At 43.2% G+C, this 279,378-nt stretch overlaps 24 protein-coding genes and 1 long non-coding RNA gene across 42 annotated transcripts in view; 16 read left to right on the top strand and 9 right to left on the bottom strand.

Moving 5' to 3' along the window:
- On the top strand, window positions 10,705-15,249 carry LOC8066565 (casein kinase 1-like protein 2). Of its 2 annotated transcripts, none has more exons than XM_021447817.1 (14): window positions 10,705-11,117; window positions 11,234-11,274; window positions 11,797-11,866; window positions 11,961-12,109; window positions 12,258-12,353; window positions 12,447-12,517; window positions 12,805-12,866; window positions 12,989-13,052; window positions 13,135-13,219; window positions 13,294-13,420; window positions 13,521-13,603; window positions 13,697-13,757; window positions 14,256-14,398; window positions 14,529-15,249. In XM_021447817.1, the coding sequence occupies exons 1-14, from the start codon at window positions 11,042-11,044 to the stop codon at window positions 14,580-14,582; spliced, it is 1,182 nt and encodes a 393-aa protein (XP_021303492.1). In that variant the 5' UTR covers window positions 10,705-11,041; the 3' UTR covers window positions 14,583-15,249. The 2 variants fall into 2 exon arrangements, with proteins under 2 accessions (XP_021303492.1, XP_002441634.1); XM_002441589.2 differs by having other exon boundaries at window positions 10,709-11,117; window positions 14,521-15,249.
- Window positions 16,386-18,740, bottom strand: LOC8065331 (IQ domain-containing protein IQM1). The gene is made up of 3 exons (XM_002440333.2): window positions 17,796-18,740; window positions 17,495-17,671; window positions 16,386-17,395 (listed from the first exon to the last, which is right to left on the bottom strand). The coding sequence occupies exons 1-3, from the start codon at window positions 18,498-18,500 to the stop codon at window positions 16,550-16,552; spliced, it is 1,728 nt and encodes a 575-aa protein (XP_002440378.2). The 5' UTR covers window positions 18,501-18,740; the 3' UTR covers window positions 16,386-16,549.
- LOC8065330 lies at window positions 38,099-45,908 on the top strand. 2 transcript variants are annotated; one of them, XM_021447804.1, is made up of 14 exons: window positions 38,099-38,274; window positions 39,687-39,782; window positions 39,931-40,020; window positions 40,116-40,249; window positions 40,336-40,602; window positions 40,764-40,942; window positions 41,459-41,502; window positions 42,446-42,526; window positions 42,609-42,761; window positions 43,117-43,241; window positions 43,318-43,590; window positions 45,093-45,226; window positions 45,312-45,392; window positions 45,485-45,908. In XM_021447804.1, exons 2-14 carry the CDS (start codon window positions 39,698-39,700, stop codon window positions 45,597-45,599), a joined length of 1,761 nt encoding a protein of 586 aa, XP_021303479.1. In that variant the 5' UTR covers window positions 38,099-38,274; window positions 39,687-39,697; the 3' UTR covers window positions 45,600-45,908. The 2 variants fall into 2 exon arrangements, with proteins under 2 accessions (XP_021303479.1, XP_021303480.1); XM_021447805.1 differs by having other exon boundaries at window positions 38,127-38,274; window positions 39,687-39,743; window positions 45,485-45,863.
- Window positions 56,226-62,929, top strand: LOC8065328. Its single transcript, XM_002441586.2, has 5 exons — window positions 56,226-56,360; window positions 60,089-60,324; window positions 60,396-60,678; window positions 60,775-60,974; window positions 61,918-62,929. Exons 1-5 carry the CDS (start codon window positions 56,226-56,228, stop codon window positions 61,928-61,930), a joined length of 867 nt encoding a protein of 288 aa, XP_002441631.2. The 3' UTR covers window positions 61,931-62,929.
- On the top strand, window positions 64,254-67,633 carry LOC110430616. Its single transcript, XR_002447997.1, has 3 exons — window positions 64,254-64,344; window positions 64,463-64,855; window positions 66,884-67,633. It is a non-coding gene; the product is annotated as an uncharacterized LOC110430616 (long non-coding RNA).
- Window positions 74,641-76,785, bottom strand: LOC110430070. The gene is made up of 4 exons (XM_021446987.1): window positions 76,425-76,785; window positions 75,472-75,950; window positions 75,111-75,372; window positions 74,641-75,010 (listed from the first exon to the last, which is right to left on the bottom strand). Exons 1-4 carry the CDS (start codon window positions 76,428-76,430, stop codon window positions 74,963-74,965), a joined length of 795 nt encoding a protein of 264 aa, XP_021302662.1. The 5' UTR covers window positions 76,431-76,785; the 3' UTR covers window positions 74,641-74,962.
- On the top strand, window positions 127,357-130,672 carry LOC8065327 (ATP-dependent zinc metalloprotease FTSH 5, mitochondrial). The gene is made up of 6 exons (XM_021448220.1): window positions 127,357-127,486; window positions 127,718-127,978; window positions 128,147-128,383; window positions 128,469-128,593; window positions 129,127-129,603; window positions 129,692-130,672. The coding sequence occupies exons 1-6, from the start codon at window positions 127,357-127,359 to the stop codon at window positions 130,670-130,672; spliced, it is 2,211 nt and encodes a 736-aa protein (XP_021303895.1).
- On the top strand, window positions 132,057-146,365 carry LOC8065326 (TATA-binding protein-associated factor BTAF1). Its single transcript, XM_021447196.1, has 29 exons — window positions 132,057-132,381; window positions 132,826-132,990; window positions 133,259-133,353; window positions 134,208-134,428; window positions 134,521-134,578; window positions 134,971-135,049; window positions 135,786-136,132; window positions 136,533-136,641; window positions 136,734-137,316; window positions 137,406-137,538; window positions 137,636-137,704; window positions 138,372-138,583; window positions 138,953-139,193; window positions 139,399-139,572; window positions 139,680-140,105; window positions 140,186-140,623; window positions 140,778-140,897; window positions 140,980-141,468; window positions 141,630-142,168; window positions 142,384-142,873; window positions 143,022-143,090; window positions 143,802-143,906; window positions 143,976-144,194; window positions 144,285-144,539; window positions 144,657-144,706; window positions 145,060-145,169; window positions 145,243-145,325; window positions 145,567-145,779; window positions 145,883-146,365. The coding sequence occupies exons 2-29, from the start codon at window positions 132,942-132,944 to the stop codon at window positions 146,051-146,053; spliced, it is 6,147 nt and encodes a 2,048-aa protein (XP_021302871.1). The 5' UTR covers window positions 132,057-132,381; window positions 132,826-132,941; the 3' UTR covers window positions 146,054-146,365.
- LOC8065324 (chromatin modification-related protein EAF1 B) lies at window positions 148,366-161,327 on the top strand. 8 transcript variants are annotated; one of them, XM_021447204.1, is made up of 22 exons: window positions 148,366-148,665; window positions 149,128-149,393; window positions 149,468-149,565; window positions 149,655-151,056; window positions 151,182-151,301; window positions 151,424-151,678; window positions 151,916-152,098; window positions 152,255-152,335; window positions 153,583-153,643; window positions 153,719-154,302; window positions 154,393-154,446; window positions 154,550-154,604; window positions 154,740-154,912; window positions 155,965-156,003; window positions 156,086-156,166; window positions 156,492-156,629; window positions 156,866-156,982; window positions 157,680-157,780; window positions 157,935-158,153; window positions 158,240-158,639; window positions 159,381-160,777; window positions 160,986-161,314. In XM_021447204.1, the coding sequence occupies exons 2-21, from the start codon at window positions 149,226-149,228 to the stop codon at window positions 160,710-160,712; spliced, it is 5,661 nt and encodes a 1,886-aa protein (XP_021302879.1). In that variant the 5' UTR covers window positions 148,366-148,665; window positions 149,128-149,225; the 3' UTR covers window positions 160,713-160,777; window positions 160,986-161,314. The 8 variants fall into 8 exon arrangements, with proteins under 8 accessions (XP_021302879.1, XP_021302876.1, XP_021302880.1 ...); XM_021447201.1 differs by having other exon boundaries at window positions 154,387-154,446; XM_021447205.1 differs by having other exon boundaries at window positions 154,387-154,446; window positions 154,550-154,607; window positions 158,240-158,561.
- Window positions 165,034-166,763, top strand: LOC8065323 (acrosin). Its single transcript, XM_002441581.2, has 2 exons — window positions 165,034-165,282; window positions 166,244-166,763. The coding sequence occupies exons 1-2, from the start codon at window positions 165,135-165,137 to the stop codon at window positions 166,525-166,527; spliced, it is 432 nt and encodes a 143-aa protein (XP_002441626.1). The 5' UTR covers window positions 165,034-165,134; the 3' UTR covers window positions 166,528-166,763.
- LOC8065322 lies at window positions 166,929-171,007 on the top strand. Its single transcript, XM_021448336.1, has 10 exons — window positions 166,929-167,172; window positions 167,302-167,340; window positions 167,431-167,485; window positions 167,579-167,652; window positions 167,732-167,862; window positions 167,968-168,034; window positions 168,605-168,909; window positions 169,056-170,339; window positions 170,424-170,504; window positions 170,597-171,007. The coding sequence occupies exons 1-10, from the start codon at window positions 167,148-167,150 to the stop codon at window positions 170,654-170,656; spliced, it is 2,121 nt and encodes a 706-aa protein (XP_021304011.1). The 5' UTR covers window positions 166,929-167,147; the 3' UTR covers window positions 170,657-171,007.
- LOC8065321 (V-type proton ATPase subunit C) lies at window positions 172,102-176,100 on the top strand. The gene is made up of 11 exons (XM_002441579.2): window positions 172,102-172,337; window positions 172,412-172,480; window positions 172,595-172,722; window positions 172,805-172,904; window positions 173,590-173,657; window positions 173,828-173,969; window positions 174,212-174,328; window positions 174,430-174,555; window positions 175,268-175,351; window positions 175,429-175,508; window positions 175,597-176,100. The coding sequence occupies exons 1-11, from the start codon at window positions 172,215-172,217 to the stop codon at window positions 175,691-175,693; spliced, it is 1,134 nt and encodes a 377-aa protein (XP_002441624.1). The 5' UTR covers window positions 172,102-172,214; the 3' UTR covers window positions 175,694-176,100.
- On the top strand, window positions 176,244-178,912 carry LOC8065320 (protein ALP1-like). The gene has a single exon (XM_002441578.2). The coding sequence runs from the start codon at window positions 177,069-177,071 to the stop codon at window positions 178,440-178,442; it is 1,374 nt and encodes a 457-aa protein (XP_002441623.1). The 5' UTR covers window positions 176,244-177,068; the 3' UTR covers window positions 178,443-178,912.
- Window positions 181,798-184,966, top strand: LOC8065319 (probable protein phosphatase 2C 53). Its single transcript, XM_002441577.2, has 4 exons — window positions 181,798-182,549; window positions 182,650-182,985; window positions 183,108-183,213; window positions 184,099-184,966. The coding sequence occupies exons 1-4, from the start codon at window positions 182,046-182,048 to the stop codon at window positions 184,437-184,439; spliced, it is 1,287 nt and encodes a 428-aa protein (XP_002441622.2). The 5' UTR covers window positions 181,798-182,045; the 3' UTR covers window positions 184,440-184,966.
- Window positions 186,880-192,994, top strand: LOC8066564 (eukaryotic translation initiation factor 5B). The gene is made up of 11 exons (XM_021447825.1): window positions 186,880-189,528; window positions 189,623-189,730; window positions 189,827-189,927; window positions 190,033-190,123; window positions 190,197-190,307; window positions 190,394-190,459; window positions 191,138-191,197; window positions 191,268-191,825; window positions 192,121-192,240; window positions 192,335-192,454; window positions 192,547-192,994. Exons 1-11 carry the CDS (start codon window positions 187,048-187,050, stop codon window positions 192,610-192,612), a joined length of 3,882 nt encoding a protein of 1,293 aa, XP_021303500.1. The 5' UTR covers window positions 186,880-187,047; the 3' UTR covers window positions 192,613-192,994.
- On the bottom strand, window positions 193,874-201,382 carry LOC110430345 (serine/threonine-protein phosphatase 6 regulatory subunit 3-like). Of its 2 annotated transcripts, none has more exons than XM_021447931.1 (19): window positions 201,005-201,382; window positions 199,932-200,035; window positions 199,119-199,205; window positions 198,949-199,024; window positions 198,776-198,850; window positions 198,550-198,603; window positions 198,027-198,086; window positions 197,827-197,943; window positions 197,422-197,516; window positions 197,103-197,305; window positions 196,813-196,910; window positions 196,327-196,430; window positions 196,083-196,248; window positions 195,872-195,994; window positions 195,720-195,802; window positions 195,457-195,598; window positions 195,155-195,184; window positions 194,954-195,024; window positions 193,874-194,876 (listed from the first exon to the last, which is right to left on the bottom strand). In XM_021447931.1, the coding sequence occupies exons 1-19, from the start codon at window positions 201,041-201,043 to the stop codon at window positions 194,327-194,329; spliced, it is 2,277 nt and encodes a 758-aa protein (XP_021303606.1). In that variant the 5' UTR covers window positions 201,044-201,382; the 3' UTR covers window positions 193,874-194,326. The 2 variants fall into 2 exon arrangements, with proteins under 2 accessions (XP_021303606.1, XP_021303605.1); XM_021447930.1 differs by having other exon boundaries at window positions 193,874-194,879; window positions 201,005-201,381.
- LOC8066563 (DNA damage-binding protein 1) lies at window positions 201,617-210,274 on the bottom strand. Its single transcript, XM_021447929.1, has 19 exons — window positions 210,060-210,274; window positions 209,347-209,395; window positions 209,207-209,266; window positions 209,013-209,104; window positions 208,815-208,866; window positions 208,572-208,634; window positions 208,406-208,455; window positions 207,387-207,462; window positions 207,043-207,255; window positions 206,815-206,921; window positions 206,630-206,738; window positions 206,303-206,503; window positions 206,006-206,221; window positions 205,440-205,550; window positions 204,315-204,590; window positions 203,949-204,223; window positions 203,025-203,373; window positions 202,592-202,876; window positions 201,617-202,488 (listed from the first exon to the last, which is right to left on the bottom strand). Exons 1-19 carry the CDS (start codon window positions 210,161-210,163, stop codon window positions 201,907-201,909), a joined length of 3,270 nt encoding a protein of 1,089 aa, XP_021303604.1. The 5' UTR covers window positions 210,164-210,274; the 3' UTR covers window positions 201,617-201,906.
- Window positions 215,013-218,045, bottom strand: LOC8066562 (plant cysteine oxidase 2). Its single transcript, XM_002440331.2, has 5 exons — window positions 217,503-218,045; window positions 216,325-216,443; window positions 216,073-216,235; window positions 215,728-215,934; window positions 215,013-215,595 (listed from the first exon to the last, which is right to left on the bottom strand). The coding sequence occupies exons 1-5, from the start codon at window positions 217,780-217,782 to the stop codon at window positions 215,507-215,509; spliced, it is 858 nt and encodes a 285-aa protein (XP_002440376.1). The 5' UTR covers window positions 217,783-218,045; the 3' UTR covers window positions 215,013-215,506.
- On the top strand, window positions 226,356-230,129 carry LOC8066561 (ATP-dependent Clp protease proteolytic subunit-related protein 1, chloroplastic). Its single transcript, XM_002441575.2, has 9 exons — window positions 226,356-226,689; window positions 227,419-227,534; window positions 227,631-227,849; window positions 227,946-228,050; window positions 228,156-228,218; window positions 228,973-229,084; window positions 229,189-229,250; window positions 229,354-229,536; window positions 229,611-230,129. Exons 1-9 carry the CDS (start codon window positions 226,485-226,487, stop codon window positions 229,710-229,712), a joined length of 1,167 nt encoding a protein of 388 aa, XP_002441620.1. The 5' UTR covers window positions 226,356-226,484; the 3' UTR covers window positions 229,713-230,129.
- On the bottom strand, window positions 230,138-231,920 carry LOC8066560 (inactive protein RESTRICTED TEV MOVEMENT 2). The gene is made up of 2 exons (XM_002440329.2): window positions 231,255-231,920; window positions 230,138-231,165 (listed from the first exon to the last, which is right to left on the bottom strand). The coding sequence occupies exons 1-2, from the start codon at window positions 231,400-231,402 to the stop codon at window positions 230,360-230,362; spliced, it is 954 nt and encodes a 317-aa protein (XP_002440374.1). The 5' UTR covers window positions 231,403-231,920; the 3' UTR covers window positions 230,138-230,359.
- Window positions 235,588-239,907, top strand: LOC110430128 (hypersensitive-induced response protein-like protein 1). 7 transcript variants are annotated; one of them, XM_021447150.1, is made up of 6 exons: window positions 235,674-235,786; window positions 237,842-237,904; window positions 238,026-238,246; window positions 238,670-238,790; window positions 238,943-239,131; window positions 239,251-239,907. In XM_021447150.1, exons 3-6 carry the CDS (start codon window positions 238,058-238,060, stop codon window positions 239,613-239,615), a joined length of 864 nt encoding a protein of 287 aa, XP_021302825.1. In that variant the 5' UTR covers window positions 235,674-235,786; window positions 237,842-237,904; window positions 238,026-238,057; the 3' UTR covers window positions 239,616-239,907. The 7 variants fall into 7 exon arrangements, with proteins under 7 accessions (XP_021302821.1, XP_021302825.1, XP_021302820.1 ...); XM_021447151.1 differs by lacking the exon at window positions 235,674-235,786 and adding an exon at window positions 236,530-236,586; XM_021447149.1 differs by lacking the exon at window positions 235,674-235,786 and adding an exon at window positions 236,795-236,988.
- On the bottom strand, window positions 240,115-244,816 carry LOC8066559 (probable serine/threonine-protein kinase PIX7). 2 transcript variants are annotated; one of them, XM_021447152.1, is made up of 7 exons: window positions 244,373-244,815; window positions 243,461-243,481; window positions 243,144-243,376; window positions 242,923-243,058; window positions 242,098-242,234; window positions 241,873-241,996; window positions 240,115-241,119 (listed from the first exon to the last, which is right to left on the bottom strand). In XM_021447152.1, exons 1-7 carry the CDS (start codon window positions 244,548-244,550, stop codon window positions 240,593-240,595), a joined length of 1,356 nt encoding a protein of 451 aa, XP_021302827.1. In that variant the 5' UTR covers window positions 244,551-244,815; the 3' UTR covers window positions 240,115-240,592. The 2 variants fall into 2 exon arrangements, with proteins under 2 accessions (XP_021302827.1, XP_002440373.2); XM_002440328.2 differs by having other exon boundaries at window positions 243,144-243,481; window positions 244,373-244,816.
- LOC110430095 (cytokinin riboside 5'-monophosphate phosphoribohydrolase LOG-like) lies at window positions 251,072-255,546 on the bottom strand. The gene is made up of 7 exons (XM_021447068.1): window positions 255,035-255,546; window positions 253,617-253,714; window positions 252,985-253,015; window positions 252,793-252,892; window positions 252,615-252,685; window positions 251,712-251,855; window positions 251,072-251,577 (listed from the first exon to the last, which is right to left on the bottom strand). Exons 1-7 carry the CDS (start codon window positions 255,275-255,277, stop codon window positions 251,482-251,484), a joined length of 783 nt encoding a protein of 260 aa, XP_021302743.1. The 5' UTR covers window positions 255,278-255,546; the 3' UTR covers window positions 251,072-251,481.
- Window positions 269,459-271,175, bottom strand: LOC110430498 (luminal-binding protein-like). The gene is made up of 3 exons (XM_021448219.1): window positions 271,133-271,175; window positions 270,181-271,005; window positions 269,459-270,101 (listed from the first exon to the last, which is right to left on the bottom strand). The coding sequence occupies exons 1-3, from the start codon at window positions 271,173-271,175 to the stop codon at window positions 269,635-269,637; spliced, it is 1,335 nt and encodes a 444-aa protein (XP_021303894.1). The 3' UTR covers window positions 269,459-269,634.
- The window catches only part of LOC8065316 (strigolactone esterase D14), a 3,433-nt gene continuing 1,915 nt past the window's right edge, over window positions 277,861-279,378 (top strand). The window contains exon 1 of the mRNA XM_002441574.2: window positions 277,861-278,414. Coding sequence (XP_002441619.1) covers window positions 278,065-278,414 — 350 coding nt within the window. The 5' untranslated portion in view covers window positions 277,861-278,064. The remainder of the gene's footprint in view (window positions 278,415-279,378) is intronic.

Raw genomic sequence — 279,378 nt, 5'->3', positions numbered from 1 at the left:
ATGTTTTCACGAGCACAAAAATACAAAATTAAATCATTTTCACTCTATTCTCAGAAAACAATTTTTTTAGGGTGTTACAAATCTACTCCCCTTAAAATGAATCTCGTCCTCGAGATTCGAAAGAGACACAGATTCCAAAAGAGAAACAGGAAAAAGATCTTGATCATTATTTCAACTTGACAACTTGTATTCCAACTGCAAGCACTTATGTTTCAGGTTTACAACTTGTGAACAAAACTTCCATAAGATGTCTATTATTCGTAATTGCTCACTGTCCATCTTGACTACCAACTTTTCAGCTTATACAACTCAAAGACGTGATACCTTGACATGGATATGCCTCCTCAGGTAGGAGTGGACCACCTTGATACTCAATTCTTTTCCCTGATGGTGCAGTTAAGAAAATTTTCCACTGGGTAGCATAGATCACTGCCTTGTGTGCACATAGCCATCCATTGCCAAGAACCAAAGGAATATTGAGTGACTCTAGCACAATGAGGTTTACAGCGAAGTTTTCCTTCTTTATGACAAGATTGATATTTGAGCAAACCTGGTCTGCCTGTATTTCTCCCGTTGGGGTTTGAACTAACAAAGGCTTTATCGTCGGACACTTCACCCGTTCGATTGTCTTTACCAAGTCAGCGGATATGAAAGAATGCGAAGCACTTCGGTCAAATAGAGCAAAAACTAGTACTGAGTCCACTTGAATATAGCCTCCCACCACTTTGGTGGCTCCTTGAATGTTATGCCTATCCACATTGTTCAGTCTTCCATTGATATAATTTTGCTGCACTTTATTTCCAGGAGCGGGCTTCTTACGAGCTTTCCTTTTACGCTTCCGCCGTTGTGGATTTTGATTTGATTCATTGTCAACTTGCTCTTCCATATTATTATTTTGATAACACTCAGCTTTATCATACTCATAGCACCTTTCTTCAAAGGCAAAATGATCATAATCTTCCCACCTATCCATGAGAGGTATCATATTGTGCTCCGGATTCATGGGACACTACACTCCCTGTCATCAAGTGACCAACGTCAGTAACACGGCAAGGATAGATGATCATAACCATAGAATATCTTAGAAGACAATTATTACTTCAAGCTAGTCTTAAAATGCATCACCCGTGATATCAAGGTACTACCCCCCTTAAAATTAGATTGATTGGGGAGACATTAGGGACTAGTCCTCATAACCTTTTTAAATGCTACACATCATATAGTCTTTTAAATTTGCCGTACTGAGTCTCTTGATCCAACATTATCCAATTCTTCTCCATGTAACCCCTTTATAAAAGTCATCTAGGGGGCACAGGAAAGGTAGCTTGCATGTTTTCCCGGCAGGTTAACTAACATTGAGAACCTCTGACATCCCAAAGAACTTATGTGTAAGGGGAGAACAAACAAGTATCCTGAATTCTTCTCATGATATGAAAACACCAGCGTAGTAAAATACATATAACTCTTATTATGTTAATCCAACAGAGTTATAGCTTATACCGTTAGAAAACTTATGAAATTCTCTACAACTTTTATGTAGAACACCTCCTTAGATTCTGTCTTTAAGCTTAGGCAAAACAACCAAACATAATATCCTTCCTGATAATGTCTCAGCAAAGGTGCTGTAACTTCCAAAAATTATATCTCGAGCTGCTTAACTCATCTGGAGATGATCCTTACATTTTTCAAAAGCTTAGGAAATCCTCTGCAACTTTCGTATACAGCTTTTCCCCAGATTCTGACGTTAGGATGTCTAAAAATAGGAAATACCAAAACTGTCCTGATTCCTAACAGAACATATGTATCATCTTGTGATTTTTGTAACTTCCAAACCATAATAGCTATGAGGGTAATTCTTGCGGTCTGAGGAAGATATTGAAGTCTATTTGTTCCCAGAAAAATTTGATAAACGTTGCACGATCAGAACTTGAGATACACCAAAATTATTGCAGACTGCTCCAGAAATCAGCAAGGGATAGAAACAAGAGATAGCCAAACCCAACTACTTATTTCATTAATCCTTATGCCTTAGGTCTATAAACTAATGAAATTGTGGAGAAATCCGACAAGATCATTGCAATCATTACAAAGATCCAAATCAAGCATAAGCATAATAACAAACCAATTAAGCACACTTCACTCAATTTGCGATACTATCGTTCTCTTCATAGTAAGGGTAGATATCTTAAAACACCTATTCCAACGATGCCAGAAGGTGGTAAGAAAAGTTCTAAAAGCATATCAAGCAAGGAGTGGGGATGAGAACAAGTCTTTAAAATAAGCAACAAGGTGGAGACAAATAGCAAGGATAGAGATATAGTATAGATGAAAATACCAAGGTTTATAGAGCAAGGATTTTATGACAATTTCAAAACCTTAAGATGGCCAATTACTAACTAGGCTTGCGTCCTACAGCCAGCATTGCTCTGATACCACTTTGTAATACCCGATTCTAAGGACAAAACCAGATATACACTATATATGAGTTTTAGAAGTCAATTCTCATATATAGCTACAAATAAGGGGTAATATCAAAAGACAATGCATAAATTATATAACGTACTTAGTATAAAAGAGATAACCTTAAGGAGCAAACAACGGAAGATAACTCCAAACTTCGGGTATTAACTTCACTCTACAGGATCCAACTGACTGGTTGATCACAAGCCTAACACATCTCCTGAAGTGTGGGGGAAATAGCAAGAGTGAGTCCATGTCGAACTCCACAAGTATAGCAGCTAAATTGTATAGCTCTCACAATCTCATAATCAATGTGACATAAATAATGTAAAGCATTAAATAATAAATAATGAGCATATTTAACACATAGGAATCATTATCGTCGCAGCAAGAATCCCCAAGGCCGCTCCTGACCGTGAGCTCGGCTAGTATACTAGTTTTTAACCCTCTGCAGAGGTTGCACATCTTTACCCATGAGTCATGATTTACCCTTTCGCCCGAGGTAGCTAGTCTCTTAACCCCCTTCCTAGGGAGGTCGGCAGGGATCACTATGAAGTCTTTCAAAGGTTCGTCTAACAAGTTAGGGCCGCTTGGTTTCATTAGTCAGTCCGTGTGATTCACCCGCAGGAATCCACGGTCTGCTATTCCCCAACTGCGCCACAACGGGTAACCGCTAACGAGCTAGAAAAGTTACTCATACTTAACTAAAGCCAGAGCCATTATAGCCCTCATGGTTGCACTGTTGTCCCGGTTATCACTTACAGATAAATCATCAAGTGGCTAAAGAGTCATTTTTATCATTTATTACTTAACATTAATCTAGTCACAGGATCATGGTCACAGCAATAAAATCCAAATGCTATACTTGCCTTAATCCAAATGCTCTTGCTTATCCTTTTGGTTCTGCTGGTCTCACTTGTTGCCAAAGCTTTGATCTTGATCACCGAAACTGCTCTCCGTCTAAACTCGATCATCGATCACACAAACAATCGAAGAAAACATACACGAAGCAAACAAGACTACAATTAGAACAATACACCAAACAATGGTAAAACAAATATAAAAGTTTATGAAAATATTCTACGCAGCGCTACGATCACCCAGACGTAAAGTTCACGAAAATCAGAGTTAAAACGTAGAAGATATGAATTTTCTAAGAGAAATAATTAATTAAATGCTACTGCAGAATTAAAAAGTCTCAAAACAGCAAACTAATACTTCTAACGTGTAGAGCTCGTGAATACGAATCTAACGAAATTTGAATGGACAAAAACGGAGTTAAAACAGAGAAGACATGGCCTAAACAAACTAGTGTATTTTCTTTGTATTTCTGGATTTATTTTTCTAAAGGAAAAACGGCAATAATACTCGTGTGATGTCATCAAGTGGTCATCGTGATATCATCAAAGCTAGCTAAGTAACGTACTCGGGCTGCTTTGCTAGCACTACTCGCTCGCTAGCGTTTGTGCGCGTGCGTGCTTACCGGCCGGGAGACGGGCGCAGGGTGCTGCCGGTTCAGCAAACTTGGGATGTTGCTGCCATAGACACGAGCTCAGCACCTTGCCGGAGCTCAGCAAAAATGACGTAGGAACCTCAGACATTGACATACGGAAAGAGAACAGAGGGAAAGAAAAGGAAACGATGGCCTCACCAGGGTTCCTCGATGGCTGAAGACAAGAGGCGACGCCGCATAACCCAACAGGTCGGTGAGATTCAAGAGCTGTTGCGCAAGCTAGCTAGGGCTTGGAACGACGACTCAGATGTAAAGAGACGATACACAGATGAGGCCTCGACTTCCATGGAGACGCTCGGTAACCTGCATCCTGTGGTCGACGTAGAAACAGCAGGATGCTATGGTGGCTTCAGTTGGCAGGCTATGGTTGACGGATAAACTTCAAACGGCAGCCACGATGGCAGCAGATGGAGCTGGGGCTTCGCGACGGCGCTGCGAGCTCGAGCAGAGGCGGCGGCGGCTTGTGCTAGGGTTAACACAGCGGTGGCACGTAGATGAAAAACATAGCACGGTTTGGGACCGGCCGAGTTTTATAGAGCCACGTGCACGAATCCAAGCCGTATCCTGCGAGATCAAGCGACGGTGCCAGGGGATGCCATCGGGCTATAGTCCTTGAGCTGCACGGGAGGTAAGCTGGACTCCGGCAGCAGGGCGCCTAGCTGGGCCAGCTACCTACGCTCAGGCCAAAAACAAGGGACCGGGAGAAAGGAGTGTGTTTTTCCTTTTTATTTTCTCTTTTCCTCTTTTTTTTCAAAGCCATTTGAAATCATTTAAAATTCAATTTGAATTCATTTTGAGTTCTTAGTCAAAACCACCCATCTCAAAAATAAAAATGCACCAGCATGAATGCACACACATGTTGCTAAACTTTAGGGTAAATTTTAATTTAATGAAAAAAAATATTATTTTACTATGTTTTCACGAGCACAAAAATACAAAATTAAATCATTTTCACTCTATTCTCAGAAAACAATTTTTTTAGGGTGTTACAGAGAAATCTTGTAAACTTTTGAAATTTTAGGTGTATTTAAACAAGGCCTAAGTCGAACATCTACCGGTTTGCTTTTATGTTTGACATGGCAAGACCTTCCTGTTTTTAAGCTGAATTTGGTAGGGGCTGAAGAGGAAACTCAACTGAATTTTGGCAGACCGTGCTAGTTGTGCTATCTTTTATTTCATAGATATCTCTTTTCTTTAAAGAAGGTAGACCTATATCATTCTACACATAATTTATGTGTCATTATCTGGCACCTCCTTCTAGCCACGTTAGCAAAATTATTTTGGACCATTCGATCACAGCTTGCATGTTCAGCTCTGGTTCTGGCTACTGCGCCCAACACCAAATACCAAATATAGAATACGGCCCTTCATCTCCGCAAAGAAAAAAAAGAACTGAAGAAACATTAAGCCTCGGCTCACTTCTTGGCGGCGCCGCAGCTATTGGAAAGGAGTGTAGCTATAGTAATTTTGTATCACAGCCGGACAACGACAACAACTCAAATGGTTGGCTTCATCTCCAACAACTTGGTAAAATTCACTTGTCAAATCTTGAGTTATAGCAAGTTGCTAATTTGTTTAGCAAAAGAAAAAAAGATGTGTCTCCAATAAGTTGCTATTCTTACTTGGTAAAAACAGAGGATGACAGATGGGACCCGCTCACTTGGTAAAAGAATATGTGTCTCCAACAAGTTGCGCTCGGGATAGCAACTTGGGATAGCAACTTGACAAATCTCGGCAGTAGAAACATCTGGATAGCAACTTGGAAAATTTAGCAAGTTGAGATAAAGAGTTGTTGGAGGAGGATTTTTATGCTTTTAGCAAATTTGGTAGGATAGCATGTTGAAATACCAAGTTGTTGGAGATGCTCTTAGGCCTTGTTTAGTTCTCCAAAAATTTTGCAAAATTTTTTAATTCTCCGTCACATCGAATCTTTAGACGTATGCATGGAGTATTAAATATAGATAAAAATAAAAACTAATTACACAGTTTGGTCGGAATTGACAAGACGAATCTTTTAAGCCTAGTTAGTCCATAATTGGACAATATTTGTCAAATACAAACGAGTGCTACTATTTCTATTTTGAAAAAAATTTGGAAGTAAACAAGGCCTAAGTTTGGCCGAACAGACTCAAATTAAATGCTTTACACACTAATTTTGTATTCCAATAGGTATTATTATCATCCAACCATATTCCTACTATCAGAACATTTTATATCCCATGAAGAAGCCCATGCTTAGTGCGGGTGTAATTTTGTGCACATCTTCTAAAGTTCAGTTGCCTGAGCTCCCAGGCAACATATTCAGGACACGATCTACTACTTAAGTGTTGAGCTGATGCAAGGAAAAAGAAAACTTGTGATTGTTGGCCATCACACGTCGCCTGAACTTTTGGAAGAAACCAGACATCTATTTAATAGCAATTCCCATGATTGTTGACTCATGCGGTAGCGGGTATACACGCTACTTCCTATATGACACTAGATATGCTAGTTGGACCATATTTTAGAGTATACATTATATTGAGAGATAGATTTAAATTATATATATATATATATATATATATATATATATATATATATATATATATATATATATATATATACACCTATGAATTTATGGGTTCAGTATAACATAACCATAGCCATTCCCATGAACCAAATAGGTATGGATTTTTGCCTATTAACAAATCATGGGTACATAAGTTAACCTACACCTGTACCTTGATGGGGTAAAAACCTACCGATTTCATGTCGCGGTTACTGTTGGGTATTTTAAACGCAAACAGAAAAATCCGCAAGCGCACGGATACCGATGTAGCCTTCACCCAGGACCGGAGTATTCCAGAGTATCGATTTTCCACAGGAAACGTGAGTGTACTAATTAAGATCCAAGATCGCCCAAGGATAAATATAATTATTTTTTGTGGGAAGAGAGGAAGTTTTCTGAGAGTTCTCTAGTTGATCTAAGAATCAAGAATTACTTCAAGATTATCTATATCGGGACATCAGAGCACTAACCACAGAAAGAGATGAGAAGGGGGCTAGGAAGGTCTGACTACGGTCCTACAAACACCGATCCGAACGAGGTGGAATACGTCGACCGTTAGGGCTGTCACTACCCTAAGGCTACCACAACAATCCGCAGGATTGGGTGCAATTCCAGGTAATTGCAAGACTAAACAACACGTCTAATCTATTAATTACTACTCTAATATTTTAAAGATTAGAGCACTTGATGCAAGCGGGAATCCAATAAATAACTTGAATGTAAATAAAAGTAATTAAAGAACTCAGGAATTATGAATTGAAGAACCTGGAGAACGATGAAGAACGAACTAGTTGCTGCAAAAGTACAATGTTGAGGAAGATCTGACAGATCCGGCTCCTCTTCCGCTCTCCTCTTCTCTCTCCCTATTTTCTAGATTACAACTAGAACTAACTAGAACTAGAACTAGAGGAACTAGAGGTAGAACTAGAAGAACTAGAGGGATCCTCTCTACTTGGATGAAGAATTGAAACCCTAACTTTGGTTCTGTAGAAGAGGTATGATCTCCAGGAGCCAGGGGGCCTTTCTTATATAGTCTTTTCAGATGAATCTGGGCCGTTGGATCAAACCGACATTGATTGAACGGTTATCCTTGATCCTTTAGGTCGGTGGAGCAATATCCCGAAAGAGAGTCCTGATTGGACTCTATGTGAGGGCGGGCGCCCTGTCCCTGAGCCCTCTCGGCTTTCCGTTCGTTCCCGTGGCTTCTGGAGTCTTCTAGATGATAGAAAATTGCGCGGCACATTAAAATCTCTATGTAAATCCGACATGTGGGCCTTTCCTCCGTATTTCCTGATAACCCCATGCAGAAATAGACAAACACAAAAACTCGTGGAATTATGTTAGATAAACCCTAAGTCTAGGTGTTGGTTGCATTTGGATCCTTTTTCATGATTAGTTGATGGTTAAATATGAGCATTAAGGACCGTCAACAGTTACCCATGCCATCCCCATGCCATGTCACACAACAACATGAACAATTTGCTTTGCAAGTTGCGTATGTTCATGGGCCACACCATTTTGTTCTCTTCTCGTATATGCTTCATAATGAGTTCCTAGAACACAGCTCTGGCTTATGTTGCCTCTTTATTTGGATGTAGGCTCGATCTTTGAATAAATAGTTATTGAAGAAACTTGTCTATACTTAAATAGTCCGATTTAAGTATATATGCACTTTCTCCCTCACCACTTCGCCCTCAGTTGTAAGGCCTCTCAGCATGCCATAGCTTCGATTTTTTAGCATCCCACGCATGGAAAACAACCCTCCAAACTATTAGATTCACTCTTTGGTCTATTCTCATATAATGACTCTGATCCTTGCATGACCAGAAATAACATCAAACACTGTCACCATTATTTTTAAGATAGCCATTAGAAAGTGGTTCCCAAGCTGGTTTGTTTTTCGTACTGAGTATGTCGGTGTGCGGACCAACAAAACACTAGCCACTTGCTTGAATATTTATTTTCTAATTCATACATAGTGGCAATCAATTCAAGTGCTAGATGGATAGTATGTCGTGTTTCCACAAAAACACAGATGAAATAGTAGTGCTAGTAACTACAAAGGAAGCCAATTAATAGTTTCACAGTAGCAAGGTAATTTAGCAAATCTATGACTTGAGCTCATTTTATTTCTTCTAATAGCTACTAGTAATTAGCTTGGATAAGTCTATAATAACTTTCTATTAGCTACAAATTATTAGTTACTATTAGAACATCTCTAGCAGTTTAGTAAAACCACCCCAAACTTACTTTTGACATGATGAGAAAATCAACAATCCAACAATTACACACTTTAACTCTCAATCTATGCACATTTGGACAATATGTTTGTATTGTGAAGGCTATACTTTATCAAACATCACTATGCTTAGAGTTAGTTAGATCTTTGAACCAATTTATCTTTTTTGTGGGCCTAAGCCTAACATCATATCTCGAGCTTGCATGGCAGTCATTGTTGACTTGGTTTTCCCGATTTGAGTTGAGATTTGGGTCAAATAAGCACAACCTAGTGGTTGTTCTGGGTTGAAAACCATAACTCGAGTCCACTTGGCGCACTCGTGTGGTCATTTTTTGATAGATGACATCCCATCATTAAGTATATTCAAGGCATCTACAATGAAATGGCAGAAAAGACAAATACCTCTTACTTGTGACCATGCTAAGCCATGTGACATAGAATATATGTAATTTCACTCATTTTCTCTTACCTGGTTTCTCATTTTGCTAGAACCAACTTATACCATATATATATACGCAAGTAAATATTATTTGTTTAATGTAAAGGCTTTTTTACTTATATGGTATCTAACCCGTTTTAATAATAATTTTAGCTAAAGTTGTCTTTCATTAAAGTGTCATGGTAACTCTAAGGATCATATGGATTTAGAATATTATTTAAAGTTATAGATAGTATAGTGAAACATTGTTACAACTATGATGTGAGTGGAACTACAAGACGACAAACAATTGTTGCATGTACTAGTATTCTTGTGCTACTTGGAGGTCCAAAAGTATTACGTGTCATGATATCCCCTAATACCGCTCTAAATACCTAGCATGTCATTGTTACTATCTAAAAGTGCCATGATGATTCCACACGAGAAAACATATAAAATCTAGAAGAGCATTTAAAGATACGGATAGTATGAAGAAATATTTTTAAATATGCGGTACAAGTGGTATTGTATGATGACAAATGTTTGTCCACTTGGAGCCTCATAGTTTTTATGTGTCATCTGTGCGATTCCCTAGAACCACTCTAAATAGAACCTAACATTGATTTTTAGCACCTTAAGGTTCTTTATCATCTTTATCAACAATAACATAGACTCCTAGATGTGCTTGTTGTTTGTACCTCAACACCGTTGCTCTATGCAGTTTTGGTGAACTATCCTACTATAAATCTTCCCTCGTGACTTATCTTAGCCATTGATGAGCCATATCAATGCAAAACTGCTTGCTGATTTGAAGGGGCTCTAGAATGTCATAATAGTCATTTTTCAAGAAGTTGCGATGGATAGTGTAAGTACAAACATACTATTTTATGATGCATTAGTTTTCCTCTTGAAACGAAAATTCACTTTCTTACTAGTTACTAAAACTGTATCGTGAACTCCATTACTTGTTTGCAACAACCCTAACTCCCGCCCATTGCATCAAAGAAGAAGAAGAAGAAGAAATAGAGCATCAAATTAGGGTCAGAGGTTAGGTTATATAGTTTAGATGGGAATCCGATCATTGATGGTTGTAGAAGAAGGTTTTGGGGAAGTCGCCATGTTATTGTGGTGTGATGTGGTCTAGCGGTGCGACGAGATCATTGTTGAAGGCGAGAGGATTGTGAGTGATAGGTGCATCTACATCATGAGTGGTTAGGGATGGGTAGTGTCAAGGCTGCGACAATAGAAGTCGTGGCGACGATAAGACAATGGAACCGCCGTGTGCCAATGGTGGCAAGGGAAGGGCATGCAAGGTAGGCTAACAAAGTGGTGGCGAAGATATGAGTCATGTGATTTCCAAGAATTGTAGGTTAACAAACCCTAAATTATATATACATAGAGTAATTTTTTAAGTTATTAGTTGTCATTGAGTAGAACGGAAGGAACATTGGAGGTCAGGTCCAGTCAGACGAAGTGGAGGCAGGAAGACCGAAGGCAGGAGCAGGAGCCAGGAGGGGAAAGCGAAACGAACAGGAAAACTAGGGGCACCAAACCATACCAAACCGCGACGCTATTCCGTTAGCCTCCGACACCTCGATTTCTCAGTAATTTCTCCTTTTAGCCAGGCAGCCGGGCCGTGCTCGAGAAAATAAGGACACCAGCAGCACGAAAGGGGAAAAAAAAAAAGGAGAGCAGAAATCCCCCAATCGCCCCCACTTCGATCCATTCGAGCCCTAACCCCGAATCTCCCCGGAGCATCAGACTGAATCCATTCGATTCCCTCATGTCAGGCTCCGTCGTCTCCTGCTGATTCCCGAGATCGTCTCCACCGGCGCGGCTTCGCCCACAGCTGCCGCCACAGCCATGGAGCCGCGCATCGGCAACAGGTTCCGCGTCGGCCGCAAGCTGGGGAGTGGCTCCTTTGGGGAGATCTACCTCGGTTCGTTCGCAATTGTGCCAAAAGATCTTGTTTTGTTTTCCAAAATTCCCATCTTGGCGAGTTGCTGATAAGTTTTCCCCCTCTCTGCTCCGGCTTGGCTCTGTGTGGTTGTACAGGCACCAACGTGCAGACCAACGAGGAGGTCGCAATTAAACTGGTGAGTTCCTCAGTATTTTCCCCTAAATTTGCGATTTATGGTGATGCCCCCTGCTGTCTCGGCAAATAAGTATCGCCAGATTGCAGGGATCTAGGCTGCGCAGGTCCAATTGTATATTCCGTGTAGGAATTGTTTCTATTGTTTGTTTCGTGTTTTACTGGCAGCTCTTGCTCACGTAATTCACTTGTTAATGCATTTTGTTAAATCACAAGGTTTGCAATATGTCAATATATAACTAAATAACAGCTTGTGTTCTGCCTGTAGTACGCAGCATGGAAAGCTTTTATTTAGCTGCCCCGTTTTGTTGTTTAAATATCAGATTTGAAGGCATGGAATATATTTACACCATTCAAGATATAATTCATTGTTTGACTTCTAACCATAGGTTTGAACTATGATGCAATTATGAGCTTACGTTTTACAAATGCATTGAAATTTGTGTAGTTTTGGGGGTATTTTGTATCGTTTCCATCATACATGGATGGATAATAACAGCCTTGTTGTTCCTAATGTTTTATCCAGGAAAATGTTAAGACAAAGCATCCTCAATTGCTTTATGAATCGAAATTGTACAGAATACTTCAAGGAGGAAGTAATGCACAAACTTATTTTATTTTCCTTATCCCTTCATTCCCTCTCTTTGTTCTTAAATTTGTGTTGACTCTCATTTTTCTCTTCATCTGCAGCTGGAATTCCAAATGTTAAGTGGTTTGGTGTTGAGGGTGATTACAATGTTTTGGTTATGGACTTACTGGGACCAAGCCTTGAAGATCTTTTTAGCTTTTGTAACAGGAAGCTGTCCCTCAAAACTGTTTTGATGCTTGCTGATCAAATGGTATGCTGTATCATTGAAGCATGACTAGTTCACTATCCTGTTTGCTTACTTTCTCTTTTTAGGTTCTAGTTTCCATGAAGCATATTTCTGCTCAACCCATCTGCTTTCATTTAATTGTATATGATACTAATGTCCTATATTTTCCTAGATCAATCGAGTTGAGTTTGTTCATTCCAAGTCATTCTTGCATAGAGATATTAAGCCGGACAATTTTCTCATGGGTCTTGGGAAAAGGGCAAACCAGGTGATTAGTTATACTCCCTCAATCTACCTTTACTTATGGGTTTAATTTAATAGTAGGTGCATGCATTAATAATTGCTTTTAATCTATTGATAGGTTTATGTTATCGATTTTGGACTTGCAAAGAAGTACAGAGATACATCAACACACCAGCACATTCCATACAGGTAAGCATTCTATGAGAAATTTGCATGAAATTGCTGTTTAACTTATTTATTTTCTCTTTTACCATAAAATAATTGTACTTGCTCCATAGTATCACCAACAATATATTTTACTGCTATAGTTTCTTATGCTGCCACACTAGGTTCATTGTTATTTTATGCTCATGTTTGATATTGTTCCACATACCACTAGAAATTCAAATATCTGGAAAATCTTCCTCTTAGCGTGATTTTAGACAGCACCTCAGTTTAAAATATCTGAACCTTCAGTCTTGTCCATTTAATTGCAGAGAGAACAAGAACTTGACTGGAACAGCAAGATATGCAAGTGTAAATACCCACCTTGGAATTGGTAGGTTTCATTCATTTGGGTGGTAGCTAGTTTCCAGGCATGCAGTTTCTGGATTCCTGAAAATTTTCTCTTAACTTTCCGTGACATTTCATTTTGATATCATAATTGATGTCTTCTCTCAGAACAAAGCCGGAGGGATGACATGGAATCTCTTGGATATGTACTGATGTACTTCTTGAGAGGAAGGTTGTTTACTGTAACCCGATTCGCTGTTTCATCTCTGATTTTCTAATATATCTGGGTTAACACATTGTTTGCCTACTGTCAGCCTTCCATGGCAGGGCCTGAAAGCTGGGAACAAGAAACAAAAGTATGAAAAGATCAGCGAAAGGAAAATTGCTACTTCAACTGAGGTCACACATTGTTCTCTACTAACTGTGTTTCCTTCTTCGGTGTATATGTTCTTATTGTGTTTCCCCAATTGTAGGCTCTCTGTCGTGGATATCCTACTGAATTTGCTTCTTACTTCCATTACTGTCGCTCACTACGTTTTGAAGATGCACCGGACTATCAGTACCTGAAGAGATTGTTCAGAGACCTTTTCATTCGGGAAGGTTGGTTTAATATGCCCAATATTTCATTTAATGATAAACCATGTTTTTGATTGTCAGTGTAGTAAAATGCTAAGTCAGAGTTATGTTATCCATTGGGCAGGCTTTCAGTTTGATTATGTTTTTGACTGGACCATTCTAAAGTACCAACAGGCACAGATGACCACTGCTCCAACACGTGCAATTGTCAGTACAATAAATAAAATTGCCCTTCTACCTTTCCTCAGTAGTGCACACATGGATTTCTTTTTCTGACTATGCTCATGCCTTCTTATTTAGGCTCCACCAGTAGGACAAAGCTCTGGGATGGCTCCTGTGGCAAACAACAATAGACATTCAGGTCTGATGCTCAAGAATTCTCATTTAGCAGTTGATACTATCCATGCATAGTGCTGTATGCACATCACAAGTTAGAATTTGAATGATTTCTTGCTGCTTGTTTCTTTTTTGAAAAGATAAATCTCATGCAATGTTTCATTAATTCACCAGTTTTTTTGGTAGCAGTAGCGCGCAGTGAATTAGTCTGGCAGACTGAATATCAGACTCTTTGAGAAACTTAGATATGTTTATAATTTTTTATTTTTTTTGTGATAAGCCATGGCTGAAGGGTTTTCAGTTACAAGATTACTGAGTGAAATGAAAGGTTGATATCAGTCACATTGTACATTTACAAGCAATTAATTGGTAATAATGGAATGAATTTTCTTGCTGGCCAATTCTATTCTATTGTGAATCTACTATGGGGTCGTTTTGTTTATACGTAGTTTAAGTGTTGCCGATGTGCCAGTTGGTTAGATTATTTAGTTGCTTGACTGCCTGCTACATTCATGTATAATAGGCACTGAAGAGGGAAGGAGAAGTGGGTGGTCAGACATGGACCCAACGCGACGCCAGGCTCCACCACCAGTTATAAATGCCGGCAGCCTAGCGAAGCAGAAGTCCCCTGTTCGGCCTGAGACATCGACATCCAAAGATGCTGTGGTGAGCTGTTTGATATTTTCATGCTGTTTGGTGCTGCTTTGTGATGGGAAGAAGCGGGGGGATTCTGGAGTGTTTGTGTATGTTAGTTGTCATGTATTATCTGACCCTTAAATGACATGTAGTTCTCCAGTTCGACTTTTTTGGGACGTTCAAGCGGATCTTCAAGGCGGCCTGCTGTCTCTAGTAGCCGAGAGCCAAGCACTGAAGCAGAGCAAACACGTAGCCGCACGACTGACGCAAGCCCAGGGGCATTCCAGAGGTCTGGAGCCCCACGGTGGAGCCCGCAGATGCCTGACTCCTCGGACGGCAGGCGCTCGTCTTCCGGCAGGCGCCACTCATCTAACCCGAAGAACTACGAGTCTACCATTAGGGGCATGCAGGGCCTAAACTTCGACGGCGACGACAGGGTTCACTATTAGCATCTCATCTGTTGTTTGGGACCTGACATGGTGCATCGTCGGTGCGCTGCCCCCCCATAGGATGCTCCAATGTGTCAAGGCCTAACCGAGATGGAAGTACCGAGGGCGGCTGGATAATAAGAGGTTTGGGTGAGTGAGCCTGAGCGCAGTCCGGCTCTTAGAAACTGTGTTAATGGCTATGCTTAGCCTCCGCTTGTACAGGTTGTCATTTCTTTGATTGCGCGTAAGTGAAGGGTGCGGTGTCCCCGTGAATGATGGGTTTATTTTGAGAGGGATTTCTTGTGGTTCACATTTGATGTGTTGTGCGTGCTGCTTTGGTAGACATTTGGGAGAGGTTTATCGTGCCTGCTCTCTCATGTAACTCCAGATTCCTCAACTGCTATATACTATGTTTTTGACTCCGTCTCTGAGATGTTATAATGGTGGTCGTGACAGACTCTGTGTGAGATCGTTGCTTGTCACCTGTTGTGCGATCTCGTCGCAGGTTGGAACAGCTTCTGGTGACCAAAAACCAGTTTCATCTGAATGCTAGCTGCATGAAGACGTGCATGTTTTCGTTTTTGACGGGATCGTACGTCCACGTCTTGACATGGTTGGTTTGTCCATTGCAGTACTTTCCTCGAGGTTACCTGGTACGTACTACAGTAGTATTTTGTTGGGTGTATATGCTGCTGCGTTGGCGTATGGTACGGCATTGGCAATGACCAGGGCCAAACCTAACCATGTCATGTCAAGCGCAAGCGGTGAAAAGGCAAGGGCCTAGGTAGTAGTAGGAAAGAAGAGGCGACCAAGTAGTAGCAGTGCAGCGGCTACGTACGTATGCCGTCACACACAAAGTCCCTGTCTGATTCAAAGGTTTTGCACGGAACTAAAAATCTAAGAGCCCTTGACCGCAGAGGCACGTGCCTTGAGAAATTTTCTTTATCGGTACCATGATGTCAAAATGTCGACGAGCACGCACGGTGCCTACCATTCAAAACTGTCGACTATAAGGATCATGTACCAATAAAAGAGATCTTGGCTGAAATGAAAACTCAAGCACACGAATAGGGGCGCACATGCCAAACCGGTTCCACAGTTGTCACTAAACCAGTTGGACAGTTCTAAAATGAACCGATTTGTGATTTCTGTGAAATTCTTGTATCAAATTCCTTGTTGAGTTTAAAGGGACGACGTTAGGGTACACCGTACGTACACCTGGTGTGGTGTGGGTCAAAAGAGAGCTTTTGTTTTGTCAAGTCGCCTGGCGTTGTTCGCAATTTCAGACGACGGTCTAACGTGACAGCGCCTGCCTTCACTCGGAGAGACGAAGAAGATGATGAACAGTCTCATTCCATTCGAGGCTACTTTGCTGGTTTCATTCTTGGTTCAGTTCAAAGAAGCGTATTACCACTTTTTCTTGGCTGACCAGCGATGGAGGAGCAGGTAACATATATATATGACTCTTTCTTTTCTGACTGTCTGTCTGTCTTTCTTTCAGTTCACACGATCAATGAAATTCATTCATCAAGCTGTTCACATTCGTCAGTGATTTGACGAGGTTTCTTTCTTTCAGTTCACAGACAAGGAACAAAAAATCCAGTCTGTGCTGTGTAGTGATTTGAGGTCAGTTTATGAACAGAACAGACCAACAATACAAAGAAATGTAGGAATTAATTAAATGTTAAAACTCTTGCTAGCTATCTACAGCGAGCACGTACTACTTCCGAGGACAAGAACAAAACTTTTGATGTCAGTGATTGGCTGGTGACGTGGTGCTGGTGGCCTTGCTGCCGTTCTTGTTGCTGGGCAGCGTCAGGTGCACCGTGGGCGGGCGGATGCCGAGGCCGAGGCCGAGGCACTGCTGCTTGTGCGGCGGCGGCCGCACGCCGGCGGGGCTCGCCGCGGGCACGCCCATGTACTGCACCCGCGGCGACAGCCTGATCCGCGGGCTGGGACGCGGCGACGGGATGGGCGCCTTGCCCGCCCACGGCGACTGCAGCGGGCACGGCGGCTTCGGACGGTTGGGCGACAGGTTGACCTGCTCCAGCGCCCGGCTCTGCAGCTCCGCCGGGTAGTCCCGGACGCAGCCGATGCGCGCGCCGGCGCCGGTCGTCCATTTCGCCGCCGCGGCACGGCTGCCGGCGGTCTCGTTGCCATCCACCACAGCGCCTGCTGCTGCTGTCTCCTCCTCCTCCTCCTCAGCTGCCATGCTCTGGTGCTTCCGCTTGAGCGACGGGTACTCGTCGTCGTCCACGGAGCACCTCTTGACGTCTGTGAGATCCAGGTTGTTCTCCTGCAGGAAGGCGATGAACTCGTTGAAGTTCTCCTCCGTGGGGAGGTAGTGGCCGCTGTAGGGCCAGATGGCCTTGAGCACGCCGTCCTTGGCGACGAGCCTGCCCGCGGCGGACGTGGCGCCGCCGGCGAGGAAGCTCGAGTGCTGGAAGTGGCCCTTGCGCTTCTGGCCGACGTAGAGCGACCTGGTGGTGCTGAGCACGAAGATCCACTTGGAGTCGTCGGTGGTGTTGACGGGCAGCCCGGTCTGCAGGTACGTGAGGCGACCGTCGTCGACCACCACTTGGTACGCCGCCCGCTCGTTCTGGAATTGGAATGGGATGATGGACATGGACGGTCAGGCAGTAGAAGAAAGAAAGGAATGCATGATGACACTGAAGGAACGGAACGGAACGGAACTTACGATTCCCAGGTACATGACGAGCTGCGAGTTGAGCTTGGTCCTGGGGCAGCTGGGGTGATGGATCTCCCTGCCGCCGCCGATGTCGAGCCAGTAGAAGAATGGCTCCGTGCTGGAGCTCTGGAACCAGATGTCGTAGTACAGGTGCAGGTTGTGGCCGTACCGGTGCCGAGGGTCGATCTGCAATGCAATCATCATTTCCTTCAATTGATTGTTTTATTATTAAGGAATGCTCCTGCTACAGTATAAGTACAGTATATGACAGTATAATTCTACGATCGACGACGATCGACTCCGTACGTACCGCTTCTAGCCAATGGCGTAGCGCGAGCTTCTGCGCCTTGTCGTCCTTGGAGAGTCCCTTGCCGACCTTGGCGATGCGCTTGCCGGCCCTGACCCAGCGCGACGCGGCCGTCTCCTGCTTTCCCCCGCCGGCGGTGGCGGTGAAGAAAGAGATGGAGGTGCGGTCGAGCGATGCGGAGTCGCAGAGCTTCCACCACAGCTCCTCGATGACGATGGCGCAGTCGGCCAGGGTGCGGCGCGTGCGGTGGCCTTTGAACATCTTCTGCACCCGGGTGGCGGCGGCCTCGTGGAGCGGGGACCGCAGCAGCAGCAGGGAGTTGTCGTCGGCAGCAGCAGCAGCAGCCATGGTGGGGCTGTGGAGGGCCAGGCGTCCCGGCCTGGCGCCGTGGATGCGGCGCTGCACGGGCGACGGCGGAATCGGAATCGGAACGGCGGCGGGCTTGGTGGCGTCGTCGATGGTCTCCCAGGACTTGAAGCTGAGGAGCGCCCGCTCCAGGTTGCTGGCCGCCGGGACCTTCTTGGAGGAGTTGGTCCTGAGCAGCTTGGGCGACCGCGGGAGCATGGGCATGGGCATGGGCATGTCGTCGACGACGCTGAGAGTGCTGAAGATGAGACGATGGTCCCTGCTGCTGCTGCTGCTGCTAGGGCTCGTCGGCAGGAGCTTTGGGTGGTCGATGAGTGCCCCCGGCGGCGACAGCAGAGTCATAGCAGAGCAGGTCGATGGGTCGGAGCTTTGGGTGGGGGATTGCAACTTTGGGATGGATGAATGAGATCGATTATATTTGAGAGATGGATGGATGGATGGATGGAGACAAGCAGGGATGTTGCCTCCGTGTTTGTATATATAGATAGCATGCAAAGCCGGTAGCCGGTAGCCGCCGCTATGCAGTCCACGGAGCACCGCACGCACGCAGACGCAGACGCCGACGCCGAGGGAGAGGGAGGGACGAGCAGAGCTGGTGGAGTGGAGAAGGGGCGGGGCGGGGCGGGGCGGGAGAGAAGTCGAAGTCGCGAGCCGCGGACCCAGTCAGTCCGACGTCGCGACGTCATACTCACTCGGGCTCACGTCTCTGGTAAAACCGCGTCTGCACAGCCGTGGTCCGTCGCTTTCTCCACTACGGAGTAGGCCTTAATTTTTTTTGATTGAGTTAGTGTAGTATTTTCGTTCTTATTTAACAAATATTTTCTAATCACGAGTAATTAGTCTTAAAAGATTTATCTCGCGATTTACATTCAAACTGTAAAATTAGTTTTTGTTTTTATCTATATTTAGTGTGCTGCAAAATTCAATGTGACGAAGAATTTTGAATTTTTTTTTTGTTTTTTTGAGTGAATCTGATTCTGACGCCAACGCACCGGGGACGGAGGCATGCACGCATTCCCTCGCTCCGTCCGGTGGGTACGGTACGGGTTGGGTCGACGACGGTTGCTGGGCTGGTTACGTTGCAGCAGAGCAGGGCACTTTGGCAGCAGCAAAGGCGCGGAGCGGAGCGGAGCAGAGCAGAGCAGGGTCCGTCGTCTACGGGCTTGTTTGGTTCCCTTCTCATCTCAACCAGGCCAGCTCTAGTGAGCTAGGCTGCCTTTGGTCTGGCCGAATGCATACAGAAAGTCTAATTTGGTTGCATGTATATGTGGAGCCAGGCTATGTTGTTTGATTGTCTGTACGAAGATAAACTGTATGAGATAAAAATATTATAAAATTATGATTATAATTTTTATTTTTATACGAATACACTCTTAGAGGTCTTATTTTATCTAATTATATCTTAATCAACTTTAAAGTACACTAATATCACTTGATATTTACTAATCACGCACTAATACACAGTTAGCCACGTAAACGGCTGCATCTGCCCAGCCTGGCTGGCCAGGAACGGCCGATTTGGGCGTTCCTCCTCAGCCTGGCTCAGGGCTCCTTTTTGCATGCTCAGAGCCTGACCCAAAGCTATATGCAGGCAACCAAACAGGGCCACGCTGCATTCCGAGATGCATGTATGGTCTCATGCGGACAACCAAACAGGCCCTACCTGTCGGATCGGATGCCGTTGCATAGCGAGGTCTTGATTAGATCCGAAATTTTTTTGAATTTTTATAATGTAGCAATTTCGTTTTATTTGATAAATATTATCTAATCATTGAGTAACTAGGCTTAAAAGATTCGTTTCGCGATTTACAGATAAACTGTATAATTAATTTTTATTTTTATCTATATTTAATGCTTTATGCATGTGGCGCAAAATTCGATGTGACGGGAAATCTTGAAAAGTTTTTAATTTTTGAGATGAATTAAACAAGGCCCGACTTGTTCTTCATTCCGTCTCAACTTGAGTGACTGACCAGGGCATGGGCATGGGCACCTTCACTTCTTCATCCTTCTGATTCGTCCATCTTTGTTGGCATTGCCACTAGCAATTGTGCACGACAAACAACCCCGACAGCCTAACTCGAGGTCGAGGGTGGGTGAATATGTTTGTAAATAGTTATGCGACAGTGTATCTACGGCAAATATAGGGAGCTCCTGAATCCGAGATGTCGTTTTATAGAGCTCTTGTGGATAGTCGATGCACGTGACATGACAAAAATTAAGTACATGAACCACAACATGTTGGGTGGATTTTGGTTTTGTTTCGTGGGTGGGCATCTTTGATTGCCATTGTCATTCATATCACTGATTCATATCACTGTGGCGGTATATACATAACCGACAGTTTAACCTGTCAGCTTCTCTTCAATAAAAAATAGAATGGCATGTATTATGCACATGTCATGTCCCCCCCACCCCCTGTTTTTTGACTGAGGCAGGGGTTCGCTACAACAAGTGATCCCAATAGCGCTCCAGTGATTCGGATGTGATTGCATATAGTTACTCAACAATACCTTTGGCCATCGAGAGTCATCTATGTGTAACCCTACTCCTCTAGTTACTTTCCCCGATCTAAACTCTCAAGCACAAAGGTTTTCATTCCCGGCCCCTACTTGACATGGAACATAACATTTAGTACACAAGAATTAACACATCTTTTTCCACTAGGTGTAAGACACCCACCCGAAGCAGTATAACATCTTATGTCTTATGTGTTTCCCATCAAATTCCTTGTGCGCCTAACATCAAAATCACTCACCTATATATAGTATAAAACACTGATAGAGTTGTTCCTCTCTCTCTTTCTATCTCTCTCTTTATATATCCCATCTTCAATAAACCACATTACATATGTATTCATATTTGTTTGTCGGTTTGAGTATGTTCATATACTTGTATTAAGATACTCTAGATCTTACTATGAGAAAATTTTTCAAAGGAATTCATATTTTTAATATATTACTAAAATGTCACTACTGTAGTATATATAATAAGTATAACCACATACTCTATGTATGCATACATACTTAACATATATACTACATTAGATGGTCTAGTATGATCATATACTTCGTGTACATACACTTCATCGGGCTATATACGCCCTAAATCTAAGATATACACATGGGAGTAACTACTACTGGGAGTAAAAAGGATTATCCTATCTCTCTCTCTCTATAATATATATATATATATATATATATATATATATATCATAATGACCTGCATTTACCATCTATCACATCGAATGTTTAGACACATACATGAAGTATTAAATATAAACTATTTATGAAATTAAAAACATAGCTAGAGAATAATTTGTGAGATAAATTTTTTGAGCTTAATTAATCTATGATTAAACACTAATTGCCAAAGAAAACAAAAATATTACAATACCTGTTAAACTTTAACACCCTTAACTAAACATCACTAACGCAGGACTTCGTCACAACAAGTCATCCCAACAGTGGTCCAGTGAATCGGATGTTATTGTATTGTATATAGTTACTCAACGGTACCTTTGGCCGTCGAGTGTCATCTATGTCTAACCCTACTCCTCTGGTTACTTTCTATGGTCATCTATGTGAATCGGAACATAGCATTTAGTTTAGTACACAAGAATATAACACATCTTTTTCACTAGGTGTAGTGTAAGACACCCACCCGAAGCAGTATATATAACGTCTTATGTCTTATGTGCTGCCCATCAAATTTCCTGTGCGTAGTAACATCAAAATCACTCTCTATATAGTACAAAACGCTGATAAAGTTGTTCTCTTCTATGTATACTCAGAAAGTTACTCACCAGAGGCAATTAACGACAATTCTGACTCCCCTTCCCAGATCATGGAGGACATATCACTACTACATAATTCTTTTTTAGTGGCGGGCACTTTAGCTTAATGGAGGCAGGCAAAAGCAACCGCCTCCATGCAAAGATCATAGTTAGGGGGTGTTTGAAACTACACCACAAACTTCACTGTGGAGCAGCTCCACAAAAAATTGGAGTTTGTGGAGTATCTCTTTAGGTGCTCTCACAACTCCACCCTTTTTCTCGAACTGAGTGCGTGGAGCTGAAATCGTTTGGCTAAAAAACGTGGAGTGGAGTAAAAAACGTGGAGCAGAGCAGTACCAAACACCCCCTTAATCCATGATTAAAGGAGGCGGTTCCTTTTGCCCGCCTCTGTGAATCGAAATAAAATAATAAAAAAGCAAGCCCAACGCCAAGGGCACGACATCGAGCCCAGCCACGCCGCCGCCGTACACTCCCACCTGGAGCCGCCGCCGCCACTGGGGAGGCCAGATCTGCCACCAAGGAGGTCGAAAGAGCTCAGAGGAGCACCAGGGAGGATGGATCCACCATCATAGAGGTCGGGGAGCACCCGGGAGGATGGTTCCGCCACAGCTCCAACCGCAGTAGCTCGCCGTGCCCACCGTCGGCTCCTGTGGTTCGCACGGGAGCTGCCTGCTTCTGTGCTCCATGCGCGATGAAGGGCGCTCGGCTCTACGCGAGCTTCTCGGCGCTGCCAGGGGCGCGAGCGCCTCCGCGCCGCCCAACCAGGGGCGCGCCCAGGGAGGGAGATGGAGAGGAGCATCTGAGGAGAGGAGGGTTGGGAGAGGGAGGGGAAGACCGTGCATGCGGCGCTTGGTGTGGGAGAGAGTGAGAGAGAGAATGAGAGTGAAACCCTATAACTGTGCTATTTATATAAGCCCGCGATGTGTTGGGGATTTGGGCTTTTGCTGAGACTGATACAATGGCGGGCTAGGCTAGATTTTAGGAGGCGGGCCTTATAAAATAACCGCTTCGGTTAATGATTTACCATGCCATTTATATTATAATGCCCGCCTCGGTTAATAGGCATTAACCGAGGCGGTTATGTTACATTCCTCCATCTTAGTTAATGTATTTTAGGAGGCGGTTATCAGTTAATAAAAAGTGACCGCCTCGGTTAATTCGGGCTATTAACCAAGGCGGTTACAAATCCTGCCCGCCTCCGTGCCTGTTTTTAAAAGATCGCGGTTAATCTTTTACGTAGTAGTGTATCCCACCCCTAGACATACAGTGGGCTAGGTCGAGTACCCAAACTCTTCCCTCTTTATATTTTAGATTTCTGGAACTTTTGTTAAAAAAAGGATTCTTGTAACCTGAGAAACATTTTTGTGTCCATCTAATTTCATGATTGTCGTATTTTGTGAATGGATTACTTTTATCTTTATGTATTTTCTAAAATCACTACCTACTGTAGCTCTGCTATACAATGCAGAGTCAATACAAGTATGAAATATCTTCTTACATAGGACACAGCATTGCGCGTGGACTAGTATAGGGAATTGTTTGGCATAAACCAATTTTAAGAGCTATTTTGTGACAAATGAGATAAAATAAAATAGCTTCCCGAGGAGTTCCTAAAAACCTCACAAGGTTGGAGACTGGAGAGGAGTTGAAGCTCCTAACAAAAATATAATGAGCTATGCTAAAGAGAATATATATGGTTGGCATCTGGCGACACCTGGGATAGGTCCTCCTCAATGGAAGTTTCATAATCTAGTTTTCAACACATCTAAATTTTAAAAACAGTGTAGAAAAGTTTCATCTTCATAAAATTTTCTCTATTTTTATGAAACTCTTATTACCCTTTTTTATTAATATAGTGTCACACCAGCAATATTTAATATCTATAAAACCAGTGGCGGATCCGGAAACACTTCAAAGAAGAAGGCTAAAAACAGTGCACCCTATTTCTAGTGACAAATTAGGTAGAGCTAAATCTATATTTTTATAAATTATCTTGGACCGGATAAAGGAACTGTTAAAAGTATTTTTGAGCCACGCTCCGGGCTCCAGTCCGGGCAGGCCCGAGGCTTAGGCCTCCTTTAGATGTGAAATCTTTTTGGATTTCGCTACTGTAGCATTTTCGTTTGTTTGTTTTAAATATTGTCTAATTATAAACTAACCAGGGTCAAAAGATTCGCCTCGTTATTACAGTCAAATTATATAATTAGCTTTTATTTTTGTCTATATTTAATGTTTTATGCATGTGCCGCAAGATTCGATGTGACAGAAAATCTTAAAACCTTTTTGGTTTTTGGTTGAACTAAACAAGACCTTAGATCCGTTCCTATATAAAATTCTAATGAAACCACGGTTGAAGGAAGGATTGAATTCAGAATCAGAATTCTGGTCGCAGCTTGGCGCCGTACGGGACGGACCCGACGAGTCCGCGTCAGCCCGGCTGCTACGAGTACGCACCTACACTGGCACACAGCTCATCCATGCATGTGCATGTATTCGTTGGTTGGGTCTTGTGGCACTATCCATCATATTCCTCCTCCATCCTAAAATCCTAATATATATATAATTTTACATAAAAATACATTTTTATGTCTCTACATTTGTAATCAATATAATGATACTTATTCGATATCTTAAATATTAATAATGTTAGTTTGATAAATTTTGTTAAATTTGATCCTCTGAAAATGATATTTGCCATTTTTTGAACGGATGGAGTATATAGGAGTATTCATCATCGGTATAGCAGGTTGAATCCAATGTTTTTTCTTATCATTTTCACAACCGTGCTTATTAAGCATTTATATATTTTAGTTTCAAAAAAAATATTTATATATTTTATATACGTTGACTAGCATATATAATAACTGTTAAGGTCCCGTTTAGTTTCTTCGGATAAAGTTTAACTCATGTCACATCAAATGTTTGAACACATAATGAAATATTAAATATATATTATTTATAAAGCTAAAAACACAACTAAGGCCTTGTTTGAATGTTATCAGATTCACTTCAATTCATGGTGTTGGTGTGGGTTGGGGTGAAATTTAGTTCAAGTTTCACTCCAATCCACCTCAACACATGTGGATTGATGTGAATCCGACTACATCCAAACAAGGCCTAAAGAGTAATTTGCGAGACAAATACTTTAAACTTAGTTAGTCCATAATTTGATACTAATTGCCAAATAAAATAAAAATGCTACAGTATGTATTAAACTTAATACCTCAACCAATCACCCCTAAATCACATAATATATTAGATGCATGCGTCTTGGCCTCCTGCAATTTATTTTATAGTAGTAATGTACTCACTCCATTCCAAATTATTATACTTAAAGTTTGACCACATCTTATTCAAAAAAAATTGTGCAAACATAGTTAAATTTAAACCATTCTTCTTGAAGAACATTTATTAATAAACTAAACCACAATAAAGAAGTGATACTATACCCCAAATTTTTGAATAAGACAAATGACCAAACTTAGTGTCAAAAAAGTTAAAAGTCTTATAATTTAGAATGAATTGAGTATGTTTTGTTTCATAATCAAAGTCCAACGATTCAATCTTAGCTAGCTAGCTGCAGCCTCGCATTGCACACTAACACGACATGTTTCTATAACCAAATAAAAAACGACCTGAAACGTTGTTTGTTACTCCCTGTATTTTAATTTTAGATTATAAATTAATCTATCTTTTAAAATATATAACTTATGTTATATTTTTAAATATACAATATGTCTATATACATATTGTTGACATCAAAATTTGGAATGGAGACGCGTGAGCCCGAGATTTGAGGGATTTGTTACAAATCCGTGATGTCTGTGGTATCGACTAAATCCGATTGCTATCGGATTCGGCTGAAGAGACCATGGCATCATCATCAAGACGAGTTTGGACTCTGCCGATGGGAGTGCAACAGTGGTTAAAGAAAGAGACGTGTCCGACTTCACGGAAAGAAAAGGATGGAGTCCACATTATCTTAAAATTAGAATGTTTCCTTCTATTTCAAGTTTGTAAGAGCATCTCTAAGGATTTTGCATTTGAAGTTTGCATTTGAGTAATTTACCAAAAAAACTCCAAAAAAGATATCCAATGGTTTTGCATTTGGAGTTTGCAATTTGGGCAACTTGTTAAATGAGGGAGCAAACTTGGCAAAAAATACAAGTTGTGGACGGCTTTGCAAACCCGATCGCGCGAGCAAAGTCACGCGCGAGGAAAGCGCGCGCCTGGAGACCTCCTATTTTATCATTTGCCAACTCCAAATGTCAATTCCCTTGTAGATGACCTTTTTTTATTATTTGCATTTTGTTATGGGAGTTTGCAAACAACGACAAATGCCAAGTTAATTTGCCAAAGCCTTTGGAGATGCTCTAAAAGAGTCTTGTTCGACTATGACTTATTTTTAGGCCTTGGGTATAAATAATACACACGACTATTGTAATTCACACCAATCAATCAATCAAAAATTCGTTAAATTATTTTTCGTCTTTCACGCCACCTATCAGTGCTTTATCACCCGACGAGTGAATTTGTATGTATATCACGCTGCTTTAGGAAGACAACGATAGCATCCAAAGACACAAAGAATTATTCTAGTTTAGGTTGAAGTCCTACGTCCAGTCTCAGAGATAGTTAGAGTTCTTGTTCCTCAGTTGAATGCTCTCAAGTTCTTACAAGGGGGTATGCAAGAAGAGTGAAAGAGGTAGGAGGGTGGAAAGGGACTGCCCGAATAAAGTATCGAGAGTCTCTACCCATGATAGAGAGGTCTAGCAACCCTTATATAGAGTCCGGGAGTCAAACCACAAACAAAGAGATAGATTTTCCCGACCAGTTGTGAGCCAAAAGCGGGAGGAGAAAACTAGTAAACTTGGCTTGCAAGGAAGGTTGTCTTGTCCTGGCGTCGGTGCATGTTTCGGCATGGTTGTCATTATGGTCTTGTCTTGTCCTATCGTGACGACACTGTAGGCACGTAGTGGTTCGCCAACTGTCCTCTGTGACGTGAGCTCGCTGTGGCCTTCATTACTATCTCCTAGCGGTGTCGTGGTGACAGTGCGGAGGTTGGTAGCCTAACTAATGACAATCGATGACCAAAGGGATGGAAATGGTGGTCAATAAGCTTGAATGGAGGAAGAAGCGAAGCCACAAGGCAAAACACCGCCATAGGAGGGAGCACCATGAGCAACAAGTGGGGAGTAGAGAAGTACAACACAGATAGAAGGGCGACAAAGAACCATAAGCAAAACCTAAAGGGAAAATAAGAGGAAAGGGACTCCATCTCACCTCGACAAGCTAAAGAGGAAGGAAGGGCTCCGCGACGAGGTCAATGATGGCGATGACGAAGATGACAGTGGCGATGAGAATACCGTGAAGACGAAAAGCGGAGTGAAAGAAGGGGAGACCGTGAGCCGGCGACCAATCTGATGTAAAAGGCCACCAAGACGACAACGAGCGAGGATGGCCCAATAAGAAGCAAGCACATGTGTTAGCCTGGGCAAAAATAACCGAGAATCAAAACCGAAACCAAAATAACCAGAACCAAAACTGGAATAACCGGAACCAAAAATTTCGGTTAGCTGTTTGGTTCTTAGTTCTTAGGAAGCGAACTAATCGATCAAATTTTGGTTCCCAGGTGTTAGAATTTCTTAACGCAATCACCAAAGATAGACGGTGTCATCGTCCCTTTTCCAACGAGTCCAAGATCACTCTGTTTTGATGTCGTATGAAGAAGTTATGATCGAAACACTAACGACGTGTCTGCTGAATCCGAGTGTGACGTGGTAGCTAAGTTGGAAATGAATTGCAACTTGAGAAAGACAATGGTGTCGACGTGTCCAACGTGGCGATGTCCTCATCATCCTCCTCTTCTTGAATTGGAGTCGTTCTCGACTCCATCTTGGCGATGTCCTCATTATCCTCTCCTTCTAGAATTGGAGCCATCCTCGATTCTTCCCCACAATGAACTTCTGCAAAAAGTTAGTGACAGCAGGTAATGCACAAGACATAATAAGTTGACAAAACATAATATAACATGGTGCATCTGAATTATCACATAACTCAGCAATAGCAGAAGTTATAGCAAGTAAAGCACCTCCTTGTAACTTAATCCCATTATTTTTATCAATATCTATTGGAGGTTTATTGTTAATCTCTTTAGCATGTTTAATAATATCCATAGGTGACAAAGACAATAAAATAATTTTCTTGTCCTTATGTATGAGAGTGTACGTATTAGTTCTACTATTGTGTAAAGCATCATTATCAAATTTCTATGGACGCCCTAATAAAATTGAACAAGCTTGCATAGGTACAACATCAAAATCAGCAGTATCGTAATAAAATCCTATGAAAAAGCTAATGCGGGCTGATTTATTTACCTTAGTCTTACCACTATTATTGAACCATTAAAGTTTAGATGGATACGAATGTTGTTGTGTGGTCAAGCCAAGCTTCTCAACTAAATCTGAACTCACCAAGTTATTGCAACTCCTGCTATCAATGATGGTGAGAACACGACAACCCTGCACAATGAGATACATATGGAACAAATTATGGCGCTAGATATGCATCTCTTCTTCATGTTCCACACGTGAACTCAACACACGCTGCACAAAAAGGCTAGGATAGCCCGCGGATGCAGCCACGGAGTCAATGGCGATGGTCTCCGTTGATCGCCCTTAGTGGAATCTACAACAATGTTAGCAGCAAGGGCTAAATCATCTTCAACATTACTAGCACTTACATATCCATCCTCGGTAGCAATGAAAGCTCGACGACTGGAGCAATCCTTCATGACATGTCCCTTGCCTTTGCATCGGTGACAAATGATTTTAGAGCTAGGCGAGGAGGAGCTAGTAGAAGCATTCGGAGTGGCACCTTTTTTCACCTATAGGGGCTGCACATTAGACAGTTTACTTATCCCAGCAGAAAATGCAGGTGTGGATGGCTGTGGCGCAACAGAAATCTTGGACGTCTTTGGCTTGAAACGCTGCTGAAAATTCCTCCCATTATTATATCTTGAAGACTGGAGTTGCTTGCGTCTCTGTACTTCACGTTCTTCCTTAATAGCAAGATGATACAATTAGAAAAATTACTCTATTCTTTGTAATTAAGAATGTTCTGGATATCATAATTTAAACCACCAAAAAATCTAGCACTAGCATCAGCATCATCTTCATTTACACCACAACGTGCTAAACCAAAAAGTAATTCTTGATAGTATGCTTTTACTCTTTTATCTTCTTGTTTTAAAGTTTACAGTTTAAGACGTAAATTATGTTGAAGGAGGAACAAAATAAGATTTCATACGTTGTTTTAAAGCATTCCAAGTTTGAGGCACAACAGCAGCATTTTTAGCATTGCAAAGATCACTGCATCAAAACAAAGTAAAATTAGTAAACTCACTAGTAGCAAGTCTAACTAATCTAAATATACCTCAGGATCAACATTACCGGCAAAAGGAGGTAGAATAAATTTAATTTTATCAAAAGGATAATTGTTGTACCTCCTATACCATGACGATTAAAGTTGTAGCGGCGACGGTTGCGTGCATCACCATTAGCATCTGCATCTTTATGATCAGATAGATCTCCATCTGCATCAGTATCTTCATCATCACCACAATGAGATTGAGGGTGTTACTCAATCTGTTCAATGCGGGTGACCAGATTGTTCACATTACGCGTCAGCTCGTTTACAAGATTGCTCTATTCAGTGATGAACGCTATAAGTTCACCCTTGGATACACAATCATTTAAATTCGTCGGAGATCCTGCCATTGTTAAAAAAATAAAAAAAGACAACACCAAAGTGTTATCCCTATCAACGAACAGAAACCAAATGGTGGTGGTGGTGAAAGTGGAATATAAAATCAGAAGCGGCTTACTACTGTCTTACAAGTGTTCTTACCAAAGCCAAACAGGAGCAAAACCAAATTGGTAAAGCAATCTGTTGTTAAGCGTGGGTAACAATTATAAGATGAACCTGTGCTAACAGAAGTATATGTGGAGCTTTAGAAAGACACAATATGAGTAGCAAGGATTAACAATATTCGAATGTAGATTTAGCTAAGTTCAATAAATATCAAAAGGACAAATCACAATTATTGGCTAAGACATGTCTAGACGTAGCGTAACAAGGTAAAACAAAGTATGATAGAAAGAAGTCAGCGAACAAGCAATAGGGCAGATTTTTCTTTTATCCTGATTTTTCCTAGATTTTCCAAAAGGCACTAGTAGGAATCAAGATTTTTTATAATTTTCTCTAAACAAGGATCACAAAAGATGTAACCATAAAAATTGGCATCTACAACTGAGGTCAGATATGGACTACAGAAATTCAGCAACGTTCCGTGAAAAACGTGCAAAACTCTTGACAATTTTTTTCTTTATTTTCCTAAAATTTTTTTGGCAATTTTGAGGAAACCAAACAGGGCGTAGCCCAATTTGGTCGGGTCTAAATGGTGTCAAGAAGTTGCTGTAAAAATTTCAGATTTTTATAATAAATGACCGAAAAGTTATGTCTGTTTTACCTTCAAGTTATGTTTTTCAGAAGGCACAACATGGCGACGGCGGTAGTTAGGGCAAAGCGTTCCTAAACTTTAACATCGATCATAGGATGAATTGTCCCTGTGACTAACAACAGTAGGTATTCGCCTGATCATGTAAGGAGGGCTGCAATGCAGATAAAATAATAGCAGGTGGCAACCTATCTAGGGTTAGCGTGGTGGCGAGAGATCACACAAGACGGCTAGCGGGGGCAAGTCGAGTAATGTGGTGGCTTCGACTTGTTGTTTACAAATAGTGGATGGGATAGCGGCGGAAACTAAGAACAACAACGGTGCAATTGAACTACGACGACGAACACAATCAAAACCAGCAACTTGACTCAACCATGAACACAAACTCAACAAAGCAAATCTGAAAATGAAATTGCAAGGCACAATGGGTGATAGGACAGCGGAAAATTAAACTATTTTATGGATTTTTTGTGGACTGTAGGTAATGAACAAATATGAATGAATCTAAGGTAAACGAGATTATACCTCGTGGTAAACCTAAAACATCCGATACCAATTAATGAGGATCAGGCTCGATCTTCCGAGAGGTAACCGGTAAATTTGATTTGTAGAGAACTCGACGTTGGCGATCTGGCTTCAAATCACCATGTTTCGAACCCTGTAACCGTTATACCACTGCTCCGTTGGTTATCAACCAAGCACAACTTGATTGACTTCGCCAAGAAGGCTGTTCCTGCAAGCGAATTGAAGAACACAAGCAAGAAGATATAAACACGTAATCTGAAATTGCAAATTTGAATGACACGAATATCAATGGAGCGTTCGAGAACTTGGTTCTAAAGGACTAATCGACACAGTGAAGGAGATCAAGAACGGGAGCCCTAGATCTCTGTAAAAGGATTTGTCACCACAGTTACAATGAACGATTCAGTTTTTCGATGGAAAACTAGACACTAAACAAAATCCAAGTCTAAACAGCGGCGACTGCATGGAATATAAAAGAGAGGCATCCTAGGGTTGGAGGCGACCAGGGAGAGACGCCCACAACTTAGTCTTAAGGCCCGACTCGATACATGGCCAAGTTGACCCAAAATAGATGACGCAACACCTTGTTGTGGTCATACATATTAATTCACAAATGATTTGGAGCTAGGACCAAATCTAAAATGACGGCGCTGTCGTCTCGTTTCCAAGGAGTCCAAGATCACCCCATTTTGATGTCGTATGAAGAAGTTATGATCAAAACACTGACGACGTTTCTACTGAATCCGTGAGTGATGTGGTAACTGAGTTGGAAATAAATTGCAACTCGAGAAAAATGATGGTGTCAATGTGTCCAACGTGGCGATGTCCTCATCATCCTCTTTTCCTTGAATTGGAGTCATCCTCGACTCCATCTTGGTGATGTCCTCCTCACCGAACGTGGTGGAATACATTGGCCTGACAGAGCTGTCACCTTTGGGGCTACCACAACTATCCGTAGGATTGGGCGCAAACTCAGGTAAACTATAGCCTAGACACTACGTCTACGCTAGCGTTTACTACTCTAATTACTATAGATAACTAGAGCACTCAATACGGGCGGAGATCCTATACCAAGATATAACAACTATACTAATCATACATACAAAAGGCATATAGTAAATAGAGAAGATAATATATTAAAGCGTAAGTCTTACAAAGAATAAATATAGAGACATACCAAAACTCTGAAGAAGACTCCTCTAGAATCAAAGCATAGCTCCGCTCTCCCTAACTCCCGACTAAAACTAATCTACTACATTGAAATGTCTAGCCCTAATTCTCTAAAGAAGAGAGGCCATCCATTCGAGAGACACCTCTACAACTCATAATGATGGTTCTCCCCAGGGGGCCAGGCTTGTATTTATAGCTCCCTAGGAAGTATCACAGCCCTCAGATCAAACCAACCTAAACATACGGTCAAGATTACTCCTCAAAGGCAGTAGAAGCGAGATCCATGAGCTGGAGCGTGATTAGCTACCAGGCTCAGGCGGCCACCCAAGGTGGTGGGGCGGGCGCCCACCCCTTGTGGTCGTTTTGCCGTCCTGTTTGTTCTGGTGCCTTCTCGAACCTTCTAGACTCCGAAAAAGTGTATTTTCATGTGAAATTCATATCCCTTTATCAAAGACTCCAAATAGGGCAAATGATATATGGATTTTGGTTGTCTCGATGAGCCCATTGCAATGGTTCAGTCCAATTTATTATTTGAGATACTTTTATTCAATGATTAGTTTGCCTTTAGCTCTTCTGTGTAACCCCTACAAAACATAGATGCACCAAAACTCGTGGAATTTGTAAATTCAAACCCCTAGACCTATGTTGGTGAGCATCTTTTTGCAGTTATAAAAGTTATGTTGACAATTAAAAATAGGAGTTAACTACCGTCAATAAACTCCCCTAAGCTTACCTTTTGCTCGTCCCTGAGCAAAGATAGACTCAGTGATGGATCAGGAGTTGCTACCATGCTTTCACGCCTCACAAGTACATATGCGTTCAAACAAGAACTCTCCTCTAGATTAGAGTGAAGTATTCTGTCTCAAGACTCACCCATATTATCTTTCACCATGGGGCTTATAACCGTGACTTGGGTCTTGAGCAGTTGAAAGACAAAATGGTCAAGTCGAGCGCTATATTTTTTACTCTTTGATCAACTATTAGTCCAGCGTTTTGCAAGATTTTCAAATAAAACTCAGAGTTTCATTGTATGACCCTTTTAAGTCTCTCATTTATGGTATTCCTGGATCCTTACCAATGCATGAATGATGTATGTCTTCTCTCTTCTCTCAGAATATGTCGTATTTGTAAGACTAAGGCATAGTGAAATTGCCTTCTCTCTCTCTCACCCTACTTCTAATAGGCTTATGTGGAGCTTATAGGTGGAAAGACAGCTTAAACATACTTGCAGACATATATTATATAGTTAAACAGTCGATCCAAAGAAACTAGTCATACAATCAAGTCATATGTGCATGTGAGTGCAGTGTATGAAATGAGTGATAAGAATGATGGTGAAAATGAGAGGTGATAACTAATAGTGAAAATCTAATTCTACATTTGCTCCTTGGGGATAATATACCTCCCTAATCTGTAAACAAGGACTTGGCTACTTTTCTTTCTTTTGGGTCTTTTGTCCTCTTTTTTTCTTTTTTTCTCTCTCTTTTTTTAGAGTAGCCGAACCTTTTAATGCACTAATAGTAGTAGGGAGTATAAACTGAAACAAGTGGAGCTTTATTGGATAAGTAGAAAAAGATATGATGACAATGAATATTTTTTGGTGCCCTCTCCCAGTGTATGAATAGAATATTTTCTGAATGAATGAAGTGTATGCATGTGAATATTGGAATGCGTACTCCTAGGGTAGGAACATCATAGGTGTGTCTCTAGGATAGAAACAACACATAGTGTAGTGAGTATATGTGGGTGGTACTTCTAGGAACAGAAGTAGCATATAGAAAATGTGTAGTGGATGTAAGTGGTTGCATACTTCTGAGGACAGAAGTAGCTAAGATCAATAGATAGAGAGCACATAATATTGACTTTAACTGTATGACTAATTCCTAAGGGTCAATACAGCTTAACTATATGCAATGCCTACCAACAGTATATGGAAGTGGATGACTTTTCTAATCTAGTAAGCATATATATATTTGAATGTGGTAGGAATTTTCAACTCTTATCACACAGGAACTCAACATGCAACAATTTAAGATTTTCAAAGATAAATTCTCCAAAACTCTAGCTTCTCTAGGAACAAGATGGACAACAATTCAAAACCTTCCAGGGACTGTATTCCAAAGTCAAAAGAGCGATTGGCTGCAAAAATAAAAGATTTGTTCTTGTTTGTTTTGTAATTAGAACCAGTGGCGGAGCCAAGGGGGGGCTGGCAGGGGCCATGGCACCCCCCCAACATGTGTTAACAATTTTTTTTACTAGTATAAATTTAAGATTTTTATTTATATTAAGAGAGAAATATAACAATTTTGTCATATATATATATATAGATTTATTAATGTCCTCGAGATAATAGAATCATACTCCCTCCATTCTAAATTATAAGTAACTCCAAGAATTTTGGAGAGTCAAAGCATCCTAAATTTGACCAAATTTATATAATAAGATAATAATATTTATTGTTTATTATACTTTCACATTATATCTATTTGATGACATAAACCTTTACAATTTTTTCTATAGTTTTGGTCAAACTTGATATACTTTGACTCTCCAAGATTCTTAGAATAATTTATAATTTGGGATGGAGGAAGTACAAAACATAACTAGACAATACTATGAAACACGTTAGAAAAACTAAGATGCGGATCTTAAGGTTTATAAAATCATCTCAATCATCTTGTTGTTAAGGGTTTATCGTCTACCACCGAAAGAATAACACATTTGATCCTATATACATATAGAAAATGCGAGCACGTGTGTCAAGTTGATGAATTTGAGCTAGATGCACCAGCTATGCTCAGTTTTAATAAATTATTATTTTTCGATTGCCCCCCTTATACATAATTTCTGGCTCCGCCACTGATTAGAACAAACATAAACTAATGAGATAAAAAAGAGGGGAAAAAGTTCTATAGATTAGACTCCCTTTCTTTCCTGGGTTTGTATTATGCAACACCTTGTTCTAACCATATCATATCCGTCAACTATTTAGACTTAGATCAAGCATTCGCTACCCATAAGTTTTAGGTTTAGAGCAAATCTTAAATCAAAACAGTTATGTCCAAAACTCAGGGGAGTTCGAGGTTAAAAACTAGGTACTTGAAAGGAATTACGACAGAGCAACTATTTATCATTTCTATAAGAGTTTATTCTATGAAATTCATTTTAATAGGCAAACTCTTCACATACTCTCCTATATTTTATTTAACAAATTTAATATCAAACATAAAGGTAAATAGAGATAGGAAAATATTTATTTAGGTTTTTTATTTGTTTCAGATTAACATAGCTTAATAAATAAATAAGCTAGTGATACTTAGCTGGATATACGGGTGGTGCTCTCCCCCAAACTGGATGTTGACGTAGTCTGTTTATGTTGCTGACTAGCAGTCAAGGCGTACTGGTCCTCCTGGAGTGTTAGGGATGATGGCTATTGAGACAACACTCCGACTGTTGAAGACAGCAGTCTCACAGGGGATAGGATGTCCTTCTGCCTGTTAGCTCTTCTTGATCTTTATAAATTCTATGAAGATTAAATAGATAACAAAGCTTATGGAACTGATTAAGTGTTAGTGGTAAAACCCCTAAGCCTTGGTTGTCTAGAACCTTCTTAATATATTTATCTTTTAGCAGGATCATGTATTTTTATACTTTTTATATTTATGATATGCAGACAGTAAAATAAATATGCTGAAATTTATTTTTATACCACCATAGTAGATAAGTGTGTGGGCTATTGCATTACACATCAAATACATGGGGCTTAGAATTTTCTAGATGCAATGCATGACATATTTTTATTTTCTTTTCTAATGCAGAAATGATAAAGTAGATGTGTAACTAATTATGCATTTACGGAAAAGTAAATATGCTAAAGAAAAATCATGCAGTGCTAAAAAGGGAAATGTTGATAACTATCAAGTTACCTCTTGGCACAATGTTCGGTGTTTTAGGTCCTCTGAAGTCTGAACAGAATCTCTTACCATATTAATTCTTAGGTGCTTTATCTGGTCCCAAAGGTGGAGACCATGATAGTTGCACCTCTTGAGATGGTGCCACCTATGTTTATTGCTCTTCTAGCGGGTTGGAGTCAAGTACTAGCTCTGGGAGCTAGCAACATCTTCGCTCAGTATGCATGTTCATAAGTCTAGGATCTTTACTTGTAGAATTCTCGAGGAGTTAACTAAAGTGTGTCCTGCTCATAGAAACAAGACAGAGATCAAGTGTATGGGCTCTGTTGGTGGAAAAACATCAACAGAACCAAAAGATTTGTTCATTATATTCTAGCCTTTGGCATAGGGTCCAAATAGTCTTCCTCTTTTTGCTTTCTTCCCCGCCGCGATGGTGCTTCTTAGCAGCAGCAGACGCAGAGCGAGAACGGCTTGTTGTTGGGACGAGCGACCGTGCTGGCAACCAAGCACGACGAGGAGCTAGCTACAGCCACGTTGGCGCCGACGCCGGCGACGGCCTCGACCACAGATATGCCTAGTTTTTAAATTTTAACACTATAGGATTTTTATTTTTATTTGACAAACATTATTTAATTATAAAGTAACTAGACTTAAAAGATTTATCTCACGATTTATATGCAAACGGTACAATTAGAAAAATTTTCTCGGTCCATTAAATTCTAGCCTCTTACCCACCGAATAAAGAGGAGACCTCTACTCCTCCAATCTACTCTTTTTCTATTGGAGATTAGATTTACCCACAATGGAGAGAAGCCCTTTAAAAATCCAAAACATATTTTTTTTCTCACAACAATCCAAAACATGTTTTATATCTTCCTTAATAACCAGTTTTTGGGCCTTGTTTAGTTTACTCAAAAACCAAAAACTTTTCAAGATTCCCAATCACATCTAATCTTGTGGCACATGCATAGAACATTAAATATAGATGAAAACAAAAATTAACTGCACAATTTACCTGATCGCGAGACAAATCTTTTAAGCCTAGTTACTCCATGATTGGACAATGTTTGTCAAATAAAAACAAAAGCTACAGTGTTAAAATCCAAAAACTTGTTTAGACATGAAAACTTTTTAGATTTCGCTACTGTAGCACTTTCGTTTGTTTGTACTAAATATTGTCCAATCATGGACTAACTAGGATCAAAAGATTCGTCTCGTGATTTACAAGCAAACTGTATAATTAGTTTTTATTTTTGTCTATATTTAATACTTTATGCATGTGCGCAAGATTTGATGTGACGGGAAATCTTAAAAACTTTTTGGTTTTTGGGTCTATACGAGGCCTGCAGAGTTTTCACCTAGGCCTTGTTTAGTTCCAAAATATTTTGGGCCTTGTTTAGTTCCTGAAGCGAAAAATTTCGCAAGACTATAGCACTTTTGTTTGTTTGTGGTAATTATTGTCCAATCATGGACTAACTAGGGTCAAAAGATTCGTCTCGTCAATTCCGACCAAACTGTGCAATTAGTTTTTATTTTTATCTATATTTAATACTCCATGTATGCGTCTAAATATTCAATGTGACGGGAAATCTTGAAAAATTTTGTGTTTTTGGGTGGAAGTAAACAAGGCCTTGGGCTAAATGCAATTTTTTTTTGCTATTTTGCATTTTGGAAGTAAACATGTCTAAAATATTTTGGCCCTAAACTTTTTGTAAAATTAAATAAGGACATTGGTCTTGTTTAGTTCCAATTTTTTTTTTCAAAATGGACACTGTAGCACTTTCGTTTGTATTTGACAAATATTATCCAATAATAGAGTAATTAGACTCAAAAGATTCGTCTCGTAAATTACATATAAATCGTGTAATTAGTTATTTTTTATCTATATTTAATGCTTTATACATGTGCCGCAAAGATTCGATGTTAAGGGAATCTAAAAAGTTTTGCAAAATTTTTTGGAAAGTGAACACCAAAACCTAAAAAAATCATCAAGGTTTTGGGTTTTTGAGTTTTTTTTCCAAAATACTTCATGAGTGCTGGAGACGCTCTCTTCACAACGTTAGAGAATCCGCGCCGACGCCGAGCCCCCCCCCCCCCGCTCTCGCTCGCTCTCTCGTCCCCACCCTGCCGGCGAGCGACGGACCGGGCGATCGACGCGATCGTGCTAGGGTGCCGCGCTGCCCCGCGCCTTGTAAGGTATGCATGACCCTCCTCGTCCCTTTCCCCGCATCCGTGTGTGACTTCATGCACCTAAACCCTAGATCGGACCCTAAAAATTTTGCGGCGGCACGCCGAAATCCCACCCCTCTTCCCTACCGGGGTGTAGCGGTGTTTGTTCGAGTCACATCCAGCCGATTACATGTGTCCATCTGATTGGAACTTCGGCTTTAATGGACCGACTTCTTTCAACAAGATCCGCTTGATTGGGTGGTACAGTATTGGTGTTCAAGTATACAGCCCTTTGTTAAGAAATTCGATCAAAGAATCGATATGCAGTTGTAGATTAGTTCGATAGTATTCCTTTGGGAGTTTATTTCAGTGCAGCATAATAAGTGGTATGACCTTTTTTTCTTAATAGCTCCATGGTCCATGTTTGTATGGCCTCTTTCTAGGCAGATAGGAGAAATCTTAAAAGTGAGAAAGTTGTTCAATTGTGCGGCTGCTTGACTGCTTCTATGGTACTTCTGTATGTTCGGTCTAGACTAAGTAGTAGTATAGCACTGTTCGCCTAAATGGCCGTTTAGACTGTTTAAACGCCGTGTAAACGCTACACAATGATACACCGTTTCCGTTTAGTCATCTGTTTAGTCCGTTTAATTGACCGTTTAGCCCGTTTAATGGACTGTTTAGCCCGAATAATGGCTAAACGGTAGGTAACCGACTGTTTACCGTTTAGCGTTTAGGAAAACATTGTAGTATAGAGAACATATATTACATATAGTCCAATGGAAGGTAAAGCCTAGTCTTGACTACCTTAACACCGGTATACTACAACCTGCACCAACAAATATGAGCTTCAGCGAGCTCCTTTCTTTCAAGTGTCTGCGGTAATGCCCTTTGCTCCAAGATACCACTGATGTATGTTTTCAGGGAGCAAATCGATACTTTAAATACAGTTGGACAAAACCCAAGGAATAGGCTACCTGGTAGATACTTTCGATACACAGGTGTAATAGAGTAGAGTGTGCAGGCATTTTCATGTTAGCACTCCATGCTATAGTTGATGGTTGAGCTTAGGACTTGTTTGTTTCCCTCCTAGATTATATAATCTAGCTTATGAGTCAAGCGTAACATAGTAAAAGATCACCCTAGATGCCAAAATAATCTGAAATAAGCTGCCCAGGAGATGATTATTTCAGATTATTTTGGTATCTTGGGTGATTTTTTATAATACTACCATTGGACCATAAGCTAGATTATATATGATTAGGAAGAAACAAACAGATGCCAAAATCATCAACGTTGCTCTTTCAGTCCTGACATAATGGCTTTTATTAGCATTCCGTTGATTGGTTAGAAGGTTATAGTTTTACATTGTTTTTTTATTACTGCTTATGACCCCCCATATATTGCCCCTTTGTTATACTTCTAAAACAATTCTGCTTCAGCCTTGAGAAAGATGCGGAAAGCTAAGAGGGGTGGCGGAGATCTCACTACGAACTTTTGTAAGAACAGAAAAGCTTGCAAAACTGAGTGGATCTCAGGTCTGCTAGTTCTTCTTTTCTGCTCTACCCCCCCCTCCCTCCCCCCCCCCCACACACACACCCCACACCCACCCACCCACCCACACAGATTTTCACAGTTTTATTGGAGCATTCACAGTTGCCTTAATGTTTTCTTTTCTTCAACTAGGTCGCTTGCGTGATGGGGACTCTAGTCAAGATGTTTGCACTAAGCTACCTGATTGGGGTAAAAGTGTCGTCTCAATTTCTTTATGCAATGGTAATATATACTGCTACAGTCTTCTTAGTTTTCCAGCAAATATATATTGAAACACTACCAGTTAAATGATCCGAGCGAGTTGCAATCTTCTGTAGGAGACATAACCTTATTTTCGTGCTCGGGCATGGCTATAGGACACAATGGGTACCGCCGTACAAGGTTTCTAACTTCTGCAAGTTTGGTTAGAGCTTTCCATGGTAAAACAAACGAGCACTATTTTGACTTAAAGGTTGGCACAGACATTCATTGCTTATTACTATTTTGTTTGCTTCTGATCATTATGTAATCATTTCTTGCCTTATCATTGTTTTGTAGATTGAAGTGCGCCGTGAAGGCAAGGAAGTATATAGGGGTTTTTTGGCTGAGTATGATTTAGTTTACAACTTTGCTGTTGTCGAAGTCGGTGGCTTCCATGATGTTAATGTTGGAACTTTCCATCGTAAGCTGAAATCTGTGCCCCATGGTGAGGCATGTGTAGTTGGACGTGATGTCTCTGGTGACCTAACGGCCAAGAGTGTGGAATTGGGTGGTGATTTAAGGGTACATAAGGATGATAAAGATCTTGACAGTAAAACCTCAAAGGTACACGCGCATGACAATAAAGCCATTTTATTTTGTTTAATTTATTTTATGCATGTAGACAATAAAAAAGAATTTTATTTTATATTTAACTCTTGTTCCATACCATTTGTATTTTGTTCAAATGTAACGCTCGTTACCTGTCACCTTTATTGTGCTATTAGGCTTGGGAAGGTGCAACGATTTTTTCTTTTGATGGGGAAGTTGTTGGCATGAACCTTTTTTTGGTTACGGAAAGAGCAGTTTTCCTACCATGGGGCACAATTTTGAAGTGTCTGGAGCGTTACTGGACATTCTGGGAAAAGGAGAGAGGTCTTGCACGGTCAACAAGTTTGGTTCACGGGTATGTCTAAGTGATGTATGCCCTTCATGAGTTCACCTACTCCATTCTACCTGACTTCCTCTTCTCTTACATGAGCTTAGAAGCCTTTTGTGTTCCAGACAACATATGTATGTGATAATCTGGATCATTCACTGCTCTTCCTTATCTTGTTTGGCATCTGCACTTTTCAGTTTCTCAATGTTTAGTTCAAATATTAACTTATTTATTTGACACCTCAACCAAAATATTTGTTGTTCTTAGGCATGTATCACAGTTTCCTTGTATTAGATTTTTCATATTTCTTATGCCATTGTTGCAGCTGTATGTTTGTCTTACTGAAATGTGCACACTAGAAGGCATTATCATCATGTTTTTCATCAAACATTTATTATATCCATACAACTTCAGGTCATATTTTCTCTATCTTATTTTTGGCCTATGATTCTACCCTAGGTTTTGGCACCATTTTGTGTATTAACACACTGGCTTGATCCATTTTATTTTTGGGTTTGTGGTAACTATTATTTTCTTCTGCAGGTTTGGAGCACCTGTAGATGGTAAATCTAACAGCCACCCAGAAGGTGAGCCTACAGCCACTCCTTGAGACTTCTTAACATTGTGGTATCGTGCAAGTTGCTGCGGCTTTGTAATGATATCTATTTAGAAGCTGTGCAAGTTTAGCTTTTTACATTTTTATATCAACTAGTTTTACTCTTTTACTTGTACGCTTATATTGCTCAAGTATGTTCATGCACACCATCAACTTCTAATGTGGATTGCTGATCAGGCTGTTATCGTAATATAATAACATTACATGCTGATCATTATGCACGCACAGAATTTATGTGAATTGTAGTTACACATTGACAAAACCACTTTGGGTATGTGTACATACCCCACAGTATGTGCAAATACCTTTGGGTGTATCTACATATCCAATCTAAGATATAATCATGAAAAAATTTAAGTGGACTTCATATTTTTTGCATATGGTCATATATCGCATTTACTGTATAGTAAAAAGGACTATGTCCATACACTGAATGAATCCCCACATCTTTGTCTTGCATACCACTTTGAATAATCATGTATACGCACATGCTTTATTTAGACACCCCAAGTATGGTCAGATACTCTCTAGATTGTGAGATACACATGTGGGAGTAGTTACTCCTAGGAGTAGGAAAAAGGCTTCCTATATATAAAATACGACTATCATTTCTGGACGGAGGGTATATATACCCTGTAGCTGACTACAAAATAACCTATTCTGTAGCCACTTTGAGTTACAATAATTACTATGTTAATATACGAGATTATATAACTCCTTAGTAAGTGGTTTACTATAACGTTACGGTAAATATCCCCATGTGTTATAGTAACCCAACCATCATAAACATATATAGATATTATCGTAAATTAGTATATAAAATTATCGTAAATGGAGATGGCTACATAATAACTTATTTTGTAGCTGGGTACTGAATATACACCAGTGCTGATCACTTTACCTTGTTGCACCAGGATACAGGGATTGTCTCAACCAGGAACACTTAGATATAGATGACTCGGGTTACCCTAAGTTACCATCAACCATGTTAGATGGTGAGTCAGCATTTCTATATTTGCTGACCTTTTGTAGCTCTCCTGTACTACTAACAACTATTCCAAAATGTATATTTCTCAGCTGGCATGATTTTGGTCAATACTTTTGAAGAGCCTTTTGGCGATATACATGGTAAAGGTGGCAATAAACACGATAAAGGTGTCTGGACAAAACTTGGTGGAAAAGCTTTTTCTAGAATAAATCGCAGTGTTGTCGCACTGGCTTCATTCAATGGTGACTTTATAGTGACGTGCCATTTCTGTTTAATGTCTGTTTTTGATCACAACTACTCCCTCCATCCCAAATTATAAGACATTACAAGAATCTTGGAGTCAAAGGATCTCAAGTTTGACCAAATTTATATGATAAGACAATAATATTTATGATACCAACTAAGTATCATTAGATTCTTCATTAACTATATTTTCATAGTATACCTAATTGATGCTATAAATCTTTGCATTTTTTTCTATAATTTTGGTCAAACTTAAAGATGCTTTGACTCTCTAAGATTCTTGGAATGTCTTATAATTTGGAATGGAGGGAGTAGCTGATAACCAGACTACCTGATAACCAAAATGTGGTGCAGGAGAAAAAAGAAATTTTGCATGCACGGGTTTTTTTATTGGATGGAATGGATCTACAAAGATTTTGACATCGGCAAGCTTGATTAGAAATTCTGTTGATGAGAACAACATTGTTGAAAACTTGAGGGTTAGTGGTTATTATTCTGCGATTGCTTGTTCTTTTAAGGTGCTGCTTAAGTCTAATCATTTGTATCATTTTTCAGATTGAAGTGTTGCTTCCAAGCAGCACCGAAATCATAAATGGGACGTTAGAGCATTATGATCTACATTACAATGTTGCTCTAGTCAGTGTCAAGAATCGCCATAATCTTCGTCCAGCAAATACTCTGCCTTCTTGGTCTATGTGTTCTGATGTAGCAGCTGTAGGGCGTTGTTTCAAATCACATGCATTAATGGCTATGAATGGGAAGCTGATTTCCTCAACAAGCGCACTTGATTGTTGCTTACTTATACATTCCTCGTGCAAGATTACTAAGGTAATTATATGTTTTTGTATTGCCTACTTTTTTATGGTGAGTAAATAGAGTCAATTCCCTATTTGCCATTGGAAAAAGATGTGCTTCCTTATCCGCCATTGAAGATTTTGCTGTTCCTTATCTGCCATCAATTTTATCTTTGGTTCCTTTTGTGCCACTATAGTGTACAGAACCTACTAATGGTGCTATTTGGTATATGAAAAGGCAAATATGCCCCTAGAATAGGACGCAACAAATGTTTCCATGTTTCCTTTCCTGCCATTATGGAGTAGAGATCTTTGTTTACTTTATGCCATTAAGGTGCAAAGACCTCTATGTTCAGTTTCAAGCACACATAATATTAGTTCAAATGGAAATAAAATATTATCCAAAACATGACACAAAATATTGGTCTGAACAAATTATGAAAAGAAAAAAGTGAGTCTGAACACATAGTGCATAGAGATGGGCCAGATACACCAAGTCTGGCATGCAGTTCCTAAGGGACAGAAGGTCCACATAATGGTTTAACATACATTGGTTCATAGAAACCAAGCCAAGCAAAAGGATGACATGCTTACAGCTCACAGTACACTTTCACATCACAGACTAAGCCTTCGAATGCATGCTTCTGGTAGACTTCGAAGGACTGGTAAACAGCAGCTTCTTGCTTCAGTTCTGGTAGCCATTGCTGGGCTTTCAAGTGGTTGCAATATCTTCGCCTTCTTTCTTTTCCCTTTAGGCTTCTTCGCCCATCCTTCTTCTCTTTCCTGGCTGTCGCAGCAATTTTCTTTCTTTTCTTGGCTGGCACAGCAGCAGGACCTACAGCTTGCCCATCTGAAATGGACATCGATGCAGCCATAGGATACTCAATGAAAAGGGCCTTTGGCTGCCACTCGCAGACCTACACCTAAACCTGTATGCATAAACTCATTTCAGCCCCCACAAATAGTCACAAGGTCATGTCAAGAATCTAATTTGATATCTTACCTGATCGATTTCCCAGAACATGATGTGTCACATTTATCTCTCTCTCTCTCTCTCTCTCTCTCTCTCTCTCTCCAGTTGAAGCCTCAGTGCTTTGACTACATAAGGAAGTCACTTAGAAAACACTGCAAATTTTAATGAACATAAGACAGTAAAATTGAGTTCAAACCTTGGTGGAAAACTCATATAAGTTTGCCGGTGCATCATCATCAAAAGCAACAATGCTTGACTCCGTGGCTGCTTTGGTGGTTTTGCTCTTCTTTTTGGGTGGCCCTCTGCATAAGATCAAAGAAAATAATGTAAAAACAGGGTCATTGCACCAAGGAATTATTAATGTAAAAACATGTAAACAACCGTTTCATGGACTTGTAGTGTTTGGGCCAATTATTGAAGTTCTCTACTAGGTTGTTTGTTACATATCTTTTTTCAAAGGCAAATAGGGAATTTACTCGTAAATATATAGTTGCATCAGAGTGAGTTGGTTAGCAATACCTATTTGGAATAGAAATCACAACTTGTCCATGTCACTTTGCTAGCTTGGGATTGGAGGCCCTCTTGTTACTCTGGATGGGGATGTTGTTGGCATGAACTTCTATGATAAGAAGATAGGAACCCCTTTCCTGTTATGGCCAGACATTGCAGAAATTTTAGCATCGTTTGAGAAAAGAAGGTATTCAAATGCATATCACATATGTTATTTTTCAGAGCATTTTAAGAAGTTTGCTGCATAATCTATTTAATGGTATGCTTAACAGTAAGACGGGAGAAATTTTCAATGATATCTCTGGTGTGCCTTTGTGGAAACTGGACGGGGATCACAGTAATAGGTTTAACAGGTGGGTATCCTGATGCATGTTGCTATATGCTTGGGGCATTTCATCATATAGAATGACTATCAACGATTACGATTTAACATTCATAACTACAGGTGGCCTGTGCCCATGCCATGCTGGCGGTGTCCTGATTATGTGGATGAGGATAAATTTGATGCTAATGATCGCGAGTACTGCTACGTGAAGGGAGTGAAATTCAGGCTCTTATAAACGCACTCACGCCCTTGATTCTTCTCTCCATATCGTTGCACCTATGCCACTTGTTATGGTCCTCTTGTTGCTTAAGTCTACGTGCTGCTTCTGTTTCTTAGAATTATCTTGTGCTATGTCGTGTAATAGCATGCACTGTGACTAATTAGTTTCCATTACTGTTTTGGGCCCAAGACAGTATTCTGCATTTGGACATTTTTGGGCATGTTCGGACTTCTGGATTCTTTGAAAGAGATCGAAAGCAACCTGTTTGGTTCCTTGGCATTTGGGGGCAGAACTATTCTGTCTATGATAGCTGTGGTGTTTTCATCGTTTCATTTTTACTATTTTCTTTCACTACTATACTCCAGGTTTCTTGAATCTTGAGTCACATTTTCACGCGGGCAGTTTGTGTTGATGTGTGTGCGTGATGCGTCTGATTCTTGCATGCACGACCAATGACGCAAGCAAGCAAGCGGGACATTGCACTGCAGCAGCGTAGTAGATCGATCCAGATTATGTACCAGGGAAATCAGATTGACGATACGCATGGGATTTTGATTTTGCTGGGATGGGCACGGCTGCTGCTCTTCTTCAAGGATTGGGCGCCGTGGGCAGTGCCAGGCGGGCCGGCGCCAGAGAGGATATGCGCCGCCGGGGGTCACCACGATGAGCGAACTGTTGTAAACTCTAAAGGAAAGGTCTGGAAGGCTCTTAAAGAGCCAGTCCTAGTCCTATTCCGTATGTGGGCTACTTCACTAAACCGTATGATTCTTACCCAGAATCCATAATTACCAGTTTATCTATACTTGTACACTAACACTCATCTCCTAAATCTAGTTCCATTTAGTCATTTTTACCAAAACACTATGACTGAATAAGACTAAAAAGTGCATTAGCCGTCACCCAAGTGTTGCTAAATGCGACTAAAGCCCACCTTTTAGTCAGCCTGCTTCACCTTTTAGTCACTTTGGAGCCAAACACCCTGACTAAAAGGCCTCTTTTAGTCCACCAAACCGAGCATAGAGTAACTAAACTTTAGGAGTTGGTTTAGATGACTAAATTTTAGGAGTTATGAACCAAAGAGGGTTATCTATATCTATACCTAATAATAAAGAGGTAAAATTTCAGCATTTTTTTAATCTGGGCCGTTTTTCGTCGGGCCCATTCTACTATCAGAGGGCTATGAATTTTATCTTTCATGAGTTAATCGGCAAGCTCGTGGAAATCTATATTGATGATGTGGTGGTTAAGTCTGGAGATTTCACAAAGCATCTTGCCGATCTACGAAAGGTGTTGGAGTCCACAAGGAAACACAGTTTAAAGATGAATCCTAGTAAATGTGCATTTGGTGTATCGGCAGGGCAATTTTTTGGTTTCATGGTGCATCAGAGAAGAATTGAAATTAGTAGGAGATCTATTGATGCTATCAACAAAATAGTTGCTCCCACCAATAAGACTGAACTCCAATCTCTGATCGGCAAGATAAATTTTATTAGACGATTTATATCTAACTTGTCTGGTAAGATTCGTGCTTTTAGTCCTTTACTTAAGTTGAAAGCTGATGAAGAGTTTGTATGGAGAAAAGAGCAACAGTCAGCACTGGACGAAATCAAGAATTATTTGACAAATCCTCCAGTTCTGATTCCACCTCAGCAAGGAAAACCTTTCAAATTGTATTTATCTACCGATGGAATGGTCATCTGTTCAGCTTTAATTCAGGAATTTGAAGGGAAGGAACATGTGATTTATTATTTGAGTAGAAGACTGGTTGATGCTGAGACAAGGTATTCGGCAATTGAGAAATTATGTTTATGCTTATACTTTTCATGTGTCAAATTGAGGCACTATCTGCTATCGGCCGAATGCACTGTTATATGCAAAGATGATGTAGTCCAGTATATGCTAGCTATGCCGGTTATGAGTGGTAGAATCGGCAAATGGATTTTGACGTTATCAGAGTTTGATCTGCACTATGAATCGGCTAAAGCAGTCAAAGGGCAGATTATGGCCGATTTTGTGACTCAGTATTGCGGTGTAGTAGAAACTTTGGAGATCGTTCCTTGGACGCTCTTCTTTGATGGATCCACGTGTGACCGGGGGCAGAAATTGGTATAGTATTAATTTCTCCTCGGGGAAAGAAGTATGAGTTCTCTTTACCAATTGTTGCCACGTCAACGAATAATCAAGCTGAATATCAGGCTCTAATCAAAGGGTTGGAATTGCTAAAAGAGGTTCATGCCGATGCTGTTGAGATCTTCGGCGATTCTATGCTTGTTATAAATCAATTGGCTGGGATTTATGAATGCCGAAGCGAGGCCTTGATAACCTATTATGAAAAGAGTATGCAACTGTTGAGGGAATTCAAGAATTTCCGATTGGAGCATGTTCCTCGATTACATAATGAAGAGGCTAATCGATTGGCTCAACATGCCTCGGGGTATCAACCTATCTTGAATATATCGGCAATCAGTGCTGATGATTGGAGAAAAGAAATCATTGATTACTTAAGGGATCCATCTAAAAAGGTTGAGAGGCGTGTCAGGTTTCAAGCTACTAAGTATGTACTCCTTGGAGAAGAGTTATATTATCGGACGATAGATGGAGTTTTGCTCAAGTGCTTGGGTGATGATGAGGCTAAAAGCTTGATGGGTGAAATCCATGAAGGAGTATGTGGAGCACATCAGTCGACTTTTAAGATGAAGTGGATGATTAGGAGAAACGGGTATTATTGGCCGACTATACTTGAAGATTGCTTTAAATATTTCAAGGGATGTCAAGAATGTCAGAGATTTGGCAATATTCAAAGGGCACCCACATCGGCCATGAATCCTATTATTAAGCCTTGGCCGTTCCGGGGATGGGCTATTGATCTAATCGGCCAGATCTATCCGCCATCAAGCAAGGGGCATAAGTTCATCTTAGTTGTCACTGACTATTTTACTAAGTGGGTTGAAGCTATTCCTTTAAAGAAAGTAACATCGACTAACATGATTGATTTTATGAAAGAGCATATTGTTTACCGATTTGGTATTCCTCAAACAATCACTACCGATCAAGGTACTATGTTCACATCAGGAGAGCTTTATGAATTTGCAATCCGTATGGGGATTAAAGTGTTGAATTCTTCTCCTTATTATGCTCAAGCCAATTGACAAGCCGAAGCATCTAACAAGGGAATTATTAAACTCATCAAATGAAATATTGAAGAAAATTCTAGAAGGTGGCATACATTGTTGAATGAAGCTTTGTGGTCATATTGGATGGCATGTCATGGATCGACCAAAGTTTCGCCTTATTAGTTGGTAATACGGACACGATGCAGTGCTACCATGGAAAATTAAGACTGGATCTAGGCGGGTCTCTTTTCAAGATCAGCTGGGTGCCGATGACTATGCTACTTTGATGAAAGATGAGTTAGACGATTTGGCAGGGCATCGATTGAGAGCTTTGATAAGTATAGAAGAAAATAAAAAGAGGGTTGCTAGGTGGTATGATAAAAAAGAAAAAGCTAAGGAGTTTGCCGATGGAGATTTGGTACGGAAATTAATTTTACCGATTGGGACTAAAAGTTCAAAGTTTGGAAAATGGTCTCCTAATTGGGAAGGTCCTTATCGGATAAATCGGTCTGCTCCTGGTAATGCTTATGTTTTGGAGACCCTCGAGGGAGTTGAATTTCCCAGAGCATTGAATGGAAAATATCTAAAGAGGTATTACCCAAGCATCTGGGTCGATGCATAAAACTTTAAGTGCCGATAACACTCCTATCGGCTGGATAAAATGTATCTGGGGCTACGCATAATGTTTTAAAAGGTGCCGATAACAGTCCTATCGGCTAGACTGGAATGATCAGAAGTCTCTAAGGGTGGGACGAAACAAGCCGCCGATGAGGAGCTTACAGATTCAGCAAGGCTTGAATGGCCGATATGGCGCGTAGGCGAATCTGGTCAGCTTCTTCTATCTCCCAGATGTCTTCATCGGCAGAGCCCTCCACTGGCTTCAGTTTCTTCTTCATCTGCAGTGCCTTGCGGGCCTGGATGTTACATTCTTGTTGGAGAGTTTTGATCATCTCAGACAGCTGGCTTTCTTCTTGCTGAGCTTGAGTTAAGGCTTCTTCCACTTGTTTGAGCTCGGCTAGCAGAGTTTCCCTTCTTGCCGATATATCAAAAATTTTCTGTTTCAGCGTCTCTTCTGAAGACTGCAAAATGCCGATACTCTTATGTTCTCATCGGCAAGTCGCTTTACTTGCATTACTTCCTCTGTGAGTTGGACGTGAGCAGCTCTATCGGCAAGACGTTGGGTAGCCTTTTGGTACTGAAGCATCGGCTGGGATCTGGCCCCGAAGGGTTTTAAACAGAGCTTTAGCTGGATCGGAGTCATCAACCAACTGAGCAGTATCTTGAAGCAGCAGGGCCAACAGGTTTTCTAGCTTGGCTTTGATTTCTACTGATGAGACCCCTATTGCTTGGGAAGAGCTCGCTTCTTCACCCTCATCATCGGAGATTTCGATGGCGAAGGAGAACAAGCTGTCTGGAGAATCTTGTTCCTAAAAAAGGAGCAAAGATAAGTTATCTGGTAATCAAATGTCGAAAATAAAGAGTGGAGATCAGAAACTTACTTACTTGCTTCGTAGTAACAAAAGAACTGAGGTATCGGTTGGAGACTTACAGTGTTTTCGGGGATCTTATACTTGGGGTCGATCATACCATGGTATGTCAGGGCCGATGTGCAGAACAGATGTTTTTTCCACTCTTCCCACCACTGTTTGTATGCCTGAGTGATGAAGAGAGCTGGGATCCATGCCAATAAATCAATCTCTGATGTATCGGCATTTGGCTGAAGTTGAGCTATTCTTATCCACTCAAGTCCGCTGGTTATGGTCTCCCTTGGATTCACTACATCGGCATAACAAAGTCCAATCGGCAGCTGTCTAAATGCCAGTTGATGAGCCAGTGCCGATGGGTTATAGAATTCATAAGTGGGGTTGGAGGTCTTCCCACTGCCAAAAACATTAACTGGTATGGCCCTTGGAGTGATCATTGCCATCATCAGATCGTTGTCCTTGTTGAGAGCGTCATCGAAAGGGTGGAAAGTGAGCGGGAATTTGGTTTCTGGATCTTCATAAGGCATCCATGCCCGCTGATCTTTGGAAAGACCCTCATATAAAGTTTGAAAGAATCGACTGACTTGGTCTTCATTGCTACCAGTACCAGGTAGGACTATAGCAGCCTCGCCATAGTTTAAGGGTGGACGAGTTGCCGATTCTTCATCAGCCAATTCATGATCTTCGGCAATATCTCTGGGAAAACGCTGTGCGAAGAGGTCAAATCCGAGGCGTTTGTGCATGTGAACACCGAGCCACATGTTGATGAACCACCAAGGTCCTCCTAAGTTGCCGATGGGTTGGCCCAACAAAAGCTTCTCGGCTACTTGATGAAGGAGATGATAAACAGAGCCTAACAAGTATCGGCCAAGGGGGAAGCGACCACCGCTGGCTAGTTTCTCTACTGCCCATAGATAAACAGAAGTTGGACATGCCGATCGGCCGCAAAATACAAATTTATCTAGCCACATATTCAGAAATATGGCGTGTTCCCTTTGCCCAACTGGTCCTATTTTTCGGTACTTCTGAATGTACCCCAACCAACCGCCGATGCTGCGAGTTTCTACCTTACATTTAGGCTTACTGTCGAACAGGTGGCTATCATCGGCAGTTGTTATTTCTAGACCAGTAAGCATAAGTACATCGGCAAGGGTAGGAGAAGCAGGGCTGTGGCCAAACACGAAAGCATTGAGGGTGTCTGACCAAAAATACGAAGCTGCTATCAACAATGATTCGTTTCTTTCCATATCGGCAATGGACAGCCTAATGCACTGGTCTAGTTTACGCTCACCCCATTGGACTTCATTTGAGTTGCCGATTCTCAGGAACCAGTCTCTCCACCCTTTGGTAGAACTAGGCCAGGATCGAAAAGTGTCCTTCCACAGATCTAATGAGAAGTTCTCAGCTCTAAAGGGGATCCTGTTGGTTTCTGCATTTATCAAATCGGTAGGATCTGAGTTTCCCAATAGACCGAGGCATTGAAAATGGGGTTGATCGGTGGGAATAACAATTTTATCGGCCAATACCTAAAGAAGTTTGGAGGCTGAAAAAACAGGGAAAAGGAAGAGAGAAAATACCAAGTAAATAATTGTATGAAAAAAAAAATCAAAAATACGGTGAAAGGAAGAAAGGAGATGCTGAATTGACCTCACGAACGACGAAGTTGATGGCCATTTCTTCCTGAGAGGAGGAAGGGATCGAAAACTCGGAAGATTGTTGGAGGAGATCCTTGCCGGAGTTCTTGAGTTTCTCGAACAGTGCCACCGCCAGAAAGGTGGGTTTGAGGATGTGGAATGATAAGATGGAGGAAGAGTATCGGAGAAGGCAGTATTTATAGGGTAAAGTAAGCAGGGGCATTTGTGACTACGAGGATGTTCAGTTGGATATGGTAACTGTTCGCACGGTAATCAAGGGATTGTGCAGGTGATTTGACAGCAAGCGGTCATGATTTTGAAGATATTTTACTATGCGAGATCTCTTGGTCGGTTCATCGGTAGTTTCTCTCTAACGGAAATATTGCCGATGAACGTATATTTAGGAGATTTGGTTTGAAAAGTTGAGAGATTCGAGGTATATACTAGAGAGCCGGGCTGAGGTTGTTTGGATTTGGTAATTAATGACTGTTAGAAGGAAATAATTGCGAAAATGGCGTATTTATTGGAGAGAATTTCGGAGCATTAATGATTTTATACTCCGAAATTGGGGGGCATGTGTTGACACCATTTTTGGACATTATCTTTGGACGCATATCTAGAGTTAATAAGGTGTAGATCGGCAAGCAGAAAAGTAGTAACTAGTTCACAGAAGAGTTGCCGATGAGGGTTGGTGCCGATGAGAAAACGACAGAATATGGCTAAGTCCAGGGGTGGTGATGGATCCGTGCCGATGACTGGTGCTGATGGTTGCCGATGGCTACGAGAGGTGGTTCGCCGATGGTCATAGAGAAAGGCACAAGAGTTGTCGATCAACTCATGGTGGTGTACCGATCGGTTGTGGAAGATAATTTAATGCTTTCCATAGTTATTCGAGTTTGCTTTGTATACGGATTCCGTTTGATTTGGAATTCGAGTCCTAGTCGTGTCTGATTGTAACCCTTTTTGGGCAGGGTATAAATATGAGACCCCGTAGCGATGTAAGGAGATACACAATCAATCAAACACAAGTTTTTACATCTATTCCAGCATCTACTTTTTCGACGACTTCGTCAACTTGCATATTTTCTTTTACTTACGAGTTCTTAGGAATTCATCGAGTCAACCTCGGCGAGTTCTTGAGTTCTGCGTGAATACCTCTTGGCCGTGACATCCGGGCGCATCGCTGTTGTCGGGACCAAAGTAGTCGAGTTATCACCTTTGTCGATTGTAAGGTCAAATCGGCTGACACGCCTTAACGTTAAATCGGGTATTAGCCCTTTGTGTTTGCAGATCTACTTTTGCACCAACAACTGGGGACGAGCCCAAGAGAGGCCATGGTCCGAGTCTAAAAGAGGCTCGGCGCATCCCTAACAGTCATGTCCGAGACCCATGCGGGTGTCGTGTTAGTGGGATCCCATCGAGGGAGGCATCGAGCCCTTAGAACCTATCGAATGGTACCGACACCCACCGCGACCGCCCTCGGGTATATTAAGATGTGCCCATAACACCACAAGCCGACCCCTATCGAACGGGACTCAGACATCTACTTGGACTTACCCGTTAGGAGCTCCCTAGGAACGTCGTTACTCGCCCACCGAGGGTAGTGCGATGCTTCCTATCCCTCCTCCGAGCGAAAGAATGAACGAGGGGCGTAAAATCAAGTCGGGGAAGTCCCTGATCGACCCTTGCCTATGAGTAGAGGCTCAGGGGCTCCACCTGCGCCGGAGAAACGGGCACTGCATGAAAAGAACATGCACCCTGTTCCTCATAAGCTCCCTAAAGCAATAAGGAGTAAAAGCCCTTGAAGGAATGACACCATTCCTCCAAGGGCTTGGGGGCTACACCCGGTGGGTGCGCTCGCGTGCACCCCCTAGAAGAAATAAGAGCCTCGGACAAGCAGTTTCCCTCAAAAGAGCCTTTGAAGGAGTATCCCAACTCCTCCATAGGCTCGGGGGCTACTATTGGGTACCATAAACTGGGATACCCGAACCAAGAGGGAAAAAAGCGGCAAAAAGGAACATGGACAGGCCTCGAGCGCAATCAATGCCTCGCCCGAGCCCAAGCCTTGAGCGCAATCAACGCCTCGCCTGAGCCCCTAGCCTCGAGTGCAATCAACGCCTCGCGCGAGCCCCTGGCCTCGAGCGCAATCAAATGCCTCAACCGAGCCCCTAGCCTCGAGCGCAATCAATGCCTCGCCCGAGCCCTGGCCTCGAGCGCAATCGACGCCTCACCCGAGCCTCGGCCTCGGCGCCAGGCTTCTCACACACGGCGGTCGTACCACTGACGCGATGTGAGCCACGCCTCCCACGCCGTGACAGGGCATGACACCCACTATTTCACCAACTCCCATCCATGTAACACCTCACCTCTGTCAATGTGAGTACGGCATGACTGTGAGAGGGATGGGAGGAGTTAACCCGTGCCACTATTGCCATACCCTGGCAATTACTGTTCTACTATTGCATGATGGACTATAGGGCCTCGGATCCGACGACCACGACTCAAACAGGGCTCGGCAACACCACCAACAGGGACGACCACGCCACTGCCCATATCACAAGGACGAGGCAACCGATCTCCACAGTATCGACGCCATAACTCCCCAGCATATACTAAGGATAAATTACCAAACTTACATATGTAAAAACCCTACCCCCTTGTGGCTATAAAAAGGGAGGCAGGGCACCCCTTAGGGGACACGTGAACACACGATCATTCCCACTCCAAGAAACACTCAACCACCACACATACACACAGAGTCAGACGCCTCAGGGCACTGAGCTCACTCCCTCACATACTCCCCAAGCCAAGACCTAGGACTCACCCCTCTCTCACAATAGACTTGTATTCCCCTACTACAAGCACTCTCGGGTGCAAGACAATACAGGCTCTGACCCTCTCACTGGGCGTAGGGCACCTTTGGCCCAAACCAGTATAAACACCCTGTGTTTTCTTGCATCACCATTTGGGTTAAGGGACACGCAGATTCATTACTCGTCAGAGCCTGGACCCCGAGTCCAGACACCGATAGAAGGAGAAGGGGTTGCTAAGCGGGGAGGAGCAGGAGGTGCTGAGTCCTCTGAAGGTAGCCAAGGCGCCGTTATCAGTAGGGGGCTCAAAAAAGGCTCTAACTTTTGAACCATCTGCTACAGAGCTAGAGAATATGAACTTGGAGACTTCAGTTCTGCATAGTGACCAGAATAGTGTTAAGCAGGGTGCGGTGGGAGACATAGAGCGTAATGTGGATCAAAAGGCAGAAGGCGGCAGTAAAGGTAGGGGCTTCAAAAGAATTATTTGGCCCAAGGAAAACAAAGAGAAGGGGGAGGGTGGAGAAATTGCTGAGAAGAAGAGCCACCAGGGGGAGGAGGAAGATATGGTTGTCGATGGCCTGGACCGAGCACTCAAACTCGGCAAGCTGATGGAGGAATCTTCTGTAGTTGATGTAATGAAGGCAGGGCCGGCGAACTGGTCCTGTGGGGATCAATGAAGCTTGTGTGCTAGAATTATCGGGGGTTGGGAAACACCTGGGCAGTTTGAGGGCTTCTTCGGTGCCATAAAGCTGAGGAAGCATATATTCTCTTCTTGTCTGAAACCAAACTCGACGGGAGGAGGATGATGGTGTTTAAGAAGAAGTTGAGTTTAGTGAACTTGACGGTGGTGGACTGCAAAGGAAAAGGCAGGGGTCTCGTTGAGTTGTGGAGGTGTGGGATCGATGTGGTTTTGAAGAGTAAATCAAAAAACCACATTGATCTAGAGGTCCTGGAGACCGGTGGGGACAAATGGTGTTTCACTGGAATTTATGGGGATCCCAAGCTGAAATATAAAACTTGGGAACGGTTGGAGTGGTTGAAGGATCAAGACAATGAGCAGCTTCCATGGGTTTGTGCGGGTGATTTTAATGAGATCCTTTACCATCATGAGAAGGAAGGTGGTGTGCTGAGATCACAAGCCTGTCTTGACCGCTTCAAAAGTGCCTAGGAGACCTGTGAACTTGGTGATTTGGGCTTCTCTGGTGATATATTCACGTGGAGAAATAAACAAAATACAGGCAACTCACATATCAGGGAGAGATTAGATCGAGCTGTCGTGAATGCGGGTTGGCGTATGAAGTTTCTGCTCATGCAGGTGAAAAATGGATATCCATATCACTCTGACCATAGGCCTGTAGTTATTGAGACTGAGATGTTCAGTAGGAGCAAGGGAGGAGGTAGCGGGTTTAGGTTTGAGGCAAATTAGATCAAGGAGGAGGGTGTTGTTAGGTGATTGAGGATGCATGGGAAAGAAGGTCGGGTACTGATCGTCGCCTGGGGGAATGTCTGAGAGGAGTAGCGAGTAGCCTGCAGGATTGGAGCGTTAATGTGTTGGTGATGTGGAGAAACGTCTGAAAAAGGCTAAAAAGGAGCTGGATAAATGGCGAAGGGCCCAATTAGTGATGAGTCAACCCAGAGAGAGGTGACCTGGAGTTTTAAAGTAGATCGGCTGGAGGAGCAAGTAGACATATTTGGGGACAACGAGCACATGTCAACTGGTTACAGTATGGAGATCGTAATACAACATACTTCCACAATGCGTGTTCAGTTAGGAGGAGAAGAAATAGAATAGGTGATGTACAGAGGGAGAATGGAGATTGGGTGGTGGAGGAGGTGGAGAAGGAGTTTATTTCTAACTATTTTTCCTAGCTTTTTAGGTCCGGTACAGAGACGGAAGGGGAGTATGTGCAGCAGCTCCTAGCTGTCGTGCAACCTGTTGTAACCATGGAAATGAATGCCTCCCTTACTGCTGAGTTCATAGTTGACGAAATTAAGGGGGCTTTACAGGCAATTGGTGACCTAAAGGCTCTGGGTCCAAATGGTATGCCGGTTGTGTTCTTTAAGAAATACTAGGATATAGTCCGAGAGCAACTAGTCAAGGAAGTCCAGACTGTGCTGAAGGGGTGTTAGATGCATTAAGGTTGCAATGATACGATCATATCTCTCATTCCGAAGGTGGACCGAACACAAAAGGTGACTGATCTGAGGCCCATTAGTCTCTGCAATGTGGTCTACAAGGTGGTGTCTAAAGTGCTTGCCAACAGACTGCGAGAGGTGCTCCCTCAAATTATTACCCCTAATCAAAGTGCTTTCTTTCTAGGGCGTTTGATCTCTGATAACATCCTCATTGCTTACGAGCTAACTCATTTCCTGGTGAATAAAAGAGAAGGCAAAGTGGGCTATGCAGCTATCAAGCTTGACATGAGCAAGGCATATGATAGGGTTGAATGGTGCTTTTTGGAGAGGATGATTAGACAGTTGTGGTTTCATGAGCGGTGGATTTCACTGATCATGGAGTGTGTTACAACAGTGAGGTACCGAGTTAAAGTCAATGGTGACCTCTCTGAAAGTTTCACGCCGAGAAGGGGTCTGCGGCAAGGGGATCCTTTGTCCCCTTACCTCTTCTTGTTGTGTGCTGAAGCATTTTCAGCTTTGTTCAGAAAAGGGGAAGAAGAAGGTTTAATCGCTGGAGTAAAATCTGTCATAGTGCACCAAGCATTTCACAATTGTTATTCACCGACGACTCTCTAATTTTGATTCGGGCGAGTGAGGGGGATTGCAAGCACTTGTAGAATATTCTCCAATTACATGAAGCTTGTTCGGGTCAAGTTATAAACAAAACAAAATCAGCCATCCTATTTAGTAAGAATACAAAGCCGGATCAAAAGAAGGTGGTGTGTGATTTGCTACAAGTGACGAAGGAGACCATGAATGAGAGGTAGTGCACGTGGGAAAGTCCAAGATGAACACCTTTGCCTATCTGAAGGACCGGATTTGGAAGCGAATGTAGGGATGGAATGAGAAATTTTTGTCCTGGGCAGGAAAGGAGATCTTGATAAAGGCAGTGGCACAGGCGATCCTGACATTTGCTATGGGCTGTTTTGATCTAACCAAAACGCTATGTGACCACATTGGAGCCATGATCTATCGTTTCTAGTGGAATCATCAGGAGGGGAAGCACAAAATTCATTGGCTGAGCAAAGATCAGTTGCTAAAACTGAAGGAGGAGGGTGGTCTCGGGTTCAGAGATATCCACTCCTTCAATCTGTCTATGCTCATGAAACAAGGTTGGCGCCTTCTGCAGCAACCGAACTCTCTATGTGCAAGGATTTTGAAAGCCAAATACTACCCAAACACTTCGGTGCTCCAAGCCAAACCGAAGGCGGGGATGTCATATTCTTGACGGAGTATACTGGAAGGCTTAAAAGTTATGAAGAATGGAATGATTTGGAGGGTTGGGGATGGGGTAGGCCTTAATATCTGGTCAGACCCTTGGATCGTGAGGGATTTCACAAGAAGGCCGATCACCCCACGTGCCCATAACATCCTTGTGGAGGTTGCTGAGCTAGTTCACCCTTACACAGGTCAATGGGATGAGCATCTAGTTCAGGACTTGTTCTGGAAGGAAGATGCTGATCTGATCCTCGCGATTCCAGTCCACCAAGGTAGAGATGACACTATCGCCTGGCACTTCGACAAACACAAAATCTTCAATGTAAAGAGCGCTTACAAGGTGGCGCATGAAGCCCTGATGAGATCTAGATTGCCAAGTGGCCAGCAAGGCGGCAGCAATACTGGTCCTAGTGGACTGTGGAAAGTAGTATGGAAGTTGAAATGCCCAAACAAGATTAAGCACTTCTTATGGTGATTTGCACACAACAGTCACCCTCTCAGATGTAATCTTGTCCGACGAGGCATGAAGATTGACACAAGATGCCCGGTCTGCAATCATCTAGGAGAAGATGGGGGGCACCTGTTCTTCAAATGCAAATATGCAAAACAACTTTGGCAACTTTTGGGTTTGGAGGCCGAGAGAAGATAGCTGATGTTGTCCCAGACTACTATGGGAGCAGTGGAGATAATTCTGAAAACTAGAGAGCAAACAAAGATGTTGATGATCATTGCTCTTTGGCTCACATGGTCGGAAAGAAATATCATAAGGAAGGAGGGAAAAAGACGTTGTCCTCGGATCTTTGCTACAAGTTCCAATTCAGGCATGTACGATCCACACACAAGGGTTCGTCTCTAAGTGTCTCAAGCTTTGCATGTAACTAGGAGAAAATATATCAAGGATAAAAAAAGAAATATAATTACAAAATTTTTATAGAAATCATCAGTATAATAATTATGTTATATATAGTTGAAACACCTTTTGTCTAATGTACTTATAATACAATAATTTCATAAAGTTAAAAAAAATCCAAACGTGCAAGGTATAGTAGCATGCCACAACACTAAACCCAAACCCATGGTCATTTCTTATAATTTCAGAATTCGAATGCTGCTCTTACATTAAAAGGATGGTGAAAAGAGAACAAATAGCCAGGTTGAACAGAAGACTTGATGGATAAGCATAGAACAGTGACATGAACATGAAAATGATTCAATAGCTGCTTAGCATCTTGGAAGTTAATGGTCATTGTGTTTTTGGACTCATCAACTGCCAGCAAAATATAATTACCTCATAATAACAGCTGAACTTGTCTAAATCTTGTGTCTCGGTGCTTGTATTACCATCCGGTTCCTGATCTCGCTCACCTCTACAACAACAACAACAACAACAAATTACCACCTCAGGTTTCCCTTTGGTGGACTGCCGAGCAATTTTTTGTCGACAACTATACCCCATGAGTATGTTATTGGGAGAGATGTATTGGAAAACTGCTAGAGATGCTCTAGCACCAATTACGCCACACCAAGAACCATCACAGGGTACTCCAACCTCTAGATCAATTTTTTGGATGGCAAACGTTCTAAGTGTTCGCTCTAAGCCTCTAACTTTACCTCCTTTGTGTCATCGGACGAAATATCAATTTCATCGGCCCAGCTCCCACTCCCTTGCCCTCACGTGCGCTGCACGCGCAGGGAGCCGCCGCACGCTCTCCCTCTCTCGAACGCACGACGCCGCAGCCCGGAGTCCCGGACCCACTCGCCAGCCAGGTAACTGGATGGGAGCCGCTACCTCCGTCTCCTCTCCGTTACCCCGCGCCGTCGCCTTCTACCTCCGTACAACCGCGCACCTCCGCTTTCCGTCGCACCGCACCAGCCAGCTCCGCGACGGACGACAGTGCGGACCCCGCCGAGCCGCAATCCGCTCCGCAAATTGCGTTGCGCCCGAACCCTAGCTCTTCTCGAAGGTTCCCAGCCGCGCGCGCCACCTGCCCCAGGCATCGGATGACCGCCACGTGCACCGGCCGTCCCATCAAGCAGCCCGGACGGCAGCGCCTTCACCTAGAACCCTAGCCTCCGGGATATAAAACCCAAGTCGAAGCCTCGCCCTCACCCACTCCTTCCTGTCCGCGCCGCCACGCGCGCCAGAGCACGGCCTCTGCGCTCGCTTGCCGGAACCAGCCACACCGAGCACGCCATCGTCGGGCCCTCGTCCTCGTCAACGTCCGCGTTGTGAAGCCACATCGATCCTCGCCTCGCCGGGGAGCAGTGCTCGTCGCAGCCCCGACTCCATGTCCAGGCGCAACCCGGTGAGCCTCCACAGCCCCAAAGATCCCTCCTTTTGCCTGCATGGTGACCATCCTGACCCTCCGCCTTGCAGCCGGAGCCGCTACCTCGGACGTGAGCCGAGCGCGGACGCGTCCGCTACGTACGGCAGCACGTCGCCCCGCCGCTACCCGCCTGCGCCGAACAGAGCTGCTGCTGCCGAGTCCGCCGGAGCACGACGACGACCGTTCGAGCCACACGACCCCGCTTTCCTCGCCCCGACGCCCCACGCGTCGAGTCTGCACCCGCGAGACCACCGCGCCGAGCTGCCCCGCTGCTGCGACTGCGACCACCCATCGGTGACCACCGTCTTCATCGCCTTCATCCCCAAGCCATCGGTGAGCCCATCCCCTCGCCAAGCTTCCACCTTTGGCTCACCTATCATCGTTCTCGCCTCTGACCGGCCTTCGTGCCGTGCTCCCGCTTCATTGCAGGGGAGCCACGTACCGACGACTTCGCCCGCGAGCCGCTGCGCCCTTGTCGCCAAGCCGCGCCGCTCGGGAACGCGTCCTCACCTGAGCCGCAGCCACGCCTCCAACAGTCACCAGCTTCGACGTAGCCGCGACGCCGTCACCACCACGCCGGCGTGCGCGTTCTGCCTGCACCGCGCGAACTCCCGGCGTCGAGCCCTCTGGTGAGTTCACAGACGAAAGCCACCTCCTTTTTCTTGGTTCGCAACCTGCTCGGCCGTCGTGCCGCCTCACCCTCGTCGCGCGTTGTCGCGACTCCGCCAGGCCGCGGAACGCCGTTGTTCCGTGGCGCACAGCACACGCACGCCGGCGAGCTCGAGCTCGGGTACGGCACCACCGCACGCTCGCCACGGGAGTCACCACGGGCATGACCGCACTCTCTCGCGCGCACACACCGAACTCCTCCGCCCTCTTCGCCGAGCACGGTCTTCTCTTCCTCTCCCTCCGGTGAACATAAGGCCCCAAGGCCTTGCTTTTTCTTCGCCGTGCGTGGCCTTAACCCGCACACGGCACGGCCTTACACAAACAAACCCAGACTCTGCCCTCCCTTGCCGACCGGCGTCACGCCGCGGCTCGACACTCGCGGAACCACCACGCACCGCGGCGCACACGCGCGGCAGTGGCCTGGCCTCTGCCTTGCCGCCGCCACCAGCCGGCGACCACCGAACCGAGCACGCGACGCCCTCGTCCGGTGTCCGCCTTCTCCTGCCGCGTCCTTGCGCGTAGTGCAGTGGATGCGACGGGGTAGGTCCGGCCGGTATGTTCATCGGACCCCTAGCTAGAGCGGTCTCCTAGCCTGCCCTGCACGCACGACCCACCGTTGCCGTCCTCTCCCAGCCTGGCCTTTGTACGCGGCCACCACGGCACTGACCGCTGCACCACCGTGACCTTCGACCTTGCCGCGCTCGCGACCACGCCCACCGCTCGGACACGCACGTTCACCAGCCCAAGACCCTAGCTTAAGCTTACCACACGCACCGCGCTGGCGTAAACAAGCTCGCCGCCGCCACTGTTTTTTGCCGAACAAAAGCAGGCCGGCCGGGTGCCCTGTCTCTGCGTTCATAATTTGTTTTTTATACTGATTCAACCCAATTTTATTTTGTTTAGGGAGGGGCCATGAGACCTGAAATCCCTCGAAGCGCCACACAGGCTATGAGATGTGTGGTAGTTGTGTTTGATAGGAAAATTACTGGGGATTACTGTACTGGATTCGTGGCTGTGGCAAACACTTCAGCGACACTGGTTGTTGCTCCTTCAAGCTTTGTGAGCGGACGGAAACATTTGGGCGTATGTTTCTTTGATGGAATTCAGTCTAGGGCACGAGCAGCGGTGTCTGCAAAGGGGGGCTTTTGTTTGCTTACAACAAAAGTTCATACAAGTTGTGAGGAAGTTAACTGGATGGAGTCCAACTCGTCCCTTCTCACCCCGTCTTCTACATTCATACTCCCTCCTCAGTCTCCTACCAACAGCTATTATCAGCCTAGTTTTATAGTTGTGGAGTCTCTCCGGTCATATCTTCTAGAGAATTATAGAAAATTGGCAGTTCATTCAGAGAATTATTTTCTTGTATCATGCGAAGCTGGGAAGACAGACTTGATAGGAGCACCCGTGTTTACTACTGACAATGGCAGTACAAAGAGTATTGCTCTGGGAGTTGTCTTGACAGACTGCCGCACAGAGAGTGAGATAAGGGTGGCGATAACTGCAACGCATTTCAAAGAAATACTGAAGTCACTTGTTGGTCCAGCACCACCGTCACCACCAAGGAGGAAGCGTAGCAAAAACATAGAGGAGGAAGTGGAGAAAGACCCACCAACACCACCGTCACCACCAAGGAGGAAGCGTAGCAAAAACATAGAGGAGGAAGTGGAGAAAGACCCACCAACACCATCGTCACTGCCAAGGAGGAAGCGGAGGAAGAGACCCTCCAAAAAGCGGACTGAGTAAAAGAGTCAATTAGGATAGTTCCATTGTTTACTTTTGTAATAACATATATATGCACTTAATGTAGCTAATCTTATCTTTGTAATATTTGCACTGAATGCTGTTATGTTTGTACGCCAGGGCTGTTTGCACTGGAACTTTCGTATCACAAATTATGCTTCTGGAATTTATTTAATGGTAGCAGGTTTTGGACTGCTGTAGACATCTTTAGTTCCAAAAAATTTTGTAAAATATGAATAGTAACGTTTTCGTTTGTATTTGACAAATATTGTCCAATTGTAGACTAACTAGGCTCAAAAGATTCATGTCGTCAATTCCGACCAAACTGTGCAATTAGTTTTTATTTTTATCTATATTTAATACTTCATGTATACGTTTAAAGATTCGATGTGACAGGAAATTTGAAAAATTTTGCAAAATTTTTGGGAAGTAAACAAGGCTATCCAGATTTCAGGCCCGCTGCCTACCAGCATGTTCAACTCTCATTAAACATCATTTCTTTCTCGAGAACAGCTGTTTGGTGCTTGCTAGCTAGTAACTGCTAAGGCGAGGCTTCTGCCGACAAATTGGCTATCCACCACCGCGTGAACGAATTTCTCAACAAAAGCAAAAGCGACTAAAGCTTATCAGATTCCTGTGACACTGCCTCCATTTATCTCCTGGATGTACACCACCACGGTGAGCGCCAGAAGCACTTCTCCCTCGTTCCTTCTCGTCGTTCCCGGAACGTCGTCCCAAATTAATTTGGATCTCGATCCATATTAATTTGGGACGTGCTGAAGCTATATACTCAGTCGTTTCAAACAGTATTGAAAATTAAATCGGCGTACCACGTTCCTCGTTCCCGTTCCTTGACTCGGTCGACCCGGGAACACGGTGACTAGGGGTATAATAGAGAGAAACCTATCCAACTATTTTGATTTTGTGATGGATTAGTTCATTCCCAAGCTTCATTTTCTAGATTGTAGATATTGGAACTACTGCTGTGTTCCTGCTTGACGAGGTGCAGCGATTTTGGTTGCATGCTTTTTGCTTGAAAAAGCTTCCATTCAAATTATTTATGAGATTTATTTTTGGAGATGTAGGGTTGATTTGTGTTTGGTATTTGACTCTTAGGTTGATAGTTCCATCCCATTTTGTTTCATATTTCCTAGGATTGATGATCATAATGTTTACAAACTCTTTATCAACTAAACATTTCATTCTTTTTTCTGCATATCTTATAATGTTTAGCTCTATTGCAGATTGCAAAATACATCTTGGTCGGTTGCATTTAAAAGATGATATTCCCCATGTTATTTAAATGAAATGGTTTTGATTTCAGCTATCTTGAAATCGCTCTAAACTTAGCTTTATTTCAACCACTATCAACTTTTTTTTGTTTTAAGGATCTACGCTCCCACTGTTCTAATGCAATTTTTGTGACCTTAAATATATGTATGTGCTATCTCTTATCCTATTCCACCAAACTACAATGTTTCACCAGCTTTTTGTATGAAGTGATATCCAGGTGATGGGCGGCCAGAGAGCTGAGTTGTGCAGGCAAGAGGGACTCTGCTGGCCTTGGTGTGGTCAGCCCCCTCCTTGCAGGTATCATATCCATATGATTTGTTTTAATTTTTTTAAAATCTTTTCTAGATCTATGGAGGGAGAGTTGTGTTTTTCTCACATATTATAACCTGATATGAAAATTGCGTGGCGTCTGCAGGATCCAAGGAGGGAGGCAATAGACATACAATTCATTGTAACGATGTATGGTGTCCATGCTGCAGGACAGATCACCCCCCTCAGCTATAATCATGTATTGCCTCACATGATTCTTTTCCCAGAAGGTTCATTTAATACATGGAGAGGGAACGTTTATTCTGATTTTTCTGAGGTAAACCACCTCACACGCATACAGCTTGCCATTGTTAGGACCCATGCAAGAGGGCAGGAGGGCATGGGAGAATAGACATGCAATCCATGAACATGCACAACTGATATGAAGGTTCTCCAGGTTATTAGTCCACACATGCTATAGCCAAACCAGAACGCATCAAATGTGATCTTGCTTTTCAAGTGTCAGGCTACTGGAGTGGAAGAGACGAGCAGATTAGAGGTTTGATCCTGGATTCTTTCTCAGTTATCATGCTCCAGCCACGTGTTTCTTTATTTGGTTTGACATAGATTTAGCAACAATATGGCATTTTTCAGATCTATGATGACAGGCATAGAAATAGACCAAGGAGACTATTTTGATCTTGTCACTGTATTTGCGGTCTTATGTATTTATGAGCTTGCTGAAGTGGTCGTAATAATCAATCACACCTAAGGAGACACTCACCTAAGTGCATTTGATTCCTAGTAATTATTATTCGTAGAAGACACATTTAAACATTTGAAATATTTCCTAATCAGTGTGGTGTGTCATTATGTGCAATAGCCAATAGGTATTGCGTCTTGTGCTGGTTAGATCAAGTTTCTGGTGAACAAACATAAATTATTTTTCTTAACCACAGTTTCCTACAACTGAACAAAATCTTCTTAGTTTCAGAAATATATCAGTATTTTTCATCTCTAAAGAGCTAAAATGTTTGTTGCTAAGACCTAATCAGCTACGCAATGCAATAATCAAATGTTATATCATGAAAAATTTATATGATAATTTGCTTTCACGTGAACTCTCAGCTTATAAGTAATGTTTGTCTGGATGTAATCTCAGATGGGAAGCTATATTGCAATATGCATTATTCTTCATGCGATGTTTTTCTCTTAAATATCAACACATTTTTATTTCTAAACTCATACTGTAGTGGTCGCTGATGAATCCTAAACTCATCCTAATCTGCTTCACTTCAATGGCGGTGTGCCACAATTAGATTACAAACCTATAATATGATTTCATATAAATGAGAAGTTTATTGTACTAGCGTCTTGAATTGCTTTTGACATTAAAGATGTTTGTAGAATCACAAATGTCACAATCATTAAAATTAGTGTTCCCTTCTCTCTTTCATGTATTTCCCTTCTTTTTTCCATTTTTATTATCTCTAGGGTGTGGTTGTTTTAGTCCATGATGCAAACTCCATGAACTATGATGATGCCATCTTTTCTAAATTTATTGGACACACTTTTATCAAGCAAAGTTCAAATGAACTAGTTCAGCTTATCAATTCCTGTTGCAGCATGTTCACTTGGGCTTCGTTTGACAATGACCACGGTAAAATCTCTTATAGTTTATAAAGATAGGGTACAATCACCATTGAGCTTTGGAGTAGGGGCAGAAACACCAAATTCCTTAGTTAATTTGTCTATTACATGTTTAGAGCTTGTTTACTTTCTTGTACCCCCAATATTATCACCTTTTGTCCTGTGTCCATAATCCTAACTTGCTCGTCATGAATCATGACCTAATTTGCTCTTGCTAGTTGGTGCGCTAAAAATTTTTATTGCCTTTCTAACTTGTATAGTAAATTTAATGCCATTTCATAATTGGAGATTTAGCATCCTTAGGTTTAGTGATGGCAGTCTAGTAGATGTTCTGGAGGTGTTATTGTTGGCTATCAATTGTATGTTGATATATAATGTATATAGAGCCTCTACTTTTCTGGAGGTTTGAGGCAACCATAGGCGAAGTGCTCGCTTCACTTGCGAGCCAATGGGCACTCAACTTTATTTCTCACTGATTCAAGATGTTTCCTTGCAAGTCATGATCTTATGAACCCTTTAGGCTTTTGGTTTATACTGACTCTGCGTGTATTTTATTATTCAAGAGTCTAGAAAAGATTTCTATGCTGACAGTTGCTAGTTTCCTACATATAGTTTTCAGAACTGCACTTGAGATGCCACTTGCCTAACCTGTACTTATGCAGGCTCTTCTACATGCAAATTCAAAGTTATTTTCCTCGCAACTATCTATCATATCCCACTAAGGCAGATTAGCACTTTATTTGCTTGCAAATTATGCCTTTGTCTTAATCTTGCCTAGCATTGTAGTATCACCCATTGAGCTTTACATATCCTGTGTCTAAAAAATCATCTTTGCAATCTGTTTTTGTCATGTCTAACTGCTGAGTTTTATTCGTCATTATGCATTCTGATAGACAACATGATGATATTAACCAAATATTCTCTGAACTTTGTTCAGGATGAAGGCCCTAGAGGTAAGGACAATAATTGACACTCAATCATGTCAATATAAAGCATATCACTTGAAGTACACTCACCAATGATATTTTGTTCTTGAGTAATTGAAGATGAGGTCACATTCTGGCAGGTGGAAGTAGTGCAAGCCTCAAGATTCCTATTCAGTTTAGTTCATTTTGTGTACATTGGTGTTGATTTCCTCGACTTGCATGTAGATTTTTAATAAATAAATACTCCTAGAATTTAACCTTTCAAAATAAAACCCCATAGGCAACTGAACCATGCAATGGTTTTTGCGCAGCTCAACTTCAGTTATCAGATTGAATAACAAACGATACTAAATAACCAAGGGAAAGGTCATTTGAAACCCCATTTATTCAAAATGAAACATTTCACTATCACCTTTCAATGTTGCTCCTATGGTAACATGACATAACATTCAGGAGCTCAAACGATTAGTAGGAGCAGAGGAACTTGTGAATTTGTCAGGGTTTATGTAGCCTATACATTGTCACATTTTTTTCTTGGTAGAGTGGGTTAATATGATTATGATGCAGTTTCTTATGATATAGTTTTCAAGTCCATTTCATGATTGGAGCATTTCTGTGTTGACATTTAGAACATTCATCCTTTAAACTCTTGTTCTGCTTATTTGGTCATATGTTGCTGGGAATTCTATTTGTAAGCTGATCATTGAGTGTTTAGAGTTCATGTTTAGCAGGTCTAATGTTATGTATCAGACAAAAAAAAGCAATATAATTTGGCCTATGAGTTGTTGCAACTCTACTATTTATGATCCCAATGAAGATTATTTAACTACCATATATTGTATGTGATTGTGGAATAGCTCTGATGGAGCCGCAAAACTGTGTATCCAGACAACAAAGTGCACTGCAATCTTCTTTCACTTTTCGTTTACCTGAAAAATTATGTTTTTGTTTAAAAAATAGATACATCAAATCCATTGATGTTCCACTTTGAGACTTTTTTTTGTTGCCTTAAGTTTCTCAAAATATAAAATCTAACTTTTGAAAATAAGGAAATACATGTTTCTTTGACCTTTCGAAAATAAGAAAATACAAGTTTCTTCGACGTTCACATGTAAAAAAAACCAGCATCCTAAAATAGCTGAGACAAGAGAAAAAGTAAAAATGAATCGGCTGCAAGCCCAAATCACCATTCAAACCAAACCAGCCATAAAACAAGAAAAATTGAGAGAAAAAAAGCTGGCTGAAAACCAGCAGCCTAAAACAAAACCGACCACAAGACTAAGAAAAAAAAGAAAGAAAAAAAAACAGCCGACATGAAGTGGGTGCGTTGGAAAAAAACATGAAAGGTCGAGCCGGGAGCCCATCTTCCGTGCGGGCGTACAAATTGTCGGTCTACGCGACTGGTGTGGGGCTCGGGTACCGAATAATATTCACTGGGTACCCATTAGCGTAGTCCTATATATATATATATTGCTCTCAAGTTTTTGTATATATATATATATATATATATATATATATATATATATATATATATATATATATATATATATATATATATATATATATATATATATATATATATATATATATATATATATATATATATATATATATATATATATATATATATATATACAAAAACTTGAGAGCAAAAAGTGCTTGAAACATGTCTTATGAGTAAATACAGATGATTCTTGAGATAGATCATGATAATAACAGAAATATTTTGTTGTAAGACATGGTTCTGATGTTATTCCTCTGAATGCAGACATAATGGCCATGGCTTCTTCATCATCCTACTGATTTTCGAACAGACATTCTGTTGATATTAACTCCTCGCCAGACTTCATTTCACAAGTTACAGATGCCCCTTAAGTTGCACACCTAAATCAGTAACAATGTAGTTGATTACCTTTAGTACATCAATATGCAACGACGGAATTAAAAGTGTTAGAAAATAACATCAAAAGTATAGAAATGAAACCAGTTGTGGTTCTTGGAGGAGTAATATTTCACTATAAGCATTCCATGTGAACTAAGAGTCCTTTTACCGTAGTTGAAAGGTAATATTGGTACTTTTAGGTTAGTCTTAATAGGGTTTCAATAGAGTTTTGTGGGCATTAAATACTGATAGAACTGGAGTGCTTTAAACTTGGATATATTTGGCGAGTGGGAGATGGTACACAAATCAATATCTAGGGAGACAATTGGATTCCTGGAAGCCATAATATGAAAATCTTAACACCAAGAGGCAATAATATAGTAACAAGAGTGGATGAGCTTATAAATCCGGTGGACTCAACGTGGGATGCTAACTTGATCCGGTCTATCTTTGGGGGCATCGATGTCACACGCATTTTGCAGATACCGATCACCCCAGACTGAGAGGATTGTGTGGCATGGCACTATAATAGAAACAGTTTTTTCGGTAAGATCAGCTTATCATGGACAATGGAAGAGAAAGTATGGAGCCAGAATATTTGGAGCTCCGGGTAGTGGTACCAGTAATCAACAAGTCTGGAAATGAATGTGGAAACTCCAAGTGCTGAGGAAGATTAAAATTTTTGGCTGGAGGGCCCTTAATGGCTTGTTGCCCTGTAAAGCGATCCTAGCAAATAGGCATATTAGTCCTACGGGAGGGTGCCCATTTGTAATAATGGTGCTGAAGATATTAAGCATATGATTTTCTTGTGTGATAGAGCCATAGCGGTATGAAATTCGATGGGAATTGGGCAGACCATCAATGATCTACTAGGGACTGATCGGTCGGGGTCTATTGTTTTAGAAGAAGTGGTCCGAAGAGGAAAGCAAGTCCAAGGCTTGGAGGCGGGTTTTGTTGAGCTTATCTTAACAGGAGGATGGTTTCTATAGTGGGAGAGAAGGCAATTGGTGCATGGTGAATCTGTTCAACGCCCACAAAGATCAGGCCTCTCTAGCTATTATTTCTCTAACAATGAACTTCTAGTTGGCAGCTGCAAAAGGATCAAAGATACGCCAAGGATGGAGGAAACACCCTGAAGAATATATTATGTTAAACATTGATGCGTCTTATGATGATGATAATGGTTGTGGAAGTACAAGGGATGATTGCAGCAACAAATAATTATATTCCCCACCTGGTAGATGCCCCAATGGTGGAAGCATATGCGTTGAAGGAAGGGTTGATGTTAGCCCAACATATTGGAGGTAACCATCTTATTGTTCAATCTGATTGCATGGAAGAGGTTGAAATTACGAAGAATAGAGGATTCACGGCTAACTCAGCGGCGGCAATATATGATAAATGTAACATTGTGTGGGGTGGCTTTTTGGAGATTTCTATGGAACATTTAAGTAAGGAAGCAAACTAGGTGGCACATGAATTAGCTAGGCAAGCTTTGCTCACAAAAGTTTTTTGTACGTGGGACGATGATCTTTCTAGTTTTATTGTTCCTCTTTTAGCAAATGATGTAACTTTACTCAATCATGCCTACGGGTTTGATAAAAAAAAAAAGAAAGGAGTCCTAGACTAACTAGATGTGATGGTACGACGCAGATGCAACCAGTTTGAATTCTACTTTTCCTTTGGGGTCAAGGACTTATGGATGCACCACAACCGCTCGTACACCAAAGGATCAGCTCATAGAACTTTTTTATGATCATATATGTAGCGTAGACTTGCCCAGGCTTATTCAAGTATAGTAATCACGCTAAGTTGATTGATCCGCTTATTTTAATAATATATAGATATATAGATCTCGATTGCTTATGTAATAAATGTAATAGCTTTACAAAATGTTTTTTTGAAGCGGCTTTTTTTTACTCAGACCATAGCACTCTCGATCAAGCTCAGAAACAAAAACTGACTGTATATAGCACTCTCGATCCAGCTAAGAAATGACGGATGGAAAGCGCGGTTGCCCTCGGAAATGACTACACGTCGATCGACTGATTTCAGTTTGTGTTACAGCCGATTTTTTTCAACCAGGGCCTTGTTTAGATGTGAAAATTTTTTGAATTTGCTACTGTAGCACTTTCGTTTATTTGTGGTAAATATTGTCCAATCATAGACTAACTAGGATCAAAAGATTCGTCTCGCGATTTACAGTTAAACTGTGTGATTAGTTTTTGTTTTTATCTATATTTAATGTTTCATATATGTGCCGCAAGATTCGATGTGACAGAAAATCTTATAAACTTTTTGGATTTCGGGGTGAACTAAACAAAAGGCCCAGGTGAATTAATACTCGAGATTCGATTCGACACATTGTGTTTGTGTTTCGGTCATTTTTTTTTTCAACCGCTCAAAAGAGGACACATGCACACGGCACCAATTAGTACGAAAAAAAAAACAAAGAATACAAATGATTTTTTTCGATGGCGAAAGACAATTTCTTAAAAAAAAAAGAAGCAAACTAAAAAGTGTCAGTCAACTGATCAGAAGTTAGAACGTATAAAGTAGTGAGCTAAAACCAACTGAACCCGTGATCATAAAACATCAACAAGCTAGCTTCCAGGTTTTTATCTCATTCTACAGGAAAGATCCGTCCATTTAACAGCAATTAGTCTTCAAGAGTTCGAATCCTATGCATGCCAGGAGGCGGCACCATGCACTTTGGTTTGTTCTTCAATTCTGCATGCAGGGGTGTTGTTGGTTGGTCTTTGAACAAAGCTACCTGAGTGTCCATGTCATTGACACTATTGGCTTTATTCTTCACCCAACATTTACTTAGGGCCTGTTTAGTTTGCACCCTGAAAAGTTTTTAGGATACTCTATCACATGTTTAACTATAGTAACTAGTGTCTAATCATAGATTACCTAGACTTAAAAGATTTGTCTCATAAAATACATACAAGTTGTGTAATTAAATTTTTTATCTATATTTAGTGCTCCATATATGTATCTAAACATTTGATAGGCTAGCATGAAAAGTTTTTGGGTTGGAACTAAACAAGGCCTTACATTCATCCTATCATGCCCAAGGAAGCGATGGTCAAGATGTGTTATATTACTACGGATGCAGTCGAGTATTCCAAAGAAACGAAGCAGCAGTTGTGTGTTGGAATGACTTCCAAATTCATCGAATAAGATGTCAACGTCTCTTGACAAATTTTCACTTGGTCAAGAAGCACTGGCCCCCATCCTTTGGATCTCTGAATGCAGATCAGGAGCCTAAGATAATCGAAAGCAAATGTGATATACATATGCATTATCGCTAACCACCTAAATCAAAATTATTGAACATACTATAAAAGATTGATGGTTGAAAGGTGTCCAAATCTAATACTGACAAGCTGAAATAGCACTCAATAAGAAAATAAGCTTATATCCTCTGTAGCATAGATGTTCAGTAGTTGACCATCATTCAGGATTCAGGGCATGGAAAAATAATGCAGAACAGAGAGGAGAAAAGAACCCATCTTCATTGAAGCCTAAAGACTTCCTGTACAGCTCATTTGCCCTACAAATAGCAGGTCTGAGCTTTAGTTTTCAGTCAATTCAAATTGCACCCTTTTTTGAGGTAATGGAATTAAGGTTTCAGCTTCAGCCCTCTTCAAATAAGAGGCACCAGTCCACACTTATTACAAAATAAAAAACGTCTTGCACACCAAAGTTCCAAGCTTAAGAAACGATCCAAAAAATAGAAGGCATAGTAGAGCAGAATGCAACCCTCAAATCAACATCACAAACATCATCACCATTCGCTAATTAATTGTAGACATCCACGTTAGCATCTTAAATAATTAATCGAACTAAGAAAGCACTCAAGCTCCCTAGCTTAGCTTGTAACAGATCCAGCACATAAGACCCAAGACACATGGTGACCTAAACTGAAAGCTGAACACAGTAAACATGCACCTCGCTGGTCTACAAACACAAAACAACCAGAAAAAAAAAACAATTAAAACTTATGCCAACCTACTGAACACAATAAGACTGAAATTCTTAACGCTCAAAACTCTACTGCAGTTCACTGAAACCGGACTAGATTGAACCTAGATTAAACTGAACTATTTTGCCCAAAGATTCTACTGGACTTGAAATGAATAAAATTGAAAGTAAAAATCATTTTACCCACAGATTGTATTGGACTTGAAATGAATAAAACTGAAAATAGGTTCTAAAAAAATTAACCTCAACGTAAATAGAACTACAATTAAAATAGATCCTACTAAGCTGAACTGAACCTGAACTTCCAATGAAATAAAGTCTAAGCTCGAGCTGCTAATGAGCAAAGAAGAAACCAAACAGCTGGTCAACAAGAAAAGCACAACGACATGGTACTATGACCAGCCAGACTACTGAACATAGGAGCAACACAAGTATCATAGAGAAACCAAGTCTGAACTTCACAGACTAAAAAACTGCACTAAACAGACATACTACAACTGAAACTGAATGTACAAAAACTGAAAATTTATTACTGAAAATAATTAGTAAAATAAGACTAAAACTAAGAATAATTATTTTCAGTTTTATTGACACAGGTTTTATTATGTGCAATTAAAACTTATACTGAACATATAATTAAGATGACATAAACATAAAAAATGGAATAAAACTGAACTAATAACTAACATGAACATAAACTAAAGTCTGCAAACTAGAAACATGGAATTAAACTGAAAAATAAACTAAAACAAAACTAGAGTTAACTAAAAACTGAACCGATAACAATCCTGAACCTGAAACTGAATTGAAAAAGATAATGAAGCAGATATGGGTACAGCCTATATATGAGATAGTTTACATTGATATTTTCTTGCCAACATTTAAATTGACACGCGTATGAATTATTCCATCATTTTCCTTTCGCAGGAGCAGCAACTATGTGCAAGGGGTGAAAAGAGAAGGACAGAGGAGATTAACAAAGAATTACAACTAACACCAAGATCTCAAGCAATACTAGATTATGTGCATAGGAGTCTGAAAAATGATGAAGGCAAATTAAACCCTACATGTGAGCGGCTCGCCTACACATGCTTAGACATAGTAAACTAAAACTGCCTAATACAGTACTAGTAAATTCAAAGAATGAGCCCTAGAAGCCTGAAACTAGCTTCTTCAATCATCATCTCGATCATCAATCAACCGTAAACCAGCATATGATAAAAAAAACATAAACCAACACAGCATGACGGAACAAAAAGACCTCCAGAAACTCAGCCAGTGACCATGGTTTCTTGAACTTTCGTTCATTACCCATTTTAAAGATAAGTTTTCTCACTCAAAGAATTGTCTCAAGCAGACCCAAGAAACTGATTCTGAATGAAGAGGGAGATTAATCAGGACAGTAGGCTGGATTGGTGCAGGGGGCAACGCCATCTTGCAGTTCGCACGGAGCCAGGTGGGCTGAAGCTAAACAACGAAACAGGCCACACAACAAGAAGCCAGCCCAAAAAAACTGACCGATGATGAAAAATATAATCAGCCGACTGATAAATAGAAATTTCGAACATTAATAATAGCTATATTTAGCAAAGGTAATTTTTAAGTACAACCAACGATGGTTGTACATCATGACCAACTAGACCATCACAAAAGATACTAATTCCGTATCCCAAAAAAGGAATGCAAGCATTGATCTTATTCAGCCCAAAAGTGCAATAAGCTAACAAAGGTCTAGATGAATCCTCAGGTTTGCGACATTTATAGATACCAATCATTTCCACTCCATCAAAATCAACCATAAATACCCCAGCGATGCTTCCATCAAAAGCATGTCATAGTGCATAGATGTAATATCCGATTTCTTAAACAAAACTAATTATGCATAACTTGGGGATCTATGCTGAGAAACAGGTCATCAATATGTTATTTCATCTCTTTAATTTAAAGCTGCTTGTGCAATGTTTACTATCGTGTTTTATAAAGATTTCAGGCACAAGTCTATTGTCTGTTGACACCATTATTGCATCACATTAATTAAAGACGGAAATCCTTTTCTTCAATCGACTGATGAAATCAAAGTCGATTTTAATCGACGAAGCACATGAAGCAGCAACAATGGTGGCCAGAGTGGTGAGTGTTTCGGGCTGTTGGGGGAAGGAAACATTTATCACTGCTGGACTTAGCAGAAAAGGGGTTGTTGTTGGGGGTGGCAGGCAGATCACAGGCGTCCCAAGCGAGAGACCACCTCCTCCATAGTAGCGGGCCCCTGAAAGGGTAGAAAAGAAAGAGGTAATAATATAAACAAGCATATGTGCAGAAATTAAACTTGAAATTCAATTTGTATGGTGTTGGAAATCGCATCTTACATTGACGGGTAGACCAGCAAAGACCTTGAGCATTCCGCAGATAGTCTTGGACGACACAGCCAGCATTATGGGCATATCCTTACCCACCATTTTAGCCATCCCAACGACGCCGTGCCTATCAACAACTGGTCCACCTGACACGCCACTCATGCTAACGCAGTTCAGAAGAATCAGTTCGTGCACTACACCACCTGGTCCTTTTCCGAGCATTCGTTTGCCATCCTCCTCCCTTAACGCCTCGAGGAAATCATCAGGAGCCTCCCTTCAATTTGAGTAGACAAATATACGTAAAAATATATTAGTATATAATAGCCACCGATCGATGAGCAGGATTTGGTTTGTGAGACAAATGAAGGCCTACCGGATACATCCAGGTGAAGTGGCTGGAAGCCCTGCGAGAGAGATTTCATCCAACAAATTTTCCGGGTTGCAGTATCCAATTGTAACTGCAGGCTCGTTGACTTGAAGTGGAGATGTGAAGCTTAGCGCGAGAGAGAAAGCGCGCTCACTCCTCAGCCCTCGAACGCGGAGAACAGCAACGTCTGTGCCGCTATTGCCATTGATCACTGTAGCTTCAAATTCTTCCACTCCGACTCCCACCACCACCCTCCTTATGCGCACGGACACGGCATCTACCACCACATGCTGACACGTGAGAACAAGTGAGGTTGGAGGCCCATCCTTGATGATGAAGCCACTGCCATACGACATGACTGGTTCAGTGTCGGGTGGGGATGGTGACCTCTCAACGATCACGGCCACCACGCTCTTCCTCGAGCGCATAGCTCTCGAGAGAACCGCGTTATTGGGCCGTGTCTTCATCCTGCTGTAGTCGTGGTTCTGCAAGTGGGAGGAAGGCCCACCAAATAAAATAATTAATACAGCCCATAGAAGGAAGCCATTCAGTTGCAGGCCCAATAAGACCCAATCGAAATAAATGCCTAATAAACAAGTACGTAATAGGTAACTAAGTACTCCAACCAATGATTATGAAAGGGACGGATTAAACAAGCATTGGACACTATTACACTCTAACCTAAACTAGGGTTTAGGGGTTTTGGAGGGAGCGAGGCCGAAAAAGAGGAGCTTTTCTTAGCTCCAGCGATGAGCAAACCCGACCGTCCGTCGCCGGTAGCCGGCCGGAGATGTGGATCGGTGCAGAGTTTAAAAAAAAAGAAAAAGAGCATTCTTCGAACTCGAGCGGTTGTATCGCAGATGCTTTGGCGAGCAAACGTTGGCCCGAACCCGACAAGGAGTCGTATTTCCGACGAATCGGGTAAAAAAGATCGAGGAATGGTAGAGAGGGGGCGATACCTCCATGACGACGGGCGGGCAGGCGGCTTCGTGCTCCTAGATCTCTCGTCCCCGTCGGCCTCCTCGTACTCGTTCCCGTCGGTTAGTGGATTCTGTCCGTCCGGTCCAGTGAGAGGGGAGACGAGACGGAAGGAAGAGTGGTTGGTTGGGGTCAATGCAAGCCGTCAAGAAGAGGGGGTCTTGCGAGCGCGTGAGTGGGAGAAGGGAGGGTGCAGCGGCGCCGAGGACCGCGACCGGGCGGGCTGCGGCGGCGAGAGCAGCCGCCGTGGTCGGCAGGCGGCGGCCGGCGGGCGGGGCAGGAGGGTTCTCGAGGAGAAGGGGAGGGGCGAGGATCCGGGCCGCCGCGCGATGGGAGAAGCGGGGCGGGGCGGGGCGGCGTCTTGGAGTGGGTGCGGGTCCGCGGGGATTGGTAGAGTCGTGCGTGAGAGGGGGCGTCGGGTCTTGTCTCACTTTGCAAATTTTCAGGGCCTGGTTTAGTTTAAAAAAAAATTGTAAAATGGAAAAATTTGCATTTTCGTTTGACAAATATTATCTAATCATGGACTAACTAGGCTTAAAAGATTCGTCTCCTGATTTACGATTTACATGCAAACTGTACAATTAGTTTTTATTTTTATTATATATATAATGCTCCATACATGTGCCATAAGATTCGATATTACACGTACTCTTGAAATGTTTTTGGTTTTACGGTTGACTAGGCTGCGTGTGGGTGCTGGAAGCCTGAGGCTGGAGTTGGACTGCTGTTGCCTACTGTTGGTGAATTGTTGCTTGTTTTTCTTTCAATTTGAGAGAACTAGGAGAATTCCCCGCGCGTTGCTGCGGGTATGAAAAAAATTATAAATAAAAAACTTATGAATTTATAAGAAAATATAATCTAAATTTGAAAAAATTAAAATTCAATATATTTTTATTTTAGTGGATTCAACACCCATTATCTAGTCTAGTACCTTTTTTTAGTCTTGCTCCCGCATCGGACATTACCATTGAGAGGTGAGAAAGTACATATGTTGCAAAAGGAAAAGAAAAGATTAGTTACTACATATTTTAGTTCTCTTTAGACAAAAAGAAGGCAGGCTTATTGTAACATAATCAAAAGCATGCAAGCCATATATAGTCGCAAGTTCTGTATGACTATACACCTCTCCATCTGAGATCCTTCTGGCATACACATGAAACAAACAACAGCAGATCAATGATTTGTTTAATAAGGGAGAATTTAGAGAAAGGCTTACTGGGTGGGTAGTTATCCATAATGCACGCGGTCACTGTTGCTGGTAGCTTGAAGAGTTCTTGGCTTCCAGGACATCAACTCGCACCTCAAAGAAATGAACGTAGATGCAGCATCTGGACTGCAGGAGATTAGACGATGACCATTGGGCTCACTACCTTGAGGGTCGAGGTTAAGCTTGTTAAAGATAGCAATGTCTAGATGCATTGTATAGGTCAGGTTGTTGAGCTGCATGCATGCGTGTAACAAATGTATAGATAGCGTGTGAGTTTGTTGTAACAAACATCCTATGTAATCTGCCACACAGGGGGCTGTTCCCTGTCTATTTAACATGTACCGAGAGCCCTTGAGGAGGGTATCTCATTCCCCTATCTATTTTCACATGGTATCAGCCTAATACACATATCCCTGCGGATTAGATCGATCCTGCTTCGTCCTCATGACGACTTCCTCCGCCGCCGCCGCCGCCGCTGCCTACTCCTTCGGCTACCTCCCACCCCCATCGGAGAAGCTTACGCGAGGGAACTACAGCATGTGGCTTGCTCAAGTCTCGGCCACCCTTCAGGGTGCCCAGCTTTGGGGCTACACCAAGCCCACGTCCAAGCCTCCTTCCGAGTTCCTTGCGGCGCCACCCGATGCTGCCGGCAAGGACACGGCTCCGGTGGTCAACCTCGAGTATGAGAAGTGACTAGCCCGGGATAGTCAAGTCCGTGGCTATCTCTTCTCCTCCCCCTCCAGAGATGTGTTTTCTCAGGTTGCGTCATCTCCCACGGCGGCTGATCTCTGGACCGCGATCTAGGGTCTTCAGGCTTCCCAGTCTCGGGCGCGCATCATGTCCACAAGGATGGCGCTCTCTACAGCGACCAAGGGCTCCTCGACCGTTGCGGAATTCTTCACCAAAATGAAGGGCTTGGCTGACGATATGGCGTCGGCCGGCAAGAAACTCGACGACGACGAGATCGTCTCCTACATCCTCATGGGTCTTGGTGAGGAGTTTGACCCGATTGTGACCAGTGTGTCCAATCGGGTTGAACCCATCTCCCTCCAGGAACTCCAGGCTCAGCTGGTGAGCCATGAACAACGACGTGAGATCCGCGACAACGGTCCACACTCCTCCGCCAATCTCGTCGCCAAGGGCGGGGGGGTGGTCCTCGTCCACATCGCGGCGGCCGCACTGGTGGTGGCCGTGGCAACTCTGGTCGCGGCCGCATTGGTGGGCGTGGCAACAACATCAAGAACCCTGACGTCTTCTGTCAGATCTGTGGCAAGGAGGGGACCCGGCGTATCGCTGCTACAAGCGCTTCGATGCGGCTGTCACAGGTCCACCGCAGAAGAGTGCCTCCTCTGCCATGACCTCGTATGGGGTGGACACAAATTGGTACATGGATACAGGTGCCACAGATCACATCACCGGGGAGCTCAAGAAGCTTTCTTTCCGCGACAAGTACAACGATGGGCAGCAGGTCCATGCTGCAAATGGGTCAGGTATGGATATCAGCTATATTGGTCATAGTATCTTGCATACCCCACATAGTCAGATTCGTTTGAATAAAATCCTCCATGTGCCACAAGCTCACAAAAGTCTTATTTCTGTCAATCGCTTGGCTCGTGATAATAATGCTTTCTTAGAATTTCATCCCAATGATTTTTTCATAAAGGAACAGGGGACCAAGAGAACCCTACTGCACGGCAGGTGTGAAGGCGGTCTCTACCCCCTCAAACCTTCGCACAATAATCAAGCTCTTGGTGTGTTCAACCCGTCCGAGTCCGTGTGGCATGCCAGGCTAGGGCATGCATCTTCTACTGTCGTTCAACAAGTCATCAGTCGTCATAGTCTTCCCTTTTGCAAATCGAATAAAAGCACTATTTGTGATGCGTGTCAACGTGGGAAGAGTCATCAGCTTCCTTACCCACGTTCCACCAGTGTTTCAGCAAGTCCTTTAGACTTGATTTTCTCAGATGTATGGGGTCCCGCACCATTGTCAGTCGGGAAGAATAATTACTATGTCTCGTTTATTGATGATCACACAAAATTTACTTGGATTTATCTCTTGCGCCACAAATATGAGGTTTTTGCCCGCTTTCGTGATTTCCAAAACCTAGTTGAACGACAATTTGGCCGTAAAATCTTGGCGGTTCAATCTGACTGGGGTGGGGAATATCAAACTATAAATTCCTTTTTCAAGCTTATATGAATAGATCATCATATATCCTGTCCTCATGCCCATCAACAGAATGGCACAGCCGAGCGCAAACATCGCCATATAGTTGAGGTTGGCCTCTCACTGCTTGCACATGCGTCCATGCCTCTAAAATTCTGGGATTCGGCTTTCCTCACTGTTGTTTTCCTTATTAACCGCCTACCATCAAGAGTTATTGACAATCAAACTCCATATGAGCGTCTCCTTGGCCATAAACCGGATTACTCCTTCCTTCGCACGTTTGGCTGCGCGTGCTGGCCAAATCTGCACCCATACAACACAAGGAAACTTCAGTTTCGCTCAAAGCGGTGTGTGTTCCTTGGTTATAGTGATTCTCACAAAGGATTCAAATGCCTTGATCCTTCTGAGGGTCGTATTTATATTTCACGTGACATAGTCTTTGATGAACAGGTCTTTCCTTTTCACTTTCTGCATCCAAATGCTGGTATGCAATTCCGTGCTGAAATTGCCCTCCTCCCACCCTCTCTACTGCCTCCATCTTCTACGTTTGGGGATGCAATTTTACTAGATCAAAATAGTCCTGATACTGTATCTACTAACCCGTCTTCGACATCTCCTGCTTCTCTTGTACCCACAGGAACCAATTTGGAGGCCGGTGATGCACCAACGGCGCAGCCAGATGCGGCTGACTCTGAATCAACTCGTCGCCATTTCATGTGTCTCCCTGTTCGTGACAGCACGCGTATCGGAGACGATCCACCAACCGGATCTACACCTAGTGCTGCTGCCGCATCTAGCTTGGGATCAGCGCCTCTTGACTTGGACCTAGTCCCCTCCGGATTGTCTGCGCCTGCACCACAGTCTCCCTCGCCCACCAACCCTGCTGCCTCGGGTGTGCTTGCACAACCTGATCCGTCACCAGAGGGGATAACGGATCCGCATGCTCCTGAGCTGACAGGCGAGATTCATGGCTCCGGATCCTCTATACCTGATGCATCTGCGTCTGTTCCTGTGGCCGATCCAGCACCAGCACCACCGTCGTGCCCCATTACAAGAGCTCAGCATGGCATTCGACAACCCAAGTGGTACACTGACGGGACAGTACGCTGGGGCATGTCAGCAACTGTTACTGAAGAACCCTCTACAATTAGTGAAGCTCTTCAAAGTTCTAGGTGGAAAGCAGCCATGGATGCTGAGTACAATGCTCTCATGAATAACAAGACCTGGCAGCTCGTTCCACCCCCTGCTGGCAAGAATATCATTGACTGCAAATGGGTCTACAAGGTGAAAAGGAAAGCTGATGGCTCTGTTGACAGGTATAAAGCTCGTCTTGTTGCTAAAGGGTTTCGTCAACGCTATGGAATTGACTGTGAGGATACATTTAGCCCGGTGGTCAAGGCAGCGACAATTCGTCTCGTGTTGTCTATTGCCGTGTCAAGAGGGTGGACACTTCAGCAACTAGATGTATAGAATGCTTTTTTGCACGGCATATTGGATGAAGAAGTCTACATGCGGCAACCTCCTGGATATACAGATTCTAGACAACCACAGTCTGTTTGTAAACTGAAAAAGGCCCTTTATGGTCTCAAACAAGGACCGCGTGCTTGGTATGCAAGGCTGTGTGCAAAATTGATAGCTCTGGGTTTCATACCCTCAAAGGCAGATACGTCATTGTTTCATTACAGAAAGGGTGGTCACACTATTTTTGTTCTTGTATACGTGGATGACATCATTGTGGCCAGCTCCTCTCAAAAGGCAACGGATGCGCTGTTGAAGGATTTGGAAAAAGAGTTTGCTCTCAAGGACCTCAGAAATTTACACTACTTCTCGGTATTGAGGTGAACAAGCTCGGCGATGGTCTTAAACTTTCTCAAGAACGGTATGCTGCAGATGTGCTGCAGCGTGTAGGAATGAATAAGTGCAAAGCTATTGACACTCCTCTCTCATCTACTGAAAAGCTAAGTATTACCGAAGGAGAACCTCTTGGAACCGAGGATGCAACAAAGTTTAGGAGCTTAGTTGGGGCACTGCAATATCTCACACTCACCAGGCCTGATATTTAATTCTCGGTGAATAAGGTATGCCAATTCCTTCATGCGCCGACATCAGTACACTAGAGTGCTGTTAAGCGGATCCTTCAGTATATATAAGGAACTCTCAAGCTAGGTGAAAGAGCATCTAGGCCCCTAAGTGATTTCGATGATTAATGACATTATTGATTACTATGACTAACTTGTGTTTTGCAGAGGCAAAGTCATAGGTAAGGTCATGGTAAATAGGTACTCGATGGACAGGGACGTACATGCCTACTTAATAGTGGAAATCGTTTCGGTTTTCAAAGGATGGATGGACATCGTCAAGACTAGACTAGGTCTAAGTGCCATATGGTGAAGAAGAGCACTTAGAGTAGTTTAGGACTTTGTTTTCCTTTGACCGTACTATTAAGAGGGGCTTTGATCTAGTAGCTTGACTTAGGCAAGGCTTTAGGTTTAGGTGTGGTGCACACTTGGTAAACCTAGCACTAGACAGCTCAGAGATAGTCCTTAGATCGAGAGGAACCAACTTCGTTTTGGAGCGATCGCGTTTCGACGAAGTTTGGGTGCCCAAAGGGGCACCGGACGCTCTGTTAGTGCGTCCGGTGAGGTCCTTAGCCGTTGGAACCGTGTGGTGCTTAGGGTTAGGCACCGGACGCTAGCACCGGACGCACCGGGTAGCGTCCGGTCCCTTACCCAGGGAGCTTGTAAAGTTCCCCTGAGCACCGGACGCTAGCACCGGACGCGCCGGGTAGCGTCCGGTCCCATGCGCAGGGAGCATGTAAAGTTTCCCCGAGCACCGGACGGTGCACCGGACGCAGGGAGTTAGCGTCCAGTGACCTGTCAGAGTGAAGTACAGTTAGCCGTTATGTAGCACCGGACGCTCGGTGCAGTGCGTCCGGTGCAACATAATGTGCGTCCGGTGACCCCGTTTTCAGTAGAAAACGGTTGGCCGACCTTTGGACTTCGTGGTTAGTATTTATACTCCTCCACCTCGTCCATGAGAGGTCTCTTGCCCATTTGAACATCAGAGAAACTTGTTGTGGAGCAAGAGAGTTGCAAGAGCCTAGAGAGGATTGAGTTTTGAGTGATTTCTTGAGAGAATCCTTCTCTAGTGAGTTCCAAGAGTCAAGTGTGCATCCACCACTCTCTAGAGCCTTGTTTGGGTCAAGTGAGAGTTCTTTGCTTGTTACTCTTGGTGATCGCCATCACCTAGATGGTTCGGTGGTGATTGGAGGCACGAAGACCGCCCGGAGTTCTTGTGGGTGGCTCGTGTCAAGCTTGTGAGCGGTTTTGGGCGATTCACCGTGACGGAGTGTCAAAGAATCAGCCCGTAGAGAGCACTTGGTCCTTGCGCGGACCAAGGGGGAGCAAGACCCTTGCGCGGGTGCTCCAACGAGGACTAGTGGAGAGTGGCGACTCTCCGATACCTCGCCAAAACATCACCGAGCACTTTCTTCCACTACTCCTTTACTTTCTAGCATTTACTTTGTGCTTTTACATTCTTAGAATTGCCATGCTAGAATAGGATTGGAACTAGGTTGCAAAACTTTTTATCCGGTAGCTCTCTAAGTCACACTAGGCAAAAGAGGTTGAATTGGAGCTTATAGGTTGCTTAAATTTTTAGAGAAGCCCAATTCACCCCCCCCTCTTGGGCATCTTGATCCTTTCAATTGGTATCGGAGCCTAGTGCTCATTTTTTAGGCTTCACCGCCTAGAGAAAGATGTCTAACGGGGATGGACCGCCACCCATGTTCGATGGGGATGACTTCCCGTATTGGAAAATACGAATGGAGTCATACCTTGAGGCATGCGATGTAAAGTGCCTAAAAGCCGCGACCGAAGGGTTTACCCCTCCGGCAAAAGACGCCGCTCTTACTCCACAAGAGCAAGAAAACGAAAAGTGGAATGCGAAGGCCAAAAACCACATCTTTAGAGGCCTTTGCAAAGAGGTGTTTAACCGCGTTCGGAGCCACAAAACCGCCCATGAACTTTGGAAGGAACTTTGTGCGCTCCATGAGGGATCAAAGAGTGAACACGAGGAACGCTATCACTTAGTGATGAACAAGCTTAATACATTTGAAATGCTTCCCAAAGAAAATGCTAATGAAATGTATTCTCGCTTGAATGTCATTGTAGAGGAGCTAAATAGACTTGGACTCACTCAAATGAGTGCGGCGGATGTAGCAAGGAAGATACTATGCGTGCTTCCCATTGAGAAATATGGGCACATAGTAACGGTGCTTCATCAAGGCGATCTTTCCACCGCTACACCAACCGCCATATTGGGGAAGATCAATGCTCATGAGATGTATATGCACATGAACCCCCAAGATGGCACCTCATCGGCCAAGAAGGAGAAGAAGGACTTGGCTCTCAAGGCTTCTCACAAGGGCAAGGCCAAGAAGATTGAAGTTGAGTCATCAACTTCAAGTGATGATGATGCATCCATTGCTCTCATGGTGAGAAGAACCACAAAGATGTTGAAGAAGCTCAACAAGAATGGAGTCGACTTTGACTCCAAGAAGAAGAAGTTCTTCACAAGTAGCAAGAGAAAGCCCATCTCCGAAATGGATTGCTACAATTGTGGTGAACTTGGCCATCTTGCTCATCAATGTCCAAAACCCAAGAAGGACAAATACAAGAAGAAGAACAAAGAGCAAGATGACTCAAGTGATGATGACAAGAATAAGAAGAAGCAATACAAGAAGAAAGGTGGCAAGAAGAAGGAGCACTACATGAAGAAGAATGGCAAGGCCTACATTGTTGGTGATTGGCTCAACGACATTGAGAGCTCAAGTGGTGACTCCTCCGGCAATGAAAGTGATGATGAGAAGGTTGCCGCCATTGCCATCGATGCTCCATCACCATCATCTTCACCACCATCTACATCCTCTACACACCTATGCCTCATGGCTAAGGGTGACCGGAAGGTACAAAGTGAGGATGAGAGTAGTGAAAGTGATAGTGAATATGAATCACCTTCTTATGATGAACTTGTAAAATTGCTAAACAAGTACACAAAAGTCATAAGAAAAACTAGAAGTGAAAATAAAAAGCTTGAACTTGAAAATGACACTCTTCTAGCAAAGCTTAAATCTAGTGATGAGCTTAGAGACCAAAATGAGATCATGACCACCAAGCTCAAGGAGCTCAAACTCTCTCTAAAAGAGCTCAAAGAAAAACATGATAAACTTGAGAGTGTTCATGATGAGCTTATCACTAGATATAGAGCAATGAAAGAAGAGCTAACAACTCTAAAAGCAAACTATGACAACCTTGAGATTGCTTATGAACTTGCAATTGATGAAACACATGTTGCTACTAACAATGTTGCTAAGCTTGATGTAGCCACATCTTATGATGACTTACTTGTGGAGAGCACAAGCAAATGTGTTGATTGCAAGGGCAAGAAAGTGGTAGTGGCCGAGAACTATGAGGACACTATCAAGCTCAAAGATGAAAATGTCATGCTCAAGAAAGAGTTGCAAGAACAAGTCAAGCACAAGACCATTGTGATTGAGTCACTTGACCAAGACAAAAAGCTTGCATATGAGAACAAGTTGCTCAAGGAAGAAAATCAATATCTCAAGCTTGGTTTGATGTATGACAAGCAAGAAGAAGATGAGACATTCATCTTAGATGAGTTAGCTAGCAACAATGACCCAATCATCAAGAAGCTAACTCAAGAGAACAACAAGCTCAAGAAAGAGAAGGAACATTTAACCATGGGGTTAGCAAAGTTCACAAAAGGGAAAGACCTTCAAAGTGAGCTTTTCATGAACACCGTCATGAAGATGGACAAGAGTGGGATTGGCTATAAGGCTCATCAAAGAAAGCTCATCAAGTCTCTAGCCACTCATGATCAACCAAGTAAGCCAAAGCCAAAGAGATGCTTTGAGTGTGGTCAAGAAGGACACTTTGCTCATGAGTGTAAGGCACCACTACCACCACCCTTGCCCAAGACCATTTGCCTTCAATGCTCATTACATTGTAAGAAAAGACAAGTGTGGCAAGGTCAAGGTTAGCTTCATGGGGCCGCCCAACAAGCAAAGGCCAAAGAAGATTTGGGTGCCAAAGCAACTAGTAGAGAAGGTCAAGGGCCCTAAGCAAATGTGGGTCCTTAAATCTCAAGCTTGATCTCTTGTGTGTAGGTGAACTACAAGACCGGTGGATCACATTGGGTAATTGATAGTGGTTGCACTCAACATATGACCGGAGATCCCCGGATGTTCACCTCTCTTGATGAAGATGTCGACAACCAAGAGAAGATCACATTTGGTGACAATTCAAAAGGGAAAGTCAAGGGACTAGGAAAGGTTGCTATATCAAATGACAACTCCATCACAAATGTGCTCTATGTGCAATCTTTGAGTTTCAACTTACTCTCGGTTGGACAATTATGTGACCTTGGATTTGAATGCCTATTCAAGAAGAAGAAAGTAATTGTGACCAAGGAAGATGACAATGAAGTGATATTCAAAGGCTTCCGGCACAACAACTTATATGTGGTTGACTTCTCATCCGATGAAGTTGATGTCAAGACCTGCTTATTCACCAAGACTTCACTTGGATGGTTGTGGCATAGAAGGTTAGCACAAGTTGGAATGGGCACACTCAAGAAGTTGATGAAGAAAGAATTGATTAGAGGCTTGAAGGATGTGACATTTGAAAAGGACAAGCTTTGTAGTGCATGTCAAGCGGGCAAACAAGTTGCAAACAGTCATCCAACCAAAGCCTATCTCTCTACCTCAAGAGTGCTTGAGCTACTTCAATGGATCTATTTGGACCAACCACATATGCTAGTCTTGGAGGCAACAAATATTGCTTGGTCATAGCTGATGATTTCTCCCGGTACACTTGGACATTCTTCTTGCAAGACAAGGCCGAAGTTGCATCAATATTCAAGAAGTTTGCAAAGAATGCCCAAAACCAATTTGATGTGAAGATCAAGAAAATTAGAAGTGACAATGGCAAAGAGTTTGACAACACCAACATTGAAGAATATTGTGATGAAGTGGGAATCAAGCATGAGTTCTCCTCAACATACACACCACAACAAAATGGGGTTGTAGAAAGAAAGAACCGGACATTGATCACCTTGGCAAGAACAATGCTACATGAGTACAACACTTCGGAGAAGATGTGGGCCGAGGCAATCAACACGACATGCTATGCTTCAAACTGGCTCTTTCCTCACAAGTTCCTAGAGAAGACACCATATGAGTTGCTCAATGGGAAGAAGCCCGATGTCTCATTCTTTAGAGTGTTTGGGTGCAAGTGCTACATCTACAAGAAGCGCCAACACTTAGGAAAGTTCCAAAGAAGATGTGACATTGGCTACTTGGTTGGCTATTCATCAAAGTCCAAAGCATATAGGGTCTTTAACCATGCTACAAACATGGTTGAAGAAACATTTGATGTTGAATTTGATGAAACTAATGGCTCCCAAGGAGCAAGTGATAATCTTGATGATGTAGGTGGTGAACCATTGAGGGATGCTATGAAGAACATGCCGGTGGGAGACATCAAGCCTAAAGAAGATGATGATGATGTGCAAGTCATTGAGCCACCATCCACCTCACAAGGTCCACAAGATGAAGACAAGGATGTGAGAGATGCCCATGAGGACACTCAAGTCACTCATGAGCAAGCGGTGGCACAAGCACAAGATATTGATACTCCCCAACCAACCCCTCAAGTGGCACCAAGAAGAACATCACATCTCCTCCAAGATCACTCTCAAGATCTCATCATCGGGAGTCCATCATGTGGTGTAACTACTCGTTCTAGACATGCTTTATTTATTGAACATCACGCGTTTGTGTCTCTTGAAGATGAACCAAAAACTATAGAGGAAGCTCTTTGTGATGCGGATTGGATCATGGCCATGCAAGAGGAGTTGAACAACTTCTCTCGCAACCAAGTATGGACACTTGAAGAGCGACCCAAAGATGCAAGAGTGATTGGAACAAAGTGGGTCTTCTGGAACAAGAAGGATGATCAAGGCAAAGTGGTGCGCAACAAGGCAAGACTTGTGGCAAAAGGCTTTTCACAAGTGGAAGGTCTTGACTTCGGTGAAACCTTTGCACCGGTGGCAAGACTTGAAGCAATCCGTATCCTACTTGCATATGCATCTAGTCATGATATCAAGTAATTTCAAATGGATGTGAAAAGTGCTTTTTTAAATGGTTATATTAATGAGCTTGTCTATGTTGAGCAACCCCCCGGTTTTGAAGACCCTAGGTACCCCAAGCATGTCTACCGGTTGTCCAAGGCTCTCTATGGTCTCAAGCAAGCTCCTAGAGCTTGGTATGAGAGGCTTAGGGACTTCCTCATTGAGAAGGGCTTCAAGATTGGGAAAGTTGACACAACACTCTTCACCAAGAAAATGAATGGGGAAATCTTCATTTGCCAAGTTTATGTTGATGATATTATTTTTGGCTCTACTAATGAAGATTTTTGCAAGGAATTTGGTGATTTGATGTCCAAGGAGTTTGAGATGTCCATGATTGGCGAGCTATCCTTCTTCCTAGGATTTCAAGTCAAGCAGGGGTCTTCATCTCTCAAGAGAAGTACACTCAAGATCTTCTCAAGAGGTTCAAGATGATGGATTGCAAGCCAATCAAGACTCCCATGGCATCAAATGGGCATCTCGACTTGGATGAGGGAGGTAACCCTATTGACAAGACTCTCTATCGCTCCATGATAGGAAGTCTACTCTACCTCACCGCATCTAGGCCCGATATCATGTTTAGTGTGTGTATGTGTGCAAGATATCAAGCAATGCCTATGGAATCTCACTTGATTGTCGTCAAGAGAATTCTTAGGTATCTAAAATACACACCTTGCCTAGGCTTGTGGTATCCCAAAGGTGCAAGATTCCAACTTGTAGGCTATTCCGATTCGGATTATGCCGGGTGCCGGATTGATAGAAAAAGCACATCCGGAGGGTGCCACTTCCTAGGTAGATCACTTGTCTCTTGGATGTCAAAGAAACAAAATAGTGTTGCCTTGTCAACGGCCGAGGCGGAATACATAGCCGCCAGTGCTTGTTGTGCACAAATACTCTACATGAAACAAACTTTGCTAGACTATGAAGTAGTGCTAGACAAAGTACCCTTGTTGTGTGACAACGAAAGTGCCGTAAAACTTGCAAACAACCCGGTTCAACACACTCGCACAAAACACATTGACATCCGCCACCACTTCCTTAGGGATCACGTTGCTAAAGGTGACATATCTCTAGAGAATGTGGGAACGAAAAATCAATTGGCGGATATCTTCACAAAACCCCTAGATGAAGCTAGGTTTTGTATGTTGAGAAATGAACTTAATGTGCTTGACATGTCCAACTTCACTAAAAGATAAATGTTGTGTGTTGAATCTTGTAAATAACTTTTGCTTTGCATATCATGCATACTAAAACTAAAATACAACTTGCATGTAGGGCTTGTCTAACATGGTTAAGATAACCCCCTTGTGTGTGTGAAAAAGCTTAACCTTGGATCAAACTTGACAAGCATTAGTTTACTTTCAAGTATCGCATTACAACTCATATCATATGCATGCTTGTTAGTTGACCGTTTCTTTTCGGTTATTCGTTGAGCATCTGCTGTGTTCGTCCATAGATAGGGGGAGCATTCAAAGCTCATTGTGATTCCAACCCCTAGCTTTATGGCCATATTATGCTCCTTGATGTTTTCTCGAATTATTTTCATAAAAACTACTAAGCCTATGGCTAAATATTTGTGAAAATTTGAGGGTTTGAGAGAAGTCACTCATACCAGTTCCATTTGGTGTTTTCTTGTGTGTTGTTGAAGATGGAACTTGGTTGGGTCAAAGTCGGACGTGGTGCTTAGTTGAAAAAGTGCTCAGAGGAGCACCGGACGATGCACCGGACGCTGCCTCTGTGCGTCCGATGCGGTGAGTGTGCCAGACTGCACTCACCGGACGCAGGAACAGTGTCCCTGCAGCGTCCGGTGCGGTGCGTCTGGTGCTCACCTGGCGTGACCTGAAGCACCGGACGCTAAAGCCAGCGTCCGGTGCCCATCATCCGGTGCAATGCCGAATTGCAGACCTCTCTGCGCATGAGTCCGGTGGTCACCGGACGCGTCCGGTGACCCCGCGGCGGGCGCATAAAGCCCGCGCCCAGGGGCATCTCGCGGCGGTTTTCTTTTCTTCCCCGCGCGCCGCCGACTTAGCCCGTGCCCTAACCCGCCGGTTTCGCCGTCGCCGCCGTTCTTCTCAAGTCCGGCGACCTCAAGCCTCCTCCCTCATGCACAGTGCCTCTCCAAGGGTCTCCTCCATCTTCTCCTCGCGCAGATTCTCGTTTCTCTTGGGAGTTCTAGGGTTTGGGTGGGTTTCTTGAATCCGGCCCCTAAGGTGCTTGTTTAATTGTGTGAATGAATCTTATTGTTGTTTCTGACGACGATTCTATTCGTTCTACTCTTATAGCACCTCGTGGAGTCGGTTCGTGGTCTCCGGTGGTTTTCGATCGAGAGATTTCTTCCGGAACGCGTCTCGTCCTTGGATCGTAAGCCGTTCGCGCCCGTTCTTTATCTCATCTTGCGATCTATAGGGTTTTCTCACCTCTAGCTATTATGTTTTCTTATGTATACCCTATCTTGTCTATTCTCTGCAGCACGTTAATCTCTTTTGGCAGTTGGTTGTTTGTCGGCCGTTTCGATCGTCAGTAATTCTTGCAATGGCACGTTGCAAGAATGTCAGTGGATCGGCAGCCAGCGCAGGAGGTTCCCCAGGAGGTGATGGTGGAGGTGATCCTCCCCGTCGCCTGTCAGCGGCAGAGAAGGGCAAAGGAAAGAAGCTGAAAGCCCTAGTTTGGTTTTGGATAATTGATGAAACCCTAGTACTAACCTCTATGCTAAGTGTGTGTAGACTTAATGAGGTTGGTACATGCCAAGTGATGGAGCAAGTGATGATCATGGTGATGAAGGTGATGACCACAAGATGATCAAGTGCTCAACTTGGAAAAGAAGAAAGAGAAAAACAAAACCCTATGGAGATCAAGGCAAAGGTATTGCTTAGGGTTTTGGTTTTGGTGATCAAGACACCATAGAGGGTGTGATCACATTTAGGATAGATAGCCATACTATAAAGAGGGGAATTCTTTGGCTAAGCGGTTATCAAGTGCCACTAGGTGTCATTGTTCATGTGCATGCATTTAGAACCTAGTGAGCTAACTTAACTCCTTCAAAGAAAATGATTGTGAAAATGCTAACACAAGTGCACTTGTTGGTACACACGTTGTGGTGTTGGCACACTTTGAGAAGGAGGTGGAGTTTCAAGGGTAGAGAGAGGATGGGTTCGGCGCTTTTCGAGAAAATGAAGTGCATATTTTCTATTGCGCCGGTGGGAAATTTGGAGAAGTCGCGGGAGTGTTTTCTCGCTGAGGAACACTCACCGGACGCTGACTTAGAAGCACCGGACGCTATTCCTGTGCATCCGGTGAGCAGGCAGCCTGACTCGGTTAGGGTTAGGCACCGGACGATAGGCACCGGACGCAGCTTGGAGCGTCCGGTGGTGTGCGTCCGGTGTGAGGAGGTTTTGCAAACCTCTCTGCGCATGAGTCCGGTGAGCACCGGACGGTCCGGTGGCTTGCGTCCGGTGACCCTGCGAGTTTGCGGAGCTCTCTGCGCATGAGTCCGGTGTGCACCGGACGCGTCCGGTGCCAACCTGCTCAGCGTCCGGTGCTCTACAGGTTACCGTTAGACTCTGACACGCGGCTTTGTTGGAGCACCGGACGCTGGTGTTGAGCGTCCGGTGCCCCTTTAAGAGCGTCCGGTGACCCCGAGTTTTGCCCAGTGAAAGAGCCAACGGCTCTATTTGCTTGAAGGGGCTATAAATACGTGTTTGGCCGGTTTGGGGCACACACTCTTGGCATTCTAACATACTTGACATCCTTGTGAGCCTAAGCAAACACCTCCCACTCATCTCCTTCATAGATTATACATCTTTGTGAGATTGGGAGTGATTCCAAGTGCATTTGCTTGAGTGATTGCATCTAGTGGCACTTGGGGATCGTTCTAGCTGCGGTTTTCTTATTACTCTTGGTGGTTGCCGCCACCTAGACGGCTTGGAGCAGCGGAGGAGGATTGGCACGAGTTGGTGATTGTTCGTGGCCATCTCCCGGTGATTGTGAGGGGTCTTATACCTTCCCCGGCGGAGAGCCGAAAGGTAACTCTAGTGGATTGCTTGTGTCATTGAGTTACCTCACTTGTGGGTAGGTTCTTGTGGTGTCCTAGTGAGGACGAGGTTCGTGCTACACCTCTTAGCCACCGAACCACCAAGTGTTGGTCGACACAACGGGGACGTAGCGTGCCGGCAAGCACGTGAACCTCGGGAGAAAAATCTTGTGTCTCCATTGTGTTTGTTGATTGGATTTCTCCCGGTGATTGGACTTCATAATATTGTGATTGGTTCATCCCCTCTACGCGGCGGTATAAAGTTCAAACCATCTCTTTTTACATTCCCGCAAACTAGAGTAGCTTACTTACTTGTATAGAAACTTTAGGTAGCTTTCTAGTGTAAGTAGTGACATAACTCTTGTGTGCCTAGTGATTATATCAACTAGAACTGTTGGATAGGTGGCTTGCAAACACCCCATTAGAGCTAGAGCAAAAAGCTTCGCTTTGTTATTTACTAACCTCTTGCTCTAGTGAGTTTGTAGATTTTTTAAATAAGCTATTCACCCCCCCTCTAGCCATATTAGGACCTTTCAGAAGCTGGCCACCAAGAAGCGCAAGGCCAGCGACAGAGAGGCAGAGGTGGCCGAGGCAGAGGCAGCTGAGAGAGGTGGTCGTGCAGGTGGTTTGAGGATTGGGGCAGATCTCACGTCTCGTCAGAGGCGTGCTATACTTGAGGCCGAGGCTCTACATGGATCACCACCTAGCACCATCATGCTAGGAGGGCAGCGTGTCAGGATCGACGTCCAAGAGTCAGCTCAGGAGGATCCGGACACAGACACTGAGGCACAGGCACAGGCAGAGGGCACAGCAGAGGGACAGGAGCAGGAGCAGCCACTCCGGAGGTCGACTCGTGCTCGTACTCAGGCCACTCCCCGGACTGGTACGCAGGGTCAGTCCACCTCCACTGCTCGTGCCACACCAGCCAGAGGCACTCCAGCTGCTCGTCAGAGGCCAGTCAGGATTCACAGGGATCTTACTCTTGTGTCAGCCAGAGAGATCTAGCAGCTGAGGTTTGTTCCGTTTCCTACATGGTTCCCAGCTGCTCGGGATCCCAGAGCCGGTGCCAGGTTCTACACAGTCGTCCAGGAGGACATCCACGAGGCACTGGTTCGCTCTCAGTCTCAGTTCAGGGAGCACAGAGTGATTGACCTAGAGATACTCGGGAACGTGGTTGGAGCAGACATCCGTCAGTACTTCACCTACCTCCACGGACTCCCAGAGCTGCTAGCACTCCCCGGTACTTATTGTGAGCAGTGGGTCAGAGAGTTCTACGCGTCAGTGTGGGTGTCTCCAGACCACAGCTACATCCACTACGCACTGGCAGGCACAGACTACAGAGTTACAGCTCAGAGGGCCAGAGAGGTGCTTGGGCAACGAGCTTTTCCCACCAGGATTCACCAGCTGTGCTACGGGAACGTGGAGCGCCCTCGTCGTCCTCACGGTGGTGAGATACCACCGGTTGACTTCGTGGCTCCCTGTTTCCGTCCACCTTTTGGTGAGGGCTCCAGCAGGACTGTGGGAGATTTGACACGCTCAGCTAGGATCCTCAACTTTGTGTTGAGGAAGACTCTTCTCCCTAGGACAGGCTACAGAGACGGATTCACTCATATCCAACAGTGGCTCGTTGCTCACCTCATCACTCAGACACAGTTTGACCTATGGGATTTGATCGTCTCGGAGATAGAGGACACCATCTCAGAGAGCTTCAGGAGCCGGCGTCAGTTGCCTTACGCACATTAGATCACCTTGCTTATACTTCGTGCTAGGCCACTGCCCCTGCCAGCTCACTTGCAGAGGGAGTTGACAGAGTCCGACACCGTCTTCCCCCACTACGACCCCAGGCAGATGTTGAGAGCGCACCACGACCTCCGAGCCACTCCTCCTCCTTGTGCACCACGTGAACCGGTGCCCCCACCTTCTCCTAGGGGCACCCGCAGTACAGCAGCAGTTGCAGAGATAGAGGAGCAGCAGGACATAGCTATTGGGGCGTTCGTAGATGCAGAGGCAGAGGGCGAGTTTGACTTCGCCTCAGACAGTTCAGATGATGACTATCAGCCGCCAGTGACAAATCTCCCTCCCAGAGCACACGACCACGAGGCAGGCGGTTCTTCGAGTGCTTCAGACCCCGCCCTGCTTGCTATCTTAGAGGGGATGAGGGCAGATCAGCGCCATGCAGCTAAGGAGCAGGCGAGGCGAGACAGGGATTAGGCTGCCATCAATGCAGCCGTGCAGGCCAGGCAGGATGAGCTCCAGCGTTAGCTTCTCACCTTTTAGGAGCAGCAGCTAGCTTTCCAGGCTCAGCAGACAGCGATGATGGCCGCTCTCATGGCCGCCTCAGGGATTCAGCTACCGCAGATTCAGCTCCCAGGCACGTCGACTGTCAGGCCTCCTACTCCAGCGCCTCAGACTCAGAGCCAGTCAGAGCAGCCTCTCCAGCTACCAGCTCAGAGTCAGCCGTTCTCGACGCCACAGCACCAGGTCTCTCAGGGTGCTATCTCTTTAGGCTTTCAGCAGGTACCACAGTTTACTCCTCTCCGCTCAGGCTTCACTCCTCAGTCAGCGTCAGCGTCACAGCTTGTGTGGGACTCACAGACAGATCCGCACCTCAGCTTCACCTACAGTGCTTTGACTGGTGACCCTACGCCTCCTCCTCTGCAGGCTCCTGCAGTCTTTACGGCGCCAGTCACCACTATAGAGCTTCTGTCGTCGTCTGTAGCATCGTCCGAGCAGCTTGCACCATCTTCTACCGTGCTAGAGACGACTGCCACCGCGACCGAGCCCGTGCCTGCTTCGTCAGCCGGACTCGAGCAGCCAGCACAGCCTGTGACAGCTCCACAGCAGACCCGGACCGCTTCACCAGCACCTGCAGCTTCAGAGGGTCATTCCACTTCCTCCGCCTCGACGGCCGACAGTTCAGACGGTGCAGCTCGCTTCGAGGCCGTGCCGAGGGACTCCACTGCTTCGTCTTCTCCACCGACTTCTTAGGTTTTTGGCGCTTGATGCCAAAGGGGGAGAGAGTGCGTATGAGAGTTAGGAGTTAGGGGGAGCTAGGAGCTAGAGAGGGTGAGCTAGAGAGGGTGTTTATTCTTTTGAGATACCTTTTATGTGTGCTACTTTATCATGCATCATGTTTACTTTCATGCATTGCACTTGTGTGAGATACTTTGGTTTTGAGACATGATTTGTGGTTATTGTGATATCTTAATGTCATGTGTTTTGGCTCTTATTACCTTTGCTTCCGCGTTTCTACTCCGATGTAATTATGAGCCTTATGTTTATATCCTGTCGTATACCACTCACATATTTGGATGCAGGGTATTGGACTTGGTTGATATAAGCATGACTAATCCCTTTGTTCTTATTGTAACATGCTTATTGAAACCAAGTCACTTTAAAAACCTCAACTCTTTTCATACTCGAGGTTGTCATCAATCACCAAAAAGGGGGAGATTGAAAGAGCATCTAGGCCCCTAAGTGATTTCGGTGATTAATGACATTATTGATTACTATGACTAACTTGTGTTTTGCACAGGCAAAGTCATAGGTAAGGTCATGGTAAATAGATACTCGATGGACAGGGACGTACATGCCTACTTAATAGTGGAAATCGTTTCGGTTTTCAAAGGATGGATGGACATCGTCAAGACTAGACCAGGTCTAAGTGCCATATGGTGAAGAATGGCACTTAGAGTAGTTTAGGACTTTGTTTTCCTTTGACCGTACTATTAAGAGGGGCTTTGATCTAGTAGCTTGACTTAGGCAAGGCTTTAGGTTTAGGTGTGGTGCACACTTGGTAAACCTAGCACTAGGCAGCTTAGAGATAGTCCTTAGATCGAGAGGAACCAACTTCGTTTTGGAGCGATCGCGTTTCGACGAAGTTTGGGTGCCCAAAGGGGCACCGGACGCTGCACCGGACGCTCTGTTAGTGCGTCCGGTGAGGTCCTTAGCCGTTGGAACCGTGTGGTGCTTAGGGTTAGGCACCGTACGCTAGCACCGGACGCACCGGGTAGCGTCCGGTCCCTTACCCAGGGAGCTTGTAAAGTTCCCCTGAGCACCGGACGCGCCGGGTAGCGTCCGGTCCCATGCGCGATGATGAGGACATCCCAACCAAGCATGCTCCCTCTAATTCCACGCCAACCTCTACACCGACTAAGCCGGCACCAGTCCATGTCATCAATGGACCGATTACACGTAGTCGTGCAAAGAAGCTACAACAAGAGGTATATAGAAGAAGAGAAGGATAAATCTGACCCTGAAGAACGGACCAGTGCAAGTTCCAGAAGAAGTCAAAAACGGACCAGTGAAAGAAATCTTCATAACTTTTTACTCACAAAAGCTATGAAGGTCCATGAGCACTTGTTGGAAAGCTTGACGAGTCTACTTTCCAATGAATCTAGTGACGACCAGTTTGGATACTCCATATTGCCTGCAGACCAAAATTAGAACAGACTGCTCAGAAGGTCAACAGTCTGTCGTGACAGAATGTTGGTACAACTTGCCAAGTGAAACTGTACCAATCTACAGCGTTTCGTGGTGCATGGAATACACTGATGGAAAGCTCTTGGAGTCTAGTTTGACACCCAAGAAACGGATCATCATTTGGACTTCCCAATAAAAAGTTATGGTCAGTTTATTGGAAACTGCTCTGGAGGCCAACAGTCACGCGAAGGCACTTCGGGAATCCATTTCGAGGGGACCTTTCACATTGCCTTCCCTCAGAAACTCTATTTCGTTTTCATACCTATCTAGCAGGGCTGTTGCTAGTATAAATACCCCCTAAGACTCATTGTAATTGAGGACTTATGATATTGAGAATACAAACCACTTTGTTCAGCTGTGTGCTAACAAATTCAGAGAGAGATCTCTACCCCTTTGCTCTTGTGTTTTCCTTCGCGGAGATTACAGAAGCGGCCGCGTCATCGGCACCCAATCCGTGCTCCTGATCCCTAAGTTCAGGTTGCGTAGGTTGGTTCTTTGAGAGTGTGGTTGGGCGAATCCTTGGTTCAGGCTGCCATATAGAGACGGTGGTTGGCTCCTTGTGCGTGTCGTCAGGTTGCACTAGTTATCCTCGCTGCTTGCAGCAAGTTATCGGCTGATCCTCAGCTAGTTATCCTACGTCGTGAAGATCGGGACAACGACCTCACCATCTAGTATCAAAGCTCAAGTTTCCACGGTAGGAATTTTACCCTTAGCTACATATATATATCTTGTTCGTCCTATCCACCAAAAAGCCATAAAAAAATTGCATTAGCCCTTTGTTTCAGTCTGTTTTTCTTGTGAGTTTGGTTAAGTTTCAGTCCACTAGAGTTTTGTTTAGTTGCTGATCATCATATCCTTTGTGTGTCCTTTGTGCCTCTTTTATATCTACAAATCCCTAAAGAAAATCTGAAACATGTATCATCCTTCGCGTAAACTTTGAGCCTATCAAGTTAGAACGCTGACGGTTGTGTCTTGTTTCAAAAAAAAAGTGTGTGTAAGTGTTATATCTGCTCTTGTTCTTAGTTATAAAAAAAACAAAGTATCCAAAAAAAGGAAACTGAAAAAAAAGAGAGTTGAGGAAGAAAAGTTGTGAAGAAGAGTAGAAAGTTCACTCTGTTTATGTGCTCAAGTTCTGAATTTTATATCAAGACACACAATCAGTCATTATCCATCTTTGGTGCAAAATTTTGCTTGGGTTTGATTGCAACACTTGCATCCTAGGCATACTCCTAGTTTACATCAAATCTGAATTATCTTTGCGCGTGTGTTTGATCTATTTACATCACTCATATCTTGTGCTCAGCACTAGGCATCGAACTTCTAGTTTGGATTGTGGTTTAACTTTACAATATCAAGAATTCAGACTGCATTTCTTGTGAAATATATCCCCACCAAGCTCCACAAATAACCCACCGTCATAGGAAAATACTGATCTTGGATTCTCCCAACCATCATTCTCGGTTACCACCTCGCATTGGCCGTTGTAATCTGCGGGGAACTCACATGAGCTTCGGTTGGTAAGAGAGGTGAGATTGTGAGATTCCACATATAATTCCCTATTCTACATATATTGTTGCTTTGCCTTCACTAATTTTTTACAGCAAGATGTCTGAGCATCCGGAGATTGATGATTGTGTCACCATGGCACGATTCAATGAGATGAAACAAAGCATGGAGACGCTAACAAACAATGTTCAAGCACTCATGAACCGGTTGCAAATTCATCCTCATGATAATGCAAATGACAGTCACCATGAAGATGAAGGAGAAGAGGATGAACAGCCCCATTATGATGATCGTCGTCACCGAAGAAATCGTAGGCGTAATCAGCACAATGAGGAGAGGTTTGGCAAGTTAAAATTCACCATGCCCCAGTTTGAAGGAGGATCTGATCCTGAAGCATATCTTACATGGGAGTTGAAGGTGGATAAAGTTTTTCGTGTGCATAATTATTCTGAGAGAAAGAAGGTTGCCATGGCTGCTCTTGAGTTCGATGGGTATGCTCTAATCTGGTGGGAGCAAATGTTGAATGAAAGAGAAGAAGCTGGTCAAGGTGATGTTCGTTCATGGGCTGAAATGAAGAGAGAATTGAGAGCAAGATTTGTCCCCAAACATTATCGCCGTGATTTATTTGACAAGCTACAGAATCTGAAGCAAGGAAGCCTCAGTGTTGATGAGTATTATAAAGAGATGGAGAAGGCGATGATTAGAGCCAATGTAATTGAAGATGAAGAGCAAACAATTGCAAGATTTATGTCAGTGCTGCATCGGAATATTCAGCGCATTGTTGAATTTCAGCAATATCGTAATCTTGTTGAATTAGTGCATCAAGCTAACAAAGCTGAGCGGCAATTGCAGCAGGATATGAAATCCACTAGAGGAGTATCTTTTAGCACAAAGAGTGCAGCAAGTGGAAGTAAATTTGCACCTAAAGGAAGTGGAAGTAAAGGTAAATTTTCCAGCTCAAACAGTGATGCACGATCTAGCAACCTTGGTTCTTCTAGTAGCAAAGAGTTGGCTGCTCAAAATGAGAAATTCAAATCAGCAAACTCAGTGGTTTCTTCCAGCAAGAGTAGTGGAATTCAGTGCTTCAAGTGTGGTGGTCGTGGTCATGTTGCAAGAGAGTGTCCAAACGCTAGAACCATCATTGTGAATGATCAAGGGGAGTATGAATCTGCTAGTGAGGAAGAACAAGAAGATAGTGGAAGTGAGAGTAATCTTGAGAAGGACATCTGTGAATTTGAATCTGGTGCTGCTCTTGTTGTAACTCAGATTTTGAGTGTACAAATGAGCGATGCTGAAAATGGACAGCGGCACAATCTTTTTCAGACTAGAGCTAAAGTGCAAGATAAGGTTGTCAAAGTGATCATTGATGGTGGCAGTTGCCACAATCTTGCAAGCAAAGAAATGGTTGAAAAGCTTGGGTTGAAGCTGCTGAAACATCCAAATCCATATCATGTGCAATGGCTTAATAATTCAGGTTTTATTAAGATTGCACAAAGAGTGAAAGTTCCATTCAAGATTGGTGAATATATTGACACTGTAGAGTGTGATGTGGCGCCTATGACAGTGTGCCACATGCTGCTAGGAAGACCATGGCAATATGATCGATCGTCTCTACATTGTGGTAGAACCAATCAATACACCATCAAGTGGAAGAACAAGGAGTTGATTCTTAAACCCATGACACCGCAGCAAATCCTAGCTGAGCACTTGCAAAAGAGCTCCGAAGTGAGGAATGAGAGTGCAAAAGAAGGAGAGAAAAATAATTTGAGTGCCCTCCACAAATCAGTGAGTGAGAGCCACAAGCCAAACATGAGAGATGACAGAAAAAGAGAGGGAGAGAACTTCGTGATGATAGCCACCAAATCTGAACTGAGAGATGTGAGGAAAAACCCAGATCAAGTACTATTTGTACTTGTGTGCAAGGACACATTGCTTTCAGCTAATGACTTAACATCTGTCCCTAGTGTTGTTGCACGTGTTTTGCAGGACTATGACGATGTTTTTCCAAAGGAAACACCTGCTGGACTTCCTCCTTTGCGCGGTATTGAACATCAAATTGATCTCATCCCTGGAGCTGCACTTCCAAACCGTCCGGCGTACCGCACCAATCCGGAAGAAACCAAGGAGATTCAAAGGCAAGTACAAGAACTTTTAGATAAAGGATATGTGCGAGAAAGTTTAAGTCCTTGTGCTGTTCCTGTGATTTTGGTGCCAAAGAAAGATGGTTCTTGGAGGATGTGTGTAGATTGTAGAGCCATAAACAACATCACCGTTCGTTATCGTCATCCTATTCCTAGGCTAGATGATATGCTTGATGAATTGAGTGGTTCTATGATGTTTTCTAAAATTGATTTGAGAAGTGGTTACCATCAAATTAGAATGAAGATTGGAGATGAATGGAAAACTGCTTTTAAAACAAAGTTTGGACTGTATGAATGGTTAGTTATGCCTTTTGGTTTGACCAATGCCCCTAGTACGTTCATGAGATTGATGAACCATGTCTTGCGAGCATTCATTGGAATGTTTTTTTGTTGTTTACTTTGATGATATTCTAATTTACAGCAAGACATTGGAGGAACATGTTGATCATATTAAGCAAGTTTTGGATGTGCTAAGAAAAGAAAAATTATTTGCTAACCTTGAGAAGTGCACATTTTGTACAGATCAGGTTGTGTTTCTTGGTTTTGTTGTTTCAGGTTCAGGAATTCAGGTTGATGAATCAAAGGTGAAAACAATCAAGGATTGGCCAACTCCTGAAAATGTGAGTCAGGTGAGAAGTTTTCATGGACTTGCTGGTTTTTACAGGAGATTTGTGAGAGATTTCAGCACCATAGCTGCTCCGTTGAATGAGTTAACAAAGAAAGGTGTTGCCTTCGAATGGGGTGAACCACAAGAGAGAGCATTCCAAGAATTGAAGAAGAGGCTATCCGAAGCCCCCTTGCTGGTGTTACCGGATTTCACTAAAACCTTTGAGGTTGAATGTGATGCAAGTGGGATCGGAATCGGTGGTGTCCTAATGCAAAATGGACAGCCGGTTGCATACTTCAGTGAGAAGTTAGGAGGTGCGCAACTGAACTACTCGGTGTATGACAAAGAATTGTATGCCTTGGTAAGAGCTCTTGAGACTTGGCAACATTATTTATGGCCAAAAGAATTTGTTATTCATTCAGATCATGAGGCTTTGAAATATTTAAAGGGGCAAGCAAAACTGAATCGTAGACATGCCAAATGGGTTGAATTCATTGAAACTTTTCCATATGTTGTGAAATATAAGAAAGGTAAAGAAAACATTGTTGTTGATGCTTTGTCACGTAAAAATGTTTTGTTGAATCAACTAGATGTCAAGGTTCCAGGACTTGGAAGCATAAAAGAATTGTACCCTACTGATCATGAATTTTCAGAACCATTTGCAAACTGTACAACTGGAAAAGGGTGGGAAAAATATCATATACATGATGGATTTTTGTTTCGAGCTAACAAATTGTGTGTACCCCACTGCTCTGTTAGGCTTTTGTTGCTACAGGAAACACATGCAGGTGGATTGATGGGTCACTTTGGATGGAGAAAGACATATGAGATGCTAGCTGATCACTTCTACTGGCCAAAGATGAGAAGAGATGTCCAACGACTTGTGCAAAGATGCATCACAAGTCACAAAGCTAAGTCAAAACTGAACCCTCATGGATTATATACTCCCTTGCCTGTTCCTAGTACCCCTTGGGAAGATATTAGCATGGATTTTGTATTGGGTTTACCTAGGACAAAGAGGGGAATGGATTCAATTTTTGTTGTTGTTGATCGGTTCTCTAAAATGGCACAATTTATACCTTGTCATAAAAGCGATGATGCTTCCCATGTAGCCTCTCTATTTTTCAGGGATATTGTAAGATTACACGGCGTGCCCAAAACAATTGTTTCAGACCGTGACACCAAGTTCTTGAGCTACTTTTGGAAGACATTGTGGGCAAAGCTTGGAACAAGGCTGCTGTTTTCCACCACTTGTCATCCTCAAACGGATGGACAAACTGAAGTTGTGAATAGAACACTTTCTATGCTGCTACGAGCCTTGATAAAGAAAAACCTGAAGGAGTGGGAAGAGTGCTTGCCACATGTGGAATTCGCTTACAACAGGGCAGTACATTCTACAACTAATATGTGTCCTTTTGAAGTTGTGTATGGATTCAAACCCCTTGCTCCGATCGATTTGTTGCCTCTACCATTGCAGGAAAGGATTAACATGGAAGCATCCAAGCGTGCATCATATGTCAAGAAGATTCATGAGAAGACCAAAGAAGCAATCGAAAGAAGGTCCAAGTACTATGCTGATTGGGCAAACAAGCATCGCAAGAAGGTGATATTTGAGCCTGGAGATTTAGTGTGGGTACATCTTCGCAAAGACCGCTTTCCTGAGAAGCGTAAATCCAAGTTGATGCCACGGGGAGATGGTCCATTCAGAGTGCTGTCCAGGATCAATGATAATGCCTACAAGATTGAGCTTCCTGAAGATTATGGTGTTAGCACAACCTTCAATGTTGCTGACTTGATACCTTTCTTCGGATTAGAAGAATCAGAGTCGAGGTCGACTCCTTTTCAAGAGGGGGAGGATGATGAGGACATCCCAACCAAGCATGCTCCCTCTAGTTCCACGCCAACCTCTACACCGACTACGCCGGCACCAGTCCATGTCATCAATGGACCGATTACACGTAGTCGTGCAAAGAAGCTACAACAAGAGGTATATAGAAGAAGAGAAGGATAAATCTGACCCTGAAGAACGGACCAGTGCAAGTTCCAGAAGAAGTCAAAAACGGACCAGTGGAAGTCAAAAACGGACCAGTGAAAGAAATCTTCATAACTTTTTACTCACAAAAGCTATGAAGGTCCATGAGCACTTGTTGGAAAGCTTGACAAGTCTACTTTCCAATGAATCTAGTGACGACCAGTTTGGATACTCCATATTGCCTGCAGACCAAAATTAGAACAGACTACTCAGAAGGTCAACAGTCTGTCGTGACAGAATGTTGGTACAACTTGCCAAGTGAAACTGTACCAATCTACAGCGTTTCGTGGTGCATGGAATACACTGATGGAAAGCTCTTGGAGTCTAGTTTGACACCCAAGAAACGGATCATCATTTGGACTTCCCAATAAAAAGTTATGGTCAGTTTATTGGAAACTGCTCTGGAGGCCAACAGTCACGCGAAGGCACTTCGGGAATCCATTTCGAGGGGACCTTTCACATTGCCTTCCCTCAGAAACTCTATTTCGTTTTCATACCTATCTAGCAGGGCTGTTGCTAGTATAAATACCCCCTAAGACTCATTGTAATTGAGGACTTATGATATTGAGAATACAAACCACTTTGTTCAGCTGTGTGCTAACAAATTCAGAGAGAGATCTCTACCCCTTTGCTCTTGTGTTTTCCTTCGCGGAGATTACAGAAGCGGCCGCGTCATCGGCACCCAATCCGTGCTCCTGATCCCTGAGTTCAGGTTGCGTAGGTTGGTTCTTTGAGAGTGTGGTTGGGCGAATCCTTGGTTCAGGCTGCCGTATAGAGACGGTGGTTGGCTCCTTGTGCGTGTCGTCAGGTTGCACTAGTTATCCTCGCTGCTTGCAGCAAGTTATCGGCTGATCCTCAGCTAGTTATCCTACGTCGTGAAGATCGGGACAACGACCTCACCACGCAGGGAGCATGTAAAGTTTCCCCGAGCACCGGACGGTGCACCGGACGCTGGGAGTTAGCGTCCGGTGACCTGTCAGAGTGAAGTACAGTTAGCCGTTATGTAGCACCGGACGCTCGGTGCAGTGCGTCCGGTGCAACATAATGTGCGTCCGGTGACCCCGTTTTCAGTAGAAAACGGTTGGCCGACCTTTGGACTTCGTGGTTAGTATTTATACTCCTCCACCTCGTCCATGAGAGGTCTCTTGCCCATTTGAACATCAGAGAAACTTGTTGTGGAGCAAGAGAGTTGCAAGAGCCTAGAGAGGATTGAGTTTTGAGTGATTTCTTGAGAGAATCCTTCTCTAGTGAGTTCCAAGAGTCAAGTGTGCATCCACCACTCTCTAGAGCCTTGTTTGGGTCAAGTGAGAGTTCTTTGCTTGTTACTCTTGGTGATCGCCATCACCTAGACAGTTCGGTGGTGATTGGAGGCACGAAGACCGCCCGGAGTTCTTGTGGGTGGCTCGTGTCAAGCTTGTGAGCGGTTTTGGGCGATTCACCGCGACGGAGTGTCGAAGAATCAGCCCGTAGAGAGCACTTGGTCCTTGCGCGGACCAAGGGGGAGCAAGACCCTTACGCGGGTGCTCCAACGAGGACTAGTGGAGAGTGGCGACTCTCCGATACCTCGGCAAAACATCGTCGAGCACTTTCTTCCACTACTTCTTTACTTTCTAGCATTTACTTTGTGCTTTTACATTCTAAGAATTGCCATGCTAGAATAGGATTGGAACTAGGTTGCAAAACTTTTTATCCGGTAGCTCTCTAAGTCACACTAGGCAAAAGGGGTTGAATTGGAGCTTATAGGTTGCTTAAATTTTTAGAGAAGCCCAATTCACCCCCCCCCCTCTTGGGCATCTTGATCCTTTCACTAGGGTTGAAAATCAGTCCGTCCACTGATGACAGAAGGTCAACTGGTGGTTTTGCTGTCTTTCTCGGGCCAAACTTAATTTCTTGGTGTGCCAGGAAGCAAGCGACCGTGTCACGCTCGAGCACATAGGCAGAATACAAGTCGCTTGCAAATGCTACAGCTGAAGTTATGTGGATTCAGAAATTACTTGATGAGTTGGGAATATCACAACCAAGGGCAGCGAGGCTTTGGTGTGACAACATCGGTGCCACTTATCTCTCTGCCAATCCAGTCTTTCATGCACGTACAAAGCACATAGAAATAGACTTTCGTTTTGTGAGAGAAAGGGTGGCACAAAAGCTTCTTGATATTCGTTGGATACATACCGATGACCAGCTAGCAGATGGGTTTACTAAACCAATGGTTGCGGCCAAGATCAATAGATTCAGAACCAATCTCAACCTTGTGGCTGGTTAAGATTGAGAGGGGATGTTAAAGATAGCAATGTCTAGATGCATTGTATAGGTCAGGTTGTTGAGCTGCATGCATGCGTGTAACAAATGTATAGATAGCGTGTGAGTTTGTTGTAACAAACATCCTATGTAATCTGCCACACAGGGGGTTGTTCCCTGTCTATTTAACATGTACCGAGAGCCCTTGAGGAGGGTATCTCGTTCCCCTATCTATTTTCACAAAGCCTACTATGTTCCCATTTAATCTGGACCAAGAGGGAGTCAGTGTGTCCGTTTTTTTTAAAAAAATGGAGCGCCAGTGGTGCGCCAGTTTCTAGTTTTTTGAAGCGACGGGACTATTGCCTCTGTGCCTCCTCGTGAGATTTTTTTCGATGGATGGCGTTTAGAAGTTGGAGCGTTTTTCTTTTTGTCCTTAGGTAGCAACGCAGGAGAGACAGGATGTGCGTAGTGGATGACAATAAACTATGAAACGGATGAATCTAATTGACACAGTTGATCTTGGCCTAAAAAATGCAACTTAGTTTTTGAATGTAATGATTTGGTGGGGCCCTTGTGCTGATGTGGCTTCACGAAATCACAGAGAAGTAAGATAGTGTGGTTTGTCTTTATAGAAAATATAGATAATAACATTTAGGTGTTGTACTGTTGTTTTATGTTGCATTGCTGTTTGAATTGTCCGCATGAAAATCAGGAGAAATGTTGTTCAAATTTGGAATTGAATGGGCTATTTTTTCTGTTTTCTAAAAATTCAGTTCCCTTGGTTAGAATCGAAACCAAATCGAATTAGCTGAAACCGAAATTACTCGGTTCTATGTTTTTGAAGGAACCGATCGGTCCCTTATTCTCATGTAACCGAATTAGCTTAATAAGCGAAGAACCAAACCGATCGGTTTCGGTTAACCGAACGCTCAGAGTGAGTTGGGGAGAGAGGGTGGGTGCGGGACGGGAGGAGCGACGAGGTTTGATTCAAATAATTGAAAGAGGTGGATAGATTAAATGTCGTCCTTTCATTTTAAACGTTAGTTTCTCTTGGATGTAATTTTTTAGGTGCATTTAAAAGAGGTCATGACTACGGTGAACATGTTTTGGTATGCCTTTAGAAAAGTTTTATCATATTGGTGTATTATATATGGTCCAAGGAACATAAGCAAACACTAAGGCCTAGATTCTCTCTACTTGCTTGATTTCTTTGAGAAGAATAGGTTTGTATTATGTGAAAAGTGCTTACCCGCCGGTCCGGAAGCGCTTAGCTGAGGAAAAGGGGCAGGTCAGTCAACCTCTCATCTCCACTACTATATAATCCACCAGTTCAAACAGCAATGCAACATAAAACAACAGTTTTAGGGTATGTTTATATAGAAGAAAAATTAGAAGGAAAGAGGAAAAAGATATACCTCCCTTTGCATGTTTTTTAAGATCCTATGTGGTCCTCCTTGACTTTGATGGTTTGAAGTTGTCATGTACTCTGGTTACAGTTTCAGTTACTAGCACAGCTTATAGCTTACACAAATATCATATGTTTCCTCCTTAATTTTGATGCAAGGTATGCCAATTTACGAGTCTGTTAAATTTGTATTTGACACATAATGTGAAATCAAAGAGGTCAGTTGAGTTTTGGTCTCCAAAGCGATTTCATTTGATTCCAGAATGCAATTTGACTCCAAAGTGATTTCATTTTTCTCTGAACTTCACTAGACTTTTGGTATAGAGGTCTTTGGAAAAATTGGGCACATATAGGAGTAGCTGAAAGATTATGAACAAAAGCAATATTACTATTATCTGATTAAAGCATACATTTACTGATGTATTTTTTGGCGACCAGTAGATGTTGGCTGCAACGCAAATGCCTCAGGAGGCTGCTGGTTGGTTCCAGGGCACAACAGATGTTGTTAGAAAATTTATATGGGTACTTAAGGTAATATATTTTGTTTTTATATTTTTTTTATTTTTGTAGGCTCTATGTTTCTAAACTGTAACTGCTGTACTTTGGAGGTTGCTGAAATGACTCTTCATGTGATAGATTTTTTTGGGAGCTTTGTCTAGACTCTGGAGCAAGGTTAGACCATGTAAGGTGATCTAAGTATCTCAATGATCGTCTGGAGCTGACCATAGATTATTGTTATTTAATTCATTCCTTTAATTATTTTAGTTGGTAACTGATAGGTTGCAGATATACAGTATTAGATTAGATATGTCTGATCCTGATGACTGGTTTCTTTTCTCCTTTTGTGAAGCCTATTGCTGCACTTTGTTGATTGTTTTTCCTTCATAGTTTGCAGTCGTGGCAGGGAGACACACTATCTACTCTCACGATGTGTTGATAGTACTATTGTAGCTAGGAAGATCGGTTCTAGCAAAGGAGAGGTAACTTTATTATGTATTCACCTTATTTAAATTGTATACTGTGTTATGTACTTACATGGCAGTGCTCATTGATCTGTTGTATGACAATTGATCGCAACCTTCCAGTATACTTGCTGGGAAATATTTGCCTAAGAAACTTAGAAGTGGACTCCAATGGATATTGATGCCTAATTGTTTCATTTACTGTTTACACCTTCTTTGAAGGGGTCTCTACGTTGCAGCTCTAGGATGCATAAGAAAGGGATCACCTGCCGGAAGGATGGTGTATGATACTATTGCAATTTTTGCTTCTACTTCTTCAGATTGTATTGTTGTTATTTGGGAGATAGCAATTCAGCCCACCCCCGCTTGTAAGATTTGCTTCCTTGTGGATTGGCATTATTACTATTAGGAGCCAAAATTTTTGTCGTGCTGGTTTCACTATTCAAACTCTAATATTTTTATTTTATGATTTTGATGGTTCTTGGGAATATGGACTGCATTTGTACCTAACTTTGCTCATCTCAGGAGAAAACCACTCGGATATTGGAAATGACTTCACAAACTGCTTCTTCTGGTTTGCCGTATTAGCCAATAAAAATGTTTGATCTCAACACTCTATTGGACCATATACTTCGTATTTTAAGTGGTGTTTACCCTCAGTACTAGATATTGTGTTCCCTGATATGTTTTTTTCTTGACTTTGAAAATGTACACTTTGAGAAAATCTATACCTAATACTAAAGAGGCAAAATTTCAGCCTAATCTTTCGTCTGGTCGGATTTTCGTCTGGCCTCCATAACTATCGCCCGCTCGCGCTGGGAACTCTGCATCCGAATCCGTCTTGCGTTATTGCCCCCGCTTCCAGAGTCCTAACCAAGGTCGCGCGACCAGCTTCGACTCGCTCATGTCCTTGGGGGTGAGCACGCACATCGTGCGCGGGGGCGAGTGCGCTGGTCGCGTGGGTGTCGTTCCATGCTTTAAGCGCCGCATCTCTCGCTCAGCAAGCGCGCCAAGGCAGCTCAGCCAATGCCCCTAACGCCTCCCACAGCCGCAACAGGTAGATCCAGGGTTGTGGTTTTTTTTTCTCCAGAATTTTGGTGTGCTCGATTGGCAGTGGGCTGATTAGCGAGCTGGTCTTGCCATGTTTGATGTTAATAGGGGGGGGGGGGGCTCTGTCAGGATTTTTTTGGTGAAACCCTATATGCCGGTGTTGCAGAGACCTTTGGAACGGGAGATTCGGGAGTTCCTGTTGGCTTTGGTTGGGTTTGGACTTCTTCGCCTTTTTGTTTCGTTTGCCTTTACAATAGCACGTCCGGCTGGGATTTGGATTTAGACATGAGCGAGTCGAAGCTGGTCGCGCGACCTTGGTTAGGACTCTGGAAGCGGGGGCAATAACGCAAGACGGATTCGGATGCAGAGTTCCCAGCGCGAGCGGGCGATAGTTATGGAGGCCAGACGAAAATCCGACCAGACGAAAGATTAGGCTGAAATTTTGCCTCTTTAGTATTAGGTATAGATTTTCTCAAAGTGTACATTTTCAAAGTCAAGAAAAAAACATATCAGGGAACACAATATCTAGTACTGAGGGTAAACACCACTTAAAATACGAAGTATATGGTCCAATAGAGTTCCTGTTGGCTTTGGTGGCGTATTCGACTCCTGTTGCCGACGGCGCCCCAACGCTGCCAACCTCTCTCGGCTCAACCACCGCAGACGGCACACTCACAGCTCCTTGAGAAGAACATGGCAGACAGAGAATGGGAAAATGAACAGGTCATCATGGCTTGGCGGCGCGTCACTACTTGTGCAACAAAGTGAAGTAGGGTTTCAGGATGGGCGTGACCTGAACCGTCCAATTTAATCGGACGACAGGGCAACGTTCTGGTGTCTTTTGGGCCGTGGCCCAGACATCAACACGATCGGTTGGTCCTAAAGTTTGATTTGTTTTGCAATTCTTTTATGGTTTTTTTTTTACAAAACTTTTTATGGTTTAGGTTCTGCTAAAAGATAGGAGTATAGATGGTTTATAACTTGCTAAAAAAAACTAATGATATAGATGAGCAAAAATACGTTCCACAAAAAAAAAGAGAACAAAATTACGTTGGTTTGCTGGTAACCAATAAAATCAAATCAGAATTGTTTATTTGGTTATGAATTAGATAAGAAAACGAGTTTGTCTCATGTATAGCTTGGGCAGTTTGGAAAGCTGAATAGGAATCCTAATCTAAATAAAATGTATTAAAACTAACAACAAATTTCTTGTGTTTTAATTTAATATTAAGCTATATTAAAAGGTAAAATTAGAGTAAGAAATTTTTTTGCCTAATTTATATTTTATTATTAAATAAATATGACTCTAAGCTATATATTATTATAAATATTAACTAGCTAATACCATGGATGTCATGGTTATCAACAAAGTACATTGTAGATTTTATTAAATTTTATAGAAAGGATAAAACACAAAAGATATGGAACATTCTATCATTGCTTTCTATAATTAATTATTTGATATGTTTTTCCGTTGCATCGCACAGGCATATTTTGCTAGTGTATACTTAATGTGGCATAGGATTCATAAGTTAACTTTAGATTTAATATAGCCGTAGCGTTAGCACGGGCAGTATACTAGTAATACTAATGGACGACTGATTTGGAAGGAGCATTGGAAGATTCCGCTTCATCACCATATTCTAATCTTTGGTTGGTGGAATGCTTAACTTATTAGCCCAATCTACCAGCATTCAGCAGTGTTTTCCTCTCACAACAAATCAGCAAACAATAATTTCTACCATGGCTTTCTAGCCAAAAGTGAACTGGGCGAAACAATGGGCTAGCGACGCAACAGAGGAGAATAAGAAAAGAGTTGCCAGATGGTATGATAAGAAGGTAAAAGCTAAGGAGTTCGCCGATGGAGATTTAGTGTGAAAACTAATCTTACCGATCGGGACTAAAAGTTCAAAATTTGGGAAGTGGTCTCCCAATTGGGAGGGTCCCTATCTGATAAATCGATCTGCTCCTAGCAACGCTTATATCTTAGAGACTCTCGAAGGAGTTGAATTTCCCAGGGCATTAAATGGCAAATATCTAAAGAAATATTATCCCAGCATATGGGTCGATGCATAAAGGTTTAAGTGCTGATAACATTCCTATCGGCTGGATTAAATTGTATCTGGGGACGGACTTAATGTTCTAAAAGGATGCCGATAACAGTCCTATCGGCTAGATCAAAATGACTAGAAAAAAGAAATAAAGCGCGCCGTTGATGGAGAGTTCACATGTCTAATAGAGCCTGGATGGTTGATATGGCGCGCAGGCGGATTTGGTTGGCTTCTTCTATCTCTTTGATGTCTTCATCGGTAGAGCCTTCCATCGGCTTTAGCTTCTTCTTCATCTGCAGCGCTTTCCGAGCTTGGATATTCCGTTCTTGCTCAAGGGTCTTGATCATCTCAGGCAGCTAGTTTTCTTCCTGTTGAGTTTGAGATAGAGCTTCTTCTACTTGTTTGAGTTCTGCTAGCAAGGCATCTCTCTTGGCCGATAGATCAGAGACCTTTTGCTTCAGCATATCTCCTGAGGATTTCAGAATGCCGATGCTCTTATGCTTCTCATCGGCAAGGAGTTTCACTTTCATCATTTCCTCTGAAAGCTGAGCATGAGTAGCTCTATCGGCAAGACGCTGAGCAGCCTTTTGATACTGCAGCTGACGACTCTCTAGGTGTGCAGCCTGAAAAAGGATCTCCTCGGCATCGGCCAAGAGTCTTGAACAGAGCCTTGGCTGAGTCAGAGTCATCGACCAACTGTGCTGTGTCTTGATGGAGAAGAGCTGATAGATCTGCCAGCTTTGCTCTGATCTCTGCCGATGAGATTCCAACTGCTCGGGAAGAACTTGCTTCCTCGTCTTCATCCTTAGAGATCTCAATGGCAAAGGAGAACAGGCTGTCGGGAGAATCCTGTTCCTGGAAGAGAGAAGATACAACGGGTTATTTATGATCAAGCACGAGCAGTGATAAGAATGGAGTTCAGGTAATTTACTTGTTTCAGGGCAATCTCTCGCCTCTGACTAGAAGATGCCGATGGAACCACGGGCTGATCGGCTGAAGTTGCCGATGAAACTATGTCAGCTGAAAGATTAACAGAAATAATTATAAGACAGGAGAAGTAAGTTCATCGGCAATGATTTCATAGAAAATACGTTACCTTGAGGGAGTACGGTGCTTGTCTGGATAGAGGAAACTACCGATGTTATGATCAGGCTTGCTGGATCGGCAGTTTCCTCGTGTACGTCAGCCATTGTGTCTTCTGGCTGAGGTTCCTCTGGCAGGAGTTCTTCTGTGTGGGGTTCTTCTTGTAGCTAAGGAGGAGATGGTGCTTGTTGTATTTGGACTTCTGGGGAAGAGAGAGAAGATTCCACTGGGATCGGTGACCTTGGAGGGGGAGAAGGTGTTGCTGTTCTCTAGCACTTTGCCTGGGTTCTGGTACTCTTGGAGCTTTTCCTTTTTGGTTGACTGGACTGGGGCATGGGCACTTGTGCTTCTGGTCTTTGCCGATGCGCCGGTATGCTGATACAACGATGAAAATTTGTGAGTACAAGTGTAACAGATGTAAGAATGGAATCGGTATGGATGGAAGGGTTTAAAAATTTACCTTGAAGGCCTGTGCTAAAGTAGAGGCAGCTACCGATGGAGATGCCTTTGTCCGCTTGGTGGTGACTTTCTTGAGACGCACACCTCGATGCATTATGGCAGCCAAGGTGGGAGCATTGTTGCCGATTGAGGAGACCGGACCTGATGGAAAAAGCTCAATTGGCTTGCCACTCCTACTGACCGGTGGTGGTGTGTACAACAATATATGCAGCTGAGGCATCCTACGAACAGATGATTTAAACCTTGTTCTACACGACCCGATCAAATCAATCAAGTACTAGCCATCTAACTTTACTATATATAGACAAATCAATTAATATTTTCATTGCATTTGAAATAGTTTTTACAAACACGTGCGTGTCGCACGTGCATATTTTACTAGTAATAAAAACGTATGAGTAAAGCAAATACATTGTTTTTTTCCTCGCCGAAGAGGGCGGTGCTCCGTCGGAGCCATGAACGCGTGTGTTTGGTTAAACTTAGAATTTATTGACTTGTCAAAGTACCAGCGCCCAGCAGTAGCAGCGAGCAGAGTCTGCAGCAGGACACATGCATACCTCTCCTTCTCTCTTCCTTATCTTCTTCTTCAGGAGAATAGACACCGGAAGAGGAGGTGGCCATGGAGGCCCTCGAGGCGCAGCAGAGGGCGCGGCCTCCCCGGCGGGCGCGCTGGCCGTCCAGGGTGCGCGGCTCCCGGTGGGCACAGTAGCCCAGGCCCGGTGCGCGCGGTGGCCGGCCTTGGCTCGCGGCGGCGGCGCCCGCGGCTTGTGCGCCCGCCCGCGGCCAGCCTTGACGCGCGGCGGCGGCGGCGCCCGCACCCTGCCGGCGGCCGTCCTTGGCGCGCGGCCCGCCCGCGGCCAGGCCATGGCGCGCGGTCTGCGCGGCGTTGGTGGCGCCTGCGGCCTGCCCGAGGGCGCGGCTCCCTGCGGCGCGGCGGCCCGGCCGGCCAGGGGCGCGGGCGGCGCGGCTCCCTGGCGGGCGGCCCGGCCAGCCAGGGGCGCGGGCGAGCCAGCGTGGAGGGCCGGTCTGGGCGCGGCCTCGGCAGCGCGCGTGCCTCGACGTGCGGCTCCCGGCGGCCAGGCCGGCCAGGGGCGCGGGCAGCGCGGCCCGGCCAGGGAGGAGCACGCGGCCCCTTGGCGGGCGCGGCTGGGCGGCACGGCGGGCCGGCCGGGGCGCGCGGCCCCCCGCGGCTCGCGCAGCGGTTGAGCCAGGGGCTCGCGCGGCCGTGACAGGCGCTCGCGCAGCGGCCGAGGCAGGGGCTCGTGCTGCCGGGGCCAGAGGCTCGCACGACAGAGTTCGGCCAGGAGGCGTGGCTCGCCACCGGCCTGGTGGGCGCGGCGGCCGTCCCGCACACATATTTCCGGCGGCGAGCGCTCGGTGCGTTCTCGTCAGCACGTCTTCAGGACGGCGACGGTTTGGTATGCACATCTTCAAGATGGCGGCAAGATATGTTCTTGCTCATGAAAAAGAAGATTGAGCATCAAATGAAACGATTTCTAGCTTCTTACCCTTAGCTCGGTAGAACTCGTGCTGATAACGTGTTAGAAATCGTTTACTGGATGCTCTCAATTGCACTCACAAACACAGGAATAAACACACAGGGAGAGATGGAGGAAGAGGGAGCTATGTATTCACTTTCAGTTCTTGTTTTTCTCATGTTATAATGGTGAAAGGGGCCTCCTATTTATAGGAGAGGAAGCTGAACTTTGCTAGTGTGAAAGCTATTACTTTTTCCTCCTCATCATTTAATTGGCCACCACTCAAAGTCTCTTGTGCACATTGCTTTTGGACTTTGATTCACAACACCCAAAAATCGCACATCAATCGTTCTTTGCAGCTGCAGAATTGTAGACTTGCAGTTTATATAGTCCATTCCATGAGCCAGGCGCACGACACCTTAGTATGACCGTGCGTTTGTACCGTACTCTCTTCGTCTCAAAATAAATGCATATCTCGTGTGGTTGATGGATGGTCGTCTTCAATTGTGCGGGCCCCACTCAAACCAAGCCAGCGGCTAGCCATGTGAACATGCGAGTGACCTGAAGTCATTTTGCATGATGGATGGCATATTTACAATCAAAGTGACATAATAGATGTCAAGCCAACCACCAGCGACTACAAGTTGCATATTTAAATAATAGTGGCCCGAAGTCCACTATAATACAAATACACGGCCTGAAGTCCGTGAAACATGTGTGGCCAGAAGTCCACCATATTTCTTTTGTTATTATTGTTATTACTTACTGCATTTAATTTCTACGTATTCATTTCATTAAAGTAATCCAGAAGATTACATACGGAAAATAAAAGTGTAGTCCTGAAGATTACAATCAAAGAAATTTTTATGTGCACTAGACCACGCATCTAGACGATCTGAAGCCGCTAGACAAAGGGCCTGAAGCCTTGCGTGCACAGACTATGTAGTGGCCAAAAAGGGTCACACACATATGATCCGAAGCCCGTAAAATCGTTAAGGCCTGAAGTCCTTACATGACATGACTGTTTATCTTATTGCAAATTTTTACATTGCTGCAAGTTATATTTATTTACTGTAATTTACTTTCTTGCAATTATTTATTTCTGCATATTTATGCAAGCGTGTATTTATGAGAACCGCATATGATCCTGAAGATTATATGCATGAGATATTTGGAAAAATATAGTCCTGAAGACTATACAAGAATGTGTGATCCTGAAGATTACACATGGTCGTAATCCTGAAGATTACGCGTAACCGACATTCACTAGTCATTGGTCGGACATTACGAAAATAGAATTCGCTAAGCTAGCTGTGAATGACAGCAGCTACCTCACTTGGGGATTGACGTTGAGATGAAAACTCGACGGCTGGTGCCTCGATTACACCATTGTTCAGCCTGAAGCTGGCAATGATAAGCACACAATACTTGATAAAGCAGAGGCATTGCACTCTTTGCAATACCATTTACACTCAGACCTGAAGTCTGAATATATAAATAAGGATGATCTAATGGTTTCATAGCAGTCCCTGAAGGACCGCTTTAAACCAACAAAAGACAATATGACTGGATCGTCTTACATTTTAGATATTGTACGTCTGTAACAGTGTACGACTCTGCTTTATACAAGATTGTGCCTAGACCGCGTCTATGTGGCCAGAAGTTCACTAACGCAGATATGATCAGGGAAACTCTTTTATACCTTCCATCCCGACAACATAGTACTATATCAGCAATATATAAGTACCTGAAGTACTATAAGCTGATAACGGTACTATTGATTACTAAAGCAATAGAATGAGGTTCTCAAGAACGATCATTCTGCACGGCAACTGTGCCCGAAGCACATGTTAGCGTTGCTGGGAATTCTAGCAACCACAAAGAGAGGCCGTGAAAAGGGAAAATGGAAGGGAAAAGAGGTGTCATCCCAAGAGGGTAAAAGCGGATTTGAGAAGGTCACAGGTGAAACATCTTAGCAGTGGGATCGCTGTTCTAGATGTGGAGTGTGGCAGAACCTCCTAAATTAAGTGGCCCACATGCACACATCATTGTCCCAAAGACTTCTGATCGTCGTGCACGAGTTCCAAATGACTCAAGAAGTCTGTCGGGTGTCCTCGGGAAACCCGAATCATCCACATAACATTCCTTTCAGGAATTCCCTCATCAAGCATCACAGTATTACAACATTTCATAGATAAGAGAAATCAGAGTAAAAGCGGAAAGGTTACATAACATAGATTGAAACTTAAGTTCAAAGCTTACAAACCATAAGTATTTAATACATAAAAGCTTCGGAACTTTATTATTACATAAACCATAGGTTCACACAACAACTTTTACTTGCCCAAGGTCACACATCAGGTTCATCATCATCATTTTCCTCCACAAGAGTAAAGTAACCATGACCATCAAAAGGATAATCAAGAGATTCACCTGCAACATGGGTTAATAAAACCCTGAGTACGAAAGTACTCAACAAGACTTAACCGACTATAAAAGAGGTGGAGACTCAGGTATGCAGGCTATAGGGATTCAAGGTAAAGCTTTAACAAGATCAAGTATTTCTTTTGCATAAAAGCTTACTACGAGTAAAATCTACTTTCAAGTTTTAACTCAAGATCATCATTTATGACTAACCAAAACTATTATCAAACTTTCATAAGCATACCATCTCTTTCTTATATCAACGATTCACTTCTTACTACGATGATGGGGTGAGGATTGAGGCTCCATATCCGAGGAAACACGGCGATTCGAATCGATTAAACCCAGCTGGGGATTCAGTACCACACGACATATGTAGAACTTAATCTTGCATATGTCAACCTTTTCTATAGATCCTCCCATACAAGAACGGGTCCAGCGTCACCCGAGAGTACAGTACACCACCATCCTACAGCCAATCTAGATGTTTTCCGGTCATCTCAGATCCGTAAGGTAGGTACACGCTACTCTCGCCATCTTTCCACTCCCAGTACGCGGTTAGCCGTTCTCAAGTATCGGAATAGCTATAGGTAAGGCTTACCAGCGCATGTGGGCTGTACTCAAAGGTCTCAATCACAACAGGCCAACAACGGTACGGTCCTTAATCGACACAGTTGGAGACACTACTTTAAGACTCCATTCTTAAAGCAAGTCCACCAACCGGTCTCAAGTTAAACATCATTAACCATAAAAGTATTCCACAACAACCCTTCAAACTTTCTCATTTGAAAACCTATCTAATAAGCATGGCTAAGCATACTAAGCATTTTCATAAAACAAGTATCAAGGTTAATATTGAAATCATCAAGGTAGATAATGCAGCAAATAGGATCCACTCAACTCCTATTCACCTAATGCATCATATTAACTCAAGTGATATAAATAACTTTATGAAAATACAAGGATAGGGTTTAATGTCCGGGGCTTGCCTTGACCGGAAGGGACGTTCGGCAACTCAACAACACTCGAAGGATCCACAAACTCGGAAGAAACCCACTGGGAATCAGACTCTTCCGGAGCGTATTCTATACGTAAAAGTGCATATGCATGATTATGATATACTCATGGCATGATAAAGACAGGTTACATGTTCTTGGATGACAACAATAAACATGACTATCTCGAGTACAATTTACCTTCATGGTAAAGAAACAAATTAATCTAGCTATCAAAGCATGGGTTATTGCTAAATCAATTTTATTATTTTTATTAAACAAGATTATGGACTCAACATATCACAAGGATTATTTACATGGAATAAACAATAACCAGGAAGCATATCATGCTAAGTAACCATGGTTGTCAAACAATCCAAAATATCACCCAAATCCTAAAGGGATTAATTATTTCTATTTGTTTTATAATTATTTTTAAATAGCTTTATTAAGAGACAGAGCATACTATATCAAACAGAGCTGAAATTAATCATGAAGCTAAATAACAGTAACATAAGTTCACATATTAAATTTCATGATTTTTGGATATACCTATGAATTATTAAAAATCATGAAAGGTTTATTCATTAATAAACAAAGGCAATTTATGTATACATGAAAATTATCAGAAAATCAAACCTAACATTTTTCTTAGGCTCTATCCATTTTATGTAAGCTATACAAAAATTCTCATAATTTTTGGATTAGCACAAAATTTACTACACAAATTCAAATATAAATCAAAAACTGCATAAAAAGAAAAAGAAAAAGACTACTGCGCAGTGGGCTGCTTGGAAACTGGGCCGCAGACCGGCCCACTGCTTCCGGCCCGCATCCGCGCCGCGCACGCCCGCGCGCTCTCTCTCTCTCTCAGCCACTGACAGGGTAGCCCCACCCGTCAGATCTCTCTCTCTCACGCACGGCGGCTCGGCCGCAACTCCGGCGACCGATAGCGAGGTCCTCGGCCTCCGCGCGCGCGCGCATCGGCTCCGCCTCAACTCCGCGACTCCATTGGTACCACTCGCGGACGCTCTACCTCACTGCTACCACCTCGGCCACGATAGGAGCGGGCGGTCGCCATGGCCGACTGTCGGCCGGCCACTAGGACCCGGTAGAGAGCAAACGAATAGCGTAGGGAGGTTCAAGGTGGTGTAGGGAACACGATGCTCACGTCACCACGGTGGGAGAAGTAGCTGAAGTTGTTGGCGACGGAGACAGTGCGATCGGGCGGGCGCTCCGGCTCCGGCGAGCTCGTCCCGGCGATTCTGTTCGTGCCCAAAGCAAAAGAGAGAGCGCATGAGCTACTAGAACACAAGTAGAACTTGAAACAGCGGCCGGATAAGCATGATACCGAGCAGAATACCGTGGCCACGGAAAAAGACTCACGGCGGCGGTCTCGGTCGGAGTTGGAGAGGATGGAGGTGTCCCGGCGATTGAGAGGGTTATGGGGCGAGCTTGGTGGTGTTCTGGATTCGCAAGGAGGTGACGAACATCGTGGACGGCTCAATTTGATACGAGGAGGATCGAACACGGCCAATTTGGATGAGGACGGGGTACTGCTCCTCGGTGCTCCGGTGGCGGAAAGGAGGTCGGTGCTCGCGGGAGAGAATGGCACGTCGCGCTCCCCTTCGCCAGCAGCTGCTCCACTTTGCCACGGACGCGAGCACGTGCTTGGACGAGATGAAACGGCGGTTCACGAGTCGGCAAACGCCGATCGACGCTCGGCGGCACACCGCCATGAACAGGGCCGAGCCTATTCCCCTTTTCCCCAAAATACCCTTTCTGAAAACTTAAAATTACTCTGAGATTTTGAATAGAAGATGAAAATATGCCAAAATAAGAGTTGTGCAAAATTTTGTGAACTACCAAACATCTTTTGGTGGCCAGAGCTAATTCTGAGTGGAAAATAGCTAAATTGGCCAAACAGTTTGAAATTCAAGCTTAATCCCAAAATTTTGAATTGGGGCAAAACAGAATTTCTAAAATTACTTTTGATTTTCCAAAACAACTTGAAAAACTCCCAACATGAAAGTTGTTCAACTTTTCAAGCCCTACAACTCTCATGTTGACCATTTTTCAAAATTCCAAACAGATTTTGAATTGGAGATTTAAGTTTGAAAAAGGGACACTTTCCGGAAATCTGTATTTTTAAAATTACTTTGGATTTTGTACTGAATCTTCAAAAACTCAAAACACCAAAGTTGTACATCTTGACAAGATCTACAACTTTGCTTTTGAACTCAACTTCAAATTTTTTCTTGGTTTTTGAATTGCACAAAAGGGGGCAAATCTAGGGTTTTTGAAATTAGGGTTTCCCCCCTTTAAGTTTCTCGGAAAACTTTCACCCAACGATTTTAAACTCCAAAACAAGCATCCATACATAAAATAAACACACTTAAATTCCTAAACACATTCATCCAAAATAAACTTATTTTAGGTTAATGCATTAGTGTGTGCTTAACATATTTTTGATGCAATGCTCATGATGACATGTCCCATTTTTAGTTCGCTTAACACGAGAGTGTTACATGGAGGCATGGAACATGGGTTCCACGACCTAAAACACCTAGTTGATCTCTGCCAAAGTTCTTCCAGAAGCAAGAACAAGGAGAGTCAACATAAATCCCACCTCACCACTAAGCAAGCTCAGAAATGCGGAAGACACATTTTGTCACCGCAAAGAGACATAGTGGACATCCAAGTGGATGTGAGTGGGGATAACCTTCTCCTGATTTCTTTGATATATCTAGGGACCTTCTAATCCCTGAGATATCATGCAATGTCCACATACACCAATTGAGTTTGGCCATTCATGCTCCTGAAAAGCATTTATAGCATGTTGAGTGACGGCCATGCATGCTCCTGCAGAGCATTTTTAATAAGTTATGAATGTTGGTTTTTGGCCTTTGAACACATGCCAAATCTCCAAATTCTCATACCTGGTGGGAGCCCATATGATTGAAACGGAAACCTGTCCTGCAGACAGGGACACCACCAATATAATGTTAAGGGAAACTAGATATTTCCAAATATTGACTGAGAAAATGGAAATATTATGACCATTGCCGGAAGCAATGCTCATATCATGAGGGCACCTGAAGTGTCGCACTAGTTCTCCCATGAGTAATCAAAATATGTGGTGAATATATTCCCTTCATTGCCATCGGGCCTGTACTACACAGACATAATCCCACTGAGAGATATGTTGCGATGAAAGCCATATTATTTTAGAAGAATAAGAATATGGCATATTTGGTCATCCTGAGTTGGATATGATGAGAAAATCATCAATAATTCTATTGGCCATAAAAACTTCCCTAATCCTGAAGATTTTATTTGCACCGCACGTGCAAAGGGAAGGTTAATCACTAGGCCATCCCTCCTAAAGATTAGGGATGAGTCACAAAGAGGCCTAGTTGAGTCCTTGATCAAAAGGATCAAGTGGATAATGTATGGCCAGTGCTGCAAAAATCAAAGGCTGCCAACCAGCAGTTGGGGCCATACAGCATTGCATACTGCAAAATTTATCCAACTCAGGTCAACTGCACATCCCCCATATGGCTAGTGTGTGAGAAAGAAAGTATTTCCCATCTGCGTATAAGTTATGCGATATATGTGCCAGTATCGCCATATCAGCGTACACCAAAGAAACCCCACCAGAAGTTGGGATGTATGAGCCTATGACTGGGGATCTTCATGAGGCTCGGTACACTGATTGCATTTCCTAGCATTAGGGGGAGATAAGCATCCAAAAGAATGCCGGGAAATTGCATGAAAAGGAATAAAGGCATTCCTTCTACACACACACTAGTAAATCTGGACCAGAAGTTCAGAAAAGTATGCATTTGCAAATTACTGCAAATGAGCTGCCAAATGCCTTCACTGATTAGAAAAATGACAAGGCCACATTTACCTGTAGTAAATGTGCCAGAGAGAGTTCGGGTATCCCTGAAGGTTACCAACTCTATTGTCTCCATCCTGATCCTAGGTTGAGGGGGAGACCTCTGGGTGCTCAGACAAGGTTCCGTGGAGACGTCCACGTAGACAAGGTCTTGAGCCACTTGTATCATTTAAAGAATCAGTTGAAGAAGCTCGACCTGAAGTCGAGAATGCCCCTGAAGTGGCAACTCAACCTAAAGTTGAGGAGGTCCCTAAAGGACACCATCTCGAAGATGGAAATCCCAATGCGTCGAGTGCGCAACATCGCATTGGAAGATCGGAACGCCCCAACTCAATCGTTATGGGAAATCATGATGAGTGGGAGGATGATCATGAGGAGATCGCCACTAATTATGTGGAATCAGGAGAGTCATATTATAGAAAGACCACCGTTGTCGACACATATTTTGCCTCAAAATTGTTGGCTCAATGGATCCGGATCCAAACCAAAGTCCATGGCAGAGTGCCGGAAGCACTCAGATTGGGACAAATGGAAAGCCGCAATTGAGGCAGAGTTGCGCTCGCTTTATGAAAGAGAGGCTTCTTGGGCCTGCAGTCCCAACACCTCCAAAGTCATCCCTGAAGGATGTAAATGGGTCTTCCTCCTGAAGAGGAATAAACATGGCACAAAGCGAGGCCGGTGGCACGAGGGTTCACGCAGAGACCCGACATCAATGAAACTTACTCTCCCATGGTGGCATAACGTTCCGATATATGATACCTATGGCAGCTAACTTGAACTTAAAAATGCAGTTGATGGATATTGTGACCGCATACTGTTATGAGTCACTTGATTCGGGAATCCACATAAGAATCCCTGAAGGACTCAAGATCCCTGGACCGAATCGAAATCGCAACATGTTTAGCGTCCGCCTGCAGCGGTCGTCGTATGAGTTGAAACAATCCGGAAGGATGTTGTTCAACCGTTGAGTAACTTTCTCCTGTAGAGAAGTTACATCAATAATAATGATTGTCCCTATGTTTTCATAAAAGAAATCCAATGATGGATTTTTATGTCGATGATTTGAACATCATCGGGGCTACAAGGGACTTTGAGTAAGCGATGGCTTACCTCAAGGCGGAGTTTGAGATGAAAGACTTGGGCAAGACCAAGTTTTGTTTGGGCCTGCAGCTCGAACACCTCCCTGAAGGAGTGTTTGTACACCAGTCCACTTATACTAAGAGGGTACTTGAAAATTCAACATGAGCAAGTGCCACCCTCTTAAGACCCCCATGGTGGTCCGATCCCTAGAAGCGGATAAGGACCCATTTAGACCCAAGGGCGATGATGAGGAAGTATTGGGACCCGAAGTTCCATACTTAAGCGCCATTGGAGCACTAATGTACCTCACAAACTGCACTAGACATGACATTGCGTTTGCAGTAAATCTGTTGGCAAGGTACGGTGCTGCCCCAACCAGGAGGCATTGGGTTGGCGTCAAAACCATCTTGAGGTACCTACAAGGTACACAAGACCTTGGTCTATGGTTCCTGAAGAACCGAGCTCCAACCATGGTGGGATATGTGGATGCTGGCTATATGTCTGACCCGCATAATGCCAGATCACAGACTGGTTTTGTCTTTCTCTGTGGTGGAGCAGCCATTTCCTAGCGGTCTGTGAAACAGATCCTGGTTGCCACATCGACCAACCACTCAGAGAGAATTGCTCTGTATGAGGCTGCACGAGAATGTGTTTGGTTGCGACGAATGATCAATCACATCCAGAAGTCATGTGGTTTGAACGTCGCCGACATCCCAACCATTATCTATGAAGATAATGTGGCTTGTGTTGCACAGATGTGCCTGGGTTATGTCAAGAGCAATATCACGAAGCATATTGCTCCAAAACTCTTTTATCCCCATAAGCTCCAGAAGAGCGGGGAGATAAATATCCTGCAAGCAAGGTCGTGCGATAACCTCGCTGATCTTTTCACAAAATCTCTACCCACCTCTAGCTTCTATAAGTGTGTCCATGGAACAAGTGTGAGGCGGCTTAGAGAGTTGCAGGGTTCAGGGGGAGACCAACCCCAAAGATTATAACCCATGACTGTGGTCCTGAAGATCACAAGTCGGTCCGGAAGATCGACTCGGACATCAACTGTCGTACTCTTTTTTCCTTGATGAGTTTTTTCCACCGGGTTTTCTCATGCAAGGTTTTTAACGAGGCGACAGGTGCAACATAAGCAATGCGTGTGATGTACTCTTTTCTCCTATCCTTTTTTCCCACTGGGTTTTTGGGGGGAGTTTTTAACGAGGCATACACATGACATGTAATTGGCCAAGGGGGAGTGTTGTGAATCAAAGTCCAAAAGCAATGTGCACAAGAGACTTTGAGTGGTGGCCAATTAAATGATGAGGAGGAAAAAGTAATAGCTTTCACACTAGCAAAGTTCAGCTTCCTCTCCTATAAATAGGAGGCCCCTTTCACCATTGTAACATGAGAAAAACAAGAACTGAAAGTGAATACATAGCTCCCTCTTCCTCCATCTCTCCCTGTGTGTTTATTCCTGTGTTTGTGAGTGCAATTGAGAGCATCCAGTAAACGATTTCTAACATTGGGTACCTAAACTTGCTAAATGTACCACCGTACCGGAGGTCCAAACCTCTGGTTTTGCACATGTGGTGCATTGCCTCGTGGGCGTGTTCTGCATGCCGCTGTACTGTACCTCCCGCGCCGCCTGACCATCCCGCCGGACATATGGTCCTGCGATGTCGTACATCGCGGCGCTCATCAGCCGCAATGTACAGCGACGCGCTCTGCATTCACGTGCCTGCTGGACCCGATAAGGATGTGCCGTTGGTACACGGTTCCTTCCAGCACTTACAGGTGCTGCTACTAGCTTAGTACTGTATTTGTTATACTTATGCAAGTAAGTGTAGTCGTAGTAGTCCAAATGCATGCATCAGCTAGGTCCAGAGCTGGGCTTTATTTGTGATCCGGCCACGTCGCCGCGAGTCGTCCAGGCCGGTCCGAGTCGTAATTCGATCATCTGCTGGTACACCGGCCGCACCGAACTCGCTTCCGCCACCGCCGTCCATCGTCAATGGCCACGGGTGCTGCGCTGCTTGTGTTGGTTGCTGCGGCGGTTGGCCATGCATGCATCTCGACGCAGAAGAGGGCTAGCTGCAGGTTGCCGTGGTGCGCCTGCGCATTGAGCAGGTCGGCCTGCGCGCACCAGCTGCACATTGGCCTGCTTCTGCAGCCGGCACACCGCACCAGCCGCGGCGTGTAGCTGGGCTGGGCCTCATCTCATCCATGTCCACCGTCACCATTTATTGTCTACTGCGCCAAATCCATTGACGCCAACGCGAACTACTCGGTGGCATTCGCGGCGGCCGGGATGCGCCTGTCCTGGGCCTCCTACTCGCGGTGCTCGCCGCGCGGCCGGCCACCATGGACGCAAACTCCCCTCTCCGGATGCTACGCGAGCCCGCTGTTTAAACACGGATGTGGGGTTGGGCCTGTACCTGTCGCTGGCGGATGGTGGCGCGCATCACATTGAGCAGATGGCGTTCAATGTGATGCCCGTTCGTGGTGCCCGCGGACGCGGCGGCGTACGAGGCATGCACGTGGTCACCTTGAGCAGTTGCACAAAGGGGACAGGTTGGCAGCCACTTGTGCAAAAACCAGGGTTTCAAAACTGGTTTGGACCTTTTGTGATACATTTACGCTTTGTTTACTTGCAATTTTTTTTTTTTGCAAAATGTGAATAGTAGCACTTTTGTTTGTATTTGTCTCATCATAGGCTAACTAGTCTCATAAGATTCGTCTCACAAATTATATGTAAATTGTGTAATTAATTATCTTTTATAACTATATTTAATGCTCTTTTTATATGCCGCAAGATTTGATGTGACGGAGAATCTGAAATATTTTGCAAAATATTTGGAAAAGTAAACAAGGCCTTGGCAAAGTTAGTGACCTGAAAATCTAGTTTTGTGAGTATATGGACCTATTTGAGAACGCGAGACAAGTTCAAGGACCCCCAATGGATTTTACTCAAAAAATAGAGTTTTCTTAGGCCAGTCTCAGTGGGAGTTTCATTTGAGTTTCATTCACATTAAATAGGCTACCACATAAGCATTTTGGATGACATGACAATGTATTTAAGAAGAGAGAAGAAATGGGTTTCATCTAGATGAAACTCTCTTGGCACGATTACCAACTCTATGAGTCTTGAAATTAAATGCCTATGAAACCATGGAATGAAACTCTCCATTGAGAGTGGGTGTTTCATCTAAGTTTCATTTCATTTTACATGACATGGCAATCTTGAAAACGACGCTATGAAACTCTCCACTGAGGCCTTGTTTAGATGTGATTTTTTTTTGGATTTTGCTACTGTAGCATTTTCGTTTGTTTATGACAAACATTGTCCAATCATAGACTAACTAGGATCAAAAGATTCGTCTCGCGATTTACAGTCAAACTGTATAATTAGTTTTTGTTTTCGTCTATATTTAATACTTCATGCCAATATGACAGAAAATCGGCCTGAGACTGGCCTTAGAGTCAAGATGGCAACGGGGCCCCGATCCCCGATGGGGATTTCATCCATTAGGGGATGAATATGAGATGATTTTCATCCCCGTGGGGAGCTTAGCGGCTAAAATTCATCCCCGTCGGGTGAAGCGGGGAGCCGAACGGTCTCTGGGTCCCCGTCCCCGTTTCCTATCGGGGCCCCCGACTGTGCATGTGTGAGCCGTCGCCATACATACTTGAAGAAGCCCAGTAGAGATGAATCGGCCCAAGCCCAAGAGGCCAAGACAGCGGTATAAAAGGATTTCTCTAACCCTAGGTCACATTCTTCCCTCAAAGGCCGCCGTCCTGGACTCCTCGACCCTTCGTCCCTTCCCTCCCCACCGCAACTCTCGAGTCTCGATCCCAGGCTCGCGACGAGTCGCCCTTCCCTCCCCTCCGCGCATCGCCCTTCCCTCCCCACCTGCTGCACTCTGCAGCTCTCAGTCCAGGACTCTAGGTCGTCACCCTTCCCTCCCCTCCGCACATCCGGCACGTCGCCCTTCTCTGCAGCTCAGGCGCATCACCTCCGTGGCTCTGTGTGTTTGGGTTTCGAGGGGATCTGCCTCTCCTACGACGAAGATGGCCCCTTTTGCCCTTCTCTCCCCTCTGCAGCTCAATTCAGTTCCCGACATGGCTGTGTGTGCTTGGATCCCTCTTGCGGTTCTGCTGAATTCAGTTCTTTCGGCAAGGATGGGTTGCTCCACCTCGTGTTGTCACATCTGAAGAAGAAAAGCTATGTATTGATTGATAAAGATATATTTTTAGTTTCGAGATCTAATTATTCTATTTTCTGTCCAGTTATTATTGTTTCCAATGATTTTTTTGTCAACTTTTTTATGATAGAAATGTGTGTTTCTTTATTGTTTGATGTATGTGTTTTCAGGGATGAGACACCCGTCGGGGATGTGATACCCGAGCGGGGAACGGGGACGGGGATAATCTGTCCCCGCGAGCGGGGGCGGGGACGGAGATCGGGGGATTTTCAGGGTAGCGGGGGGTAAAACGTTCTGACTGAACCCGACGGGGATAGCCCCGTTGCCATCTTGACCTTAGAGCAAACAGAAAAAGAAGAAGAAGAAATGGATCCGTCCCTTCCGTGCTTTGGGCTGTTGGTAGGCCGTCCGATCCGGGACGTTCCCGTTCGAACGGGAGACGGCATACCTGAAAGCAACTCCTCCTCCTCCTCCTCCTCACGTCGCAGCGCAGCAGTCTCCCTCCCCTCTCTCTTTCTTCCCCAGTCAAAAAAAAGATTAAAGAAGAAGAAGAAGAAGAGAGAGAGAGAGAGAGAGAGAGAGAGAGAGCGAGTCGCGGCGGGCTCCGGGCTCCCCGCTGGACTCCGATCAGCTCCCGCTCCCTCACCGCTTCCCTCCGGGATCTCCCCTCGTCGCCGGCTCGCCACCATCATGGCCTGGCGCCTCGCCATCTCCAAGGTTTCTCTCTCCCTCCCTCCGTCGTCCTTTTCTCCTCCCCTCTGCGCCAACCCAAGGTTTCCTCAATCGATCTTTCGCTTGTACCTGCCCTTCCGTCCTCTCCTCGCATGGGATTGGACGGGAACAAGTCCTAGGGGACACCTTCCTAGGGAAATCGCGCGTCTTCTCTAACGCCACGTACTAGGGTTTATGACGTTTTCGACTTTTAAAAAAACCCAGGCGGCCAGGCCTCAATCCGATCTACAGCAACGAAGAACCTCTCCGATCATAATACGCGATACGCCACATGACTCAAATCTCCAGCTTTGTTCGGAGTTTCTACCTGCACACTTAATCCAGGTCCGAGGAAGCTGAAAACATCGGCCTTTTTGTGCTCTCGTCAGTCTCTGTGTGTTTGGGGGGCCTCAGGGCTTTATCTTTTTCAACACTCGTTGTCCACCAATGCTTGACTTTCTTTAGTGTTATATATATCACAACACTTTGATTGCCTCCACCTGATGTGTAATAATCTTTTCTACACCTGTCTGTTTGTGTTGCAGGCCCCGAGGCTTCGGTCGGCAAATGCCGTTTGCAATCAGCTAGTGGCTTCCTCCGCTTTCATCGCACCTAGAATCGACAATGCTGCAGGTATGGATTGGATCTAATCTAAAAGTGTAAATAACTGCCTTCTGTGCCAATTAGCGTCACACGCTTCTGCAATGTCCAACATTTGCCGTCATTAGGCATATGCTATTTTGGTATTTCCTTTTGTATGGCATCTCATGTACCCTTATTTGTGCCCTCACCGTTTGTCTTATACTGTAGGATTATTGCTTACCCCTTGTTTCTTTTTCTAACCTATGTTGGTGCTTCACGCAGGTGGCATGCTTAGAAATTTGCAGGAGAGGTACCGCTCAAGCTACACTGGTAGCTTTCCACGCTGGATACGGGAACTGGACTCCCCGAGTGAAGCTTCTCTGCTTAAACAGATCTATAAAAGCGATCCAGAAAGAGTTGTACAAATCTTTGAAAGGCACCCTTCATTGCATTCCAACTCTGCTGCTCTTTCTGAGTACATAAAAGCTCTTGTCAGTCTTGACAGGCTGGAGGATAGCCCCCTGCTCAAAACATTGCAGAGAGGTAGCTTCTCTACTGCTTTTGCTGTCTTTGAGCATTACAATTAATTGTTATTTGTAAAACCCCATGTTTGATCACATCAAATTCTTGTGGCTTTTTTTCTTGCACATTATGGATCATCTTCTTTAAAATTTTCTGTGTGTGTATCATAATATGAAATTCGCTATGCAGGATTTGCTAGTTCAACAATTGAGGAAGAAAGACGTACTGGTCTCGCTGCTTTCGGGAGTGTGGGTCGGCGGACAAAAGATGGAGCTCTTGGTACTGCGAATGCACCTATTCACATGGTTACTGCAGGAACTGGCCAATTTAAGGAGCAGCTTTGGAAAACCTTCCGAAGCATTGCACTTACTTTCCTTGTGATCTCCGGCATTGGAGCTCTCATTGAAGACAGGGGAATTAGTAAAGGTTTGTTATTGTGAAGTAGGATGACTCTTTGTTGTTCCTGATTCAGTTTCAGCATTAATTATCACTGAAACTTGGGTTATATCAGGACTTGGTTTGAATGAAGAGGTTCGGCCCAGCATGGATTCAACCACAAAGTTCAGTGATGTCAAGGGAGTTGACGAAGTTAAAGCTGAACTTGAGGAAATTGTTCACTACCTACGAGATCCCAAGGTGAACTTCTTTTAGTCTGGCATTACTATTTGTCTGTCATGAGATTCTAAATAGCTTGATTAACATTATATCAAGTCCACTATAACCATTAGGACTAAAGCATAGGAGTGAACTGAAACTCCAACACAGTGATGACCAAGTAATATGGTCTATCAGTTTTCTAAAAGAACTGCAAAGTCTTCTATCATGAAGTGATTTTTTGGGATTTTTTTTTTGTTAAACTCAGAAGAAACTGCAGTCTGCATCAATTTTACTCAGCCTATTCTTCTATCAATCCTTTGTGAGCTCATTGTTTGGCTTAACTTGCAGGCTCCTTGAACTCTTCTTTGAGTTTTTCCGACACTCTGCATATATAGTTGTTTTGGTCTCATATAGTATTAGACTATTGTTTTTTCCTTTTGCACTGCTTTGTTAAGGATGACTTTGTAATCAAGAATTGCTCTTTGTAAAAGGCACGTCAAAGTTTGCATCTTTTGTGTTGTATCTCGATGTTTCAAATTTTGTTACTCACCTGCACCTTTCATTCTTCCCAGCGTTTTACGCGCCTTGGTGGAAAGCTTCCTAAAGGTGTTTTGCTGGTGGGACCACCTGGAACTGGAAAAACCATGTTGGCAAGGGCTATAGCTGGGGAAGCTGGTGTTCCTTTCTTCTCATGCAGCGGTAGTGAATTTGAGGAGATGTTTGTGGGTGTTGGGGCTAGAAGAGTGAGGGACCTGTTTAATGCAGCAAAAAAACGATCTCCTTGTATAATATTCATTGATGAGATTGATGCGATTGGTGGGAGTAGAAATCCCAAGGATCAACAGTACATGAAGATGACCTTGAATCAGTTGCTTGTTGAACTGGATGGCTTTAAGCAGAATGACGGGATTATTGTCATCGCGGCCACTAACTTCCCTCAGTCACTAGATAGGGCACTTGTTAGGCCTGGGCGCTTTGACCGTCATATTGTGGTTCCTAATCCAGATGTTGAGGGTCGGCAGCAGATCCTGGAGACTCATATGTCAAAGGTAAAATCCTTAATCCTATACCCAATTGTCATGCTTCAGGAATTTTTTGGTTTAGAATGCTCACTTGGCAATTCCTTCATGATCTCAGGTTTTAAGAGCTGATGATGTGGATCTGATGACCATTGCAAGGGGAACTCCTGGTTTCTCAGGTGCAGACCTTGCGAACTTGGTGAATGTAGCTGCTCTGAAGGCTGCTATGGATGGAGCAAAAGCTGTTACAATGCAGGACCTTGAATATGCTAAGGACAGGATCATGATGGGCAGCGAGCGCAAATCAGCAGTGATATCTGATGAATCCAGGAAGATGACTGCGTATCATGAGGGAGGGCATGCCCTTGTTGCAATTCACACAGAGGGCGCTCACCCTGTTCACAAGGCTACAATTGTTCCGAGGGGAGTTTCTCTTGGTATGGTTACGCAGCTCCCAGAGAAGGATCAGTATAGCGTTTCAAGAAAGCAGATGCTGGCAAGACTGGATGTTTGCATGGGAGGAAGAGTGGCTGAGGAGCTTATATTTGGGGAAAGCGAGGTAACCTCCGGTGCCTCAGCTGACCTAAAGAACGCGACTCGGCTGGCAAGAGCCATGGTCACCAAGTATGGTATGAGTAAGCGGGTGGGTCTTGTTTCCTACAGTGACAACAATGGGAATAGTATGAGCGGCCAAACAAGTGGTGTGATTGATAAGGAGGTGAAGGAAATTCTGGAGAAGGCGTACAATAATGCGAAGACAATTCTGACAACTCACGATAAGGAGCTTCACGCGCTAGCGAACGCCCTTCTTGAGCATGAAACACTGTCTGGAGCCCAGATCAAGAAACTACTGGCACAGGTAGACAAGAGTGACAATAAGCAGAAGAAGGCTGCCAAGGTGCCACAGAAGACGCCAGAAGCTTCAGCTCCCTCCCAATCACCACCACCAGCTGCAGCGGCGGCGGCGGCGGCGGCGGTGGCAGCAGCAGCAGCAGCACAAGAAGCGGCAGCAAAAGCAAAGGGAGTTGCAGGTACAGCAGCTGCAGCACAAGAAGCAGCAACGGCAAACACCAAGGGAGTTGCAGGTGTTGGCTCATAGTGGCATTGGGAGAAGCACAGTCAGCACTCTGTGCACCCAACCAAATGAGCGAGTCCTCTTGACATAACGTGGAGTGTGATTAGGGCGAAAGGTGGCAATGATGTAAGGAGTTGCGTAGCCGACTGCTGCAGTAGGAGAGCAGCTTTCTTGTCCCAACAATTTGGTGGTGGTAGGCAACCTGAAGAAGTTGCATATATTATTTGTAGCAGGCTAGGGACCTGGGTGTAGATGCTTGCCTTCTGATAGGTATGTCATTTTGGTGCGGAATGCTTTCTGTGATATATGATTACGCTGACTATTGCATTCTGCCATTGGATCGGTAACTAAAGTGTTGTCTCTTTATCCTTTGTTCCTTATTACTAGCACCTACATTGTCATCGATAATCATGCATGTGTCAGGTAGGTATCCATTGCAGACAGCCTAAGTACAACCATGTATTTAAACCATCACATGCAATTTTTAGGTTTTTAGTTTTGCTTCCCGTCTGGGTGATTTTAACCGTTGGATTGTCAGTTGTACTGAAATGATTGTGGTGTTCGAATTTAAAGATTAACGTATGAGATGACAGGACATTGTTTGTATTGATGTTGGAGAGCACCTGTGATTGGTGGTTTTGCAGTAACATGTATAGTGAAGTGCCGATGGCAGGACTTTGTTCAATCCAGAGCTAGTGGTTCATTTTTGTTTCGCGCAGGCCGTAATCTTGAAGCGACATGGAAGTAAAGGCCGTTACCCTCCCGAGTCCCGAAACCTCTCCTATTCTGAAAGTGGAGAGCACTCGTGTCATTGGCGAGCCCAAGGTACTTAGCCCAGAGTAGCTGCCGGATACACAAGCTACTCAAATACTAATCCGTTCCAAATTGATGGGTGTTTGAAAAACATCTTATGAATTTTATATGATTTTTAGAAAAGTCAGCCAAAATAAATAAAAAAGGAAAAACACCTTTGAAAACCACCCTGGGTGAGGGCCGTTTTAAAAGTTGAGGGAGATAGTTTACCCACTTTTTGAGTTTATTGGAAAAAAACTAGATTTTGAAGATAGTTCATGAGATAAAATAGACTTTTTTCTTGAGAAAACTGCCTCGGCCTGACAGATTCTGTCCGATTCATCAAAAGAATAGTTTACCCGGTTTTTAAGTTCAGAGACTCTGATGAAGATAGTTCAGGACGTAAAATGGACTTTTTCCTTGAAAAAAAAAAACTGCCTCGGCCTGACAGATTCTGTTGGATTCAAAAGATATGGGCCGTACCGTACAGAATAGCCCTCCAAATCCATTACTGGATAGCCCATTTGCACCCACCACCCGATGGTTGTGGGGAGAAAGCTCCTCCAAGCGAAAAGTCTATATAATAAGGGGGGGCGGGGCACCCAGCGCGGGCAGGCCAACACAACACCACACCCAGCAGCCGGTGCCGACTCGACTCGACTCGACTCGACTCCACCACCACCACCCAGGCCACATCCAGAGCCCGACCCGTCCGGGTGCGCGCGTGCGGGCTCGGCTCTCGCGCGTGCCTGCCCCTGCTGCCCCTGCCCCTGCCTGCGCGGATTGGGGCTCCGCCTCCGCCTCCGCTCGCCGCCTCCCGGCCCCACGCGCCCCTCCCCGCGAGGGCTCGGGCTCGCCCCTCCGCCCCCTCACCCTACCGCGATCCCCTTCTCCCGCCGCTCGTCGCCCGGCGCCGCCTCTCTCCTTCCCGCTCCCGGCAGGTTCGTCTCCCGTCACCCTCCCCCCCTGCCCCCTCCCTCGCGCGCTCACGGCTCCCGCGGGACGCCGGCGGTGCCCCTGCGCCGCTCCGCTGATTTGATTTGATTTCATTGATTGACACGGTAGATTTGAAATTTCAGTCGGGGCCGGGGCCGGCCGTTTCGTTTCGATTTTGATGCTTCAACGACGTGCCCCGAGCCTTGTGGCGCTGTAGGATCTCACGCCCGAATTAGTTAGCTTCCTGCTCTCTGCACCTCCTCCGCATAGCCCGCCTGCGCCGTGCATGTCGGTTCCGTTCCGCCTCCCACCTGTTTACGGGGAGGGATACCCTTATTCATTTCGTTATCGCGCGCCATGTTACGTTACGTGCTCTGTTGCCCACTCCACTCTTCTGGTGTTGCACCGAGCTTACTTGTTTTCCTCTCTATTTATCTGTTCTTTTGCAGAGCTGGTGTCTACTTTTATTACATGCGGCGTAATTTATCTACTGCCAACTGCTGGTGAAGTATACCTTCCGTCAGTATACTTCCTCGGATGTCACGTCTGCCCCACTGCGTCATTTATGGCTCAGAACTCGTCCCGTCTTCACCGCCTCCTCACATTACTAGACAGTATCCTTTCAATCTGTTCAGTTGCCCACCCTCTGCAGAGAGAATCTATTTAATTATAATAGCACAAGTTTTTTTATTTAAAAAAATATGGTTCATAAATGTTGTTACAGCTCCTGGTATGTAGTGTGTACTGCTTCTCTAGAGTGTAACTGATCTGCACCTAATAATGCTAGAATATACCCACACAATATCTATTATAAGTTGCTGACATGATCGTCTAGGGGTGTTGGATTATCTATCCCTGCAAAATTTCTTTAACATTGCCCAGCTGGTTCGACACAAGCAACGAGGTTTGCGGCTGCACGCCAAATTGGAGAAATCGCCAAGTCCCATCCACAGGAGCTGAATTCGTTGCTCAAAAAGGTACATTGGTGGCATGGCTGTTGCTGGTTTTTTCAGCTCTTCAAGCATGGTACCTCTGTGCTGGCTTCATATGTTGCACCGCACAAGATCCAATGTACTGGAATACCCAACTACTTTAGCTGCTTAAACTCACATCTGTATGTTAGGACAAATATGTGCCACACAGTTTTCTTGTTCTGCACTCCTCATACGAATGGAATGGTGTATAGGTGATAGGTTAAATAGCAAAGATAGCTATGCCTATATGATTCATCTGTTTTCTGTTCAAGTGTCGATATCCATTGTTTAAAGAGTATTAAGCAGAGCTCAATTTATGTCACTGTTTTGTTTTCCCTTTCTTCCATTCATGTTTATTTATTACAAAATAATCCAAAGGGCTGAATATACATGAGGGACATTTACACAAACCACCCTAAACTAGGTGAGAATACAATTTGAATAAAATAGACTCTTAACATGCCCCCAGCCCCCTGCCAAACTCAGGGGGCAGTGCAACTTGGTGCTGGCTTGGGTTGCGATCAAGAGCTACCATGCTCTGGTTCTATTCCCCATGTAATGGGATGATTTTGTCAAAGTGAATACATCTCAAAGGGCTGAATATCCATTATGTACTTTTTCACCAAGTACCCAGCACTGTATAAGACAGTTGCATAAATGCACTTTTAACATTGTTGATATGAGGTGTTTTCATCCTAGGATAAGTTAATATTGCTTGCTCTTCTATATCTAGCTACAAACATCCTGTCAAGTGGTATCTACTGTAAATATTCCGCCAGAGGATCAGCAACTGTTCTTTTTATATGTCCCACACGCATTATTTGGCTGAATTTCATGTTGCTGTGTGTCAATTGTAGGTTTCTCAATATACTCGTAGTAAAAACTGGGACACAAGGGTTGCGGCAGCCCATGCGATTGGTGCGATAGCAGAGAATGTCAAACACACATCATTGAAGGACTTGTATGCTTCTGTGCAAGCAGAAAAACATGCTTCCGGGTTCTCTGATGGAAGTGATGATGCTGGTTCAGCATTGCCACAGACTGATAGTGCAACAACATCTGATCTTGCTTTTGGAAGGTTTGGCTGCATTTAACTTCAATGTTTACCAGTTACCAATACCCCCTGCCATTCGGTGCCCTCACTAATGCTATTTTCTTTCTATCTTACAGCTTTGACATAGGCAGGGTATTGGAATTTGGATCTCCTCTATTGGCATCAGGTGGACAGGTGTATTGTTTGTGCCAATATTTTTCATCTTCAAGATTTAATGTGTACATTGAGTAGTTTTGATTTTCATTAGGGACCATGCTGTTTTTAAGATTTATAATTTATAATTCAATATTTCCTTTACGGGTGGCCTATGCACCCTTAATTCATTCTTAACTAATGTATCAACACTTCTCGTCATTCATGCCCCCCCTCCCCCCCCCAAAAAAAAAATGTAAAGCCAGCTTTAAATAGTGAAATAGATTTCATCTCTTTCCCAGCATTCTCATTAGTCTGAAACTGAGTGCTCTGTTTAAAACTGAGTGCTGTGTTTTAAATATTATCTTTTTCAGTTTTTTCTATTACCACAGTACGTGAAAATTGCTAACATTTGGATTGTGTTTGACTGCTAGGAATACGACATTGCTGATAATGGCAAGAATCCAGCAGAGCGTCTAGCTCGCCAAAAGCAAAATCTTCGGCGTCGTTTAGGTTAGTTTTTCTTTATATCTTTATATTAGCGAGGAAAAGGTCAATTTCAATATTTTGAGCATGTTCCGTATTTAAGTTTTCTCAGAATCTCATATTTTACTTACATGTTGCAGATCTGTTGTTTTAGAAATCGACTAGCTTTTTGCCAATTAATAGTGGTCTGAATTCACAGTTTACTCTTATGTATTAGTGCTTCTGTTACAACATTCTTACCCCAGTACCGCTGTTAAAGAGAAGGTTGGCATGGCTATAAGCCTATAAGGGGTATAAAGTGGCAACACATATTTAACTGTACCTAGGCTTTTATTGGTTCTATTGAAAAGAAAAATCTAGAGGAGCTCCTATGTGCAGGGAGTACATTGCATTCATGTCCGAACCTAAATATTAGGGTTTGCTAAAAGTCCAGCAGCTGAAGTTTCAACTTTCAAGTTGGCATCTTCACCACTGCTTAGATCTATTTGTTTTTCTCTGAAATTTGGAGGTATGCCTGGGGTTTAAAAAGATTGAAATACTGCTTAAAAAGTGGTAGTAGATGCCTAATTTCCCAGTTTCACTTTAAATCTTGGAGTACTAATACTGTAGTCGAACGTAGTACCCCCATAGCCCCACCCTCTCATTGGATTGTTGATGTGCTGTTTCCATCTTGTCTTGATGATGTGAATACAAGGAATCTTTTGCTAATATACATTAGTGTTCTGGAATGCTTACATTTTTTTTTGTTTTTGTTCTAGTGCAGGACTGGATGTATGTGAGCAATTTATGGATGTTAGTGATGTTATCAAAGACGAGGATCTTCTTGCCCAAAAAAATTATTGGGGTTCACATGTACAGAATAACGGATTTCATTCATTTAATTCAGGCCGTAATATTCAGCAGTTGGTTTCCACCATGGTTCCTAGGTATCCCAAGCATTCTAATTTTCGCTCTAGACGATTAAGTGCCAGGGAGCTAAATATGTTGAAGCGTAAAGCAAAGAGTAATGCAAAAGATCATACAAAGGCTGTATCTGAGGATGATGAGGTTACACTAAAAGGATATGTGCCCTCCAATGGAGCTTCTTCTGAACAAGCTGGTCCACAAAATGTATGATTGGTCAGCCATGCCATTTTGTCTTGTTAGATCTTGCAAATCTGCTGAAGTGTTTATTTGAATAGGATCTACAATCATGAAATATGACAATTTAATGTTGCAACAAATTCCTGATTAATCTTGAGGCTCAGTGCAGCTATTATCTGCTCAACTCTTGAAAGTTTCTGTGCAGCTATATATTTAGATAATTTAAAACTTCTACTTCGTATTTTCTCTTTACGCAATTGCTAGCACGGCTGGTATATGGCAGTGTGCTACTGCATGTGTGGATGGTTGTGCTGACACTCGCGCCAATATGTTGACTTGTGGCTGTTGCTTTGTTTGGGAATTCATATTACTCCTGCCAGAGCATTATTTGATGGGTTATTTAGTCATTTCCATTGCCGTTTTTCAGGATGTATTTGATACAGCTGTCGACGAAGACAATCTAGAGTACAGTGAGAATGGAAGATGGCCTTTTCAGCAATTTGTGGATCAGCTTATTCATGATATGTTTGACCCTAGTAAGCTAGCTCATCTGATCCCTGAATATGCGTTGTATCTTACTGTCTTTTGCTGTCTTGCTCACAATGGTTTTACTTGTGTTGCACTTTAGTTTGGGAAGTTCGCCATGGCACCATTATGGCTTTAAGGGAAATTTTGACACATCATGGTGGTTGTGCTGGAGTATATTTTCCTGATCTGAGCTTGCCTTCTGCTGATTTGGATGGTAAAACCAACTTTGACTCCCTTAAAAGGGAACATGGTATTGATCTAAACGAAGATGTTCGTGTGGAACGCCTTGAACCAGCGTTAAAGAGGCATAAGAAAGAGCCAAATTGTTCTGAAAGTATATATAGGGCTAATGATAAGGAGTTTGCTAACAGTGATTATCCAAAAGCGGAAGGAGATCCGAGCAATGTGCCTGATGTATTAACTGGTGAACCAAGTTCTACTCATGTAAAAGTTGAGCCTGAGTTTGGTGTTGAGGCTTCAACTGACCCCTCTAAAGTGGATTCAACATGTAAATCATTACAGGAAGAACTCAACTCCATATCACATCCAAGTTCTCATATACATGCTCCAGAAAATCCAAAATTCATGAAACTGATGAAATTAGCTAAATACTCATATATGAAGAATTGGGAATTTCTTCAGGATTGTGCAATCCGCTTCCTTTGTGTACTTTCACTGGACCGGTATGCCTATATGGACTTCCAGATATACTATTGATACGTTATCATCTTTGTTGTTAGCCTTATATATTCTTGTATTATTCTGTTTTTAGCTTTGGTGATTATGTATCCGATCAAGTTGTTGCCCCAGTTCGTGAAACTTGTGCTCAAGCTCTTGGTGCTGTGCTGAAGTACATGCACCCTTCTTTAGTATGTCATACATTCAAAATCTTGCTGCAGATGCAGGTGTGTTTTTTGTAGTCATTTATCTCATAGCCTCAAATTTTCGAACACTGCATTCAAATTCATCATTACCACCTCTCTGTGTTGTTTGTTCTTGCAGCGCAGACAAGAGTGGGAGGTTCGTCATGGGAGCCTTCTTGGCATTAAATACTTAGTTGCTGTTCGCCAGGTAATTGCTAATCAAGATTCAATCAATTGATTGATTACCTACCTAAGTTGGTTAAGTGTTAACCATGGTACATAATATCAGAGTGGCCATTCTAGTTGGGTTGTTGCCAGCTAAATATTTCACGATGACATAACCCTTTGTTTCATACTCCCTCTGTATTTTTACATCTTGTATTAGGTTTCTCTTAAGTAAAACATTCCTATCTTTGACCTTCAAGTTTTTAAAAAATTGTAATATGATTTTAGATTCACTATGGGAAATACTTTCATGGTTAAGTGTTAACCATGGTACATAATATCAGAGTGGCCATTCTAGTTGGGTTGTTGCCAGCTAAATATTTCACGATGACATAACCCTTTGTTTCATACTCCCTCTGTATTTTTACATCTTGTATTAGGTTTGTCTTAAGTAAAACATTCCTATCTTTGACCTTCAAGTTTTTAAAAAATTGTAATATGATTTTAGATTCACTATGGGAAATACTTTCATAATGTATAATTCACATGTTGTGAAACTACATGGATATTTTGAAATTGATGTTCAGAGTTAGGAATGCTTGACTTAGGACAAATTAATATGGTATGTATATTAAAAAAAACAGAGGGGGTGCTGCTGAACAAAATTGTCCCTTTTGCTGATGCAACAGTATTATTTCTTTCATGACCAGGAAATGCTTAAAGATTTGCTTGACTATATCATTCATGCTTGTAAAGCTGGTCTGGAGGACCCTGATGATGATGTTCGAGCAGTGGCTGCAGAAGCCCTGATTCCAGCTGCCGACTCGTTAGTTAGGCTAAATGACCAAATTTTGCGTCCAATTGTGATGTTACTTTGGGATATATTGCTTGACCTTGATGATTTAAGCCCATCTACAAGCAGGTATACTTAAATCCTGTTTCCCTTATCTGCAAATCTATATGTTTGAATAATGTGAGCAGGTTCAGCCACTTGGGCTCTTTTATTTTCAAATTTCAATTGTTTTTTTTTCTCTTTTCTTCTGAAACCGGCTGCCTATTACCATTAGTTTTGTTGTATCTGTGGAACTTTTGTGTACTTGTTTGTTGACAATTGACATTTTCTTCCTTTTAAGTGGTCTCTATTCATGTCGCGGATTACCATTAGTTTTGTTGCATCTGTGGAACTTTTGTGTACTTTGTTTGGTGTCATTTCTTCCTCTTAAGTGGACTCTATTCATGTCACTGGAGATGCTTTTGTTATCTCATCTCACAGTTTCATTTTCATTTTCAGTGTAATGAACTTGTTAGCAGAAATATATTCTCGACCAGAGATGGTCCCAAAGATGCTTGGTACAGCAGCTTCAGGGGAAAAGGGAGAATTTGATCTAAACGAAGCAACTCAGATTGCTGAGCAAGAAGACCGACTAACATCTATTGAGAACCCTTATGGTCTAGCTACACTGACCCCCCGGCTGTGGCCCTTTATGAGACATAGTATTACTTCTGTTCGGCGTTCCGCGATACGAACACTGGTATGCATTTTCAGCATTCATTTCGTTTTAATCGTGGTGCTGCTGTATCACACATTTGATAATCTTATAGATTAACCAAATTATTACCAAGCAATAAAAGGTTGCAATTCTGCTGTTGTCATGAGTATTGTGCCCATTGCAGGCTTTTTCATATCTCTTATTTGGCTTCCTTAGTTAACTGTGAAATTTCATTTCTTTCTTTTAGGAGAAGCTTCTTGAGGTTGGCAACACTAGGAGTTCAGTTGGAACAACCCCATCTAAACTCTGGCCAACATCAATATTAGGTGATGCACTGCAGGTTGTATTTCAGAACCTACTTTTGGAGTCAAATGATGATATTCTTCATTCTTCTGAAAGGGCTTGGAAACTTCTACTTCAGGTTATTGGTGTTCTGGACATGCTTATATTTATTAAATGCACATGAGCTTAACAATCTAGTCTACCATACAGTGATATTAACAAACAAAAATGTCTCAACTATTGCAGTGCCCTGAGAAGGACCTTGAATACGCTGCGAGGTTGTATTTTAGTAATTGGGTACAACTTGCTACTACTCCATTTGGCTCAGCATTGGATTCTACAAGAATGTTTTCACCTGTTGCCCTTCCACGAGGAAATCGTTCGAGAGCTGCTGCAAAGATTAGATCTGCTAGGCTAGATCATGAGTACACAAGAATGATCTCGTTTGGTTGTACAGGGGAAAGTACTTCACATGAAAAGCATTTGGATGTTCCCTCTAGCGTTTCCAAGATAATTGTTGGTGCTGATCCGGATAAATCTGTTACTCATACACGAGTTCTTACGTCAATGGCGCTTGGGCTTTTTGCCTCTAAGTTGCCCGTAAGCTCATGGCAAGTTGTTCTAAGTCCACTAGCAAATGACCTCATGTCTCTCTCAGGAGTCCAGAGACAGGTATGAGATGCCTCAATCATCTATAATATATTTACTTGTTCAGTTATGTGTGATATAAACTTATGTTTTTGTTGTTCCAGGTGGCTTCAATGATCATCGTTTCTTGGTTCAAAGATCTCAGAGGCAGAGATCCTGTATCAGTGGGTACATTGCTAACTTCCCTATCTTCCTTGAAAGAGTGGCTGCTGGACTTATTGACTTGCTCTGATCCAGCATTACCCACAAAAGATTCTGTGCTTCCATATTCTGAACTTTCAAGGACATACACGAAGATGCGCAATGAAGCCAATAATTTGCTCAACTCAATCGATTCATGTGCTGCTTTCAAAGATTATATTAGCAGCTTAAACCTTAATGTTGATGTGCTGAGTGTTGATGATGCTATCAACTTTGCATCAAAGCTTTTGTTACCATCTGAATCGGATCTTCCTTCAGAAAGTGAAAAGATTTTCCTGAATAACATAGAATCTGCAAAACAAGGCCTGTTGTCTACATCAGGCTACTTGAAATGTGTTCAGGTATGTGGTACATTCAAATTATTGTGCTCTCAGATTTGTATTTTTTGAAAAATGCTAGTGTTGCATATTGCTATCCATGATGTTTATAATTTTTTGATCAATTTTTTTTAGCTATGTCTTCACATAATCTTTGTTATTTGATGTTATTATGCAGAATAATTTGCATGTGACAGTCTCTTCTTTGGTGGCTTCTGCTGTAGTTTGGATGTCATGTTTGCCTAGCAAGTTGAACCCTGTTATTTTACCTTTAATGGCTGCCATTAAAAGAGAACAGGTTAGTTTTGTTTTGTTTTTCTTGTGATCATTTTATATTTTCTCCATTAACCTTTATTCTCAGATGATTCTGTATCATCCAGGAGGAAGTACTTCAAGATAAAGCTGCTGATGCACTTGCTGAGCTCATATTTAGCTGTGTTGGCCGCAAGCCTGGCCCCAATGACAAGCTAACCAAGAATCTCTGCACTCTGACATGTACTGATGCTAGTGAGACACCTCAAGCTGCAATAATCAACTCAATGCAGGTTATTGAGGACCAGAATTTGCTATCGATTGGAAAGCGTTTTAGCAGTCATAGATCCAGGGGTCATACAACGTCTGGTGGCGACGAAAGGTCAAAAATGGAGGGTTTTATAAGCCGACGTGGATCAGAGTTAGCTTTCAAGCATCTCTGTGAGAAATTTGGACCTTCATTGTTTGAAAAACTTCCCAAGTTATGGGATTGCCTTACTGAGTTTCTTAAACCTGTAAAAACTGAAGATGGTATTCCAAAAAATGATGCAAGTATTGCACAGCTGGGCAGATCATATGAGGATAAGGACCCACAGTCACTCATTAATAACATCCAGGTCTGTTCCATTTGTAGCTTGTATAAAGCTTCTATATTGTCTAGGCTTATGTCACCTGTTAATGTCAATCCAACGTGCTACAGCAGTTTGTATCTTACCATCCTTTACTAGTTAGCAAGCTTAGTTTGTTACATTTTCAATTCCTTTGCTGGTTTTTGCAGGTCATTCGTTCCATTTCACCTCACTTGGCTGAGCCCTTAAGGCCTCAATTGCTAAATCTCCTTCCCTGTATTCTTGGGTGTGTTCGTCATCCTCATGTGGCTGTTAGACTAGCTGCTGCAAGGTGCATCACATCTATGGCGAAGTCATTGACCGATGATGTGATGGTACTGGTGATAGAAAATGTCATCCCAATGTTGTCCGATTTATCTTCTGTCTGTGCAAGACAAGGAGCTGGGATTCTTTTGAGCCTTCTTGTTCAGGGTTTGGCTGTGGAGTTGGTTCCTTATGCACCTTTCCTTGTTGTTCCTCTTCTGAAGTGTATGAGTGACCCAGATGGTTCTGTTAGGCAGACTGTGACTCACAGTTTTGCTGCTCTTGTTCCTTTGCTGCCATTATCAAGGGGTGCTTCATTACCAGGTGGACTAAGTGAACGCTTATCTAGCAGTGCTGAAGATGTGCAGTTTCTGGAACAGCTCCTTGACAACACCCAAATTGATGATTTCAAGCTTAATATTGATCTTAGCGTTGAGTTACGAAGGTACATTTCTTACATATCATAACATGGATTCATGGTACCATTTTTCGATCTTAAATTATAGTAGTGTGTCGATACCATAATTCATGTATAGTGCACCATTATAATGATTTAAACTGTTAGTTTGTTTCATATGTTGAAATATGCTGTGATGCATATGTGCAATTCCACAATCTTTCTATCGATGCTTATTTAATATTGATTTTGTGTTATTGCAGGTATCAGCAGGAAGGGATCAACTGGCTCGCATTCCTTCGTCGGTTTAAATTACATGGAATTTTATGTGATGACATGGGGCTCGGTAAGACGCTCCAAGCATCTGCTATTGTAGCAAGTGACATTGCAGAAGCACGTGCACGGAATGATGACAAAAATCTCACATCTTTGATTATCTGCCCTTCTACATTAGTGGCCCACTGGGAATATGAAATAGAGAAGTACATAGACACCTCTATCTTGAAACCTCTTCAGTACGTTGGTTCTTCGCAGGACAGAGTGACACTCCGTAGTGAGTTTGATAAGGTTAACGTTATCATAACATCATATGATATTATACGCAAGGATATTGATTTTCTTGGGAGTATCCCTTGGAACTATTGTGTTCTGGACGAAGGGCATATAATAAAAAACTCAAGGTCTAAAATAACGTCTGCTGTGAAACAGTTGAAAGCACAACACCGCCTTATCTTGAGTGGCACACCTATTCAGGTAAATTTCAGCTTCAACTGAAACTCTTGTTGATATGTGCTCCCACCATTTCATGCCTCTTCACATTGTTGACTTGACTTTGTTTATTCTTTATGTGTATGACCTTCTATTACCTTGTCTTCACATTACATTGGAATTGGAATTGCAGAATAATGTGTTGGAGTTATGGTCTTTATTTGACTTCCTTATGCCTGGGTTTCTTGGGACAGAAAAACAAGTAAGTTGTGTTTTGCATACAATTTGCTCTATATATGAAACTCAAAAGCTATACTAACCTTACAAAAACTTAATTTTAGGCATCATGTTACCAGTTTTACTCTAGCTTCTCAGTTAGTCGGTTTGTTTGGGAATGCTCATCTGTTTTCTAATCTGGATTTTTGCGCCAGAAATCAATCCAGTTTTTTTATAACAGAAGTTTGTTATATTAATCCAAGTTTACGTAAGACGAATTAAATGAAGTGTAAGTAAACAAACTGATTTGGATTAATCTGCGAAAGGTTTCATAGCCTAGTGGTTACGACTCCTGAGTAGCACCCAGCTCTCATGGGTTCGACTCCCCATGGGAGCGAATTTCAGGGCTGTTTAAAGAACATTCCTCGCTAGCAACCCATAAAATAGTGTCATGGTGCTGGACTATGGGATGGCAATGGTGGCAGTCGGCCTGTATGAGTGGTGCAGTCCTACCTGGGGGCAGTGATGGAACTCCAAACCTGGTGGCTGTGCCTGGCGGCCTAGGTTATGGGGTGATGCTTTAGGGTCTGCCACTGTCAGGGTTTGGGATGTTTCTCGGTCGGTTGAAGACAAATGTTTCTTCTTCAAACGATACCCGGGCTGTCTTTCCCCTGCCGACCGAGTTCTGTCTTTGAATCTACCTGAGTCTGTTCTTGTCTGAAAATATGTTGTACTGAAAGCCTGTTGTCCTTTACAGTTCCAAGCTACATATGGAAAACCATTGCTAGCTGCCAAAGATTCTAAATGTTCAGCAAAGGATGCTGAAGCTGGTATTCTTGCAATGGAGGCACTGCATAAGCAGGTATTTGTTATTTATAATTGTATTACAAATGACCTTTGTAGATAAATAAAATCGAACCTGCTCTACCAGGTCATGCCATTTCTACTGAGAAGAACAAAGGATGAAGTTTTATCTGATCTTCCAGAGAAGATTATCCAGGATAGATATTGCGATCTGAGTCCATTGCAGCTCAAACTTTACGACAAATTTTCCAGCTCCAATGCAAAAGAAGAGATTTCAACTATAGTAAAAGCAAATGAATCGGAGGAATCCGCACCTCAACCAAAGGCAACTCGTCATGTGTTTCAGGTGCTGCATTTGAATCTCATATACTTGTTGTTCATTTAAATTTATTTTAATGGGATTGCTTACTAAATAAATTTGCATTTTTTGATGCAGGCACTGCAGTACCTATTAAAACTCTGTGGCCATCCTTTGCTCGCAACTGGAGAGAGCCCCCCTAATCATCTTGTGGATCTTCTGAAAGAAATAGGCGTGGGATCTGGCAGTGAGCTTCATGAACTTCACCACTCACCTAAGCTTGTTGCTCTTCAAGAAATACTACACGAATGTGGTATAGGGTCAGAAGTATCTAGTCCTGATGCTTCGACAGCTGTTGGGCAACACAGAGTTTTGATTTTTGCTCAGCATAAGGTATGAAGCCTATCGAAATTTGGGATGTCTATTTTGTTGTTCCAAGGCCTTTTGTTCTGTCATCCTTTCAAGTTAGAAAAAAAAACTTGTCTCATGATCCAACTTTATTTCCTTCAGGCTTTTCTCGACATCATAGAGAAGGACCTGTTTCAATCTCATATGAGAAGGTGAGTTCTATGAGATTTTATTTCTTGTGCTGTGTGCGTGTTGATCTTGCTGTATGGTATGGGATTCTGCTGCATTCCTTTGGTTGTAGTGTTTTATATGCCTTTGTACTTTATTATATTGTAGTGCCACGAGCCCACAACAAACTTGTTTAATCTGTGAGGTTGATCTGGTATTCTGGTCATCAGTGCTATCCCTTTGCTGATTTGGCAGCTTTGATGTGCATAAGTGCATGCATTTCATATTTCTTCATCACTATACTTGGTTTTGGCAACATAGGCTAGGGCTATGTTTTGTTTTCTGCTAGTGTTTCTTTGAGCAAATTTTCTAATTAAGAAAACTTAACGCTTTGCAGTGTCACATATTTGCGGCTGGATGGCTCTGTTGATCCAGAGAAGAGATTTGAAATTGTTAAAGCATTCAATTCAGACCCAACCATTGATGTACTTCTGCTAACAACCCATGGTATGTTTAGAGAACTGTGGAATTGTTCATTGATATGTTGGGAAAGCTTGCTCTGATTTTTTCTATGTTGCAGTTGGTGGGCTTGGCTTGAACTTGACATCTGCCGACACATTGGTGTTCATGGAACATGATTGGAACCCAATGAAGGATCTTCAAGTAAGTTTTGTGTTTCTATTTCCATTCATGAAGATGATATGCTACGTATTCATTTAGGTCTGGCTATGCTATTTGTCTTGATGCCTTGAATTCGTTACTCAGTATTTTTCATTCTGTATACTATCTTTGGCATCAATTATGTCTTAAGGTTCAGTGAATCCTTGGTTGCATGATTGTATCCACCCCCAACCCCTCGTGTCTTACAGCAATATTCTAAAATAATATGATTCTGCTCTTGTAGGCTATGGACAGGGCACATCGGTTGGGTCAGAGGAAAGTGGTGAATGTTCACCGTCTTATCATGCGTGGCACCCTTGAGGAGAAGGTGATGTCTCTCCAGAGGTTCAAGGTGTCAGTCGCCAATGCTGTCATCAACGCTGAGAACTCCAGCTTGAAGACCATGAACACTGACCAGCTGCTTGATCTGTTCACATCTACCCCTGCTTCAAGAAAAGTAAACCCCTTGAGGCATTTCTTTCTTTCTTTCTTTCTTTTTTTCCTGATGCAGAGAGACGTGGAAATGTTTTGTTTCTAATGCATTCTCTCACCCATGACAGGCATCGGTCCTTCCACGTGGTTCAAGCGACGAGCAGAGTAAAGATTCCAAGAGGAAATCTGGTGGCAAAGGCTTGAAGTCAATTCTGAATGGGCTGGATGAGCTTTGGGATCAGTCGCAGTATGCTGATGAGTACGATCTGAACCAGTTCCTGGCGAAGCTGAACGGCTGAGCATAGGGGATCACCGGCTCGTGTACAGTGTAAAGTAATTTGGGACGTGTGATCTAGGTGGTTCGCAGATTTTGTTGCCAACCTCAGGAGATTTTTTTGTTGTTTAATAGGGAAGGAAAAGAGAAGCTCGCAAAGATTAGATGCGACATGGCTAACATATAGTGGTTGGGGTTACGATCTCAATTTTTGTTCTCATTTCTGTTAGGAGGAGGTTTAGGGCTGGTCATCAGGGGCTGTAAGTTTCGAGGAGTTGTATATACTCTGCTTACCTATAATCCAAGCTGCAGCTCTGATCCTTACAGAATTCCCTTGCTTGCTCGTGTTTCCTACAATTCTCCTTGGCCATGTCGTTGGCGAGCTGTGCGTTTGCACTGGCATCTCGCATGTAATGAAGTTGCCGTGCCCCCGTGTACTTTCGAGCCCTGCCTCACTTAATCTTGCACAATAATTACAAATTACTCTTCATGAATCATGCTTGGTTTCTTAGGTTATCAGATAAATAATAATCTTCAATGAGGAAATATTGTCTATTGTTTTATGGGACTTGATCATTGTTTACCTCCATTAGAAATTTAGAAACGATCACAATGTGGATTTTATTTCCAGACTAGAGTATGAATTTACCAAAAGGAAACATGTTGGCTGTCGAGAGTATAACCTAACTTAAGCTTCTTGTGTTGGAAACTTGTTGGTCCATAGCGATTCTATGCTCGAAGAAGCCTTTAGAATGGATTGTAGACTATTAGGCCCCATCTTTGTTATTGTACAATAGAGGGTGATCATATGCTCTTATATTTATTGTATAATAGAGGATGAATCAAACTATAAGATGTTTTGTCTGTCTACATACAATGCTATTACAATGTATCTTTTTTTTCGAACTGAGGGATCTTCTCCATTTTCATTGAATGAACAACGGAAATACCGTTCATACAAAGAGTTTGAAGGACAGATAGAGAAAACTAGAAAGTAGCATAGCTCTATAGAAAGAGACTACATAGACTAAAAAACACTAAGCGTACGACAACTTCAGCTTGCCAACACATCATACAGAGAGCACCAGCAAAAAAAACCAAGGTTGATTACACAAAAGCTTAAGCAAGCGACAAACAGCCTTTCTCGGGATGGTTTCTTGCAAAAACCAGACAACATTCTGTCTCCAGCATCATCTTGATTACTTCTGTCCATCCGGCTTATCATCTTGGTCAGTTGACTTGTTCTCCAGAGAGCGGTGCTTTTGAGCTTTCACCTCTTTACTCACCAGCTGCATGGCAATTTTTAGCATTGTATTTGCTCCAGCGATCAGTTGCTCCTTGTCTTCCTCCAGAAACAAACCTGCCCAGTACTCCATAAGCGAACAAGCATAACATAGAACATGAATTGGACTTGTAACAGTCTTGCCCTCAAAACAAGCACTGTTTCTAGTCTTCCAGATTGCCCAACAAATATTTATATCTAGACATAGTGTATGTCTAAATATAGAAAAGGCAAAATATCTTATAATTTGGATTAGAGGGAATGTGTATTGTATTGTTATTTGCCATTTATCAACCAATCATATTGATGATAGCGTCGGATTAAAAAAATAAAATGAGAACATACTTCCTCCGTATAGGATTTTGAAGTCATTTAGGACAACAACATGGTCTCCAAAACACAACTTTGGCATCTTATTTTTTATAAAAATATTTAGAAAAAATTGATATATGTATATTTTTACGAAAGTATTTTTCAAGATAAAATCTATTCATATAATTTTCACATTTGCAAAATTAACAATCTAAAAGTTATTGATAATTTATATTCCTAATATTTGACACAAACCTTGTCCAGAATAACTTCTAAATCTTATGCGGAGAGAGTATGTGTCTTTTGTGTACTCTCTTAATTTGTCCTAAAATCTTCAAAGTGCATATCACAGGTCTTTAATAAATACGTGAGCATTTCTGTCAAAAATATTCTCTCCATCTCTGAATAAATTAATTCTTAGAGTTATTTTAAGTCGTATTTTTAAAAAATCTAATCGAATGCTAGAAAAAGTGCCAAAAACTTTGATATTTAGTATCATTAGATACATGATAAATTTTTTAGTTATCACATAAATATTTATGTTTTTTATTTAAATTTAGTTAAAAATTAACTTAAGACAATAATAGAAAAAAATATTGTTCAGGATATATAAAGAGAAGGTTTGGATGTAGCAACTGGCGTAAGACAAGACCCAGAGAGTGAGCCTTCAGTTCAGTCCGACACAACACAAACACAACAGCGATCGGGTCGGGTCGGGCCGCGCGCGAGACGAGGCGAGGGCGAGCGGACACCGGACAGCGGCGCGGACCCCTCGGGCCTCGGACAGCAACCAACAGGCACAGGCACAGGCACAGGCACTGCACTGCTTCCCTCTCCTCGCGCTCCTTCCCGCCTCCACGCCCCGCCCCACCCCACCGGTGCCACGGCCACCTCTGGCGGCCGCCTCGCGTGCCTCCTCCGCTGCACAGTCCTCCGGCAGGCTTCCCCAGTGCCCCCGCGACCCGTCTGCACCCCCTCCGCGCCTGCCCGCCCTCCTCTACCAAAACCCTAACCCTAGGTCCGCGCGCCGGTGATTACTCGAGGTACGTGTCATCCTCCTTCACACGCCGTTTTTAGGCCCAATTCGGCGCCCCACGGTCGCCTGAGGCGTCGTTTGGTTGTGTGGGCAATTGGTTATGAGCGTGCCCACTGACTGAGCCACTCCTGGCCTAGGCTGGAGGTGATGACCCCTGCTTCATTTTTAGTCTCTTTGGTGTCCATGGGATGCTCCATCTGTCAGCTATGGATAAGTTCGCTTGCATGATGATGACCTCATGCCTAAATGTAAACCTCCATACATACATTGTGATGCTGCTCTATGTCAAATTGGCAATGGCCTATTGCAAGCAGCACTCCCTTTTCCGCGCTTAGGTGTACTGTCAGAACGCAGGCTTTTGAATGTGCCTTATATTACCATTAATTAGAATGCTGTTGTGTCACCTTTCCTTCTCGTCATTTATTTATGCCATCTTTTCTGTGTTGTTTCTTTCGGATTTTGCTTTCAGTGGTTCACGCTGGAAGGATACATCTGTTTGCTGCTGCCGTCAGAATGAACTGCTGCTTTCAGTGACGTGCAGGCAATGCATGCTTCTGCTTTTCTTCAATGGTGAATGCGGAGCCGTGCTCGATGGGTGGAATTATGGATTATGATGTTGGTGTCGGCACCAAATCTTCACCACGCAGTATGGCCATTGAGAAAGCTCAGGAGGAGCTCAGGCAGGAGTCTGATGTTCGCGATGAGCGGTGGAGAGAGTTGGAATTTCTAGAGAAAGTATGCCCGCGTCATGTTATCTCTTAGATTATATTTCTGCCTTCACTGTGCCTACTTACTTCTATTTACTGCAGGGAGGCAACCCGTTAGATTTCAATTTTGTACATCTAGAAACAGTCAGTGTACACTCCGCTTCTCTCACAAATCAAATAGAAGCGCAAACTGTGATAAGGTAACGGTTGCTTCCTGATGTATCATTTCATTGCACTTATCAAAATCGTAATTTCACTTAGGAGCCATTTGTTTTGCCTTCATTTGCAGTGACGCTAAGCGTAGTTTTTCTGCATCACCTCTTGGAGATTCAGTCGAGAGTACTGACAAACCTGGAGGTTCACTGTGCCGCGAAATCAACACAGCAGACAATCTTATGCTTTTGGGTGGAGGTAACAACAACATTGCAGAGAAGGTTGTAAAAAGAGGAACCAAAAGATTAAATGCAGCCCTACCCAAGCAGTCATTGCCCAGTGATGGTCACAAAAATGTGAAAAAGCCTGCTGCCTCTGGTTTGTCACGCCTTGGAGTCAAAAGCCAGGCATATGTTCGGCGCAATAGGTCAAAGTCAAGTAGGGAGAGTGGGAATGTCACATCTATTAGATCTTCTACGACCCCTGCTAAAGTCTATGAGCCAAAAGATGATAAAGTTGTAGCACAGAAAAAAAATGCAGGTGATGATGGTGTATTGTCCGTTTCCAGTATAAAACAGTCTGGATCTAACCGTGACAATGCACCAAAGAATACATCTTCTGATGACCATGCAACAATGGAGCTGGATGGGATTCAAACCATTCTTGAAAGTGAATGTGTTGTGAACGACGAAGTAAACAAAGCTGGCAATAATAGCAAAGCTAAAGATCTGTCATCAAATGATGCAAATCATGACCGTCTCCTTGTTGGGTGTGATGAGATTGCTGCTGAAGTTGCATCTGCAGAAACCCCTGATACCAATTTAAAAGTTGTTATAAGGCCATGCCATTCTAGTGCATCTACATATGATGAGAAAGTGTCATGCGCTGTTGATGAAAAGGCTGATGATGGACACATGGATGAACATATGGCCAATATCCATGAAGGGGAACTTGATAACAACAGGACAGTTCCTGCTTGTGTTGTAGACGCTTCTACTTCACACAAAGATGTAGCGGGCCCATCTTGTGAAGGCACCGTGGATATTGTTGATGAGCATGCAGACAGGGACACCAATCTTGTTGTAGGGAAGATTGATTCTCATGAAGACCTAGATAATAGTAGACATTCTAACATGGTTCTCAAAGGAAGTGGCATATCTGTAGATTTCAGCAGGCCTACTCCTTTGAAGGAAAGTTCCGATCTTGTACAACCTGAAGCCAGTAATATTCCTCATGTGAAAGATGAAATGGAAGTTTGTAACAGTGCAATAGTTGCACAGAAAGACACAGAATGCTTGTCTTCTGGCCGCAGCATGAATGTCGAGGAAAGTCCAGTTTTGGTCAGGAAAAATAGCTATGTTGAGAATTCAAACTCTGCACATCCTGTTTCTGTAGGCATTGAGTTGCCTGATGCCTTGCCTTCACCAAAAAATGATGAATCTAATGTGGGGAGTGAGATTAAAAAATCTGAGAACTTGAATAAGATGGAAAAGAAGGCTTATGAAGATTCTATTCTTAAAAACGCTCGTGTTATAGAGGTATAGTTTGTTTTTATATATATATATATATATATATATATATATATATATATATATATATATATATATATATATTTTCTCCTTCTCTGGCATGCTCTTATTTCTGAAAGAATAACTTTGCTCAGATAAGTACTAAAAAGGCTGGTCAACGATCTCCCTGTAACATTGCCTTAGAGAAGAGGAGAAAGAGCCACTGGGATTTTGTTCTTGAGGAGATGGCTTGGATGGCTAATGATTTCATGCAGGTACTTCTGCAAGTTATCTCCATATTTCTTCATCACACTTGTAAATACGTTAATGTATGCTACCCTTGGCTAATGTGCATAGTCTTACTTGGTTTCTTTGATGTGTTCTCTCTGTAAACTAGGAACGACTTTGGAAAAGTGTGGCTGCAGCTCAGGTGTGCCACTGGATTGTTTCTGATGGTCGTGCCAAGTTTGAAGAAGCAAGCATTCTGAAAAAGCAGAAATCTGTTATAAAAATCATTGCAAAGGCTATCATGAGTTTCTGGCGTTCAGCTGAGGCTTTACAGACTGATGACAGGACAGCTAAAATGATGCATCACAATTCAAGTATGCTGGAGGAGACAGATCCTTCTGGAATCAAAGCTGGAAAAGAACAGGTGAGTAGAAGTATGAAAGTAGTCTAGAATAACTTTTTCTCATGGGTTATTTTGTACATATATTCAAATTTATGCCAATGTATTGAAGGGTTTTGTCACTTCGGTTTCGGTATTTCGGTTTACTTGAAAGTGGAGGATCGAATTACTCATCAGTTACTTTTTAGCCCTGCCAGTTTAACTGGTACACACTATTTTTACCATTTGATTTATTGTTGTAATCTCCATGTATCTGTATAGGGTCACAACTCACTGGAAGCCAAAGAATCCAGCCAGCAACGGTCACAGATTCATGATTATGCAGTTCGATTTCTTGAATATAACAGTAGAACAGATGATTTTCATGTGTTGCCTGAAGCCCCACCAACTCCTGACAGGCTGAATGACTTTGGAATCTTGAAAGTGTCTGATCATCTCTCAGAAGTAAATCATCGAAACATTTTGTGTTTTATGATTGATTTCCTTAACTTTCATCATTTACCCTGATGAGCACTCATGGAAACAGTTCCTCTGGTTTGGCAGCTGGGGAGATGCACAAATAGCTATGGAACCGTATTCTGATATTTTCTTAATTTTCAGGGAAGTCTCTTCTATACAGTAGCACCTGGGGCAGTGCTGGCATACAGGGAGTCTCTGGAATCTCTTTTCGTGTATCACAAGGTACAGAGAAGCGTTATCCACACTTCCCAAGACTTTAGTGATCACAGTTTGGTTCCTCCCTTTAGCTTCACTTCCCTTGTGGGACTTATGTTAAATTGTTGAACCACAAGGTGGACTGGCAAGTTTATGTGTAAACACATAGCAAAGGAGTTAATGCAGTTTAGCTTACTTTAGTTACTCAAAGATTTTCAATTTTCCTGTTGTTCTATAAGCAAAATATTCTGACCTGCTTTTTGAGCACTGTATGGCACCAATGTCATTTGGAAGATTTCTGGCCAAATTTACCTCTTTAATTTTTAGGTATTTTCTTTTTTTCCCCCCTTGAATACACAGCTGCGTATCGTTGCATTAAGGAGGAGATAAATAATTTACAACACACCCACCACACACACACACACAACACACACGCTCGCGTGCGCATGCACGCACACTTGTATTGGAAACAAACACGCCTTGTACATCAAACCATGACCTGACGTCCTGACCCAACAAAACCACCATCTTTTTGTCTACTAGCGACTTCGTTTTTAGGCATTTTCCTCATGTACCTTTTACTTCCTAAGTCCAGCTTTGATGTGCGTGTTACCAAAAAAATAGATTCCAAAAATGAACTGCATGTAATGGTTTGTTGCTGTCGCACATGCTTCCTTTTCTAGGTTACGACGCTAGCACCCTTTTGTCTTGCATGCGGAGTTAATGTGTGGCTAATCAGCTGCTGCCCTTCTCCTTCGCACAACACATTCAATCTGCATGATGCATGCAACAAAGCATCAGCTAAATTGATGCAGAATAAATGGATCACTGGGGGAGTTTTACTTCTCCTTGGTCGCAGACGCACTGATAGCACGGTGATAGGGCCCAGGTGCGGAGCTTCCTGCCCAGGTTCGAGCCGTCGTGCTGCACGGGTTGTGTACCCCTCTCCTTTGTCTGTAACAGTGCAAATAAGTCTGCGGTCACCAAAGAAGCGAGCGTGTGGGAGGTTCCTGCCTGCTTTCCAGTGTTTGGTGGGCCCTTACTTTACGATGAAGTCAAAGAGAGGCCTCTCCCCCTTTTTGAACTGGTCCCTTACAAGCAACCACTCTGACTCCTCTTTCCCCTTGACCTATGCAAACAAGTGAGCTGATCGTATTTGGACGGAGTAGTAGTTAGCACCTTCAACAGCACTGGAGCACTGTTTTACTTTTCGTATCCATATTCACCATTTAGTATTTCTTTTGTAAAACGTATTTACTAGTTACTAATTTCAGGAAGCTGGAAATGCTGAGCTTAACAATGACTATGAAGCATCTGTGTGTGATTCTGTTGCAGGTAAAATGTATCAGTACTTAAATATGTTATATGTTGTTATGCACTTAATTCATATCTGTTCTAACTTCTACACAGTTTGTTCAGATTTGCCCCAGGAGAATGCATATGAGGAGGATGAAGGTGAGACATGTACTTATCTTTCTCCTAAAGCATATGATGGTGGTTTCGTATCGAATATGGTTCACAAGAAGAAACACGTAATGCCACAAAGGATTAGCGTTGCAAGGCCATATCAAATTGGTACCTATGTGCCTTATGAACCATGCATGGAAAGCAAGTCAAGGAACCAACCATTGTTATCAAATGGCAAAAGACCTACTTCTTTCCTTGCAATTCCTCCAAAGCGCACCCGCACAGCTGCCAGGCAACGAGTTGTAAGCCCGTTTCATGCTGGTGCTAGTGGACCACCCCAAGTCACAAATAAGACAGATGTTTCAAGTGGTGACACAAACTCCTACCAAGAGGATCAAAGTTCATTGCATGGAGGGTCTTTGCCATGGAGGAACACAGATTTTGAATCTACAGTTGATTCTGATAGACAACTGCCTTATGATGCTGGCGAAATGTGCACTAAAGACATTAAGAAGAAAAAGATAAAGAACTCAGGATACAAAATTGCTCAAAATGCAGCCAATTCATATGTTCCAACTTCCATAAAGGTTAATTCCTCAAGCTTCATTGGTGCTCCCCTGTTACTGCTGGTATTTCCAATGTTTCCTTGAGGCAAATTTATTCTCCTAAAGTTTCAGGGCCGTACTTATGATCCAAGAATGCAAGCTGACTTGGTTAATAAATATGAGCAGGTTCAATCCCCCCCTCCCCGCACCCACCCCCTCCCTGTTGATATTAAGGATGATATATTAGTTGTTAGCCCTAACTTCTTTTTTCTTAAAAATTTGTGTTCAGAAGGAATATCTCAAGAAGAGACCAGATGTCCACCAATATGATTCAAATGGAAACAGTGGTAGCTTCATCCTCATTTTTATATATAGTGCATGTTTCACCTACACCGTACATGGACTAGTTACATGCTCTTGATATTATTTGGGAGATGACAAATGGCTCTGACCATTTTGTGTTTTGATTTCATCCATAGTTGTATATGGTGGTCAACATGCTTCGAAGAAGCTTAAAATGGGGAAGCAAGGGATAGATATTTCACAAGAAGCTTCTCCTGTTGCATCACAGATGAGCAACATGGCAAATCCTGCTAGATTTATAAAGTTCATTGCTAATAGGGATCGCGGGAGAAAATGCAAAACACTAAAGGTATTAGCATTCCTTAGATTAGATTCATAAGCTTCTCTCTTTGTTGGCCATTACCTTTGTAGTTTGTAACCATGCCAGATGTAACAAATACTGGATTGAACCTTTTGTCAACTGTGTTTCCTCTTTATTTGATCCCTATGTGCCAACATAATGGTAGGAATTATATATATAGTCCATTTGCTAGGTTCTGTGGTCCTACTGGCTACTACTAGTATAGAGCAGTAAGCTACTTTTGTCAATGCATGTTCTTGAATGGCATAGTCAGGCTCATGCAGTTATAGTTGTATAATGGGGAAACAAGGAAGATTTAAAAATGGATTGCTGACGAAACTTGTGGATAGACTAGGGTTTACAGAAAGACTATGTGCTCAGAAAATTTTGCTGCTGCCTCATCTTACCTTTTATAGCTTAGAATTGGTTGAATTATTGCAAGCAGTTTCTAACCCCTCTTCTGTGGTCTAAAGTGAGAATTTTTTTTCTCTATGCTCTATGGTTTTCCATTTGTTTAATGGGGTTTACAGAAAGACTATGTGCTCAGAAAATTTTGCTGCTGCCTCATCTTACCTTTTATAGCTTATAATTGGTTGAATTATTGCAAGCAGTTTCTAACCCCTCTTCTGTGGTCTAAAGTGAGAAATTTTGTTTTCTATGCTCTATGGTTTTCCATTTGTTTAATGGGGAGCACCAGATTGATGCTACTCAACGCATTTCATAGTGTAGTCTAATCAGTTGAAGTGTTGGTAGATGAATTTGTGACACATTCTTTTGAACCCTTCTTTTTCTCCCCCTTTATTTTGTTTTTTTATTGTGGGCACGTGATTGGATTATCACATCAGAATCATTAGAATTGTTTCTGTTAAGGTTTCACTTGTATTGTGTACATTCAAGCATCATATTGTTTGGACACCACATGCTTCACAAGTAAAATCTTCTTAACCATATTTTTTTCACAAGTAGGCGAATTGTGTATCATTACATTTACATGATAGGAGAGGGTAATCTTTCCCATAATTTGCTAGTATGCTTATCAAAATGTTTTGTGCTTTTGGCAGATGACATCTTCTGGTGGATGGTCAAGCTTTGAGGATCAGGTTCTTTTGTGCTTGAAGTTATATATTTATTCTTGACTATGATATGATTTGTGGTGATGGCTAAATATCTTAAATATTTCAGGCACTTGTTGTCCTGGTCCATGATATGGGTGAGAACTGGGAACTAGTTAGTGATGCAATCAACAGCATCGTGCAGTTCAAGGTATTTTTTCTGTGATAAACGGACCTTTTGCTATGTAACATGCTTTGTCATGTCACTTAGACATGCAATGTGCTCATCTTTTTACTTACAAGACCTACGTTCTACATGTTTTCTGGTTGTAGCCCAATGTATAGCACTTAGTATGTTTGTTTCCGTTATGTACTCATGTGTGTGTCTTGTTTGCAGTAGCTAAGTTGCTACTTTTTTCCATATATTCTCTAATGTTTCCTGTGGCATTATTTTTTTATCGTAATAATTTGGTCACTATTTGTCTTATTCACCAAATTGAATCATCGGTTTTTTCGTATTTCATTTCTCTCTGCAGTGTGTACATAGGCAGCCTAAAGAGTGCAAGGAGCGCCACAAGGTTCTTGTGGATAGAAGCTCTGGTGATGGTGGTGACAGTGCAGATGACTCCGGTTCATCTCAGCATTACCATAATACATTGCCAGGCATTCCAAAGGCATGTTCTCCGACCAACTTGTTTTGTGGGTACTCTTTACTGCCTATCATGTATGTGGGGTGCAACTCACAGATGTAACATTCAACCTTTCATTTTTAGTTCCTGCCATACTTTTCTTAAAAATTGAGTCTGCTTTTATCAACACCATTGTAATGTCAGAGACTTATTTGGAGGTGCGCATTACAGACTCTTGAGTCTCTTAACATTCTTAACATTGGTATTTATATGTTCACCAGGGCAGCGCAAGGCAATTATTTGAGCGACTTCAAGGACCATTTGACGAAGAGAATCTTAAGGCACATTTTGAAAAGATTATACTACTCATGCAACAAGTGCATGCCAGACATAGACAGGTTATTATTTTCTCTTGTCTTTCTGATTATGTTTATAATGGAGGATTGGTAAATTCTGCTGCACTTGCACATTTGTTTTATTGTAGCTCACTTGCAGAAGTTTGGGATTTTTATTTTTGGGTGAAGTTGAGTACTTGTTATAGAAGCTATGCATGTCGATGTAATTTGGTATTTCAGTATGGGAGTTCTTAACACAGTTAATTTCGCAAAATTAGAACTTATGTGACATTGTAACAAGGAACTACCGTTTCTGATGACTCTTCCATAAAACTACTAGCTTTTGCGTCCAGTAACAGAACTGTGACAGGTCTCTACCCCGCTTTATTGAAGGATAATAAGGTTTATTGCCAGATGTCAGTACATAGAATCAATACGGATTTCAGCTTTCCATAGGATGAAACACAGTTTTACATGTGCCCACGTGGGGCACAAGAAAAATAAATGCAAACTTCAAGAAAGAGCTTGGATATGCAATGGGAGAGAAGTTTTCAGTTACAGCTTCAGTCTTCTCCTTTTATTTGGTAATGTGGTGTGGTGAATGGTGATGGATCGTTTCTCTGGGTTAGGTTCTCTCTCATTAGTTCCAATCACCTTTGAGAATGATGTATTTTTTACATCCTGCTGCTGGTGCTGCAAACATTTTAACTGTATTGATACTATCTCTTATGGTTATGCCTTGTCTTTTCTTTTCGTGAAGGGTAATCGCCAGGATCTCAAGCCAATCATGCAGCCACATAGTTCCCATGTTATCGCACTTTCACAAGCATGTCTGAACAAAATTTCTGGGGGCACTTTGACGTATGTAATTGCCAACTTGAACTACGCTTTGAATTTCATTTTTGTGGACATCTGAAATATGTCACCTTTATGTGCTATATAGTTTCTGTTACAACTCCAGACCCATTAATCAGCATCTAAACGTCGTCTTTATATTTTGTCTAAACTTAAACAGGCCCCTTGATCTCTGTGATGTAACAAGTCCAAATCTTGATTCAATTACACCTGGCAGTGTGTACCCAGGTTCTCATACAAATGGGATAACACTGCCGAACCATCAGGGTTCTGTTGGTCCTTCTACTCCTACTTCAAATCTGAATTCCCGGTTACCAGGTTCTCCTGCTATGGTTTTGGGCAGCAATTCACCGTCACCTTCAACATCGAATAGTCCTAGGTAAATGATCAATACCTAGAGGTGTTAAATGGACTATGTTGTAGAGTTTGTATATAATGTTGTTCTCCATGCGATTTCTGGTATAGGGATGCTCAGAAATATGGTGTTCCCAGACCTACCTCTTTACAGGGTGACGAACAACCAAAGATTCAATATAATCAGATGGCCAATGGCAGAAATCTTCATCAGCCTGGAGTTTCTGCTCCTGGAACTATTCCTTCCGGGGTTGATTGTGGTGCAGGTGCCCGCATGATGCCTTCTGCCCCTGGTATGGGAATGGTGGCAGGACTAAATCGAGGTATGCCTGGTGCCAGGCCAGGCTTTCCAAGGATTAGTTCACCAGCAATGCTAAATGCAGTTCCGTCTGGAAATCTGTTGCCCAACAGTGGGCAAGGTGTGCTCACTGCAGTAAGTGTCCATCCTGGAGCCATATCTGGTCCTGGCAATTCAATCTTGAGGCCACGTGATCCTATGCAAACATTTCGTGTGAGTTGCTATTTACATTGCATATGCTTATAAATTGCCTCAAATGCATGAAACTGCTGAATGGTTATACTTTTAACAACTATCTTCACCATATCCGCCACACTTTGCTGTTGTATGCTCAGGTTGATTGTGTCTTGCTATTTATTACTCCACAAAGTCAACTAGCTGTATGTAAACCAAAAATGGCTTATAGGCCTATTTTCAAGGAAAAGTTTGTTGCTAAGATAGTAAAGTATCCATTGCTAATCCAAAATAGTGGTTTACAAGCTACTCCCTCCGTTCCAAATCGTAAGTCATTCTGACTTTTCCAGATACATAACTTTTACTATATATCTAGATATAGTGTATATTTAGGTGTGTAGCAAAATCTATGAATCTAGAAGAGCCAAAATAACTTACAATTTGGAACGGAGGGAGTATATGTTTTCTCTAGCAATTTACTGCCCTTCTTTTGTTATTGGATTGCCGTTTCATTTCTCTGTTTGAGATTTTATTTATTGTCTATTTCATTTTATTGATGTTCTTTATATTTTTGTTTGTATTACCTGCTGAAATTTGAAAAAAAAAAATCTTCACACACTCTGAAATGCCATCATAGCTAGGGAGGAATTAGTTGTCTGTTGTACAAGTTGAATTCAATGGTGGTTCAACTCTTGCATCAAGCTTTTAATATCTACGCCTATAGAGAAGCAGTCTTTAATGAAAATTTGGTGCCGTTGCTGATAGTAAATTTTCTTGTAGCCTGGTCAGGGTATGGAAGAGCATAGGCAGATGTCGGAGTTCGACATGCCGGTTTCACAGGGAAGTGGCCAAGCCACTGTCCAGTTTAGCGGCATGAATCCATCATTGTTGAGTTCTTCACCTGTTCAGCAACCCCAACGGCCACATCAGATGTCACAGTCGTTACACATGTTTGGGAATCCACACCATTCTCAGATCCATGGAACTAATTCAAGCTCGCAACAGCAGGCATATGCTGTGCACTTGGCTAAAGAAAGACAAATGCAACGACATATGGCACCTCAACAGCATAGTGATCTTTCTGGAGCTAGTGCAGTACCTAATGTGCAGAATAGTACTCAAATATTGCAGCAGAACCAAGCCTCGTCTGCCAATCCAGTCCCTTGTTCAAAACCACAACATCAGCGACAGCAAGCGGCACAAAATCTGCTGGATAGCTCATCTCCCAACCAACCTGCCACTACTACACAACAGAAGCAGAAGAAACAGCAGGGACAACAGCAGTCTAGACAAAATCAGTCACAAAGGAACCATGGTAGTCAACAAGCTAAGCTTATGAAGAGCTTAGGACGAGGAAACATGATGCCCCAGAGTCCTCCAATTGACAGCATACCATCCAATGCTGCTTGTACTCCATCGAAGAACCATGTGTCTGAAAAACTGGTGCAGCATGGCCAAGGACTTTTCCCTGCTAATACAGCACCAACACCGTCAATGCCTCAACCTGGGAATCAACCTAGGCTAGTCACTTCATTGCCTCAGTCACCTAAGGTGGCAGACATTGGTAACCAAGGCTTAATGCAAGGTTCTTCAAATCAGACCCTGTTAGCTTTGCAACAACCTCCACATCATTCTAAATCGTCATTGACCACTCAGCTGCAGCAGCGGCAGATTAATCCATCACAGAACAGCATTGAGAGAGCAATGGGGCAACAGAACCGCCAAATGAACTCTGACTGTAGTATAGACTTGCATGTTGGTCAGGTCCGACACAATCAGATGGTTACAACATCCATGGCACAGAGTGCAGATTCGTGCAGCCCTGTACTGGCATCTGTTAACCAGCAGAAGCGTGAGGCATCACTCAATCAGACTTCAGCTACCTCATCGTCTAAGCTGCTTAGCTCTCCTCAAGATACTTCTTTTGGGTATGAAACGTTGTTGCCATCATCTAGCCAAGACATGCTGCTTTCAGGTGGCTTCCCTTTGCAGGCTCATGGTGTTGGTGGCCAGTGGAACCAACAAGCCAGAGAGCAATTGCAGTCTCAGCATCAGCAGAGACCAGTTGTGCAAGGCAGTGTATATGCTCCTTCAAATTCTGGGCCTGGCTGATCATTAATTATTTCGGCTTTGTCGGTTTCAGATAGCAAGGTTTCTTTCCATTGTAAAGTGTACAGGTACGTGGTTTCCATTGTTTTTTGTTCGCTTCATTTTTCGATCCACCCACTTGCACATTAAGCACTAGTGTTCTTTGTCAGTAAGGGGACATATTAAGGGTTCGGAGCTGCAGGTTAAACTTCTGAAACCATTAGGAGCACATCTTGAGTCACTAACTCTTGCGATTTTGCTTGCTAATCTTGTGATGTTTTGATCTGGTGGTGCTAGGTGTCCCTGCCTTGGAAGCTGTGGACGACAGTGCTTAATCTTACTTGGAGCTAGCTAACTGTAGTCACCTTAATGTCAGGTAGATTAGGTAATTAATTGTTCGTGTGTCATTTTAGGCCCTACCTTCTGAAGATGGGATTGGTTGCAGTCTAGTAGAATGTAGAAGATAGGTGGAGGTGGTGGTGGGATTGTTTGTAACCCAGAAACTGGGCCCAGCCCAGCCGTATATCTCTGGCATTAGAGTCAGTCGGGATTATATTTATCTATTGTATGTATATAAACAGTGCTGCATGTACTAGTGCTTTTATAACATGTAAGGTGTTGCATGACGATTTTCTGTCATTCTTAATCGAAACAGAATTAGAGGCTCACGCGCTCAGCTCGTTGTAGCGACGAGTGAGGCAGGGCTCCAGCGAATGGATCTAGTCCTTGACATTTTGAGGTGTTGCAAACCGTAACGACCAGTACAAGCTATCGCGGGAAGCGGCGCTGCTAGGTACGGTCGCGTCTTCATGCTCGATCGATCTCCACCCTGTTAGCCTGCCCTGCAGCAAACCCACCCATTGTTTACCAATTCAATGGCTGATAAGCCGTGATAGAAAATATTATTGTGAGAAAAAAACACTGAGCTGATAAGCTCAAGCGAAGGGTTATCAAGCTATTGGGTCATGATATCCCTATCTCACCCCTTGAATCCCATGAACCAAACGCCACCACAGTTGTTAAGCATGTCTAGATTGGGATGGGGATAGGGATAGGGATATGGTGTAGATGTTAGATTGGGATGGGGATAGTCATCTGTTCTTCACACATCATTTAATCTTAAGTGGTGTTTGGAAGGAGATTGGGATAGGAATATCTCAACCAATAAAAAGTACTCCCTCCATGCCAAATTGTAAGTCGTTTGACTTTTTTTACCTCAAGTTTGACCACTCGTCTTATTCAAAAAATTTGTGCAAATATAGTCAAATTTAAGTCATTCTTGAAGAACTTTTATTAATAAACCAATACACAACAAAAAAAGTGATATTTTGTACAAAACTTTGAATAAGACGAGTGGTCAAACTTGATATTGAAAAAGTCAAACGACTTACAATTTGGGATGGATTGAGTAATATTGTAGTGTATCCTAGCCATCTATTCTTTACTACGGCCTTGTTTAGTTCGTACCAAAATCCAAAAAGTTTTCAAGATTTCTCGTCACATCGAATTTTGCGGTACATGCATGAAGTACTAAATATATACGAAAACAAAAACTAATTACACGGTTTGTTTGTAAATCATGTGAAAACCCAAGTTTGGTTTTGGTAATTAATGACACCAAGTTGCTAATGCCTTGTGTTTAAGTGATTTGAGTTAGGCATAGCAACACATGTGATGAAGGTGCACGGTGGCATAGAAAGGTGACCACATGATCACAAAGGGATGAAGCATGATGTGAAGATCATGGTGATAAACGAGGAGCAAAGTTATCAAGGCAAAGGTATAAACATAGGGTTTTACTTTTGTCGGTCTAAGATGAGTAGAGAAGTGATTGACCGGGTTTAGGATAGATAGCCGACTATCAAGAGGGGAAATCACGGTCATCTCTCGAATCAAGTGCTACTAGGTCTATATCTTGAGCATATGCATTAGGATATTAGGATCTAGTAAAGTGCTAACATAACTCCTTCGGTGAAAATGTTTGTGAAAAACTAACACACATGCACTTTGGTGGTGGACACTTGTTGGTGTTAGCATATTTTCAAAGGAGGTGGAGTTCTTAGGGTTGAGAGGGGTGTGGTTCCTCTCTCCCTCCTGCCGAGCTTGCGAGGAGGGATTCGGCGCTTTTGAGAAAAATAAGTGTATATTTTATATTGCGCCGGTGGAAAATTTGGAGAAGTCGCGGGAGTGTTTCTCACATCGAACGCAGGGTGTGGAGGCACCGGACGCTGGCCTCAGCATCCGGTGTGCTACCAGTGCTTGACCCTGCTAGGTTGAGCACCGGACGCACCAGTGTGAGTCCGGTGCTCAGCGTCCGGTGTGCGGGCGTTTTGCGACCCTCTCTGCGCATGGGTCCGATGAGCACCAGACGCTACCGGTGCTTAGCGTCCGGTGACCCTACAGGATTGCAGAACTCTCTGCGCATGAGTCTGGTGAGTACCGGACGCGTCCGGTGCTCACTTGGTCGCGTCCGGTGGTCCGCAGGTGACCGTTGGAGTTTGACGCGCGGAATTCAAAGGCGGACACGTGGCCAACCCCAGAGCACCGGACGCTGGGAGTCGAGCCCAGTGAAAGTGGCTAACGGCTAGTTCTTTGAGGGGGCTTATAAATAGAAGGTGGCCGGCTTTAGGAGGTTCTCTCTTACACATTTTGATTACTTGAGGCATACATTGAGCTAGAGAACACTCCTTTCACTCATCTCCTTGCTTGATTGCTAATTCTAGTGAGATTGAGTGAGATTCAAGTGTATTGCTTTGAGAGTTGCATTTAGTGGCACTTGATTCTTGAGTTTGTTGTGGATTTCTTGTTACTCTTGGGTGTTTCCCGACGCCCTAGACAGCTTGGAGCAACAGTGGTGTTGAGCTCGTGATTGGAGATTGTTTCGAGCCTCACCAAGTGATTTGTGAGGGGTTCTTGAGCCTTCCCCGCGGGAGATCGCAATTGGCTACTCTAGTGGATTGCTCGTGGCTTGGAGGATCCCCATCTTGTGAGTGGATGTGCGGCACCCGCTGAGGGTTTGGCTTTGGATTGGCAATTAGCTCGTGATCCATCAAGTGGGTATATCGCCACAACGAGGAGTAGCTTGCCGGGAAGCAAGTGAACCTCAGTAAAAAAAATCTTGTGTCATCTCTTGCCGAGGTCTCTCTTATGATTGTGTACGTGATTGATTGGATATATCTCATCTCTACAACGTCGGTATAACAATCACCATCCTCTCTTTACATACTTGCCTACCTTGTTAGTTTAGCTTGTGTAGCTTGGCTCTTGTTAGTATAGAGTTGTTGTGTAGCCTTCTCTAGTTGTTGTGTGTTTTAGTGTTTAGCCTTCTTGCTAGATTTGTGTAGGTGGCTTGCATAGTTTAGTTGTGCTAGTGCTAGAATAGCTTCGTTTTTTGTTTTACTAATCAACTTGTCTAGATGAAGTTTGTAGAAAATTTAAATAGGCTATTTACCCCCCTCTAGCCATTTGGACCTTTCATCGTGAGACGAATCTTTTGACACTAGTTAGTCTATAATTGGACAATATTTGCCATAAACAAACAAAAGTGCTACAGTAACAAAATCAAAAAAAATCACGTCTAAACAAGGCCTACGTCTCATACATTTTCCTTTTCCCTATGCCCACTCCCTACATGCCCATGAAGATTATATGAACCCATTAAAAAACCCATGACCCATGATAGGTGCAACATTTGACCTAAACCCGTGGCCACGTGGGTTTCGGGTACCCACGGGTCGCCCATACGCAACAGTAATAACAGACTCAAGTAGTATATATATGAGAACAATATACATATACATACAAAAATAAATAGCTATAGCTGTTGTAAATAGCTAATTTTATTTTTCCTCTCAACCATGCCATGGATTGGAGGCAGACAATCAAAATGAAATATTGTTGTGTGTAGTGTGTTGCTGCCGCCTCTATCCATCTCCACCAAAGGCTGCTGGCTTAACTAGGCCACAAATGTATCAACACCCATGCAGTACCAACGTGCTAGTGGTTAGACATATATCAGCTATCCTTTTTCTAGTTCTTTTTTCTTAATTTTATAAAATATTTATGATTATCTAAATACAAGTTTATGGGTTTGAAAAACTCATGAGTTCACGGGTTTGGGTACTACACTCCCAGATCCATACCCATAAACCCGCTGGATCTCGCATTTTGCCCATTAACAAAACCAATGGATAGAGAAATTGACCCAAACCCTTACACTAATAGAGTAAAAAACCATCGAGTTTCGGGTACCCATTGACCTACATCCTTTATCCAAACGTCACCCTAGCTATTTATTCATTTTCCTTTTACCATGCCACCCCTATACGGCAGCCTGGGAGATTGCCGGTCACGTGAGACGGGAGGGCAGCTGACTTGGTTTCGGCCGTCGCCCTCGCCCCGACCCGACCCGAACTCAGAAGAAGGTCGATCCCTACTCTCCACCGGATGGCCGCCCACGGCAAGCCCAAGCCCGCCGGTCCGCCACCGCCACCGCCACCGCCACCGCCCCCACCTCCGCCGCCGCCCGAGGCGAGGAAGGGCTTCACGCGCCGCATGCTCCCTTTCCTCCTAGCCGCCAACCTCTTTGTCGGAGGTCAGCTTGCCTCCACTCCCCCTCTCTCCCTCGCTCATCAGTCCGCTTCGCTTTGGGGTCACTAGATTTGGGTTGCATCCCGCGATTCCTCGCTGCTTTGGTACCCATAAGATGCCGTGTTAGGAGCAATCCCACCTGTTTGGTGTTTGCCCGTGCCAGTCTGACTTGGTTTAACCTGCCGCTGCGTAATTTTCATCGGAGTCTGCTCTAGCTAAGATCCGCTTGGGAGATCTTATTTTGGATCCAATTCAAGCAGCAACGTGCTTAGACGTTATGGATTACGAGCTCCTCTCCTGGTTTTATTATTATTATTATTGACCGGTGCTCTACTTGCTGGCAGTAGTGGCTGATTCAACATTTTGAGTTTGAACCCAGCAAGTTCCTGCTAGCGACTTCGATTTTCGCATGTGGTTGCTACTCCACCCACTTAATTATGTACCAGAATCACTTTTATATTAGTTGGCTTCATGATCAATCAATAGTTAGCATTGGTTACCACCCCCCCCCCCTCCCTCTGCAGTGTAGGCTGAGCGTTCTTTCTGCTTAGAATATGGTACAGTAGAAAGCAACAAGAACCTGTAATAATGAGATGCAACCATAATTGAAGGTGATGTGTGTAGTATACCAATGTATGTAGTGGGCCAATCATACTCCATTTTTTCCTCAAACAGAAACCTGATCATAGTGGTGTTATCTGGTGTTCCAAATGTGCTCGAGTGCTTTCAATTGATCTGCTAGGGATGGGACAAAAATATGACTCAGGTCTTGGGTTACACTCGCCAATTATGAACGTGCAGATGTTTTTGTTCATGATTAGGCCAGCATGTTTCTGTCATCAAAGAGATAAATATGCACTGGACTTAAGTGCTGGGATGCTGATGTTTCCAGTTCTGAAGGTTGTGCTTGCTCAAATCAAATCCCTAGATGGGTTAGTTTACTGAATTCTTTCTGTAACATGTAGCTTATGTACTGGTGCGGACCTACAAAAAGGACTCAGGAAAGGACTCAACCACTGATCCTGCTACTGCATCTGCTGCAACTGCTGAGAAGCCTGCCGAAGCTGTCTCTGTGCCCAGAAAGGAGCTCCCACCAATCCCTGAAGATGACCAGCGCAAGCTCTACAAATGGATGCTGGAAGAGAAGCGGAAGATCAAGCCACGCAATGCTGCCGAGAAGAAGAAACTCGATGAGGAGAAGGCCCTTCTCAAGGAGTTCATCCGAGCAGGATCCCTCCCGAGGTTATGAGCTCACCAGTTGTCATTTGGATCTTTTGTGTCTAGTGTTCCACCAGGAAGGTGGTTGGGCCTGATTGGATTTTGTACAAGCACAGTACTGTGCTATCTTGTGTACTGATGTCTTCATGATTTAGCCTCCTGGAGTCCAAAGGTTGTGTGGGTGCAAACTGGTGTTGTGTCCATTGGTGCTAGAGATTCTTAAAGACTAAAAAAGAAAGAAAAACTTCAGTGTGACTGTGTGAGAAATTCTTCTGTTCCATCCACGATTTGCTCCGTTGGCAATTTTATGTTATGTGGTTCTCGTGTGATGAGTGAGCCCATCGATTGCCATGTAACATATTGTTGAGACTGCAACTGGGCCCCAATCCTATTTGGAATATTCTTAACCAATTAATGCAAACCATGTGGTGTTCTCTTCACAATTTGTGGGTGTATGTCTTTTGAGAGCAACAGAAGGAGCCAAACTTTAACTCTTCCTGTGGTCCCAGGAGACCCAGTGGCTATGGATAGCCAGCCACAAGTCCAGCTTGCCCAAACAACATCCACTAGCTGGTGTATCTTCTTCTCTATGCTCTAGAAGATTAGTATTGTAGGGCTTCTGTGCAGCACCAAGCAGGAATTCAGAAAAGAATGCCTGGAAGCATCCACATCTCAGGCAATTTCTTGTCCTGTCATTCATAACTATGTTTTACTTGAAAATCTAAAAAAAATTCTCGTATTGTTCTGTTGGAAGCAAGAACTGATTGTGCTCCTTTCTTTTTCCATTTCCCTTTTTACTATGCAGCCACTCAACCACCAGTCATTATCCCTCTGTTCTTGCAAGGTTTGAATCTCCGAATTCTACTTTCTTTCCTCGTTTTGCTTTCCATTTGCTAATTTTCTGTAATATATGTAAATTACATTTTCGATGCAGTCACCATGGGCAAAAGAGAATACAGTGGGAACATAGAACAAGATGATATATCTTTGTAAGCTCATTTTCATATATTCCATTAATTGATATTTGACTAGTGCATCATTCATTCATTTTCATCACAACCAAATATATGTGTGGTGTGCAGCCCTGTTACATCACTTCGGGAGAGTATGGTAATAATGATGTACAATGCAGACAAGGAATTGATATCGAAATCAGGTTTTTTTAGCTGGTTGTACACCGTTCTTTTTGTACTTACCAACATCTATTAATTGATGTGTTTTGAAAATCACCACAGAGTTGAAGACAAAAGTGATTGTGGAGTCAGGAACTATGGATGCAGTATTTACTCTTGATAGTGGAGGGAAAATAATTCTTCAGGTTCAGTTCTTACTTAATGATGATGACCGCAAGCGAATCCAAGAAATGGTAAGATGGCTCCTTCTAGGATGCCTTGTTAAAACTCCAGGGGCAAATTTCTTGATAATTTCTATAATATAAAGGTATATAACTTGTGTTGTACTATTTATTTAGAGAAATTCTGCAATGAAAAGGAAACAGCAAGAGCTGCTTGGGGATGCCAATGAACTCAATTTTCCAGGTAAACTAGTAATGTTTGCTTATTCAAATTGTGTCTTATATTAGTTGCAAGCAACAGAAAGTGAACCTAGCTCAACTGGTTGGGTGCAGGTTCAAGTCCTCTTCTACTCGAATTTGGGTATCTTATTTCTTTTTGTTAATAATGAAAAACCGCCTAGTTCCTCCTAGGTTGGTCACATTTTCATTTTTGTTAGTTGCAAGCAACCAGTTGGAGATCTGTTGCACAAACAATATGCTTTCATGTTATAGACTAATCATATTAGATGTGGTGTCATGGTGTTCATTTGTCTCCAAATAGGCTAATAACATAAGGTCCATCTGTTAGTATTTCTTTGAATTCCCTTGATGTTGTACACAGGGCTTCAAGTAGAACAGTGACACACACATATGGTGTCAGTGTGGATTTCATTAGAAACTTAGCCATTTAACTGTTTGCATATGATCGATCAATATGTTAGTGCATGCACTCAAATAAATGGAATGTAAAGTAACTAATCGAGTGCATAGTTGATATGGAGAATATTGGTAATTCTGTTTTCTAGTTCTTATCGACAACTTCCAAACTTGTTAGACAGCCCATTGTCTAAACGGCTCATAGAGAAGATTTCCAACATTCAAAGCAAAGGAGCTGAGCGATCTAAGCTTCGGAAGAGTTTGTCACTGGATGATTTGCAAGAGAGGGCTGTGTTATCTGGAATAAATGTGGATCCACGGATGAAGAAGGCCTCAAGAGACTTGTTGCTGCAAAGGGGTTTTAGAGACACCTTAAGCTTGGAAGATACCAGTGGCTACAAGAAAGGGAGCAGTATACCAGAGAGCAAATCAAGTAGTTCGGTGAAGAAGATGATAAGTACCTTTGAAGGCACCACCCCACAGGTTTTTTCTTTTTATCCAAACATTTTAAAACAAATCACCTTCATTTATCAGGAACATGTCATCTGTTGTCTCTAGTAGTGTTAGCCAAATATGATTGGTTGATGTGAAATACGTATATGGTAATTCTGTCTTCCCTGGATCTGCAGGGCATCATTTCAGAAACAGATGTATCACCCACGCCCACCGACTCAGGCAGCACGCAGGCAGGCAAAACAGTCATCCCTTTTGATGATCATAAAGCTTCAAATTACAGGTCAGGGAAAACTGTTTCGTCTCAGCATATAAAAATGAGTGAACCTGTACAAACTGGGATGCCGAAAACAACTGAAAGCAGAAGAAGCTGTAGATCTGAAACTGGTGTATCACCCACACCCACCGACGACTCAGGCAGCACACAGGCAGGCAGAACAGTCATCTCTTTTGATGATCATAAAGGTTCAAATTACAGGTCAGGAAAAACCGTTTCGTCTCAGCATCTAAAAACGAGTGAACCTGTACAAACTGGGATGCCAAAAACAACTGAAAGCAGGAGCTGTAGTTCTGAAACCGGTGTATCACCCACACCCACCGACTCAGGCAGCACGCAGGCTGCAGTCATCCCTTTTGATGATCATAAAGCTTCAAATTACATGTCAGGGGAAACCGTTTCGTCTCAGCATATAAAAACGAGTGAACCTGTACAAACTGGGATGCCAAAAACAACTGAAAGCAGAAGAAGCCGTAGATCTGAAACTGGTTTGTCACCCACACCCACCGACGACTCAGGCAGCACGCAGGCAGGCAAAACAGTCATCCCTTTTGATGATCATAAAGCTTCAAATCACAGGTCAGGAAAAACTGTTTCGTCTCAGCATATGAAAATGACTGCACCTATACAAACTGGGATGTCAAAAACTACTGAAAGCAAAAGAAGCCGTAGTTTTGAAACTGGTGTATCACCCACACCCACCGACTCAGGCAGCGCGCAGGAAGGCAACACAGTCATCCCTTTTCATGATGATCATAAAGCTTCAAATTACAGGTCAGGAAAAACCGTTTCGTCTCAGCATATAAAAATGAGTGCACCTGTACAGACTGGGATGCCAAAAACAACTGAAAGTAGAAGAAGTCGTAGATCTAGTAGTCGAGATGGAGCAAGCAAGCAAAATCTGAGAGAAAACGAGCTGACCAGAACTAAGAGGAGACCCCGAGCAAAGCATCAGCTCTCCATTGGTCCCTCCTATTCGGCGGAGCAGATGCACTCAAGAGGCTACGTGGAGCGTCCCTTGAACTATTTGGTTGCAACATCAAGCACCTGGATACACCCACACATTTGTGTCACAAGCGCGAGCAAACAGCTAAAAGACCTCCTTGAGCTTGAGAATCTGAACTCGCTTGCTCATATCCAGCACACTGGCAAAAACCAGCATGTCCAGGAAGATATCCAAGAGGTATGGAAGTAACGGTCATGTTAGTGTTATTACTGAGAGGTTTGCTCCCAACTTTTGTGACACTGGTGTCTAATTGTGAAGCAGAACAAAAGCGATGAATCCATTGCCTCTGCTCAAACTCGAAGCGGTGGTTTCCCGATGATAAACGGGTGGCTGATAAATCAGGCAAGTCTTGATGGGAAGTTTGTTTTCTGATAGAGTTTGCTGTTAAAGATGATGAACTTGTACTCATTGTTAATGTTATCTGATGTGCGCAGGGAGTGCGTGCTGCAATTGTGGTGATAGCTTGCGGGGCTATGTTCTTCAACAACAGATGAAAATCTTTGTGTGAAGCAGTGCCGCTGCCATTAATTTATCCTTTTTACTGCAAATTTCGGACGATGGTCAGATTTTGCATACAAACTCACATTATTACGTTAGCTATATAATTGTAAAGTTTTGAGTGCAGATTCAAATTTTGGAAATGCAACCGCTAATTTAATAAAAAAAATACCCATGTGTGGGCGATTTTTAAAATGACAAATTTTGTTTGTCATGACTTTTGAGCTAGGTTGCACAAATTGTTGAGCCAGGTTTTTTGTTATTCGATGTGCATGAAGTTAAGAGAAAATGATTTGTGGTTTTCACCTAAACGCTAACTCCTATTATTATTCTCGGTTTATTAACAATGAAATGATTTCCAGGTGGGTAACAAAAACTATATTATTGGACGCATGCTTGGCTAAACATTGGCAAAGAAATGAAGCGCCGCTGGCAATCGGGGAAAGAATCTTGCCCGGGCTTATAATAATAACAAAAATCCATATGATTTATGGTTTTGGTCTAAATTTTGGCGATCTAGGCATTGGCAAGATTTATTTGAACTTATCTGTCAAATCTGTTAGCCATTTAACAATGTTTTTCTCTCATAACAAATCAGCGAACAGTACTTTCAGCCATGGCAGAGATATGTAATGCAAATGTTTTTTTTACCAGATGACGTGAATTTAAAACGGGTGATCTAGAAAGTGCGCTAATTAGAGACGAATTTTGAGAACATGTGCGTAGCACAAATAATAGAGAAGCTGTTGTGTCTACATTAGAAGTTCGACTCTGTTTTTCACGAAAACAAACTGCACGTTGTGCTATCTAGGTCATGTTTGATTACCCCTGCGATTATACTAATCCAATTATATAATCAATTTGGTTGATTATGTAATAGATTATTATAATAAAAAATCTTGATTATCATAATTCTATAATCTAGGTATGACCAGGTTATAGGGGATTATGGATGCTGAAATTCTAATTTGCCCCAAACCGATGGTCCAACTTGCTAATAAATATCCCCCTTTGATCCTTGAGATAGACTTATATGTGAACTTTGAAAAATAGCAGAATATCAAATTCCAAGTTTAATAGCCTAATTTATTAAGTAGATTTCAATTCCTCATCAAAATGAAAGGATACAAACGGCTCCTTAAGGATAAGATAGGAAATTCTTGCTTTAATGAACCATAATCAATCACCTTGGTTCAGAGATCCAAACAATAATCTTATGCACAATCTAGATTATAATAATATAGTTATGATCCAAATCCAAATGGGCTCTTAATAGTTGGAATTTGTAAACACCTGTCTTGACCCTATGATTGGTAGTATTTCTTCTCATCAATGAAATAGTATTTCGAGAGAGATTTTCTCGGAAAAAACTTATTTTAGCGACCGACACATGGGCCCCACATGACAGAAGCCTGACCTGTCCTGCTCCTCTGAATCCTGATCCGTGCAGGTGCAGAGGCATCTCCTCTCCTCTCGAGTCCTCCCTCTTCATCGTCAACCAGATCACACGAACCAAACCACCGCCTCCTCCCTCGAGCCTCACCGCCGGCGCCCATGGCGACACGCTACTGGATCGTGTCGCTGCCCGTGCAGTCACCCGGCGCCACGGCCAGCTCCCTGTGGTCGCGCCTCCAGGACTCCATCTCCCGACACTCCTTCGACACTCCGCTCTACCGCGTAAGCGATCCTCTCCGACCCCTCCCTCATCTTCCCGCCGTCGCGTCGCCTCACCGTATCCGCCGTCTGCGCAGTTCAACGTTCCGGATCTCCGCGTCGGCACCCTCGACTCGCTCCTCGCCCTCAGCGATGACCTCGTCAAGGTTCCCCGCCTTCGCTTCTCGCACGATCTCGATCTGCTTCTCTCTTCTGCTGCCCCGAGCACTAGGTTCTGATTCAATGTCATCGTGTGTTCGTCTCTATACCCCTCCCCGCAGTCCAATGTGTTCGTGGAGGGCGTGTCGCACAAGATCCGGAGGCAGATCGAGGACCTCGAGCGCGCCGGAGGGGTCGAGAGTGGGACTCTCACCGTCGATGGCGTTCCCGTCGACACCTACCTCACTAGGTCTGCTGCAAACTATACTGCCCAGCCGATCGGATGAATGTTCTGTTTAGCTTAAAAGCTTTTGTGTTGGTTGCGCGTGCAGATTCGTGTGGGATGAGGGCAAGTACCCCACAATGTCTCCGCTCAAGGAGATTGTCGGCAGCATCCAGTCGCAGGTTGCCAAGATTGAGGACGACATGAAGGTTTGTTTGCACGTCTCAGTCTTACACGGCTTCGCGCTTATCCTTTATCCGTGGCCTGTACTGGCCTACCCCCAATTTGTCGCTGGGTCAAAGACTCATCGCTCTGTAAATATATAGCGACATCAATTCATTAGCTAGACTTGCGGATATTTTATTTACTAGTGTTGGTTGGGATTTAGGAGCTAAAGTTGCTCTCCAGACTTCACAATTGACGTATATACAATCATACCCATATATGTATAATAAGTGGCCATGTTTATACTTGTTTCCCGAACGTGTAAATTTCAAAGGAGCCTAGTACAGTTGCCAGTGCATTCTAGGGGATTTTTCTTGCTTTCATGTCAACATATCGTTATCACTTTGTAAGTTGTTTTAACCACTGTTTGCTTGACTATTAGATCTAGTGCCATTTGTCCTATCATATAGTTGTCACATGCCTCTGAAGTTCTGATACATATTTATGGAACCACTAGGATGCAAAGTGACGAGAAGCCACTGATCCCAGATTTTGTCAGGACAAAGAAAATTTGTGTATCTCAGCTAAAATGCCATTTGGATCTCTGCCTGTGATTTTTGCTTTGGCCTCAATTTTATGATTCGTTTTTGCTATACTAATACACCTGGTCAATAACTTTTATGCTGTATTTTTATTTCACAACTTCTAAAAAAATGCTCTCGTCCCCAGGTTCGAGCAGCGGAATATAATAATGTAAGGAGCCAGCTTAGTGCAATCAACAGAAAGCAAAGTGGGAGGTAAATTGCATTGTCATGCTTGTGTGCAGACTCTAGAGGAAGTGCTTGATTCCAAGACCATTATTCATTTCCTTTCTTGTATACTGTAAAAGGAACAGGAGATTAGAACTGAATGATATAATTGTTTTTCCTATTTATACTAATTAGTTTGTCTTTTTATTGTGTGAAAGCTTAGCGGTTCGTGATCTTTCCAATCTGGTAAAACCGGAGGATATGATCACCTCGGAACATCTTGTCACACTCCTTGCAATTGTTCCCAAGTACTCCCAAAAAGACTGGTTGTCAAGCTACGAGACACTTGACACATTTGTGGTAAGGCTAAATTTTGATTGCGCTCTTCATTTATCATGCTTTTCTGCTTGTATAACCTCCCAAGTTGACATATTTTTCTTATAACTTTCCTTTTGAAGAGAATTGAATAGTGTTTTAACTATGCTTAGGAGAATCTTACTTTAATTAAAATCTGTCAAGGTTGTCTAAATTATGTCCCTGATTTCCTCATATATACTTGATTTGACTTTCCCCTTCATATGAGCTAAATGATCATTTTATAGGTACCTAGGTCATCTAAAAAGCTCTATGAAGACAATGAATATGCTCTCTACACTGTAACACTATTCGCTAAGGTTGTTGACAACTTTAAGGTCCGTGCTCGCGAGAAGGGTTTTCAGGTAAGGTTTCCTTGAGAGTCTTATGTTTACACTTTACGTTAATCTCGCTGTCCTGATTTAGTCTTTTGTCATCCACTAAGTTTTATGTCATTTGATTCCAGGTCCGTGATTTTGAGTACAGTCCTGAAGCACAGGAAAGTCGGAAGCAGGAGATGGAGAAGCTACTGCAAGACCAAGAAGCTATGAGGACCACTCTTCTTCAATGGTGCTATGCCAGCTACAGCGAGGTACTTGTCTTTTCCTGTATAATCTTGTGGTCCTAACAGCAACTGTATTTCTTTCCTTAAAGATTTCTATTGGTTACATTTCTGCTGTAAGTATCAGTGATGTTGAATGGAAATTTTAGCCCATGTTTCTAAGCCATTATGCTGTTAATGTTTCCTGTCATTATTATCTTCATTTGCATTAGAATTTATAGGTTTCTCTTATTGAAATTTTAAGTAAGGACATTTGTTGTCAGTCCTGACTCTGGCATGCTGGAACTGCCTTTTGCTTTATGTTACTATTTCACTGGTACAGCCTTTTTATTTATGGCAAAATTCATATGGTGATAACACATTGATCACAAAGTTTTAAGTCAGATTAGGATGCATCGCCATTTATTAGATAAAGCTATGAATGGTAGGCCTTATTATGTTATTATAAGCTGTGCAGGATATGGAACTCTAATTCTTGGAAAGTCATAGTAAAGCAGAAAAACTGCTACCCTGCCTTTTTCTTGTTTTTAGGGTTGTGAAACTCTAAATTTTACTGAACCTTTGCTAGGTTTTTAATATTTTTTGGGCACATGTCGTTGATGGTTGCTTCAGTAAACATGACCGTAGTGTTTTGAATCAAATGCTTTCTTGGTGTGGTTAGGTTTGCTGAATTTATTTTGCCTTCTTTCTCAAGTACTCTTATCACATTTCTTGCTTGTGAACTGTAATTATTATTGTACAGGTATTCAGTTCCTGGATGCACTTTTGTGCTGTGCGTGTCTTTGTAGAGAGCATTCTTAGATATGGTCTGCCGCCGTCATTCCTGGTAATTCGCTCAGACTGTTGTTTCTGATGGTGAATATTATACTTCCATTTCTTGTCTGATCATATGTTTTGCATCAGTCTGCTGTTCTTGCACCATCTACAAAGAGTGAGAAGAAAGTAAGGAGCATCTTAGAGGAGCTCTGTGGCAATGCCCATAGGTAATTCTGTGTTTTGGGTTACGGTCCATTGGATTTTGAGTCACACATGTTGGTGTTGTTTTCCACTGACACAACATTTCAAACGCAGTCTTTATTGGAAATCCGAAGACGATGTAGGCATTGCTGGTCTGGGAGGTGAAACTGAGGCGCACCCTTACGTCTCTTTCACCATAAATTTTGTCTGAGACCAGTATGTTGTAAGCTGTATGTGGCCCGGGCAATATTTCGAAGCAGCTATTGAAACCAAGCGAAATGATCGTGTATATTACTTGCGATACGCCAATTCTTTGTTGATTTATCGGTTCATGTGGTCCTGTAATTCATATCAGAGAGATAAGCCGATCAATAATGTAGTTTTTGAGGAACCTATGGAATGGCTGAAGAAGGGCGGCTCCGCTCTCTGGACATGTTTCCCTGCAGTATTGCACCTTGGGAGTGCCTTGTAAAAAGCCTTTGTGGATAACCTGTGTCTGTAGCAGTTGGCTACTGGATTTATTTATTTACAATAAAAGCCATATATGAAATAAGTAACTTGAGTTTGGATTGTAAGTACTGGTATGTTTCAAAGTAGAAAAACTGGAATGTGGAGCTAGCTAGGCTCTGGGTTTGTGGTGCAGACGCTTTTTTTTAAAACATTCTGGTTCTGGAGAGTGACTTGCAGCTACCTACTGGCCATCCCTTGGAATAACAGCCGCGAAATGCGAATGAAATCCTAGCTTGAGCCCCTTGCACTTGAGCATCGAGCTGGCCTGTCGTGTTCCAAATGATGCGCATGAAAGCCACACGAAACTGATTGGTCAGCCTGTTGGCTCGCTTGATTTATTTGCCGAATTTGATGATTATTCAGCATTATTTTTCTCTTATAAAAAATTAGTGAATAATATTTTTATCCAAGCGAATAGCCATAGCCCGTAGCGTAAATTTTGGCAAATCTGAGAATGATTTTGTTTGCTTGAGGTCATAATTGTGGAGCTAGCTGGCATTGGCAAATGGCAGGGACTTTGGGTGCAATAGGAACCGGCATTTCACTCTGAAATTGGCAACAATTTGATGGATAATAAGATACTCTTCCAGCTCAGCCGCCCGCAACCCGAATTCAACAGCCTGCCCGATTTCTCATCTCAAAAGAAGAGAAGAGAAGAGAAGAGAAGAGGAGCAAGCAGTAATGTCCCTGCGCCGCCGCGGCGTCCGGGCGTTTACACCCATGCACGGGGCAACCCTCGTCGTCGCCGTCGCCGTCGCATGCTCCAAAACCAGAAAGCATCCGCTCAGCTCCGCCCCTTCCACACTAGTCTCGCTCGGGGGCGACAGCGATGTCCTGCTGCTCCTCTTCCTCCTCGCGCGCGCTCACACCCACCTAACCCAACCCGCTCCGCTCCGCTCCGACCCCAGCTCCAGCCCCAGCCCCGGTCGGTCCTCTCCAACTCCTGCTCCTCCTAGCTCCTTCCTACCCGTTACCTGCTGCGGTCCGGAGCCGAGACGACGACCACTTCCACCTCCTCCCCCTCCCGAACCCAATCCCCATCCAGGCCCCTCCCAATTTCCAGCAGCCCGCCCGCGATGCCCAAGACGACGACGACGGCGAACCGGCGCCGTAAGCGCCGCGGCGCCGGCGACGAGGGGGACACCGCCGACGGACAGGCCAGCAACAAGAGGAGGCCCGCCACCAGCGTGCTCACCTCGCTGGACGTCAACGACGCCCCGCGCCCGGAGCTCCCCCTCTTCCAGCTCAGCCGGCCTCGCCAGCAGGCGGGACGGGACGACGAAGAGGAAGAGGAGGATGAGGAGGAGGAGGTGACCGGCGGAGGAGGACCAGGGTCGTCGTCGTCGTCCGCGCTCGCCGCCGCGGGCAACGGCCACGGCCCGCACCAGCAGCGGCGGCTGTGGGTCAAGGACCGGTCGCGCGCGTGGTGGGATCAGTGCAGCAGCGCCGACTACCCGGAGGCGGACTTCCGCGCCGCCTTCCGGATGGGGCGGGCCACCTTCGCGATGCTCTGCGACGCGCTGGGCTCCGCCGTGGCCAAGGAGGACACGGCGCTCCGCGCCGCCATCCCGGTCCGGCAGCGCGTGGCGGTGTGCGTGTGGCGGCTCGCCACGGGGGAGCCGCTCCGCCTCGTGTCCAAGCGCTTCGGCCTCGGCATCTCCACCTGCCACAAGCTGGTCCTGGAGGTGTGCGCCGCCATCCGTGGCCTCCTGATGCCGCGCTTCCTCCGCTGGCCCGACGCCGCCGCCGCCGACGCGTTCAAGGCCCGGTTCCAGGCGGAGTCCGGGATCCCGGGGGTGGTGGGCGCCATCTACACCACCCACATCCCCATCATCGCGCCCAAGACGTCGGTGGCGGCCTACTTCAACCGGCGGCACACGGAGCGCAACCACAAGACGTCCTACTCCATCACGCTCCAAGGTGTGGTGGGCCCCGACGGCGCCTTCACCGACGTCTGCATCGGGTGGCCCGGGTCCATGCCCGACGACCAGGTGCTGGAGCGGTCGGCGCTGCAGCAGCGCGCGGCGGCCGGGATGATGGCGGGGTCCTGGGTGGTGGGCGGCGCCAGCTTCCCGCTCACGGAGTGGGTGCTGACGCCCTACGCGCAGGCCAACCTGACGTGGGCGCAGCACGCCTTCAACGAGAAGGTGGCGGAGGTCCGGCGCGTCGCCGTCGACGCCTTCGCGCGCCTCAAGGGCCGGTGGGCGTGCCTGCAGAAGCGCACGGAGGTGAAGCTGCAGGACCTCCCCGTGGTGCTGGGCGCCTGCTGCGTGCTGCACAACATCTGCGAGTCGCGCGGGGAGGGCATGGACGCCGCGCTCCGCTGCGACATCACCGACGACGAGACGGTGCCGGAGAACCCCGTGCGGTCGGACGACGCCACCAAGGCCAGGGACGACATCGCGCACAACCTGCTCCACAGCGGACGAGCCGGCACCAAATTCTTCTGAATGAATTCATTCAATTCGCCCTGCCTCTGCATCGTCGTCGTCGTCGTCGTCGTCGGTTCGTTCCATCAGATTCTTCTTCTGCTATGCTACTGCCTACTCGGTCTCCACGGATCGTCTCCCTCGTTGGAACCATCCATCCATCCATCCATGGAATTCACTATTCATTGGGTTGTTTGCTACTACTATTGTTTGAACTGTACTGGGGAGATCACCCTGAATTCATCATCCTCATCCTCGTAGAACACTGAACACACACACACACACACACACACACAGAGAGAGAGAGAGAGAGAGAGAGAGAGAGAGAGAAAGAGATTATAAAGAGTGGGTCGGGTTGGTTTTTGATCATAGGACTTTTTAGTTTAGTACTAGCACATACTAAAGTTGTTCAACAAACGTATCAAGAGCAAAGTTAAAGAAACAGCAAGAAGAAGAAGCACGTCCCATCCCGTGTGTTTTCCTTGTGCTTACCTATGGCATTGTCATAATCATATGCAAAGAGCTAATTTGTTGGGAAAGAAAAACATTGCTAAATTGTCGATAAATTCAGTAGACAAGTTCAAGGGAAGCTCCTCATCAAAGGAAAAGAAATCTCTTCTGGTAAGGAAAGGAAAAAAAAAAAGAGGAGGGAAAATTGAAATAGTATCGCCCCATGTGAAAGATCCACCTATTGAAGGAAGAGAAGAAAAAAAACTGTTACTGCACTAGTAGCAAACATGGCAAATTTTATTCTTTTGTGTCAGTAAGTATTCAATAGCAGGTAAGTACTCAAAAGATCTGTTTGGATGATTAGACTAGTCTTAAACTTATCTAGACGGGTGAATTAAAAGGTGTCGAGTAGTATAAACTAGTTGCTGTTATTTGCTCTTAGGTAAGTCTTAATGCATATTTTGTAAGTCTTAATGCATATTTTATGTGAGTGGTATGCACATTGAGGGGGTGTTTGGGACTGTTCTGCTCTATGTTTTTCAGCTCCACTCCACATTTTTTAGCCAAACGGTTTCAGCTCCACGCACTCGGTTCGAGAAAAAAAAAAGTGGAATTGTGTGAGCACCTAAAAACATACTCTACAAACTCCAGTTTTTTGTGGATCTGTTCCACAGTGGAGTTTGTGGAGTAGAGGAGCAGTCCCAACACCCCCTAAATAGAGTGTCACATAAGCAAAATTGTTAACTTGGCAGGATCATTAAATGAAGGAGTTTTATCAGATGAGAGAGGAGTTTCATCCTTATAAAACTCATTTAGCTCGGTTACCTAGGTTATAGTTTTGATAACTATGCTATGAAAATATGCATTGAGAGCAGTCCATGTATCCAAACTCCAAGTGATCCAAACATGTCTGAAAATAGGTTTGGCTAGTGAATGAAGTTGGTTTGTTGAGGTGGGGTTGTTTAATTTGGCTTGCAGTGGTGTTGGTTTTGGTAGCCCATTTCCGTGCAAGAGTGGGTGTGAACCGTTTGACATTCCCTGGTCTGTGCTGTTGTACTGTCTTCCGAGGTGACGAACGTTGTTGCAAAATTCCTGGCCCGGCCGGCCGGCCGGTTTGCGTGTAAACTGCAGCCTATTGTCGAGCTCTATGGATTCTTTTGGTGGGGAAATTTCAAGAGGTACTTTTTTAATGATTTATTATAAGAGAAAAAATACTGATAAATAACTGATAGATTAGACACATAAACTCAAATAAACGGAGCCTAATTACAGCTTCGTCGCTAAACGCAAAATGAATACTATAGCATTTTTGTTTGTATTTGACAAATATTATTCAATCATAGACTAACTAAGCTCAAAGATTTGTCTCACAAATTATAGACAAATTGTGAGATTAGTTATTTTTAATTTATATTTAATATTAAACTAAACAAGGCCCGGGCCTTGTTTAGTTCCGAAAACTGAAAAGTTTTCGGAACTGTAGCAATTTCGTTTTTATTTGACAAACATTATCCAATCATAGAGTAACTAGGCTTTAAAGATTCATCTCGTGATTTACTGTGCAATTAGTTTTTATTTTCGTCTATATTTAATACTCTATGCATGTGGCGCAAAATTCGATGTGACGGAGAATCTTGTTTTCAGCCTGAACTAACAACGCCCCGGCGCTAAGAGAAAAGATGCACGCAGAGGACGGTGTATACTACTAGGGCCTTGTTTAGTTTCAAATTTTTTTGCAAAATGTGAATAGTACCGATTTCGTTTGTATTTAACAAATATTGTCCAATCATGAACTAACTATCCTCAAAAGATTTGTCTCGTAAATTTCGACCAAACTGTGTAATTAGTTTTTATTTTTGTCTATATTTAATACTCTATGCATACATCTAAAGATTTGATGTGACAGGAAATCTGAAAAATTTTGCAAAATTTTTTGGAACTAAGGCCTTGTTTAGTTTGGAAAAAATTTTGGATTTCGCTATTGTAGCACTTTCGTTTGTTTGTGGCAAATTTTATCAAATCATAGACTAACTAGGATCAAAAGATTCGTCTGGCGATTTACAGGTAAACTGCGTAATTAGTTTTTGTTTTTGTCTATGTTTAATGCTTCATGCGTATGCCGCAAGATTCGATGTGATAGGGAATCTTGAAAAATTTTGGGAACTAAAGAAGGTAAACAAGGCCTAGTAGATAGAAACGCGTATCTTGGCACGCTTGATGATGTCCATATCTGGCGGTGTCTCTCTGCTCGTGGACGCCGACATGCCGTGCAGGCGTGCAGCTGCAGCAGCGAGAAACCAGAATGGATGGAGCAGGCCGCAGACAGACAGTAAAAAGGCAAAAAGGCAGGCAAAGGAAACGTGTTGCACGGGACGAGGGAGACTTGGGCACGTCGCCGTCGCCTGTCGTGCCGCCTGCCGTGCATCATCCGCTGCTGCAGCGTGGTGTGGGCGTGTGGGCCGTGCAAGTCCGTCTCTCGGTCGGTCACTTCCGTTTCCCGTTCCCCCTCGATCATTGGCCCACCACGGATGGACGGGGAGGGCCCAGCCCAGATGCCTGCCTGCCTGCCTCAACGGCCCAGACGTCACCACGTGACGCCACCACCTCTCCTCTTCTTCTGTGTGTGCGCGCTCACACAAATCAATCAATCAATCAATCAATCTCCCCAAAAAGGAAGCACGTTACGCTCCGTCCGGAGAGGGCCCCACGCCGCGCCTGAACCGAATCCATCCAGTCCATGGCCAACACTGCCAGGTGGGCCTCCCCGTGGCTGCCCAGCCATTCCTCTCCTCCTCCTCCTCCTCCTCCTCCTCTCCCCCTGCATCGGCCAGCCAGCCCAGCCCTTTCACGCTCCACCGACCACCGTGCGCGCGCGGGCGGGCGGGCGGGCGGGGGGCGGCGCGGCTTCGCTCAACTCCACTCGCGCCGGCCTGCCTGCCTGCCTGCGGCCGCGGGCGGCTTCCGTCGCCGCCAGGGCACCGCCCGTGACACCCTGATCTCCCCTCACCTACTCTTGGATTCGATCCCATCCCATCCCGTCCCGTCCCTCTCCCAGCCCACCCTTTTCAGATCTGCCTACGAGCCCCCGCCACGCACCCCCACTCCCCGACGCGCATCACGCCACGGGAGCGCCACCACTACCGCCGCCAATGGCTCTCTGCCCTGACCAATCCCATGGACGACCTCACCGCGGGGGGCCTCGAGCTCTTCGCCGCAGTCGCTGACTTCATAGACGACTCCGCTCCTCCAGCCGCCGCGATGCCGCCGCAGCAGCCGGAGCCCGACTCCGCGCCCGGGAGCCCCTGCTCCGTCGCCAGCGACTGCAGCAGCGTCGCCACCGCCGACTTCGAGGGATTCGCCGACCTCGGCTCCGCTCTCGTGCTCGACGACCTCGTCGCCTCCGCCTCCACCTCTCTCCCCGCCTCCGGGCCCAGGGCCTCCGCAGCTGCAGCTCCCGCTAGGAGCGTCTTCGCGCTCGACTGCGTGCCGCGTTGGGGGCTCGAGTCCGTGTGCGGCCGACGACCCGAGATGGAGGACGCCGCCCGCGTGCTGCCAACCTTCTTCCACGTCCCGCTCTGGATGCTCGCCGGCGACGCGCCCGTCGACGGCCTCGACCGGGCCTCCTTCCGCCTTCCCACGCACTTTTTCGGCGTCTACGACGGCCACGGCGGCCTTCAGGTTGCGCGCGCGTCGATTCACCACCACCACCACCACCTGCATACCACTCGATTATTACTCCACCTCCCAGCTCCCTGATCAATGAATCCCGCTGCTGCAGGTCGCCAACTACTGCCGGGAGAGAATCCACAAGGTACTGGCGGAGGAGCTCACCAAGGCACAGGAGGCCGCGTCCGACGCTGACTTGAGTGCTCTTGACCCTAATAATACTCACAAGCACTGGGAGAAGGCCTTTGTGGACTGCTTCAGCCGTGTTGATGCAGAGGTGGGAGGAAACGCGGCCACCCAAGGCAAGCCTGTGGCTCCAGACACCGTGGGGTCAACAGCGGTGGCTGCGCTTGTCTGCTCATCGCATGTCATCGTTGCCAATTGCGGCGACTCGCGAGCAGTGCTCTGCCGGGGCAAGCAGCCCCTGACGCTGTCCGTGGACCATAAAGTAAGCCACCCATCTCTTCTCGGGTCAACTATTCTACTTGTTTCACTCACTATGTGGATTCTGTCCAGGTTACTAGTTTGATTGTATGGTGTGTTGCTCATTGGCTCTTCTTCTTGTTACAGCCAAACAGGGAAGATGAGTATGCGAGGATTGAGGCCCAAGGGGGCAAGGTCATCAATTGGAATGGCTATCGAGTTCTCGGTGTTCTTGCCATGTCCCGGTCAATTGGTACGCGTCCCTGTCCTCTTCATGTCATGAGAGCAACACTGGTTTATGATTCCCTATACATCCGCGCAGTCTTCAATTCCTGAAAAACTACAGACTAGTTAATCAGACTACTTACAACAAGGGTACAATATGTAGCTGTCACCACTTGGAATGCTGTTGACTGCTCCATTCTATTCTTTGCCAAATTATTGGCTATTTGATTTGTTGCAGTTTCGCTTTAGGGATGTATGCTTTGATTTTGATAGAGTCAAAAGTTTGCTTGTCGGTTATGGAAACCTAATGAGTTCCAACTTTGAAATTTGATTACGCCACTGGATAAAATGGTATGGACTTCTGTTGGATAGCAAACAGTTGTGTGGTTTGGAATGTTTCGCTGACTATGCAGCACAGACTGTAATAAGCCTCCGTGCATGTGTGGTTGGTTACAAAGCTGTAGTGCTTCCAGGCTTGTGAGGAAATTAGGCTGTTATGCGCATCTGTTGAGCTTTGAAGATTTCCTTTCACCCACAGGAGTCCACAATTAAGTTAATCTTATTCATTACTTGGACTTTATTATGTTCTATAATCAAGGACTCCTTGCAGTCGCAGGAGAGGGTCAACTGGTCATGCCCAGTGATCTTTATCTTTATTTTATTGAACTTTTAGAGCCTCGTGTACTGTGTGGCGCCTTTGTTTCAGTGTTCCAGTGTATCTCACTTAAACTTGACTACAACCGGATAGATTTGTGGATGAAAAAGTGACCATCAACCAAGTGCTGTTTCGACCGTTTATTTCTCCCAACATCAGATAGAGTGATAGACAAATGACAACAGTGATGGTACATGATGGTGTGATTTTGATTGATTGCTAAAAGCAGGAGATGACATATTGTTGATCTATATGCAGGGGACAGATACCTGAAGCCATATGTAATCCCAGTCCCTGAGGTCACAATCGTTGCCCGTGCTAAAGATGACGAGTGCCTAATTATTGCAAGCGATGGCCTTTGGGATGTAATGTCAAATGAGGAGGTATGTGATGCTGCCCGCAAGCGCATACTGCTTTGGCACAAGAAGAATGCAGACGCCTCATCATCAGCCCAAAGAAGCGGTGATTCAGCAGATGAAGCAGCTCAAGCAGCTGCTGAATATTTGTCAAAGCTGGCTCTCCAGAAGGGGAGCAAAGACAACATAACCGTCATTGTAGTCGACCTCAAGTCACATAGAAAGTTCAAGAGCAGAACATAGCCACAGATTCGGGAAGACTTGGACGATAACAATAGTTACTCTGTTGCACATGTACATTGGTTAGCCCAACACTGGTCTTTTTCCACAACCATATAGGCTGCCACGTTGGTTCAGCGTACAGAACTACAGAGTCATACACTAAGATCTAATCTGGTTGGAGATTGGGCTGACGAGGTAAGGTGGTTGGTTCTAGGGTCCAAAGCTGAAATATATAGCATACATTTGTAGATTGCAAGTAGCTATCACTGATTGGGTTTGGGGCATTGTTTCTGTTATTATCAGGTAAAGGTACAACAGAAACTGCTAGCACTAAACTACCTAATTGAGCACTGTACTTGTGCTTTGATGTGTAGTAGCAGATTAGCAGTGCAAGAATACTATACCGTAGTAGTTTCTGCAACAAATGGGATGTGCCTGTATAATATACGACATCGTCTGTAACAGGACTTTGTTCTTGGCGACCGAGGTTATTAAAGTTCGGTTGCCAACAGAATTACTGTTTTGCTGATGAGGATGACACCCCATTCTGTCATGCTGATGCATCTTATTCTGCCACTCAAGCCATGCTGATAACTAGTGAACTTGACAGTCTGAGGAGCATGTTATGTTATGCAATCTTTCTGAATCCAAGCTGCATCGACAACAGCATGTTACGACCGACAACATCAGTGCAGTCTTTTCGATGTGCTTGGACTAGTGTTGTCCTGAAACTGATGACCGCCTAACTTTCGTACGTTAAGTTGGTGAACGTGGATAAGGTGCAAACAATGTCTCCAGTCTGCGTTACGATCATGTTTTCAACAAAAATGGAGTGTTAAACCCTCTTTTTGTCTACACATAAACTAGAAAAAAAATCTTACAACGAACTACTCCTTGCCAAGTAAGTGGTTAAGATATTCAGAGTGGAATCTTGATCATTTTAATCAAAAACGAAGAAGCCAGAAAATACTGCACTTTTATGACTTCGAGTTCTGGCCCTAGAACTGTTTCACTTTTACCTTTTTTTTCATTAAGTTTTAATGTGCTCATTTGCTAGGATTTTTTTATTAAACCGGCAAAAAAAGCCTTAACCAAAAACTCTACTGGAAAGGACCCATAATAGAGTAACTTTTGATCACATGATTGGTTGTGGGTTCGTCTCTTCCACCCAAAAATCTACCTAGCCTATTTTAGTTTTCTATATATAAAATAGGCAAATCTTCCACTGGATTCTAAGCCAGCCGACCTCACCACTCGCTACGGTCTGTCTCTTTTGGCTTTGGCTTTCTCACTGCAAGTATTATAGCAAATAGTTCTGCTTCTCTATGAAATTTGATTCTAAGGGCCTGTTTGGTAGCTGATTCTAATTCTATATGGAAGTTGATTCTAAAAAAGTGACTCCATGATTGAAAATGATTCTCTTTAATTCTTTAGCATAAACTCTCAAAATTACGATGGAAAACCACTTCACAAAATCAGGAGAAACTACTTTTCTAGCTCCTAGCCTCTTAGTTGATTTCAGAAAATCACTCCATACAATCAGAAAAGAATCGATTCTCTCTCCGCCTAAAAAACTGTTTGACAAAGCTCCTATTGGATTTAGAAGAGAATCAACTTTGGGAGCTCTGACGAACAAAGGCTAAGGGCGGTTTTAGACAGTGTTGTGAGTGCGCCATGCCAGCTTTGGCGAATGAAACATGAGCCAAACATTCGCCACACTTTGCTACGAATAATGAACTAGGGGGTTGTGATAGTTGTGTGACATGCCTAAGCTTCGTCAAGCTGTGTAGTGCAATGACATCACCAACCAAATACACATTAATGTTCAAGTTGATACGAGTCCCGCTGTTAAAAAAAAATCTAAGTTATATTAGACTTAGAGTTTTGTATCTTCCTTTTTCTTTTTTTCCTCATCACTTGAAAATACAATGGTCCATGAGATGTAGCATTGTGTGGAGCCAACAAATCCACACGTATATGCCACTTGTGATGTCATTTTTAGGCCTTCTTTAGTTCATCTAAAATCCAAAACCTTTTTCAAGATTCTCCGTTATATCAAATCTTGTGGCACATATATGAACATTAAATATAGATAAAAAATAACTAATTACATAGTTTGCCTGTAATTTATGAAACGAATATTCTAAGCTTAATTAGTCCATAGTTAAATAATAATTATCAAATAAAAACGAAAGTACTACAGTAACTAAAAGTTTTTCACCTCGTCAACTAAACAAGGCCTTGTCACAAGAGAAGATGACATCACTCATACACTTCTCATTGTTGTCAATAGGGTGTACGTATGAATATTAATACGTATGCAAATACAGTGTGCGGAAATTGTAAAGTAATAAATAGCATATACTCCAAGTCCCAAATCAGTTGTGTTTGATTGCAGAAATAAAGAGAAACTCAAGTCCCAAATCTGTTTGGCAACCCCAAATTCCAATTCCAATTCCAATTCCAATTCCATCGCATCGCATCATCGCCCACGCAAACGCAAGTAGGGTTTTCCTTGCTTTCCTTTCTCTTCCACACCTCGCCCCCGCCGCGTCGATCTCCGCCCGCCCGCCCGCCGCATTCTTTCCCGCCCCCAACCCAAACCCTAGGGCCTCCAAGCTCGCCGCCGATGGGGCGCAAGAAGAACGTCGCCATCGACGACGACGAGTACTCCTTCCCGCAGGACGACGCGGCCGACCCAGCCCCGCCCGCCGCCGCCGACAAGGAGAAGCCCAAGAAGGGCGGCAAGAAGGGCAAGAAGGGGGGCAAGGCCGCCGCGCCTGACGACGACGACTACGAGCCCCCTCCGCCGCCGCCGCCCGCCGCCGGCGAGGACGACGACGACGAGCCCGTCAACCTCGTCTTCACCGGCAAGAAGAAGAAGAAGAAGGGCGCCGCCCCCGCCGCCTCCTTCAGCGCCTTCAGCGCCCTCGGCGAGGAGGACGAGGACCAGGATGAGGTGGACCCCGTCCCGGCTGCCGCGGCCAAGCCGGAGCCCAGCAACGATCCAGCCGAGGACGACGACGAACCCGATTACGACTTCAGCAAGTCTAAGAAGAAGAAAAAGAAGAAGGACAAGGGACCTCGCTCGGCACCTGCCAAAGACGAGGATGACGAGCCTGCTCCACCACCCCCACCTGTGGCTGAGGAGGAGGATGAGGAGCCCTCAGTGACTGCCGCAGCAGCTGCAAAGAAGCAGCAGAAGAAGAAAAAGAAGAAGGGTGCGTTTATGATGGATGGTGAGAACGTCGATGAGATCCTTGCGGGGATGGAGGAGGATCCTCAGCTCGTGGATGAGCCTGAGCGAGAGGAGGTGAAAGCTCAGGATCCTGTGGCTGCCCCTGATGCGGATGATGCCGCGGGGAAGAAATCAAAGAAGAAGAAAAAGAAGGGAGGGTTTACGATGGATGTGGATGGTGAGGACATCGACCAGATCCTTGCGGGGATAGAGGGTCGCCCACCTCCTGCAGAGGAGCCTGAGCCTGAGGACACCAATGATGATGGAACTGTGGCTGCTGCTGCCCCTGTGGAAGATGCTGAAGGGAAGAAATCGAAGAAGAAAAAGAAGAAAAGCGGAAGGACAGCAAAGGAAGAAGAGGAGTTGGAGAAGGTTCTTGCTGAGCTTGATTTAGTCCCTCCTGCTGCAGAGGGCAAGCCAGCGCAGGTACCACAATCTGCTGCATTGGCCAAGGAGGACGTTGGAGCTGCAGAGGATGGTAATGTGGAGGACAAAGCTGAGGAAGGAGGAGAGGTGGAATCTGCTGCTGCCAAGAAGAAGAAGAAAAAGAAAGAAAAGGAGAAGGAGAAAAAGGCTGCAGCAAAGGGAGCGGAGGCTAAGAAGGAGGAGGAGAAGGAGAAAGAGGCACCTAAAGGGAAGGTTGACATGAAGAAGCTCCCTAAACATGTTCGTGAGATGCAGGAGGCACTTGCCAGGAGGAAGGAAGCTGAGGAGAGACAGAAGAGAGAGGAAGAGGAGAGATTGCGGAAGGAGGAGGAAGAGCGGCTGCGACGCGAGGAGGAGGAGAGGAAAGCAGAAGAAGCAAAGAGGAGGAAGAAGGAGAGGGAAAAGGAGAAGCTGCTCAAGAAGAAACAGGAGGGTAAGCTTTTGACTGGGAAGCAGAAGGAGGAAGCGAAGAGGTTAGAAGCCATGAGGAGACAGTTCCTTGAGCAGAGTGAACTCCAAAAGGCTGAGGGTGCTGCCCCTGAGACCAAGAAGAGGCCAATATACGATTCTAAGAAAAAGAAAGCTCAACCAAAAACCACAGAGATTGCAAAGGTAGTTGAAGAACAACAGGAAGAACTCAATGAAGTTAATAATGATGAGGAAGAATATGTGCTTGTGGATCAGGAATCACAATCTCAGGTTGAGGAATCCGAGGAGAAAACTGAACCTGACCAGGAGACTGAAGAGCCAAAGCCAGAAGAAGAGGAAGAGGAAGATGAGGATGAGTGGGATGCAAAGAGCTGGGATGATATTGATGTCAACTTGCCTAAGACAAACGCTTTTGATGAGGAAGAGGCAAAGCCTGTTGTCAAGAAGACTGAGCCTGTTCAGAAGCAGGAAAATACTAAAGCTCAACCTGTGATGCCTGCTGTCAAAAAGCTTGTCCCTCCTGTTGCAGACTCTAAAAAGAGTGAAACTGATGGTGGTGGTGCCAATAATGGAAATATTAAGAGGAACAAAAAGAAAGGACCTGTCAAAGAGGATAACTCTAAGAATGGTAGTGACCTCAGATCACCAATCTGCTGCATCCTTGGTCATGTCGATACTGGCAAGACAAAGCTTCTAGATTGTATTAGACGCACTAATGTGCAAGAAGGCGAAGCTGGGGGTATTACCCAACAGATTGGAGCAACATACTTCCCTACTGAAAACATTAGAGAGAGAACTAGGGAGTTGAAAGCTGATGCTACACTCAAGGTTCCAGGCCTGCTTGTTATTGACACCCCTGGGCACGAGTCCTTCAGTAATCTGCGTTCTAGAGGTTCAAGTTTGTGTGATATTGCCATTTTGGTTGTTGACATCATGCATGGGCTTGAACCTCAGACAATTGAATCCCTGAATCTTTTGAAGAGTCGAGATGCAGTGTTCATTGTTGCTTTGAATAAGGTATGTTTTCTAGAGTTGCCCTTTGACTTTTGGCTTTCCCTTCTATTTTTGTTACTTATTCATTACGTAATCTGTTTATTTTCACTCTATAAAGGTTGATCGTCTTTATGGTTGGAAGAAATGTCCAAATGCTCCTATTGTGAAGGCTTTAAAACAACAAAATGAAGATGTTAAGAGGGAGTTCAATATGAGACTTACAGATGTGAGTGAGCATCACATTCTTTGTTTACCTTTATTTTTAACAGAAAAACCATCATGCAGTGCCATGATTAAAACATGTGCTTGTGTTACCCTACAGATTGTTACACAATTCAAGATGCAAGGAGTGAATACTGCTTTGTACTACAAGAACAAGGAGATGGAAGATACCTTTAACATAGTGCCTACGAGTGCTGTAAGGTTTGGTCATTAACTTACTGCTTCGTCTATTTTTATGCACTATATGTTACATCACATCTCATATTATTGCCATCTTTACGTTGACATGTACGCTACTCTTACCAGTGGTGAAGGCATTCCTGATTTGCTTCTATTGTTGGTTCAATGGGCACAGAAGACAATGGAAGAAAAACTTACTTTTGTTGATGAAGTCCAGGTAATGTACTTTGATCTTTATTGTGTCATTACAGAAAAAATGCATTCTTATTAATTATCTTCTTTTGTTTCAGTGTACTGTACTGGAAGTCAAGGTCGTTGAAGGTCATGGTACTACAATTGATGTTGTTTTGGTCAATGGTATACTGCATGAAGGAGATCAAATAGTTGTTTGTGGCATGCAGGTAGAAGGTGTTTTAATTTATATATTTTAAGTGCAAAAATTTGTGCAGAACTTTAAGATGCCCAATGATCTTGTATTTTTATATAGGGACCCATTGTGACAACTGTCAGGGCTTTGTTAACTCCACACCCAATGAGAGAGCTTCGAGTTAAGGTGAGTATCTGATAATGTTGCAGCTTTGATTATTTGGATATCAATTCACACCCACAGCAAGATACTCTTGGATGGTTGGATGAAAATCATTTTATTCTGGGAGGATTACTATTGGTTACACTTCGTTTGGTAGATGTAGGTTCTGCCACGCAGATGTTACTGCTCTTAACTTTGGTAACCAACCATTGTGGGGTTATGCTATGGTTTTGCTGGTATTGGACCCAATGAAAAAAAATGTGGATGCAGCTAATACTTGAACAGCCAACCATCATTACATAAAAATAGGATAGGTTTGATTTATGTTCATTGTGGAGTTCTGAATAATCAAAACAGTTGGTATAAGTGTAGTTCCTCAACCAAGAGAATTAAAGACTACATTCTTGAGCAGTGGATGTTGTCAAAGATTGTACTGGTGTCACTGGCCTTCCCATTCCTGTGTTTCACAGCTACCCCAATTCATTTAAGAATACCTACTTTCACATCACCATGCTTACCTATGAAGCATAGACAATTTCCAGCTGCCATTTGATTTGCTGATAACTTTTAGGTGGTTATATGGTTTGACCATTCAAGTTTACGTCACTTGAATGCCATTCATTTTTTATTTGACCAGTGTTAAATTGTTCTTAGTTTAATGCTTCAAATTGAAGTAATACACCTAAAAACTTGTATTTTCAGGGTACCTACCTACATCATAAGGAGATCAGAGCTGCACAAGGTGTCAAAATATCTGCTCAGGTGGATACAGTTTTTCAGTTTGGCATTTCTAAGTTTTATATGGCAGTGTATTAACGATTGCTTTCTTCAGGGTCTCGAACATGCAATTGCAGGGACAGCTCTTTACGTGTTAGGACCTGATGATGATTTAGACAAACTGAAGGAAGCTGTTATGGAAGAGATGACTAGGGTTAGGAGCCGGATTGATAGGAGTGGTGAGGGTGTCTATGTACAGGCATCTACCCTTGGGTCTTTGGAAGCTCTCACTGAGTTCTTGAAGAGCCCTGCGGTGAATATTCCCTTCTGTGATTTCAGTATAGGGCCAGTGCACAAGAAGGATGTTATGAAGGCTAGTGTTATGCTTGAGAGAAAGAAAGAATATGCAACTATCTTGGCCTTTGATGTCAAAGTGATGCCTGATGCCCGCGAGCTTGCAGAAGAGTCCGGTGTGAGGATCTTTGTGGCTGACATAATATACCACCTGTTTGACCAATTTACAGCATACATTAAGAACCTCAAGGAAGAGAAGAAGAAGGAAAGCGCTGAAGAAGCCGTGTTCCCTTGTGTTCTTAAGATTATGCCAAACTGTGTCTTCAACAAGAAGGATCCAATCGTTTTGGGTGTCGATGTCCTTGAAGGAATAGCTAAGGTATTTTGTTATCATCAGTATTCTACTCTTACTCTGTGTTTCCCATGTTGCTTTATTAATTAGTTAGACCTAATAAATAGTAAGGTAGGAATGAATCCAATATGCTCTCATCTAGGAACTAAAGTTTTGTATAAAGATTCAGAGGCTTGAGTGTTATGTTCACTGTTTTTTTGGGGAATCAGCTTATGACTTCCCAAGTCACTATGTTTTTGCTTTCCAATACCAATTTGTGACTACTGACCGTATTTTCAGATATGTATGTTGCCCTGATATCTTGCTTTTCCCTGTCATTTAGGTGGGAACTCCTCTCTGCATACCCACTAAAGAATATATTGATATTGGGAAGATTGCCTCAATTGAAATCAATCACAAGCAAGTTGATATGGCGACAAAAGGACAAAAGGTCGCTATTAAGGTCGGTGCCATCATCTGCATCACTATTCCAAGATGTTATTCTGGATTCTGTATATTATTATTAGTATATAATTGTTTGCTGGGTTTGTGAACAGATTATCGCAAACAATTCTGACGAGCAGCAGAGGAGCTTCGGCAGACACTTTGATATGGAAGATGAACTGGTCAGCCGGATATCAAGACGGTCTATTGATATTTTGAAACAAAACTACAGGGCAAGTCCAATTCTTCTCCCTGGTTTTTCATGTGTGCCACATAAATCAGTACCGGTTTCTGATTTTCCTCCATTTATATTATTAAAATGCAGGAGGATTTGTCTATTGAAGACTGGAAACTTGTTGTAAAGTTGAAAGCAATATTGAAGATACAATGAGAAGCCCTCAGCCCCTCACCCCACCCCACCCCACCCCCACCTGTCCATGAATCGGCAACCGCGTAGAAACAAGTCTCCTGATAATTTGGGAAGGCTGACTGTCTTAATATCAGCAGTAAAATTTGGGAGTTGCGAGGCTGAGGTCCTGTGGCACCACATCCATCTTTACACTGGAGTTCCCCAGGGAGGGTTACAAATTTTGATACGGTTTGATTTTGTAATTTGCTCGGAAGGCGTTTCATTTTACAACCACATTCTGTGCCGTACCTTAACGTTTGCTTTTCCTGGCTTGAACTGTACTTTTCATGAACTCTCAGGCCTTACAGCAACGAATTGTGCAATATACTACATGCTATGGAAAGTCTGTTCCTTTGTTTACGAAGTTGGCGAAGCTTTGGTTTACTTTATTTTTTAGCTTCTTTTTGCCTTGCTATCATGAACAAAACCTTTCTCCATGATTGGACACTAATGTCAAATAAACTGAAAATGTTACAGTACCTCAAACCAAACACCCCTTTAATCAGACGGGCCTTTCTGCGACGTCTAGTGGCCACTGACATTATTTGGGCCGCTGTTGTGATTTACATGACAAATTATGGGCCGTCAGGGGTCACGTGCGAACTATTTTCTTAGGAAAAGATCTCTGAACAATCGCTGCTGAGTGCTGCCTCAAACTTAGGAAAAAGTTTCTATTACCTCTTGAAATTTTACACACACACACACACACATCCAAAGAAGGCTTAACATGGTTTAATTTTTCTTTTAAAAAAGATTAACATGCTTTAATTTTCCTTTTAAATTTAGAAAAAAGGTTCCTTGAACTCTCTCTGCGGTATAATTTTCCACTTTGGCTTTGTTTTGTTTGGATGCACATCTATTCACATGTGTTAAGGTGGACTATGCACATCTATTCACATGTGTTAAGGTGGACTAGCATGACACAGATTGAGATGGATACATGTGCATCTAAACAAAGCCTCAAAATACTATCACTGGTTTAATTTCCCGCCAACTTAGAAATATATTTCTTTTATCTCTCATCTATCCGCATTCCGTCCTACACTACTACGTGCTTAAATAGCCTTCTACGTTCCACGGGTCATTGATGCGTGTACCTCAGCTATTTTGGCTATTTGGCAGTAGCCTGCTACTAATGTGAGCAGCAATAGGCCGTAGGAAATCCGAACTTTCACTGACACACCATGGCTACAAAGCTAGTCGTCCAAAATCATTTGTACCTATTTTTTGATGGAACTACATGTTTAAAGAAACAAAGAGGCAGATTTTGCACTTGAACAAATAACAATTACAGAGGCAGCTATAATCAGAAAGGAACAGTAATATAAGAATTGAGGGAAAAACTCAACTGCAGATATTACAGTTCGAGTACCCTAGCAAAAGAAAAAAAAAACCCTGAGCCAAAATCAGGAAGTACCAAATGAATTAAACGCCCTGTGCATCAACCACCAACTAATACGGTGTAATAAGTTCATGTGGGATGGTGATGAGCTGAGATCATAACAGAGCGTGCCCAGCTGCACGAGTATGCTCATCCAAGCAGTAACAATCGACTGCTCATAGCAAAGCAGTGCCACTAAAATTGTAGGGCGCCCCTGCTTCTGAATGGTAGTCCGTGGTCCCTGAGCATGCGATGCAAAACGAATTAGGTCGGCGATCCTGCCTTGGTTTGTGGTACCATTCCAGCCCATACGCTTCATTCATTTGTTGTGGCAATCTCAGATTTCTTTTCATCATCAACCTCCGCAGGTGATCCTGATTCATGGGCAATCTCATTAGGCTCAGATGAGTTGGCAGTGTGACAATCGGTGTCACCAGATTCTGGCAAGTTGCCAGGCTCAGAAGAGCTGAAAGGTTCATTCGTTGCTCCCTCTGTGCTCGTTGCTTCAGCCACACCTCCAGTCTGGCCCTCTTGAGCATCCACAGGCCGCTCAGAGGTTTCAGGCTCATGGGAGGCGCTATGCTCTTCTGTACACAAAATTTTCTCACTAACCGTGGTAGCATCACTGTCGTTAGCAACTTCTGCTAGCTCCTTGGCCTCCTCAACAGGACCATTTTCAAGGGATGCACTTTCCAGCAGTGACTCAGTGCCAGTGGTTTCACCAGTTAGCACTTCATCAGTTTCCTCCGTGTTCAAGGAAATCTCTTCAGAATTGGGGGATGATGAAGGAACAGAGGCAGCTAGGCGATCATTGATTCCTCTATCTCCATCAAACGTAAACCAGTTTGAATTCGTGAAGAGGGAACTGCTGCAGAATGCGCACACTATAAGCCATCTTACTTGTAGTAAGGACAGTTTAGATGACTGAAACACAATAATTACCTGTCCTGATCATCCCCCAAACGCAATGAAGATATTACTACTTCAGCCGACTCGTCATCAAAGTAGACATCCTGAAATACATGCACAGGGATAAGTTCATAGATAATCCATGTCTTATTGCATGATACAATATGTTTTAAATTATCAAATCAAAAGTATTGACCATGTAACAATCTTACATAAATAGTACTGTAAGCATACCTCATCATCTCGTTCGTGGGATCCTTGTGCCTGCAATAATCAATCATGAAATACGTTATACATAGATAGCAGCATAATGTTAGCAATGAAGGTAATATTAGTATATTACAGTTATCTGGGAGAATCCCAAGGTTTTATTTTTACATGGTTGAAATGTTTAGTTGTAAAACAGCAACAGTGAAGATATTATAACAGATTCAGAAATTGAACACACTTTTACTCTACAAAATTATAGCATGCTACCAAAGAACATGATGTCCAAAACTCAAGAAAACCTTGCTAAAAAAACCGACGAATATCACCTCTTCAATGTCATCATTGCTGTATATCCCATATCGAAATGCCTGGCTCAGATTATTAGCAAGTGCTGCCACATCATAGTCTCTGTCTCGGAAGTCGTCGTCGTCGCTATCCCTCCCACGATCATGTAGAGAAGTTGGACGGCTGCAGCATAATAAAACATTAGCCAACGGTCAGGAAGAAATATACAAGTTACCACAGATAAATCACAAGTGTTTCAGCACTGTACAAGAATCAGAAAGCCCAGGATGGGAAAAGTACATACCCACATGCCCAATGGTAAACGTTCTCCACCTCATTGCGTTTGACCAGGACATCTGTTTGCCATACAGCCCACTCGCTGTTCTCCTATAAACACAAGTTTATAAATGTAAATGAGTATTTGTTAGCCAAAGATGAAACAGATATTGGAAATACCTGCAAGTGACTCTGGATCATGCTGTTACTATTTCCCAATTGAATGAGCTTATTCGCTATTCGAGTTATGTGTCCAATATTCCCAATTCTTGGAGGTTGTTTCCCTTCTGACGGTAACGTTGGCTACAAACACAAGGCATAATCAAAACACTGGCGACATAGCCCAGCAAAGAAAAAAAACAAGATGACAAGTATCCAGAAATAGATTTACCCCATTAGAATCCACTGGCAGAGATGGACTTTTTTCAGCAGCAAGGACTTTAACGACAAGGCCACAGTCATTAAGGATATGGTCAGTCAATTGATTTCTTTTAACCTCAAGGCAAGAAACAATAATGTTCTCAACATGATGATGCAAAAAGTTATTATAAGGGTACCTGCAGCACCAGGCAATGTATGAGGATTTTCCATTAACATTGACTGTTCAGGAATAAAACACACAGTAGCCCACTTACAGAAAAAATAAATCAATGCAATGCTTTATCACTGATTGGTTTATTAGCTCCTTCTCAGCAACTTCGCTACCAATTGTTAGCAAAACAGAGATGAACTCTACAATCTGAAAGAAACAGAAGTATAATTTATTAAAACAAAATAAACAGGAAAGGGCTCTGAAGAGACACGTTGAATGAAGAAAACGATTAATTGGACCTTCTGAGCCTGGCCTAACTGCAGAGTTATGCAAGGTGGACAGCAGTTGAGGCCATCAAACTCAGATTGAAAGCATCTCTCTCAGAAATTACACCATCATATATCCTCATGCACAGTATTAAATAGCAGTAAAGTCTAAAAATCCCTAGGCAGCATTAATGCTTCCGTCAAATAACTGGAAGGTTAAGAATAATGTACAGGAGGAAAAAAATATCTTAAGCAAACGAAAACTAATCATATATGCTCAAACTAATAATAAGAGATCCACAACGTCTGAGCATTAGGGATACCTTCAAACGGTGTTTTCCAAGAGGTGGATGCAAACATCCATAAGTTGTAGGCAAAACATTTTCAGAAGAAGTAATGTCCAGTAACTTCAACAAGTCACCTAAGATGTGATTACAGGTATACTGGTAAGTCCTCAGAAAGGCAATCAAGCATTTCATATTTTCATTAAACATGCCAGGTGTGCACATGACAAGGAGAATGTGTGTGACAGAAAGCAAGGGTGTAACAAGTGAAAAGCATATAAACAATAAAAGTAGCGTTAAGTAGAAAGAATCAAGCACAGAGCACTCACATAAACTCTCCAGCATACCATCAACTGTTTCTGGACTGGCTGTGACCAGCGTCCCGTGAGTTAAGTTGCTTCTAAATGCTTGGTATGAGGCTGATGCTAGTCTTTTGGGGTCCAACAAAGATATACACACTGACAATGAATGAACCAGAACAGATTTTGGTCTTGACTCCTCAAGAGCGTGACGAAACAACCTACCAACAAAACTGATACCAGGAACAAGTAAAGAAGAATGAACATAATAATATCTGACAAAGGAAGCGATATGATGCACAAAAGTTGCATTTTCTGATCGCACAAAAATTAAATGAAAAGGACAAACCTTGGGCTGCATATTTTCGCAGCAAGAGCAGGAGGAGCGCATCGAGTTACGGCAGAAAGGATTTCAGCAGCATTTGCATGCACTTCAGGAGAGTCCTGTTTGATCAAGGCAACATGGATATATGGGCCTTTTACTAGCAATATATCCAAAAAAACATATGAAATCTACTAAGACAACAAACCAACCTCCATAACCACTGCAAGTACAGCATAATAATGACATTTTTTTCTCGAAAACGCAGGAGAGCTGCGCTTCATTATATTATGAAGAAAATACGGGACAAGAAACCGTATTTTCGGAATCCACACACACACTCCACAACACACCAAAGCTTAATAATGACACGGTTTAGTGCCCAACAAATGTCGTATAGCACTATGTTACTGAGTGATCAAGTGTACTTACTGATGAGCTAAATTTATCCACAATCATTTCCAGTACATCTGTATTCTCTAACCAATGCAACGTATCCGCGAAATTCGAGTATATGGTTTCATCAGCACCAATCAATCTCATCAACACCTGTTTTACAATCAATTTGATGAGCAACACCAACCAAAGGCACTCACCAAACATGACGGGGAATGAGTTCAATAACTACTTACCTCCATTATTGATGTGATACCAATGAGGTCGACAAGCTGGACAACAATATTTGGATGCTCCTACAAAAAGGTAAAATAAAAAAGACAAGCAAACATAAATTGGAATGTACACAAATGACACCATCTTTCCAGCATGTATAGCATCCAAGGACTGGGCAACGAGCAGAACTGAGATATCACAATCGCAAAGAAAATAAAGGATTCCAATATCAATAGACCATAAATCATATTCTACGCACCCATACATAGTCAACAACATAATATATCATGGATTCCTGTCAGTCTGCAAGAGCAAGGCAACAGCATACAAAACAAAGGAGAAGCAGGTAAGCACAACAAGACTTACACGGATACGTTCACTGACATGGGCAAACAATCAATCAGCAATCTTTTGTTGGTAAAACAGAATATGAATGTGCATTCAAAGCAGGCAGAACAGGTCAAGCCCGAGGTTACCTAGCAACACATTGAAAAAAAGGCACAGTAGAACCAATCTACATTTTACAGAACAGATCAGCAATACCTGAACATAATTCATAAGAGAAGCAGTCTTCCGTAGCATCAAACAGATAACCACCTAAAAAGATAAATGGCCTGGTTCAGCTCCATAATTCATCATAATGCAACAAGAGAAGGGAATTGTGAAGCGCCATGTGACAGTTAGAAGTAAAAGTACATTGCAGAGGTCTTGAAGACAACTTTATCCATGATTAGAGGTCAGGAATAAGAGGAGACGAGGTGGGGGGTACCTTACTGAAGTAACCAGCTAACAAGGTACTATGCGGATGGTCAGGTTTTACAAATGAGAAAAGTAAATCCATTAGCTGTAACAGAAGGAAGGAGATTGTTAGACAAAACGAAGTTCATTAACTTGTGGAGTAAAATGTTCCAAAGAAATGTGCTAACAAGTGAATGTATTTACCTCAACATCCTCTACCAAGGTTCTCAAAATAATGTCAATTTCACAAGTAAAAATCTCACAAGCGATAAATGGAAACCTGCAAGAGGTAGACAAGTGAAGTTTGACAAGGCTAATCAGCAAACTAGTTCAATACATTGCATAACAATGAACAACAAATATCCATAGCATACTTGAAAGACTGTTTCTTCTCTGATTCCTCTGGAACTTCTTCCACAATGTAACGAAGCAACTGCTGCACTTGGGCCTTATCTCGCAAGCTAAATACAAAATTCAAACATTTTAGGCAGGGAAACAAGCCTACAATAAGGTGGAGTGCAGTTGAAAGCTAAGCGGTATGTTCACACTAATATCTATATACTATTAGAACGTATAAAACTACTACATTTTTCAATACGGAACAATTAGATAACTAAAAAAGGCAGAGTTCAACATAAATAAACACTTAGTTTCACCACAGAGAAAAAACTCATTTAACAGCAGTTGAAACATCTGAAATAGATGAGAAAATTAAGCAAATTTAATAAATGATGGTTACGCTGAATCTACTATGCAAAAGCTTACAAAATTAGCAAAAGGAGAATGTGTTTAGCCATTCTCCTAGAAACTAAAGGAACTAATTCAGCATGCAATGCTGCTAAGCTAATTACATACCGTAATGGCAGAAGTAAATTGCAAAGCAATCTTGAATGAAATGAAATGAAATGAAAAGGTTGTATGTGCAGATGAATTGCAATTAGAGCTGTTTCTCAGCTTTGCACGAGAGAACCCCATATAGGCAGTTCTGATGCATATAGGAGTTAACTGTGGCTGAAAAGGACGGGTGAGTATGGTAAGTACGGCTTTTGCTATCTTACTCGTTCATAAATCATAAATGGATTCCTTTGCCAGTAAACCAATAATACAGGCAAAATTCATAGAGCGATAAAACAATAGCTTAGACATGCTGAAAACTGTAGCAGCTTGAAAACAGGTAATGCTCTTACAAATTTATGAGTCGAGTATTCAGTGCTTTGCACTCCTGGATGATTTCATCCTCGTCAAGAAGCTCTTCCAACGTAAAGTTCTCCTTGTCCAGAATTGTATCCACCTGGCCAACAGAAAAAGGAAGTTAGGATGTGGGATTGGGATAAAACAAAGTAACTGACTGTACTCATTTTACATAGTAACTGACACACCAATAAACATGCTCAATACACTAGACAGTCAGTTAGTTACTGTAAAATGAGTACAATGAACCAAAAGAACACATCTAGTGACAACCTGATGAAGAAACTACCACAGGGGGGCACTAGTACTACTGAAGCTTTCCACAAAGAGTGCTATCTGAACAGAATAAAGTGTTCTGACTCTTTATAAGGGAGGAAGAAATAAATGAACAGTAAGCATACTTGACATGAAATTAATTTCCGACACAGGTACAGGAAGTGCCATAAATAGTAATGCACCAGAAACAGAAAATAGTGTGCAGAGAGCCAGAGAAAGCCTATTTATTATTTATGAACCGGAAATGATTGCCAATGGAATCTGCTCAAACTAGAGCCAGCCAGTTAGGCGTGTGAGTGCAGCAGGAACATAATGGTGGTCACAGAACATAACCCTGAACAGAAAAGCTGTTCCAACATCCACCTCGTCCGAGGATTCAGCCGGTTGACAGTAATTAAGAAGTCAAAAGGGAGACAAACGGAACCGTTGCAGGTGCTGATGCCATTTGTCGATCTAGATTTTTTGTCTAAGTTTTGTTTTGTTTCTTCGGAAAGCAAAGTTTGGTCAATGCCATAAAAGTAAAGTAAAGTAAAGGGAGTCTATTACAGAAGACAGAGAGCACAGACGAAATGTGTGTCCTCTGTGTCTCGACAGCACAAAGCTACGGGGGCGTTACAGCGCGTGGCGGAGGCAGCAGCGAACCCTAGGCGCAGCAAGCGTGGCTCTAGAGCAGAGCAGAGCAGAGCAGCGTGCGTTGATCCGGCTGGCGAGGCCTCACCCTCCATCCCTCCTTCCCAGCAGAATGGAAGAGCGAGAGGCACAGCACAAGAGGCAAAGAGAGGAGTGCACTCACGGGCGAGGCCGCGGAGAGGCCGGTCATGCGCCAGAACATGGCGGCGAGGCGGCGGATCCCGTACCAGATCTAGGGTTTGGGCGCCTGGAGCGGGACAGGGCGAAGCGGCGGCGGAGTCCGGGTCCCCCGCGATCGGCGGGGTGGCAGAGGTTGCGGCGGTGGACAGGGCAGCGGGATGGCGAGGCGTGGGTGCCCGTGCGGGAGGGGGAGAGAGAGAGAGAGAGAGAGAGAGAGAGAGAGAGGGCCAGCGCGAGGCTCGGCTCGGGGTCGGCTTTGGCTTTGGGCGGGCGGGCAACACCAACACCGTCCGAGAGAGAGAACCGCGAGAGAGAGAGAGACAGACGAAAGGGAAGGAAAGGGATCCGGAAGAGCCTCCTGCGCAGATACACGGCACAGTGTGGTTTTGGTGGTGGCTGTCGCATTAGCGCCCCCCAGACGGCAGGTTCAAATCAAATGGCTGGGCTGCTGCCTGCTGGACCAGGTTGGCCCTGACTGACTGGATTGGGCCTGGACTGGACCACTACCAGAAAGAAGACAAGACAGCTCTCAACTGCCGTCTCTAGGACTCGCATAATCCACGCCCACCCATCTCATCAACTAGCACCATCACAGGATTCACCACTAATCTTTCCATTCAGCATAAGTAAACAAAAACAATCTCAACAAACTGGCAGCTCAAAAAAGTATTCGGGTCAACCAACAAAGCAGGACAGGTATAGGCTACAGCCATGGGCCAACACTTTGCTCGTGTGACCCGCGGCAACTGCGGAGGCAGCTCAGGGAACTGCTGTACATCCGACGGCGACACTGCTACAGCACAAAACAGATGTTAAACAGAGGATGTACATGCAACAAGTTACAGGCTTACAAGCAAAGCATCTACATATCCATCCATCCATCTACTAGTGAAGCCTCGTCAGCTCTTCCACCCTCTTGGACAGCTCCTCCACCGGGACGCCCATAGCCTTGGACACCTCCTCCATCTTGCTCCGGCTAAGGTCAAGGAACGACTCGATCAGGTCACCGTCAAGGAAGTTCCGAGCCTCCGCCGTCTTCTTGTCGTTATGGAACGACCGCCATTGCTCATGGCTCAGGTTCCCAACGCCCTTTATGTACTTCACAAGAGTCGACTGCAGCTTCTCCAGGAAGACGTATTGATCATGCGGGAGGGAGGCAATAATGCCAATTACCCCGTTTATTGTGCCAAAGATGACTGTAGGGATCTGCCCAATCTCTGAGTCTGGAAGGCGCATCACCAGTGAACCATGGCGGAATCTGTTCACAAACTCCCCAAGATGGTACTCCCCCACGACCTCAAGCCTGGCCCTTTCGTCATCTGTGGCTGCATCGCTGTTCTTGCGCACGGTGAATAGGTTATAGCCATTCTCCGCCCCAACATAGACTTCATCATCAAGCATCTCAACTGCAGTCATCCAGTTTGCATTGTAATCCCTAGCACGCTCTTCAATTGCACTTTCCTCATGCTGCCCAAAAGTAAAAAACATTACTTACCAACACAACAAAGAGACTGACAAAAAAAATTACAGATAATACAATGTGAGTCAAGCAAACAGTTAGAGGAACCACCTTATACACCAGCAAAGATATTGATTTCATCAGATCGCCAACCACAATGAAGTCACCACGCGTTTGAGTATACAAGGCAAGTATGTGCCCATGGTGGCCACACTCAGATTGCAGCTCATGTGAACCATCCTCGCGTGACATCCACTTATATAATTGAATCTTCTGGTTGATAGCAGCCAACAATTTCCCATTGAATGCATTCAGTGAATAAACTGCTCCTTTGGTTTCTTTCTCCACAATTAATTGCAAACTTCCATCTTCAACTGCAAATACAAGGATTCGACCCTACAAGATGCGCCGATACATAAGCATTTCGTGCACGAGAAATAGACAAGGTTCACAGAGAAATAAACTACGAGATACAGTAAGTTGAACAAGTATTAAAAGGGAGTTAACTAGTATTAGTAAAACATCAAGCTTTCAGATATATTACCTTTGTTGGTTCATTTTCTTCAGGTATAACATATGCAGTTCCCACACAGTAATAAACATTATTATCATCCGCAAAAGAACAGCTAATGATGGAGCAGCCAAATTCATATTGATCTAGAGGATATACACACAGGGACTCAAAAGTCTGATGATCTAGCAGACGTATTAAATGAGTCTCACTTTCCTCCACACTCTGGTTGTACTTGAAACTGCAAAATGCTAGTGTCTTTGATTGCTCCTGGTGACAAATGCGACGTGCTTGTTCATTAAGGGGGATTGTGCGGATATGAAGCTTCTGGATATCATCAATAGTTCCAATTGAAAGCTCACCCTCTTTAGCAATTGCAAGACTGTGACATTGGAAAAAGAAGGGGTGAACAAGAGCAAATGTAAGACAGTTTAAACCATAACTCCACAAAGACTGGACCAGTGACACAAATGAAGTACAAGCTCAGAACATCAAGTAGAATGCAACTACCAGCATTCAAAAAATCAAACAATGACATCAAAAATTCAAAAGACATAAATACAGGCTATAAAACATTTCTTTTCCCTAATTTGACTGTTAATGATAAGATTTAAGTACATAAGAATTAAAAGGAGGTTGCTTCTACCAACATCATTTACCTTTAGACTAAAAGTTTTTTGTTGGTGCAGTTGTATTATTTTGAGTAAGGCAAGTTTCATCAGATTGTGAAAGCTTATTAAAAAAAAGTTGCTACTGCTAGTATAAAAACTTAATACTCAAACTTTTTAATGAACCACACAATACATGAAATGCACAAAGATAAGATGGTTGTGCAAAATGGCTTGTGAAAACATTTCGACCAAATTGATATATGATCCAAATTTCCAAGTACATCCAGGAGATACTTGACTCAAAGATTAAGTAATTCCATTGCATAAAATCTAAGAGGGAACAAACCTGTCTGGAAAAGCAGCTGTATTGAAAGGGCACATATGATTAACCTCTTTCAAATTGACATTGCTATAGAGAAGCTTCTTATTGCTGCTATAGATGACAGTTGGCCTATCTGATGAAGCAAACACATGGGTGGTACCCTTTGATGAGAAGGTACGAAGGCTGATGGGTTGGGTCCCAAGGGTAACTTTCTTTCTATCAGTCAGTTCACCTGTACTTGCATTCAGCAGAAAACTGAAAAGATTACCATCCCCAAGAGCACAAAGCAAATATGAAACCTGAAAAGAAAAAAAAAGAACATGTATATGTTACTTGAAGTAGCTATTCTTGTTTTTTATGGAACTTAGAAAAGCTAGTTCAAGAGCATACCCCCTCCAAGGTGCACAGCAGAACAGACCGAGGAACAATTTCTCCACCCAAATTTTCCTTCCTTATTAATTCAAGGTCTGGAAGTGAAAATATTCTAACGCTTATATCTGTCCACATCCCAACAGCAGCTAGGGAACTATACTGTGGATTCTCCCCGATTGGGTTCAAATCAAGGCAAGAAATCTCATGTTCTAGCTGTGCATGCTTCACTTCAACAAGTTTAGAATCCCTAATTTCCAGGTAAACGAGATGGCCACCACCGGTTGCCAACAGAACCTTCAAACATGTGCAATTAAAAAGTATGAGAAAATAAATAGCATTGGCATCCAATCATTCAAATCCATTTGTACTTAGAACATTCAAGAAAAATATGTCTGGACTAATGGTCTCTGATCATAAAAATGTCTGCACAAAATCGCAGTAATAGGTAAAAGTTACACTGTAATTCTTGATTATAATAACTATACAAAGTTATAATGCTCCATTTGGCTACCAGCCTGCCAGTTTTTCAATTATGATTTATTTTCCAGTTTGGACATAGCAATTAGTTGAGCATAATTTCTTGAGACATAATGAGAAGTTCTTGGTTCATTCAATAAAGGTTCATGTGTTAGTATCAGCATAACAAGTTAGCAACCAAATACTGGCCCTCAGACTCGAGGGGGGAAAATGGGTACACCTGTCTATAGGTTCCCAACAAAGGCAAGAATTGAAAGTCATATATGGATTCCAAATGCTACTCAAAATACACAGGTACTTTAGATTATGAAAGCATGTACACAAAAAATCTTTTGATAACCTCTATATGTTTCTTGTTTATGATTCTCTCCCCATAACTCTCCTGGGTTTATGTTGGACAAAAGTAGACCTGGATGCACGTCAACATTTGCATCGACTATAAGGCAAAAGGTTACTATGGCAGTCAAGCATCCCACAAAGTTTGTATTACTACACATCTAATGATCAGATCATTTGGTAACCAGCTAACCACTCGTTACCTACTAGGGAAATATAACAGGAGAATATATTACTAAAATGACAGAAAAGTTTGTCTCATTGAAATGTGGGATGCCTCCAACCAATATTTCTAAAGAAAGACAGTAAACAGTCTAAAAGGAAAAGCACCTGACTAGCATTAGCTGAAGCAACATTGACTGAGAATCCTGCTGGTGCATTCCATTGATCCACTAGCTCCCGGGAGGTACAACTGACTAGCCGAACAGAATTAGCAGTAACCTGCCATTCAAAACAACAGGTAAAACATTTATATAGTTGATTAAAATGACTCATACCACATAACTGCTAAAATGATGAAAAACAAACTGCCAGGAAACTAATATCAAATATACACAAAAAGGAGTTTTCCTGAAAGACCCACTATGTTTTTATATCCACTAACATAAGGCATTTTGATTGAATAGGCACAAGTCAAAATGTACAAAAAGGGGAAACAACTAGTCAAATTAAATGCATGTTTAGCGTACAAAAGCTGCATCAGTATATCTTTATTCAAATTACTTTTCAGATGGTGTTGATTTTGTAGCAACTGGTAATATATTGTAAGAGAAATGGCTAAATCTACTTTCTAAGACTTTCCCCTTACTACATTAGTGGGCAGAGGGAATAATAGTCTGCTAGCCACTAGTGTGCTAATGCTATAATATTGACGAAATGGTCATTAGAACAGGCACCTGTATAAGAAGATCATTGGTCGCATTCTGACAAAACAGGGTTTGAGTTTGTGCATCAAACCCCTCTATCTCAGTCTCTTCTAGTTCATCTTCCATGTTCATTGCCAAGAATCGTGTCTCACTTATAAAGCTCACAACAAGGTACATGTCATATGGATCATTGAACGAAGATTTCAATGACCATAATCCCTTTATGCCTTGGAGTTCTACTGAAGCCTAATCAAGCAGGAGAGGGAAAATAACTCAAAACTTCTCCACATTAAAAAGTTGGCAATAATAAACTACCATAAAAAATACCTGCTCATTAATCCCTATACCATTCCGAACCACCCGAAGGGAACCATCTTTAAATGCCCCAGAACAAGTGACCACCTGACCTTGACCCTGCCTATCAAGGTCAACCACGCAAAAGTCCACAATCGGTCCAAGATTAACATACCGTTCAAGGATTTCCACAAATGAACCACTTGCATCAGCTTGGAGGTTCAGCTTCACCAGCTGTTAGAAAAATAGAATGCTTTTGAGACATGTTACAAAGAACAATATAAAGGAGGGCATGGATTTTTTTTCTTCTTTTTACATCTAACATGGAGAAATGGAAGGACAAAAAAGCATTTGACCTACCTGTGAATCGCCAAACCGTGAACCAACATAAACAACGCCATTATCGAGATATGAAATTGATGATGCAATGGAAGTCTCTCCCAAGTATTCAATTTTCAAACCAGTAACCCTGAAATGACAAAAGGTGAAACAGAATAGTTGTTAGCAAGAGCCTTTCTGTTTCAAAATAATGCACAAGCTGTTACCTTTCTCGTTCATGGGTAAGGACAAGTAAATGAAGAATTCCAGTATTATCACCGAGTAAATATCGAGAACCATCTGGGTCAACCCGTCCATAAGCTCTAATGATGGACTGCCAAGAAATCGGAAATCAAGGAGAAAAGAATTAAAGTGTAGACACGATACCTACACGATACCTACCAACATGAAGTTGCACCACAAAGAAAATTAAAGAGATGTAGGCAAGAGATTACTTGTTTTATTGGTATCGCTTTAAATGTAGAATTGGCATTGCAGTAAACTATTTGCTCCTCGCCAATTATTATCACACCACCAAGTGGAGCTGGTACTGGTATTAACAAACCAGCACCATTGTCTACATTATTCTGAGACCAAGGACCCTCAACAAAATCTTTGTCCTTCAGTGCAACTTCATAAGTCTTAACATGCCTCACGTCTTTATTATCCTGAAGTGTAAAACAGAAGATGCAAATCATTCATATAAACAGAAGAAACTATCACAAGTCATAACAAAATGCAGTTCAACTGTTCAAAACTCTTCTACCAAAGAAGAGGTCATAAAAAAGTTTAAACAAACCTGGTAGAGGACAACAATAGTAGGTTTAACACAACCATGCAGAAATTTGATGTCCAGTACTTGAAGTTCTTCCAGTCTAACAGAAGAAAATGCTAAGTGTAAGAAAGTCTGAATAACATAACATTAACTATTAGACAATATACTCAAAATGTCAAAGTTCATCTCGATAAAGTTAATCACCATTAATGAAAAATCAAGATTTGTGCTCAACTTTCCAAATGAGTAAATGTTGCTAACATATCTGTTTGTAGATGGCATGAGATAAATGCTGGAAGAATAGTATGCTCTCGAGATGCAATGAGAAGCTACTGGCTTCAATTGATTGACAACCAAGTGAAGACAGTAATAAAGTGTTATCAAGTCGTCCCATTAACCATGATTAGTAGTCCTAGTCGGTATCCTGGACTCAACTAGGGGCTACGACATCGACTAATCACAATTAGTTGGACGACCAAAAACAGAATGGAATTGTTGGCCAACTTAAGACATGGGGTGCATCTGGGATGGCTTAGGCCACTTGGGCTGATGTTTTTCAGCCCAATTTGCAAACCAACATGCAGCCACCACCCTAGAGTCATCTTCATGCAAGATTTGTACTCTAGAACATATATATAGTATATATTTGGTATATTAGTCCTATTTATATAGGAGTAAAGGACTAGGACCAACCAGGGCTGATTAGTCACCCTGGTTGGTGACCAATTGCGACTAGTCGATTTGTCAGTACCATGGCAACTACAATCGACTAGACGACTTGATAACATTGATACCCACATAAATTCTATGATAAATTGATAAAAAATAGAATAATGGAGAAATCTAGGCGATGTGCACATGAAGATTATCTCTAACAAAACTGTAAAGAGTGCCAAAAAAAATATCCACCAATCGACAGAAATATGAGCGTGCACACATACTCCCCGATATTTATTGTTAGTTTGTTACTACTACATACATTTCCAGATCGCATGAATATTGTTCAGCAAATAAATAACAGCTAGAAAATTCAACACTCATACCTGATATTGAAAGCTTCCTTCAGCTGCCCTTTGTTGTCAAATGGTATAACCTGCCAAGCAAGGATAGCAAAGGAAATAAGAGCTGTGTATAGGATATGTAGAGTGCATCTTTATAATAAGAACAAGTCTGAATTCATCAACCAAATGAAGCAGACAATATGTTTACCTTAAATAAGCCATCATAGAGATGGAGGCCAATGAGTCTGCAGTCAGGGTCGATGATTCCAATCTACACAATAAATAAAAGGCCACCCATTAGTATTATTGTTACAGGTAAAGTATTGCTCTCTCTATTCACGCACAACCCTGTAAAATGATGGATAATAAAATTTTAAAATTGAAGGAAAAATTTCATATAATATTCTAAGGAGTCAAATGTAGGGGGGTTGGAACTGAAAAAGATCTGCACCTGTCCATTGTCAGTAGGGCGGCCAATGCGATCAGAAACATCACCCATGGCTCTACATATTACAAATAAACCATTATTTTCCATACAAAATAGGGAACGCCAGCATTTCAATCAACATATATCACTGAATGACAATATGTTTTCCTACGGGCAACATACTTAATAAAGTAAAGAGGCCAGAAGAGCAAGTGTCCAAACCTGGTGATTAGCTCTGATTTTTCTGCATCCCATTGCAGAACACAGAATTTGTACCTCTCCGTAGCAATGAAAAGAAAATCCTGAGTCTCATTCTGAGGAGAAGAAACAAACAGAAAATCAATTTATAAAAATACTTCACAAAGACTGAAAGACAAATAAAGTATCTCAGACGGATGAACTGAAAACTAGCTTACATGAGGCCGGAAGAGCTCAATCGTTGCAATTCTTCCATATATAGGTACGTCAAGCATCGGCTGGTAGGCAAACAAAGTTGTTATGGTATTATGCAGAAGATCATAGTGGTACTACGCTGACAGTTCTATAAATGACTAACCTGAAGGCCCTGAGGGGTCAGCAAATGGATCTCGATCCGGGTACATTTCCTGAAAGGTCGATGCATGTGTGCCTTAGTAAAGGATTGTACAGACAATTGAACTGGCAACGGACAAAAAAAAAGAAATCCAAGCTCTATCGTTACAAGTATTTCTAGGCAGCAAATTCACCACAAACGCCTCAACATGTATATAGAATATGGTTGCTACATCTGATGTTCCTGTCTATCGCTTGATGAGCTACGAATTGCACATACAGAGAGACTCACGCCAGCCTATGTGCCACTTTGTATTAGCTCAACTGTTGAACACCCTAGTAGGGAATGCCAAATTGCAAGGTAGGGTTTTACTGTGCTAGTCTCAGATTCTGCATAACTAGTGGTACAAAAAAAAACAATTGGCCATCCGGGTTCAATCAAAAAATAAGAATATGGAGAATTAGACACGTTTCCTTTCCCTGTATCATCCCGAGCAGAAACAAATCCGCAACAACCCAGACGAGATAGGGGAAATGACGCATTCCTGAGTGGTCCAGCTGAGGGCAAACCCTAGGCAGCGCCCCACCTCCGTCCCAAAACCCTAGGAGACTCCGCAAAACGCCCAATCTCAAGGGCTTGAGCATTTGGGAATTGGGAGCAGCGCCGCCGAGTTAGATCGTACGCCGAGAGGGAGAAGACGGGGAAGAGGGGAGTGGGGGATTCGCTAGCGCGCTTACGCGATAATGAGATTGAGCTGGTTGGGGCTGGTAAAGTTGCCGACGCAGGAGTGGCTGACGCTGGTGGGCTTGTGCGCCGTGACGACGTAGTTCCACACGCTCATCTCCGCTGCCGCTGCCGCCGCCGCCGCCGGAGAGCAGTGGGCTCTGGAAGGTGAGGGAAAAGGAGGTGGTGGTGGTGGCGGTGAAGGAGACACGGAGGGAGGGAGGAGGGACGAGCTGGACTCTTTTCTAGCGTGGCGGACGGACTGCTGCGGTGCAGATTAGGCCCGGCTCTCTTGCTGTTGGGCCGGGCCTTTTTAACGTCGTTCAAACTTGGAATCGATCAAATTCACGATCGGAGGCATGTCAAAGGCTCCTTAAAAATCACTCTCTTTTTTTCTAATCAAACATCAAAGTAAAGACGCACTGACGCTTTTTACATACATATAAACACACATATATATCTGCTTCAAAAAAACACATATATATCATAACTTCATATGTTAATACCATCATACCTTTTGCCCTTTTGTATTCAATGTGGATGTAAACAATTATGTTTTATGAGATCTTCAGAAGGAAACTAATGGTAGATAGCATGTTCAGTTTTGTGTACTACTTTGCCATTATATAGTGCAAAAAACTCATTAAGTCCAAACTATTTACATTGCTTTCCTCTTTCATTATCAGAAACATTGTGATTTTGATATATGCTTCTTTTTAGTTTCTTCAAGACCTAACATGTAATCTCTAAAATTTTTTACAAAATGGCATGTTCAATCAGGTGTCTAGAGAGTGCAATGAGCACAATAAGTAGTTTCAATCCATTGTATCCTACGAGAATATTGACCATCTTGATCCAACATTTCCCTCATTGATTGGCATTTTTCCAATGCACAATATATTGACTTAGACCTGCTTTATGACATGGGGAATGGTGGATTGAAGCTTACGCTAGTCTTAATGGAGTTTCATAAACATTAAATATGCTAACGTAGCACCTTATTAATAAAGAGAGAGATGTTAAGTCATGGGAGTAGAGAGAGTTTCATGGGGATGAAACTCTTCTCTATTGTTTCGTGTTGAAAACTGTGTCATGAAACTCTCATTGAGGATGGGACAACTAAAAAACGAGGATCACTATGGCGTGCATCTACCCACTATCTTTCCCTATTTCGTAACAAAAAAGATGCCTTAAGCTTAAGGCTTACATGTATACAAACCTAAAAGTTCACATATAAGCTTTTGTTTTTGTTGACTGAACATGCTTTTGCGTGTACTTCCTCATGACATGCAATAAAAGCTCCATTTCTCAGATAAAGAGTACTATAGATGGACATAGAGTTGACAAATGGTATGATATTTTTATATTTCTTATGTGCTTTTCTAGGTATGAGACTAATAATTTTCTTATACCTTTGATCACAGGACATGGTTTCTCACAAGGATCCTTACATTCAGGTTCGTTTGCATGAGGACATTAGTGAAATATATATCTCCTAGCGATTGTTCCCTATCATTGACCAAGAACATGATCCATTTCCTAAGCGCACGAGCAATGCGATGTGGTCTAAAGAAAAATATATGCCATTTATATTAAGGCAACTAAAGATAGTGAATCCTACAACACAAGTCGCACAGGATGTTAAGCCTGTGCAGCTCACCAATACGCCATTGTTTTTCCATGGCCATCATGATTTATTGCATTGACTGAATTTAGCCCCTCGAAAAGCGAGATGTTTATCGTTACAACATGTACTCCAGTAGCCCCCTTTATCTTTTATCAGAGTAAATCACTGCGAATAGGTATCTCTAACACCCTACAAAAGTGCAGAGCCACCATTCTACATAACATTGCTACTCGATGTCTACATGGAGGTTGGGGCAGCACTCCACATGGGTGCGTTGCGAAAGGCTTAAGGTGCACAAATGCTAAATAATATTTATCAATGGTTTGTTTTTTGTTTGTTTATGATCTCCTAGTATTGTTTCTTCTAGTAATACTATGATATTGAACTTATCATATGGTCTTGTGGAATAATTTCTAGACTCGGAATCACATTTGAATATATGATGTACTATAGGGATGGATCCGTACCTTTTTTTTATCTTACTACAGTGTTTCATAATGGCCAAAGCTTACTGCCTTATTGTATTAGTGAAGACACGATTGCCAAAGTACATGTGACATTTTTCATCTAGCAGAGATATTCGAATTAGTTGATCTATTAATAACAACTCTGTTAATGATAATTTTTTTCATTGTATAAGCAGACTTGCTCAAATTCATTGTATCTATCAATGGCTGAGTTAAAAAAAGTTGGGTGAGTTTTAACCAGCATCTCAACCAAAAGGCATGTGGATCAATTCACATAGCATTCACATATTGAAATCATACAAATTATGGCAAAAATATGGATGAGCAAGGGTAACTCGAGTGACTATTAAGATGTTACCTCAAATTTATAGAATGAATTGATAGTTCTTGGGATGGCACCTCGCCCTCATCCATATCTGCCTGCTATCGGAGCTATTACCCCCACACCACCGCACGGACTTCCGTGGCCACAACCTCATGATCCCTCAATCAAGTGCTCTCTTGGCCCTCCTGCTTCGTGCTTCCATGGCTCTGCTCTTGAAACGCCATCACGCATCCCTACTTTATGATTCCGTGCACTCGTGTTGTCATCAACCATTCCTGCTTCGCACGCTTGAGCCGCCGCCGGTCGCTCGCCTACTCCTGCTCAAGACACGGAGTAGGTAGGGTTTGAGGCGAGGAATGACGGCTGGTGCCGCAGATGAATGGATTATATGTGTAATTGCATATGGGAGACAATTTTTATTAGGGGTTTGGGCCTTCACATATGTGTTGTAGCTGGGCTCGCCCAAGAAGGCAACATCCGGCCTATGTTTCCAACCAAGCGACATAGGCCACTTTCTCTCTCGCGCTAGCTAATTCTTCAAATGGGCAGCCATGGTGCTGAAGCTTGGTTTAGCAAAAAGTCAAATTTGAGGAGTAGGGACCAACAGAAGAAGGAGCGAGGGTCTAGAGTGAGCACACCAGTACCTATGGAGGCCACCCACCATGCCAGTAGGGTGGCTCTGCTCCTATAGGCGAGTCCTATGATTTGAAACTCTCAATTTATTAAACAAGATGGCACACATAAGCAAAAGTGGTGACAAGGCACCATAGCTATGAAGAATGAAGAGAAATGTGGTCTTAATCTATTTAATAAAGTGCCACTTAAGAAAAAAAATGATGTGATATTAGGGTTACGAAGAGAGAAGTGTGGTTTCATTCTCATTAAACGAGGTGCCACGTAATAAAAAAATGACATGATATAGCACTAAGTTATGAAAAGATAGGGAAGAGATTCCATTTTTATGAAAATTCATATACACCATTTTCAAGACTTAATGTAACAAAACCGGCAATGAGGTGTTTTATTTTATTTGATGGTGTCCATCCCTTATATTACAATTAATTGCTAGGAACAACATATATGAAACAACACATGACACCATGCATTGGAGAGATTTTGTCATTCATGAGCCCAAATCACTCTTATAAAAAAAGAAAAAAAACTCACTGGGATTGGCCTAGCACGGCTCTCGGTGGGTTCTTCTTCCCAAGTGGTATTGGAAGTAGCACTTTATTTTTAATATTATTATAAATGTTAATATCTAATAATATATGATATATCCCATAAAGGATACTAGCCACGCCTAAAATTTATAATAAAAATATATTGATCTAATAGTGTTTATGTAGTATTATAAATGTTAATATCTTTTATATAGATCTAGTTAAATTTAAAACTATTTTGACCTTTAAAAAGCAAAACTCTATTATTTCTAGGATAAAGAGAAGAAATTAGAGCGTGTTTGGTTTAAAGAATGAGGTGCTTCATCGGCTACTCATTTCTCATTCTTTTGTTTTGGTTTGTGGAATAAAATAGGTTGATGTATCATCACCTTATTCCTCACAAGCTAATAATCCCCCCATCCAAAAATGATAGGCTTATTTGACCATAGGAAAAGTCATACAAAATAGATTGATATAAGTTTTATGCTCTACACTTGCATATAATTCGACTAATTGTTGATTGTAAAATTTAACTTTTCCTCTAGTCTATTACACCTATCATTTATGGACAAAGGCTAGCATGAGAAATAAAGTTGTTTCACTAAATTGAAGGAATGAACACATAACTTTTTACTAGGATGGAGTGGCTCCTCAAACCAAACACTGCGTTAGTTTCTTTTAAGAGCATCTCCAAGAGACTAGCTAAAATTATATTCTAAATTACAAGATTTAGCCATTGTGTAAAATAAAAAACTCACTCAAAGCATAGAGTTCCACAACAGCCTTTGTATAGGATAGCTAGTGAGGACGACATGCTATATATGACAAGCGAAAGTTTAGGAATAGCAAACTTGCTATTTTAGCAAACCAGATAGCACATATGTTGGAGTTTAACTTTTGCTTTAAAAATGTAAAAATAGTCTAGACAACATGAATAGCATATCTGTTGGAGTTGCTCTAAGGATGCTGAAGTTGAAGTCCACATTCTTTTTACTAGTTTAGGACAAAGAGACAAAACTATATTGTTCTTATTTTACTAGGACGGAGACGGAGGACATGAGACTGCATTCTTTTGAGACGGCTAGACAAAAAGCAAGAACTCCGTTATTTTTGGGACGGAGACCCCAAAAGCGAGAAGGTCGTTATGCTATGTGAGACGGATTTTTTGGACCGGGTAGGGCAGTGTCGGGTACAGACAGCAGAGCAGCCACAGTAATCTGCGATGCGACGAAGCTATACGTATCTTTCATTTCATCCGGTTCCGATGATCCGATCGGACGTACTAGCGGGGAGTACAAACGTCCCAATCACCTCACACCACAGCTCCTGATTTGGAAGCCTGGACCATATCCACATCCATTTAGTGCACAAAGACTAGACACCGAGAATGCAAACTGCTACTAGAGATAGTTCTTTGTTCAACAAGGAAACAAAAGATATGCCCCTGAAACTGAAATTGAAACATGAAAGCAGGCAAAAAGTTCACGACTCACTGCCCTGCTCAACAAAACCAACCAAACGACCCACAGGATTCGGTCCATGATCACTTCAAAAAGTACACCTGCCTACATTTCTGTCTACAGGGAAACATAAAAAGTGACCATGACCCAAAAACCCAGATTCGAATTGTGCTATCAGATACTCCAGTAAAATAAGGGAAGCAGAGTCAATCCCAGATCACAAGAAGCTGTTTCAACCCATATGAAATAAGCCAAACAAATGTCAAGTTTCCTAGTCTGAACATCCCGGCCCAGCGCAGTCTTCCACTTGTAACCCCTGCTGTTTGTCCTTGCAGCTAAAGATATCTACATCAAACTGCCCGCTAGTACGTCCAATTTGTCTTCTGATGTCGCCACAATGCCATGCCAGTCATCATGCCTTAGATGATGAAGTGCTGCTCCATCTTTATGCCTTGCATCTCAAATGTGCTATGAACCTCTTTCAGCCAAGAAAATTGTTCATCTCCACCTGAAATCACACAACATATCCCTCAGCTACCAGACTACCACATTACGTTAAGGAGCAGTATCAACACTCTTTTGATTTGAATGGCATTCTAGATTCTACATCTGCAGGAGATTGGTAGCAAAAGAAACTCACCACATGAACCTGAGTACGGTGATTCACCGTAATACGCGCAATCCCTTCCCTCATCACGGTTGTAGGGGGGCCCCATCACATCCAGCACGGCACAAGGGGTCAATGCCGTAAAACAGTGCAAATTCCCTCCATTTTCAGGGTACAGAACTACCGTCTCAGATGAAGCGTCAAAAACAGCATCTGTGTTTACCCTGGCCAGACGAGCTCCTGTGGTTGGGACAAGAAACAAACCATAAAAGGTTTATCAACATCTTCATTTTCACTACAGTGATTGACTAGAAAAGTCATAAGTATTTCCTTGTAATTGGACAGCTCAAAAAAGGGGAAGGTAGTATCAGCACTAACCATCAGAGTTCTGAAGTGCATTATCGTTACTATCCGGCAGACTTTTAGCCCAATCATATGACTTGAGGTGCATTGAACCAAATAGTATCTTGCTAAACACTGTCATCCCAGGATGGTTGTGAAGGGGAATAACTGCTGATTTCGGTAAACAGAAGATACCAAACTGCAAAGAACAGTTCAATGGTTGAGCAAGAGGCATCTGATAGCAAGTTCCTCAAAAGGCGATACACAGAGATGGAGAGTTTAAATTACCGAGAACTCAGAGGAATCATAGAAATGCAAATAAGTAACTGGAGGGGGGCTTTTAGGGTCAGCATGTTTGAAGACGGACATACTTGGGGCAACCCGAACATCACGTGGTTTCAGCTCATCTGCATCCAAAAGCATAACGATCAGACAAATGCATTCCATGATTATTGAGGTATCAAACAACAGAGTCTATTAGTTAGGTTTAGAAGAAAAGCAGTGAATGCAATAGTCAGCCACATAGCATTAGCAGTTATGCTTCCATGTCACGCGCAATCAATCAAGAGTGTATGTAAGTGCAAAACCGCAGTATATTTTATGTTGAACAGAACAGACACAAACATTGTAGTCCGAACAATGCTATGTTAAAAAAAAGGACCGAGGATTGCAAGTTAAGGCATGCAAAGAGCAGCATTGTAGGAGTTGTCTCATGTTGGCCCATGCCTACCTGACCAAGTAACCATCACTGTGGAATGGCAGCTTCAGGAATCAGGATACAGGTGGGAGTGGTCCGTGGTTGGAGCTAGCTGCTAGCCCCCCACGACGACAACAAGAACAGTATTTCTAATTAAACAGGTGTACTTCAAAAATGCAAGCTTTTAGGCTCCTCCCACCATCATCACACTTTGACAGGCGGAGTGGTAGCAGTAGTTGGTTAAAATATCACTCTCTTCTGCAATGCCATGGGATGGGGAACTTGCCGCGACATGCATAGCAAAAGCAGCGAAACTGGCCAGGTACGGTATCGAGGCCCAAGGCCTTTGCGCTTTGAAGCAAGCATGCATGCCAAAAACGGACGCGATCTCAACCTCATCACGAGACGAGACGAGACGAGATAGAGCGGACAACAACAGTAAAAAGGAAAGGATGGATCATCCATCCCTGTGATGCGCCCGCCCATGCCCATCGATAATATACGCTGTTATCGCTGTCTCTACATCCTAAGCACGAGCAACATGCTGCTGTACAGGAGGACGTGGTGATTAGGAGGCAGGCAAGTACGGGTGTTCCAGGCAATCAACATCAAATCGCACGATTATACGATATCAAAAAGGAAAAGAACATCAAATCGCACGGCACGCACAAAGACGGCAGCTTTGCTGTCTGTACCGAAGAAAAGGAAAGGCAAGGAAAGGTAAAGGCGGGGCGGGATGTACTGTACAGCAGTAGTACAGGATACGTACTGAGGATGCCCGAGAGGCGCGCGACGGCGTCCGGCGGCGGGACGAAGCCCGGGTAGGAGTTGGCAAAGACCTCCCTGCTGGTGTCGAAGAGCCTCTGCATGGGCGAGATGGAAGATGCGGCGGCGTCGGCGGGGGAGGAGGAGGCCTTCTTGTGGCGGCGGCGGTGGTTCTTCTTGGCGGAGGCGCGGGCCTTGTCGCCGACGACGGCGGCGGGCGAGAGGTCCAGCACCCTGGCCGGCCTGGGGTCCGCCACCTTGCTCCCTCCGACCTGCACCGGCATGTCACGGTGACGGCGCGGTGGGTGAGGTCAGGTCAGGTCAGGTCAGGTCAGGAGGCGAGGACGGCGGGATCTTGGCGACGGACGGCGGCAGGACGGGCCGGAAGAGGCGAGGCAGGGGATCGGCGGGGCTGGGGTGGGGTATATAAATCCTAAATCGGGAGGCGGAGAGGAGGGTGGATTGATATTTGCAGCCATCGGGGGGCGGGGGTTGTGCAGTACAAGTAGTAGAGGGGAGGAAGGAAGGCAAAGGGAGAGCGGGGACGAAACGAAAGCCAAAACCAGGGGCGGGAGCGGGCGGGGCGGCGACGGGAGGAAGGAGGGAGGCCACACCGGAGACCGCTCTCCCTCGCCTTCCTGTGGGCACCAAATCCTATACTGCCTCCGGTTTCCATTTCCAACCTTAAATACTCCTACTACTACTTTATTTGCCCCCCGCAAATCCGCTTTCTCTCTCCATGAAATCCATTTCCGCGCGTGCGCTCTCTCTCATGCCACAAGTAAATTATATAATAAGTTTTTGTTATTATTTATATTTAATATTTTATGTATACTACCGCAAGATTCAATATAACGAAAAATCTTTAAAAAGTTAGTTTTGGAGTGAACTAAACAAGACCTAAGTGTGTACTCTCGCTCGGCTTACTATACTACACTTGTGGTAGGATAATTTTAAGGGTCTCTTTGATGGGCTTTTAAACCTGCTTTTGCTTTTGTAAAAGCTAAAAGCCAACCAAAGAGCCCAAAAGCCACAAGTACTTTTGCCCAAAAACAGCTTTTCTCGTAGTACAAATCCAAAAGCACCTCACCCTCTGCTTTTACTGACTTTTGAGATTCGTTCAGTTTTTTTTTCCAAAAGCCACGAGTGACCAACCAAATGACTTTTGGGTTTCTCAAAGCTCACATCCCACAGCAGCTTTTCAAAAGCTCAAAGCTCACAGTAGCTTTTTCAAAAGTCACAGCCCAACCAAACACACCCTAAAATTATGCTCCTATTTATAGAAAAATATTAATAATTATCATTCTTTATAGATATTATTAGCTTTATTTATCATAGAATATTTTCATAATACATGTATTCGTAATTTTAAATATCGATATTGTTTTTTCTAAATTCAGTTAAATTTAAATTAATTTTACTTCGATCAAACTTGAAATTTCATGTTTATAGTAGAATGGAGAGCGAAGTGGTTTGTGACTTGCTTGCTGGGTCACACACTCACACGCTATCTACAAATAGGAACTTGTTTAGTCCACTCCCACTCCAGAAACCAAATTTTTTTCAAGATTTTCTGTCACGTCGAATCTTGCGGCATATGCATGAAACATTAAATATAGATTTACACAGTTTGCCTCACGAGACGAATCTTTTAAGCCTAGTTACTTTATGATTGTACAATATTTATCAAATAAAAACGAAATTTGTACAGTAGCGAAATTCAAAAAATTCAGAACTAAATAAGACCTAGGTCAAATAAAACCATGTGGACGTGCGTGCCACCGTGGCTCTATTCTGTTCATATCCATCCACCACGTCCCTCTCCTAGGTTTCCTGTTCACTGTCTAGGTTTTCTTCTCACGCTCGAGATGGGCAGATTATATTTTATTTTAGAGAGCAACCATTATTATAGAATGGGAGAAAAAAACATTCACACATGACACATGCTTTACTATTACAAAATGGCACCTCGACGAATGTTTCGTGTGGAAAAAAATATATGCGACTTTCCAAATATAGGGAAACAACTATACAGTACTTCGTTGCTCCTTTTTATAGCAAGGTTAATTCGTGATTAGCTTTTTTCATTGACCAATTAAAATAAAAAAGGCATTAGTACAACCAACAAAAGTAATTAAGCTAGGTCAAACTAGACGGCAAAACTGTCCATTGAACAAACAGGCACGAAGAAAAAAAATGGAAGCAATATGCAATGGACTCTTCGTGTTCGTGGTCAATCTTTATATTCGATGCCACAAACAGTATGGGAAAACAACACGGAATGCATGGATATGCATGTACTCCTGCACTACTGCTTGCGTACACTATATGTGGAATATTCTTCCACTCGAAATAGCACCGGTGGCTCATTATATATCGATGATAGTGGAAAATAGAGCTAATGGCCGACAATATACTCCACAAGAGTTTTTAAACCATCCACTTCTTATTTTGCACGCACAATATAGAGTAAGCAAAAGCTTAAATCACCTTAATTACTCTACTATTTATTTTCTACGTAGATTACTCAGACAAGTTGTGTGGTAGGTAGACAGGTAGGACAAGTCAAGAGAAGTTTGCGACGGTCGCCTTTGACTCCATGGGCACCATCGCCGTTCATTCACTTGGTAGTTTGCAAAATTTTTCAAGATTTTTCATCACATCAAATTTTGCGGCATATGTATGGAGTATTAAATATAGATAAAAAAAGATAACTAATTACATAGTTTATCTGTAATTTACGAGACGAATCTTTTGAGCCTAATTAGTCCATAATTAAATAATAATTATCAAATAAAAACAAAATTACTACAGTGGCCAAACCCAATAAAATTCATAAACTAAACAGACCTTGGTGTGGAAATGTGGAGTCGGAAAAGGCAGCGTGCCGATCATGGTATCAAATAAACCATTTGTTTAAATGTGACGGTGGTACGAAACGATGTTATAAAAACCATGATTTCAAAAACCAAACTCAACAAAAGCCACAATTTATTTTAAAATAAAGTATGTGTGCACGGGGTTTTTCTAAAACTCCAAAAGATCAGCAACACAGTTTGATAAGATCATAGTTTTTCAAACAATACGATGTTTATTATGCATCCAAATACCTCTAAGCTTTCAAATACTGCTAACTTATTGTAGATTTTTTTTTTTGGTGGCGCAAACCCTGTATACTAAACAACTTACAAATGACATGTGTAAGAAGGGTATATTTAGATGTCACAATAACACTTGTATAAAACCATGATATCAGAAAACATCTTTTTAAGAAACAATGTGCAAAAACCAAGATTTCTTAAAAGGGTCTACGGTGCAGTAGAGTTTTAGAAAACTATTGTATAACACCCGGCTTACAAATAACGCGTGTAATAAAAACATATGCATCCTACATAGTTGCACCCAACTACTCAAATCGGCGGCTGTCGAGTGGGTGGGTGAGGGACCTGAGGGAGAGTGAACGAGGATTTAAGGATGATATACCTAGGGTTTTTAATAGGTTACTAGTGGGCTGAATTGTTTTTGGCCGTGACGGTGATCCAGGGGTGAAAATCAAAAACAGCCTCAAAATTGCTAACTTTCATGTATCCAAACTCGAAAATCCATGGGCGAAAACCACACTCCGCAACCGAAACCGCCTGACCTGAAATCCATGGATATCCTATTGAAACCCGCCCCACTTCCATCCTTACACGAAACCATAGTATAACGAAAACCGCTATTTAAGAAACCAGACTCGTCTAAAAAACATGGTTTATAAAAAATGTCTGTGAAATTTACCCCAGACTCGTTTAAAAACCATGGTTTATAAAAAATGTCTATAAAATTTATTGCAAATTCTTTTCTTATGGGTGCATGCGTTGTATACTAGGCACCTTACAAATGACAGGTGTAAAAATGACATATTTAAATGTGACTATAACGTTTGTATAAAACCATGGTATAAAAAACCCACTATTTAATATTTTAATGTGGAATTCTTTCTCGTGGGCCTATTACCATATATACTAAGACAACTTACAAATGACACGTGTAAGAAGTTGCACAAAACCATTATATGAAAAAAAAAACTGCTATTTAAGAAACCACGTGCAAAAACCACAGTTTCTTGAAAAGGTGTGCGGTGAAGGTTTTAAACCTTCACAAGACTAAGACCACAAATTTAATAATACCATGATTTTCAAAAGAACACGATGGTTGTACATCTAAGCACCTCAAAGCTTTCCAAAACCGACGTGTGGCAATTCTCTTTCCTGATGTGAGTGCATAAGCATTATATACCAACCTTTCATGGGTTCAGAATCACAACAAGCATTTTACCGATCGGGTCGAGTCAAAAAAAGGCTAGTTATTTCAAGCTAAAAAATCCCACCCATGACTATCCCATTGGGCAAGTCGGGCTCGGGTTGGTCTAGGCTCGGGCCAAGAAAAACTTTCCTGGGCAATAGGATATATGTCCTGCCCGTGTTCACTAAGGTTCGTGGGTGGTCCAAAACACGTCGGGCTCAGGCCCGCCCCGGTATTAGGCTTAATTTGTTTAGGTATAATCGGGATGGTCTGTTGGAAGTAGATGTGTGGGTCTTCGGTAGCTCGAACACTCGAAACATGCAAGCGACACAAATTGGTTTATCCTAGTTTGGGCTTTTGAGCCATACGTTGAGCACTGTGGTGTTCTTTGTGTTACAACAGAGGAATCGAGAGAGAGTTCAGTAGGGGATTGCGTGGTGCTTTCCTAGGATTCCTAACTATCGAGTCCAGTTAAGTGGTCAAGGATCCTCTCATCTAAGGAGCACATGTCTCTCCTTATATATATCCTGATGAGGAGGGCATGGTGTACAAGTAAGTTTCAGTTCTAACCTAAGGCTTCTGTGACGTGTGCTCGTCGTCCCTTCCCCTTAGCGACGTCTGGCGGGTCAGCGGGTGACAATGTTGCAACCACTCCTTGATGCACCACCACAGTTTGGCGCTTGTCCGTCAGGGGTTGACAACTGTTGTGCGGCCTCCCCTAGGTGAGCCTTCTCAAGGCTTCTTTGGTGTGCAAGGTACCTCTCCTGGCCAGAGGGGCTAACCAGTGGGTCTATAGCCCTCTACCTTTGGAGCTTGGGGGGTTCCTTATCCCAATATGTCATGCCCGTTGCATGACTCTATCAAGGGAGTGGCTGACGGAGTGATAGTGTCTCACTACTATAGAACAGGTAGACGGTGCAACACCTTTGCATCTATTAGGCTCTAGGCACATGGCAGATTCATGAGCCAACTTTTGGTCGTGGCTCGAGAGTCGAGACGTGGGTTACCGCCCGAGCGAAGGCCTGGCTAGTTGCCGAGGTGGAGGGCAGGTCCGAGCTCCTATTGTTAGGGAGCCTCATGCTGCGACTAAGCCCCTGAGCCCTCGAGCGATGGCTGCGGGAGTGCTCGGGCTCGTCCCTTGAGCAATTCATGGAGTCAGTTGAGGGATTTGTTGATTTGTTATCTTTTTTCGAGTAATTTAACATATCCCTATATTAGAGCTTCATTAGGAGCCCTCGAGCCCTTTGTGGCCTTCTGGGTCGCTTTCATATGGCGGCAAGGGGGTTGTAAACAAACCCTTTGAGTGACCATCAAGGTCATCTTCCTCGGATTTTTCACTAAAGTGGAATTAGAATAAGTGGTAAAACTTATCTGTGGCGTTTTGAACTCGTCAGAAAATTAACTATATCAATTGCATGCTCAAACGTGATCAGGGAAAGTGTCCACGTCACCCCCAGATTGTCCACAGCCTGACGCGTGTTCGGAATGTCAACCGTCGGGATCCCAGTTACGTAGGGGCGGGGTCGGCTTAAAAAAAAACACCCCGAATCCTTCCGCCTCAGTCCCGTCATCTCCCCCAAACCCGTGCCTCCGCCGCCGCTCCCACAAACCCGTGCCTCCGCCACCGCTCCCACACACCGCCGCGCCGTTCCCCCCGCAGTTCGGGTACCTCTGCACAAGATACCAAGAAGGTTCGACGCTAACATTAGGTAGGGCAACCATCTTGCCTCCTCCTATTGGTGGATCTACCACTGCCAACCTTTCTACCTTCGCATCATCAAAAAGTTCTTTTTAATAAAAGGACAACATCAAATCAAAAGTTTATAGGTCTATTTGGTTTAGTTTTATCGGACTGGGCAACACAACACAAAGGAATCACCAATTGTTGTGTGACACGAGACCGCTGATTGTTTTTTGTCTCTCCTCTCTGCAAGAAGAGGGGGTGAAAAAAAATCAGGCATATGGCAGCCTGTTTGGTGGGATTCTTGAGGTGAGCCAATCACAATCGGATTTTAATCGCATCCAAACATGGTATATATGTACATATAGATAATAATCCTATATACGGCGTGTGTAGCTATTGTTTAATTTCTTGCTTGTCATGTGTAGTGTGGATGATTGGGTCTGCTGGTCGCTAGCTGCCGGCCGGGATGTGTATGCATTACGCGCCGCGGTATGGCAGGGGTTTTCGGGCCATGCATGCATATCGACACGACCGTCTAGTGATGTCGTGGCCGGACAAAATCTCATCTTAATTAGTAATTTATTTATGTACAAGCAAGCAAGTGCCAGAGCGAGTGATGCATCATCCTACATTTTTTTTTTTGAGAAACATCGTCCTGCAGATTCTAGGATACATGTGGCGCGAAATATATATTGCACGGCAGGCATGGCCCGCGCCTTCATTCTTCTCTTTAGTTTTGACGACCATCGAAACCGGTCCATCGGCAATACCTTATTTCAATACCTACCCCGGCGAGGCGTCCCCGGCTCCGCCTGCGTTAGGGCAATAGGGCGCGTGCATGGGCGAGCGGCGTTCTCCGTATGGGCGGCACGAGGTTCTCCTTCAGCCATGACGAATTGGACTACATGATCAAATGTCAAGCATACAATAATTAATCCAAGCATAAAAACTTCATTACAATTGGATCACAACTATAAGTTATTCCAACTAATTACAGAAAAATAAGGTATATAGTTTTACGGAATTGTATGTGATTTTTTTTTACAGAATTGTATGTGATTTTTTTTGCGGTATATCTTTTTTTTTTTTTGAAATCTTAGGTGCGTCAATCCTATCAAGAGACACATGTAGCATAGTACTGCCCTAAATCTTGAACATTTTAATCTAACAAGCAATCATCATTGCCAAGACCGCCTTTTAAGAAATATTCTTTTGCATTAACATGGACTAGTTTACTGTGAAAAACTACTCTGGTAAGAAAACTAAGTTTATATATACAGAAAGAAAATTACTCTCGGTAAAACCACAACTATTTTAGCCCCGCTATTTTAATCATGTTCCAGAAAAAAAAAGTTATCTAAACTTCATGACTGTGGTCAACCTTGCTTGCACGTCCCCTGCAATCACCATTATCGTTAACATCCGTGTGGGTGTTGAGCATAGCAACTGTGGAACATCAGCCATACTGCAATCAATCTCTCTAACGGACGAAGGGGCAGATCCGGCGTGGACCGCTGCGTCGCCTGGCCAAGCTCGCCGGCCGCATCATCCACGACGGTCGCCGCGTCCGCCCCTGCAACCGTGTCCTCGCCCTGTGTCACCATGGCATCATGACTGCTCTGCTGTGGCTGCTCGACGTCGACGACGACCTCTGGTTCTTGGGGACCGGCAACCTGCTGCACCTCCTCCGCCGCTGCCGCTGCCGCTGCCGCGCCACCATCGCGGTCTTGTTGCCCTGCCTCGCCTCCACGGTAGTGCAGCAGCAACAGCCCGAGCGCGCCGTCCGGCTGGTCTTTCTCCCCAATCGACAGCTTCGGCGAGCGGAATGCCCAGAGCTCCATTTGGATGTCGCCGGCGGCGTCTCGCACTGCTGGCCGCCGCTCGTCGTTTGGCGGTTCCTCGTCTGGTGGCAAACTGCTCCGGCGTTTCTTTTGCCGCCGCCCTGCAGATCGCTTTCGAGTCACGCCGCCGCCGCCGCCGACCAACAAGCCGTTGTTTTTCAGAAAAACTGTATAGTCTGGCCCTATGATCCTGTAGCCGGTGTTGCTCGATAGATACTTGAGGTTGAGCTCGTATACTCTGCCGTCGCAGTCGTACGCCTGCACAGCAAGGGCACGAACCATGCTCTTCTGCTTCCCCTGCTCATCGTCGTCCTTATCCGTGTCCTCCTTGCCGCCGCCGTCGTCGTTGGTCTTGTGCTCGCCATTGCCGTTGTTGCGGCAGCGTTTATTGCTGTTGTCCTCGCCGCCGTCCTTCTTCTTGCGCTTGTGCTTGCCCTTGTCGTCTTTGCCGCCGTGGTCGTTGTCGTCGTGCTCCTCCTCGTCCTCTTCTGTCTTCAATAACGGCTCCGGCCGGTGCACCAGCGGCATCTCCTTCTCCGTGAATATGCTAGCGAAAGCGGCCCTCTTGCGTTCGCATTTGCACGACATGAGTAGACGATTCTGGCCCTTGCTCCTGTCGGACGGCGGCATGTGTTTCTCGTAGACAAGCGTCGGTTCTGAGGCGTCGAGGCCGGCCAGGATGCTGCGGAGCGCGTCGGTGACGTGGGCCTTGTCTGGGAAGAAATCGGTGGCGGCCTTCTTCACCTTCGAGGCTCCTACAACGGAAGGTGATGACTCGCCGCCGCCGCCGTTGTTCTCCATGCCACCGTCCATGCGAAAGCTTTCCGATCGCCGCCGTTGTTCTCCGTTGCAATTGATATATAGGGAAGGTGTAGGCTTCTCGTTGCAGACACGGACTGTCCAAGACTCCAAGTGGAATCCGGGGCCTGGTGGGCTACATTAGGCCCACTTAGAACAAGCGATCCTGGGCTGAGTGAATTCGCACAAAAAGAGGCATCTGTCGTTTATTTATTTCCCAATTTACCCTTGTCCAGTTATTATTATTATCCATCCGATTCCCAATCCCCCGCAAGCGCAGAGCAGAGGGAGGGAGGGAGGGAGGAAGACGGAGTGAAGCGCAGAGCCCAGCCGCCCTCCCCTCCCATCCCACTCCCGTCCACACGCCCCGCTTCCCATGGCGCTCGCGCTGCGCTGTCCCCCGGCCGCCACCTCCTCCCGGAGCCCCTTCCTGCCGTCGCCCTCACCGGCCCCGCCGGGGAGGCTCCCGAGGAGGCCGCCCGCCAGCTGGAGGTGCCACGGCTACTACGGCGACGACGGATTTCGCAAGAGCTACGACCACATCCCCAAGCAGTTCCGCGAGGAGAACCTCAAGGATGGACGTGAGTGCTCTCTCCTCCCCCAACACGTACTTGCTACTGCCGAGAGTGCTAGGTGTAGAGTCTGTGTCTTCAGCATAAGCAGTATGCGGGTTTGCCTATGATTCAGTCTGACTGACACTCTGACTAGGGAGAGAAACTGCTTGCCGAGAGTGCTATATGAGATGTTTGCTTGAGGCGGCAGCTACCGTATATATGTGCTACACCACTGTACCTAGCGCAACGTAATCAGGGTAGCCACCACTGGTATTTAATCAGCAGAACATGCCATCCAATCCAAGGATGACAGTGTACTGTTTCAGCCTATAGTTTACCATTACATGTTGGCTTGATGATACATATGCACAGAGTTGTATACAGCCAAGCAAGATCACCAAGGCTGCAATATGCTATCCTCACTTGAGATTTGGGCAAATCTTTGGCACAGGGTTGAATATTCCAGATCGTAGTTTAACTTTTGGGCATAGGACCAAATTTACTAGCTGGTTCATAAGAAAATTAAAAATAGATATTTGCACCTTTTTTTTTATAAAAAAAATAACTATTTTGAGAAAAAGTTTATCAAGCTCTACATGCTTTACATGTGCATAATTTGTGTAGCGGCCACAACATGTTAGGTTTAGGTCATGAGGGTTATTCCAATTTCTTGATCTGCTTCTGTATCTTGTCAACCAAATCTTCTGTCCCAACTATTTGTTTTGCACCACTTTAAAGTATTATGTCCTCTGGCAGTGATGGATAATTACAAGAATGTTCCTCAATTCCTTTATGGATTAAGTTCTGCACAGATGGAAATGTTTATGAATGACGACAATCCTTATAATCGCCAATCCCAGAAAGTCACAGAGGTTAGTGATGTTATATAGAGACCTTCCCATTTCTATTTTGTCAAGCTGATTATCAATGTAACAAAGTTGAGATGGTATTTTCCCTGTGAACTTTAGGAAAGCGTATCTGCTGCTAGGAGTTACGATGAATTTGGTATGTACACCTTGTCAGGCATGCATGAGGGTCCTGCAAGTTACAGCATGGGTATGGGCATGGGGGGCAGCATGAGCATGAGCATGGGCAGAGGAGGGAGAGGGTATAGAAGAATGAGAAGCTCTGCTCCAGATCTGCCATCATTGCTACTGGACTCTCGAATTATATTTCTTGGAATGCCTGTGAGAGATCAACTTTTTACCTCATTTTGTTATCAATAATGTTTTGAAGGTTTGGATCAACAGATGGTAACATGCAGTGTTGTTTTATACTGGCAGATTGTTCCAGCAGTAACTGAGCTTATTGCTGCTCAATTTCTATGGCTAGATTATGACGACCGCACAAAACCCATTTATCTGTATATAAACTCCACTGGAACTATGGTAAGTAGTTATCTGAATATTGAAAATATGAAATCATGTCATCTTTCATCTGTTCCCATGTATAATGCCACTATTTATATGACTACATCTTCTGTGCTGTAACAGGACGAAAATAACGAACTTGTTGCATCTGAAACTGATGCTTATGCAATTGCTGATTTTATCAATGTAAGGCTGTATCTTCTATCTCCGATTGATAATCCAGCATAGTTTTACGCCATTGTTAATGATGTTATTATCATGTCTAGGACTCTATCAATGTTTGAATGTAGTCTCAAAGAGTTTCTGTGCATACTTGAGTGCATGCAGTGATCAGGATTGTGAGTCCAGATTCCAGAGCAATTAAATATGTTGTGCACTTAAGAATCTTAATTTTTTTGGTCAAAAACTTGAAAGCAAGATAAATTGTTGCCTGCTGGAGATGATGTCTGCTTTTCAGAACATTTAGGTTCTGTTACACATTTCCATTCTGTTGGCACTTCAACTGACACGAGAAATGAACCATTTAAACTGAATCGACATAAAAGGATGAATAATTATGTGGGATGAAGTTAAAGTACCAGAACCAATTAGTATGTGTGAAGGCGGCCTTAATTCAAATTATGATCAATTTGGGCTTAATTCCTTCTTAGACGATTTATTTTATGTGGAGTGACAACTGAAAGGTGTTGGCAGTGTAGTAGTAACTTATAACACACAGCAACATTCTGCGTACAGTCCATCAGGACAATGTTTCCAAGGGACCAAGTGATAAATATTATATTTTAGTAACACATGCCTCCCATTTTAAGAACTATGCTGAATAATCTTGGCACAGGACATATGTTTTGTTAAGATTATTTGCTTTGAAGCAAAGTGAAGCATGGATTAAAGAACTAAAACTGCCTACTCTGATTTTTGCATTTTTTTTTGGGTTTTGCAGCGAAGCAAATCCAAGGTTTACACAATCAATCTTAGCATGGCATATGGTCAGGCTGCGATGCTTCTTTCCCTTGGTGTCAAGGGCAAAAGAGGAGTGCTGCCAAATTCAATCAGTATGTTACATTTTCTAAGTTTCGTTGCTCCTTTTGCATTCACATGGGTATGCGCTTGACAGCATATATTATCATTGGTCCTAAACGTGCACCACTAATTGCAGCTAAATTACACCTGCCTAAGGTGCACAAATCTGGTGGAGCTGCCATTGATATGTGGATTAAGGTCAGATCCAACTCTCCTTTCCAGTACTCCAAGATCCAACTCCCTTTTATGCTTATGCCCATGGTATTGTGTACTAGTGCACTGAATATTATTTTGCACTCAGGCAAAAGAGTTAGATACAAACACAGACTACTACCTCGAACTCTTGTCTAAAGGAGTTGGTAAACCAAAGGAAGAGCTCGCTGAGTTCCTTAAGGGCCCAAGGTACTTCAGAGCACAAGAGGCTATTGATTATGGACTTGCTGATACGATCTTGCACTCACTGGATGGTTCTTTCAAGCCAAAGGTATCTTGCCATCCCTCTTTCATATCTGATTTCCATATGTAGCTCTCCTCTGATTATTTCTTTTTGTGGATTAGGACCTGACTGCGCAGCTGGCCAAAGCACAGGCGATGCGGCAGTCAGGTAAGCGTGCAGCTGCTGGAGCTGGGAGATGGTCAACTCCAACCGCACCCAGGTAGATTAGAGAGGTACACCAGGATAGTATATGCTCATCTGGATGATGGTGTGGTTCCGCTATTCAAAGAAGCCAGCCTTTGGTATATTTAGGTTGGAAAGAATCATCTCCATGGAGCTTGGAATTAGACGCACGCTGGATAGTGAAATGTTGTAAACTGTAGTGTCAGTTGTGACGTGTATCATCTGTGTGCAATCTTTGTTACGCACAGCCATTGCATTCAGATAGATTTCATCAGTGGAAATGATAGCCTGTATGAATCATATGACCCATAGCATCCAATTCAGTAGATGTTCTGGACTATTGTTGATCAGTGGTCCGTTCTTTTGGTGATTAATTACTGGTGGTCAATGTGAAAGCCTGAAACACTGAAAGACCATGATCATCTTAGCTTGTTTCGTCTGGTGTACAGATGCATGAACTTCTCTGTTCACCGTATGTATCTGAATATATTCGAACATGGATCTTGACACAAGTAATTCATGTTTTGCCTTAATTACCTTTGTCAATTCATCACCACTGTACATGTATAAACATGTATACAAATTTGACTTTAATTTGTTTGTGCATGTATATATCCACATGGTCTGTAAGTATATATCAATGTACGTTGTCACAAATGTGTGGACGCTCTGGTTTGCTTGGCTATTATTAGTTCCTGCTGGACCTGCAGAAGAGCTTGCTGGAGACGAAGACGCCAAGGGAGAAGGCGGCGACGGCGGCGGCGATCACCTCCTTGTTCTTCTTCACCGTCTCCACGAGGCCCTCCGCCCACTCGGAGCCCGCCAGCCCCTGCAGCTCCTCCGCCACGCGCTCCTTGAAGCCCTTCCTCTGGCGCTCCGCCTCTGCCGCAGCCGCGGTTTCGGCCCGCTCTTCCTCGGCGCGCCGCTTCACCCTCTCCGCCAGGCTCTCCGTATCGACCGCCTTCCTCTCCAGTGGCGGCGGCTCGGCCTTGGGCGTGGCCTGCTTCTTCGTGTCGGCTGCTGCTGTTGGTGGTGCAGCGGCGCCGGCTTTGGGCTTGCCTTCCTCCTTCCTCACGGCCGGTGGTGGTGGCGCCGCCGCCTTGTGCTGCTGCTGCTCTGGCTCCGGTTTGCCGCTCTTGGCGTCCGCCACCTGCTGCTCGGCAGCGGTTTTCTTGTCGGTGGCATCCGCCTCGTCCTTGGCAACGGTGTCGTCCTTGGGCGGCGCCTTTGCCTTTTCCTGCTGCTTGGCCGCCGCCTGATCCTGATCCTGGCGGACCTGCTGCTGCGACGCAGGCAGGCGCTTGGGTACGGTGAGCGTGAGGACTCCGGCGTCGAAGCGGCCGGCGATGTCGTCGAGGTTGGAGGTGGAGGGCAGCTGGAAGACCTTGCTGAAGCGGGAGTGCCTGGGGTTGGTGGCGGCGTCGGAGCGCTGGCCGCGGACGGTGAGGCGGCCGGCGCCGTCGACTTGCACCCTGAAATCTTGTTTCCTGAAGCCTTTTTACAAGCAAGAAATGAAACAAGAGTCATGTCATCGAGGCGGGAGGGGAGGGGAGGGGAGGGGAGGGGCATTTAGCGTGCAGTACCTGAGAGGTGGATGCGGAGGATGAAGCTGGTGGCATTCTCCTGCCACTCGTACCTCGGGTCCAACAACTCCTGATCAGCTGCTGCAGGCGGCGGCTTGCAGCAGCCTCCTCCTCCTTGCTTGTTGCCGGCGGCGGCGGCGGCGGCCATGGATTCTCTTATTGGATTGTTATATCGATCAGCTGCAATAAGGAAGGATCAGGCTATATATCTTGTGTGATACTACGTAGCAGATAGCTAACTCTGCTTGCTTGTGTTGCTGGATCTATCGGATCGATCAGCTTAGCTCTGGAACGCCGATGGATGGTGGAGATGAGATGAGAGAGCTAGATAGCAATATGCATGTATATATATCATCGATATATCATGCTGCATATAATAAAATAAAAGATAGACGATGGATTTTGTTCCAAACTTGGCTTGCGGGGCGGCTGATCACTAGCATGCATTGCATTGCATTGCATTGGTGAAAACTTGTTCGGGGTGGAATGGAATTCTCTCTCCGCGCGGTTATTGTTATTGCTGGAAATTAGTTAAATGCATGGTGAGGCTTTGCAGCTATTAAGGGGGTGGGAGCCGGCCGGAGGAGGAAGAGGAATCCTTGGGCGGGCAGAAAGGTTAGGAATAATCCAGGAGACGAATATTTGCTCAGTCTTCCTCCCAACAACAGCATACAGCAGCAGCGGCTAACGTGAACAGGTCGCTTAACTGATAGAGAGGAGAAAGGATCCTCCTTCGTTGGGCTTGGGCCTCCCTTGTGCTGGACTTGCAGACCAGCCCATTCCTTCATTGGGCCGCCCCCTTGTGCTCAACTTTTTGCCGAGAAAAACAAACGATGCAGTTGCATTGCACAATCTGCTGGATAATTAATGACGGGTTTGATTGGATAAATACATAATCGATTTTGAGAAAACAACTTTAAGGCACGAGGAGATCATTGTCCAACATGATCTAACCTTAGCTTGATTCGTCTTGTGTACAGTACGGATGCATGAAATTCTCTCTTCACCATATGTATCTGAATATTGTCCAACATGCATGGATATTGACACAGGTATAAAAACATGAAATATCTTGTAGCAATTCAAGTTTTGCCTTAGCTTCGTTGGTCAACTTATCATCACCACTGTGCATGCATGTATATAAATTAAACATGTTTACAATAATTCCTTTCTGTTTATGCATGTATATATCCACATGGCCTGTGTAGTATGTATCAATATATAGCTCGTGACAAGCTACATTACGTACGTTCTCATAGTGCAAATTAAATGGGTAGACGCGTGCATGGTATTTATTTGGTGTTGGCTATTAGTTCCCGTTCCTGCAGGACCTGGAGAAGAGCTCGCTGGAGATGGAGACGCCAAGGGAGAAGGCAGCGACGGCGGCGGCGATCACCTCCCTATTCTTCTTCACAGTCTCCACGAGGCGCACTCGGCCGGAGATGAGTCCGCCAGCCCTTGCAGCTCGTCCGCCGCGCTCCTTTGAAGCTACGGCACGCCCCCTTCCTCCTCTGGCGCTCCGTCTCCGTCTCCGCCTCCTTTGCCTGCTGCTTGGCCGCCGCCGCCTGATCTGCTTGGACCGGCCTGCTGCTGCGACGACGCCGGGCTGGCGCTTGGGCACGGTGATCGTGAGGACTCCGGCGTCGAAGCGGCCGGTTGGAGGTGGAGGTCAGCTGGAAGACCTTGCTGAAGCGGGAGTGCGCCTCGGGTTGCCGGCGGCGTCGGAGCGCTGGCCGCGGCCGGCGCCGTCGACTAGCACCCTGCAATCTTGTTTGCTGAAGCGTTTTTACAAGCAAGACAAGAGAAATGCATGCATGTGCAGAGTGCAGCCATGCATTACCCCGGCCGTGTCGTTATACATGACATGCATGGTACCTGCATGAGATGTGGACGCAAATTACAGGTAAACTATATAATTAATTATTTTTTTATCTATATTTAGTGCTCTATACATATGTGCCGTAAGATTTGATATGACGAGAAATCTAAAAAATTTTGTAAATTTTTTTTTGAACAAAACAAAGCCTTAGAGAAATATGATCATCTCAATTAGGAGCTTAAATGCGAGTGGATAGGTTTGACCACACGAAAACCAAGCAGCTAGAGCTAGCTAGGCTACACTCAGTTCTCGCATACTACACGAGAGCTGGTTCCTTAACATGCACATTTTTTTTTTATAATCCGAGTAAACCCGCATGGGCAACACAATCAGAAAACATGAAAAGGTAACCCAAAATAAGTGAGTGGTAGTTACGCACCGAAACAACTAAGAGTGTGAGAAAGAATCTTCATACCTCAATCTCTATATGTTACCATAATTGATTTTGAGGGGGGAGGGGGGCTCTAAGACATGATTAGTCCACAAAAGTGTTTTTCTTATATAAACAAAATTATATTTTCGGCTTCAGTCTCAAATACGATCGGAAAATATCCGTATCATTTTCATCGCTAAAAGCAACCACCGGTCGAGGTGCGGTGCGGCCGGAGAGAGCAGAGCAGAGCAGAGGCCAGAGGGGATTTTATTTTTTTGTGTCGTTGGGCATGGCATGCATTGGAGTTGGCGTTGGCGTCTTGCGTTGCCCAGGCGAGATAGACAACGGATGGAGACACAATGACGCAACGCAATACGGGGATATGATGATCGTGGTCTTGGCCATCGAAGCGACACACGAAACGAAAGAAGCACTCGCATTAGCATACCATCTTTCATAAACCACGAAGGGATCTATCCATCCCGTGGGCTTCCATGCATATGCAGGTCCAGTCAAGTCAACAAAAACAGATAAAGAAAGAAACAAGAGAAAGGAAGGTGCCTCTCTCTTCTCTCTCACACACAAAGACACAGCTGCTTGCCTTGCCCACTGCCAGGTGCCAACTGCCGTCCCTTTGGCCTTTCTGCTCCTCGTTCCTTGTTATCCCCAGCCTGTTGCCGCGGCTGCAGGCTCCAAAAGGAGGAGAAACAAAACAACCAACTGTGGCTGCAACGCATGTGCACTGCAACTGCGAACCAAAACCACAACGAAAAACCAGCAGCACGCAACCATCTCATCTTCATCTCACCCATTCATCAGTTTGGTAGTATACCGCTCTCTCTCTCTGTCACCGCCTGCCCCTAAACAAAACTCAACGAACAAGACAACTAAACTAGACGACGCCGGCATTACCTAGTACTTATCAGTAAGCTGGATGGATACCAGCAGCTAGTATCTGTGTACTACCTTTGTTTTTATTGGGGGAGCCTGGAACGGTTCCGATTCTAGCGTCAAACACTAGAATCTTACAGGTAGCGAGAGAAGCATTTCTTGCGAGAATCACTTGAATCGTTTCATGTTTTTCCTGCCTAGGAACTAGAAACGGCCACAGAACTGCTTTCTCCTGCTTCTTGGTTCCCCTTTGTATTAACAATCATATTTTTTAGCTACTTGTTTATAAAATGCAACAAATCAAAATGGGTTGTATTTAAGTTGTTCTTTCTCCATAGTTTTTAAATATTATTTTTATCTATCTGATTTTCTAAGAAAAAAAATATATTTTCTAATGAATCAGAATCTAGTCTACCGGCCAAACTTCTCATAAGGTGATTCTGTTTCATATACGAGAACATGGATTCAGAACGTTTTCCTACAAGAATCTGGATCTCTACCAAATGTGCCTCTTTGTTTCGATTCGATTCGATTCTATCAATATAGCAATATAATAATATATGTCCTACTATGGTATTTTGAAATGATTTTTTTATTGAATGCCATATGGTAAAATATAACTACCATGCATACATGATTTAAATTCCAACAACACTAGTTGTATGTTGTATTATATGTTTCTCTTAACAAACATGTGTACATGTGTGTGTATGGTTGCATTTGACTTTACATCATGAATGAATGGACAAATGCAATTTGTGACTTCTTTTAGTTGGTAGTACGACATCACTTTGTATGTGATTTTTGGGTCGCCGATCCATGGCAGAAAGTATTGTTGTCTGATTTATTATGAAAAAAATACTACTGAATGGCTGTCAGATTTGGCTGATAAGCTCAAACGAACAAGAACAAACTAGTTTGACGAGACAAAACCCGTCGATCTATGATATGATCCAACACAATCACATAGGATCGGGTTCCCGTTATCCCTTTGATCCTAAAAACAGGAAAACTTCACACGTAAGGTATGCGAGTTGTGGAGCTAAAACAAGAAACAGAGAACGTGAGGTCCGTCTGATATTTTATTTCTTTCGATTATGCATTTCAAAAAATAAGACTAAAGTAAGCTAAAAAAAAATCTAAGAGCTAGCTATAATTTATTCAAGCTATTAGTACCTCCTAAAGAATGCCAATGTCCATTGTCACTGAGAGAGGATCATGTACTAAACTACCCTCTGAGAACTGGACGTCTGGACAGACAGCAGCGGAGCACTATACATCGGCATAGCAGAGCACTCCCCCTTTCTCACTCGCAGCTCTGCTCCTTGGTCGTCTTCGTCCTCTTCTCTTGTGCCTGCCAACTGCCATCCACGACCCCGCAAGGGCAAGGTAATGGCCACACTCGCCACCCCTCTTCTCTCTACACTACTACACCTTCTTCCTTTATTAGGTTTTGCTTACTGATGAGATGAGTAGTGGATCGTTCCACTCTGCAATTCTCAATCTTTTTCTTTGTTTCCTTGTTGCTTGCCTTCTGCCCAATCTTGCCCTTTTCTTTTGGGTTGCCCTCATCTCCATGGATTACTTCTCTTCATCTTCTCTAGGGCGGTGGCGGACCTCTCCAATTCTGAATTTTTTTTCTCTGTTTCTGTTGCTGCTTGCCTTCTTCTGCTTTGCCTGTTACCAGTCTCAACTCACTTGCCTGCAATCTGTCTGCTGCCAAGAAAACCCCAATCCGTTCCTCCAACAAAACCCCATTTTGCCACCTTTTTTTTTCTTTTTCCTGTTCTACAATTTCGTCTGGAAATATCCTAGCCGCCCTGTCTTCTTCACCACATCCTCCTCCTCTTGTTTGCCGCGACGACTCCAAAGTCTACTGCAAACTTGGATTCTATCCGCTGCAGTCTCTGATTCCGACACCATCCACCCATCCAGTCATATCCTTTTGTCCGGGCCCTCAATTTCCCCCCCGTTTCTCAAACGTGTGGAGGTGCCTGTAATTTGCCCCCAGATATCTTCCCCTAAGTTGCGGCCTAGCACCGGATTTTTCAACTTATTTGATGGCTACTGCTACGCACCGAAATTTCCAAGGTTTTCCCTTCGAAAGAAAAAAAAAGGGGGCAAAGCAGAGGTTTTTGTGTCGTATATAAACACTCCTCGCAAGTCTTCTGAATTTCGTCAACGTGGAGGTCGAGCGTTTAGCACGCAATTGCATACTGATTTTGTATTATTATTATTATTATTATTATTATTATTATTATTATTATTATCATTATTATATATAAACAATAAAAGCGACATGTTCTGCTTGTATGTTTGCTCTAATTCTTCGAGTGGGGATCGGTCAACCTCCTAGATGATGCTGACCCGCCCAGTTTGCTTCCTTTCTATGTGTTATATGATGAATCCGTCGTGGAGACAGCTAATAATTGAGCAGGCTTTACTGAAATTAGTTGCTACTGTATTTAAGGTACCAAGTGCAGATACTTTCCCTGCCTCACAAATAACGCCACCCTGTCATTTAGGCATTTTAGCTCTGTCCTGATACCATCAGGGTCTTCTTTCCTGCTCTGCCGTTTCAGCGAGGGCAGGTTCTCTTCCTGCATTCTTACAATCTTCATTCTGCTTTGACTGTGTGCTGTAGAATTAATTCGGTATTTGCTTCTCTTTGTTCTATATATGGTGCAGTGGACCTTGTAACCGGTCTTAGTATTATTTTTTTGGGTAACGGTAGCTGGTCTTAGTTACCTTGGGGCTTGGGCTACACAGCTCTCCTTACTTGTTCATCCCTGTTTGTGCATTAAGCTATAGCCTCTGGAGTTCTGAATGTTTACAGGCAATTTAAATTCTATTGCTTTACAACAAGGTTTTAATTCCTGACAAAGAAAAATAATGCCTCATGGAGATTGAATCGGTAGGTTCTAAGTTGCGCACATCATTTAAGGCCATCGGAACTAGAATAGGTATCAGTGAGAATGTGTTCTAGAGTAAAGTTTGAGTTTATGGAATTGATTACATATTTGTGCTGTTTCCGTAGTAAATTTTATGCTGTTTCCTTAGTAATCAACTAATCATGGCCATGATGCAACTCCGTTTTTGAGGAAAAATCATGATGATGCTACTTTGGAAGCACAAGTTTAGATTGTGTCCTACTTTTCTCTGAGGAAAAAGATGCTTGATCTCTGATTAGAGCGTCCTAGGAGAAAATTTGAATTGAATCATTCTGGTACTACACTACTACAGTTCTCCTATGTGCACAAGTTTAGATGGAGTTTTTCTGCTTTACTTTGAGGAAAGTGATGCCTGTTCTTGTTGTGCCTAAGGAGAATACTTGACTTAAAGCATTATGCCTTGCCTGGTTGTTATTTGTGATTAGTTATCTCACTGCAGTTCTTCTTTGCACCTTTCTCAGTACTAAAATGTTATGATACATGAAACATTCAGGTGCTACATGCCACTCACTTTGTTCTTTGTGCTGCAGTGAACCTTAAATCGTCTTAGTCTTAGGTACTTTGTGCTGACCACAGAGTAGTTGCTATTGCCAGCTAGTAATCTAAATTGCAGTGCTTATTCACACTATTCTCAGTACTAACTACCAATTTGGCTTTATGATTTATGAAATGTTCAGGTGCCAGCAGAAGTGATCCGTGGACTGCAGCTATGGGCAACCTGTGCTGCTGTGTTCAAGTTGACCAGTCGACTGTGGCCATCAGGGAGCAGTTTGGCAAGTTTGACGGCGTGCTTGAGCCAGGATGCCACTGCATGCCTTGGTTCGTTGGGAAGCGTGTAGCTGGTCATCTCACACTCAGGCTGCAGCAACTGGATGTGCGCTGTGAGACCAAAACAAAGGTATGTCGTGCTTACCCTTCATTTTTTATGAGCAAAGAGGAGAGCTGTCATTTTGGTGCAGCATTAGTTTGAGAGCATGAAATTAATGATGCTCTAATCCTTTCTGGGTTATAAAGCTTGGCAAAAGTGTTATAAAAGTACTCTAGGACACTGTTCCAGGATAGGTGGTGAAACAAACTAGATGCTTTTGAAAGCTTGTATTCTGTTGATTTGATAAGTTCTTTCAATTAATAGATCAGATGCATGTTAACCTGCCTTGAGAATACAACACTGATATGAATTCTGCATATGCAGAAGCTTTTTACTGCTTGCTCAAAAAATAAATGCAGAAGCTTTGTTCACATCTACTTTAGTATCTGAATGGTGATAAGTTGTATTGAATTGCCAATTATGGTAATGCTGCTAACACCTGAAATTGTGCAGGACAATGTCTTTGTCAATGTGGTGGCATCTATTCAGTACCGCGCTCTGGCTGGCAAAGCAAGTGATGCATTCTACAAACTGAGCAACACAAGGTCCCAGATCCAAGCTTACGTCTTTGACGGTAGGAATTCTTAGAACAGTTGAAGATTTAACATAGCAGACACCACTCTGTCTATATCTATGTGCTGTTTTTTTCTCTGTTAATTTGTGGAATTGCTCATGGCCTCACGCTATCCTATTGCTCATGGTGATGTCGGTGGTTGCTGTCAACAGTTATCAGAGCAAGCGTTCCCAAGCTCCATTTGGACGATGCTTTCGAGCAGAAGGACGAGATCGCAAAGGCTGTGGAGGAAGAGCTTGAGAAGGCCATGTCGGCTTATGGCTTTGAGATCGTGCAGACTCTCATTGTGGACATCGAGCCAGATGAACATGTGAAGCGCGCAATGAACGAGATCAACGCAGGTTCGTCGGTTGACGCTTAACAAGCTATAAGAACTACTAGACATCATGACCAGCTTTGTTATCTATCATATGCTGACACTGACACTCTAGTGGTTGCTGTTGCCCTTTCAATTTGGCAGCTGCGAGGCTGAGGGCGGCTGCAAACGAGAAAGCAGAGGCAGAGAAGATTGTGCAGATCAAGCGTGCGGAGGGGGAGGCGGAAGCCAAGTACCTGTCTGGGCTGGGTATTGCACGGCAGCGGCAGGCGATCGTTGATGGGCTGAGGGACAGCGTGCTTGGGTTCTCCGTGAACGTGCCGGGCACCACCGCCAAGGACGTCATGGACATGGTGCTCATCACCCAGTACTTCGACACCATGAAGGAGATTGGCGCATCATCCAAGGCTTCATCAGTGTTCATCCCACATGGCCCAGGTGCAGTGCGCGACATCGCCACGCAGATCCGCGACGGCCTCCTGCAGGGCTCCTCTGTCACCCAGCACTAGTTTGCTGTTGCTGAGGGGAGCAGCATGATCATTCCTGGAGTTTGGTACCTATTTATATGACCCCGTCAGTCAGACCAGTGTGGTGCTTGTCTATATTGTTCGTCTATATCTCTGGAGCTGGGGTGATCAAGGTGTGGAACATATATAATGTGCTCTTAAGAACCATCTGCTTCTGCTAAGATGGTTATCTTGATGCAATGGGGACTGGAGAACCTTTATCTAACCTTTTAGGGAACCGGTAATTATATCATAAATATAATGCAGCATGAGTTTGCAGTATGTTCATGTGTCATGTATGCTGCCTGAATTCAGATGTTGCTGCCCTGAATATGTTGATGCAGAGTGCAAATTCATGAATGGAATGTGCTCAATGTTGGCAGGAGGACCTGCCACTGTTGCCACGAGTGAATGGCACACATGCACAGTAATGGGGGCATCATAGCACAGCATAGAGTTGCTTTCAAACACCATAATAATAAATAATGAATGATGATGCTGATTACTGAAGCCTCTTGTTGCTTGCTTGCTTTACTCCCTTTCTCTTTAATCATGTCTAACCCCAAATCCAGTGATATACACAGCCACCAATGCTGCGGGGCCAATCTCAAAAGGGAAAGGGAAAGGAAAATCTTCTTCTTTTTTGAATCAAGGAGGGGAGCCAAAATCTTGCGCAGCGGAGCTTACTTAACCACGCCATTTTCTAAGTTTTGCATTTTCTAAAAAAATGTACAACTCTAAGTTAAGAGCTAGTAACAGCTAGCTAAACCTCTGCCACAAGAATCTAATCTGTCCGCAGATGCAGGTAACCTCGCGATCAATATCACCATGAAAAGTCTCTTGCCCGGTTGACTACATGTCACAAGTCACAACACAGAAGCAGATCACAGCATCATCACATCCCTAAATTACCCGCCTCTCCAATTTCCCAATCTTCAGTTCAATCGTATGGGGACGATGACAAGTCAATCACCGGAGCTCTACTTGCCATTGCTCCTCGGCATCGGCGACTGCAGATACGGAGAAGGAGAACCATGACCGTGGTGGCCATGGGAGAGGCTCCTCACCTGCTGCTGTCCGTTCCGAGTTGCAAAGCTGCTGTGCTGGCTCATGCTCCGGCTGCCACTCGGGTAGCCAAGCCTTGCAGCTTGCTGTGCTTGCAAGGACAGGTACAAGCTGGGTGAAGATGCCACCATGTCTTTGAGGTCTGGGAGAGGCTTGAGGATCTCCACGACCTGGCTCATCAGAGGCCTGGCCTTGGGATCCCGGGCAAGGCAGGCGCGGGCCAGCTGGGTCACCTTGTAAGCGCCTTTCAGGGAGATGTTCCCACCAAGTTTAGGGTCCATCAGGCTTTGGAATCCTTGTCTCTGTTTCAGATGGGGCCGAGCCCATTCCACAAGGTTGTGCTCCCCCGCTGGTCGGTTCTTGTCCATTGATCGCCTGCCTGTCATGAGCTCCAGCAGCACCACCCCAAAGCTGTACACGTCGCTCTTGGATGTCAAGTGACCTGGAAATGGTACTCTTCATCAATGAAAAACTAGGAAATTCTGTCTATGTATGCAAACTATGCAGTCACTTCAGTATGGTACTCTTCCATTATCTTAAAAAAAACTTCAGTATAGTACTCATTTGAATGGTGTTTATTCTATACCATGCTCAGGATGTGTACAGGTATCCATTCAGTTTGGTAGTTTGAATGGCGTCCAACCAAAAATTTTGAAACTCAAAGCAGAGAATTTAATCCAACCCAGTGCCACCTCAGTATGATGCTTCTCTGACCACTTAATGTAGCAACAAACTCGACAGCTAGTGCACAACCTAGAGTGCACATGGGAACCATAAATATCTGTAATCACATAATACAAAGATGGTGTGGCATAGTACATGCGATAAATGTGTCATGCAGATATAACACCTCTGCATACAGACTGCATCTTTCTTGTCAAATCACTACAATGTTTAGTCAAGGACCACCATCTCTATGTTTTAGGAACAATATTTTCAACCTAGATGACTCTGATGGTAAGCTATGGTTGACATACCAACGGTCACTAACAGCTTTTAAGCTGGGATTTTTTTGAACGAAATTAATATAACCGGAATAGATATAGATAACACAGTAATTTGCAAATCAGTAAACATCTTGATATACAAGTTTCAGCATATGCTCAGTGGGATGACATCAATAGTTTGTGAGTTCAAAGTTACCCAACTGACAAATTCAATTATTTTACTAAAGAAAGAATAAAGATTGCCTTACCTGTCATAACATATTCAGGCGCAGCATACCCATAGGTTCCCATGACTCGCGTTGACACATGGGTCTTATCACCTATGGGACCATCTCGAGCAAGCCCAAAATCAGAAAGTTTCGCATTGTAGTCCTGGATGAAAGAATATGTTGAACAAACGACAAGCATTAAGATCTAAAAAAAAGTAAATGTGTTTCATTAAAAAAAAGGTAACGCATAAAGAAGATATATACTGTATCAAGTAGAACATTGGAAGTTTTGAAATCCCGATAGATCACAGGTCTTTCAGCTTCTTCGTGAAGAAAGGCAAGGCCCCTTGCTGCACCCAGTGCAATTTTCATTCGAGTGGACCATGGAAGTGGCACCGACTCTATTTAATCATGGTTATTGCATAAAACAGTAAGTTAACTGACATTCACCATAAATATAAAAACCAAAATGAATTTCAGTGGATCAAGCATTACACGGTACCAATATTTGGAGAAATAACACCAAAGGTGGAAAAAAAAAGAGAGTAGCTAACAGCTAACAAGTCACAACCAGAAAATTTCATGGGTCGATGCATTTCAAGACCTTCCCCACCAAAAGAAAAGGGAAAGAAAAGAAAACACATTTCAATACCTAACCATCAAACTTTTTTGAGCATGATAACCAGCAAACTTCATGAGTCATGAGCTACCATCATTATAGCTGGCTGCAGTCACAAAATGATTTTGACAACAAAGGGGCATATTTTCATCCAAAGTTTGTAGTCTATGGCAGCTGAGAAAAGAAAAAACTGTAAAAAAAAGTATCATAGAAAGGCATATTATAAGCTGTAGTCTCAAGGTCAAATATAGCATGATATGTGCATGTGCTGATCTGTCCAGGTCAATAGATGCCAATTTTATGAAGCAACAACTATATATGTAAAAATAGATGGCACTTTGCACAATGCAACCATTTGAAATATAAGTTCTTCCACAATACCTTGACTTTTGAAATTCAGATAACTCATCCACTTAGGAAGCTAGCAACATATGCTTAAAATAAAGATGTAACAGATGCCAGGTGCTTACTCCTGAAGAGATGGTGCTCTAAACTTCCACGGGGCATAAATTCGTATACTAACTGCCTCTGGTTATCCTCAAGACAATAACCAATCAATTTCACCAGGTTCGGATGTTTCAGGTTTCCTAGAAAGTTGACCTCTGCCTGAGAAAACAAAAGGTCCATTTAAGATTTGAATACAAAGAATGTTAGTTCAAATCTCTATGTATCAAAGACAAGTAAAACATACCACCCACTCTTTGTGCCCTTGCTGCCCATCGCGATTGAGGGTCTTGACAGCAACAGTTAACCCTGTGCCGGGTCTCCCAGGAGCAGCTCTGTTCTCCCCGATCCAACCTTTGTAGACACGGCCGAAACCTCCCTCACCAAGAAGACTCTCAGGACGGAAGTTTCTGGTGGCGATCCTCAATTCATTGAAAGTAAACTTCCGCAATTCGAATGATACCATCAGCCCATCTGCAACTATAGATGGGGGTGAAATATTTACAGAGTTGCTAGGCAATGTCAAAGCGGGAGCTATCTGTTGAGCAGGTTGGTTCTGGATACCATTATTCTTTCCTCTAGTTTCTGCATCCAAAAACATAAATATTAAACTACGGTAACTGACAAACCTTTGGCAAAATGAACCAAACGACATAACTTGGACTGACTCAATGGGACTTGCTACAAAATAAGCATACTATTGTCCAAGCATGAGGCAACAAGCTAAAATAGATGCTTTGTGAAGCTAAACATAAGGAAATATGCCTTAATTCGTGTCATTAATAACTTGAAGCAAAATTGTGGTGCCTAGTGCTTCCTTGGCACAATCTACAAGGCGTACACCCTAATTCCTCCAACCCAAACACCCGTAAAACACATAGGGATCACTGAACGGCACACGGGGCACAAACACCCATGAAACATTACAAAGGGATCGTTGAACAGACAACAGGACACAGGGCACCCAAACCTGGAGCACAATGACAGAGATTCATACACCTGACAACACTTGAAAACCGTGTGCCTGTCATCATGCACAATAAACAAGAATTCCAAAGTCATTGGTGCAAACAGGTGACTGAAACAGGCCACACCTTCAGCTCGACCATCAAAGTTGAAAGCATCAACCAACGTACCAGACTAGCTCTTGCCACACATGCACAGAGGAGAGGATGGACAGCTCTAGCTAGCAGCACAGATGGGCATGTACATGGATCATACACATTGCTAACCTGGGACGCAGGCACGGAGAGATGACATTCGTCCGTGGCAGAGACACAGATGGCCAGTAGTATGTATGTATCATACACAGCACAGCACAGCACAGCACCACACATGACATTTACCGATGGTTCCCTCACACCGAGCAGCAACCGGCAGACACAAAATCTACAAGCGGCACAAGCATACATACGTTCCCAGAGACACGCACACGCTGGCAGAGGAGGAGAGCCGTGAGGATCGGAGAGGCATTACCGGAGGCAGCACGGGCGGTCGCGGCGGCGGTGTCGACCTTGGCGCGGGACGAGGAGGAGGAGGAGGAGACGCAGAGGCGGATCCAGCAGGCCGCCGCGGCGGGGCCCTCGCGTCCGCCAGTCCCCCGCTCGCTCCGCTGACTCCCATTCGGCCGGCCCGCCGAGCTCCCGACGCCCATACTTATCTCCTGCAAACCGCTAAGTAAGCTCACACCGAGACAACCGCACGCCACACTCCACCACGGCAGGCTCGGGATACTCCGAATCGCGAGGAGTCCGCGGCAGCCGGACAGGAATCGGAATCTCCGGTGCGGGGGAAGCGGCGTGAGGAGGGTGGCAGCCGGCGGGCGTGGTGAAGAGGAGAGCGGCAATGGCAGTGGCAGTGAAGAGCGGAGCGTCGGAATGGAATGGAAGGCCCCAGGCAGGCACACACAGAGAGCAGAGAGAAGAGACGGACAGGGGGGAGAGGGTGGTGAGTGGGGCCCACCGATGTGTTGTGGGGGCGCTACGCTAACCCAGACAGGCAGGGCGTCTGGGCGGAGTATGCATTTGCAATTTGGTAGGCCAATCTCCATTGGTGGCGGCGGTCCGACCTCGTCGGCGGCGATGATTACTGGGGGTATTAGCGACGTGGCGGTAGGGAGGGCGAAACACCGGGGATTTTTTTTTATTTCGTATTAAATAAAAGAATAGTTACAAAGGCAAGAGCCGAAGATTACAAGGCAGCACGCCCAAAATAAAAAATGGCGGAACTATTATACGTAATTTTGGATGGTGTTGAGGTTAACAGTGTGTCCGGTACATTTTTCTCGGTGCAACACATAGCCAAGCCATTCAATTGATCTACTTTCCTTCGTTTTCTTTTCTAAGCGCTGGATAATGTTTTAGGTAACATTGCATAATTTGAAGATCTAAAAAAATATATCTACATGAGTTGCCAATATTTATCTAGTATATTCAATTACCTAAATCAAAGAAGATTACAAGAAGAATAGAAGATGTACGTACATACATACCTAAGTGTTGAGCAAATAAGACTTTTATTGATTATGACTCACCAAATGGCGTTTAGAGTACAAGTTGCACCGGTTGAACTCTAAATAGAAGAGTGTCAAGTGCTGCACCATCAAATGCTAGATAGATCATTGGAGAAATAGTCACAAAGATGAATGCTATCCTATAGGTCATAGTGTCACACAAGATAATACACCTGAAAATGTAATGGCTGGAGTAGAGCTTAAGGATATGCCATTGGAGGAATCCACTAACCACCAAAAATATGGTGACAATAAAGATATGCTTTATTCTCAGTTTACTAGGAAGGCAAAATCTCTGTTGATTGTTCAAGGCTTTCAACTTCAAGTAAAATTTGCAAAGTTCATGACAACACTGGTCGTAAAAAATGTTCTCACCGCTCATGACCAGCATGCTGGGTTGGAACCTGAACCAAAGCAATCCAACAAGCAAGCTCTCAGTGGAAAACCATGAAGGCGATTTTTGCCATCCATGCCAGCAGCTGACAAAAGGATTGGAGATTTGCACCTTCAAAATTTACACCGTTTATTGATCTTGACTCGCCATCAGACGTTCAAAGTATAAGTTACATCGCTTGAACTCTGAATAGGAGAGAGTGTCAAATACTGCACCATCGTCTATAGGCAGTGGCGGAGCCAGGATTTTACAGCTGGGTATTCCACGTATAAAAAATTTTCAATGCATATGTGCAATAGTAATAGGGGACAAAATCAATACAAAATTGATCCTGATGCACAACTCAAGTAGTACATATAATTTTCTTAAAATATATGCTAGGTAAAATATTTGTTTATCCTGGTAACAAGGCATCAGGCAAAGTGAGCCTAGTGTCGCCACTGGTAATAATCAAAGTATATATAAATTCTTTATCTATGTTACAAGAACACAATGCAACATTTCTTAAAAAAAACTAGAACGCAACAAAAAGAAGAAGAAAACGAAACCTTCAATTCTTACTTTAAAGAATAAAAAATGGATGTGGGATCTTTGTGTTCACCTTGTTGTTGCTTCAAGCCGTATATTGGTCGTATATAAGAAAGGCGTTGAGGAGGAGCCGTATATGAGAAAGCCTACAAAGACCACTGACCGCCGCCACCGCTAGAGGAATGCCGTCGATGGGGTTTCTTTCTGATGAGTTCATGGGCTGCCGCTACTAGTTGTTCTACTAGGCTTAGAGCAACTTCAAGAGTTTAACTATTCTTGTTGCTTGTGCTATTTCATAATTTGTATAGCAAAAAGTAGACTCCAACTAATATGCTATCTAATTTTGTAAAATAGGAAGTTCGCTTTCTCTTGATTTTCGGTGGCTATATATAGCTTATTACAGACGCTAACTATAAGACTTTGTAAAGTAACAATTGTTGTAGATCTCTTCTTTTTTTAAGAAATTTTCTATTCGACAAAATACCTAAACAATAGAATTTGACAATTAATTTTAGCCAGACTATTGGAGTTGCCCTTATGGGCTACATATTTGCAACATTCAACAAACTAACATATATACTGATTATACATGTGTGTATATATACATATATTTGTGTTTGTCACAAAAATCATGGGTATTCCATGAAATACAGGGGCATACCCCTGGCGCCGCCCATATCTATAGGTCCGTTGTCTAGTGGTAGGGCATTTCGGTGGGATGCTACCCACCAAGTTTCAAACCCAGCTGTCATGTTTATTTTCTATTTTTAAAGAAAAAACAGGGTACATGCATGCGTGCACATTCGGTGGTACTATACACTCTTATTTACATGTGTACCGACATGCATGCGTGTTGTGTGAATATAGAGTATGTGGGCTGTGTGCGTCCAAGTTGCACCCGATAAAAAATACTACACCGTCAAATGCCAGATAGATCATTGGATATGGATGCGCGCGCGTGTGTGTGTGGTACACGCATGCGTGCACATTCGGAGGTACTATGCGCTCTTATTTACATGTGTACGGACATACGTGCGTGTCGTGTGAATATAGAGTATGTGGGTTGTGTGCTTCCAAGTTGCACCCGATAAAAAATACTACACGGTCAAATGCCAGATAGATCATTGGATATGGATGTGTGTGTGTGTGTCAACGCGAAATGTGTGTAGATTGTGTGCCTTCAAGTTGCTCCGTCAAATGTCAGATAGGTCATTGGATATGGACGCGTACACGCGCACGTGTGCGAGTGGTGTGAACATGGAGTGTGTGGATTTGTGTGCCTCCAAGTTATACTTGAAAAAGGTAAGCTACTGATTATATTAAAAAGAAGAAATCTGGACTCGGTAGTATTACACCGTCAAATGCTAGATAGATCATTGGCGAAATGGTCACAAAGATGAATGTCATCTTATAGATCATGGTGCCACACGAAATGATACACTTGGCTAGAGTAGAGCTTAAGATATGCTCTTGGAGGAATCTACTAATTATCAAAAATACGGTGGTAATAAAGATATGTTTTATTCTCAGTTTATTGAGAAGGCAGAATCTCTATTGATAGTTTAAGGTTCTCAACTTCAAGTAAAATTTACAAAGTTCATGAAATTGTTGTCTTACTACTCATGACCAGCGTGCTGGGTTAGAACCTGGACCGGAGCAATCCAAAAAGCAAGCTTTTGGCGCAGAAAACCATAAAGGCTTAAGAAATTTGCCATGCATGCCAGGAGTTGACAAGTGGACTGAAGATTGACACTTTCAAAATTTATGAGTGCGGTTTGAATTTTAAAGAACTTTAACTGAAAGATTTCGTCGCTATCAAAATTTGGAGTGACTGAAATTTTGAAGTGACTGATCCTCGCGTGTACAGTACATTTATAATGGCGCTCTCGAGCCGAAGCATTTGCGGACGGAACTAGCAGACAAATGCAATCGGCTTTATCGCATTCAACTTAGTCTGATCGATTTATTGGTCTGGCAGGGATTAAGTGCTGCTCAAATTTTTATGAGCGGATTAAATGCTTGCAACGTTTAGAATTTGTGCAAAATTTTTGGATTTGTGTTCCTCACAGCGTGCCATCTTCCTGGGCCAGATGCGTTGAAGCAAGAAAAAGCCCAATTCCTTAACCTCGTGGGTCACAGTAAAGCCTCTCAGGCCCGGAAGAGTTGTGGGTGGGCCATTTTCCAGGTTTCATAAAATGGGCTAGCCATTTTCCTGGTTTCAGAGAAATGTGTGGGACAAAGTAAAAAAGAAAGGAAGAAAATTCTTTACACTTGAGTTTGGGCTTCTAAAACACTTGGAACACATATATGAAGTATATCACTAATACCAGTCTAAAGTACATATTATGTTAGCAAATTTTAATCTTCAATTAGTTCGGTTACTCGAGGCATATAACCGAACTAATGGTAAAAAAATAGGATAGAATGAACTTGAATCGATCTAGTGACCGAAAACTTTGATCTCAGTTACTTTAGTTCGGTCTTCAATCTTTTGGTTAGTTATACTTAGGGCTAGGTACGGGCACCAGGGCGGGCCATATGTTGTAAAGGGTCCTATGACGAAGTAATCATCATGGGCTCTTAAGACTATATAAATGTTTTCTAGTATATATATATGGATATATATGTGTTTCGAATTTTACTTACAGAGCGCATAACAAATCAAACAATATGGCCTCACTCCGAAATGTTTAATAATTATCGATAAACAATGTTAAGGCTAAGACAGAAATAAACTTATAGTTCTCGAACTACAATGGTTAACTTAAATGAAGAAGAAGAATAAGATCCTATTATATCCATTGCTTCTCATAACAGTGTGTGGTACATTTTTCTCGGTGCAATACATAGCCAAGCCATTCAACCGATCTACTTTCCTCCATTTCTTTTGTGTCTTTTCTAAGTGGTGGATAAATGTCTTAGGTAACATTGCATAATTTGAAGACCTAAAAATATATCTACATGAGTTACCAATATTTTTCTATTATATTGAATCACTTAAATCAAAGAAGATTACAAGAAAAATAGAAGATGTACGTAAAGACACACCTAAGTGCTGAGCAAGTGAGGAATTAAAGTTTTTTTATTGATCATGACTCACCATTGGGCGTTTAGAGTACAAGTTACACTATTTCAACTCTGAATAGAAGAGAGTGTCAAGTACTGCATCGTCAAATGCCAAATAGATCAACAAAAGGGCCTCATGATCTAGTGGTAGTCCGGTGCACTTCTTTTCTAGATTTTTCAAGCAGGGGTATACATGCATGTGTGCAGTGGTAGTGCGTGTTCTCCGTGCACTAGAAGCTAGCTTCTCAATCTCTTCTTTTACGTGTGTACATGTGCACATGTGTGGTGTAGGGTTGGAGAAATGATCAGAAAGATGAATACCATCCCATAGGTCATGGTGCCACACGCACCTGAAAAAAAAAATAGGGTATACGCATGCATGCGGTGCTATTGTGCATTTTCCGTGCACTAGAGGCTAGCCTCCCAATCTTTTCTTTTACGTGTGTATGGACGCGTACGTATGTGTGTGCACATATGGTGTGAGTGTGTGGGTTGGAGAAATGGTCACAAAGATGAATATCATCCTATAGATCATGGTGCCACACGAGATGGTACACCTGAAAATGTGATGGCTGGAGTAGAGCTTAAGGATATGCCCTCGGAAGAATCCAGTAACTACCAGAAATGTGATGGCAAGGCAGAATCTCTGTTGATTGTTCAAAGCTTTCAACTCCAAGTAAAATTTGCAAAGTTCATGACAGCATTGTTCGTGAAAATTGGTCTTACTACACATGACAAGCGTGCTGGGTTGGAACCTGAATCGGAGCAATCCAACAAGCAAGCTCTTGGTGCAGAAAACGATGAAGGCTTAAGAAAAATTGACAAAGGGATTGAAGATTGGCACTTTCAAAATTTATGAGTGCGGTTTAAGTTCTATCAACAAAATATTCTATTTTTTAAAAAAATAATTTTCACCTGAAGATTTTGTCTCTATCAAAAATTGAAATTTTGACGTGACTGATCCTCGAGTGTACAGTACACATTGTAATGGCGCCCTCCAGCCGAAGCATTTGTAGACGGAACTAGGAGACAAATGCAATCGGCTTTTATCGCATTCAACATGGTCTGATCGATTTATTGGTCTCTGGTAGGGATTAAGTACTGTTCAAATTTTTATTGAGCGGATTAAATGCTTGCAACATTTAGAGTTCGGGCGAAGATTTGGGTTTGTGTTCGTCACACTCACACAGGGCCATCCTCATGTGCCACACGCGTTGAAGCAAAAACAGGCCCAGTCCAGGCCGGAAGAGTTGTGGGCGGGCCATTTTCCTGGTTTCAGTCCTGTTTTTTCAGAGAGAGAAATGTGTGGGACAAAGGAAGAAAAATGCTTTACACATAGACATATAGTTTGGGCTTCTAGAAACACTTGGAATTTTGGGCAGATAATGCAAGCATATGGTTGTTATTACAGTAGGAGTATCTGGCAAGCTCAATCAGGCACATGATCAATCATGTGACAATGTGTTGTGCAAAATAGAGTATATGCGCAGTCACAGCTGGAGCTCGTTAGAAACCGTTGCGCCCAATCAGGATGGAAATGGACACGCACGGCACGCAGCATAACTGACACCACGTGCAAGCAAAGACCCAAACGTACACCATGGAGACGCAATACAAAATTCAGCAACACCCAAACACCATGGAGACGCATCACGTACTGCCACTACCACCTGGCTATAGCTTGGAATAATATAATGTATATACTATATATATTTCTTCCAGGATCAAAATAAGATATTTCTACAGCACAGGTGACTGGACTGCTTGCTAATACGTACTACCCATCATTCTAGAAAAAGCAAGATCTACGGCACTGGACTGATGCTAATAATCATGCTATGCTACGCCACCAAAACGCCAGCACATAGAATTAATAGAGGTCACCAGCACAACACACTGGTGTAGTGTCCCCTTCATTCCTTCCAAGAATTACCCTTTGGTTAGGACTTAGCAGATGAACAAAATATTTGTGGCAGGCTACGGTTAGTTATATATATAATATATATGTATATATGTATGTGACACTAAGATATGATGATGCAGCTGCTGCAGATGCAGGATGAGGCTGGAAGGTGAGATGGATCATCAGGATGAGGTGATCCCAGACTCCAGCTCAGGGACCAAGCTGTTGGGCTTCTGCTCCTCCCAGACCAAGCCGATGTCATACTCCGGGACATAGTCCTGGCCAAAAACAATACCGATTGAACTGAACAATCAGTGAACTAATAAGCAGTTTCATATTATCACTCTAGGAACGTTGGTTGAATATAAACAAGAGCGATGTAGCTAACTAGGGCCTAGGGGTCGGGTCAAACCTCCAGCTTCATAACTAGCTCCTTGGCTGTTGGGGCTGAGATGATGATGCGCCTCGCTGCCTCCGTGATGAAACCTTCGTTGACAGCCAAGTCGATGAAAGACAGAAGAGGGTCATAGAATCCGTCAACGTTCAAAAGGCCAACCTGGTGATGACGAAATTTTCAAGAAATTACATGAAAGCAGTAGTAATATTGGACATGATTGGTGAATGATCCATCCATACCAGCAGAATCGTATCTGATGATATCACCACCACATGAATAAATAGCAACTTTGTGGGGGCCATTGAGCTCATAATAGAGACAGATAAGGAGAGAAGCATAGACTTGACCCTTCTAATCCTCCCACAACCCCACCCATTTTGTATCTCACTAGCCCATTATTATTATATATTTAGCATACACAAGACCAAACATTGCCTTGTGCATGCAACACGTCATACAGTATTAAGATCCTCCAGCCATCATTGGATTAGCCGTGTGGGAATATTCATAAAGTATGATGTATATCTTATTAGAGTGCGATATAAAAGATGGAGAACGCAGATCGCATGCCCTAGGTCTCAACAATATTCTGATGCTGTGATGTCCACAGCATGCTGACTAAACTATCATTTCAATAATTTGATGGCTAGCTGTGACTGTAAGGATGAAACCTTTTTAGTCACATGTGAACAAAGCAAGATGGGAGCATCAGATCACAACGGTTCTAACGACATTTTAGTAAACAAATCTGCACTTATGACACCTACAAAAGCAAAATGTGTTGACACAACACATACAGACAAGTGGACTGCCTCCAGATTAGTAACAATGGATGATTTTTTTTTTTTGATGAAATAACAATGGATCAATTTTATTCTAGAAGCACCTAGAGTGGACGAAAGAAAGTTTGGACTTTACCGGCTTCTTGTGGATCCCCAGTTGCGCCCAAGTAATGATCTCAAGCAACTCCTCCAGAGTTCCATAGCCACCTGCCAGTTCAATGGAAGGGAAAACAATTACACACGCATAATTAGTTTCTGAAATGTTAACTAGAGAATAAAATTGGGTAGACTATAGGTCTATAGTATATATATACCTGGTAAGGCAACAAAAGCATCGGCAAACCGAGCCATCTCAGCCTTCCTCTCGTGCATGCCAGAAACGGCTCTAACTTCGCCAACAGGTTCTCCAGTTACCTGCAAATCCAGCAATAGAACACAGTAATTAATTAGTGTGTAATGGACTAGTAGCAACAAAGTACATATGTAGGCTTTTGGACTCAACTCACCTCTCTGGGCATCAGTGATTTTGGAATGATCCTGCCAAAAAGAAGAGGGGAAACAGAAAAGGCTCGTTAATTTCTGGCAAAAGAGGTCAAACAAGTACAGGAGCAAGCAGCTGATCCTTTTCCATGTAAAGAAACTTAAGCGTGACAGACACTTGAAATGGGCTAGACCGCTAGCTAGAGAGACGGTGTGCAATAATTTGACTCCACAACGAGAGGGGCAAAGAGCCAAGAGACTTGCTTCGCCGGCTTGCATGCAGCGTAGCCCGAGCACCCTACCCGCCCATTTGGAGCATGGAACCAACTAGCCTTTCGAAAAGAAGACCGAAAAGTTGCTTCCACTTCGGTGAAACGAATGCAATCGGCATGGCTTGCCCCCTCTCTCCCAACGGGCGATGGAGCACCCAGACCCCAACAGCTGGCTGGCTGACGAAATAAAGCTGGCATTTCTGCAGCCAAGGCTGCCGTTTTGGTGCAGTGAGTTGGTGCCTGGAAACAAAGCGCCCAGACGGGCAGACCCCAGGACCAGAGAGCGCCATGGCATGCAAAGACCACCACAAACAAAAGCACCGAGCAAACAAGAAGCCGGACAGCCGGATAGGAAGGGGAGCGGAGAGATGGCGATGGATACTAACCCCATGACATGGCGACCTCCGGCGTGAACTGCGTGGGAGACCGATCCCATGAGGCCGATGGAGCCCCCGCCGTAGACCAGGTCTATGCCCCGCTCCACCTGCACGGCCATTGCATTGCATTGCATTAATTGATGGTGAAACACAGCCATGGAAAACGCAATCATCGTCAGGAAGAAAAAAGCTACAGTATAGTTCTACTGCTTGTCTAGTCAAATCGTTCACGTCCATCGGAAGAACCGTGGTGCATGCAAGCGATGCAAATGCAAATATGCAATGCAATGCAATGCATGAGGGGGGCCATGCAGAAATTTGTGCGCTCGGGCAAGCAAGCGATGCCACATGCCAGGGTCACGACGCGAAGCACACAAGCCCCAAGGGGAGATGGGAAAGGAAAGGAAATTCATCAGATGGCACAGGGTCGCACTGGCTGTCGGTCTCATCATTGTGGAGCAGCGATTTTCCTAGGTAGTGTTTAGTCCCAAAATTTTTTGGAAAATCGCCACTGTAACACTTTCGTTTATATTTGACAAAAATTGTCCAATCATGGGCTAACTAGACTCAAAAGATTCGTCTCGTCAATTTCGACCAAACTGTGCAATTAGTTTTTATTTGCATCTATATTTAATACTTCATGCATGCGTCTAAAGATTCGATGTGACAGGAAATCTGAAAAATTTTGCAAAATTTTTGGGAACTAGGCCTTGTTTAGTTCCCAAAAAATTTTGCAAAATTTTTCAGATTCTCCATCACATCAAATCTTTAGACGCATGCATGAAGTATTAAATATAGACGAAAATAAAAACTAATTGCACAGTTTGGACGAAATTGACGAGACGAATATTTTGAGACTAGTTAGTTCATGATTAGACAATATTTGTCAAATACAAACGAAAGTGCTACTATTTCTATTTTGCAAAAAAATTTGGAACTAAACAAGGCCCTAAACAAGGCCTGTACAGCTGCAGAGGCAGGGTGGTGGGATGCAACGCTGCTGCACGACGAGATCTCACAGGCAGGCAGGGAGGCAACTCATGATGAACAGGCAACAGGCAAGGCCAAGTAGTAGCCGATGACATGAGGCCACGACGTCGATGATGCTCTCATCACGCACGCACAAGACAAGACTCCCATCCCATGGCGACCAACCAAATTAACAAGTACTACTACAATTAATAATAAGCTCTAACATAACAACATGCATGTAAGAGAGCACATCGCAATGAATGAATAGATAGGCGAATGGAAGCACACCCGGACCCGGCCTTGGAACTGAACACAACGGGAGCTAGCTAGTGAAACCCCAAAACATGGACATGGTTGCGTTGCGTTGCGTTCGTTCTAGTATACTATACACGAGGAGAGGAGAGAAGTGGTGTTGTGGATCATGCACGGGGGGATGGATGGGCGTATGTACGTACCAGCTGGTTGCCGAGTTGGATGGCCGCGTCCTGGTAGCTGGGCTTCTTCCCCTTGGCGCTGCCGCAGTAGACGCAGATCCGCCGGAAGCGGGACCGGCGCTCCGCCCCGCCGCTGCCGTTGCCCGCCGACTCGGTGGCGGTCGCCGAAACCTCCACGCGCGACGCGGTCCCGGTGCCGGTGGAGGACGCCGCGAGGCCCGGAGCCGGCGCGGGCGCCTCCGACGCGACGGTGGCTGGGGTCATGGCGATGCGACGGGACGCGCAGCGAGCGATTACTAGCTAGCAGGTCCCAGTAGCGATCTGGTCTGCTGCTCCCGATCGACCGGCGGCCCCTCGCGCGCGGCTGGTAGTTGAACGTGCGGGTGGCGGTAGCGGCGGCCGGGTTGTTGGAGAGACGCGGGTCGGCGGTTGAGAGAGAGCAGTGGCTGCGGCCTGCGGCGGCCGTTGGTGTGGTGGTGCGTGCAGGAGCAGGAGGGAGTCGTGAGGAGGGAGGGGGCCGGGCCGGGAGCAATGGGACTGGTAGGCTTGGCACAGACGCGTCTCCCCTCCGGTTTTATAGGCGTGCCGTTGGCCCCGCATGCCTTTGGTGGGGGCGGCTTGGCCTTGCCTAGGGTTGCTTAGTCCGTGGGACCCACACGCTTGTCCTATTTTCTTCTCTCTCTTTTTTCCCCCCCCTTCTTGCGCGTGTGTTCCGTTCTTCAATCGCAGCATGGTTTCATGGTTTGACGATGGTTCGAATTTGAATCATTGAGGATTCTGTGTGAACGTCCTTCAAGGTGGGAGGAGGAGTTTTCTTTTTTATATATATTATTAGTTGACATGTGCGATGAAACCATGCTGCGATTAGTAGTATAGTATATACATTTCTTATTTTGCATGTTTATTAGTAGTATACCAGCACAAAAGATTCAGCAATACAGGCCGGGACATACTAGAGTTTAGTTTTTTTTTATTTTTGAACGAATAGGAGAGGCTTGCGCCCCTACTGGAAATACTAGAGTTTTAGTTACTAGTGTCACACAGTCCTTAGACTATTCCCCTATAATTTGTACACATGGTCCATTCGTGGTTTGTGAACTGATAAAGACAGATGATCGATGCGGTGAGGCATTTTCGCAGAATTCATATAAAGAAAGAAACGGCGTAGGTTTTTTTTCATAGACTAATTTATTTAGGCTCATTTATTGAGGCCTTGTTTAGATTAAAAAAGTTTTTTAAATTTTGATATTTTAGCATTTTCGTTTGTATTTTACAATTATTATTCAACCATAGATTAACTAGGTTTAAAAAATTCGTCAAGCAAGTTATAGATAAACTATCCAATAAAGTATTTTTTATCTTTATTTACTTGTGCCGTAAAATTTGATATGACAAAAAAATTAAAAAGTTTTTGCATTTTTTAATAAACTAAACAAGGCCTCAGGGACCCCGGGAGTATAATCGATCTTGTGATGCGGTGACTAATATAATTGCCATGGGATTAAGTAACATGGAGCGAGATTGAACTCAAGGCAGCAGGTCAATCATGGGCTGCCATGCATTGACGTTGCATTGCATGCCGCTACTACTACGGCCCTGTTTACTTCCCAAAAATTCTGCAATTTTTTTTTTAAAATTCGTCATATTACATTAAATATATATATATAAATAAACTAATTGTATAGTATTTTTTGTAATTTACTAGATGAATTTTTTAAGCTTAATATTTGTCAAATACAAATAAAAATACTATAATATTTATTTTGCAAAAAAATATAATTACATACAAAAGATGAAAAACATATACTACTCCCTACATATTGACCATGACGACCATACTGTACTACGGTACAAAAGTAGAGTGCAGTCGGTCATCCCAATTAATCCCAATGATGATACTGCTACACAAGCTAGGACGTAGTGATGCCCAATGCATGCACGCAACGCGATTAACATCCGGGATTATACTATTACTCATGCGTTACGAGCAGCAATGATCCTGATCGATCGATCATGCATGCATGTCCACCAAGGAAAGGAATACTAGCGAGTGGGAGCACGAGGGCTCTGGCCCCCCGGCCTGTGCATGCATGCGCACATTAATTAATACTCCTATATATGTGTGTACTCGTACCAATTGCATGGCACACTAGGATTACTGTTCCAAACATTAACCGTCACCTGTGTTTAAGTGTTGTCTTTATACTGTAGTAGTACAAAGTAATTAAAAGTAGACAAATTTTGAAATCATGATATATATACTGTAGTTGACTACGGATAAGCTCATAGATCAAGAAAGATTGGCATGGTCCGTTGTCCCATTATCATCCAATCAGTACTACTTTTGAGCGGCCTGGGCGGACCCGGATGCAGATGGGGGGTGGTTAGTCCAGTCAATGTCGTGCAAGATCAGGATTCAATCATTCATTGTATTCATGGTTAATTATAAAATCAAATCCGCCGGGATGGCTGGTATAACTCCGGCACCCCCATTTCTTTTCTTCTTTGTTACTCTCTCCGTCTCCGAAAGAACCAATTCCTAAGATCCGTGCCAGTCAAATTTTTTAAAATTTGACTAACTTTATAGAAAAGAGTAACAACATCTATAATATAAAATACACATTATATAAAAATATATTTTATGATGAATCTAATAATACTAATTTGATACTATAAATCTTAGCATTTTTTTCTAGAACTTTGGTAAAAGTTTAAAAAGTTTGACTTAGAACAACTCTAGAAATTGACTCTTTCGTGGACGGAGAGAGTATTACTAGTAGAGTAGACGAGATAAAAATAAAACAAGAAAAAACCCTCTGCTCCTAGCTGCTTCTCCAGACGAAACCAACTCCTACTACTTGCTAGCAGGCCTTGCTCCTTGTGGAGTTTCCTGCGTGCCCGTCGGGTGTTTGTTGGTGTTGGTCATCCATCGGTCCCATCCCCATCCCTCTTGGAGTTGGAGTCACTTTAGTCTCAGGTCTTGTTTAGATCCAAAATTTTTTTGGATTTTGACACTGTAGCACTTTCGTTTTTATTTGACAAACATTATTTAATCATGGAGCAACTAGGCTTAAAAGATTCGTCTCGTGATTTACAAATAAACTGTACAATTAGTTATCTTTTTTATCTATATTTAATGTTTCATGCATTTGCCGCAAGATCCGATGTGATGGAGAATCTTGTAAAGTTTTGGGTTTTTGGGTGTATCTAAACAAGGCCTCAGTCCAATGCAAACTCAACTGCTGCCACTTGCCTTATCATACTCCACGCCGACCTCCCCAACTTGGCCGTTCATCAGCAGGTTCAGGTTCAAGGTTCAGTTCCTCCCCTTGACTCCTGAACGAAACAAAATCATGCTCCCGGTCCCGGCTACATATGCCTACATATATACTCCCTTGGTCTACAAAAGAATGGAACTATGGGATTCACGTCGATCAAACTAGTTCAAATTTATAGTAAATAGTATTAGTGTTCATTGGCAGTGGCATGCCGCTTGACAATGATGCACATATATGGAGTTCAATTTGGCATCGTCATAAATATAGACGAAAACAAAAACTAAGGCGTTGTTTAGATGCGAAAAATTTTAGATTTCGCGCTATTGTAGCACTTTTGTTTGTTTGTGGTAAATATTGTCCAATCATAGACTAATTGGGGTCAAAAGATTAATCTCACGATTTATAGTTAAACTGTGTGTTTAGTTTTTGTTTCGTTTATATTTAATGCTTCATGCATGTGCCGCAAGATTCGATGTGACAAGGAATCTTGAAAACTTTTTGAATTTCAGGGGAACTAAACAAGGCCTAATTACACAGTTTGACTGTAAATCGCGAGACGAATCTTTTAGTCTATGATTGAACAATATTTATCACAAATAAACGAAAGTCCTATAATAACGAAATTTAAAAAAATTTCACATCTAAACAAGACTAAATAGGAGTAGGAGTGTACTCCATGTAGTATGTACAAGTCAGGTTGGCACTTGGAAGGTATTTAAGTGCTGACCACGGGACATGTGGACAAACCAACACGGATTCTGCGAATCAGACAAAGTACGGTCGCTGTCAGTATCAGCCTACTCTACTCTCTATCAGTGATGGAAGGAGCTGATGAGCACGCACGTTCTGGCAAGTTGCTGCTGCTTCGTAGTGGTAGCATTGGAAAAGCTAGCTTCTAGGCGACCCTTGACAGTAGCTTATTAGCACAGCTCGCGATAATAATAATATAATGAGCACGAGATTACATGTTTATTAGCCTCATGCTAATAACAATAATCATTATATTCGCCACCTTACATAACTTCTCCCTCTCTTTTTTTTTGGTCGTGCGACGAATTAAGCTTACATCTCTTTTGAGGGAGCAATGGGTAACAGAAACTTAATTTTGAGGGGTAATTTTACTTGATCGCTGAACTAAACAGTTGATCAAATTGTTGATGAATTTCGTTGCTGTAGAGGAGAAGACTTTGCGTGCGGTTTCGTCTCAACGACTCTCCTCTTGCGACTGCGACAAGACAGAGACAGAAATGAATCGGCTCGGAGCACACTACTAGTCAACAAAGCTCGTCCAAGCAAACAGCTAGCGTGGGCGAATTATACATTTTAAATTAATCAGTACGGAATATATTCGAATATACTGACTGAACAATGCTATCTGCATGTACTGTACATACTCCCTTTGTCCCATCCCGTAGAAAGAATTGCCTTTGGAACAAGTCGAATTTTCTTAATTTTGGCTTACTAAAAATTCGATATCAACATTTGTGTCCTAATAAGACTATTAGTACAAAAAATATATCACATAATAATTAGTCTAACCATATATATACACATTAGTAAATGTTTATTATTAGAACATTTTTATATAAAGTTGAAATTTAATTGACATCTTAAAAAAATGAGAATTACTATATTATTGGACTCAGGGAGTGCGTGCATTATTATTGGATTGGAGTTTTAGACGCTGCATAGGAGTATCTGCATGGATAGTAGTACCGGAGGTCCAATTTATTTGTTAATAAACGAAGGCGCGTGTGACATAGTAGTACACACATGCCATATCTTTTTTTACTAATTAATTAATTTAGGTAGATACATGAGCTTGGACACGTAGTGAACACGGTGGTGGTACGTACACGCTAGCTGATTACAACATATATATATATATATATATATATATATATATATATATATATATATATATATATGACGCGTTTCTTTTACACGTGCGTGTAGTTATTCTCATCTATGTATCTCTAGATTTAAGGTGTATATGACCGGACGAAATGTATATAGACAAAGTATATGATTATACTAGACTATCTAGAGTGATATGTATGTTAAGTATGCATACATACATAGAGTATATGGTTATACTTATTGTATATAATATAGTAGTGGTATTTTAGTAATATAGTTAAAATATATATTTTTTTTGAAAAATTTTCGCGTGGTAAGATCTAGAGTATCTTAATATGAGTATATAAACATACTCAAACTGATAAACAGGTATGAATACATACATAATATAGTTTATTGAAGATGAGAGTAACTACACGTACGTGTACAAAGGTATATATATATATATATATATATATATATAGTATTATATTAAGCTGAAATTACGTCGTAGAGCAATATACTACTCCCTCCGTCCCAAATTATAAGTCATTCCAAGAATCTTGGAGAGTCAAAGTTTTTCAAGTTTGACCAAATTTATATAGCAAAATAATAACATTTTTGGTACCAACCAAGTATCATTAGATTCTTTGTTAGCTATATTTTCATAGTGTACCTATTTTATGACATAAATCTTTATATTTCTCTCTATATTTTTAGTCAAACTTAAAAATGCTTTGACTCTCCGAGATTCTTGAAATGACTTATAATTTGGAACGGAGGGAGTAGCAGAGAGCAGCAGAGACATTAATTGCTGAGCTGCCGCGCGCGGTGAGGTGTGTGCCTCGTGCGTGGTCGTGTACTAGTGTAGACGCCGACGAGTACCTGGGCAGCCGCTTCTAGTGTTGGCTGTTCCCACTGCACTGCATCTGCATTTGCATGCCACATTGACATTGCCCATTGCCGGTGAAGGTGCTAGCGATGTCATGCCATGTCACGTAGTACAAGTAATGTCAGCCAGCGCGCGGGAGCTGAGGGAGGGTCGCCGCCGGAGCGGAGAGGGACAGGCGGCACGCCGGTGATAGCACCGCGTCGGCGACCGGACCGACAAGGCGGGCGCGGGGGGACGTACGTCTGACGGCTGAATGTGACGGGTGTCCGCGTCACGGTCGGGGCCGTGTCTGCCGGCGCCAACACGCCGACGTGAGACGGACATGCCCAGGGGCAATGTAGTGCGTGCCGCTGCCGGGCGGGTGCGGCGCCAATCATGCATGTCTGGCCGGCCCGGCCGCCGGCGAAGGCAATCCATGGACCAAGGAGCACTGCAAGACCAGGGTGTTTAGTTCCCAAAATATTTTGCAAAATTTTTCATATTCTACGTCACATCGAATCTTTCGACACATACATAAAGCACTAAATATATAGATAAAAGAAATAACTAATTATACAGTTTATCTGAAATTTACGAGACAAATCTTTTGAACCTAGTTAGTATATAATTGAACAATATTTATCAAATACAAACAAAAATACTACTATTTCTATTTTGCAAAAGCTTTTGCAAGTAAAAAACAAGCCCAGACACGGACCGACAGCTTTGCCGCTCCGGCCCCCATCCCCATCCATCCTATCCTCCTTGACACATGCAAGGACTACAGCCATGCCACTCTTGCCCAAGCACAGCCGGTCTCACAGCACAACGCTACTGTAGGCCAGTATACTGTACTACTCTAGTCTGTTATATATCCCACGGCTCACCAGCATCAAGGCACACAAACGCATTACACATGCATATGACAAATACATTACACACTTTTAAAAAATTCACGTCACATCAAATTTTATGACACAACATTAAATATAAATAAAAAACAATTACTTACACAGATTATTTATAATTTGAAATATAAATCTTTGAAGTCTAATTAATATATAATTAAACAATAGTTATTAAATATAAAAAAGTGCTATAATAATAAAAAAAACTTTTCGCCTCCTCGACCATGAGCAATGTGCAATACAAGACCCGACACGGGACGGGACGGGACTGCTGCTCCATCCTCTTTGTGTGCTGCTGCTCCGACCTTGCCTGATGGTCCAGCCATGAATGGAACTCTTGTCCAGCCCATTTTCCAACAAAGCCTTGTTCTTTTTTTTTTGAGAGCGAGCCTTGTTCAGTTCATCTAAAAACCCAAAATTTTTCAAATGTTTCTCGTCACATCAAATCTTGCGGCACATGCATAGAGCATTAAATATAGATAAAAATAAAAACTAATTACAAGTTTGTCTGTAAACCGCGAGATGAATCTTTTGAGTCTAGTTACTCTATAATTGAAAAATATTTGTCAAATAAAAACGAAAGTGCTATAATACCCAAACCAAAAATTTTTGCGAACTAAACAAGGAAAGCTCCTGTACAGGACACCCGCTCTCAGCACAAAGCTCTATACTGTACTACTACGCCAGAGCTGTACTACGCAATGGCACACCAGCAGCAAGCGAGACAATGCATACTTTTTTTTTGACAAGTGACAATGCATACTTGGATTGGAGTAAAATAGTAGAGTGGAGTAGTACAAAAAAAATCAAAAGATGTCATTTTTATTTAACTCATCAAAATGCATTTGCCGATTTGCAAAATTAAACTACAGTACTGAACTGGAACTGTGAAGGCGACACTCGTATGCATGAACAGGATTCGAATTGGGGACCATGGCTTTTTTCGGAGGTGACAGGAGGCACCAAGCACGACGGACTACTCCTATGGTAGCTGCAAGCCGGCCCACTTCAATTCCAGGCTCTTCTCCATTTCCGTGTTGTCTGGACCCGGTTTACTTCAGCCTTTCGAAAACTCTAAAAAAATTTATCTCACCATTTACAGAATTAGTTTTTATTTTTGTCTATATCTAGTGTTTCATGCATATGCCGCAAGATTCGATGTGACGGAGAATCTTGAAAAGTTTTTGCTTTTTAGGGTGAACTAAACAAGGCCTTCCTGAATTTTTTCATAAAATATTCAAGATTCTTCGTCACATCAAATCTTACAGCATATGTATAAAATATTAAATATAAATAAAAAATAACTAATTGTATATTTTGTATGTACACGAATTTTTAAGCTTAGTTAATACATAATTGGACAATAATTATTAAATACAAACAAAAATGTTATAATAACATTTTGCAAAATTTCTTAGGACCTAAACAGCCTCTTGTTTCACCAGCTGTGTTGCTCCAAACTTTGTTTAGTTCCAAAAAATTTTACAAAATAGGAATAGTAGCACTTTCGTTTGTATTTGACAAATATTGTCCAATCATGAACTAACTAGGCTCAAAAGATTCGTCTCGTGATTTTCGACCAAACTTTGCAATTAGTTTTTATTTGCAAATTTTTTTGGGAACTAAACAAGGCCTAACGGGAGAGAACAGAAAATGAAGCGGTGAACCTATCTCAGAGCAACTCCAGCAATGCCCCTACGTACTCGAGCCCAAATAACTAAATATGTGTGCCCAGGCTAAAAACATTACTTCAACAGGGTCCCTACTCCAGACCCTATATTTCGTTGGGCACCCATATTTCTCTTGCAGACCCCATTCTCATTGGCTCAACAGGACAGCCCCCATCCTCCATCGCGTGTCCTAGCCCCAGCGCGCGCTCCCTCTCTCTCTTCCCTTGCATGTGCATGACACCCTACGGTAACTGACTCGATGCTCCAATTGTCTCCATGTCCAAAGAAGAAGAAAGAGGAAGAAGAAAAAGACAATGACGAGTGGGTCCTTTTCTATCATTCTCTCTGGAATTGGTTTGGGGGCCCAAATTTAGGTGCTATTGTTGGAGTTGATGCAAAAAAAAAATTGAGCCCAAAGAAATAGGAAGAACACCCAAATCAAAAGTAGAGGGCTGATTTTGGGGCTACTGGATTTGGTCTCAGTTTGGAGAAATAGAACGGTCTCATTCTATACTTGGTTTGAAAAAAAAAACAGGATGATTCTGTTTTTCTGTTTAGCTGCATTAGATGACATAAAAAGTGAGACCACACATTGACATTTGGGCTTGTCAGATTTCCTTCTCTCTTTTTTTTTTCTTCTTTCTTGGTTAATCCTTTCTCCCCTCCGGCTGATCTTATCTTGCACCCGGAGCGCGCTCCATTGGTGCCTAAAATAAATGCACATCTTACATTCCAAGCAGTCAAATTTTGTTAATTTTGACTATATATATTATTAATCTTTATGATGTATAATAAGCATCATACATACATTTTATTAAAATTTAAACTTTGTACAGTTCGTGGGGACATCATGCGTCTATTTTGGAAGGGAGCAGTCGTCTCATCTCACCATAGTCCTCCCAACCAAACAGCTTCAACAATGAGTAAGTTAGAGACGACAGACCTCGACTTGTTGTGGTACCGTAGGTATAGCCCATACGTGACCTGCTACGTACCCGTGTATATTACCGTAGTGCTAGTGCTCTGCGTGCATGCGATGAGCGGATACTCCCGGCCGGTCCCGTGCTTGCTGACTGGTGAGGCCAGGCATGCATGGGCGCAGGGAACAGTGGCAGAGAGATCGAGTGCAGGACTGCAGCTGCCTGTGTGCTACTACAGGCATGAATGGGTGTGTTTGGTTTATTTTCTAGATAAGTCTAGCTAGCCAAACTAGCTAGTCCAAACCTATCCCTAGCTAGCCAATCCTTGCTTGTATGGTTGCGTGTACTATATCAGCCTGGCTAGCCTTAGAGTATGTTTGGTTGCCTGATTTGTTGAGATAGAGTTACCTCTTCTCTCAATTGGTAGGATTACCCTCTTTCAGACATTTCCTCGAGCAGGGTGAGCATGGAGGTCACCGTCGTTTGACTCCTCCTCACCGCCGTGAAGAAGGACGGCGGTTGGGGCTGCTGCGCCACCGGCGCCACCACGTGGTGGTGGTGCGACGACGCGTGCGGTGGGGGCGGGGACACCGACCGCTCCTCGTCGTACTCTGAGCCTTCCGAGTTGGAATCAGAGTCGTCGGCGTCGACGACCCCCTGGGTGGTGGCGGTCCTCGGGGCGTCTCCTCCCCACCGTGATGGTGTGGCTGGCCGTGCAGCACGCTCGCAGCGGCGGAGGGAGCGCCAGCGGAGCGAGGGCAAGAAGCGGCGAAGGGGAGATCTAGGGCCTGCGCCACCTTCCATGTGGCGCAGGTGCCCTCCATTGGGCTTGACGATGGGGAGAGCGAGGGAGAGAACATTCAGGGCCTCTGCCACCACCATCACTGCCACGTCGTCCTCGTCCAGCCGCCGGGACGGGAAGCGAGCGACGTGGTCGGACCCGGCGGACCGGCGTGCCATGGCGAAGAGCGGCATGACAGCGACGCAGAAGGCCACGAAGAAGGGGCGGCCGCCGCCATTGCCGCCTCCCGAGGAGGAGCGGAGCGCCGCGAGCTCCCGCATCTTTTGTGGGTGGACGGCGTGGGATGCGAGACGATTGGAGTCCTCGGCACCGGTGACGGTCGTGGCGGGCGCCATGGGATGTGGGGGAGGAGAAGGCGAAGTTGGGGTGAGTTTGGGGACGGCACCACCACCTCCGCCTCGGACTCCGCCTGCGTCGTGTGCGGCGGCGAGGGAAAGGGGGCGCGCATGGAGGAGAGAGCGGCGGTGGCAGAGGAGGGAGGGGATGGTGAGGCCGAGCAGGGGCGGTTAGGAGACACATGAAGAAGGCCGAGTGTAGCCTGGCTCCAGAAGAAACACCAACCTGGTGATTCAATCTGGGCGTGGCTAGGGGGGCACTTTTGGCTTCCTAGACATGGGCGGATACATACCCAACTTTTTTATGCACCAAGTATATATAGGTATATTTATATATATGTATATCAAATATATTAGCATTTCTATATTTAGCAAATAAAATTTCTCTCTTATTCTTTTTAATCTATCTTTGTATTCATTTTTCTACATAGGTTCTATGTTAGCTCGATTACCAAAATTATTCTATTTTATTATTTCTGGAAATGAGAACCTAATTATTTATCTTCAGACTACATACATATTGACTCATGCCACCAAATATTAGTATAAATCATATATTGTTTCTAAACTGTTTTCCAAGATAAATCGGAATATGCACATAGCAGCATGTATAATAGAAGTATTTTTTTTCATGTGAGTGAACGAGGTATGAGTGCGAGGCAATTCTATAATCCTCATTCCTAAATCTCTAATCCTAGCCGACCAGGCATGACGTGGTGGTAGCACTGCTGGTTCACAGCGTCCTAAGCTCTTGGCAGCGCGGACGCGACCTCTATCTCTATGCTATACCTATATGGCGACTGGCGAGGGCACACATTGGTCATGAGGTTAGAGGCAACAATTAAGTGAAGACTCATCAGACACTAGCAAGGGAATACCCAAGACTCAAATCCTGGCTCCGCCACTGTTCGTAGAGCCTGGCTAAGTAGGCTAGCCAGCCAACCAAACAATCAACATTGGCCCAGCTAAATCAAAAGCCAGCCCAAGAGACCCAACCAAACACACCCATATATGTATATATGCATGGGCTGTACAACGTACTGTACAAGTAGGAGCAGGGAGTTGTACTGTCCTAGAGATGATCGATCATATCTCTCCCTGTTGTACTGTAGTCTTTAGGACGACTCCTCGTCGCCTTCACCTCATCAGAGTACCGTACGTTTGTTTCATACTACCTAAAGACTACCGTACGTTTCATCGCCTTCACTTCATCGCCCGGCCCCACAGGGCATAAGAGTACCGTACGTTTGTTTGTATACTACCTAAAGTATTTTTTTCTAAAAAAAATATACTCGGAGCAGAAGAAAAAGGTCCCAAAGATGAAAATGGAAAGGAAATGGTTTGACGTCGTCCAAATCTCTGGAAAGGTGGAGACGAGGCCGGGCCTATGCTGTGGGCCATAAGGCCCAGTACTCACCGAGTACGAGAACGAGTAACGACCCACTTTGCAAAGCAAAGAACAACACAAAGAACCAGCTAGCCCAACTGGTATTTTACGACTCATTTTTTCCCCTCTTTCTAATAATATGACTAACTTTATTAATATATATATATATATATATGTTATTAGTACTACGAATGCATGCAAGAAAATGGTTCTAGGATCAACCAACCCACAGTCTGTCGCCGCCTGCCGACGGTACTAGTAGTTGAAGAATTGCAGTGTCACTTGTCAACAAAACACTCTTCAACGTAGCGAGCTGCCTCAGGACGGGAGAGAATTGCAGTGCCATGGATGATCGCCAATCTTCCGGTCCGAACGTTCGGACCGGAGCCGTCGTCCGATGACTCCCGCGCATGCGTGAGTGCGTGATGGGGATTCCCGCGCATGCGTGAGTGCGTGACGGGTTGTTGCCAGGTACGTTTTCTTTTTATTTCTTTCTTTTTCATTTTTTCTTTCATTTTCTTTTCTTCTTTTTTTCTTTCTTTTTATGTTTCTTTTCTTTTTCCCTCGCCATCGTTGCTGTTAGTTTTCTCTTCTTTTTTTGTTTCTTTTATCTTTTTCTTTTTCTTGCTACTTGCTATATTTTCTTTTTCTTTTCTTTTTTTTTATTTTTTTATTTTATATTCTGTTTGGTTTTTTTTTCTATCTTTTTTTGCTTTATTTTTATTTTCCTTTTTTGTTTTATATTATTCTCTGTTTTGTATCTTTATATTTTTTTCTTATTTTTATTATTTTGATTTTGATTTTGTTTTTCCTTTTATATTTTTAATTATGTTTTCTTTTATTCATGTTTTATTTCTTAATCTTTCTTTGTTTCTTTTTTTTAATTTTTCTTTCCTTTTTCTTTATTTTTTTCATTTTATATTCCATTTGGTTCTTTTTCTATCTTTTTTGTGCTTTATTTTTATTTTCCTTTTTTGTTTTATATTATTCTTTGTTTTGTATATTTTATCTTTTTTCTTATTCTTGTTATTTTCTTTGATGTTCACGTGCTGATGTTCTATTTTTTTATTTTTTCTTTTGATTTTGAATTTAGTGACGTTCATTCAGTATACATGTAATATTTTTGTGGTATATTTAGTGATGTTTAGGTAATATATATACGATGTTCTATAATGTATCCAGTAATGTTCTATGGTGTATTCAGTGATGTTCACTTAGTATATATGTGGTGTTCTATGATGTATTGAGTGATGTTCATGTAATGTATTTGTGATGTTCTATAATATATTTAGTGATGTTCTATTTGATTTTTGTTATTTTTCAGGTTTTATACTTTTAATGTTTCTTTTATTTCTTTTCTCCATTTTTACTTCCCTTTCCTTTCTTAATATTTTTTATTTTCTCCAATTTATTTTTATTTTTATTTCTTTTTTATGTGATTTTACATTATTATTTGTATTTTTTTATGTCCTTGTTTAAGTTACTCATGTTCTACATATTTATCATTTGTTAACAGTTAATTTTTTATGTGTATGTTTATTAGTTGTTTTATTCTAATTAATTGTTTTAATAATTTATTTTTACTTTTAAATTTTTTCCTATATATGTGATATTCACGTACGTTTAATGTTCTATATTGTGTTATGTTATATTTATATAGTATTCATATAATGTTCTATAATGTGTGTTGTTCATATAGTATACACGTGATGTTCTATGATGTTTTTCGTGATGTTCTCTTAGTATACATGTAATGTTCTACGATATATTCAGTGATGTTCACGTAATATATATATGCGATATTCTATAATGTATTTAGTGATGTTCTATATTGTATTTAGTAATGTTCTCTTGGTATATACGTGATGTTCTATGATATTTTTGTGATATTCACTTAGTATCACTTAGTATACATGTGATGTTCTATAATGTATTTAGTAATGTTCGCTTAATATATATGTGTTGTTCTATATTATATTTTAGGATGTTTGAAAAGTATCCACGTGATGTTCTTTTAAAGTTTTTTTCAATTACATGTATTTATTTGTTTTCCTTATGCATTGCTATAAATTTTATTTCTTTTATTTGTGTTACGTACTTTTATTTATTTTTACGTATATTATAATACCAATATCACAAACCTAAAACTAGAATATTATCCTTCTAAATCCAGAACATGTTTCCTCCTAAGATGGAACATTGTTCTCTAAACTTAGAACATTTCATCTGCTCAATAAAAGACAATGTTATATTTTTAATAGATAATTGTTTATTAATAAAATTTTATCTGAATATATTCATGTGAGATCTTGTTTTAAAGGATTTATTATAAGAAATTTGATGGTGTGATTGAAATTTAATTTGGATGTTTGGTTTAAGAGTTATGACTTTTTTTAATTCGTTAAAAAGTCATTTGCATGTGGGTGAGTAGCTGATGGGACAGCCTGTCATCTGTCCGCAGCCACGCCTGTCTTGCTATTGACGCGGGTTACAGTGACCAATAGCCCAGATTCAGAGTGCTAGCTTCTATACAGCCTATACGCGCAATACCCAGGCGGGAAATATTGGGCGAGAGTTGCCGGACGACATATTCGGTCCGAACGGCCGGACTCTAAGACCGCCCATGGATGATGGCCTCCTGTGCCTCCACTCCCTTGCGGCTGTTGGGCTCCCTGCCACCCATGTAGTCCTGGACGAGCTGCCGGAGCTTGGGGATCCTCGCGCTGCCGCCGGCGAGGACGATTTCGTCCACCACCACCATGTCCGGCTGCCGACGACCGCTCCTTGTCAGCGCCCCGTCCACCAACGCCATGGCTCTGTCCAACAGGTCCTGGTTCAGCTCCTCCAACTTGGCCCGCGTAAGGAGCTCGGAGAAGCTGCCGGCGCCGGCGCCGATTCCGTCGAGGTCGACCTGCACCAGCGTCTCCTCCTGGTCGCTCAGTGCCTTCTTGGCGTACTCGCAGGCCACCCTTAGGCTGCCGAGCGCCTTGCCGTCCTCGTCCTGCCGAATGTCCCACTGATGCCGCTGCTTGATGAGCTCCGCCATGTAGTCCACAATCCTCGCCGTCAAGTCGTCGCCTGCTTTGCTTGATGGATGGAGTGAATGCAATTGAAGAAGACGACGATGGTCGGTCGCGTACAGTCAGTCAGTACCTACCTCCCAAGAAGTAATCATGTTGCGAATAGTCGTAACGAGCCGTGCCGTTGACGAACTTGAAGATGGTGGCGTCGGACGTGCGGCCGCCGACGCGGAAGACAAGGATGGTCTTGCCGTCGCCCTGCTCCGTCTCCGTGTGGTGGCCGTACGCCGCGGCCGCCGCGATCTGCTGGTCGATGGCCTTGACGCCGCCGCCCCAGAAGCCGCCCCAGCTGCTCGCCGTATGCACCACGTCCTGCCTCCCACGGTAGGTGAGGTGATGGGGTACGGCGATGACACCGTGCCTGATGTCGCGGCCCAGGTGCGCCTCCGCCTTATGCTTCAGCTCCGCGATCAGGACGCCGGCGAGATGCGCCACGGAGAAAACCTTCACCTGCTGGTCCGCCTGTACCTGGACCTGGATGCCGGCCCATCCCAGCCACTCCACAAACTTGTACGGCACAAGCTCCATGGCTCTCGTCACCTCACGCTGCTCAAGCCTTCGCTCCATGAAGCGCATGAAGCCCGAGATGGCCGTCCCGGGGCTGACGGCGGCGTGGTTCATGGCGGCCTCGCCGGCGAGGGTGCCGTTCTCCGTGACGGCCACCCAGGACGGGATGCAAAGCTGGTAGTAGTTGCCCCCTGCCCCTGTCGCGGGATCCACGTCGTAGCCGGCGATGCACGAGTTGGTGTTGCCGAGGTGGATGGCCGCCGCGGTGCCCAGATCGAAGGGCGCCGACCCATGGATGTTGCGGTACAACGCGCAGTACTCCCACGGGACGTCTTGGACCCCAAACGCCGGCACGGGCATGGGGATCCCGAACGCCGCCGCCGCTGCCGCCCCCGCTGCAAGATCGCCATCATCGACATGTGAACGTTTCTTTCTTTCTTTCTTTCTTTCTTTCTTTCTTTCTTTCTTTCTTTCTTTCAAACACAAGCAGAATCATCAAGAACAATTAAGAAGCTTCCATACCCATGAGTAGCACAAGGATCACGAGAAGACGTCCGGCGGCCATCGTATACCCAGCCGGCGAGTTTGGTCGATGTCGACGGAGGTGACGACGACGATCATATATGCACTGTCACTGTCAGGACCTGTGGGACCAGGACATGTCACCCGACGACGTAGGGCCGTCGGATCGGGATCTACTGTGCTATGCCTTCTCTTTCTCCTCCTTTCCCTATTTCCTACTATTTCCTATTCCTACTACTAGTCGAATATTGGGTCAATTTAGTTCCCCATTTAAACAAAAAAAATAGATTTTGTCCCATCATTTTATATAATAGAATTAAACATCATCTAAAAATTTGGCAAAATAACCTGACACCAACACTCAGTGTTTTGTTGGGGATAAGGTTGAATGGGATGGTGGCATCCATGTTTTCTAGGATGAGATCATCTCCATCTCTTTTTGCTTGAAAATAGAGTCATGCATGTCATGTGTTTCGTATGAGGGACGAGAACGAAGAGCATATATGAGCGTTGTTGATGGTGAAAGTTTCAGAAACGCCTCCCACGCAAAAGATCCAGGTACGGAGGTTTCATATGTTTTTATGCAGTGACTCAGAAGGTGCGTTGAAGCCGGCCTTGTGTAGTTCTCAAATTTTTTTGCAAAATTCTTCAGATTTTTCATCACATCGAATCTTGCGGTATATGCATTGAGCATGAAATATAAATAAAAGAAAATAACTAATTACACAGTTTACCTATAATTTGCAAGATGGATCTTTTGAACCTAGTTAGTCCATGATTGGACAATATTTGTTAAATACAAATGAAAATACTATAGTATCTATTTTGAAAAAAATTGGAACTATAGTCCTAATGTGCGAGACAATCCCTCACCTTCGACACTCGTGTAAGGCCTTGTTTAGTTACACCCGAAAATCTACAAACTTATTTTTCGTCACATCGAATCTTACGGTATATGCATGAAGTATTAAATACAGATAAAAAACTAATTGCATAGTTTATCTGTAATTTGCAAGACGAATCTTTTGAGCCTAGTTAGTTCATAATTAAATAATAATTGTCGTCAGTCACAAGCTTGTGAACGGATAGGAGGTTCTTAATTGCTAATGTGAGGGAAATGTAGCACATTTTTTATCATTTGATAGGATTAGAGGATTGTTAGAAGCAGCTATAGTGGAATGTCCAATATGAGAAATTAACACACCTAGTCCATCATTTGCTACCTGCACTGTTTTGTTCGCTTGAACTTATTTGTTAAATTTGTTAGTTATTTAATAATATTTTTTTACAATAAATCAGTGAGCAGTAATATTTTTTTTTCACAATAAATAAATTAGGGAGCAGTGCTTTTTGTGACGACATGTGTGCTGATTGGTACGCCGTTGGCCCGTTGAAACGAAACGATGCCTTGTCTTCCGTCCTCCTCATGCAGTCCTGCTAAAGCTGTAGACGTATGTGTGCAGACTGACAGAGGCACAAAGAAGGCATATCAACAGAGGCACATGCATGGTGACACTTCCCAAAGACCGAGAGAGGCAATTATTTATGCCATCAAAAACTATTCTCTTCCATTCAAAGAGTACGTCATTTTTTTTAATGAGTACACCCCCATTGAAATTATTAATAAAAAGAAGTATAGAACCAGTACGGGTACAAGTAATAAAGTTACAAATACAAAAACAGGGAATGGTAGAAACTGGAGCACTACTAGCTAAGTAGGGAACAAAAGAGCTAGAGTATGTCATTGTAAAATCTAAATTCCCTTCATTAATTACCATTGCTTCTAATATTGCTTCCCATAAATATCACAAACCGATCGATCCATTTCCTTAGGGAGGCAGGTTAAATTGCATGAATGGCCACGTATAACGTTGAAACGTGTGGTGGCTATTTAGACTTTTTTTTTTTCCTGAAACTGAAGTGGTTTCCTTTCATTGAAATGCCTTTGGTAAGTTTGACGCGTTCCGTTGCATCGACAAAGGGGCTCAAAATTTGATCTTTTAATCTGCTCTCTCCAAAGGATCGATTCTGGAAACTGAAGTGGTTTCCTTTCATTTTGCTGATCAATTAAAAAGAGTAAATTAATAAAAAAGAGACGCCTTTGGTAATTTGCTCTCTTAAATACCACAAAGGGATTTTTTTGCAACCAAAAAAGAAAAAGAAAAAGAAACAGAGGGATCGGAAAGAATGGGGGGAAAAAACATGCACGGAGAGCATGCAGTGAAATGGGCCAGCACTAGGAGATTAGCTACAAGGCCGTGGGCCGGAATAACGAGATGCATCGACGATCCCCGATGCACACTACACATACATACATACAGGAGTAAGTACTGTATGCGCTAGCTATACGTACGTAACGTCTATACCAAACAATCAGAATACGTCGACAAGAGAGCTTCCACGCATGGATGCACATCTTGGTGTGGCCGATATTATATCTGGGGTCGATCGGTCGCTGTATATATATACTACTTCCTCTCGTTTACTGTACAAGAAATCAATGCAAACACACGTTTATTCTCCGGCCGATTATTGCTCCGCACCTGTCGTCGTTTCTGAAATCAGTGATTATGAATGCGCACGCATGGCGGTGCATGGAGTACTGATGAAGGTAGTATATATGTAGCCATCACTGGGATTTCCGTACGTGCCGACAAATCTTGGGACGACACCTTCGAAACACATGCATGCATCCTGTCACGTTACAGCTTCTGTCGTCCCGAGGAGGCAGGTATTACTTCAATCACACACATTCTATAATCTGAACTACTATATATATATATATATATATATATATATATATATAATAGGGAAAAATGGCTACCGGACATGCAAAGTGGTGACCATTGCTGGAAGACACTTTTTTATGTAACACTCACCACCAAAACAATTGCCATTTGTAAACCATAAGGCCAACGGCTATGAAATTTTAACAGCAACAAGATACGATAGTTATCTACAAATCATCTAATACTCACTTCCATAGAAAATCTCGTTAAGGATACGAAATCATGTCCACCAGCAAATCATGGCTGTTAAGGTTGCTGGTGGACATGATTTCATGTCCTTAACAAGATTTTCTATGGAAGTGAGTATTAGATGATTTGTAGATAACTATCATATCTTGTTGCTGTTAAAATTTCATAGCCATTGGCCTTATGGTTTACAAATGACAACTGTTTTGGTGGTGAGTGTTACATGAAAAAGTGTCTTTCAGCTAATGCGCGCCACTTTGCATGTCCGGTGGCCAAATGCCCCTATATTATAATCTAGGTTATGATCTATAATACGATAATAAGAGCACCTCCAAAGGCTTTGGCAAATTGACTTGGCATTTGTTGTTGTTTGCAAACTCCCATAACAAAATGCAAAGGATAAAAATAGGTCATCTCCAAGGAAATTGGCATTTGGACTTGGCAAAGGATAAAAATAGAAGGTCTCCAGGCGTGCGTGCTTTCCTCGCTCGTGACTTTGCTCGCGCGATCGGGTTTGCAAAGCCGTCCACAGTTTGACATTTTTGTCAAGTTTGCTCCCTCATTTGCCAAGTTGCCCAAATTGCAAACTCCAAATGCAAAACCGTTGGATACCTCTTTTGGAACTTTTTGGCAAATTACTCAAATGCAAAACCCTTGGAGATGCTCTAAGAGTGTTTGTAATCTTGGATTATTTATGGTTCAAGTTTCGAGTCACTATTGGAATGAAGATGATCCAAACAAAAAAGGAAAGAAAATAGGATGAAGAGGGCAGAAGAAAGAAGAATGCATCAAAATTCGACGAACCAATACCCAAATGACTCCACCCTGAGACAGACTCTTCTACTCTGCAAGCTCGCTTGTGACAAGGTTAGGATTTATATAGTCCTTCACTAAAAGTCTTGAGTATGATACATCATATTTTTCAGTCCCCCTTAACTAAAAGTCTTGGTTCCGCAACTGACTCCTCACTTGACACCTCCATAGGATATAAATGAATAATTGACATCGACAAGATAGAGATAAGGTGTTTCTTAATTTCTGGAGTCTCATCGCCGCCAAATAATTGCAGTGGAGAGTTGCAAACAGTTATAGTTGCTCGACAACAACGTCTCTCCTGTGGAGTTTTCTGAGCCCAAATCTAATTGGATGCTATGCGGTGTAAATCAAACTGGGATCTTAATTAAAATACATAGCTTGGGCACACATCACTGCAATAGAGTTAATGGGATTTTTCTAACTTTGCACGTAAGGGCATAGCATTAATTACTAGATTGTTTTTGCGAATAAAAGGCCCATTCACTTATCATGAAAAGGCATGGAAGTACTGTTCGCTGATTTATTAATTACTGTTCACTGATGTATTATGAAACTACTCCTAAATAGCTAACAGATTTGATAGATAAGCTTAAACGAACATACTTTTTGAGAACAGGGGGTAGCTAGTTGTTACCTGGGCAGATTAAATAAACAGACGATGAAGTTTTATATTTCGATACGATCGGTGCAACTAACTGCTCTTTTGCAGATAGAGTATACCTCTTGGTTGGGGCCGGCCGGCCGGCAGAGATATATATACATGATTGGATAACTGCAAAATTAAAGCGAAGTTCATTTTTCTCAAACAAAAGGCCCTCGTTTTTTCTATTGGGTTCGTTATTTAATTATACGTACTTGTTGTATTAATCTGGCTGTCACGAGCTAGCCAGTCATGCATGTCTCACTCGTGACGACATGGACCACAATTGAAAAGGCCGGCCGGCACCAATTAATTGTATATTATATATTAATAAATAATGCATCGAAAAGTTGAGTTTTGGAGGCATTCGATGGATATACTATATGATATTTGATGGCAGGCAACGGTTTGACAACGTATCTGTGACGTGCATGATACGGACGGCCGGACTTTGTTGAAAAAATGCATCAGATCGATCACTCGATCAATGTGGAGAAGGAGTACGTTGGTTGCATTGTGCCCCGTCCCAGTCTTAGCATTTATTTGTTCCATCATTTTTTTCTGTTTTTGTGGCTCTCCTTTGCATCAGCCTACTATTATCTTGTTGCGGCCTATGTTATGTCTTGTGCTGACCACTACTGGCCTTAATTGCGTGCACGATCTGGAATTCATCTTATCTTTGTTTTTCCCTTTTTACTATTGTTTTTCCAAATTAAAATGTGCATCATAACCTTTTTTTTAAAATGAAATATAGCACAACACAGACCTAGATATTTGTATATATGCACGCAAACTCATCTTATTTTTCTACTTAATGAAATACACGTTAAGTCATATTCTTAAAAAAAAATTCACCTTATTTCATTGAACACCTCCAAAATACTGCATCGGTAGAAGATACTATAACCCGCATCAAGTCAAAAACTTCACTATGGGTAATCTAGCTAGTTGAGCTACCCTCAATTTGTTTTATATTATTTTAGAAACAACGGACTATTATATACCTCATAGTCATGTGTAGTAAGAATATAAGAAGAAGCAAGACAAAGACAGTAGGGCAATCATGGATGTCGATCTGGTATTCGTGTGCATATCAGTCTATAGAAATCCATACCAAAATTTGATGTATTCCCTCCATCCAATTTTTTTTGTAATTCTCTTTTTTTTTGGAAAGTCAAACTAAATGTTGACCAATTTTATATAAAAATGTGCTGATGTTCATGATACAAAATAAGTACCATTAAATTAGTTAGAAAATATATTTTTATATAATAAATTTATTTGAAGATATAAATACTAATACTATTTACTACAAATTTGGTCCAACTTAAGCTAATTTGACCGGTATGGATCCGATAATACATTCTTTTGTGAATAGAGGAGATACATAGATGTATCGGTGTGACATACACTTCCACCTTAATTTGAAGCTATTGGTGGCCTTACATGGTTAAGTGGATAGACAAATTAAATTGTGCAGTATATCTATGCGTCATCATTAAGTCAAGATGCCCATCAGCTGTTGTTGATGAATGATGATCAATTATGTATTTACAGATAGAAAAATAAAATAAAAAGGCAAAGCAGCTAGCTAGCGGAAGGGTTGGTGTGACACGGCACCTACAACCGTTGGCCGTTGGTGCTACACGACAGTGCAGCACTTTCTGGGGACTGCAACGGAATCTCTGGCCTGGGTCCACTCGCCCCTGCAGTTTGGACTTTTGGACTGCGATTGGACTGGGATTGGGATTGGGTTTGATTGGATGGATTGGGAATGGGATTGGATGGATGCTCAAACATGCCGTACTGCAGCATGCTTTCCAAAATTTTGCCGTCTTAAATTATGCCAACTTATATGTAATTTTGTAAATACAAAAAAGTTTTATTTAAACACAGATATATGATAATAACAACACTATAATTTTGTATCACAGAAGTCATACACTAACAGCAGTTTGGCCTATAGATCATCTAATTGCAAGATATGTTTTGTCCAATTTTCCAAAGTAAATAAATATTTCTCCTATTACTATATAATAATTATAATCTAGATCGACAACCACACAGGCCTATTTGACAGGGAAACAGTTTTTGAGAGAGAAGTTATTCTCTAGTTCACTAAAATGAACTAAAAGGCTAGGAGCTAAAAAAAAAAAGTAGCTTCTCTTGATTCTCTGTGAAGTGATTTTCCATCGTGATTTTGAGAGTTTATACTAAAAAATCAAAGAGGATCACTTTCAGCCACAAAATCACTTCCCTTAGAAAATAAGCTTCTATAGAGAATCAAAAAGCTCTACCAAACTGGCTCTCAACAACTACTTTGAAGTACCGTAGCAAATTCTGAATCCTGTCAGTGGCTAGTGATGATGCGCTCATCCTTCCTATATATAAATATGTATACTAGTACATCCCAACGGTGTGTAGGCAGAGCGAGACGCCAAAGCTAGCACAGTAGTCTCCTGGGCTTTTCCCCGGCCGGCGGCAAGGCAACTAGGCAAGCAATGCGGTGGTACGCGAACGTGAAGGAGGTCGGCGGCGGCGACACGACGGTGGTGCTGGCGCACGGCTACGGCGCCAACCAGACGCTGTGGGACAAGCTCCTGCCGGCTCTCTCCGAGCACCACAGGGTCATCCTCTTCGACTGGGACTTCACCGGCGCCGGTGACGACGAAGAGGCAGGGCGGTACACGTTCGGCAGGTTCGCCGACGACCTGATCGCGCTCATGGACGACAAGGGGGTGCGCGGCGCGGTGGTGGTGGGGCACTCCATGTCCGCCATGGCCGCCTGCATCGCCTCCGTCAGGAGGCCTGACCTCTTCGCCCACCTCGTCCTCCTCTGCGCGTCCCCCAGGTACGGTGAGCTAGCTACTCCTGCTGCACGCCATGATCGATCTCTTCTGCTCTTGTGCCGTGCTTTTCTGCGAGAGTGTGCAGGCATGCATGGGCCCGGCCGGGGTGCTGTTCCGACGAACAGTGTAAAAATCACGATGACTACAGTATTGTAGAAGATGGGTAATTAATACAACGGGGCCATATTTTTTTTTTAAAAAAAAGAAAGAAAGAGAAAGTCTTTTTGATTTTCATTAGTATATGGTAAAATTTATTTATAGGAAGATGCTTGTTACCAATGCAAAGCATGGATAGCAAAGTGTGTTTAACCCACCTCGATCTGGTTTTCATTATATATACTCGATCATAAACATCGATCTGCGTACGTAGTAGACAGAAACCATGATCGGTCCTCGATCTGGTTCCTCTCCCGCGAGTCAGCAGCCATGCATGGTACCTGGATTGTAGCTAATAAGTTGCCTGCTAGATCATCATGAACCAAACAGAAACAGGCTTGCAATTTCGGTTCTTCCGATCCCCATCCTCTCAACCTTTTGGTCTTAATTATGTACTACACCTAGCTATTATTATGGCCCGTCAGCGTCTGTCCACTTCAGCATATAGGCACAGCAGTCGGCCATGCACAAGTCACGGTCATCGCAGCGACTGGGAAGCCTCTAGAAATCATATGCGTGTCTAAGTGTAATACCTCCGTCCGCAGAAGAATGTAATTATGGGAAGTGTCCAAATTTATATTAAATAGTATTAAAATTTATATATTTAAATAAATTTATTATAAAAATATATTCTATAACTAATTTAATGGTGCTCCAACTCAACAACATCTTCAAAAGAAGAGCTAGAGGAACCATGCCAAACGTCTAAGACTATCTCCAACAGAGTTGGCAAAATGCTACCCAAACTCAAAATCCGTCTTCTATAGTATTTTGCGTCCTCAAATCACGCTCCAATGGAGGATGCAAACG

The sequence above is a fragment of the Sorghum bicolor genome, chromosome 9, assembly GCF_000003195.3.
Source record: "Sorghum bicolor cultivar BTx623 chromosome 9, Sorghum_bicolor_NCBIv3, whole genome shotgun sequence".
In the NCBI taxonomy this organism is placed as follows: domain Eukaryota; kingdom Viridiplantae; phylum Streptophyta; class Magnoliopsida; order Poales; family Poaceae; genus Sorghum; species Sorghum bicolor.
The sequence above is the reverse complement of the archived record's forward strand: the minus strand, read 5'-3'. Positions and strand labels throughout refer to the sequence as shown.

Bases quoted from the DNA above. Each gene is read 5' to 3' on its own strand.
- LOC8066565 (XM_002441589.2), top strand. From the start codon at position 11,042: ATGGAGCCGCGCATCGGCAACAGGTTCCGCGTCGGCCGCAAGCTGGGG. The intron at 11,867-11,960 runs GTAATGCACAAA...CTTCATCTGCAG, and splicing joins CAGAATACTTCAAGGAGGAA to CTGGAATTCCAAATGTTAAG. The intron at 14,399-14,520 runs GTGAGCTGTTTG...AATGACATGTAG, and splicing joins CGACATCCAAAGATGCTGTG to TTCTCCAGTTCGACTTTTTT.
- LOC8065331 (XM_002440333.2), bottom strand. From the start codon at position 18,500: ATGACTCTGCTGTCGCCGCCGGGGGCACTCATCGACCACCCAAAGCTC. The intron at 17,672-17,795 runs GTACGTACGGAG...ATTGCATTGCAG, and splicing joins TACGCCATTGGCTAGAAGCG to ATCGACCCTCGGCACCGGTA. The intron at 17,396-17,494 runs GTAAGTTCCGTT...TTCCAATTCCAG, and splicing joins TCGTCATGTACCTGGGAATC to AACGAGCGGGCGGCGTACCA.
- LOC8065330 (XM_021447804.1), top strand. From the start codon at position 39,698: ATGCGGAAAGCTAAGAGGGGTGGCGGAGATCTCACTACGAACTTTTGT. The intron at 42,762-43,116 runs GTGACTTTATAG...AATGTGGTGCAG, and splicing joins CGCACTGGCTTCATTCAATG to GAGAAAAAAGAAATTTTGCA. The intron at 45,227-45,311 runs GTATTCAAATGC...TATGCTTAACAG, and splicing joins GCATCGTTTGAGAAAAGAAG to TAAGACGGGAGAAATTTTCA.
- LOC8065328 (XM_002441586.2), top strand. From the start codon at position 56,226: ATGGCGAAGGGCCCAATTAGTGATGAGTCAACCCAGAGAGAGGTGACC. The intron at 56,361-60,088 runs GTAATACAACAT...CTAGAACCCTAG, and splicing joins CTGGTTACAGTATGGAGATC to CCTCCGGGATATAAAACCCA. The intron at 60,325-60,395 runs GTGAGCCTCCAC...TCCGCCTTGCAG, and splicing joins CCATGTCCAGGCGCAACCCG to CCGGAGCCGCTACCTCGGAC.
- LOC110430070 (XM_021446987.1), bottom strand. The intron at 75,373-75,471 runs GTAGGCCTTCAT...CTCAAATTGAAG, and splicing joins ACTTCACCTGGATGTATCCG to GGAGGCTCCTGATGATTTCC. The intron at 75,011-75,110 runs GTAAGATGCGAT...CTACCCTTTCAG, and splicing joins TTGCTGGTCTACCCGTCAAT to GGGCCCGCTACTATGGAGGA.
- LOC8065327 (XM_021448220.1), top strand. From the start codon at position 127,357: ATGTGTAATAATCTTTTCTACACCTGTCTGTTTGTGTTGCAGGCCCCG. The intron at 127,487-127,717 runs GTATGGATTGGA...TGCTTCACGCAG, and splicing joins TAGAATCGACAATGCTGCAG to GTGGCATGCTTAGAAATTTG. The intron at 129,604-129,691 runs GTAAAATCCTTA...TCATGATCTCAG, and splicing joins TGGAGACTCATATGTCAAAG to GTTTTAAGAGCTGATGATGT.
- LOC8065326 (XM_021447196.1), top strand. From the start codon at position 132,942: ATGGCTCAGAACTCGTCCCGTCTTCACCGCCTCCTCACATTACTAGAC. The intron at 138,584-138,952 runs GTATACTTAAAT...TTTCATTTTCAG, and splicing joins TTAAGCCCATCTACAAGCAG to TGTAATGAACTTGTTAGCAG. The intron at 139,194-139,398 runs GTATGCATTTTC...TCTTTCTTTTAG, and splicing joins GTTCCGCGATACGAACACTG to GAGAAGCTTCTTGAGGTTGG.
- LOC8065324 (XM_021447198.1), top strand. From the start codon at position 149,226: ATGGTGAATGCGGAGCCGTGCTCGATGGGTGGAATTATGGATTATGAT. The intron at 152,336-153,582 runs GTACAGAGAAGC...TACTAATTTCAG, and splicing joins CTCTTTTCGTGTATCACAAG to GAAGCTGGAAATGCTGAGCT. The intron at 156,167-156,491 runs GTATTTTTTCTG...TTCTCTCTGCAG, and splicing joins ACAGCATCGTGCAGTTCAAG to TGTGTACATAGGCAGCCTAA.
- LOC8065323 (XM_002441581.2), top strand. From the start codon at position 165,135: ATGGCCGCCCACGGCAAGCCCAAGCCCGCCGGTCCGCCACCGCCACCG. The intron at 165,283-166,243 runs GTCAGCTTGCCT...TGTAACATGTAG, and splicing joins CGCCAACCTCTTTGTCGGAG to CTTATGTACTGGTGCGGACC.
- LOC8065322 (XM_021448336.1), top strand. From the start codon at position 167,148: ATGCCTGGAAGCATCCACATCTCAG. The intron at 167,173-167,301 runs GCAATTTCTTGT...TTTACTATGCAG, and splicing joins TGGAAGCATCCACATCTCAG to CCACTCAACCACCAGTCATT. The intron at 170,505-170,596 runs GCAAGTCTTGAT...TGATGTGCGCAG, and splicing joins ACGGGTGGCTGATAAATCAG to GGAGTGCGTGCTGCAATTGT.
- LOC8065321 (XM_002441579.2), top strand. From the start codon at position 172,215: ATGGCGACACGCTACTGGATCGTGTCGCTGCCCGTGCAGTCACCCGGC. The intron at 172,338-172,411 runs GTAAGCGATCCT...CCGTCTGCGCAG, and splicing joins TCGACACTCCGCTCTACCGC to TTCAACGTTCCGGATCTCCG. The intron at 173,970-174,211 runs GTAAGGCTAAAT...ATCATTTTATAG, and splicing joins AGACACTTGACACATTTGTG to GTACCTAGGTCATCTAAAAA.
- LOC8065320 (XM_002441578.2), top strand. From the start codon at position 177,069: ATGCCCAAGACGACGACGACGGCGAACCGGCGCCGTAAGCGCCGCGGC.
- LOC8065319 (XM_002441577.2), top strand. From the start codon at position 182,046: ATGGACGACCTCACCGCGGGGGGCCTCGAGCTCTTCGCCGCAGTCGCT. The intron at 182,550-182,649 runs GTTGCGCGCGCG...CCGCTGCTGCAG, and splicing joins ACGGCCACGGCGGCCTTCAG to GTCGCCAACTACTGCCGGGA. The intron at 182,986-183,107 runs GTAAGCCACCCA...TTCTTGTTACAG, and splicing joins CGCTGTCCGTGGACCATAAA to CCAAACAGGGAAGATGAGTA.
- LOC8066564 (XM_021447825.1), top strand. From the start codon at position 187,048: ATGGGGCGCAAGAAGAACGTCGCCATCGACGACGACGAGTACTCCTTC. The intron at 189,928-190,032 runs GTTTGGTCATTA...TACTCTTACCAG, and splicing joins GTGCCTACGAGTGCTGTAAG to TGGTGAAGGCATTCCTGATT. The intron at 192,455-192,546 runs GCAAGTCCAATT...ATTAAAATGCAG, and splicing joins TTTTGAAACAAAACTACAGG to GAGGATTTGTCTATTGAAGA.
- LOC110430345 (XM_021447930.1), bottom strand. From the start codon at position 201,043: ATGTTCTGGCGCATGACCGGCCTCTCCGCGGCCTCGCCC. The intron at 197,517-197,826 runs GTAAGTACACTT...TTGATCAAACAG, and splicing joins TGGATAAATTTAGCTCATCA to GACTCTCCTGAAGTGCATGC. The intron at 196,911-197,102 runs GTGAGTGCTCTG...ATCACATCTTAG, and splicing joins TGGTATGCTGGAGAGTTTAT to GTGACTTGTTGAAGTTACTG.
- LOC8066563 (XM_021447929.1), bottom strand. From the start codon at position 210,163: ATGAGCGTGTGGAACTACGTCGTCACGGCGCACAAGCCCACCAGCGTC. The intron at 206,504-206,629 runs GTAGGTCAAATG...TTTTTCTAACAG, and splicing joins CACGGTTTGGCGATTCACAG to CTGGTGAAGCTGAACCTCCA. The intron at 206,222-206,302 runs GTATTTTTTATG...CTGCTTGATTAG, and splicing joins GTATAGGGATTAATGAGCAG to GCTTCAGTAGAACTCCAAGG.
- LOC8066562 (XM_002440331.2), bottom strand. From the start codon at position 217,782: ATGCCGGTGCAGGTCGGAGGGAGCAAGGTGGCGGACCCCAGGCCGGCC. The intron at 216,236-216,324 runs GTAATTTAAACT...TGTTCTTTGCAG, and splicing joins ATGATTCCTCTGAGTTCTCG to TTTGGTATCTTCTGTTTACC. The intron at 215,935-216,072 runs GTTAGTGCTGAT...TCCCAACCACAG, and splicing joins TGCACTTCAGAACTCTGATG to GAGCTCGTCTGGCCAGGGTA.
- LOC8066561 (XM_002441575.2), top strand. From the start codon at position 226,485: ATGGCGCTCGCGCTGCGCTGTCCCCCGGCCGCCACCTCCTCCCGGAGC. The intron at 229,251-229,353 runs GTCAGATCCAAC...TTTTGCACTCAG, and splicing joins CCATTGATATGTGGATTAAG to GCAAAAGAGTTAGATACAAA. The intron at 229,537-229,610 runs GTATCTTGCCAT...TTTGTGGATTAG, and splicing joins ATGGTTCTTTCAAGCCAAAG to GACCTGACTGCGCAGCTGGC.
- LOC8066560 (XM_002440329.2), bottom strand. From the start codon at position 231,402: ATGGCCGCCGCCGCCGCCGCCGGCAACAAGCAAGGAGGAGGAGGCTGC. The intron at 231,166-231,254 runs GTACTGCACGCT...GCTTGTAAAAAG, and splicing joins CCTCCGCATCCACCTCTCAG to GCTTCAGGAAACAAGATTTC.
- LOC110430128 (XM_021447145.1), top strand. From the start codon at position 235,866: ATGAGTAGTGGATCGTTCCACTCTGCAATTCTCAATCTTTTTCTTTGT. The intron at 236,587-238,025 runs GTCGAGCGTTTA...TGAAATGTTCAG, and splicing joins TGAATTTCGTCAACGTGGAG to GTGCCAGCAGAAGTGATCCG. The intron at 239,132-239,250 runs GTTCGTCGGTTG...TCAATTTGGCAG, and splicing joins AATGAACGAGATCAACGCAG to CTGCGAGGCTGAGGGCGGCT.
- LOC8066559 (XM_002440328.2), bottom strand. From the start codon at position 244,550: ATGGGCGTCGGGAGCTCGGCGGGCCGGCCGAATGGGAGTCAGCGGAGC. The intron at 243,482-244,372 runs GTAATGCCTCTC...TTTTGGATGCAG, and splicing joins GACCGCCCGTGCTGCCTCCG to AAACTAGAGGAAAGAATAAT. The intron at 241,997-242,097 runs GTATATATCTTC...TCTTTCATCCAG, and splicing joins CCAATGTTCTACTTGATACA to GACTACAATGCGAAACTTTC.
- LOC110430095 (XM_021447068.1), bottom strand. From the start codon at position 255,277: ATGACCCCAGCCACCGTCGCGTCGGAGGCGCCCGCGCCGGCTCCGGGC. The intron at 253,016-253,616 runs GTTAGTATCCAT...TCTTTTTGGCAG, and splicing joins GGAGGTCGCCATGTCATGGG to GATCATTCCAAAATCACTGA. The intron at 251,856-252,614 runs GTAAAGTCCAAA...CGTCATCACCAG, and splicing joins TGGGGATCCACAAGAAGCCG to GTTGGCCTTTTGAACGTTGA.
- LOC110430498 (XM_021448219.1), bottom strand. From the start codon at position 271,175: ATGGCCGCCGGACGTCTTCTCGTGATCCTTGTGCTACTCATGG. The intron at 271,006-271,132 runs GTATGGAAGCTT...GCGATCTTGCAG, and splicing joins GATCCTTGTGCTACTCATGG to CGGGGGCGGCAGCGGCGGCG. The intron at 270,102-270,180 runs GTAGGTACTGAC...CAAGCAAAGCAG, and splicing joins ACATGATTACTTCTTGGGAG to GCGACGACTTGACGGCGAGG.